The sequence below is a fragment of the Ciconia boyciana genome, chromosome 13 (assembly GCF_034638445.1).
Source record: "Ciconia boyciana chromosome 13, ASM3463844v1, whole genome shotgun sequence".
NCBI classification, from domain to species: Eukaryota; Metazoa; Chordata; class Aves; order Ciconiiformes; family Ciconiidae; genus Ciconia; species Ciconia boyciana.
Window position 1 is genome coordinate 8,551,599 of NC_132946.1, and position 230,671 is coordinate 8,782,269.

General features: G+C 38.0%; 12 protein-coding genes and 1 long non-coding RNA gene across 27 annotated transcripts; 8 read left to right on the plus strand and 5 right to left on the minus strand.

The window, feature by feature from the left end:
* The first annotated feature begins 29,640 nt into the window (after positions 1–29,640).
* LOC140658968 (parvalbumin, thymic-like) lies at positions 29,641–34,254 on the plus strand. The gene is given in 7 exon segments (XM_072878087.1): positions 29,641–29,669; positions 29,671–29,716; positions 29,718–29,752; positions 31,527–31,594; positions 32,408–32,540; positions 32,806–32,915; positions 34,229–34,254. Coding segments are annotated over 7 exon segments (447 nt in total).
* A 6,511-nt stretch (positions 34,255–40,765) lies between these two features.
* Positions 40,766–43,055, plus strand: LOC140658971 (parvalbumin beta-like). The gene is made up of 4 exons (XM_072878095.1): positions 40,766–40,826; positions 41,507–41,639; positions 42,422–42,531; positions 43,030–43,055. The coding sequence occupies exons 1-4, from the start codon at positions 40,766–40,768 to the stop codon at positions 43,053–43,055; spliced, it is 330 nt and encodes a 109-aa protein (XP_072734196.1).
* An 8,648-nt stretch (positions 43,056–51,703) lies between these two features.
* LOC140658972 (parvalbumin, thymic CPV3) lies at positions 51,704–54,391 on the plus strand. The gene is made up of 4 exons (XM_072878096.1): positions 51,704–51,764; positions 52,129–52,261; positions 52,700–52,809; positions 54,366–54,391. The coding sequence occupies exons 1-4, from the start codon at positions 51,704–51,706 to the stop codon at positions 54,389–54,391; spliced, it is 330 nt and encodes a 109-aa protein (XP_072734197.1).
* A 7,651-nt stretch (positions 54,392–62,042) lies between these two features.
* On the plus strand, positions 62,043–77,118 carry CCZ1 (CCZ1 homolog, vacuolar protein trafficking and biogenesis associated). Of its 3 annotated transcripts, XM_072877912.1 has the most exons (15): positions 62,043–62,251; positions 63,905–64,002; positions 64,127–64,220; positions 64,318–64,392; positions 65,422–65,469; positions 66,093–66,176; positions 68,484–68,659; positions 69,302–69,383; positions 70,031–70,092; positions 71,014–71,125; positions 71,735–71,768; positions 72,134–72,251; positions 74,409–74,567; positions 75,479–75,606; positions 76,773–77,118. In XM_072877912.1, the coding sequence occupies exons 1-15, from the start codon at positions 62,147–62,149 to the stop codon at positions 76,826–76,828; spliced, it is 1,431 nt and encodes a 476-aa protein (XP_072734013.1). In that variant the 5' UTR covers positions 62,043–62,146; the 3' UTR covers positions 76,829–77,118. The 3 variants fall into 3 exon arrangements, with proteins under 3 accessions (XP_072734013.1, XP_072734014.1, XP_072734015.1); XM_072877913.1 differs by lacking the exon at positions 75,479–75,606; XM_072877914.1 differs by lacking the exons at positions 74,409–74,567; positions 75,479–75,606; positions 76,773–77,118 and adding an exon at positions 72,616–74,400.
* On the minus strand, positions 68,654–93,542 carry LOC140658887 (radial spoke head 10 homolog B-like). 5 transcript variants are annotated; one of them, XM_072877910.1, is made up of 22 exons: positions 93,368–93,542; positions 92,418–92,673; positions 91,638–91,713; positions 91,306–91,374; positions 90,929–91,102; positions 89,773–89,858; positions 89,012–89,132; positions 87,975–88,151; positions 87,128–87,269; positions 86,505–86,626; positions 85,849–86,038; positions 84,992–85,103; positions 84,828–84,907; positions 84,575–84,723; positions 83,661–83,768; positions 82,399–82,575; positions 81,461–81,592; positions 80,248–80,299; positions 79,624–79,734; positions 78,321–78,516; positions 77,629–77,864; positions 68,654–70,236 (listed from the first exon to the last, which is right to left on the minus strand). In XM_072877910.1, exons 2-21 carry the CDS (start codon positions 92,669–92,671, stop codon positions 77,663–77,665), a joined length of 2,730 nt encoding a protein of 909 aa, XP_072734011.1. In that variant the 5' UTR covers positions 92,672–92,673; positions 93,368–93,542; the 3' UTR covers positions 68,654–70,236; positions 77,629–77,662. The 5 variants fall into 5 exon arrangements, with proteins under 5 accessions (XP_072734011.1, XP_072734010.1, XP_072734008.1 ...); XM_072877909.1 differs by having other exon boundaries at positions 92,418–92,719; XM_072877907.1 differs by having other exon boundaries at positions 92,418–92,928.
* A 1,195-nt stretch (positions 93,543–94,737) lies between these two features.
* On the minus strand, positions 94,738–107,735 carry PMS2 (PMS1 homolog 2, mismatch repair system component). Its single transcript, XM_072878491.1, has 15 exons — positions 107,668–107,735; positions 107,108–107,247; positions 106,434–106,520; positions 105,202–105,304; positions 104,291–104,474; positions 103,629–103,796; positions 102,144–102,241; positions 101,278–101,377; positions 100,923–101,007; positions 100,283–100,435; positions 98,325–99,228; positions 97,286–97,453; positions 96,676–96,776; positions 95,536–95,705; positions 94,738–95,150 (listed from the first exon to the last, which is right to left on the minus strand). Exons 1-15 carry the CDS (start codon positions 107,685–107,687, stop codon positions 95,007–95,009), a joined length of 2,625 nt encoding a protein of 874 aa, XP_072734592.1. The 5' UTR covers positions 107,688–107,735; the 3' UTR covers positions 94,738–95,006.
* Positions 107,736–107,994: 259 nt separating this feature from the next.
* Positions 107,995–112,022, plus strand: AIMP2 (aminoacyl tRNA synthetase complex interacting multifunctional protein 2). 2 transcript variants are annotated; one of them, XM_072878493.1, is made up of 4 exons: positions 107,995–108,184; positions 110,006–110,212; positions 110,751–110,982; positions 111,499–112,022. In XM_072878493.1, the coding sequence occupies exons 1-4, from the start codon at positions 108,053–108,055 to the stop codon at positions 111,882–111,884; spliced, it is 957 nt and encodes a 318-aa protein (XP_072734594.1). In that variant the 5' UTR covers positions 107,995–108,052; the 3' UTR covers positions 111,885–112,022. The 2 variants fall into 2 exon arrangements, with proteins under 2 accessions (XP_072734594.1, XP_072734595.1); XM_072878494.1 differs by lacking the exon at positions 107,995–108,184 and adding an exon at positions 108,641–108,780.
* Positions 112,023–112,221: 199 nt separating this feature from the next.
* On the minus strand, positions 112,222–131,491 carry EIF2AK1 (eukaryotic translation initiation factor 2 alpha kinase 1). The gene is made up of 15 exons (XM_072878492.1): positions 130,153–131,491; positions 129,511–129,669; positions 127,549–127,685; positions 126,772–126,803; positions 126,215–126,314; positions 125,312–125,392; positions 124,806–124,905; positions 123,103–123,154; positions 122,012–122,381; positions 120,839–120,950; positions 119,109–119,215; positions 113,798–113,918; positions 113,605–113,684; positions 112,979–113,212; positions 112,222–112,481 (listed from the first exon to the last, which is right to left on the minus strand). Exons 1-15 carry the CDS (start codon positions 130,247–130,249, stop codon positions 112,359–112,361), a joined length of 1,905 nt encoding a protein of 634 aa, XP_072734593.1. The 5' UTR covers positions 130,250–131,491; the 3' UTR covers positions 112,222–112,358.
* ANKRD61 (ankyrin repeat domain 61) lies at positions 117,505–118,109 on the plus strand (the record flags this gene model as incomplete). Its single annotated transcript, XM_072878360.1, is given in 3 exon segments — positions 117,505–117,734; positions 117,736–117,913; positions 117,915–118,109. Coding segments are annotated over 3 exon segments (603 nt in total), but the record flags the coding sequence as incomplete, so codon positions are not given.
* On the plus strand, positions 130,705–151,445 carry USP42 (ubiquitin specific peptidase 42). 2 transcript variants are annotated; one of them, XM_072878489.1, is made up of 17 exons: positions 130,705–130,926; positions 134,734–134,971; positions 135,748–135,948; positions 137,185–137,295; positions 137,459–137,561; positions 137,729–137,796; positions 137,961–138,031; positions 138,545–138,627; positions 140,839–140,950; positions 141,353–141,493; positions 141,698–141,798; positions 142,245–142,383; positions 143,059–143,787; positions 144,177–144,265; positions 144,916–146,412; positions 146,901–147,193; positions 149,957–151,445. In XM_072878489.1, the coding sequence occupies exons 2-17, from the start codon at positions 134,743–134,745 to the stop codon at positions 149,995–149,997; spliced, it is 4,008 nt and encodes a 1,335-aa protein (XP_072734590.1). In that variant the 5' UTR covers positions 130,705–130,926; positions 134,734–134,742; the 3' UTR covers positions 149,998–151,445. The 2 variants fall into 2 exon arrangements, with proteins under 2 accessions (XP_072734590.1, XP_072734591.1); XM_072878490.1 differs by lacking the exon at positions 130,705–130,926 and adding an exon at positions 131,727–132,388.
* Positions 151,446–152,114: 669 nt separating this feature from the next.
* On the minus strand, positions 152,115–205,279 carry CYTH3 (cytohesin 3). 2 transcript variants are annotated; one of them, XM_072878718.1, is made up of 13 exons: positions 205,026–205,279; positions 178,174–178,256; positions 177,541–177,605; positions 177,040–177,106; positions 172,693–172,811; positions 168,786–168,866; positions 166,606–166,718; positions 165,011–165,159; positions 164,095–164,206; positions 156,763–156,839; positions 156,610–156,681; positions 156,321–156,475; positions 152,115–155,690 (listed from the first exon to the last, which is right to left on the minus strand). In XM_072878718.1, the coding sequence occupies exons 1-13, from the start codon at positions 205,054–205,056 to the stop codon at positions 155,618–155,620; spliced, it is 1,197 nt and encodes a 398-aa protein (XP_072734819.1). In that variant the 5' UTR covers positions 205,057–205,279; the 3' UTR covers positions 152,115–155,617. The 2 variants fall into 2 exon arrangements, with proteins under 2 accessions (XP_072734819.1, XP_072734817.1); XM_072878716.1 differs by lacking the exon at positions 205,026–205,279 and having other exon boundaries at positions 178,174–178,290.
* On the plus strand, positions 205,032–218,393 carry LOC140659275 (uncharacterized). Of its 3 annotated transcripts, none has more exons than XR_012045069.1 (5): positions 205,032–205,567; positions 205,773–205,894; positions 206,143–206,265; positions 216,392–216,459; positions 217,165–218,393. It is a non-coding gene; the product is annotated as an uncharacterized lncRNA (long non-coding RNA). The 3 variants fall into 3 exon arrangements; XR_012045071.1 differs by having other exon boundaries at positions 205,777–205,894; XR_012045070.1 differs by lacking the exons at positions 216,392–216,459; positions 217,165–218,393 and adding an exon at positions 206,434–206,952.
* SMIM10L3 (small integral membrane protein 10 like 3) lies at positions 213,344–230,332 on the minus strand. 4 transcript variants are annotated; one of them, XR_012045067.1, is made up of 5 exons: positions 229,957–230,332; positions 218,848–218,920; positions 218,452–218,552; positions 217,159–217,232; positions 213,344–214,454 (listed from the first exon to the last, which is right to left on the minus strand). XR_012045067.1 is itself a non-coding variant. In XM_072878719.1 (2 exons), exons 1-2 carry the CDS (start codon positions 230,140–230,142, stop codon positions 228,311–228,313), a joined length of 207 nt encoding a protein of 68 aa, XP_072734820.1. In that variant the 5' UTR covers positions 230,143–230,332; the 3' UTR covers positions 223,855–228,310. The 4 variants fall into 4 exon arrangements, 1 of the variants encoding a protein (XP_072734820.1); XR_012045066.1 differs by having other exon boundaries at positions 218,452–218,555; XR_012045068.1 differs by lacking the exon at positions 218,848–218,920 and having other exon boundaries at positions 218,452–218,555.
* Positions 230,333–230,671: the final 339 nt, after the last annotated feature.

Sequence of the window (230,671 nt, forward strand, 5' to 3'; positions counted from 1 at the left end):
ATAACCTGATCCTAAGTAACTGCTCCAGAATTAAACCAGAAATTATCTTAGACCACTTGCATTCCCCTTCAACAGTCTCTCACTGGCTTCCACACTTAGTTTTAGTAAAACCATAAGCAAAGACTTCAGGCTAAGGACCACTCTGTGTATGGGGGGGGGAAGCTCATCCCAGTTTGGAAATAATTTGCAGTACTGCCAAAAGGAATTTTTAAAAGAAGCACTTGGATCTAGAGGTCAGATCCAGAAAGGGATAAATAAAACAGACTAAGCTGCTAACATACAGACAACTGGTGTTCTAATGCTTTCAGCTAAAGTGCACACTTGGAAGAAAAACACAAGGATTCAAGATTTAAAGGAAGGCGCAGTTCATTGAAGCACTGTAAGGGAAGGAAGGATCTACCTTGAACTGAAATGTTGATGCTTTGCAATCTTACTTCTTCTTCGTCTATTAATGAATGTTGCCTTCCAGAGCACTGAAATTTCAACATGACCAATTAGGCAGAGAAGAATCGAGGTGAATCAAGACAAATTAAGTAGGATCAGGAAGAATCTTGCCAATTGAGCAAGGAGCACAAACCAATATATCCAGCACACGTAAACTGGAAAACATAATTTTTGATACTTTCATTTATTTTTAATAGTCACGGGTTCAAAAGACAAAGTTCAGAACAAGAACCATTTAACAGAGGGAGTAACTGGACATAAATTTCTGCACTGTTTGGTAATCAGAACGGAAAGAGGTATAAAATACCTCAGTGAAAATTTGTTACAGAGAAAGCAATGAAAACCAATGAGCAAAGCTTATGCCACAGACAAAGAACCAGACAAAGAACAACTCACTAAAACGAAATTGCAGACGCATTTTAAAAAACCTTGGCACTATTAAGGACAGTGTCTTTTTTAAAAAGTTTACTTATTCATTTTAACTGCTTACTTACAATAAACAAACAGACCTGAAATATGTAGCTTATTTTCCTTATCCTTGCAGTCTGAGAGTCGAAAGATCATCCAAGAATCGAAGATCTCCTATCTTCCACAATCCCTTCCTCATCTTTTTAATAAAACTAATCCAACAGAAACAGGTTTACAAAATTATTTAAAAGTTTGGAGTCTTACAGGTGAAGTTGCTTTGCTAGTAGGATTAAAAAATACAGACAGATAAAAAGATAGTGAAAATTTAAGGAAGGGTCATACTCACTGCAACTGTTTTTTCATCTCCAATACTAACAACCTAATGAGCTCAACCCACCATGCAGGATATTCTTTTTCCCCCCTCATTACAGCATCATATGAGTATTGCATGTCCTTTAATTCTGCACTATATTGTTTTGGCTGTATCCTACAACGGAGTAAGGCTGCTTATGTGATTGGTATTACTTATGTGTGCCAGTATATGCAGAAATATGTCTCATATTTTTAGTGATCAACGCTAGGAAAATCCAGGGAATGATCCCATCTTGTCTGAGCAGTAGCTACCTGAGCACAAAAGATGTTTTTCAAAATGCTCACCTCTTTGCTACTTTTCAAAGCTTTGACTACAGTGAAAAGGTCTAATTTCATTCAATAAGTGTCAGTAGTTATAATTCTCCTCTCCAATCCAGGAAAGGAAAAATTCATCCAAATAAAAAATGCATTTATCTTTATGCAGAAGTGGTGTTTTCTTTTGCTATCAAAGTAATGTAGAAACCAATAAATATACCTTATTAGGATGTTTATGGTATATCAGACAACACAGAATCTAAATTACTTCTGAACAGTACCAAGGGGTCTGATGATAAATTGCTGACTATTTATGAATCTTGTGAATCAACCTCTATGTACACTGAGTAATTAGGAAGAAAGGGTGGCTGACAAGTTGCATTTTTTTCTTCATAATTTCCAAATGTAAATTATTTGAACATGAAGGAAATTCAATCTAAAGATCCAAAGCCAATAAAAATCCAAGGGCTGTAGGATGTTCAGCAAGAGGATCTCTTATTCAGATCTGTACACAATACCAAAAGGATGTGCTGTTTCAGTGCTGTAAACGCCATGGGGTACAGTGACTATCACTGTAAATTGAGAAAAAACATCGTAAGAGATTAAACTAGATGAGAAAACAGTTAACAGCACCTTTGCCAAAATTTTAATTCCTCTGCAAGTGCATGCTACCTGTGCTAAGTAATTTTGACCACCCAAATGTTTTTAGAACATGGTAGGTGACACACCCACTCTAAGACATCAGAAAATGTTAACATCATGTCTACTTGAAACTTTCTTTCAGTGCAGCTGCAGACTAGGAATTTTAAAGATAAGGCAAAAAAACCCAACTTTATGTCATAATGTACCATATAGACATAAAGCATGATTTCCTCTTGTGTTATGAGCATGTGCCATCACCACATGGCTGGAAAGCTGCCTAACAAGCTGACAACTTCTGAATTAACCTTGTGTGAACACAGCTCAGGTTATCTATTTATAAAGTCATACCACAGGTGTTGCCTACAGTGGGATATTACAATAAGCAGCAGTTAACAGAGCGATTCTCATTTTGATGCGACCCAGGTGCTCAGTTGTGCCTTATCAGTCTTTCTAGCTAGTGCTCTCAATTAGAAATTTAGAAAGCCTGGCATCTGGCACAGGAAGACAACAGAAATTAACATTACCATTTCCCAGGGGCCATGGATTAAACATGGCTTGCACCTGCTCAGTTTACTGCTGAGCTGGTAAAAGCAAGATTATCACTTTTACCCTTTCATTGGTTAAATTTTACAGCTTAACCATCCAACACAGTATGGACCACTTTTTAATTTGACCCAAATATAATATCCATCCCACACAAACCTCTAGACGCCTTTATTTTTGTCAAAGATGTGTCTCAAAAATGCTGAATCACTGAATGTAGGTAACAGAAAATGTTATTTTTATCAAGCAAATTAACACAACTTGTATTACATTCCTACACATTAAATAATACTGTCTTATATGAAAATCTTCCACTGCTCTTTGTGCATAAGCAGAAACATCCACGTATCATGTCTGATTTTTCCTCTGCCTAGTATTTGATTACAGCTGTTGGAGGTCAGAATCATTAAAAGAGCTTTCCTCTTCACTGGCAGTGTTGAACAATTAGCAGGTCCCATCACTGGGAATGGGCTTGTACATATGTCCTTGCTGCAACGTGCTTTGCTCCAGCTGGCAAACACAAGCCTGGCAACAACCTATTAACATTCTCTGTGCTTATCTAGATTCCCTGCCTGGGCAGACCCACTGGAGAGGAAATATCCATGCTGAGGATTCCTGGTCTCATCTGTTGAGAGGCTCATCCTGTAGAGGAGGTGCTAATAGGAGAGAAAGTGGAGAAGGAAGGTCTCTAGAACATCAAGATCACTGAAAGGCAGGAGATCCCGTCTGTGCCCCATCATCACCTGCCAATGACTCCCACAGAGATCTGAACAGCACCAGTTAAAGCTTGAACCCAGGCTAACCTTCTCTCTAGGCTCTGGTGCTGTGGCACTTATGCAGGTGGCTCAATTAATGTACCCAGTTCTCCTTATACTTAAACTCTGAGTGAGAAACACACAGGAGCTCTGGTGTGCATTGGTTTAGTGTCCAAAGAGCTCACCAGTAGATACTGTTTCCCATATGTGCTCTAACTGCTTTTCTGCTCTGTCATTCCTGTGCTTGTCTGAAATACAGTTTTGTCCACCACTGAGAAATTAAGTAGATCTCCAGATGGCTCTGAATATTTGCTTCCTTTAAGTGGAGTTTTGTACTGCTGTATAGAACTGCAAGACATTACAGAATATCAGAGAAAGTATGCTTTAGTGCTGTACAATGAAAACACAATGCTCATCGCACTGGTTAAAGAGGCTAAAAACTAAGTAAGACGTAGATATGAAGGTCACCATTTGGAACACAGGAGGTATATAATAACTTATCGATTTGCTGACCCCGTGTTGAAGGAATCTTGCATTTAATGATTTATAGATATATATCACATGGAGAAAGACTATTCATTACATTCAGAGGACTAATAAATTAGTTGTTGTACACTGCAAATGTATGGACAACAAAAACTGAAACAGCTTTTTTTATTTTACTGCTACTGCATAACAAGCAATTAGCATATGCACTTGTGATAATTACAAATTAAAATATGCAATTGGTCATGCATTTTGTGTATGTAATTTTGAGTCCAATTCATCATCTGGCCCAGGAAATACTGGGAACAGCTATCATTTATAGTCATGTTTGTTTACACCACTCTGGAAAAGAGACTCTTACACTGGGTCTGATTGTTTTCTGCATGATCAGTGTGTGATCATGTATGCATGATCTTAGCATAAATGAGACACAGTCAAACAGATTTGAAGTAGAACAGGCATTCATGTGTTCTGCCTACTGCATTATTATTGATATGCTTTTGCTTTTTGCTTCATGTTATGATGTTTGGCAAGAGAACTCAGGCTCCTGCCCAATCTTAAAAAGAAAGAATTATTGAGAAAGGACAGAAAAGGAATTCCACAGACGGATTTGCACGTGATAGACATACATAAGAATGCATATAAAATCCCAAAGAAACAATGTCTACATTAGTGCTACAAATTCTGTAAGTCTTTAAGCTGCCAGCAGAATACCTCTTTGATTCTGCACTTTTTTAAACTGCCACAGACTTCAATAGCAGTTCTGGCCATTCACAGAATGAAGGGGCAGCCCCTAAGAGACTGGTAAGATACTGTAGAGATTACTAGAAAGGAAGAAATACACCCACTTAGGGCTTACACTCCTAAAAAAGGACATGCTAGGAAGAAAACAGTGTCTTTCAAAATGGAACTACAAGAAGCAGAGATTAGGGATCTGCCTTGTGTTGTGACTATGTTTAGAAGCACAGTATGACGTTATTTATACAAGGGCCTCAACTCAAATTAGTTGAGGAAATCCCCATTCCCTAAACTAGGAAAAGAATGTAACCTGCATTCACTTAAGACTCCTTTCAGACTTGCTCATCATCCATTATGTAATTTTGTAGATGCTGAAAACTGAGTTCCTAACTGAGAAATTAAAGAGGAAGCACACTAAGAGTGAAATAAACACAGTATGGGAATGAGATGAGAACCTAAGGAAAATTTCATACCGCATTTCCCGAAAGTGAGCTTCTGTTGGAAAGATGATCACGACTGCATTAACAAGCCCCCTAGTTATTCCCAGCAACATGACTTTCAACAGCCTTTGATACACACAATGACAACTTTGTGGTATTAAAGCTTAATTTATTGTGAGTAGAATTCTTCCTTGATTTCTCTCTCCACTGACTCTGATGCAATTAATTCCCTTGACAATGCTGCTTATAAAACCAGATAAGTCAAGTTAAAGCAGTTAATAAGAAATATATAGGGAACACACTTTTTCCCCCCTGCCTGCAATATCCTGTGCATATCTTTATGTAGAAACAATGACTCCTCTTGAAAATATTAGACAGTTCATGTGATAAGAGGCTGGAATTCTTGGTTTTACATACATATACATTAATGACCTTAAGAAGAAAATTGCTGCAAGTCAGAACTTTATGTAGCTTTCAGAAATGAGAACTGGATCTAGGTCAAAACTGAAGATTTACATAAATACCACAGACTTTGGGGAAATTGAGGTCTAGACTGTGCAGCTTTGGTTCTGCAAACAGGAAAGACTATTCTGTATTTTCACTGGCATGCAATCCAATTACAATACAGTTCTGAACAAACAAATATGTGATCACTTATAAAACATTTTTCCTGACTGCTAATGAATCTATGGTGAAAAAAAATAACAGGCTAGGATGCTGGGATCTTTCCTTCTGCTCAACCCTCAAGCAAACATCTCCTGGAAACTCACATTATGTATCTTCAGATTATAGAACAAGATGTGAGATATTGAAAAAGGCTTCTCTATCCCACAAGTCCATTGAGTCTTTGCACTTTGATTCTGCAGTCAGAAGAACTTCAACTATATGGGTTCCAATGTTGACTCGTGCATCTTACAGGACCACAATCCAGATTTGGTAATACTGCCTGAAAGAGTTAAAATCAGAATGAAAGTCCCCATTGCAAAGTTTTTTGTCAAAAACATAATGGGAATATAATGCTTTGAAAAGACCTGGATTGATGCTGTAGACTATAAATAGCTGAACTGGTAACTGCCTTGATTGTGAAGGCACCAAAACTACTTGTTTTTCCAAACCATTCAGTCATCCCTAATTGGACCCAGGACATATATTGGGAGTTAGGTATTATTAAAATACAAATAGTATTAATGACAGTACCATTAATACTATCATATAATTGCACTGGTATCTAAGAAACATGATACATAGCATGTAGTTTTGCCCATAGAATAATAAATGTTTCAGGTTTGTTTTGTCATCTGTATTAAGTTATCACACATACTGCTGCATGTACAAAATTCCACCTGAGTTGGAGCTGAAAGATAATGTTCAGAAACAGAGCACACATTTGCCCCATTTTCTTCATCAGCATTTAATTATGCTAGTATTTGCAGTGACATACTGCCTAAGAGCTGAAATAATGGACAAAATCATATCTACCCAATGGAGCTTACAATGCAAGTAGCACTAAACAGACTGCATGGAATTACTTATAGGAATCAGACAGGCTGGATCTGCTCACCAACCTTAGGTAAGACTCATGTTCACTCTCCATCCTAAAATCGTAGGCAGAAGATCAGGTGTTTATTTCAGATGTCATTCCGACCTGTAATTCTTCCCTCATGTGAAAGCACCTTCCTCTCTCACCCACCTGTCGGTAGAGGTATGCAAAAAGAATTGGCAACAGACAGCATACCAGCCTCTGCTCCAAACCCTTCCATGCAAATCTGTTGACTTCAATGGAGTTGCAACAGGCAAAAGATGTTTCAGTTCCTAATGAAGTTAGGCAGAAGGCAAAACAAGGACTTCAGTTGTGCTGCAAATCTGTTAGCAGTCAAGCCACTCCTGAGGATAAGGAAGGATGCTGGCTTTGTCCTATTCTAGATGGATTCCATCACTTCCTCAAGTTAACCATTTCATATCTACATCACCTCCAATCTCATTCACTGGAAGTATAAATTCCCCTTTGGCTGTCCCTTCCAGCCAGAAGCAAGCTTAGGATGACACCATGCAATGTAACAAATATTATTACTACCAAGTTAGCTCCATGTTCAGCTCACCTCAACTGATTCTATGCCCTTGTGCCTGTGTTTCCTGTTGTCTTCATTCTAGATGTTTCACGCTTAGAGCCTCATGCAGGCTATCTGGTGCCTTGCCAAGAAATTTCAGGTAGTTTCCTGCCATTCAACTAGCAGGAGGAAGGCATATAAAATTTGTTACCAGCAGGCCAAAAGTTATTTGCAAACAATTCTATCATTTTAGAAACACTATTGCACTGGTGGTACAGTAGTGTGCTGGTTTTGGCTGGGATAGAGTTAATTTTCTTCATAGTAGCTAGTATGAGGCTATGTTTTGGATTTGTGCTGAAAACAGTGTTGATAACACAGGGATGTTTTCGTTCCTGCTGAGCAGTGCTTACACAGAGTCAAGGCCTTTTCTGCTCCTCACCCCACCCCACCAGTGAGGAGGCTGGGGGTGCACAAGAAGCTGGGAGGGGACACGGCTGGGACAGCTGACCCCAACTGACCAAAGGGATATCCCACACCATATGGTGTCGTGCTCAGCATATAAAGCTGGGGGAAGAAGGAAAGGGGGGGGACATTTGGAGTGATGGCGTTTGTCTTCCCAAGTAACTGTTACGTGTGATGGAGCCCTGCTTTCCTGGAGATGGCTGAATGCCTGCCTGCCCATGGGAAGTAGTGATTTAATTCCTTGTTTTGCTTTGCTTGTGTGCATGGCTTTTGCTTTACCTATTAAACTGTCTTTATCTCAACCCACGAGTTTTCTCACTTGCACTCTTCCGATTCTCTCTCCCACCTCACCGGGGGGGAGTGAGCAAGCAGCTGTGTGGGGCTTGTTTGCCGGCTGGGGTTAAACCATGACAAGTAGTCAATCCCCAAACTCCTCAAAAGACGTGACTCTAGCCAAACATCTGTTCAAAAAATATTCTGAACATCAAACAGAGCCCACAGAAATACCAGTGGGACATTCCAATACTAAACTTGCTGTTCCTATCCTTTCTATTGAGAAATGACCTCCCAATATGCTCTGAAAACTACTAATTAAGACCTACTAAAACCTTCTGCAGATACAATATGCCAGGTAAGTGCCAATCCTTTCTGTAAGTAACATAATACAATGGAAAGGTATGAGAACAGCACTAGTGAAACATAGTCAAAAAGTGTTATCAGATAACAGGCAGGAGAGTTATTGTATCTGAATTAATAACATTGCAGTTAAAGAAGGCTGTTCTTGCTACATGGAGAAATGCAGAAGTCTTGACCAGAGCTGCCAAACTGTAAACATTGTGAAACTGCTGGGATGCTGTTGCTGGCACTTATCTTTGAAGAGGAGTTGAGCTATTTTTGATCTGATGGAATGGTTTGAAGATGAGTCAGATACAAAATTATTACTCTTTCTCCAATTCACTGAACCTTTACTGCTCTCCCCCTTTCTAATTTAATTTTACATCTCTGAAAAATTAAGCATGATGCATTGCAGCCAGTAGTAACGGATGAAAGGGAAAGCATTACATGAACTGCACAGCAGAAGCCTCATCCTGATTCAGGAGACAAGAATATCTCTTTCCACTCACTGCCATGTTTTCCCTTCAGGCTCCAGCTACAATGCATGCTGCCCTTAGCTATTATCTAACATAGAAATGCACAATATTTACTTTCTGAAAACAGTTGCTCCTGACCCTATGATGGCAATTCGTCATTGTGCAAACATTTGAAAAATGCTTTGCATCATCCAGCTCTGTCTGGAGGCACTCCCAACAACAGCAGCTGGGTGTGTGCATCCAAAACTGACTGGGGTGAAAAGAACTTCAGCAATGTCATTTCTCAACAAGTCCTTTATTTTTTGTTTGATGTTGCATTCACTGCTGAGAAGCAAATCTCTGGTGGATTCAGGGGATCAGGTATGTGGGAGCGCATTTCTCCGCTGGCCCCTGGCCCTGCTGGAATTTATAACCTCAGTGAATGCCTTCATGATGTGGCTAAAATAATTTCGCTGAAGAAGTAAAGAACAAATAAGACACGGAGATGACTTGTTAGCTCAAATGGATCTCTCCATAGGAAATACCCTGACTATTCTAATTGGCTCTGGGTGCCAGAAAAATACTGAAAAAAATGACATCCACAGGGAAACAAATCAATAAGCATGAAGAAACAGTGTTTCTGTTCTCTAACTTCATATTAATACCTCTCTCTGATAATCCTGAGGGGGTAGCCAGGGCCTGAGGACCTATGGAGTCAAGGTGTTCAGACAGGCAGCTAAATTACCAAATGTCTATTTCAGACCATCTTTGACTGTGAAAAGTATTCATTTACCAGCTGACCACTGGCAGTACACAGCTTCTCTTCTGCATGCCTCAGACAGGATGTGCCCCATCTCTAGAAAATTGTCTTGCACAGACAGAACGGCAATGCCAAAGGCAGTATTAGAAATCAGAAGCTCCAAGGTCTATATACAACTCTGCTGGAGCATGGCAATGCCTCCTGCACTTCAGCTGGGGACAGAATATTCCCACTAATGCACTGTGTAGGGAGCTTATTAGGAAAGACAGAAATGAGAGCAGAGGAAGAAGGGTATCACTGAACGTTAAAGAAATGGCTGAGTGTAAAGAAATCTCCTGTGATCACACAGATGAAATAGATTCTGTTTGGGTGGAAATTACTGGGACAAGAGATGACACAAACTGCCCCAGAAGGATAGTGCTGACGATCTTTCATAGCCTCCTTCCTTTATTCAAACTTGAATATAAATTATAAGGGATGTAAAGTTATGGGGAAATAATTCCTTGTTTATGGAAGAATTTAACTTCCCAGACATAATGCAGAAAATAGATGCCACCAATGATGGCAGAGCTCCATCAAAGACATAGGGATGGTAAAAGATGGATTTCTTTAATAATCAATTAACTAAAAAGAGATGGTGTTATTTCCGACTGAGCAAAGAGGACCTTTGCTTTGATTTACATAAGGCTGATGACAGATGGGAATGATATATAAAGGAAACAGCAGTAGGATAACAGAAATTACAATGTCTTAGGAGAAACAAACTATTTCTTAACGCAAAAAACATTGAGGGGTACATACAATCTCTTCCCTATCATATTGAAATAACATGGTATATGAAATTACAAGTAAAAGCAGCCAGTGTTTAATTAATTTGAATGAAAGTTTGCCTAGGGCTTCAGTATAGCAAATATAATGTTTATATTCTAAAAAGTATTTCTAGAAAGTACATATATTCTCAAATGTATTTTTTTAATTCAGTATAATGCTAAGTCTTAGAACAAATTTTGAAATAAAGAACAATTAATTGTAGGGAGGCAAAGAGAATGTGAGAAAAAATACATGGTTTACCAAAGTATAGGATGTCAAACTGAGCTAGTGTATTTTGAGTAAGATAATTGTCTTTTTAGAACTGAATAATGCAGTGAACTCAGTCTGTTGAAGTTGAAACAGATCATTTGATACAGTGCTCCATAGGAAATCATTACTGAAAGTGGTGATGATAGGGATTAATACAAAAGCAATGTGAACAAGGAGCAACAGGTTATAATAAAAAAAGAGTTATAAGAGTGCAGCAAATTACCCAACGGTGTTCCTCAGGGATCAGTCTTTGAAGCAATACCATTTAATGTATACTTCCATGAACTAGGAATAATGATCAGGCCCAGCCTCAGAAAGTTTGTGTGTGATACAAAGCTGGAAGGGATTGCCAATACTGAGGAGGACCAGATCATCACACTGGAATTAGATGACCTTCTTGCCTGCAGTGACAGCAATTTAATAATGTGAACTGCAAAGTCATGTTCTTGGGATTCATCAGCTGGAAACAACAGAGAAGGAAAAAGATCCGAGTGTCAGTGTGCCAGAGCTGCAAGTACGACACAGCTGTGGAAACAGATAATGTAATGTTCAGATGTGTCAGGTGAGATTTTTAGTAGAGAAGGAAATATTGGGACTTTTAGACAAGGCACTGGTAAGATTTTGTGTGAAATATTTATACAATTCCAGTCAACAGTGTTGAAAAAGATTAGCTTAAACTGGAATCAGTGCAGACTGGCTATTAGAACAATTACAGAAATATCAGCCTTAGGGAGAGATAAAAAGAGCATGGTTTGTTCAGTGTGACAGTGGAGAAACAATACACAAGTCCTATATAAATAGATTTTGAGATAAATAGCATGGAAAAAGAACGAAGTTAAAGGTTAACATGACTGTGAGATCAAATTTTTATAATCTGATCAGCAGTATGTTTAGACGAAAAACTAAATAAAACAATTCTAACTATTCAAGGAGATCACACATTGGCATGATCTTTCAAAGACAGAAATAAGGGCAAGAAACCTAAATAGTCTTAAGATGGAACTTGACTCTACCCATGGAAGAGTTGTATAACTAAGTAAGAAAATGAGACTGTGGTCAATAAAATATTTTGGATATACCTAAAGAGGTTTGAAACAAGACTAGATCTCTCTTGCTCGGTATTTATTGTGTATGGATCCCATGCTTCACAGAGCTTTCTGACTGCCAAAAGGTTCCACCAACAACGAACCAGTGGGTTCCTCCCAACACATCCCCATTGCTGCACAAGTTAGCTTCCAAGTTTTTTTCACGTTTCTCTGAAACACTGGAGCTTTGCCCATTGTTCAGCTCCACCTCTGAAATAAGACATCTGCCTGGGCAGTGCACACGTTGCATTGGGTGAGACACAGCTAAATGATCTACTTCTCATTCCAGACAGCTGTGGTTTGTATTTGGCCATACTGATGTGTGGAAGGACACACACGATGGGACCTCACTGGACCAGCTCCTCCTCTCCAGTCCCCTTCTGCTGCACTGGCCCCAGTGCAGTAGCACATGACCTAATAGTGCAGTCTAGCTCTCCCTTTTCAAATGTAATACGCTCTCTTCCATCGCCTAAACTAATTGTTGGTTGACATTTTATCCTCTACAACCTTATGGCTGAATTTTCATTCCTTAAGTGCTTGCTTTTTCTATTCTTACTTATCTTAGTATAAATCAGGAGTAACCCTCCTGTAGGCCCCCCCTTGGTAATTGAAATTGGACATGGGTTATTATAGAGGACTTGGGAAACTTGGATTGCTTATTATATTCCTTTCAAATACCCTTTGCCTCCTAAGAATTCTATGCAGCATCAGCTGTTCAGTCTACATTCTCTGCTTTATTGATTCTTCTCTCTTTTATCAAAGTATGGTATGTGATAAAGAACTTTTGCTGTGACGCTATATAAGTTCAAGGACGTCACTTCTGTACCTGCCAAAGGTGATTCTCTGAACTACTGTAGGATGGCTGAATGTCTTTATATTATTCTTTTCTCTACAGCTGTCATCTTCCTCACCCTATTTTACGACGAAAGCAAGCCAGAACACCTACATAACATGTTCTCAACAGGAAGCAACGTAATTGCCAATATTGTGTTTACTTTATTTGTTTCCATGTCAAACTGAAAAAAAGCTCGTATCCCACTGTGAACTACCTGGCCAAATATAATCCTTTCTTGTATGTCTGAGAAATACCTACAACATCTCAAACGTTTGTGGGAATAGTATTAGTAACAGTAACAACAACAACACATTTACCATGGTTTGAACTCACTCTGTTATGTTCCTTTTAAGCGCTTTCCCGATCATATCCTAATCTGTCTCTAGAGCTCTCACATAGCCCACTCAGGTTGTCCATCACATGAAATCTTTTCTTATTTTTCTGGATTTTTGAACATGTGAAATTGGTATGAATAACTCTGATTTAATCACAAAATCCCCTGTAACTTGTAGCCTGTCAGGATAAGCTGGTTTATTCTCTTAGAATAAGCATAATTCCAATAGGCTCTGACTGTGCACTTAGACTCTCCTGTGTCCCAATGGATATAGCACTGCAGGATTCAAATCCCAAAGGAGTGCTTTGTTTGAAATTGGGACCTTTATTCATTTGAGGATCAACTTTCTGAGGTTTCTACATAATAGAAGGCATCTACATAAGGTTTAGCATGGGTGGCTATGATTCAGGTAGCAATGCCAGTGGGAGCTATTCATAGCTTGATCAGAGAATCAAGACTATAGGGAAAAATCTTTCTGGAGAACTGAACCTCCACTGTGGAGAAATGCACTAGGAAAGATGGCAGCGGGATGAAGGCTCATGTACAAGATACCCTGGCAGGATGAAAGGCATTTGGGTCATCTCAGAGCAGCTCTATGCTCACCTGCAGGAACCAGAGGAGTCACAAGCAGAGGGGACACAAAACAACAGAGCAGCTGGAAGGGGCAGCACTAGAAACTTCCTTGACTTTGCTTGCTGACATTTTGTCTCTCGATTTTTGCACTGTAGAGCAGGATTCAGTGACCTGTCAATAAATCCTCATATTCATCCTCCCAGCTAACTCAGCAGTGTAAGAGGGGTAGTCTTTTTCATAAAATAGGATTACAAGTGTTTTTACAGGCTTGATTTTTTACATACTTAGGGCCTCAGCTTGTCTGCGTAGCTTGCACGCACACTGTAGAACCCAACAGCATGCCGACAGGCCATTATGTTCTGTGGGAACACAGTTAACTCACAACCTGATCCTGCTGCCTCCTGCCACTGAAGAACCACTCATCGTCCCTTCCCCAGCAACCCCAGGGACCTTGTCCGCAGCCAAGTAGCCACAAGGTGGTGCTCATTAACCTCTCTGCGTGCACTGAGCCTGGACGTTTCCAACGGCGAGATGGAGAGCTGGGCTAGAGATAGTCTAGTGGCTGGGAGCCAAGCTGGGCAAGTACTTCACACACTTGGTCCCTGAACAAGTGTTTTCTACATCAATGTTTGCAAATCCTCCACGTCTAAAGGCTTTACATTTTAAGAAGTCTTATGAAGTGTAACAAACATATTTAGGTAAGATATGAAGGGAAAGAAAATTGGGGGAGCCAAGAGGCATCCTAACACACTGATGTCAATCCTACCAGAGCTTGTAACTTAGTATTTGCAGGCTTACCACACTTGTCCTATTCTTCCTGCCAAGCTCAGACAATGGAAGCAAAAAGGAGAAAGGCAATATAGCCTAAGATGTGTAGTACAAGACAAGATCCTGTTCACATTTTCACTCGTTATTTTCTTGTCTCTTGGTCATTCCCTTCTCCCTGCCTATTTCTCTCTTTTCAGTCTCTATTCTCTGCTTCTACTGTATAGTCTCTCAGAAAACATAAAGGAAGAGGACTCAGCAAGCCAGCCCCTGACTGACATGTACAAAGCTTTGATCTCCCCATCTTTGCCACCATGGCTGCAGCAGAGCCATACTGCAGAGTGCAACTCAGAGCTGGATCACCTGCCTTTCACTGTAGTCTGAGAACCAGCTTCTGTTTGAAGTACTTACATTTACATAAATATCACAGTGAAGGAAAAACAACTAGACATCACTGATCACAATGAAAAGCTCTCCCTAAACAGTTCTTGATTATGATCACACTCTCTGTTACTTATATTTCTCCTGGAAAAGCAGGCATGACCTGCTTTTACATGCTTTATTCATATAATCATGTCAACATGCGTCACATGCAACGTGCTACCTGTGTTGATACTATCTGGGCAAGATTAGGTATCTGTATTTATTTATATTGTACTTCATCTCAGAACAGGTGGTCTCCCTGATTTCTTGGCATCACCAACATGTGTGAGGCCCATTTTTGCATGCGTTGACGTCTATGGCTGCTATAGTTGTATGACTTATCCCTGGGTAATGCCAACTAAATCAAAATTATGTTTATGCATAAGAACTGCTTTATTTTTCAGGCATCCAGCTTTAGTGCAGGCAGCTCAAAAATGCTTTCCCTTCTTTTCTCCTTAATACCTTGTCAGAATTTGATTAGTGCATTATCCCTTCTATTCTTCCAGGACCAGCCTTTAAGCAACAGAATTCACTCTTCTTTTCCATCCTATTCTTATGATATTTCCTCTCAGGCAAATCCTGCCTGCTCCATGATCAGAGAGAACTCCAAAAATAATCTACTCTGCAAGGACTGACTGCCAAGTGGGTGTAGAATTTAGAGTCCACACACGATGGCCACATCCTTTGCAAAGACTAGCTCCATGGCTGTTGACTGTTACATACCTAGAAAGTGTAATGGAGTGCAAGGTGCATGTTTGGGATAAATAAAAATCCATTGCCATTGCTCTGTATCACCCTCCAGGAGCATCACAGCAACATCAGAGCCATTAAAAAGCCTCCGCTGGCACTGTGCCCATTGGCCCTGGTGAGACAGCTTTGAGCCACTGCTGAATGCCTCAGCTAAGCTAGGGGAGACAGTATCTATCCTTCCACTTCGGCTTCAGTTAGACCAGTCAATTTGCCCAGCTTGATCCCTCTACTGCTCCAACAATGATTATCCAACATACAGCATTCCTTTGACCATTGTAAGAGCAGAATACTCCACAGCTGACTGCTCCAACAGCATAGTTTAAGTTATACCTCATCCAAAAGCAAAGTACTGCGCATCTGCTACAAAAAGCTGGAAGACCTCAATTCCCACCCCACTGCTTCAGTCACTTGGGAACAAGTCCTGAATCTTTAAATGCCATTCAGAGATCACAGAGATGCATTACCATTTTCATGATGATTTACCATTTGTTCAGTTGCCCCTTTGTCAATCAAAACAATCAAAGTGATTAATAAATCCCAGCAGTTTCGAAAAGGCCTGCTGTACATTCAATGGACAGCACTATCTATCACAGCAGAGAAAGATGTGCTCACTTTCCCATTGCTAGTTTCAGCTTTGGGAGGTCTATAAGCCAGCCATAAACAGCTACTTTTAATTACAATTAGGCTCCAGATCTTCACCTACCAAAGTAAAATAAATCTGCAATGCGTTTATATGTTTGTGCCTTATTTAAAGGAGATACACTGAGAAAAATGTAAGTGCAGAATTGCTGATTGACTGATTGAGCAACAGTCAAAATCAGCATTATCTTTACCCACATTTTTACAGTGGCTTATTCTGTAACATTACTTAAAACATTCCCTGCTCCTGAGACTAATCTCACTTATTTACATATTTATTCTTGCACTGCTCCAAATCCCAGTACAACAGCTACCTCCCAGAGAATGTGGATTTGGAAAAAAAAAAAAAACAAACAAAATCAGATCCAAATAGGAGCTTCATTCTAGAATTGAACCTTTCCCTCTTTCTTACACAATAAATACTGTTATTCTATGCTTTATAAAAGTAGCTTTTGGGCAGCTGCCTAAAAATAGAAAGCTTTAAATTTTTTACTTTAAAAAAAAAAGGCAACAGAGAAATTATTCTCTGATTACTCTCTATCTGATGCTGGAGGGTTGTTTTAAAAGTAAGTTATTAAAAAATGTAATTTCCTTTTAACGCCAAAGGCTCTTCTTATACATGACGGTTCCCTGGTACATAGTTGGTAGAAAGTCACATGTTCAGTTTTCAGGGTGAACCATGCTTAAAGAACAAAATCATTACCATAAGCATTTACTTTTATGATAATTGTTGAGCCCATAACAGCTAACATATCTGATTACCAGTAGAAAAGCAATGACTGGCTCTTTCCTTAAAAAGGAAGCACTTTGCCCCATCTTCTGGACAAAAAGTGGCTGAACAGGATGGCGAGTTTTGCAGCCAGGCCACTCCAAGCAATCATACACTAAAGTACCAGTGTTGAGGAGCGTAGCGCACCTGGGTTTGTGACCAGATGTTAGCAGATTTCAGATCTAACCCTGGCTCTAACCCTGGCTCCAATATGGATTTGCAAAGTACAGTATTGTGCTGTAATACCACACAATAACCGCTTTCACCACAGCCTTGACCACAGCTCCTCTTTGGTCACCACTTATGAGGGTCACATTAGTACACAGAAGTTAGTGAAGATGGAGGGTTAATGTAGCCCAGTGTCAGCATGTCACTTGTTAGCTTCAGTAAGCTGGGGATCTTGTGTCTGCACTGAAGAATGATTCATTTTAAAAGAACGTAGGTATCAAAATGCAGGCAGTTCTCCAACTACTTACAAGTTAGACTATCTGTTTCTTGCTGATACAAATTTTCACACACTAGGGGGGAAAAGTGCTGGTTTCATGCATCACTTTGCACTGGATTGTGTCCAGTTGCTTTACTTATCATTATGCAACTTAACCCAGGGCAATTCAACACCCAAAGACAAAATTAGAAATACATAAATATATTTACACTGTTTCTTTGCTCTCCATAACAATATTTGTTTCACTCCCCAACCCAAGATGAACTGTACCACACAAAATGAAGTACAGAAAAAAGTACCAATAGTTTTATTTTTCTGAATTGAGTATTTTGCTATTTCTTATTGTCTTGCATATCAGATCAGATGGGACTATTTCAGTTTAAAATAAAACACCTATCATATTGATAACTGGAAAAATTCATACATGGATGAAATCTAACATAAATCAGCCCTAATTCAGGCAAAAGTTCAACTGACTTCCAGTAGAAGCTTTGCCAATACAGGGATAAGCAAGGACTCAGGACTAATGTAAGCCAAATTCTGTTTTTACCAGAATGAAGAACTTACAAAAACCCTAAAAATAAAGGGATTGGCCTGTACTTAAGTACAATTTTTCATCTCCAGAATTAATTAATGGTAACTAGCAAGTTCATACAACACCTTTTTAAGTCATTACAGAGATTAGTCATGTTTTACTTACAGGGAAACAGCATCTTAAATAACATATAGGAACAACTTTGTGATACACTTACACTGAGTAGGATCTGATCCTAGATTCACCTGTCTTGTAATGAAGCAGTTTGTGGCACAAGAATCTATTCAACATACACTGAGGCAGTATCACAATTTGCCCTTTTGGCTTTGACCTCTTTCTTTGACCCTCTTTTAGGGACAAAGCCTATCAATTAAATGCATGTGTGACAGACTGCACGGGGAGGTACTGACGCAAGGCACACAATAAATAATAACTGTCCAGGGCCAACATCAGAGAGGCTCAACATCAACATCAGAATTAGAATTCAGATATCCCATCCTGGGTTTTGCACATGTCTCTCTGATAAGCGTAAATGATATAAATATAAAGCCAGAAGTTACCTGGTGGCAGAACTACAGAATGTACAGTAGTGGGGTCCAGTCCTGTACTTGCTGTTGATCCCTAACAGAGCAGATCTTTACTGCTAAACTCGGCTCATGTGAACTATTCAGCCAAATACCAACCTGCTGTCATTCCTGGGGATCCTGCAACTGTTGCTGTCTCAAGAGTGTCTGTTTCCTCCTTACACTGAAAATTACCATCTTTCTTTGACCATATGTTGAAATGTTCCTCTTTTGACTGGAAAGTAAATTTAAGAATATGGCTAATATTCTGAAGAATATGACTGATAATAACCACATCGCCTTAACAGAAACTTCCATTTGTTTTGACAAAGACAGAGTCCACAAAGTAGGTTTCACATAATAATACTACGATGGCTTTAACCACAATGAGGTACAGGATGAAAAATTTATAGAGCTTGGTAAAAACAAGGACACTAATTTTAAATTAAAGTAGTAGAGAAACAAAGAAAGATTCGATTCATACTAATGTTCCACAGCTTCTGTAGCTATCAGATCCACCTCATTAAGCAGCTTCCCAATGCTAATTGTATCATATTTTTAATGGGAAACATTTGTCTTATTGCGGTCCAGATTCTGTTGGCACGGAAGTCAATGGGAATTTTGCCACTGACTTCAATGGAAACAGGAAGTCTCTGTATAGTAGGCATTTATAAATATCATATGTTCATCCCCGTAATTTATAAATGATTGCTTGGCTTGGAAGACTGAATCTTACTCCAGTCCCTGTAAAAAGCCATGGAATTTCCTTGTCTTGGACCCGGGAGCACTGTGTAGGCTGTGTACTGTATTTATTCCTGTAAAGGAAAGTTAATTTCATTCTGCAATCTCATTTGTTCTCTAGCCAACACAGAAATGACAGCAGCAGCCTCTGAAAGAGCTAAGTCCAGCTCTCATCAGCCAAAGTGACTGTCACTGTGCTAATATGAACCGGCAAGACTAAAGGGGCAGGACACAGGGATATTGCTGCTCTTGGACAGACTACAGGGATACCCAGGGTGAGACACACTGAGATTTTAACTAGATTCATTTGCCCTGAAAAACTATTTCTGATCAGAGGGATTCCTTAATGCAGGATAAAACTACCTGATTGCCACCAGTTGTTATAAAGTGCAATTCTCTGACCATCCTCTTCTTATAAAGCTATAAATACAAAAAATCATAAAGAAAGGTCTGACATAGCTACCACACACAGACAGAACCTGTCTTTCCATGGACAGGGGGAAATCCTTTCCAAGTGCTACTGACTTTAAAAGATCACTTCTTTGTAAGTTGTTCAGGAGGATTTAAATACAAATACTAAGTTAAGAGGCCACAATCCCAATGCTGAGAAACTCAAAAGTTTTATAAAAATGAAAAGCAAGGAAAAATAATATAAATAGGAGCACATAAGAAATTTCAGTTTTGTCATGCTTACTAATGCAATACAAGAAAACCTATTATATAGGCACCTCACTCTAATGAAAACAAATTAAGAGATTGATTCCACAATCTGTATTCATTAAATTCCTACTCACTCCTTACCAGAGCTCTGTTTAGAAATTTGCCAAAACTCCTGCTTCCTATAACTTCACAGCTGTAGAATTTACAATCCAATTCACCACTGAGCAAACGTTGCCTGCAGAAATGTCAGATGATGCAAACTGTCTCAGAAAGATCTGGAAAGTGCTCAGTGTTCCTCAGAACAGAAATAGCCGTTACCACCAGGGAAAGATTCCTGTCACATATGATTCAAAGAAATGGACTTCAGGACATTAATTGCATATATTGAAAAGTCGACACAATACAGACAGTGCATTAGATTCATTTGGGGAGTGGGCCTAATTTTCAGTGTTCAGAAGAGTCACTTTGCCCAGGTTTTCCACTGCACCACCAGCTTCTACTATGATATTTACAGACAGATTCTTAAAACTCAGCATTTAATACGCAGCTCTTTTGAAAACCTAACTCTAGTAGTCTAATGTTATCAACTATGAGATTAAGGCAAAAATAGGTGTTTTGTCCACATTGTGCAGGAGACACACTTTTAGGTCTGTTGCAAAGATGTGCTCTAGGCATCATCAGAAAATATGTCCCTTCTCCCTAGCTTGTCAAGATGGCACTTTTTCATCTGCATGAAAAGAAAGGAAATACGATGCTGCATTTTTACCAACACTACGGAGAAAAGAGACTAAGTCCTTGAGGGTTAAAAATTGGATGCATTTGAAGAAAACATCTTCCATGTATTTACCTCAAAACCATACCTCTTTCCCCAAACAAGCACAATCTGAGAAAATTTGAAACCAGTATGTGGGATGTAATCAACAGGAGAAGCTAGAGAGAATTTGGATTTCAGTGACTCTCTTGGGTACGGAGGCAGAGTGTATTACCCAAACACAGAACTCAGTGTTTTTGTTAAATATAGCCCTAAACTCTCACTATGCTTGAAAGTACGTGTCAGCTTTATCTGCATTGACCAGTCTGTAATTTTACACCCTGTCAGGGATCTGTAAAAACAGTCTTAACATGAACTAGGTCTGCTTAGCTCGCTGAGAGCCTGTCCTTTTAGAAAACCTTAGGGCTGGAGTAATATTCATGGTCTTTTTCAGTTTTGTACTGTTGCTTTGGCACCAAGACCACACCATTAGTGTTGTGAGCAGCAGCACAAGCTAGATAGTTCTTACTACAGTATTATTCAGCTTTGCTCAGTATAAGCACAGTGGGAGTAAGATACATGATCCTTAAGAGACTAGAGTTTTGAAAAAAACATTTAAGGGTCCTAGAAAGATTTCTACTTTTCACTTACAATTTTGGTGGAGAGCATTTCCCAACAAGAGGGATCCATTAAGCTTCTTTTATTTTCTACTTAATTCATGGTTATTAATGAATTGCACTAAATAGCAGCAAAAAATAAGAATATTCAAGACACCATCCTTTAATTCTGAGGTTTCTAATATTGATGCTATTATCTTTTAAATTAAATCCTCTACCATGATCAGGTAAACAAGTCTGTTAGTCACTAAGTCTGCATGGTTCTCTTAAGAATGGTGCTAAAGCCATCATGGGGATTTTGGGTCAGCTGAGACACAGGATATCTGATCCAGCAGATCCTAACTGGAATTTCCTTAGTAGATGAAACAGTAGAGGACAAGCTGAATTATCAAATTCATCAGACAACTTAAAATGGTCCTAAGTTAAGTGGTGGAGTTAAACATACTGATTTGCTTTTGCTAAGCTGGAGTGCAGGGAAACAAAGATAATTTTGAAAAGCATTGTTTGAGTCTAATTTGATTCTGAATGAAGTTGACAATAATTTTTGTATGTTAAGCCTTTTTCACCCTAAGACCCTTCAAAATAATCAAGAAAGAGACATACATAGAAATATCATGTTTGTCGCTTTAATTTTAAACATTTCTCATCTAGAATTCTACGCTTTTTTAATCTCTTCCATCTGCTCCGCATGTGTTCAGCATTCCCTGGACACAGACAGACAGTTTAGTAACTATATTAGCTCAGTTCTGAATTTCTTACATCAAGTCTATGTCATTACAAGCAAGTAAGTTAGGATATTTAGTCTTACTCCTACTGCTTATAACAGGGCTGTAAAATTGTTGTAGCAACTGGCCTACAGTCCACTGCTTGCACTTTGAAGCATGCACTGTAAGATCACTTTAGGGAAACGAATTGCAGCTCTATTTCAATGGGGCTTACCCAGATTATTTTATTTAAACAAGAAAAACTCAAACTCCCTCAGTTTTATGTAATGAGACAGTATCTCAAAACAGATTTTGCTCTTTTGAGAAAGCTGAATTTCAGGCTATTTTCTTCCTAGAGGCACACTGCACAGCTGAGTTAGGCTGCGTAGGGATGGCTCCTGTGCTGCCCAGAGCCAGTTGCAATCTCCACAAACTGCCATGGGCTCTAACTGGGCTTACTGGAGAAGCTGAGATGAGAAGGGCCAAAGTGCCATGGCCTCATCCCAGAGTCAGCACTCTCAAATCCCACCTCCCAGGCAATACCCCTACACAGGGGATATTCCAGAGTGCAGTCTCCAGGAGGTTTATGGATGTTTCTCTCAAAAGAATAGCACAAAAGCAATTGTGGAAAGGGAGTTACAGCATTTTAACCTCTAAAGATTGCACTTTTATTTTCCATTTTACTGACTGGTTTTGTTTCTCTAATAGCAGTCTTGCTATTTTTGCCATTGTTGTTGTTTACAGAGTTTTCCTTGGAAAACTCTAGGGGGTTGCTGAAGAACTGGCAGAATTAGGACACCAAGATACAGTGAAAGTGATGCCTGATTATCAGATCGTGTTTTTTGTACTTCTAGTTTTAAAACCGGGTGAAATCCAATTCCACTCACCCAAAGGAAATCCTCCTTTTGGAAGGCGACCTGCTGGCCATATCAGCAGAAGGTGAGTTCCCATGTTTTTCTTTGTTTTGTTAGTAACACTTAGCTAAATGCTGTCCATATACCCGGGATCTAAATAGAAGTGTATTCTGCAAATAAAGGTGATTATAGAAGATGTTCAGGCAAATGCCCCAGATCAGCAGGTCACCCCAATGTAGGAAGTCACTCTCCCTCAGATCCATCAGAGTCACTTGCTCATCAGAAAGCTCCCTAGACTAGCTCCGTCAAAATGGAACAGATTGACAAAGATTAAGCTGATCATTTCAGCTGCCCACATCCATAAAGGCATTGACATAACTGCTTATAGATATTTTAATTTAAGAGTGGTGGCCTTACATACCAGCTTCAACAAGGCTTAGAACAACTTTCAAACATTATTCAATGGATGCTTCTCTATCTGTTTTGTAATACCTCCACATTTAATAGAAAAATATGCTTGGTTACCCAAATATTCATGAACATTAAACCATGTCTAACTTTGTACTTTTCTCCAAAGCATGACTTGAATTCTTCTACTAGTTCTAATAATGCATATGCTTTAATTCCTATGCCAAAAAATTCCATCATTCATAACCAGAAGCATTCATAATTGAAATGACTGTCTCTGCTGTTGATGACACCATCAATTATAGGGTTATGTGATGGGGAAGATCTTCTGCACTGATTAGCACACATTTTTCAACATCGCTGTTAAGTAAAGTTTTATATAGCTGTAACTTTCAGGAAATAGCTGGGATTTGGTGTTCTGAAATTACCTTACCATGGTATTCTGAGATAACAGCTTTGGAGCACTGCTTAGTAAAAGCTTCACATTTCATATGATAATCAAATTTCAGTAACATCACATTGTGCACAGAAGTAATTAACATTCCGGCAAAAATTTTAAGTGCCAAATTTTGCCCAGAACTACAGTTTGTACAGCCCAGCTGTAGGACATACAATACATTTGTAAAATGGTCTTACTTTTTGAATTCAGCAAAGCACTTAAGCATATATTCTGCTTAACACCTGCTTCCATCCATCTCCACTCAGAAAAGGACAAGCCAATATGGAGAATTCAGGAATCAGCAAGATACCTTCTGCTCTCACCTTCTGGATTTTCAAATCTGGAGGTTCCTATGCAGTATATCCAAATGCAAAAGTTAAAAAATAATGAGTCAAATCCTTAAAAAATTGTAAGATTGATCCAAGAATCTCAAGAGTTTTGTTTGCCTATTTGTTGTCTATGTATTATAATGCTACTCTGCAAGTTGTCTCAGAGAACAGATGCAGTCAAGCATCTCCCCATTTACCGCTGACAGGCCTCGTCTTGTGTGAGCAAGAGCTCATGGTCAATTTCTGAACAGTTCAAGGACATTTTCCACTATAACAGCTAACCAGTCACAGCCAGACTTGAATTTCTGTTAAGAAGGAGACAGGCCTCCTGCCCTAGAGCTTCACTTAGCCTTTTCCTCCTGAAGTTTCCAGTTTAAAAAAAATTCCTTTTTAAATGTATCCTTTTAGTAAAGTGCAATCAGTGCTATAATGATTGCAGCTCAGATGGAGGCCATTACAATTCAAGGAAAGACTGTTATGTGAATTTATCACTAGAATACAATAAATTTATTTTTTCATTCAGAGCAACAGATTTGAAGTGATTTACTTTACACCTGACTGCAGCAATTTGCTAACAGGATCCATAGTGAATATAATGTGGTTTGTCCATAAATGAATAACAAGAACTCACATTTTCTGTCTGTGTTGTTCCATACTATACAATAAAGCTTGAAATCACTGGACTCTATGGACAATGGTATTACTCAGGAGCTACAGCACAAATGCAGCACTGTATAAGAAGAACAATGCCCGCTTCTGTCTTTTCATCCCACTGATCCTTTAAATATTTAAACAGTGGAATCACTTTACTGATGCACCATTTGATTAAACCAGGCTTACCTCTCAAATGCTCAATGAACTCTTGTTTGTAAAGACCTAATGCTTTCATATCCGATGCCATTATGTCTCTAGTACCAATTTCCATATTAATTCAGCTTACTTTTCTATAGTTCTCATTCTAATTATTGTCAGTGTTGTTGGCAATGTCTAATGAGGGACGAAGGAATGCTTCTGAGTTCCTGAGTCTGGGTGCATGCCCTGGAGACACAAACTCCACATTTGGACAATACCCAAACACACATCAGCCCCTTATCATGCTCTAGTTTCCATAGTAAAGAAGTCCAAGCACACAGGCTGGACTGGAGCTGTGACAAGTTTTGACCGTTTCCTGATCTCAGCAAGTGAAGGAGCAGGGAGTTAAGTCACACCCCACCAGGCACCTATAAATCAGATTGGGTATGGGCTTTGTGCACAGGAAAAACATCTCTAAGAGTCAATTTTATGTCAGTTAGCATTTGGGTTTTTTTAAACTCATATATCCCTGAAATATATATATCCTTGACAAGCAACTCTGCCAGAGAAATTGAAGGCACTGCTTTATTCAGCAATATCAGTACTAGATTAGTATATGCATGAATAATGACCCAATTCTTATTTCACGCTCCTGCAATTACATAACTGCAAGGATTTGTTTCTGTTTATACTGGGATACACTGTTTACACAATGTGATAAGGACTATCCAAGAATATACAGACAGGCTCAAAAACATCTGAGTTAATTTCAAACACATCTATATTTGAAAGCCTGCTGCAACTGATTATTATTTATAGTGCTTATAAACCACAGTCATGGAGCAGGACTGCACTGGGCTACACAGTGTAAACATGCAGACTAATGTCACAATTCCTGTAACAAGGACTCTCTTTAGGGATGTTATCAGACAGGAGTTGAAGAACATAGCTCAACAACAGAATATAGTAGATCAAATATTGAATAGAACTTCTGTTTTTGGCATATATCTTCACTTCCAGCTTAGCTAGAAAAGATTGCCTTGACAGAACTGATTTTATTTTCTACTCAAAAAACATGATTATCCCACACACACATACCTTTTTATTGGGTATTTTATTAGGATACTTCCAAAAATAGTAAGCTTTTTGCTTGAGAATTAAAGCAGGAAAATTATTTATTCTATAGGCTTTCTGACACTTGCTGCATGTAATTTTTAAACTATGGATAGAGTCATCCGGAGGTTCAAGTATTTTGTCCATCTATTAATGATTGTACCAGGTTTAACAGACCCAGGAATCTACCATTTCAGAAATCATTCTATGTGCATTTCTGTCTTCAAAAAAAAGCCTTTTTCTTCCTGCATCAATGCATGAACACTTTCAGAAAGAAACAGAAATGGAAGTGAACTGGAAAGTCTGAATTCAGAAACAAAAATCTCAAGCTACAGCTTGAGAAATCACATAGATTTTACATCTGGACCATATTCCTTCCAAATTTTGGAATCAGAATTGAAATTCTCTCTTGCAAATTTCAGATATGCAGATCCAGAAATTGTCTGATTTATGTAAACAATCCAATTGGCTTAAAAATTATGCTTTACACATGTAAGAAAAATATGACCAAGGAAATTTTGTAAATTAGCACTTTAAAGGGCTCTTGAAATTGAAAAGTTACATGGTAAATTCTTAGAATCTCTGAAGATCTACCTCAGAGGTTGAAGCCACTTGACATAAGAATGATAGCTGGTGAAAAAGAAATTACTTAATTTTTGTGATTTATTTTGCAAACTCATTCAAGTTTGCAAAATAAAACAGATATTATTTGGCATATTTCCTGTGTACAGCTTCCTCACCCCATAGCAACTGTTTTAGTGTTTTTCTTTTTCAGCATTTTACCGGGGGGTAGTTACGAGGTATCTACAGATATTAGATTAAGTAATAAAAACCTAAAACCACTCACAAATATTTCCAGATCACTCCAAGAGTTACGTTCCTCAAATGACAGGAGCATGATGCATTAACACAATTACACTAAATTACACTCACGCAATTTCTTTCCTCTCATATATTCCCAAAGCAAATTACAAGCTGAATGAATATTCCACTTTCACTATTCATGTCATTTAACAATAGGTTAAACACATTATATAAGGTGATTTCTATTCCTTGACTAGTGACTATGGATATCCCTGTCATAAGCATTCAGGGAAAACAAACTCAGGCATATACAAGGGCAGCAAATCACACTTATTTAAATTAAAGGAGGCATTCATAACCGTTTAGTTGTGGATTTTTGTTATTCTATTGCACACATGATTCATGTCAGCACTCAAAGAAGAATGACAAGAATATATTATAGAAAAATAACAGAACTTATGATGAGCTAAAATACAGCTTTTCAACCTGGGGAGGTAACTTCAGGTGTTAGAAGAGTTAAGATCAAAAATGGGAAGAATAAAACAAGAGAGGAGCATTCTATTAGAGAGTCCTCTAGAAGGCAATGAGACTCGAGCAAGGCAAAATGCTCAAGTCCCAGGGTTTAAAACTGCTTTTAGCGGTAACCTGAAAATCTAAAAGGGCCATCTTCTCCTTACTTTTTAATACTTCCCCAGTTCCTCTCCCTGCCAAGTTGGATGGCAGCTGGAAAGTTACTAACAGTATTTGATTTAAGAAAGTAAAAATGACCAGACAGATGTTTTTGCAATCTCTAATGCAGGGCTTGAAAATAAAATGGCTGTTGGAGGCTGGTTGTAAATAGAGTTACATGATCCTTGTTCATTTCATCCTGCCAGCCAGTGCACGTGTTCTGGATCTCTAGTGCCTCCAATCTCACTGCAAAAGTGACTCCAAAATTTGCTGCAGTCTGAATGCAGCTCAACAGACTAGAGCCATAAATCATTTGACGTTCATGCTTTATCCTTAAAATTTCAGAGAACAAAACAAATCATCTTGTTGAAGCCTCTCAGAAAACAAAGCACACTTTTAAAGACTGCATCCTTATGTGATTCACATAGAAAAGTTCAAACTAATGGCAACAGTCCACAGGCATTAAGGGAAATAACAGCAATCAATGCTATTTTTAAAGAGAAGAGTGGGGGCGAGGGGTTAACATATGTGGAATTAGCTCTGGGCAAAATGAGAAGCCATTGCATCTAAAATCAAATGCATTCTCTGAAATAGACACCAGAGACCAAATTCCCATGTAGACTCCTGCAGTCCAAGAGTTTCAGCAGAATTTGGCCTTCCTCTTAACTTAGCTTCATTAGGTCATATCATGCCATCAGTTTTTATGTTGGACGCCCTACTTACTTCACATCAGTTGTTGGCACTATGTAGGCAATTTTCCGAATTGGAGGGGGAGAAAAGGGTGGTGTGTGCACAAGGGAGAGGAATTTTTTTCCCATGTAGAATAAAAGTCATTTCTTAGAACAGTTTGAGGGGGGAAAGTGATATTTGTATCCCTTCTACCAGATGTCACCAGTGGCAACAAGAGCCAGTATTAAATATCTATCCATCAAATTCTTCTTGAAATTTTTCAGCGTCAGCTGGTCAACAACCCATTCAGAAAACTGGGAAAGCTGTAATCTTCCACAGCCATTCTTAACCAACGGTTCTTCCCCTCACAAGAATTATCTGTGTCTGAAACTTTTTCATGGAGGACAGACATGCAGAATTTGTAAAAAGAAAAAAAACCTTGTAGCAGTAATTTTTCTTATGTTTATATACAGTAAGTGAAATAACACCCCCTCCACACATAGTATCTTTTGCAATAGTCTTTTGTTGCTTTTTCAGCTGCTGTCAATGTTGGATGCACTAAGGTCTCATAGGTACCTCATTTGCCATGTTTTCTGCCTCACACTATGATTTATTAGTGGTTGGCTTCAATGCTTGGCTAGGTTTGCCTTCCATCTCAGAGGGAAATGCTTTGACAAAAGATGCCTTGATACTCTCTCTGACATTAAGACAGTCTCTGCACTGTCACCTCTTACTGTGCCACCACCTCAAGCTGTGATGCCAATTGCACTGTCATCCCTTGCCATCCCTTACCCCTGGCCATAATGCTATCTTGTGCTGTCATCCATATGACTTGTCTTTCACTGTTCTGCTGCCTCAAGCCACAAGTGAGATCCAAGCTGACAGGCTCCTCACCCAGTCAGGCTACGACGTTCATGAAAGAAAGCTGAGATGATCAAATTGTTTCTATGCTATTAAGAAAAAAAAAAGTAACTAGCACAAAGGAACACTTGGAACAGCACTGGCCAAAAAATATAAAAAATAATATATATTTAAAAATCACTTCTCTAAAAGAGATCAGAAGGTAGGCTACAAAATTGCAAAGACACTCTTCACATTGTTCCCTGCAGTGATGCTGCTATCAAAATTTTTCTCTCTATTCTGAAAGCAAAGATCTTTCATGTGGGGCTCAGGGGCTTTTGACTCAGAGACAGCTGGGTAGATCACAACCCCTTTGCTTCATACATACGCGACTAAACAGGATGTCAGAACCTTGCAGAATTCTAAGATTTTCTCTGGAAACATACCAGACGAAATACCCTCCCCCAACCAACTGTTCTGAAGGATTGACATAATATTATTTTACCTCCTGTAGCAACAAATTCACTGTGCGGTTTTGTTTTTTTTTTCAAAACAACAACAGACCAGACATTCTGGGAGACAACACAACTATTATTTTCCCTAAATGGTTTGCTACACAAACAATATTTGAACAGGACATTTTTAATTTTTTTTTTGTTTAGTGCTCTAATGATGAAACTATCACATGTAGTGTCAACAGATAAGATAACAAGTTATCACATTTAAACATTCATTAAAGGCATCTTTTCAGAAGTTAGTAGTGCTTCATTTCATCTGACTCCTCGGATCAAGCATATCAGATAGTGGGGTGTTTTTCCTGCCCTACATCATATGGAGAAGTTGGTATTTTCTGCTTAAATCAGAAGAAATTTAATATGACTGTGTCCTTTTCGCCTATCTGGCCACTTATCTTGTTTCGTTTGCAAATATCATATGTATTCTCTTGAGATAAAAATAGTGCAAGATGATTAGTTAGGCAAGTTCATTTGACACCATTCCCCCTTCGTGACGCTGAAATCTAAAATCTGTATATGGTATACAACTTAAAGTATATATATGCAAGCTCAGCTGTGCTGGAGACACACAGCAAGTACGTTCCTCCCAACCAGATTGCTTCCTTATCCAGTCAAGAAGACCACAAAGGTAAGCTGATAAGATCCTCTGCTTTCAGAAAAAGAAACACAAAAGCAAAATGCTCCCTAAATGGAAAGCGCCTATGCAATTAAAATATCTATTCTTATATCAGCTTCCCGTATGTCGTATCTTTACAAGCTAACATAGAATAAAATCAGCATTCAGATCACAGGATGGAAAAAGACAGGAATGATGCCCCTTGTAAAAAATGCTGCAATTTTTAGGTTTTCCTTCAACTCTTCCCCATTTTTAATCCTGTCAGCAGTGAGAATTAGGTGAATGGCAGAGCTCCAGATTATCTCACCTAGTGCTGAGAGGGGGAAGTACTTTGCACAAGAAGCCACTGGGACAAAATAATTGCTAGCAAAACAAAAGTAACTCATCTGCCTTAGCTGGAGAAGTACCCATTGCCATCAGCGTGAATTTGTCCCATTGTCTCCTTACACCTTCTGAGATATTCAGAAAGGGACTGAAATGATTGACAATTTCCTCTGCTGCAAACCAACAGGTATGGAGGCAGCCATTTCATATTTTAGGCAAAGTTTAAACCTGTGTGTAGATCTCAAATCACTGCACAGACTATAAATGTTTACCAGCATTGGTTTCCTTCTCATGAATGCTGCTTTCCATGCTTAGACAGGAAGAATGATGTTGTTGAAGATCAGTTAGGGATTCACGAAAATATATTTCTGTTCTCTTGTGGCTTTCAAGAATAACTTTTCTATGCCTTAGTTCTCCTTCCTTCATTAACATGAAGCTACTTTACAGTAATGTCGCAAGTTTTAAATTGTACCCAGTCTGCACTGGTGTGTGCAGTTTACCAAACTGTAAATGCATTGATGCTATGTTCACACTAAAAAATTGACTAGAAATTCAGGCCTTGTAGCATTTTCTTAAGCGATATATATTACGTTGGCAAACTATTGCAGCTGTTGGTGGCTGAATGGGACAAAGAGTATCTTTTGTCAAATGCTGCTGTATCAGAAGAAAACGCCGCCTCCACCCTACTAGGAACAAATATTAAGTCTCAATACCTCTGTTCTAAGCATATCAATATACTGAAATGCCAAAATCTGGATAAAAATCTGGTTTATTATCACCTACATGGAATTTAAAAAAAACCCACAACATACTTAAGAAAACTTTTTAATAAAGCTATCATGAAATGTAGTCTTTTAATGATGCAGCAGCCCACCAAGCCAAATATATAGCGTAGTTATATTTATTGTTGCAACTGAACAGAGGAGGAACTTAACTCTCCAAATTTAGATTTCCTTGAAATTAGTAAAATTATTATTACTTATTCTACACTTTTTAATTCTTTGAAAAGATCACTACATTTATTGATAATAATACTAGATTTTTAAAATTCCAATTACATTTATTCCAGATATAGTTCTAGGGGACATACTGAGCCTTATCTTTTATGTATGCTGTAAATATATGCCAATTTTAATTGAGTAATAATCCACCTCCAGGAAAACTCACACAGAAGTCATGAAGTTTTGTGGTGCTAGACACCTTTGATTCTCTCTTCCAGTGCAGTACAGGCATCAGATCTTCCTGAAGCCCCACACTCCTGCATGCAGAATTCCTCCCTCATTACCCAGCTTTAAGTGGAAGCACCTGCTGCAGACATCTGTTACAGTATGCTCCGCTTACAATTAGATGAATAATGTTTCCCTATCATATACTGTCACAGCAGCAACTTCAAATAGAGCCATGAAAGAGGGAGAGAAGTAATTTTAATGACTAAGTAGCTCACATTTAATTTATTTTACAGTTCAACAATGGCCATCACTGACATCCTTTCTGCTAAAGATATTGAATCTGCTCTCTCCAGCTGCCAGGGTAAGGAATGGTCTCTCTGCAGCCAGAAGATGCATATCATTTTTATGTCTTAAGATGACATGCCTATCATTTTCCCCTTAGATTCCTTCCCCGTGAGATCTCTTTCTAGCTACATTACTGTATAGCCCCTTGAATTCAGAAAGCTTCACAAGTGGTTATTCAGTGGGTAACATTCCCCAAAACACAGAGCAGCAATTAAAGGGCCACAGTTTCAGTTAGGGCTGGCTTAACTCTGAACTCTGTCAATTTTTAAACCTCTTAAAGACTTATATTTAAATAGTTAGCCTCTTCCTTCAAAATGTCAAAAAAAGCCTCAGCTTACAGAATCAAAGTGTCATTTGTGAAGCAATGACCAGTCTCATTTCCCTTAAGAGTTCCTTGGCAAGATCAAGCCGATTTTCCAAATGCTCAAAGAACTCGTTTTACTGTGAATTACTTGCTTTTCTACCAAATTCTTCACCAAAGTGAGGACTAAGTGAAAATGAAGTAAGAATTATAGGAGTTGGTCTGTAAGCCACAGTAGCACCCTCTAAATATTTATTATTAATTGCATGTGACAGATTGCATAAATCCTGATTTAGCAGAACGTGCATTGTACCAGAAAACTTCAAACTGGCTGAAAGGATATATGACCACAGGCACAGAGTGATTAAAAAGGGAAATTATCGACTCTATCTTCTTTTTTGCTACACCAGGGAACAAGAGAAAGATGAGTAGGCTGATGCTTAAGAAAAGACATACATATTCCCAAGGAATACATACAGTAGTAGCAACTTCAAGGGAAAATATTTAAACAACTTCTGTTTCTTCCAGCTGATGATTCCTTCAACTACAAGTCTTTCTTCTCCACGGTTGGTTTATCCAGCAAAACTCCTGATCAGATAAAAAAAGTTTTTGCAATCCTTGATCAGGACAAGAGTGGTTTCATTGAGGAAGAAGAGCTTCAGTAAGTACTGTTCAGCTGCTGTATTTCTTTAAACAATGTAAACCTTTGGACTTGCTTGGTGTCCTAGAAGAAACTTGCTGTTATTTTAAAAATAAAACACAATTCCTTGTCTCTTCTTGAATTTGTGTGTATTTCCTCTGACTAAGAGCAGGCATTACCTTACAGGGTTTTTGGCATGGGTTTAAGAAAACCAGAAATACCAAGATGCCAAGGACATTTCAGAGAATAAAACTCAAGCACAGTACTTTACCCTGTTCTATTTCAGGCTGTTTCTGAAGAATTTCTCTTCGAGTGCCAGAGTCCTCACCTCTGCAGAGACCAAGGCTTTTCTGGCTGCAGGTGACACCGATGGTGATGGCAAAATTGGAGTAGAAGGTAAGACTTTTGGAAACTTAATAAAATTTGTGTTTTAAAATGCATGCATTTAGGGCTGCATTTAAACTGTGGCATGAAGAATACATCCAAGTACTTTGGGCTGGTACTTTCTGCCACGATTTTTATGCTAGCGAATACTCCTTTATTTTCATAGCTTTATTCCCATTTGGTCTCTGTTGCAGCAACAGCATATTTAGGCCCAACGTAAAGCCTGTTCTTCCAATCAATAATAACAGCTTTGGGGTTAATTCTGCCATGTGTCTGATCCATAGACTCAATGTGCCAGATTTTTAAAACATCCTGAACACCTATTCATTCTTTGAATTTCCATTTCGGCAGTGGATGCTTTGCACTTCTGGCCATATGACACTTTCATTTTTAAACACACTTCCACCTACATAAACTTATTTCTTCATCTACCACTATCAAACATTGGCCAATATTACAGAGTGGTTAATTCAGTAATGTAAAATAAGACTGGTATTGTTTTTCAAGGCTAGAACTGCTGCACTGCAGCACAGAATTTTGTGCTGGAGAATTATCTGATAAGGGAAAATTTCACTGGGCAGTCCTTCTACAGACAAGAAACTAAATCAAATTCCTAAAGAAAACCTCACAGAGATTATGTGAACTAGCCAGGATACTTCTTTTAGAAATTGCAGCAAAGGAAAATAGGACATTATGCATTATATATTAGAGATGAAGTCACTGAAAACAGGGCTGTCTCATCTGAACTAGGACAGGTGGCAATAACTCTAACAGACACACGTGCTAATCTTAGCCAGAGTTTGGGAGGAGAGAGAGATACACTGTTGGAGGAATTTGCTTTAGCAGCAGCTTTTGCAGCTTCTGTTTATGTAAATAGGGCATTATATTATGCAGATCTTAGCCCTTAACCATTGAATCTCCCATTCTGAAATTACATCACTACTGCTATTTTTTCTTTGGAATAACAAAACAAAAAAATCCCTCATATTGAAAGCTACAGGCTCGACCTAATTCACTCTCTGCTTCCTCGGCTATTATCAGAGTTTGTAATGGGTTAAAGATAGTTTACCTTTAACTCAGGATTTCCCACAAATATGAATTTACAGATGCACTCCTCCTCTCTGCACTTACTTTTTTTAAGGAGTGAAAAATCTGTTACGCCCCCAGAATCTCAGTTTAGCAGTAGCTTGTGCAGTTGTTATAATAACTTTGGGAGCCCTCCATGGCTAGGAGTTTAAGTCATTTTTATCTATCTTTTCTAAAGATGTTAAAAACCACTTTCATCTAGTTTTATTTCCTGCCTTTCTCATTTTCTTCCTTGACAGAATTCCAATCTCTGGTGAAGGCATAAACAGCATTAGACCAAATGCAACCTTGGACTGACTCTTCCAATTACCTCGTCCAACAAGCACTTCGCACTCAGCATGTGTTTGTACATTTTTATATTGTTTCAGGCATTAACAATTCCCCATACATCAAGTTCACACACCGGCTTGCTGAGAAATCTTGCAATGTACAGATGTTTTGGTCACACGGTATTGTTACATTTCCATTGTAAAGAAGGCACTTTGTGATTTTCAACCACGCATAATGTTGAAATTGTGGCTGGAAGAGGGGAGAAAAAAAATGTAAAGGAAAAAAAACAACTTGGGGGGGAAAAGCTGCTTTTTAAATTTTGTTTAGGTTTTCCATCCTCATACTTGACCATGCTGACTCACCAGACACAGTTTTGATGATCTTAAACAATATGACATCTTTTACGGCTTAATTGTACTGATTTCATTGAGTTTTATTTCTGCTTAATTCTCTGATACTTGAGGAAAAGCAATGCTAACAAGATAGCTAAAAATAATTTATATTAGGTCCCAACCCTGAGAATATGAGAAAAAAATTTAAGAGGAGTTGACACAGAGCTCAAACCATGGAATAAGTTTGTGGGCTATTTTACAACATGAAGTACTAGGCTACAGCATGTATCGTCAGAAAGTGTTTATGGCCTAAAATGTAACTCTCCCTTAAGAAGATTTATCTTTCATGAAATCTAAGGCAGCTGTGAGATAGAGGAGAAGGGTCTAATCCCAACTCTGACACTGTCACAAGTCACAGTCCTCTGACAACATGAGCCACAGGCCTGGAGGTTTCTCTGTAAATCATGAACATGTTGCTTATTATCTCTTAATATGTACAAAACAATAATACTTTGCCACATTTGTGAATTTCTGTGCTTCCTACAGATGAAACAACAGCCAGTCTTGTTGGCTGATTACCTTAAAGCTCTGTTAAGTTGCTAAATAATGGCCATTACTGAATTCTTTCATTTATTTGATGAATAATCATCTATATCATCCATAATATTAGCAATTTTCTTAAGTCTGAAAATTACTAAGAACTAGTCTTTCCTTTGATAAGTGTCTTACAGGATTTAGGGCTAGTTATAGCATTGTCTTCATTAATGGATAAAGTAAATAATGTTCATGGTTAAATGCAGAGCTTAATAGACTGAGTAGATGTTGTGCATTTCTGGCTGAGTAGGTTGGAAATTTCCCCACCAACATTTAGTTGCCTCCTTTCCCATCTACCATGACGTGGTTCCAGCTCACAAGTAGACTGTCATTTTAATACTCCCTGATGAAACTGGATGATAATTATAACATAATTTGGCAGCTGTTTCGAAGAAGAGCAGAAACAAAGCCTTCTGGAACTTTTATGTAACATTCAATGTTGGCATTTCCATGAATTGCGAGATGATTATGTGAGGCAAGTACAGCTCACTCATACCCAGGCATGTAAGAGAGCTCTTCGGCAGATTTAAGATGGCTAATGCAAAAGAGGAATTCTAGCAATCAGACTCAGTGAAGCCTTGGCAGAATTATAATTAATATAAATCCTAATTCTATCCCCACCGCCTTTGATGTTAAATCTGGGCTTAAATTATAGCTGCTGTTAATTGCAGCAGTGAAATATTTTGCATAATGATGAGACTCTTTTGGTTCCTTTTACCTTATTCATTTTCCCATCTGCTGAAGAAAAAAATGCAGAGCAATCCAGATCTGCAGCAATATACAGATGTAATATATACATTAGCTCTCCACACTGCTAATCACTAAAATATCATGACACTAGTTCACAAGCAGATGGCACACACAATACCATAAGTGACAGACCTGATACTGCATTCCTTGCACATCTGAAAGGCTCACGTGGAATGCAAGAAATGCAAGACTACATAGTGGCCTATCCTGTATTTCAGAGATGCTAAACAACTGCACGTCACTGCCTTCCGTTGCCACAATGGGGAATTAAGTACTTCTGAGGATCAGGCAATTCTTGTGTATGTTGCAACTTTATGTAAAACTTAGAGAATTTTGTTTATGAGAAAATCTGTTCTTCTTAAACAGTAACTTGTGGCAAGAAGACGAGTTTTAAATCTTATTAAAAGCATCCATCCATTTCATTAGAAGGAATTACAATAACACTCCAAAAAGTCCCCAATTTCAAAAAAAGCCCATAGACTGTTCAGCAAAAACAATGCCTAGTCCCTATTAAGTCTTCTGTTGGCACTAGGATCCACATTTTTAGAGCTAACCAAACTAGAAGAGAGTATTTTCCACCTAAAGGAAACAAATTCCAAAAATGTAGTTTTCTTGGAAGGTTCATTTCAATGAATTTAAGTTCAGTCAGTGGCAACCTTCAATTTTCTTAGGGAATAGCACAGAGTGTTCTCTGAACTTGACAATGTCATTGTGCTAGAGAAAACCTTTGATTGCAGGATGTCTATGTGGATGCCATCTGAAGTAGTAAAGAGACAAATGGTGATATCACAATGTTATCACAATTAAGGTATAGAATCACAGAGTAATTCATGCTGGAAAGGATCTCTGGAGGTCTCTGGTCCAATCGCTTCCTCAGAAGGCCAGCTTAGGGCACTAAGCTGAGTTTGAGTATCTTCAAGGATGGAGGTTCTATAACCCCTCTGGGCAATCTAATAACTAAGGATTAAATTCTCTGCATCAAGCTTTTATGAATTAAGTACACAAATGAAACACTGCTGAGTACACAGTTAAAAACCAAAATTCTGTTAGAAATTGTTTATGCTACATCAAATCAGAAAGGATCTAACAACACCCTGTATTATCACACTGATAACCTGTTCTCAGGTTTAGAGTAAGACCATCCTACTCAGTATAATACCACTTCATAATTCCCAGGATAAAGGAAATGTTGTTTATACGTTTTACCTTTACTTAAGACAATTGAAGAGTAACCCAAAGTGTGAGTGGCAGATCTGAGTTCCACTGAGCCCAAAGACTGTGAGTTCTCAGACACACCTCAGTCCGCTCATTACCCTGTATGAGCAGTTTAATCTCTAATCTTCCCAATACTTCTCGTGAAATAAAGATGTACTATGATCTCTTTAAGTGGGAACTAAACACAAAGAAATTTATTGTCCTACACAAGCTCTTAGAAAAAGGATATAGAGGGCCAGGGTGTTGAACCCAATATCCCAAACTAACCTAGTGCTCTAGCCACTGAATCCATCATCTCTCTTAAACCAAAATTTTGGGTTGTCCTGATAAAGGAACAGAATCATGCATAAGATAAAATCTCTTGGTATTTAGTGGAAGCTGGCTGCCTCCTAACTTCATGTTCCTTTGGAAATCCCAACCTAGAGCCATTTGTAAACTTCAGATTCAATTTCAGCTCTCCAACTGCTCAAAATCTCACAGTCATCTTCTAACAAGTAAGAGAGCACAGAAAGGGCAAGGGGATGTCAGAACATTCATTGCACACATAGACTGGTAAAGTTTCTTCTTTGAGTTAGCAGCCAACCCATGTGGAAAATCTTTGATGCAGCATCATCAGATGTGCCTGGAGCTCTTCACACAAACAGTGTGGGCAGAGGGGGCCAAGGCTGGATTCATTGTCTGGAATGGGTTACTGAAATAGATACATCTTGATTAAATCCCTGAACAGACATGTTCCTAACATTTTCATGCTTAATTGTTCATATATTTTAAAACATTTTGACAAGTGGATGATGTGGCATATTAACTCATTTAAAGTGTTCACATTTTATGAAACTGAATTTCCATATTACCTTTTCTTGCAAGCATAGAAAGATACCATTACATTGGCATGGACTTTCTGGTACACTTTCTGTACCGAAGGCCTATAGAGCGCCCTATCTAGCAGTTGGGATTTGGCTGCTCTGTAACTTCTGATTTGCTTATCAGCATGTCCTACACTCATGAAAACAAGAAAATCAGAGTTTTTGTATATCATGCTCCAGAAAAGAAAATCAGATCACCACATTGGTTACAATATGAAAAGAAGGTACCCCTAGACAAATGCCTTCCCCTGCAGTTACAAAGATATTGACTCTGAGTTCAAAGGGGAACTTATGTCAAAGTAGAACATGCAAATACTTGACTCAAGGGGAATCACATCAGTTTCATCACAACTAGATATTAATCAGCTGGTATTTCCTAGATAACTAACTTTCTGCTCTAACTCCCAGGCTTCCAGAACAAACTGATCTTATATGTGCAATGATCTGCCTAACAGGCTGTAATATTTAGCCAGCATAAAAATAAGCAAGTAAAGCCTGGTTTTGTTCAACAGACGAAATAACCTGTTCTTCCTAATCATCATTAAAGGAAAGTCCTCCAGAATTATTTCCGAGTTTTCAAATTAGTCTGTTTATATTGCAGTCTTCCGAGTGATTTGGTAGACTAGGCTTTTTTTTCTCTTAAATATCTGTTCCTTCCTCCTCTCTTCCTTGCTCATGAACGCCCACCTGTTAACCTGTTCTCATTCTCAGTTGCTTGGTTTTCTCTCACCCTACGTAGTCCCGGAGAGATTTAACGGCTGGACTTGACTGTCTTTAGTGCCATCTACAGGCAAGCTCTGGTTTGCCACAGAAATACTCGAAAACGTCTATCGAGAAGTGCTTTGTAATCTCAATGTGGTCTTCTCACAAGGATTATTTCTTGAATGTTCAGTAATTCCGACACAATTACCAGATCCTCTCTGATCCCAGGCCATACTCTCAATTATTTCCTAGGAATCTGAAACAAAGGCAAAGCTAGATTCCCAAATGGAAGGACTTATCATTTAGTTTATATATCCACCAGTTCAGGATAAAATGCCTTTGAAAGTAACTTGCTCAGTTGATCTTACATAGTCCAGAAAATTTTGCTTTCACAATGTTCAATTTACCACACAGCATGGGTTTAGAATAATATAGTTAGCACTTCTCCTAAGCATTCTTCTCTTGAAGAAATGATCAAGGGAAACTTAAGATGTGCAAGATGAGGCTTTTGTCTGTATTTTCATGTATGTAATTTTTGAAAGAAAAGACAGCAGCTTTATGTTATATTGACCAAGTGTTAGGCTTTATTTTAAATGTAATGGCATTACTCAAATATTATTTAAATCTATAATGATACTCCATACATATTTATACATGTGTGGGTGTGAAATGTTCTCCCAGTGGCTTTTTACACCACTGGCCAATTTCAGCCATTCTTGAGGCCATTAAGTTCCAACAAATTTCATGAGATAGCCAAGCAGGGGACCTATTAATAATCAGTAAGAGAAAAGCTGCACCATGAGCTTAGCTACTGTTTGAATCCTTACAGAAGTTTATTTTTTCAGTCAGAAGGAAAGAACCAAATATTCCACTGCTCAGTTTCACTCCTTACCATTAATCGATGCATACTCCCGTGTGCTGCTAAACAACTGACAACCTTCACTCTATAAATGGACACATTTATTATGATGATTTAAAATGTGCACCATGCGATGAATTAATACGGAGCAAATGTCTTCAATATTAGACTTCTATAGTCTAAAGAACATATTTCAGTAATTGGGTAACCAAAGCTTATATATCAGCTTATTAAAAATACTTTGGGCTGATTTAAAATTAAAAGTTTTATCTGTGAGATTCTACTTTTATGTCAGACATATCTATTACAAATGTATCGGTATTAGTATTATTTGAAGACTGTTAGGGCAATTGCAAGAGTAATGTTTCATGGGTAATTCCTATCAGGATTGGGCCCTTAGAAGTCAAGGACTACCATGAAGATGTCCATTTGCTGCTATCATTAAGCAATTAAAAAAAAAATTGTATTTTTTCATTCATAGATCAAAAATCATTCACTGGACTAAAAATAGGTGCAAGCTGAGAGGATTTACTTTGTATGGCACTAAACCTTATATATTGTCTAAAACACCATGCACATTCCTTTGGGATATAAATATCAATCTGAATAGCTAGCAGGTCTTGTCAGCCACAGTAACTTATCCCCTGGGGTATCTGAGACATCATGTGGCTCTAGGACTTCTGTAAAAGGTCGAGAGGACTTAACTAAGGTCTATGCAAGTCATTATCTCCGTCATTTGAAAAAGAATTAAGTCAAGAGGACTCTGCAGATCTTTTATCTTACAGTTTTTCCTGTTCTTGGCTTGGGGAAAACTAAGTGGCAAGGTGAGTTCAATCTTTCCTCTGGAGCTTTTGAAGACATCACAATAATCCACACAAAAAATGCATGGAAATAACCAAAGATCCCCAAATGCCGTGCAGTTCTATAAGTATGTTTGGTTTTGTCCTCAGCTTGTGCACCTGAAGACTTAACTAGAGATAACAGCCAGCCAGATGCACCACATGTATCTGAACTTAAGGACGGAACAGTCAGCCCTTGCAGGGCAGCTCCCCTGGTTTACCCTGGGACCTAGGTTGCAACTGCCCCACTAATCAAACCTGGCTGTCCTCATGGGGCAGCAGCAAAGGCTGATAGAGCAAGATCAATATGAACTCTACCCAATATTATTTTTCACTTTACAGTAGCTTTGACATGGTTCTTTCTAGCATCCTGACAGAAGCTGAAATTGCTGCTGGCCTACAGAGCTGTCAAGGTAACATTTATATTTTAAACTTGGCTTTTCGGTTTATCTATCAAATTCCTTTGTCCTCAGTACCCCAACGTCCCAATTCCAGTGGAAACAGAAAAGGCTGAAAGGATGAACCAGACAGTATAACGTTGATTTCCTCTCCAGGCTACATGGTAAGATGTTCTTGTTATGTTTGTTTGCGAATTACAGCTTTAATTGTTTTATCAAAAAGAGAAAAAGGAGGCAAGGTAATGGAACAAATGCAGGTTTTAACCTTTGACAGCCAAGGTACAGGCACCCATCATCACTTGTGCATTGTAGCAATTTTAAGTATGAAAAAGCCAGAGGCTGAAACCTTGGTTTTTTCAGAGAATAATAATAAACTCCTGCTGATTTCAATACAAGCACAGTATTTATCATCAAGTTCTGTGAATTTATGTTTGAGTGAAGTATCTATTTACAAATGTATGTTCTTGCATGATGAAGACCATAATCAATATTCATCTTCCTAGGTTTGAGAGATCATTGATGGAAAAATCCCATTAATCTGAAATAAACTCAGGAAAATCAAAGATTGTTGATTGGGGTTTGTAATGACCCTCACTGTACTGCAGAACAGTTTGCTGCTTTTTCACTAAAAAGCTGATTATTTTTTTGTTCCAGATCTTTAACTACTTTTCTTCATCTCTTCCTGCTTATTTCAGCTGCTGATTCATTCGATTACAAAACCATTTTTGTCAAAGTGGGTCTCAACTCCAAGTCCAAAGATCAGCTCACCAAAGCCGTAGGAATTCTTGACCAGGATAGGAGTGGCTTTATTGAGGAAGATGAACTGAAGTAAGTACATATAAAAATGAGTCACTAACGGGTTTGTGTTTTATTGTCTAAAAATGCAGGATAAGATCAGAAATACTCCCTTTCCTTCTGTCTCTTTGGATGAGAAACAATCGTGTGTGCGTGTGTGTGTGCATGCATGCGTGTGTGCTTCTGCTGAAGGAGCTGCAAGACAAATAACAAAGGAAAGGCTGGATCACAGAGAGAAAACACTCTGATAGCACTGAAGATACTTGTTTCATGTAGGGATAACTGACAGACTGTCAAGATAAAAATAGCAGTTCTGCTAGAGTTTGCTTTTTGTTATTGTAAGATTTTTTACTAGACTGAATTCAAAGGGCTATTTTTCTCTCACCCTTCTTTCTATCACATGAATTCTATCTTCCAGATCATATTCCTCTGACTTTGAAGTTAAGAAGTAAGGTTAGAAAAATTCTTGCCACTCTTAAGAGTCTAAATCTTAGGAGAAAAAAGGAAGATAACACAGGAGGGAAGACGAGTCTTGCCACTACAGAGTCAGTTTAAATTTTGCCTTTTTAATCCAATTAAACCAAAATGTCATCAAGGAGTTTTACATGTTGTGATGCAACGTCCTCTTACTTTCTTACCCTTATTCTCACTGAACTTAGAGGAAGTTTTTCCATTTAATTCAAAATCGTTTACAAAGAGCTTTTGAAATAATCTCAAGAATTTAATCAGGCTTGGAATTCTACAGTCATTACCAATAACAAACGCTAAATGCTTTCAGTACTGCTCTCACTCATTTGTCCTCTCACCTTTAACAGACTTTTCCTGCAGAATTTCTCAGCGAGTGCCAGAGCTTTGACTGATGCTGAGACCAAGGCATTCCTGGCAGCAGGTGATAGTGACGGAGATGGTAAAATTGGAGTGGATGGCACGACTGCCTTTATTAAATGGAGTAGTATCTGCCTTTGAGACTTCCTAATGGCTAGCTCTAGGCAGCTGCCCTGCTCCATACATTGGCTCCATACATCTGATTCTGAGGTTCTCAGATCTGCTCTGCATTGTAGAGAGGATCTAACATAGGAGCTGGTCTATAATCTGCCCTTGGCTACAGGTGGTCAGTCTCTTTTTTCATCGACAGAAATTTTTTCAGGACTGGAACCTAAATTGATATATTTATAAAATTTCAGTATACAATTTAACTGTTTTTTACTATTGAACTATGGTACAATGTGACATTTGAATGCAACACTTCCTTTGGCTTAAGTATCTATTATTATGAGTATACAATGTGGTACCTTTAAGGAATGATTATCTGAGGAAGTATCACTAGTTTACTATTTTAACTCTAAAAATTAAGAAAGTACTTTTTTGACTGTGCAATTACAAAATGTGGTCCCACTGTATTATTCTTTTATTTCTTTTTCAGAGTTTCAAGCTCTGGTCAAATCTTAACAAGCAGTCAAGATAAAAACCAAGATATCTGTGCCATAAACAATCTTTCCTGTCACAAGCCTACTACTTATTTACATGTTTCATACCCTGGAAGGTCATGACCAATTGCTGGCAAGTGATTTCATATTGCTGGAAAACATTTTAAGCAGTGCAAGCACTACTTAAACCACGTTCCCTAATGTTTAAGCAGAAGGTCTTTATACCACTGGGAGACTGAACTGGAATCCACTCTGCTCATCTGAATTTTGGGCATTAAAGATACTAGTAAAAATATTAAGAGAAGGAGAAATTAAAAACATCTCTGCGGGCCATTTAATTTTCAATATTTGCATAAATAGCTAGCACCTGTTGTAAAAAAATAGAATTAATAAAATGTCCAGGTGTAAAACCTGGTTATAGTAACTGGTAGCAGTGGTATTTAATCAAGAGGTGTATTTAATGCTCCATACGTTTTTATGTCATTGTTTATGCAACTGATTATGTTTCATATACTAATTAAATGACAGGACCTAGCACTAATTAAGCTGTCAATTTTAATATAAGATCAAATGGATCCAGGATGAATCTAGATTACTGAAATAGCAATACATTCAAAATTCTCCAAGGAATCACTCACCTTCCTGCCCACCTGATGGCACTATTGTTCCACTTACAGGAAGTTAAAACAGTATTCTATCTGCCTGAATTAATTCAAGTCAGAACACTTCTAGTATCCCACCTGCTCACTTCTGTTGATGACTCAGTTTTGCCAGATTAAACCACCTCTGAACACAGAATGCTACCATTTTGTTTTCCAAAGGAGGGGACCCTATGCCTCAGATCTTGGGAGCAGGATGGAGGTCTCAGGAAAGGTCTGTGGTGCTAGTTTGCAGTTGGGGAATAAATACCTTTTGTTGTGTCCACTTTGCACACTGAATGCCCTTTAGTGCCATCTGTATGGCACTAAATATGCAGCATATCAGCTGTACTTGGCAAGTTGCACACCATGGCATAGATATACAAAAGAGCAAGACGTGTCTACCTGCACAGGGGTAGGAGTCAGGAGCCCAGAGCTCCCCTCTCCGTCACTAAGAGACTTGAAGGTCTGCACACAGAGAGCCAGAACAGAGATTCGGTACCCTTTAATCATATCAACACGATTTATGCTAAAATAAGTTCTTGCAAGATCAGTGTAAAGAGCATTAATTGTTACCACAATTCTAAGTTGTTTATTTTGCATGGAAGTCTAATTAGAGAAGATGTGTTTTTACAACCTTCACAAATGCAGCTGAAGGCAAAGGGAGCTGTGTTTTGGATGCAACTAGGTGAAAGGCACTTTGAAAAATCAAGTCCCCGGTGCTCCATAATGGCAAATTGGGGCACGTTGCCCCAATAATCAATGTTCTGCTGCTTTTCTCCAGCTCAAAAATGAGGATGACATATGCTCACATCTCACAGTGTTGTAAAAATAAATGCATAGATGTTTGTAAGGAAAGTATAATAAAATGAAGAGCACCATAAAAAAATCGCTAAGAAATTAATCTTTTTTTCTTTACAGACAGATTGAAATAGCAAACTGGAAATAAGGAATGAGGAGAATGCACAATTCTGAACAGTTGCTCACTAACTGAAGTTCATCCAGCTTGTGCACTGACTAAGCTAGGGTTCTGGTTGAAAAGTAAGAGTGTGATGATGTCATCGTGATTTTGTCATAATACAAACACACAGAGCAATCAAATTAGGTTACAAAAATGAACTAATTGCTAACTACCTAACTAGACACTATGATGTATGGGGTTTTTTAGGCTTACATATGTGATAAAAATAAACAGACATCCAAACAGCCTTTTAAAAAAATCTAGATGGCTTTAACCATCCAGAACGTTATACTTCCAACATGATAGTTACTCCTATGTACTCTTTCCAAAAAATCTGGAACTCTTGAAAAGTCTGTTCTTGGGCATTAATCTTGCAAAAACCTGTACGACAACTGTCTCATACAGTATTTGTTGGAGCTATTTAAGAAGATGTTTCAGTATTTGCAGATCAAAAATCTTCATTTCAAAATTATCTCCTAATGCTATAGTGGTTCTGATGCATAACATTTATGGTAAGACACTACGGAGAAGGAAGGAAACATCGATACAATGTTGAGCAAATCATCATATTACACAAAATTAAAGCAATCTACAGGACTTTAACGAATACTCAATAATGTGTTCATGCCTTGTACGTTAGCCAAAAATATATTTCCATTAACTCTAATGAATTAATCAGGCCCTAATATTGTACAATTTTTCTTAACAGTGAAAAAAGAATTATCCATCAAACAAATTCACATTTATGATTTCATTGTCATCTCAGGAGACCAATAAACAAAGGAAATTCCGAGGAATTAGTAACTGCAGTCTGATTGCAGGGCTAAAAGCTCTCATTATTGTCAGAAAATGATATGTATCTCAGCTGATACTATGTTTTATATTTTCACCATGTAACATGGGTCACCTGAAGATCTTCGAGCATCATACCGATATTAATGGCTAAAGGAGAGAGAAAGGCACAGACAGCTCAGATAAAGGAGCTGCCTGCTAACTCAAAAGTTATTTAACCACACTTACTTCCACACCGATTAGCCTTCTAGGTCTACAAATCTAAGACTATTTCACCACTTACCATTCCATTAAGAACAGTAAAAATTAATGACAAGGTAAGTCTGATATCAGATTCAGTGATCACTCCAGAAAGCTAAGAGCTTGTGACTAGAGACATTTTTAGAGCTTTCCTTCTTTCAGTATTACCACTAAGCAGACTGGTGGAGAAAATGCTGTTTTCCATCAACAAGAATACACTTTCTTTCTTTCTTTCTTTCTTTCTTTTCTTTTCCTCTCTGTGTCTCACTCACACAGGCTGTCAGGTACTGTGAAATTTCCGTAACTGCTTATCATGTGCTTTAAGAAAGCTCTTCAAATAGTGTTTGTAAGGCCACAGCTGGAAAGACTGCTGTATGATCATAAACATACATTCCCACACAGCTCCCTTAAAGTGAAGAACACTATTCTGGAACCACAAATTTGGAGGTCTGAGACCATGGCCTGTATTCTGCAAATGTTTCTATCCAAACCTTTCCACCAGAGTCCCTAAATATGTGGTTGCCTTTTGTCAACGGAATTTTGTCACATGATTTACGCATGTGTTTTAAGCGCTTGTCTGAAGCTAGACATCTGCTTCTCCTTTATTTAGAAGGCCATTTCTGTTAAACAAGTGACTTTTGATGATTACTTATTATAAGGTTAACTCTAATTATAGGGTATTTTTACTTTATACCTCACTAAGGGTTATGCATCCTCCTGCTGAAATTAATGGTAGAAATCCCACTGACATCAATGAGGACAGGAAGTGAATATACAAATAGTTGGAACCACTTCAGTGCTATTTGCTTTATTTTACCATGGCTTCTCACACTGTGGGTCATAGTGAAATACAGCCATGTGCAAAAAGCCTTTGGTAAGAGTATAGTACCACTGTACATATCTTTTACATGTCACAAAAGGCAGTATCCAGACTATTTCACAGCCTCCAACCTTAGGGCACAGTTATTCTTAAAATACACAGAAAACCTGAACTATTTAGACTTTTAAAGATCACTCCATCTGACACTGTCTATAATGCTGACAGCAGGCAGAAACATCTTAGACAATTACATTTAGGGTCGGAGACAGAAAATTGTGTTACTGAGTCACTGAAGCATTTGCAAGTGCATTTAAAGACAAACACCTAGCGTATCAGATGCTAGCAGAGATCTTCCAGGACAGCCTTTTAAGTGAAAAAATACCCTGATCAGAACAATCTCTATGAATTAGTTACGCTATTAATCAGTTATGTTAGTCTATTCTGCTATCATTTTCAAACAGAAATCAATCTCATTTACACAGAATGATAAGGACATAATTTAAACTGGGGAAAGTACACAAGACACTTCCCCTAACGTGAGAGAAGTACCTGTCTTGGTTTAGCTCCACACCCACAGTGCCGCAGGATGTATCTTGTATCTTGTATTCTACAGTCCAGACCTCTGCTCAGTGCTCTGAGTAATATCCTCTACTTGCTGCAGGGAAAGAAAGCTTTGTCACTGAGGCTTCCAAGGCCTGGATTTCATCCTTCATTGTAATATGGCACAGTACCAAAAAAGTCAAATACTAAACCACGTTCTTCAACTTCCCTGTTAAATATGGTAAAAGACTATGGCCCAACCAACCATTCAAATCAGATTCTGTAATTATTTCTATATGATTAAAGCATGTGCCTTAAGAGACAACCTGAAGTGGCAGGATATAACTAATTTTGTCTAAAGGCCCTTTTCAATGATTATAGCTATATTCACACTAAGATTCTCTGCCATCACCACTGACACATCAACATTAATGATCAATCCCATAGGTTACTGAGTATCTATTTTCGTTACTTCCAGATTCATTGCAAAGGCAGAATCTGTTATCCAGGATCATGATACAATTTTTCTGGCCCTAACATACCCAGGGTTGAAAGATGGAGTTGTATGGGGTTTGGAACAGCTGCTACAGCATCTCTTTACACTATTGTAGTTGGTCTCAGGTTAACACCTCTCCTCTGATCTCACCTGAGACAACTGCTGATGTTTCTTTTGCATCTGCTTGAAGTCATGTCTTGGGTTTATTGCCACGGCTAATTAACTCTGCACTTTATACCAAACAGAACACAAAGAGTACAAGACTAGTCCACAACCTGTCAATGACTTACCAAAACACAACCTTCCTCTCCTTACTAGAGAAGTAAATGGTACTCGATTTGAAAACAGTTGTTTTACATGTTTGGATTCCTAGCAAGAACTTACCAATATGAATCTTCTGTATTTCTCAGAACTACACCTTCAAGTCTAATTCTGTAAGTCTGAAATAAAAAAAAAGGCTTTAATATTCCTGCATATACTGTGCATAAAGACACCTTAGGGGAAAACGACAGAAATAAAGTTATACAAGTACATAAATCTTCAGATGAACAACTCAGTAGCATTTTTAGATGTCCCTAGTAGAGCAAAAAACCAAAAACAAATAAGCAAACAAAAAAATTAATAATTTTTCTTGAATTTCATAGGAACAAGTGCTAAACATTCCTGGAAACTGTGCAATACTCAGATTCTGTACCAGATTTTGCACTATTGTTAACTGCCCATTACCTAGCAGCTGTTGTTCTGGTTGCATTATGAGGTGTTTTCTTTATAGAATTACATTGCTTGCATAATATCTTTTAGAAAATTTCTTTCATAGATCTCAGTTTTTGAACCCCTAAAGTGATTACAATCACCTAAGCTACAACATACCCCAGAAGTAAGGAAGAGAGGCAGATAATTTAGCTGTAAAATAGATTATCTAATTAAAACATCCCTTTATGTAATATACTCATCCCTGATGATTTCATTCTAATTGTAGCGGAGGGAAACCTGTACTTCAGATGAAGTGTCATTAATAAATAAATAAAAACCAGTAACCCTAGATTCCCACCTGTATCAATATACAGTGACATCAACTTGATTCTGAAATTCAGCTCTTTTAGGCTTTTGTAAACCATCTTTCAGCCAGGATTAGCATCACTTTTGTTGTCAGTGTTGAATTTCAAACCTTAAAAGATCCCTTCATAAGCAATAATAGTGAACTTATTATAGCAATTAGCTCACTTCTATTTGAGATCATATTTTAACATAATACTAATTCTGGCTACTTTACTACTGTTGAATACAGGTAAAAATAGTTCAGCACTCTGTGTGCCATGGCAGAGTGTATGAGGTAACCAGATGCCATTCTTTGAGCATTTGGAGCTTATATTTTAATACAATGCCTGAATTAGTTGCAGACATATTTTGAGCTTGAGTATTATATACTCACCTTGATCTTATAATTTTCCTTTACTTCATTTCAATTTCCTCATTCTCATTAGCTTTTAGTTGTTAGCGTTGTATGGCAAGTCAAAAATTTAAACAAAGCAAGCAGTTCAATGAGCAGTGTGTAGGAGCAAGCAGAAATAAAGGAAATAACATCTATGGCACTATCACAGAGGTCTAAAAAAACCCTTTTCTCTAGAAATATCTTGGCAGTAAAAATTTCAAGAGGAATCAGTAAAAAAACCTTCTGTAAAAACTCATATCAACTGGAGATGATCATAAAGAAGAAAATTCACAACAGAGTGCAAAAAGGTACCTACAAGGATGAAAGCTATTTCAGGATGATTCTGTAGAAAGCATAGTATGTGCTTCATTCCCCCTGCCACTGTCTAATAGATCATAACATCATGCAAATCTCAGACAGAAAGCAATATGAATATATAGTACTGAATGAAGAAGATAAATGGAAAGAACACCAGAAGACCTGAGATCAGATCTTCAACAAATCAACATTGTCCAATTTATTTTAATAGGACAATACTAATTTACAACTGCCCACGGTTCTTATGTTTAATAGGAAAGTGTTCTTCCAGATTGCTATGAACAGTTTTCCTACTGAAAGAGACAGAAGAGCGCATTCTTTCATTACCTGACAGCTGATATTTGGGATTAAAGGTAAATCTGATAATTTGTGATTTATGCCACCTTCTTTTGCGTACAAGAGATAGCAAAAAAGGTTAAAGTATCATTAAATGATGTCTGCTTTTTCGTGTTAATTATACCTTGCATTTCTCTATCCAAATTCAGACAAACAGGTGCTATGAAACAACTGCTGTGCTTGATACTTTTCTCACTGTCATTAAACCAATCAGGACTAAACCCACTGTAGTCCATTAACTTACACTAAGGCTCAGATATATTATTACTCTTCTGCACTGCATAATTTGCAACTTTTACTATTATAAAAAACATTACTTGTTCAGCATACCATGCTATTTCCATTCATTAAAAAATAAAACAATGCTCATGTATTAGAACATTACTTTAAATACCATAATAGACTGTTATACAATAAACTCTAACCAAAATACACGTGTTTTTTGTCTTCATCCCATAATTTTGTCCACATAAACCCCCTTAAAGATGGAAATAGATTTTTGTCCAAGAAAGAAAACCTCATATCTGCTGTTCTCAATTTTCTTAAGTTTTTTTTCCAAAATTAATGCTCTTGAAATATATAATAAACCCACACTTATTTATACCTACAACTTTAATTTCATATTAAGGAAATAGATTGTGAGAGTGTGTGTTGTAAAATGTATATAAATCTATCTCCACACTAACAAAGTCTGATTCCTACAACTTCAAGTAAGTCTATTATTGATTTTATGTAATTTAAAATATTCAAAATAGATTATTAAGTAGGCCATCTCATTATACATAATCTTCCAAGGAATACAGACAACAAGATTAGCTTATTCAGCTTTACCTAGTTTCAGAGTTTTGCTGTCACTGAAGGCATTGGTTCTGTTCTACCCCTGATTAGGGACAGCACTGGTAATTTAGAAAATGGTCAGGAAATATGAAATGAAGCTTACTGTAGAAAGAGCACCCCAAATTATAGCATGCTTCCCTCTGTCCTAGTGACAAGTTATCTTTGTCAGAATGACACATTGTCACCTCTGATCTTTCATCTCCAACTTCCTTCATACATTCCAAAGGATCAACAGACTTAGGGAAACCAAACTAGTTTCTTTTCATAAGGATTTGACTGCTGGAGTCATCTTCCGATGAGCGACTTTAAGGTCCAGAGGTTAACTGAAAATCTTTAGCATACTTGGCGACTGAAAGGCTATGTTTTGATGGCAGAGTTGTACTTAATTAAGCACAAGTGGATTTATTAAAAAACCTGTTCTTCTTGTCCATATTATCTTAGGATATAAATAGGAAGAAAAGTTTAATTAGTTAAGGAAGAAATTTGAGCTAGGTCTCAAATCAAACATTTGATCCATGAAACAGTAACCTAAGTAGTGGTTATTGTCACCTTTTGAATCCTTTATAAGCCCGAATGGCAAGCCAGAGCCAACATTACTATTTTGCCTGGCATCTCCTCAGCTATTTTTCCTTTACCTAGCTGAGAAAACTATAAAGGTGAGCAGCTGATTTGAGATTAATTAAATTAAATTGCTGTGCAGAGCTGCACCAGTAGTAAGTACAATAACCACTGTTCTAAGATTTTTATTTTAATTGCTGGAATTACATATGGATGGACCTTATATAGATAAGTATCCGTTTTCTTTTTATTCTTCAGAGCTGTTGGGGGAGAAAACAGAAGCAAACCTTCCTGACTTTATTTTTTTCCACTGCATATACTGTTATTTGTATTGCCAGATGCCATGTATTCCAGTAAGACATTATTAGATTAACAGTTACATAGAGTTTAAAAATGTGCTGTACTTAAATAGGATGCGGGTAAATGATAAAAAATTTATCATCAACTCACAACATCATTTCTGTAATCCATCTCATTAAAAAGTATTATTTCAGCACTGCTATTTTTAAGGAAGTAATGTACTAAATCTTCTAATTTGTTTAGGAATAGGAGCGATGTCACTTTGATCAGTTAGGTTCCTCTACCCTTAGAAGTCTTGTTAGCCATACGGTATTCTTCAAAATACAGAAAAAACAATTTGTTGTAAGATGCATTTGAATTTCACAAATCTGTTTGCAATATACTATTTTGCACAGGTTTAAAATGAGCCTTACAGACATTCTAAGCCCTTCTGATATTGCTGCTGCTCTGCGGGACTGCCAAGGTGAGAAAACAATTAAAACTCTAAAAAGCTATTATTTTGTGTAACACATGGCAAGTTCAATTCAGTCCCAAAGCAATACTGAACAAGCACATACTGTAAACAGATTTCTGTAACCTCTTTACTTAGCTGTCACAGTATATTTGTTCATGACTGGTTTATATTGTCAGTTTGTAACTTATCCCCATGTGATTTTTTTTGATGTTTAGGAGGGTATGGTGCAGTATGGGAAAATTCATTCTTTGACAGGCTTTATCTATCATTCATGTTTAGAACAATTAAAATGTAACAAAGCAGCATCCTCAGACCGTTTAGGAACACTGAATGCAATGGTCTGGAGTTAATTTATTTATTAATTTATTTTCAGCTCCAGATTCCTTTAGTCCCAAAAAATTCTTTCAGATCAGTGGGATGTCTAAAAAGAGTAGCAGCCAGCTCAAGGATATCTTCCGGATTCTCGACAATGATCAAAGTGGCTTTATTGAGGAAGATGAGCTCAAGTAAGGATTTTCTGTGTTAACTATTGAGAGGCTATCCAAAAATCAGCACTTTTTTCCTTCCAGAACTGTTCTGTAAATGTGAGCACAAGTTATGCTAAAAGTTGATAAAACCTTCAGCAAATTGTGAAAGGTGGATTTAAGTAGATAGTCCCTACAGAGAAAAACAAATTACTAAATATCTGCCTTTAATGCTCAGTATAGAAAAAAATAACTCCCTGGGGCTGGATTTTGGTAGTGGACAGAATCACTTGTATCAGGGCTGGACTTACAAAGCAGAAATGTATGACTAAGATTTAGCTTGTCAAACAAAGCAGTGTTTGGAGGACTTGGCTACTGTGGTAAATAATTTACTTATAGAGAGCTATCAGTTTGATCACACAGCCAGCATAAAAGAATAATATTCTGTGAAAATCATAATCAAAGTTGTTTCCTTCCTAGGTATTTCCTTCAGAGGTTTGAGTGTGGAGCCAGAGTGTTAACCACCTCAGAAACCAAGACCTTCTTGGCAGCTGCAGATCATGATGGGGATGGTAAAATTGGGGCTGAAGGTATTAACTTATTTATATTCAGAATAAGGCTCCTCAGGATGTGTTGTAAATGATGTGTGATTCTCTTATGTTGATGGTACATTAACGTACCTCCAGTGATTTTACTGAAACCCTTGCAAGTAGCAACCTGTTTTAAGGGCAGAAACAGTCCCTGATCTTACAGGTTCATGTCTGCAACTCCGTTTGCACGAGCAAGTCAAAAAACCCCAGCTAGGCTGCCCTAAGGAACTTTCTCATTGCCACTCACTCACAAATTTCCAGTTGTTTTGAAAGGAACTGCCCCTTATTTCTCCTCCCACTTACTCTGATGTAAAGCAGCACTAGCATCACTTGTAATACACAAATGTAAAATCAAGGACAAAAGAACCAGCTCTACACAAGAGTATCAACAGCACATACATCGGCTCATTTACAGCAGTTATCTCCCAACAGAAATTTCACTAGTCAGTGAAATCATTCACAATATGCAAGAGCTAGCACGTAGTTCAATATTTGTTTTGCATAATAAGGAGAGTAGAATGATCAAGTGTCACTACCCCGACACGAGATCCCACAACAGGCTCTGTGCATGGGGATGGCTGCCATTTATCTTCAGTGACAGGTTAAGGACCAGATAGGAAGGAGCAGCTGTTTTAGGAAGCAGCATATTGCACTCACCCCATGGAAATGCCAGCATGATTTAATGGCTGCTCAGTGCAGAAACCTCCTGATCTCATAATTCCATATTTCTGTAACCCATTTTGAACAGGAAGCACACACTCACACAAAAGGCTTGCAGCCATGCCCCATGAGAGAAGCAAGCTGCCTAGACAAGCATGAAAAGGGCTTAGGGAACAGCACGCAGAGAATCTGCTGGTGTGCAGATTCCCTAGCTCACTGCGCTAGAAGGACAGAGCTCTTCTGTTTCTTTCTTAGGAAGGAATTAAATCCAGTTCCTTAGGAAATGTGCCAGAATAAACACACATGATTTATGAAGCAATCTATATACTAATACAGTTGTTCAGGGACAGGACTGATCAGATACTCTAACTCACAGAAGCCAAACATTTAAAATATCTTCCAAATAACACTACCTTGTTGTACAACACAATACTTCAGTATCATACCACATGGAACTGCACGGTGTTTTTGGCTTTAGACTGTGCTCTAAATCAACACTTCTCAACTGCTGAAGCATTACAAACAGCTAATAAGACACATGGACTCGCTTTTCATTCTTTTACTTCAGCTCTTAACTTCTTCTTACTCAAATTCCATATTAGCCATTCCATTATTTTTGCCCAAGATCAGTATTATGCAGAGAGAAGGCTAAAACTACCTTGAACATTTTATTATTCCTTATAAATGTCAGCAAAACACTGCCTTTCCATCTGTGGTTTAGAAGAGGAAGTTTAGACAATGTCTCTCTTCCTTACATGTTTCTTCTCCTCTGGTCATCTATCTGGTAATTGTTTTCTGTTCATTCCTATTCTAATCTCTTGATAAGCCACTAATCTTTTACTTCTAATCCTTTCAGTTTAATATTTCTACTGTAAATGTTCTCTTATCTTTCACAGAATTCCAGGAAATGGTGCAGTCTTAGAGGTACAAAAGGACCAAACAAGATAGGATTGGGATGAATCTGCATGAGACACTCCAAAACCTTGAAAATCAGGAGTCCCTTATTTATCTTGACAGTGTCTGTTATTTGTTCATTGCCTTAGCAACATAATGAAACACTGATTAATGATATTTTTTCATTGTGTGGACCATTTACCATGTTCTAAACTCTACTTTAGCAGACACTTCCCTTAAAAATATCCAATAAAAATTAATCATATACAGTAGCCTGTGTCTGTTTTTCTGACTGCTAAACTGAAACGTGTGAATTCTTAAACTAAAAGTGTTAACACCCCCCAAGATCTTGATCTTATCAGACCTTCATATATGGAACATCTTTTGAAATCAGTGGGAGTTCTGTTTACAATAGGCCTTCTGGATTAAGCTTGAAGTTCTCAAAACATTTGGATCTTCATCAAAGACTAGGAGCTCAAATATAGTTGTGAGGTAGGTGAGGATAAAATCTCTCACTGACTTCCAAGTGAAAAGCAGCTATACATTTTTGCTTAAGAATTGGTTTCTGCATGAGAATGTTGCAGTTTCAAACCACTCTTTTTACATTGGCCAATTAAGAGAACAAGAAAGTAAAAACCACATGCTTTCCTGCAGAAAGAATTAAAAGGAAAGCCTTTATGGACTTAAGGTTTCAGATAACTGTGAGGCTTTAAAAAACAGAGGGGAAGTAAAAGATATCTTCTTGGTGGTATTTTCTAGCTTTCTCAATAGGGAGGACTAAAAGTGTGGAGGAAGAATTTGTAGAAATGCATGTTGAGAAAGTTCCAATGTACTCTACCCAGTATTTCCAGGCTATGTCTGTTGTATTAAAAATGTCCTTCGTAAAAGCAGACATCTCTGGGGATGCTGAAGAAATGTCTTTTTATGAACAAACAATTCAGTCATTAGAAAAGAGAGATGTTCAGATGCTCTGATGGAGTATTTATATATTCACTTGCTTTCTCAACATTAACAAGTGCTATATACTGCAGTTCACACACATGCAGCTTGTAGGAGTCACTAGAACACAAAAGAAGCCTTTTCAGCAAAGTGAATGGTTTAGTCACTGCAATTTCAATGCATTTCTTGCTTTGCTGCAAATGACTACATTCAAAATTAACTGCTTTTTTTCTTTTCAAAAGTCTCTATAAATACTGTTAATTGTGCAGAAAAACACCCAAACCAGAGCTGAAATGTTTGAGATAACCAGCTATTGCTGGGGAAGAGACTAAAGAATCTGAATGTGCTTGCAAGAAGGGCTACATATCTTTCAGAGCAACAAAGTCACAAGGACAGAGTCTGGATGGCTAATGCTTCAATATGCTAGGCCCTTTTCTCTCTACCAACCTGTATTTGCAAACCTAACAAAACAGCAATTGAAAAATTCCTGTTGGCCTCAAACATCTTCATCATCGAAGTAAAAGCAGTTAAATAAATTAAATTTATCCTTTACTCAGTGTGAAAAAAAGTTCATGGAGTACCATCCTCCAAGACACCCTAGACAGCTGCACCAGTACAAATTCTATAATGCTTCATCCCTGAGTACTCACCTCTATGTCTTCTCTGCAGCCATCTACTCTTGCAGGAGCCAAGTACTGGAGAACCAGCCAAGAAACACCTACTGCCCTTTAAAAAAACATGTATATATTAATCTACAATTCTTAACAGTTGATGGTTGAAACCATAATTTTTGTCCCATTTCAAAATGTTTTCAAGCAGCTTCATTTGGCATACAAGTTGTTTGTAAGCTGGTATACTCAGCACACCTGAGAATTTAATATGGTCATCACATTTTTCCTTTTATTGCACAAAAATAATACAAACTGATAAAACATGAACATTGAATTTTAACAATATTTCTTAGCATTATGAAATATGCTCACCTGGGATAAATTACTAGAGTATCAATGACTTAAACAGAGCTACTCAGATTTACACAAGCTGAGGATCTGACCCATGAGGATCTGACCCATGGAGATTCTCACAGCGTAAGATGGATGTCACAGGATATTCACAAGAAATAAAGTGTGTTCTTGGCAATGAAACCAGTCTGATGACAGAAGGGTCTTGGACTAGTTCACATGTAAGTAACAAACAAATCGCTCTCCATTTCACTGACAATTAAGTGTCCTGACCTTGACTAATCATATTACATCAGGCAGGCAAATGCATGTAAAATAAAGAATTTTCCAGTTGCTGTTGCACTCTGAACTCTTGCTCCTCTCAATGTCTCAGCCTTTGCACCATGGATCTAGACAAAGAAATTCAGAGGCAAAGTACAAATTCTGTTATTCTCCACTAAGATGCAACACATTGCTGGAGCAAGACACTGGACAAAGGGTGGACAGAAGATTAGTGCAGTGCTCTGGCCCACAACAGATTTGTGAGTGAAATGAGAACTTTCTTCATTTCCCAGAAAGAAGAATAAATCACAGCTGCCTGCATCTGAAGTTCTTGTAAAACATGTGAACTACAAAATATACTTAGGCCCAATCAAGAGGCAAGGAACAAAAAGACTAGGTAAGCACTTCTTGGCCTGACGTCTCTTTTTAACTTGTTTGTATGTAAAGGCTTTAGAAAAATCTTGTTTATCATTACTAATTCAAAACATGTCTCAATTGTTTGTTTATAGCTTATTACTGCATACAAGTTGTGCACTACAGCACCAAACAGAACAAATACAACCCACTTACTCTACTTGAGATATTCTGAGATCTCTCTAACATCCAAAGTATTGCAGTTAAAGGAACCTTTCCATGCATTTCCATCAGGAAAAAAGTACCTTAAAAAACCTTAATAGTTCAGCAGGTACTCCAGTAGATCACTGTTCTCTGTGGGAGAACATTTTAAGTAAAGGAAAACTTGTTGACTTGTAGGATTTCTGAAGTGGAAGAAACTTTTAAAGTTAAAACAACTTATCACTTCCCTGGAATCCCTGAAATGCTAAATCATACTTTTGAATGCTCTTGTAAAGCACGTGACAGTAATAACTCAAACTGGATTTACTCACTGACAGAGCTACCTGTCCGCTCCATGGCGTGTAACAAAATGCCATCAATAGGCCTCCTGCTAGAGACATGGTATGCAGAATTCCAATTGTTTCAAGTAGGGACTTGTAACTGAGAAAGCTCCTGGGCAGGGCTTTATTGACTGACAAGGAAGGAAAAACTAAGGATATTTACCATATTTAACCATCATTTAACATGTGGATGTGGGTGCTCACTGAATGGAATGAGCAGCCACTTTCTGTAATCATATATTTAATGAATGGGATGGAAATAAGGACTGCATTAATAAATTGCATTCACTACAAAGATTTGACATGAGAGGCAGCATTCAGAAATCAGCTACTACTGACAATCATGCTTACAGATTGCAACAAAACTTGCAACTAGTTATCAGAATTACCACTTGTACATCGTATACTAAAATTATTCACTACACACAATGACTATAAAAATACTTTTTTAGAAAATACCAGAATACTTGTGTTTCCATTAAAATCCACTAAAATTCTATTAAAAAAACAGGTCTCAAGGGTTCCATTTCATGTTCACGTTATTTACCCCATAATACCTTGTGCCATGTTACCCTGTCTGTGAATAGTTAAAATTAAAATATAAAAGAATAAACAGTGGCTTTATTAAACCTCTAAGCATAAAAACCCCCATGGTTTAAATATGTCAAACTATGACATAATTCTTCATGTAATTGTCTCTCTCATTTCTTGTTGTGATCAGCAGAGAAATAATTAACATATTATTATAATTCGTCTTCAGAGCTGAAATCTTTTTAACTGTCTAGCCCCTTCCTCATCCTCTCTTCCCAGCTTTTCTTTCACATGTACTACAGATCCAGGCTAGTAACAACACCTCGGTATTGCTGTTAAACACATTAAACAAATCAAAATATTTAAATACAAATCAAAACATCTCAAGTTTTGCATGAAAGTAGTTTTATATTGTTATTCCAGTGACTTCGTACCCTTAATCATAACCAAAGCTAGTGTAAAGTTACTACCCTCCTTTATGAAATTTCTGATTCTGCAAAGCAAATACATCCATTATTAAACCATCTCTACTCACCTTGACACTCAGTTGCTCACATTCCTTGATATCACACTAAGGAGAAATCTGGGGGAGATGAATTATACTCTTGCAGGGCCCCTATATCTAGCTGCAGTGTTGTATTTTCACATAGAGCTACAAAGGCCTGTTACAGTATTAACAAAGCGTGCAGAACAGGCATTGTGCTTTTTGCTGGATCACAGCGCTATTTTGTAATTTATTTGCTAAACTAATCCCAAACTGCTGAGTCTACACATTTGTTAACACATTTAGACCACATACTGTCAATGGAACAGCTATTTGAGCTGTCAGCTGTATTTATTTACAGCTGTCAGCTCTAACACCCAGGGTGATTTATAGTATACCTTTTTGTTAAGTCTGCTACTATGCAGCTGACAGAAAGGCTCAAAATAGTACCTAGAAATAGGCTCAACAAACCAAAAAGTATGACTACATAATGCTGAAGATACCATTTCTTACTCCAACATAATTTTTTTAATAAGTTGGAAATCACTCATAAAGTTGTTAATTATTTGTCTCTTGATGCAGGGGTTGTCCTGTCAAATTCCCAACATACTTATGCAGCAGTTTAATTTTACATAATCATGGGCTAGGAATCACATTTCAAACTCGGGGTGATCTGATGCCACTTTGCAAATGTCAAGGTGTGGTGTTACTGCACATACAATTAAGAAGACGGGATGAAATTGGAACCACAATCGAAGTTTCTTCCTGCCCTGTTAATCTGTACATTAGAAATGTAATAATTTAATTGAATCTGTTATCACTTACTCTTTGTAGAGTCTCACAAATACTTCCACCAAAAGCGATGTCAAGTTACAGATGAGGTTGCACCGAGCAGAATTATATTTTAGCAATCACTACACATACAGTAATTCCCTTCCTAGGAGAAGTTTGGCATGGAATCACCTCCCTTAGCAATCACCAATTACATTAAGTATCCACTGTCCAACCATGTATGCTGCCACAATATATCCCTTGCAATAGTATTTGTATTACAGCAGTAAATAGGCACCCTAGCCATAGACGAGGTTCTCCACTGTGTTAAGTCCTGAACAAACACACTTCTAAAGGTTTAACCCAAAACAAGCCAAAATCCACAGTCACTGCAGTTTATAATTTCTTTGGTAAGAAATTAACTTGACTATCTATACCACAAATTTTAAGAATTTCCATGTTTTGCATTAAGTAGTATAAAGAAATTTAATTCCCCTCTGGCCTGCAGACCTGATCACCACCCCACCCTCTCGTAGTATAGCACAAGTGAAGGGGGCAACTTTGCTTTTTTCATTTGATCTATTCAATCCTGACTGGATGTTCCCAGAAATTGTCTCATCTGTGTTGCAGCCTTCAAACGGACAGACCATAACTCTAAAGGGTCGATCTGCACACACTGCTGAATTTTAACTAACAGCTGTAGGGTAGGAAGCAAGAATTACTGTATTTGGATGCCTCATCCTGACATATTTGGCCTGATCCTTACTCAGCCATTGCTCAAGAAAACTCTGCGGAGCTCAGCACAGCAGGGCCTTCCCCCATCCTGCTTTCTTGTGCTGGCAAGAGGCAGGAGTCACCTTCCACAGTGGCCTCTCTGAAAACACCTGCATTAAATTATAAATCACATTCTCTCTGCAGCTTGGGAAACATTTCCTACAGCTGTTTGAAACCTGGCTGGCACTGTCTGGAAATGCTTTGTCTGCTGCTATGGCTCAGCCTGTTGTGTTGCTCCTACCTGCCCAGTCCACACGACAAAAAGAGCTGCTCAGCTCTTGAGAGGTTTGGGTTAAACACCATGCAGGCAGGCAGGCAGGAAAGGTGACACTCAAGGTGGTGATCAGCTCTGCACCCATGGAAAGGGAGTCTGCACACATACTATATTCACATGAATTCACCTATTCAACTCCATGTTGAACCAGTGTGAGAGGGCCTCAGTGTGGCTGCCTACCTGGCTCACTGGACCTCACAGCCAGCCAGCACCTCCATTTTGTGCCATCCCTCCCTCACAGGAGGCAGCCCCCTCCATTTTGTGCCTCCCCTCCCTCTCAAGAAGCAGGCCCTTCCATTTTGTGCCTCACAGCAGGCAGTCCCCTCCATTTTGTGCCTTCCCTCCCTCACGGGAGGCAGCCCCCTCCATTTTGTGCCTCTGCTCCCTCACAAGAACCAGCCCCCTCCATTTTGTGCCTCTGCTCCCTCACAAGAACCAGCCCCCTCCATTTTGTGCCTCCCCTCCCTCACAGGAGGCAGCTGCCTCCCTCAGGGCAGGTACCAGGAATGTTTGCAGGCATGGTATGGCATGGCAGTAGGGATGTGAGACAGAGCGGCATGCCGACTCTACCAGCCCAAGGGGGAATAGTGGTCATCTCTCTCTTCCTTACACCACTCACTTTTTGAGTACAGGCATTAAATATTAAATTACTGCAGTCTTAGAGCATCTTCATTCCATACAGTGCTCCTACAGCACTGAATTGGTTTCTCAAGTAAGCCATCAACTGCTGAGGCTGATGAGGACTATCCAGAATGACACTACCAGCACTGAAAGTAAATATAAACTAAGAGTGATGATAGGAACCGAAATAATAACAAAAGTGAAAAACTAAAAACTCAAGAAATACTGTTTTCTTTCAGATTTAATCTGGCACAACTTCAAGAAAGCTTACCAGTACATTTTTCTAAATGACCTGGTGGAATGAGATGTTCAATTGTATCTTTTATACCTTACCTAGGTATTTATTTAAGCAATTATGTAACTTTAGTTTATTCAGATTCCTAAACTTCATACTCCTATAGAGAAGCAAAGTGATACATCTCTTACCATGTAGCTGTTTTTACTTATAGTTTAGTTCACACTGAATTTTGATTAAACTTGGAATTGAAAAGTAACAGAAAAGCTTCTTGACTATTTTATTAGTTAAAAGCCACTATCTTAAATGTGCCAGACAAAAAACCAAAAAATAATCAGAATAAATGTAATGTATCTATTTATGGAGAAAGGATTACCTGCACTAAGTGATGCTGGATGACATTTCCTTCAACATATTCAAACTTGTAGATCTCATCTTTCAAATCTCGGATTTTACCTCTAAAAATAAAGCGTTTCTACTTTTTTCAGCTGCCAGGCAGCTTTGATCGAATCAGAAGGGAACTGAACTGCGCTGCGCTTGCTCTTCAGAAAAGGGGTGTTATGGCCCAATGGTGATCTGGCACTGCAGCACCCGCCGGTCGCACTCCTCGCCTGCGGAGGGGCTGCCCAGGAGGGGCCGCGCTGAGAAGCTCCAGCGGGGCTCACGGATCACTGGCCAGGCACAACCTCTTGCTGAGGGAAGACCGGATCCCCGGGGCTCCCCAGCCTCCTGCGAGCCCCCCAGATCACCAGCAGTGACCGGAGCCGGCTGCCCCGCCCCGGGCAGCCCCGCGCTCCTGCCCGACACCTGCCCGACACCTGCCATTCCTCTCCCCGCCGGCGGGGGCGCCGCGGAGCGCCGGGCCCCGCCGGGCCCCGCCGGCCCCCGGGAGCACTTCCGGGCCCGCACCGTGCTCTTCCGGGGAGGGGGAAGAAGGCGGAAGTGCTGCGGGTCGGTGCCGGCGGAGGGCCACGGGCTGCTCCCTGATGGTGTGTGGCGGCTGCCGGCCCCAGGCGCGCTCGCTTCAGGCTCAGTATGGCGACGGCGGCGGCGGGGGGAGCCGGCCAGGAGAAACAGCTAGCTCCGACCCTGCTCAGTTTCTTCATCTACAACCCCAAGCTGGGGCCCAAAGAGGGAGAGGTACCGGAGCAGGGCGTCGCGTCCCGGGGCTGCGGGGAGAGGAGGGCACCCCCCCGACCCAGCGCTGTCCCGGCCTCGGTTGCCGCAGGGGGCCCCGGGGCGGCCGTCTCGGCCCCGCTGCCCCTCCCCGAGGCCTGGGCCGCAGCCTGTGCCCGCGGGATTAAGGCTTCCCCCCGCGGAGCATCCCCGAACAACGGCGGCCTCGGGGCGCAGAGCGGCGCTTCGCTGGGGAGGAGGGAGCTGCGGCTCCGCCTGCCCGCGGCCCCAGGCCACCTTGTCGGCACCCGGGGCTCGTGTGTCAGCTGTCTGCAGCGGGGCCAGGGACGAGTGCCACGTACATCTAGATCTGTATCTGCTTCGGAGGAAGAAGGAACAGTAACTGAGCGGGTTCTCAACAGTGGCACGTAAAATACTGTAGATGGGGAGCTGGTCTGCTACTATCTCTTCCTGATGCAGTAACTTTTTCTAAAAATAACTTTCTCCAGGTAGATACAACGTGGTAGAAAGCTTAGTGTTTAACTTAGTTAAATTCAAGTTATTGCTAGTGTTTTCTTGTTACTGTGATCTTTAATAAGTAAATTCAAGAAGCTATAGTCTCTGCTTTCAGATAACAGCATATTATATGGTTCATGTGATAATGCTTTGTTTTAATAGTTTTTGAACAGGGCAGTGTACATATGTATGTATTAATGACCAGGGTGATGAGACCGAGTGCACCCTCAGCAATCCCATGGGTGACTCCAAACTGGGCGAAGCTGTTGATACACTGGAGGGCAGGGCTGCTATTCACAGGGACCCTCAGCGAGCTGGGGAAATGGGCTAACAGAAACCTTGTGGAGCTTAACGAAGGCAAATGCAGAGTCCCACATGTGGGATGAAATAATCTCATGCACCATGACAGGTCAGGGGCTGACTGGTTAGAAGGCAGCTTTGCAAAACAGGACCAGGGAGTCCTAGTGAACAACAGGTTGTATGTGAATGAGCAGTGTGCCCTTGTGGCAGTGAAAACTAAAAGTGTCCTGGGCTGTGCAAGTGAGTGTGCATGAGCAGGTCAAGTGAAGTGATTGCTTCCCCTCTGTTTGGCACTCGTGAGACTGCTGGTGGGCACTCTGTCTGGGGCTTCCCTGAGTAGGAAAAATACTGAGAAACTGAAGCAAGCCCAGTGGAGGGCCCATGAATCAGTCAGGGGGCTGCAGTTCGTGATGTACCAGGAGAGCCTTAGATAACTGGATTTGTGCAGCCTGAACAGCAGAACGGAGCCCGGAAAGGCTGTGGAATCTCCATCTTTGGAGATATTCAAACCTTGACTGGACAAGGCCTTGAGCAATCTGAGCTAGCTTTGAAGCTAGCCATGCTTTCAGCTGGCTTTGAAGCTAGCCTTGCTTTGAACTAGCTGTGAAGTGACTAGGGCGTATGATTTCAATAGCCTTGGAATTTGTAAAGCATTTTGAGATATCTTGGGATAACTGACTGCTTAAGGGTGCTTAAATATGCCTTTTATTTGTTTTACAGAAGTCCATTTAGGTACAAGATAAAATTCTGCCTAGGAAATTAAGAGATTAAAGTTAAAAACCAAGCAAACCATAAACTTAGTATTCTCTAACTCTGATTCTGTTAAAATGCATTTGCTTTGATTCTTTTTTCAAATTTTAGGAAGAAAAGAAGATTCTCTTCTATCACCCAAATGAAGTAGAAAAGAATGAAAAAATAAGAAACGTGGGACTATGTGAAGCTATAGTACAATTCACAAGGTATGAAGTCTGATTGCATGGCTCATTGTGTTAGCACAAGCACTCTATTTTAAATTGCCCAATCATATGTTTTCTTTTTGAGTGTGTATAAATATCTATGTCTACATATATGTTTTCTTTCCAGGACCTTTAGTCCAACAAAACCTGCAAAATCCCTACATACGCAGAAGAATAGACAGTTCTTCCACGAACCTGAAGAAAACTTCTGGATGGTCATGGTACTTATGCATGTGATATGCATATTTCTAAAACATCATATCGCAATGTTCTCAATGCATTCTGCATTGTCTAATACCAGCCTGTTCCACTTCCTAGGTTGTACGGAATCCCATAATAGAAAAACACAAAGATGGAAAGCCAGTGTATGAATATCAGGAAGAAGAATTACTGGTAATACTGAACTTTTTCCTTTTTTTTTTTTTTTAATGGTTTATATTGTATTTTAAGAGTACCTCCAGAAATATCTTAGTTTGATTCTTCTTGAACTGCTGCCAAATTGATTTTTTATATATCTATCTCCATAAATGGAAAAAGTGCAAAGTAGTTCTCAATAAAGTTTAAAGAAGAGAGCAAGATAGAGAATTATCCAGATAGCAGTTCAAGATCATGCAATAAACATCAGTGAAAGGTACAGCTGTGAGACTTTTAGCTTGGAATAGGCAAATATTTCTTAGGATCTGTTTAATAAAGTTCTTGCAAGATTTTAAATCTACGTATTTTTATTAGGTTTAAGTATACATGTTACTACTTTGAGACTGCTACTAATCTTTACTAATAATCTGGAAAAACAAACAGCTCATAACTATCATGGGATTTCTTGTCCCAACTGCAGTACCATTAGGTCAGTTTAATTGTATACAGGAAGGGTATTTGGCCGGGTGGGATAATATTTGAAAAGCTGGTTGCTTATGCTGCCTCTGTTCACTGCAGTGTGCACTAGTTCTGTTCCTCGTTGTGTTCTAAAAAGGATTGGTGTCATAGATACTTTATTGTTTGTCTGGCAAAATAGAGTGGTCTTTTTTTCATCTGGGTTAAGATCCTAGCCCAATAAAAACCTTCTGTGGTGTCCCACCTCCTTTAGCCTTTGACCTGGATGAAGAGAAAACTAGTCAGAAATAAGTTCATTTTCACTGACCACTGGCCTTAGGGAAGAGCATTATTTGTAACTGGAGTCTTGTGCATGAGTTAATAAGGTGCTTTTGGTATTAAATGTAAGGGGGGAAGGGACTCCCTTTATTGAAATAGTAGTTTACAAAGAAATTTCTAGATGCTGACTGAAAATGCTATTTAACTTTTCAGAGATTGATTTCTCTAATTTGTGTGTTTGCTGGCTCTTTGAAAACATGTTATGTGTAGCTCAGCCAAAATATTTGAAATTCTGTCTCTGCTTATACTAATGTCCTGCTCTCTTTTCTGCAGGACAAGGTTTATAGTTCGGTCCTACAGCAGTGCTACAGCATGTACAAGGTAGAGTTAATACTAGAGGCTCCTCTTCTGAGCAGAGGGAGAGATCCTCATGGTACCATTTGAATGTGCAAGCTCATCATTGCTTTGACATTCTTGTCTCATTACTATTGTCTGCTCTCTTCCTGAAGCTGTAATGGTATTGATGGAAGAGAAAAATAAAGCTTTTGCAGTTACCTGTGCTGGTTCATAAGCTTACTGTAAAAATAAGAGCCTTCTAATTTCTGTGAAGTCCCGATTTCTTCTTTCATGGGCAGTTACACTACTAAGCATTTGATTTAGATATTATCTGTTGGAGAAACAGTACTGGATAAAGGCCATCAATCTGGCTTTTACAAAACAAGAGCATAAGATACTTAAGTGACACAGATAAATAATTTATCTACCATTAAAGAATTTAGTTTCCTTTTCTATCTAATTCTGCCTCTGCTGCCATATATACCTGGACTCTGCAAATCTGAGAGAGGTTTTTTTTAATAAAAAGGGGGTACATTTGGATCTATGTGGAGTCCAAATACTGAGAAACAGGGGCTGTATTGTAATTAGCTATATTCACAGCTGAGTTATAAGAAATTATTGTAAATGATTACCCAGTTGACTGTTTTTATTTTTCTTTTAACTATTAGCTTTTCAATGGCACATTCCTGAAAGCCATGGAAGATGGAGGTGTAAAGGTTCTAAAGGAGAGACTAGAGAAATTCTTCCATCGGGTAAGACCTTATTTTTCAGGCACATACAGTGTGATTCTGCATTGGAAATAAAATGCAAAAATATCCTCTAAGTGGCTGCAGTGTAACGATAAAATAGGCAGTGGAAAAGGTGTAGTGGTAACACAAAAAGTCTGGTTACTCATTTTTTCAAATACTTCCTGCTTCCTACTAACAGGGTAGATTCTTTAAATGGAGTTGGACCACAAGCAGGGTTATGGCTTGATGGAACAGCTTAACTGCTGGATATTTTTTCTGGTAGAACCATGTTCATTCTTTGGAAATTCTGTTTTAACATTTGAATTGGTTAGTGTGGTAACAGTCTGTGCAGACCTATTTGAGTAACTGTTGCAGAGTCATTCAGGTTGGAAGGAATCTGGACAGGTCATCTAGTTCAGTCTCCTACTCAAAGTAGGGTAGCACTGAATTGAGACTAGACTGTACAGGGCTTTGGCTGGTTGAGTCATGAAAATATCCAGGGATGGAGATTCCACAACCTGCATGCGCAGACTTAAAATCCCATAGTACTGTGAAGTAAGGGATAGTTGTAATTTTTAACTTCTCCCCCCCACCCCATGCCCCATGTGGAATTAGTAGTCATGCCTGATAACGTTTCAGGAAATATTGCCTTGGTTACAAGTAGTCTTCAGAATTTAACTGCAATCTTTAAAAGCAAATGTTTTAGTGAAAGGATGGAAAGCAAAACCTATTTCTGAGCGAGAAATCCATCAAATATTATTCAGGTATTTTTCACGTAAAGTAACTGAGTAGTCATGTCTGGCAGAACTTTGAGTTCCTACATGAAATGTTTCATCAAGCTAGCTTTAAAAGATGGGAACCAAGTGTCTGTCTGCCCCCATTTTTCTCGTTTGCATGGAAGGAAACAGAGGACTGCTGTCAGCAGTTAATTCTCTTGTGGTAGAGATGTGAATATTGGTATCTCTGATAATGATGGAGCGTAGACACTGTCTACTGGTGTTTAAAATTTTGTTCTCTTAACAGGTTTTTAAAATAACACAATGTTGTGACAGTGTAAACAAAAGTATAGTTCGGTTTGATTTTTAGGACAACCTTTGCTTGTGGGTTTTTGGGGATTTTTTGCTTCTTTTTTGTAAGACTACCATAGACTCTAGAATGAACACTGTTGGCACAAGGACTGCTTTGATTAGCTGGTGTATACTTCTGTCTAGACTAAATTAAAAAATAGAGCATGGCAAAAAGGGAAGTAATCGATTTTTATCTTTAAAACATTGTTTTTCTTTGAAATTCCTACTGAAGATAAAACAGTAATTGCTATAGATTTGTATAACAGAAGGAAATCCAAGGAAAAGTTGTTTCTCTTTTTTGCTGGGGAATTAGAAATGCTTAAGAAGTTTGGTCATGCAAGTTGTTCTATTATAACCCTATTGAACAAATTGGCTACATGTTGCTGGCAGGCTTGGACTGCACTGAAACTCTGAAAGGAAATGAGACTTAGTATGACAGATCTCTGTCACAGTTTATAATCTATTTGTCTGTAAGTATTTTACTACTTGTTTTTTTTGGTAATGTGAAATGACTGTAGAGGGAGCCATTGGATAACTCATCTTTCACAGAGCAGAGCATTTGATAGTGTATTTGAAATCTCTTGGTAAAGGTTACAGTCTATCAGGAAAGAATAATAGAAATTATCTTTTCCTTTGCACATTGAAAACTAATGGATTTATCTGCTAATATTTCTACGGAGTTAGTTCTGAAATTAAATATTAGTAAGATAGACTGTGCTTTTTTATCCTCTCAGAAGATCTTGAACTAGCCTTAAAAGCTGTTGTCATTATGGTTAATAGTAAGCTGACACCTGGAATCATATTCACAAACTCACACATAGAATCAAGAGAGTAGTTTGGGTTGGAAGGGACCTTTAAAGGTCATCTTGTCCAACCCCCCTGCAGTGAGCAGGGACATCTTCAACTGGATCATGTTGCTCGGAGCGCCATCCAACCTGGCCTTGAATGTTTCCAGTGACGGGGCATCTACCACCTGGGCAACCAATTCCAGTGTTTCGCCAAGCTCAACGTAAAAAATTTCTTCATGATATCTAGTCCGAATCTACCTTCTTTTAGTTTAAAACCATTACCCCTTGTCCTATTGCAACAGGCCCTGCTAAAAAGTCTGTCCCCCACATGAAGGAATATGTCAAACAAGTAGAACTGAAGGGGGTTTTTTGGATTGTTAGTGTACATTACTGGGGATAAGACTCAAATTTGTTATTTAAATCTACACATTGGAAGTTTTCTGAATTCTAAAACACAACTGTCATTATTCTCTTAGTACTTGCAGACACTGCATTTACAGTCTTGCGATCTGCTGGATGTGTTTTGTGGAATCAGCTTCTTTCCACTGGATAAAATGACTTACTTGAAAATTCAGTCATTTATTAATAGGATGGAAGAAAGCCTGAACATAGTCAAGTATACTGCATTTCTCTACAATGACCAGCTTATCTGGTAGGTACTTCAATAATTCTTCAATTTCTCATCCTATAAATAAGTGCCATAATAGCAAAGCTTCTGAATCGGTGAAAGAGTTGCATGAAAATGACAAAACTGAATGGTAGGATGAGTGATATGTAAGAAAGGCATTGGTCTTTGGCTTTAAAATCTCTGACTTGTACCAAATAATTACTTCCAAGTTGGCCTGAGGAGCAGCTAGAGAAGTGTTCTTGTCATTTCCATCGCACAGAGCCTCTGTGCATATACACAAGTTCCTCTGTGGGACCTTTTAGTAGAGAAGGTTAATTAGAGTATTGTTCTTCATATGGTTCTGAACCAGAAAGTTGCAGTGCTTGTGAAGAGCTCTACTTAAAAATGGGCTTAAGAATAGCAAACTTGATCTTTGTTTAAATATTGTTTCTGTTTCTTTTCTGGTTTACGGCTAATTTAGATGTGGTTTGTATTTGTATGTTATTTGTATTAGCAAATAAACTAACATTTTATTAAAAATGAATGTTCCGGAATTGAATCTACTGAGACACTGAAATGTTGCTACCATAGTCTGGTATGTGCTTTCCCTGAGTTTTGGTAGAGGAAAACATGTGATCTGAACTGCAGCACAAACATCACTTGTGTTTCTTTTTCTCTCTGTTCTAGGAGTGGACTGGAACAAGATGACATGAGAATTTTGTACAAATATCTCACGACATCTCTGTTTCCAAGGCACATGGAGCCTGAGGTATGGTAGCTGGGGTTGGGGGGGGTGGGAGGGGGAAGCGGGGGGTGGAGGTTGTTGTTGGTTTTAGTTTTTGTGTTTGGTTGGGTTTTTTTCTTCTATTTATCTGGTACCACTAAGGGCTAAAATACCAAAGGGGAGTATCTCTCTTCCCCTCCCCTCTTAAATTTTAGTTTAGGAATTCTGAGATTTATTGCTTTCAGGCCACTTTACTAAACTCAGTAGTATTTGCACCTAACACTTACAATATGAATTGTGCTGGTAATCTGAATATGGGATGGTGGTAGGGAGTTTACTGAATGTTGATACCTGATGACTGCTCAGTACTGCAAACAAATCACTTCAGCTTAATGGCTAAATGCAGCATGGAGTGCCATAAGACCACATGGAGTTAGTTATCCCTTCCCCCATCAAAAAGCTCCACAAGCTAAGTTTTAAAATTAATAAATGCAAAATCAGAATGCCCTGTTCTATCAGCATCTCTTACACTTTAGCTCTACCTCCTTCATGTTACACAAAAAGTGTATGTCTTCATGAGTGTGAATTTCTTCAAGTGGTTTGCTTTGATTTGATTTAAAGACAGTCCACAAAAAGTAACAGCAAATACCTCTAAGTTGTTTTTTTCTTGTGTGTGTTCTTTTTCACTTCAGTTAGCAGGAAGAGATTCTCCAATACGTGCTGAAATGCCAGGAAATCTACAACACTATGGAAGGTAGCTCTTGTTTACTGTCACCATCTACTGCTTCTTCCCTCAAGGGCAAAATGTTTGGGAGGAGTACATGTATTCTGAGTACATATTCCACACACAGTTCATTCCAGAGGGTCACACAGTAGTTTGTGCAATGTAAAACTTGACCTTTGGGAAAAAAAAAGAGAAAAGGCTTCATTAACATTACTGCATATTTATTTTTCCTCCCCACTGTTCTTAATGCACTGCATGAAAAAATGTTGGAAGTGCTCCGGTCATTTCTTTTCAGTCAAGCACTTCAGACAAAGGTGTAGATGTAATGTATGGATTTATCTATTTATTTTTCCTCTGTATGCAGCATGTCAGAGTGGGGAATTCTGTACTTAAGCAGCTGGGCAACATTATTTTGAATAATTGTGGGACTGGACATCTTTCTTTAATCATGATAATTCCTCTTGCCTGATTTATTGTATTATTTTGGGACCGAGGCACTGGCACACGCCTTCCCCCCCCCCCCCGGTTAGGTGCTTCTAATACCCCACCGTTCTACATAAAACTAATTTGAATGTACTGTTGGAAAGCAAAGGAAGAGTGCTTTCCCAGCAGCAAAAAAAAAAGGCATTTTAAAGACAGTCACAGCTTGAATGTGGAAAGAGTTTTATTGTTGTTTCTTTGATGATCTGCGCGGTTTATTTCCTTGGCGTTATTCTGGCTTTCTGATCCTGTTTCTGTAACTCTTTGGAGCATATATGCAAATACTACTTTGAAAATGTAAGAGTGCTGAGATTATATATAAAGGGCTCTACACCTATCTGGATAGCTGAAGACTCATTGTATTCAAATATATTCATACATGCAAGTAATTGCTAGTTTCAAAAACATCTGTTATATAGGAGAAACAAATATAAGAATTCATTGCATCTGACCTATTGAATTATTTTCTAGGTTTCTTACTGGGCCTTTAAATCTTAATGATCCAGAAGCAAAATGCCGTTTCCCCAAAATATTTGTTAACACTGATGACACTTACGAAGAGCTTCATTTAATTGTTTATAAGGTATTGCATTTTTCTCTGCAATTATTCCACAGTATTGGGAATCTATATACAATGAAGACGACAATGATGTGAAGTACTTATGAATTGTATAGAAAGGTGCATTGAGAGGACTAGCTTAAAGCAGAGAGACAGAAAACTCTGGTGTTTCTAGCAAGAAGCTTTAAAGCCTGAATCCTCTTTTCCCCCCTCCTGTACCCTCCCCAAAACAAACAGTTGTTTCACTAAAACAAAACACCAGCCTTCAGTTACTTTAAGTGGTTTCATACCTGGCTTTATTTAGCATTAATCAATAAAACAAAAAAATATTTTTTTTAAATGAAATGCAAGTTTCTTGCAGACATGTATCCTTGCATAAAATGCATTTTTAGCAAATTTTACCTTTCCCCTACAACTTAAAAACTGTTAACTGGGCTGAATTTTAAAATCATAACTATCCTATGTTGTGCAGGATTGCGAAGAGATTATCCTATTGTAGTGTTACCTTTAAACTAGATTTTTTTTTTTAACTGGTTTACCTGTGTGTGACCTCACTGAAGTATTGTCATTTATCTGAGGTAGTTGAGGTAACCTATTGTAAATGGTTTTTTTGCTTTAACTTTTTTGTTCCAGGCCATGAGTGCAGCTGTCTGCTTTATGATTGATGGTAAGTACCTATTAGCATCATTTACTTGGCAAGACATAGTTAGTACAAAATGCTATTATATGCAACTTGTTTTACTCTTGAAAAATACTCAACGTTAATTTGTTATTTGAATGTGTTCTTCATGAGTGCTTTTATCAGTCTTTTGATTTTTGTTCCAGTGGTATAAGTAACTCAGTTTACACAATAAAATGACTAAATATTGCTTCAGTTAGCCATGCACTTTCAAAATAATCCGTAAGGTTATAATTATGAGAGAAATTTGTCCCAGGACTCTCACTGATGTTTAAAGTAAACAACTACAGAAACTGTACCTTCAGCTGTGGGAAGAGGATCTCATCTCTCCCTTTTCTTTACCTGCCACCTAGCTTCAATTCCGCCTACGCTGGAGTTTTGCCGTAAACTGGACAGCATTGTTGGGCCTCAACTTACCGTGTTAGCATCAGACATATGTGAACAATACAACATCAACAAGAGAATATCAGGGTTTGTACCACATTTCTGTTCCTGTCGCAGTCCCTCATTAGTTGGTTAAAAAGTAGGTTTAATGAACTGCTTAAATAATGGTAACGTGAGCCCAAATGTTGAAACCATTGAGTTAATGGTGTACTTTAAATGATGTTTATCTACCTTTCTGCATCTTAAGCATTCACAAAGTGCCTGTTGTTGCATATTTAGGTCTCCATGAAGTAACAACATACATGTTAATTTAGGAACGAATTCTGTTGTGTGGCTGCTGTTGTGTGGCTCCCTTTTTCCTCTACGTGCATAATTGTTGCAGAAAAAATCATGTAAATATTAAGATAAACTTCACTATTATCAATTAAGATTCTGCCTCTTCATCCTCCAGCTGTCAGCAGATTATTGAGATGCAAAACCTGAAGTTCCACTTCTTGTTTCTTTCATATGTGAACTGAAACTAGCTGACCCATGGAGATGATGAGTTCTACAGATTACTGTGCTTGCAGAAATACCTACAAGATGGCAAAAATGCCAGCTGAAGTGGTAGTCTGCTGTCACTGTCCCCCATGTTGAAGTAGAGAAGTAGCAGTTCCTGCAAAATCTTAACTTCAGTTTATACTTTCTAACTTTTCTTGAGGAAAACAGCCTCATAATGTTCAGAAATAGTCCTTGGGCTAGAAAAACATTTGAGTTAAAAAAAAAAATAAAATTAAGAATATCACTGTCTTTGTGCCCACATCCTTCTCTGTGCTGATTTCCTTTGACTTTCTGCTATTTTGTATAATGTTAAAACCTGTATTTTTCACATCAAGTGGACACTGACACCACTAGCTGTCTGAGTATTGCCTTAGACACAAGTACTTATAGCTTGGAGGGAGCATATGTAATTCTTAACTCCTGTTACAAATCCAAAAGGAAAATGAAGGTCTAAATACTAGAACAGCTTTTGTTTAACAGCTTGGAATGGGGATTTTAGTAAGTGGATTATTTGGTTACAATGCAAGCTTTACAGTTAAGTACTTTTTTCCAGAATTACTGCTTCTTGAAGTGTTGCCGTGTATAGTAGGTGAGGAAAAAACTGTCTTATTCTTTCTGTTTTGCAGGACTAAGGTAACTACTTGAGGGGCAAAAAAGTAGTCAAATGAAAAAGGATGTTAGTGTTTTGGAAAATATACTTCCCTTAGAATTACAGCTGACTTTCCATAAAATTGTATTTATTTTGAGGTAATTTTTTAGTTGGGGAAGCAAGAACAGCATCGCATATGACAACAAGAGAGGAATTAAACCAAAGATAGGTGTGTGACTGAACTTATTTAGTGGTAGCATGCCCAATCAACAAAATCACAGGGTATAGAATAGGATGTGCTTAAAATTGTGCCAATCTACTAAATCATTAAACTTGGGGGTTTTTTTAATGTCATCTGGGACCAGCTTTGGCAGCTTTAACTCTTTTAAAGTTTAATGCCATAGTGTCGTGAAAACATGATACAGTTTCTTGACACTAATGCATCTGGGTGACAGAGCAAGGGTATCTAGTTGTTTGCTGAGGTGAGGGTGTCATCATCGTATCTTCCTGATTCTAAATAATACATAGCCTGAAGTACCAATTGCTATAGCCAGTTTTTGCCAGTCCGAATTTGTTGTGACTTCCACCAAAACTATAGCTCTAAGTGACAGATTTTTATATTAACCTAATAAAAGAGGAAATGGAGGAAGACTGCCAAGGCAGGAGTTTGAAAATAGTTTCTTGATTGGCCCACACAAATGATGGGGGGAAGAGTTCTTTTGATTGTAACAAATAACAAAGACATGAGTGGAAGATTACTTAATAATCAAATTAAAGACCTAGCATCCATTCAAGCCAGATTAGACTGGCACAGGGGAGCAAGGAAACAAAATGGGGACGGAGAAAAAACAGCTCATTAGAAAAATGCAAACTACTACTGGGAAGTAGGACAAGGCCTTTAGACTCCCCTGTGTCCATTTACTAGCAGCCTAAGTAGCAGAAGGGGAAAAACTGGCTAGTTTTGGAGGCTTGTGTGTCCACTTCACTTCAGGAGGTCTGAGTAAGCTTTGCACTGGCTAGTTACCTGTTCACAGAGAACAGGTAAGCCTCTGCTTACAGAACATGTCTGTATTCATGAGTTTGGTTGTTTGGGTTTTTTTTCCCAATCTTCCTAGGGCTGAGAAGGAGCCTCAGTTTAAGTTTATTTATTTCAATCACATGAACCTGGCAGAGAAAAGTACCATTCACATGAGGAAAACACCCAGTGTATCACTTGCATCTGTTCACCCTGACCTCATGAAGATTCTCGGTGACATCAACAGTGACTTCTCCAGGTAATGCTAAACTATTAAATAGTTGTAACTCCTTCTGTCAAGTAGATTTTTTTTTTTCAAGTGAGTGAAGCTTTCATGTCTTTATGTTCATGGATGGCTATTCATAGCTCTGTGAGAAATTGTGTAACATGGGTCATATCTGGTATTTTGTGTTGGTTTAGAAGTAGTCTGTCTTAAACAAAACTTCTATTGTCCTTTTAAAAAAATAATTTAAAGAAGGGCCAGGGCCTCTATCCAAGAAAATACCTAATCTTATTTGAAGCTTCAGAGTAGCCAAACAAACTTAGAAGGGATGTGAAGCTTAGTGCTTTTGCATTTAAGTCTGGCTAATCTCTGGGTAAGTAGTATAAAGGACAGGGAAACTTGCTTCTGCCTATATTATACCCTCCTGTGAAACAGCTGGCTGCTTTTAGGGATTAGACAATAGATGAAACACAAACCTTGCAGTTACTACAATAGTGCTCATAGAGAAGATAAGTGACTTGTCAATGGGTATCATGCTTCAAAGTGGGAGAGACCCTCTGTCATTATAAAAACTAATACAGAACATGAAAATGCTGAATGATTGTGATGTCTGTAACTCTAATTAGCGACTAGCTATTTTCCCACTCTGCTTAAGGACAAGGTTTTCATTTTTCTATAAATGAAAAACGAATGTTTCATCATATTGTGGAAATATTGGGTTAGTGACAGCTTTATGCAATATATCAAGTTGTTGAGCATGGTTTAGTTCTAGGTTTGACAAGTACATATGTGAAAGCTTAGATTCACTGTACCATCTCCACCTTTTGTTATTTGGTCGCTGTGTAGCAATCATTATGATTGCTATATATTTGTAATCATTAGGACAGCTTAAAGTTGTTGAAGATGAACGTGCTGCCATCTTCTTTACTTTCTAAAACTTCTTTCAGAGTTGATGAAGATGAGGAAATTATTGTGAAGGCAATGAGTGATTACTGGGTAGTTGGGAAAAAGTCTGACCAGCGAGAACTGTATGTTATTTTGAATCAAAAAAATGCAAATCTGATTGAAGTTAATGGTAAGGGTTGTTTTTTATTACCTTTAAATACAGTTACTACTAAAATGTATGTCCCTGGAGAAGTAAAAAAAAATCCATCTCACAAGAAATCTAGAGAGGGATTTATCTATGCTAGACCAGGTAAGTTTGCATAAGGTTTTAGTCTGCCTTCTACCAACTGTGAAAGAATAGTATAAATATTCAGCAGACATTCTTAATTATTAATCAGTCTTTCCTCCTCCTTCAAATAATAGGGGAGAGTTCTGTGAGCTTAGTTTAGGAGTAATTGATGATGTGTATTGCAGGTGAGAGATGGACATATTTACATCTGAGTTAGGTTTTATTTGTCAATGATCCATGGGTAGGTTACTTATACATAATGTCTATCCTATCAGTGATCCTCATTCTATTGTTGTCTTGTTTCTAATGCTGTTTTGAGAATTATTTACTATGACTAAGAGTGCAAATTAACATTAAGATGCAATAAGCTTTTGAATAGACTAAGAGAAATGGCAGTTTGAGTCTTACTTGCAGCAATTTTAGGGCGCTCTGTTTTAGTAGGAGGCAATGTGCTCACTTGGATGATGGAAAAGAATTAATACTTTTCCAAGACCAAAGCCTAGCAACCTAAATTTTAAAAAGAAGGAGTTGCATGACTTAGACAATGATTTCTAATTGTCTTTCAGGATCAAACCTGCCATACAGGAACAGTAAATGAGTGTTTCTGTGCCTGATAAAACTTAGGAAGTACTGCTACTCCTGAGTGTTGTCTGCCAAATAGCACAAAGCAAAAGTTTTGCTGACTTGATTTATTTTAACAGATTACACTAATCTCTCCTTCCCCTGACAAGGGGTTACAATATACTTCCTTGTGTTGAAGCTAAGTCTTCTGCTGTTGCAAGTGTAAAAGTTTGCTGCTGGGTTATTCATCTTGTCAAACTCAAACCATCCTTTACACTTTAGCCACTTAGAATACAACTCATCTTTCAGACAGTGTGAAATGTCAGACTTGACTCAACTTTCTCTAACTGAAGACAGAATAAAATTAAGTGTATTTCTACATTAGAAACTCCTAGGCTTTTTTCTGTTTGAATTCAATTATATTCTGCTGGATGATCCCCAGGGTTGGTTTTTTGCAGAGGTTCCTGTAAAATATCATACTGAAATATCTTTTTTTTTTTTAACAGAAGAAGTGAAGAAACTTTGTGCAACACAGTTTAATAATATTTTCTTCTTGGATTGATCTGCAAAGGGCTGATTTATTGAAGATGTCGATGTCAGACACTTGTTCAACATGAAAAGTTATTAGTCATATTATTGACTGGAATAATGACAATAGTAAAGCAATACTTGCTTTGTAAGAATCAAAATTTCTACTAAAATCTGTAAACTCTGATCATAAAAATTTTTAGATTTTAAAAGTTTATGTGCAAACTAATTAAAACCAGTCAGAATTCATCTGTACCATTCCATTCTGATATCGTTATGTGAATATTTTACTGGAAAATAAAGCTAATAATTGTTACACTTTTAAGGGCATCTTTTTGTTTTCCTGTGTTCATTTGCATCATTATGTGACTTTCTGCTAATTTTCTACAACGTGAAACTAGACTGGTTACAAAAGACCCCCGAACAAAGAACGTTCTAGGTTGACCTGTTCTTTGCAGCTCCTACTTCAGCATGATTTATATTCTTTGTCAAATTTACATACTTTTGTTTATATGCAGTATTTCAGTCAAATCATGTTTTAAGCAGAAATCATTTAATTAGGACATACAGTCATGACAAGATACCAGTTCTTGTATCAACACTGAGGCATTTCTTAGGTACAAGTCAAATACTTGACTTCTGGAATAGTTTTCTTTAAAGGGTTACACTCATGTAAGTGACTATATTCTCCTTCCCAAGACCCTTGGGTGTAAGAACAGACAGTTTCCCTCTTAAACCAGCAAGTCTTGGGCATACAGTTTTATCATACTTGTATGTGAGACCTTACTGCACGTGTGGTTCTGTTGTTGTTTTTCTTATTTGAAGAGTACTTACCTACTTGAAGCTTCAGTACTTCTCAGCAGAAGATTTATTTATTCTTTCTCTTTTTGCCAGCAGGCACCTTGGTGACAACTGGGGCTGCTACAATGGGCGCCTCTTCCTTTGGAGGGGGTACTAACTGTATGACAAGCTCCTCTAACTCCTTAAAATCTGCACTCTTGGAGTCAAATGGTTTTTCTGCTGCAGCTGCTTCTTGCCTTTTTGCTGCTTCTTCTCTTCCAGCAATAAGTCTAAGTGAACAAAGTTTAGATTTAATGTACTGCAAGGGCAGGGGGGAGAAGACAGATTTGTACTGGCTAAGCAACTACAACTATATTCACAGTATGAGTAATATAAACTGTCATATTGTAGAGGAGCAGAAAAATCTGTCTAGTTACCACTTCAAGTCTGACTTATAGTATGTAAGAAAAAAAAAAAAACAAACCAAACAAAACCAACCAAACATCTTAACTGCAGGGCTCAAGTGCCAGGAAATATCAGAGAGTTAAGAGTTCTGTAATCTGAAAGGAGCCTGTATTTGTTACTCCCAACAGTAATAGAAGTCACGAGTTACATTCTGTATGTTGCTTATTATTGTTTGTTTTCCCAGTTAGTGTGCTATACTACTTTATCAAAGCACTCTTCTAATTTTCAATAATTTTGTTAGTAGAAGATAACAGTACTTCAAGACAAGATACAACACTCACTTTGCCAGCTCCTCATCCTTGATCTTTCTCAGCCTAGCTAATTCAGCATCCTGTATTTGATTTTCTTTCATTTTTTCCCTCAGCACTTTTTCATGCTGGTAGGCAGGAAAGAACTTAGTTGTAAAAAAGATTTGCATCTGACACATCCACAGACTAAATTCCTCATCTTGTTCACTTTTGGCTTCTTTTGGTTCATCTGCAACATGTAAATTAAACATTTATTTAGCAGGGAACTTCTATTTCAAATGTGTTTTGGACTATAGTATTTCAGATCTGATACTCTGCAACAGTCTGGCTTTTGCATGGTACAGAAGATGACACCTGTGAGAAATGCTTAACTGATGATGCATGTGAAAGGGGATGGCCCTTTTGTGGGTCTTCCAAGTGACTTGTCCCTGGGAATGGCATCAAAAGAATATGAACTTTCCCCTTTAATCCTATGGTAAGTGTCTTCTGCAGTAATCTAATGACAGTTCAGCATCCATGACTCCTGTGCATGGGGGAACAGAGGAACAAACATGACTACCTGAAAGAACACAATTGCATGCAAGCATCCAATTGTCTTGACTGTCAAAAAATAGGCTAGGGCCCATCTGCTGGTTCTTTAAGAAATAATGTTTTTTCAGATCTGTAACTTTTCAGTCATCAGATTTCAGTGAAAGAGATGATGACTACACAAAGATCCTTGTCTACCTATGTTTTTGGATTTGGGTTCTTTATCTGTAGAAAACATTTAACAAGCACAAAAAACCAACCCAGATGAGATTTGCTAATCAGCCAGAAGGGAGATGGTATAAAAAAGGTTATTAGCCTCAACGTATGAAAAATGCTCTTACTGATTTCTCTTCTGCATGAATGCTGGCCTGTCATAACATAAGACATCTTAGCCCAGCTAATGGTGGCACACCATTAATAATAATTCTTATATTAAGTAAAAGAAGCAAGATATAACAGTAATATCTTTTATTTGTCCAAGACATTAAAAAAAATGGGCAGGCTTGCAGATTGAGCTTCTCAGAGTAAATACAAATTACAGCTTATAGATGCCCTACAAATAAAATGTGGCATTTTAAAATTGGGGAAACTATTTAAGTCAGTACTTAAAGGTCTCATTTAAGTATTAAGTTTCATTTTCTTTAAAAAATTTCTTTTAAAAATTTTATTTAAAAATCTTCCTCCAGAATTAATGTTCACTTACTGCCCTCTTGTGACAAGCTGAAATCTGCATATACAATTAGAATTTTGCAATTCAAACTACGAGGGATTTTTTTGTGTTAGTCTTAAAACAGTAGGACTGCTTTACCTGTCAATTCCTTTGCTGGACAGAAATCTTGTTCTTTTTCTGCATCCCAGCTGAAGAACGACGGAACATCTTTGATATCTCTATGAGTTGTGTGAAATGAGAGGACAGTATCTGATATTGCAAAGAAAGAAAATTAAATTAAATTCTGTGCATTAAAGATCAGGTTTAATCTTCAGCACAAACAAATAGAAATCGTCATCTGACCTTACAGCTAGACCTGTGGTTCAAACACTTCTGTACTGATGAAAAGTTTGTTTATAATGAAGGCATAGTACAGTGTTCAGTCTCCTGTTTCCATGCCCAAATAAATGGGACAGAAGAGGAAGAATGTAGTTTTAAAAAGCCTTTAAGTTATTTTTCAGGAAAATGTGATAGCTTCTAACTAAAAAGCACAAAAAGTTCCGAGATTCAAACTTGTCCAGCTATCTGTGTATAGCAGGTGTGGAAAGCTAAACATAAACCTTGTCATAATTGCTAAAGTGAATGCAGCTACCCTCTGTAATTGCAATACATCCAGCTGTTTCAATGATTAGCTACTGTTTTAATAATCTTTGAAGTTGTAGAAAGAGTGAATCTCCTCTAGCACCTCTGCTTATAGATGCTTATGGTAACTACAGTACTCACCCAGTAGAGATTCCTGAAGAGCATGCCCTCTGTCTTCACAAGGTCTCAGTGGCTGTCAAGAAGTTTTAAATTCAGTTACTAAATCCCTGGACTTGTGTTCAAATTAAAAAGTGAAATCACAGCTCCATGAGTCATGCAAATTCCTATCTCCAAAGCATTCTGCCAGCCAAATGCATTCTGCAATTATGCCTATTTCAAAACATTTAAATTGCAATAGTGTTTCACACTTCCAAGTATTAGCAAATCAGTTGATACCAGCCAGGGAAGTAGGATTATCCTATTTCAGAGCTAGTGAAAGATAGAAGTACAGAGAATGAAAGCTCCTGTTCTTAGACATGTCCCTCTGTTCTTACATGTTGCTCTACATACTATTATTCATCTGCTCCTGAGGAAACAATAATGAATTACTATTCCTGACTATAGGAATATACTGCAGGAATTATATTGAGTGAAAAGGAGAGAACAACATTCAAGAGTATATCTGAGAAGGATGCTTTGAAATCTTTCCAACTGTCATCCCAAGCATCTTCTGCAGCCTGATGATGCCACTCTCTTCAGACGAGCAACAGTAAAAGTCTCACAAAAACTCCAGTCAAACACAATTCTGTTTTCTAAGTGTTGGTATTTTTTTTAAAAGTCAGGAAGTTTCCAAATTCTCTGTCTGATTTCCATGATTCCAGTACAAAACAGTAATCCTTACTATCTTACCCTGAAATCATAGGGGTAAGACAATCCATTTTTGTTCTTGGAATATCAAGATTCTCATTATAGTCACCCACTGGGTACAAAATTGTAACGGCAGTGAAGGTGAAAAGTTTGCTGGAAGAATTCTGAAAAGTGTTTTAGGAATTATATTACAGTTACCTTCCCCAGTGCTGCTAAATCTCTCTGCCCACTTCTCAGCCTCTCACTCCCCACCTTGCAAATAAAGATAAAACTGTAGCTTTATTCACCACTGTTTTAGTTAATGTAGAAGATACCACCCAATATTCTAAATAACAATAGCTGAGGGTATGTGTGGGAGCAAATGCTTTGTTAGCAATGGAAATGCACCACTTCTAGGCTCATACATGGATCCAGGCACAGAAACACACTGTATTTAATACTAGATGAAATTCTAGTCCCTTTCAAAACTTAAAACTACCTTGGCTACTCTGTCACCCATTAATTGCAAACCCTCTGCTCCATCTTTCAGTGTGGGCTTTTTACATACCTCATGTTTCTTTATTTCATCTTGTGATATGACATTTTTGCTTGAAGACAACCATGAACAAGTGGAAAGCTCAGCTCCCTCTGAAATGTCATCATTTATGTGCGTACCAATTATACTTCTGCTGTAAGTGCACTAATAAAAAGTAAACATAAGAAGAATTTTACATTCAACAAATTTTAAATTAAGATTTTCTTTTAGTCTTGGAAAATCTGACTATTTTAACTGGACCATTTCACTGTGCAACTGCATTAATGCTCGCAGTGATGCAAGGGAATGGGTTCCATAGCATGGGAACAATTGGCCAGAGAATGGGAAGTGGTGGTGTTCAGTGGCACTACTGGCTTACAGAGACTATGAAATTAGGTGTTTGTGAATGCTCTTTGAATTAATAAAAATACTTTCATCTTGTGCATGATTCTGAATAATAACAATTCTTAGTCATGCCTTCAACTACCCTGTGCATCTAAATTGCATCAGTATCACAGGCAGCATCTTACAACCCACAAAATCCTTATTGAAAAGTTTAGCAATAACAGAGCATAGCTTAATGGCTGGGAAAGAGCAAATCTTGCTACATACAACAACTGCAATGCCATTTTTACAGGTCAATTTTAGACATTCAACTTAAAGCAGGAGAGGTATATCTTCTACCAGTCAACCAATTTGTCAATTCCCCTTCGAACACTGGAAGACTTGCAAGTACTTTATGTGTACTTACAGTTATCTAGGAAAATGTGCAAGTGTGTTAAAACTGTCTATACTGATGTTACAATCTAAAGCAGGAACAAACAGAAAAAGCAGAAGGACCCAATCAAATAACTGTTTATGCAAAAAGAGGAAATTGTTTTTTATGTTCAGAACACGGAACATTTGCAGGACCCGACTTCACACTCTAAGTGGATATATAATAATATTTAACAGGTCTGCATCAACTTTACCTGGGACAGAGAATATTCTGGGTACAGAGACACATTTGTGGTTCCCTCGGAGAGACCTTCGATTCTAAAGCTACTTCTTTTCTGACTATCACGATCTACTTGCTCCTTAATCATATCACTGGTAACATACACCAATGCACAATCAAGAAGAGCTTCAACAAATTCAAGAAAAACCAACTAGAACAAAACAAACACAGTGATTAATTCATTCATTTTTGCAAAATCCCTTCATTAATGGGCGTACGTACCCAATCAAGCAAAGAACTCAAAAATGATTGTTTGTGAAGCCTCGCTGGCCTCATTTATCTACTCAAACATCCCTTCTTCTGAAGAAAAGTTGAAAACAGCCAAAGCTCAAAAAATTCAAGAGGTGATATGCTGTGTTACGCCTTATACAAGTCATACTGAAATAAAATATTGCATAGATTTTTTGCTGTATCAGGAGCTGCATGAAATTTCTCTAACAAATAACATACAACTATTGCTATTACCTAAAACGTTTAATTGCATACAATGCTTCCAGAAGCCCCAAGAATGGGTGTATAACAAATTCCTGAGTAAGACTTACACTGTGTGTTCAGTTTATCAGATAATGTTTTAAACAATAAATTCAATTATGTCATTTACAACCGACCTCCGCTGAGTAAGAGCTAATCCTTTAAGGTGAAGGCCCTCTATAGCAGGCCAGATGTCAGGTAGTACAAGAGTCTTCTACAGTCACTACTCTACCCCACTGAGGTGGCAGCACTTTCCACATCACTAATCAGGTTTCTTGGATCACCAGATTTTCAGGATCAGTGGGTTCACATCTTAATTATTGACCCATCTTAACATTTCCAGTGCACGCCTTGGCAGCTGGAAGTGCTGAGATTCATCCCTGCATAATCCCTGTATAAGCATTTGGTCAGGCAAGTGCCCCACAGACAGAACTATTACTAGCAGCAGTCTTGTAGAAACGGTATCTCACCTTCTGGGTTACAGCACTCTTAAGGAGTTATCTGTATGGTCAGGTATGCTGAGACTGTACTGAAAAGGGCAAGATATTAAGCAAGACATGGAAGTACATGAGCTAAACTAGAAGATATAGGCAGAACAAAGGAAGACAAAAATAGAGGCCTCAAGTTTGTACTCTTTTTTTTTTTAAATAAATTAATTAATTTTCCTCCTGTTCTAGCAGATAGGACAGTATTTGCAGCATGTTTTAAAAGTAATTTTAATTGTTCCTGTAGCAATGAACTGTGATACTTCTTTTCCATACACACCTCCTGCTCCAGGTTGGTACTACTGCTATCATGTAGAGCAGGACCATCTTTGAGAAGTATTTGCACAAGTCTTGAAGCAGTTAATTGTTTGCTGAGAAGTTGAAAATCCTGGGTAAGAGTAAATGTTACATGTTAACAGCACTTAAGGCATTCCCACGTGGACCTAATCTAACTCCCTTTAAAGCCTATGTCAAAATTGCTAGTGGTTTCAAATTATAATCCCACATACATAATTAACAACAGAGTGAAATTCTGGCCCTACTGAAGTCAATGAGAATTTTTCCTAAACTGCAAAAACAGTGTTAAGAAAGAACTAGTGAAAGCTCATAAATAAAAATATAAAAAATTACAATTTTTGCCATGTGATTTTTTTTCCCATGAAAAAAAAGGCTTGGATTTAAACAGTGACAGCAGCCCAAAACCCAGGCATATCAATGGGAATTGTTCTCTAGCTTCTGTGTAATCTTGAGCTGTGCCTGAATTACTGAATTTTAGTAAAGAATCTCATGTTCATCTTGCAGTATATTAAATAAATACATTATTAAAATGGTTTACTGTGTTATTTCAAAAGCTCCCAGTCTTTGAGTTCTACCAGTAAGACATCTTTGTATATACATTTTACGAGATGGGAAAAAAGCGAGCAAAAATATTTATATTCCCTAAAAACACATTTGTCTAAGATTTTATTATTTGAAATTACCAAGTACAAAATCAGAATTCAATCCTGCAAAAGTACATAAATAAATTCTGTAGAACTGTCCCTTTAATGTTTGTTGGACAGTTTGTATAAATAACATCACTCCTACGTTTTCAACTGTGCAGAATCCACAGGGATTATTTTAAAATGCTCATATAAACTGAATAAATAAAGCCCATCTGATCACACAAAATAAAAAAAAAATTTAGATTATTACGTTCAACATCCAAAGGAAGTGCCTCATTTTCATTGTGGGCTCAAATGGAGGTCTGGTACTCGGTCTACAAAAAGCTCTGTATATTTCCCAGCATTTGCCGATGTAGCTCATAGCAAAAACTGTACATCGTTCTTCAGAAAATAAGATACCTTTAAAAATTAATTGGGAAAAAATAACAGTTACAATAAAACTGTGATGTATGTGGTACTAATTGATGAATTCTGCACAGCACAGAAGAAATACTGTTACTTACCTTGGATATGACAGGCAGCGGGAATAAGATTCCTAGACATCATTTCTGAGAAACACTTATGCAGATAAGGACTTTTCTCTCTGCAGTTGAAACAAAAATACTCTCGTCTGGGAAGACTCAAACTGATTACACTGAAATAAATTTAACTAAAAGTTGAAACTTACTTGTGCTCTTCACGATAGATATGAAATGCTAGACGAATAAGGTAAGATAAAAATGTTCTGAACAGTAAAGTCTCATGTGGACAATGTATCTCCTCAAGTGGTGTTTTATCACCTAAAAAATTTGACAAAATAAATCTCTATTGCTACCATGTACATTAAAATGCTTATAGGCATATTGACTTGTCAGCCTTTCTTATCCTCTCCATCTCTACCTATCACAGTGTAACAATACTCCTGGAAGAATCAGACCAGACACAGCATCACTTCCAAACACGCAGGTCAAGGGAGAACTGTTCACCTATAGCTGAATCTTATCAAATTCTCTCCTTCTAGAAATGCATCCACACAGCATATAGGAATGAAAGGGGAAGCGAAGTTGGAGTTAAACCCTTCACATACTAGGGACACTGCAGTGCATCCCACTGCAGGTCTAAACAGAACTGATTAACTCTCTCTATGGAAGGAAAAAAAAAAACAAAACATACTACATGCAACCCAAAGTTAAGAACGGGGAGGGGCAAAAGCAAAAGATTTGTTTCTTCTACTTCGCTTTCTCAGACCTCTTAAAACTGCATGTAATAGTAATGGCAAGACCAGGGGTAAATACAATTTTTTAATAGATGGCTCTCTAGAACAATTTTTTAAGTGGTATTTTAATTTTTCATTTTCTCACCTAAGCACCTGAAGTGCCTGGAGAAGTGTTAATGCATCCACTGAGAACTCACAGGCACAGAGGTACTCATTCAGGGCCACTTAACTACCAGAGTTAAGCTATCAGTAGAACTTGTCACTCCGACTCTCCTCAGCTTGCTATTAAAATTCCTAGATTCTAGACCCCAATCAACAGAAATACAAACCGCTCAATATCCGATCCATTTCAGCAAGAGTTATGTTGGAGTGATGAAATTGACAGTCCTTCAAAAATCTCCAAAATTGGAGCTTAGTCATGAGGAAGGCGTTGTCAAGAGAATGATCACAGCCTAAGCCGCTGTAGAAGGTGTAAACTCTTCTCAGTTCTGTAATATGCCTCAACACAGCAAACTCTACCTAAATAAAGCAGGATATGTTTTCAGCATCGTCTCACAGCAAGTAGGGACCAGCTTGTATTGATCCTGTAACTGGGCATATACTGCTTTTGATCTTGTGACTTCGAAGAGCATATCCCTGGTTAAGTGTTCATGAGAACATTACTCAAATGTAGTTATAATACATATTTTTTGGTGACTGATAAAAATAAATTAGTCTCTGTCAGCAGACAAACCTCATAGTAGCTACAGATAGTTGCTGAATGTCCTCCCAAATATGCTAACATATTTTTTATTGTCTTCTAGTGGAAGCTCAGGAAGAGGCAATACTGTCTATTCATTCTTTTTGCTTTTCTGTTTTCATGGCCTTCAGATTTTCAAATAATTCTTTAATGGAAAGAGTTACTTTAATACAAATAAACCAGAAATAAAATAATATGAAACACACTGTGGGGGAAAACTGAAAATATCAAACAGTAGACTCTTACTTGTTTCAATTCTTCATGTCTCTCTTCCCTTGGCAACAAGTCAAGCAGTGAAGATATATCCAACTCAATATTTGATCCCAGAATAGAAGTATTTTCTGAGCCATTAATGACTGTGATGTTTTCTACCATGCAAACAAAATAAATTAGAACAAACAAAAATGAAGTTAAAAATATGTATACACACACACACAGGGAAAATAAAACATATATTATTCCTTCTTATCTCATTGACTTCAAACTGAGAATAATAGACTCCTTTATAGTGAGGAGTAGAGACTTCATAATCAACAGCATAACAACAACTGAAGAGTAATTTTGTCAAATCTAACCCCTAGCCAAAAGGAAAAGCAGATATTCCATAAGTTATGAAACTTTCAGACAACAGTGTTCCAAAAGCATTACAAGATGTAGTGTGGATGTGTCACTCAACTCAAAGTGTCATGCACAAGAAACAAGAAGCATGGGAGCAAAAAGTCATTAATTATTAAGATAACTCCTCTCTTTGTCAAAGTTCTTTGAAGAAATATGTCTGGCTCTTGAGTAAGTACAAACAGATTCACATTATAGTAAAAAGGAACAACAAAATGTGAACTGAGTAGAATCTGTTTTCTTAAGCTGCTTACCAGTGCCAAAATGACTTCCTGTGCAAATGGCATTCACCCCTTTTGCATTCATTGCATCCACTCGAAAAGCAGAATATTCTACTATACGATCATCTATGAACTCTCCTTCATAAACATGACCATTCTTGGAGATGAACTTGCCCTATAGACAGATTAATTTGATTAATTTCAATATAAATATAAATTAAAGATCAGAAAAAAATAACACTAATGCTCTCAATCAAATTTCCTTTTAAGAATCTTGGTTAAAATGCAATAGATGAGATAAATAAAGTAAAATAATTTTTCCTACCCTCTTTTATAATGTACTTTGTCATCTGTTAATTGAAGTACACTGCTGGGATGAAGAACTGCCTATATACCTGTTTGATTTTGGAAAGTATTTTGAGGAAAAAAAAACATTTCCCCAACCATCTAGGGAGACTTGTTTGCAATCTTTAGTTTGCATATGTGGCACTCCACTCACAGTTTTTTTTAAAACAGTCTGTTAATGTGATAACATCTCTGTGCAAGGATAGCTTGAAATCCATTAGCTCATAGTATAAAAGTACTGAGCAACCACTGCAAAAATCAAGATGCACCTATTGCACTGAAAATCTCCACAGTAAAATGTATTTCTTTATACACACAACACACACCTAACCACAGAGTCAAATCTGTGGCCCAGCAAGGTCCTCGGAAGGGCTCCTGCTGCTTTCAGTGGACTCTGCCCTTTATGTTGGGATTCCATCCACAATGCAAATGGAATGTAGTTTTCTGTACAGAAATCTAGAGATCCACTCTACAGAGCAGAACAGTCTCCTCTGGTGTTGTCTGTAGTTTTGTCCTACTACTTGTCAATACTTACCTTGCCATGCTTCTTATTACAAACCCATTCACCATCATACACTGCTCCACTGGCATATATGAACTTCCCACATCCATGTCGTTCCCCGTTTACAAAATCACCTAGGTATTCATTCCTTAAAGGATACTGAGACGCAGGCATTCTCTTCATAAACCATATGTGGGTACCATATCCATGCTGAAAAAAAATAGTGTGTTTAAAAAAAAAAAAGTCTCCAGAAGAGCTACAATTGCTAAAGGTCTAGACTTTTAAAAGGAGAACCACCTAGGCATCTTTAAGAGTCACTACTGGCAAATGTCTCAAATAAAAGCACCCAGTTGATAGCTGCAGTACTTCAAACCATCCATAGAACTATATTCTACAAAGGTGCATGGGACAAGCGCTCAGAGGATACACCAAATCAACACATACTTGAGCAAGCTCTACCAACAGGACTCCTAAAAGACATCCTTCCTGCCTGAATCCTTTTGATTGTAATGCTGAACAGCCAGGTGAGGAACACTATTCCAGAGAGCCACGATGTTCCAGAAGCTGGACTCCTCGACAATTTTATGCAGAGTGAAAAGACAGAGGAAGTAGCTCACATTCTTTTTCCAACAGAATAATAAATGCAAGGAATAGAAAATATCAGGAATCTTCTCCTTCCATCATAAAACTTTTACAAGAGGGAATAGTGTTGTCTAATATTTTACAAGTGACACAGAAGCAAATTGCCACATATACTCACTGCTGAAGTCATATCTCAAGCTAAGTATAGTCACAAACATTTAACTTTTTAAACTTTTTGTTATGAAAAAGGTTTATATTTTCCATTAGAGAATTAAATTATGATTTTGTAAGACTAAGTCAAAAGCCTTTTAAAAATTTTAATATTGCTAACATGAGAATCGACTTACAATAAACAGCACATTTCTGCCATCTCAACTGGCAAAAATCATACAAAGCTCCTTTGATATTGTACAAAACTCCCTATCTAGTTTTACTAGAGTAATGGACAGATGCTGAACTAAAGAGGTTGCTGGGGAAGAAATTAATACCTGTATGCCATACACCCACTGCCCCATGTACTCTTGATTAGCTGTCAACCATCTCATTCTTCCTTTTCCATGACGTAAATTTTTCTCCCACTGACCTTCATAGATATTTCCAGACTTATAGCTGCAAGAAAACAATAAAAGTTAATGACTCATTCATAGTGAATTCTGAGTGGATCTTATGAAAGCAACGTTTATGCAAAACTTCAATGCTAATAAATTTAGCATTTATTAATGCTAAATATAAGCATTAATTTGAAAGTTGGCTCACTGTGACATGGATACAGAGGTTTGATTGTACCCACTGTTTACCTTCTATTTTTAACTTACAAATCACTGTCAAAATATTAACCAGTTCTTTTTTCCAAAGAGTCTTCACCATAGCTAATCAAAATACTGTTTTATATATAATTCCAGAAATAATTCATTTATTCATGAAAGCAGCTCCATCTGTTCAAATCAATTGAGTTTATTTGTTTTTAAATGTTGACTTGTGGTTTACCAAAGCTGACTTTGGATTTTGTTTTTAGACATTCTTTAGTCAGAATGATCAGCAGAAATACCAACATAAAAATGTAAGTTATAGAGGTCTATTTTATTATTATAAAGCACTTTGTACAATTATTTATCCCACTGCAGAAAGTACACACTACTATGAAACGGTAGCATTTGTATCCATTTTAAACAATAGGACAAACTGTACGATAGTACATGTAAAATAAAATTTAAAAAATTAAGATAAGAACAAGTGTTACAACGTTTACCATCTCATTCCCCATCCTTCTTTGACGTTATTTACCCAGTCACCTGAATACCAAGAGGTATATTCCTGATCATAATAAATGGTGCCCTGAAACAAACAGTATAGTCAATTTAAATACCTAAATATTCATCTACATTAATAAAACATCGCATACAAATTATATGACACATGTAATCACACTTTTACTTATAGACACTTTGAGACACTGTACTGAAAGCAACTGAAGTGGTAAATAAAAAAGCCAACCTCTTTTGATGAATATTAGTTAAGACCTTAAAAAAGATCAAGTGTTCAAAAGAGAAATTGTATTACATTACATCAAAGTCTACCATGTTTTTCAAACCACTTGGAAATACTTTCAGAGAGCTAACTTTGGCAACTTAATCACAGTAGTCACTCTGAGGTAGATCAGTTTTCTGACTCATTCAGAATTCAACTTCCAACAGTAGGTCTACAGCATTAATTGTTCTGTCTTTCTCTATCTGATAGCTTCCTCTCAGAACAAACTGGACAGACCATTGCACTGGTGACCATCCACAGCAGCCTGCGTGATTTTAGTGTCTCATTAGTGACACAGAACAAAAAACTATGTGATTAGAATGGATTTTCCTCACATGCTGAACACTGGCCTTCAAAATGTCAGGCCCAGAAGAGTGTCTCAATCTGGATGCACAAAACGGAGACAGATAAAAGCACTACTTGCCTTTAGAAAGTTGGAACTAAATGTTACTTATACTAGATAAGGCAGTCTTAATTATAATTATCAAACTTGGTCTGCTTAACACATCTGGGAGGCGGGATCACTTTGTCATTAGTGGGAAGCTAATTGTTCTGTCATTGTTACATGGCTATTGATGCAGTCATCAGTTTTGACTTTGTCGTCATCTACTTGGAGCAGCATAAAGGACAAACCACACAATAGGCCAATTATTCTTTTAGGATACCATTCATCTCTTCCACTACAAACAAGATCCCATCCCAATTGTTTTAATTAGCATTCACGACTTCAGAGAAGATCCTTAGGAAAAACTAATCTCTACATAGCATAAGACCATGCAACGGCACAAAACATTTTTGCAAAACCTTTCCACAAGAGTGCTTGATGTTCTAGAAGGTAATAACCCAAGACCATGCTCTCGTTTGGTGTTCTTACGTACCTTTCCATGTCTTTTGCCTTTACACCAATAGCCAATGTAAGAAACAGGATGAGTACCACTCCTGAAAAATCCAAATCCATGCCTAACTCCATTCTGGATTGATCCTTCATAAATGCTGCCATCATTCCATGTATAACGGCCATTAAACATCTGCACATTCTTAACAAACGTTCCCTAAAAGATTGAATTACAACATTTAAAAAACTAAGACTCACTGTTCCCCACATATCTGGGAGAAGTCAGGCTTGTGATTGAAATCACTGCCATAGTTCTGCAGTTGCCACCCGTACTGTACCAATTACTGCAACTTATCTACTTTCCTTGAATTTACTCATCTAATTGATTGTAATTGTGTTCAAAGTTAAATTGCACTTTACCTCGTACTTCACTCCATCAGCCCACGTGTAAGTCCCTTGTCCATGCATAAGCCCTTCAGAAAACATGCCCTTCAAAATGAAGAGAACGGCATCATTTGCAAATTTATTCTTACCATAACTGAAGCCTACAGTGACTGTAAGATTTCAAAATAATGACATATTAATTCCTCTCCAACTACTAGTTTCAAATGAAGTTTTAATGCCAGAAACCAACACAGCTTTCAATGCTTACACATTCTAAGTGCTCAACCTCCACCTACACTAAAAGAAATAGCCTGCCTGTTCTAAAGAACTTGATCCACTACTACTTTTTTTTAAATTTATACACTCACCTTATATGTATTTCCCCCCTCAAAATATGCAAATCCTTCACCCTCATACAATCCATGGACTTTTTCACCTTCATAGCTACAAGGAAAACAAACTAAAGATGAAGATTTCAAGTCACTGCCAGCAGACCTGAATCACAACAGACATATAATAAATGACCTTTGATGTACCATGGGCTACACACAGGACAGTTGTTGCATCTTGTGTAGAAAAGTGAGCTACAACAAAATTTCCAATTTTTGCACCTTCCTTGTAATATTTCACATAATTGTTGTGTTGCCTCAGACCCGTATTAAGAAAACAAAGCACACTGGTAGCATTTACTAGCTTACAACCAGGCACCCTGGTCAGTATGTGAAACGTGACATACAGTCCCCTTGAACTACCAAAGGATTTGGTTAACACTGCCATTCACCTGTTCCCTCAGTTTAGGATATTTTTGAGGGATATGAGCAGCCCTAAACATTAAAAGGCATCAACAACTGAACATTAAATGACAGAGCTACATTTTCTTCACCACATGTCTGTATACTCAGACAAAACTTCACCATAGGTGAACAAGCTAAAAGAACGAGGCTTTTGGCAAGCAGAGAGCACCAGCAACAGAAGGCAGCAGAATTCCACGTGTATCAGTCTCGTAAGGTGACACAGCTACCAGGTCTGAAGAACCAGATTCACTGCCTCAAATCAAGAGTCAAATCCATGTTTGTATGACACTGGGTACACCAGAGATACTTAAATGAGAATTCTTGACTTCACTGATGTGTTTGTAACAAGCATACCTTTTTACAATAACTTCAGTAAGAACAGCCTCCCCGTAGTATTGAGGAATGTCTTGGACTGGAGGTTCCTCTACCTCCTCTGATTCTTTATCCGATATCACTGGATTTGGCTGTGTTTCTTCCACTCCATTCACTAAGGTCTGCAAATCTGGCAGCTTTGTTGAACTACTCTCAGCTGTAGTATCTTGTGCAGGAATAGGAGGACGTACAGATTTTTCTGTCTTCTTGCCATCTTTCTTCTTATCCTTTGACATAACTAGTGAATTGTCTCAACGTGTATTTTCCTTCTGAAGATTTACTGTCTTATGTAAAGATTTTTTCCCCTTATAATCTGATTAAAAAACCCCCAACAACAAAACAGCTAACTACATGAAAAATTATCAATCGTTTCTTAATTATTATATATGCATGTATTTTAAGTTCTTTCTGTAATAACAGTTCCTCAAGGCAGTGGTTTCAGCTTGTGGTAGGCAGAGCTCAGGGCTAACAGGAAGCAATGCCTGTGAATTACCTGTAAGAAGTCCATCAAAACCACAACAGAAGTGTTATCAATAGACTTACTTTTGCTACACAGAGGTCTCCATCTTTACTAGGACATTTTTAGGTGTCTAATCATGCAGAGAAGTTGAAAACCATTTCTCAAAGATATGAGTTTGGTGAATTTCTTTAAAGTTACAGCTGCACTAGTATTATTGATTTAACTTGCTTTCCAAGTTTATGAGTTGCAGATTGAACCACAACACAGAATAACCACTATACCTTATAAAAATAAAGTTATTTTGCCAGTTAAGAGCTACTTGAAGGTTACAGGACTGCTTGAACAGCTGTAATCACAATTCCCACTCGTTTCACAGACTGATCATCGCTGCTTTGTAATACAAGAATCAAATCCCCGTGCTGCAGTGGCGAGGGCTGAGAGGGACAGCCTCAAGCAACCGCCATGTTCTCACCACTGTTTGCTTCCTGCCAGCGCCTCGTTCCCCTCGGGCAATTACAGTACCAGATCAACTGCTGAAGGGCCCGAGTGGGAGAGCGAGGCCCGGCGAGGGCAGCGCCTTGCTGGAAGCCCTTCCCGCCCGCAGGGTAGCGCCGCCAGACCCCGCCGCCCCAGGCCGCCGCCCCGCGCCTCACAACTGCCGCGGTCGCGGCGCCGCGCAGCCGCAGTGCGGCGATGGCTGCCGTAACCATAGCAACCGCACCGCGGCAGCCAGCCGGTCCCCCTCAGGGACCGCGCCATCCCCGCCGGCCGGCGAGGCACCGCCCCACCGGCGGTAAGTCCCACCGCGTGTCCCTCCGCGGTGCCGGGGACGCCCCACGCTGGGTTCATGGAAGCGACCTCCCCGTTGCCCCGCGGAGGGCACTGCGCCAGCAGCCAGAGGCTGAAGGAGAGGCTGTCCTTCTGCTTGCTTTAAGCCGGGAGATTAACTCTGCATTACACAGGACAAGAGGGAAACGGCCTTGTGCGGGTTCATTTTAGTACCGAGAACTCGTGGATGGAAAATACCGGCTAGCAGACGTTGCACATGTTCCACACAGAACACAATTTATTCATGGTACTCGGCCCTTCCCAGCCATACGGGTGACAGTTGCAGACAATGCGCATAGGGCCTCTGAGCCCACCACATCAGCCCCGCAGCTGAGAGAAGCGGCGTGGGCTGCTTTGTGCACCAGAATAACAGCAGCAGCATCCCAGACCCACCACTCCACAAGCAGTAAATGGAGGTGTTAAGGGAAAGGCATGAATAAAAACAAAGATTTCTTAGGTCAAATCTTGGTCCTACAGAAATGGAAGAGCTTAGCTATTTGTTTTAATGGATTTGTGATTCAAAAAAGACAAATTTTCTAACTATTTTGATTCTACTGCAGTAGAATTTGGACTGACCTGATGAGCAGTGCCTGGTGAGAGAGGATTTTTCTATTCGTTCTCAGAAAGGAATCCCTGTTCTTGGAAATAAAAATGTTTGGAATATGGATGGGAACAATGCTAATTAAAAGTAAATATGCCAGATGAATTGTTCTATTCAAGCCTTAAACACAGATACCAGTAAGTGAATCATTAACTGCAATATTAATGCATGAAGTAATTATCTAATGAAACCCAGCTTTAGTATAAGAGTAAAAAAAAAAAAAAAAAGTATTTTTACTTGTATATCATTTACATTTTCCTTAAAGTTATCATATACAGGATGTATAAAAATATAGAGTTAATGTTTGTTTTATAGCATTACTAGAGACTTAAATTCACATTCGACTTAATTTTAAGAACCAGTGTATTTATTATAAATGAGGTTCACCTACTCTTGATCTTTATATATAAACATTTATTTTTTAAAAGTCTTGATTGCAAAAATAAGTAATACACACAGTAAATCGCAATAAAAGAAACATTATTTACACATGAATTCCAGTATGTGAATATTGTTGACTCGATAAGAATAACAATGAAACCCTGCTGAATGCCTTAAAGTGTTATTGTCTTCAAATTTGAAGACTGGCTAAAATTTTTTTACTCATAATAAGAGAGTCATGATAAAAGCTCAAAATATTGCCAAGAATTAAAATCGAGAATGTTAATAAACAGAAACTGACTTATTCTGGTGAAATCAAGTCTAAACTGACTATGTGTCTCATAGTAGGCCTTCCATGGGGACAGTTCCAGGGATGCTCAATCTCACCCATATGGGTGATCAATTTTCTCATTTCCTGCACATTAAGTGCAGTTCCAATCATCACCTGCAAGTAAAGATAAAAAGCCCAGTTGTTATTTTTTTTCTCCATATTGACAACTGACACAGATTACAGCAGTACTTCGGCTACTAGAGCAAATAAATACTATGCAAGGCATTAAAAGCAGAAAGATCTACAAGATGAACAGAAGACAAAACACAGCTAAGTATGTTCGTAAGTGCACTGGCTTGAAACAAAATAAAAAACTACCAGAAATTTTTCCCAAGTTACACTAGACAAAAACACAAGGAACAAAATTAAGGATATTAGCTGTTGATACTGAATAAATAGTAAATAAACTTCCCCTGCAATATATATATAGATACAGCCACCCAGAATACAGCAGAAATATGGTATTTATTTGAAAATTAGCATCAAGTGCTGTACTTACAGACTTTCTGCAAGCTCGAGAAGCAAACATCTGTCTGACCCTGGAGGGCCTACACATGACTCCAGGGCAGTCACTTAACATGAAGATCAGCTCGTCTATGTCTTGTGGACCAAAAGTCCAGTTTTTGCTTGTTGGCAATGATATCAGTTTAACTCTTTGAGTTACAGGAGCTGAAAGATTTGCAATAATTAATAAAGAAACAGAGCACTCCAAGAAATTACTTTTTCTTGAGAGAAAAATTGAGAAACTACTTTGATACATTAATATGATGTGATCTGCATATATGCTAAGGTTTAAATTTAGTCTTTTGACAGATAAACTGTCTTTTGACAGTTTTTTGACAGATAAACTTTTGACAGATAAACTTTTTAACTAACCGAAGCGGTAACTATGCCAGCTATCCTTTTAGCATTAACAAAAAAAATTGCTTGCAAACTTAAAAGCAGATACATCTAATTTCTGACAAACCCTTCAATTTCAAAGAACAAATGGTTTATGAAGCTATTTTGAGGTTATGTGACTACACAATAATTAAGGATTTTTGTTGGTAAGAGATCGATAATTAATAGCATTTTATATGAGAACTGGAGATTCTGGAATGAAGAATATGGAAAAAATCCATAGTGACTTCTCAAACACCAAAGTGGTAGCACTTTCGTTATCCTTGCTGTATAAGGAAAACAATAAGGAGCTTGCAGGTTACGCATTTTGCTCAAAAGTACATAGCAAGTCAATGCTAAAGCCATATGAAAAACCAAAGAACGTTATTTACCAATGATACCTATTAATTTAAAGTTTCTAAATTTATCATTTGCCTGTATCTAACCCTGCTGGGACCAGCAAGTGTACTAATAAAACAAAAGGATTTTAATGTAAGACATCCAGAAAATACACATCCAGTCAGGTAGTCAGTGACTCCAAAGAGTCTTCAGAAACTTCTCTAAAAACCTGGTGAGATAAACACTCTACAATGTTCTGTTAAATAGTGCAAAGAGACCACAGAATTGTAAGCCTTAAAAACCAAACAAACCATATACTATAATGTGTATTATTTCAAAGTTTCTGATAACTACCAAAAGGGATTTTTACATGTTGAACTGTTGAATTTTTTTACTTCCAGCAATTCTGGCCCAAACTCACCATTTTCATTTATGACAAAATCAAACCCATTTTTTCTGAATATTTCCAGGTTTTCAATCAATACAGTTTCATTTACAGCTGTTAAATTGAGATTTTGAGGCCTGAAAGAAAAAGAAAAATATGGCATTGCATAGGTACATAGTGCAGACCACTTAAGATAGGTTTCAGAAGCAATCTAGAGATACTAATACAGAGCTCTATTAAAACATTTCACTTTGTTTAAAAAAAAAAAAAAAAAAAAAAGAAGAAAGCACTACTGAACAGATCACTTCCAAGTGGTACTCAGCAGAGTTAAGTCAGTTGGGCAGCACTCCATGTTGCAACAGCAGTCTCCAATATCCTCACTGTACGATCATGCTTACCAAAATGTGGGTTGCCATGTAAGTCCGCTGTGAAACCTGTCTGACCACTGACTCGCTGCATAGCTATAACTGTATCTGTGGAATTTATTTTTCTTGTAAAGATTGACTCTTTGAAACACAGAATATAAGAACAACTTTTGTCGTGTTTTGAATGTGTGAAATGCTACATAAATATAATAATAGATATCCTTCTGAAACATTTAATTAAACTTAAAAATAATTATTGTTAAAACACTGAAAATACTTACACTATCAGCTTCTGTCCTTGAAGAACAGTGTGTTGTTGTAACATCTCAAAGTTGTATTTCTCGTCAGTAGCATGTTGGTCAATTATGAAAAGATCAGAATTCAACTTTGCTATTATAAACCCTAAATTGAACTGGCCAATGATTTCCATTTTTGCAAACATTTCTTTACTGTATATAGAAAATATAAACAGATTATAATTTAAATTACTCATCAGTTATCATGTTAGACCGTAAAACTTAAAAGCATCTTTTTCTCCCCTGCAGAACACAGTTTACATCAAAAAAAAAAAAAAATTAAAACACCTCATTTAAGCAGGATATGAATGTGAAAAAGTACAGTTATCTGGAATCTGCCACTGACTGATGAGGCCATTTCCAGCAGAACACAATCCATCATTAAGACAGGACTCGTTCAGGATTCTCCCATTTTAAATAACGGCCACTGGTGATAATAAAATTAGAAACGGGTAGTATGGTGATAGTCCAAGTGAATAACACTTAAGGCAGCACCACGGTTTTGAAGTAAGGCAGCTGACATATTTGCCTTCTTTTCATAATGAGAAGACTTTCCTAACACTTTTTTTTTTAAACCAAAATTAATGAATCATACCCTTTTACTGCCCAGTGACCACCTGAATGTAACTTATTTTCACAGCCACGTCTGACCAAATTTCAAATTTGCATGAAGAGGAAATAAGAGTTATGGACTCTTTTCAGAGCGTTCTTATCTGTCATGAAATTTGGTGTTTCTCTGACCACACTGCAAATTGCAAGTCTGAACTAAGCCAAATCTATGGTGTTTGTGGCCATCTTTTTAGTGTCTTTTCTCCACATTCTGTTTGCATTTAGTTCTAACAGCTGCTCTGTCAGGTAAAATAACTTGTCCAAATTGACATTTTAATGGTGTAAGTTAAATAAAAGATATATCCAAAACTAACAGGTAGATGTAAGCCTCCTGCCCATCCCTCAAGACAGGTTTATTTTTCCTTAATTATTTTTATTAATTGATGAATACAACACGTTAAGAAGGTGAAAATACCTGATCTCTTTTCTTAATTCATCTTCTGCTACTTTGTTTTCTCCAGGACTAATTTTTGCTTTAAATCTTCTGTAATTTTGTGTTTCTGTACTTTTCTGTTGTTGCTGTATTACCTTTTTTACCTTTTCTGCTAAAACCTTCATAGAGAATTCAAGTGGCACGGTTTTCTTTTTAACTTCCACCAGTACATCAACACTTGGCATATAGTTCCTAGTGTTCTTCATTTCAGGACATTTACCTGCCTTTAAGTCATCTGCTTCACTTTTAAAGCTTCTGCTTTTAAAACGTTTTACTCTTGGGGAAGAACTACTGGCTTCTTGAGATAACTTATTTTGATTACTCCAGTCATTCACTTGATTTAACTCATGTTCAGTGCCCAAGACCTGAACATCACATTCCAATGATTTCTCACTACATCCAACAGTTGTAGGACATTCATTTTGAAGTTGTTCTTCTGAGCTACAGAATTCTTCTTCCGAAGGATTAATTACACCTTTGCTATTGACACAGCTCCCAGCTTCTGGTGTACTACATCTGGCATCTGACTCAGAAGTACTACAGAATTCAGAATCTTCTAGTTTTCTCAGATGTCTGCTTGGAATTGACATCTTTGAGTCCATCTTATGACAACTTTCAGAATCCTTACTGAAGACAGCCTTTTGAGTCTTTACAGTACCAAAAGTGGTAACTAGTGACATTTGTCTAGGGGAGCTGTGCTGCTGTTTTACCTTTTTAGGGCTTTGAAAATTACTCCCTGTTGTTTGATGGAGAGAGAACGACTCCCTTAATCTGGCAAGAGTCATTATTCCTCTTCCTTCACCACTTGGATTTTCAGCCTCAGAATCAGGCAGCATTTCTACCCGAGGCTTTTCTGTCTCTTCAGGAAGTGTCTTCTTCAAGTTGCCTAATAAAACCAGAATAAAGAATATTTCAAGATTCAAAGTTAGCTGGAAACATGAATTAAATGATGTACTTTAGTAGAGGGAATGGAAAGAGAGGTAGAAAAATAGCAAAGTCCTCAAAGGAGCCCTTAAGTTTCAGAAAATGACCAAGTATGGGGCTGAAATGCGTTAATATCCAACAGACAAGCAGTTACATCTTTAAGGAACTTAATGGTACTTGTGTGAATGAATTTGTAATCTCTTTTTAAACTGGAACAGCAATCAGTCCAATCAGCACATTTATTTATATCATCAAAAGAGTTTAATGACTAAGTGACAATGAAAAGTGAATTGCTCTTACACTTCAATGGTCACTATAAAAGTCTGCTGGCAACGTGTTAAGGAGCTGGCACAATAGATACTTGTAGTATGTGTGATTTGTAGATAATTAGAGGACTTCAACCTCGTGGACTGTCAGTCCGACATGTATTTTACTAAAGGTTAATTTAAATAACAGTAAGAATCAGGCTACAACTGATTCTATAAGTCAGTAAAAAAGGAAATTAGAAGGGACTCTGTTGAAAGAAATGAGGAGGATGAGGTGGTGTTAACACAGAAAAGCAATTTTGAAAGATTACACAGTCACAAGAGAATCAGCAATTTCTGTAGTTATAAAAGAATCAAAGTTCAAAATTCAATAAACTCATACTCAAATTTCTGATTTTATTTATGAGACCTTAATCATTGTTTCTCAAGGACTTTTAAATAAAGGCAACACAGATCTCTTCTAGTATCTTGGGAGAAATCTTTTTCAAACATTATAAATTAATTTTGTGTTAATTCTTTCCCCATGAAGTTGACTGTAAATTGCTTAATAACTTAGGGTCCTCCTTTATTATCTGATGTCAATAACAATCTTTCAATGTAAGCAATACAAGAAAAATCTGCTCTGAAAGGTGTATCAATTAACAGACAGACATTTTTTTCATTTCTCCTTTGGGTTTTTAAAAACACATTATTCCATTTTCAATTCTCTACCATATATCATACACGAAACATTCACATTTGGTGTCCTACCTGCAATGTCCAGAAGTTTCTGATTGACATTCAGTTTGTTAACATCACTACCAAACATCTCCGTCAGAGAAGTTTTTAAAATTGCTAATAAAAGCTTTTCCTCCTGAAGTAAAATTTGTCTTTTGTCTGGAGTTACATTGATGTCAACACACTCTAAAGAAAAAAGAAAACAACCTCATTATAAATGAAAAATAAAAAAAAAATTCCACCCTTGGATCAAAGTTTTCTGCCCTTTCACCCTCCATTTTTATTTCACAGGATTAAAACCAAAGCCACAGTTAACATTCACAGTATGTCTGCAAATTCAACTTTTAACTTTGTCAACATTCCAGCAAACAAAACAAGCTAATTCTGTGCAATAACATGATACAAGTTTTCTTGTATTTAAGCTAAGCACAAGACTGCCTTTTCCTCATTATGTGAGACAAGAAGTTACTTTTGAGCATAGAAAAAGTGGAGGGGAAAAAAAGCGCAACCACCGCTAGACCCTACCTCTCCTTCACCAACTGTAGATCAAAAAATCGCCACAGTGCACAAAGTCATACAGATAAAAGTTACAATATTCTCTAAATAAATACAATTTATTCTTCAATGAAGTTATATCCTTTACACAAGTTACTGAAAATTATTCATAACTTACCCGAATCTACACAAATGTTAAGGACAACAAATGGATACTGGTGTTTATTGTATACGTGATAAACTTCATTCACAAGCTTGACAACCTGCACAGAAAGTGAAAAAACAATAGATGTTAGTACTATTATCTTCTATTATTCTATTATTTAACCCCCTTCAAAACAATTAATGTACTAAATCATATCTTGTATGATTGAGCTTGTGTTCACACAAATAGACACAACGAAGACAAAAACCTGAGGCACAGGAACTTGCAGTATCAAGCCACAAATATACATATCGGCTACGAATCCAGTGGTTTTCAGAGAATATCAAACAAGTTAGCACTAGTGATGTTAGGAAAATAAAAACCTCACCTTTGCTGGATCACATGGACGTTGGTTGATAAAGAAAAACTGTCTGTCTGTTGTACTTCTTCCAACACCGTGATCACAACGAGAAACAAAGCCTGTAATACTGTTGAAAAATAATATAACAACAGTAAGGTAAAATGGAGGAGCAAAGCAAAAGAAGTTTTTATGACTCCAAGCATATTTAGTGGAAGAATATTTTATAAGGGGCTAAAAGAAACACTATAATACAGTATCAGTAAATATGTACATGTATTTCCTCTCCCAGTTCCTTATCTGACAAAGGCTAGATGTTTAGCTCCAAAAAGGCATCAGACAGTTGAAAAAGTAGCTCGCTCTGATTTCAAAAGAAGTGGCATTTGTAATTTTTCTGCTCTGAAAGCAGAAGAGAGGTCAGTTGTGAACCGTCATTGGTCAGATATTGATGTATGTATTTGCTGATCTCATGTATAGTGAGAGATAAAAAAAGTGCACTTTAAGAAATTAAAGGGTAATTTACTTACACAAACCGATTCACATGTATCTCATACCATTTCTCAGTAACATTACTGAAGAAATACAGGTATAAACAACAGATACAATTCATCCATCCAATTACTCAGAGCACTGACAAAGGTGACATTCAGCAGATTAAAGTACTATATAACTAACTAGGACACAAGGAATAGTAGTTTTGCTCTTCCTACTCATCTGACTAGCAACATCTTAGTCATGAATTAACTTTTAAAATCAAGTGATGGTCTTTCCCAAACTGTATACTAATATCTACTATGCTGTTACTATTCACCACCACACTCTGTTTTGTTTTTTTTTTTAATTTTTTGTTATGATAACATGCCACTCACAACAGTGGTTTGTACTTTTCTAATTACCTATAAAGATTTTGTGGCACGTCAGTAGCATTGAGTCCATATTCTTCACAAACAGCTTCATTAGGAGGTAGCTGAACAAAAGGCATAAGGCTCTGCAACTGGAAAAAAAAAAAAAGGAAATTAAATGTTAAACACGTATAGATTTTTTCCTTCCATTCTATTGTTATTTATTAGCCTTAAAATCTATTTGATAAAATGGTGGGTTTTTTCAAGCTGACTGACCAATTCAAACACTTAAAATACCCAAACCTACTAGAAGACAGTAGCACTGCTTACTGAGGAACAGAAACAATGCCTTAATGAATGGCTATTCTCATCCTTTGATATCACTACTTTTGCCTTATTTCACTACTATTTCACAGACCTTTACTTCAGAATGTACATAGACAGAACAACAAAACGATTGATGCAGTTTGGACTCTCCAACTATACGCGTATAACCTAATCAAGTTTTATGCAAAAACAAGAGCCAAAAGAATAATAGAAGTTTCCTTTGAAAGAACAATAAAACTATTAGAAAAGATATGGTATTTGAATCACAAGCTGCCTAACTACAGATATGTTTACCACAAACATTTTCCCAGTCATGCCACTATTATTTTTCTGTCATTAGAGTATCTTCTATTGATTTTACATTTAAGTATTTGATATTATATAAGCAGGCTATAAGCTAAACATTCTAGTCAGATAACACTGAATTTTCAGCTATGCTTGTTGCTATGTGGCAAGACAAAGTTACATCTTTCATCTAGTCTTTCAGCCACAGCATGAACAGGCTTTGAAATCTCTACATGGGCACTGTGAAGGGAGGAAGTGCTTATCAACAACCAGCAGCTACCAACCACTCAATATTCCTGATAGTTGTAATATACGGTTGTAGGAAGGATGTTTTTATGCTTTTTTTCATCTTTGCTTTCTTCTAGAGGATAACAATTATTTTTATAGCTATTATTCAGAAAGCATCACAGTCCACACCTCAGGGGCTGACTGCAATCCCATTTAAAGGTTAACCAGAACACTAATGAAACTTAGTTTCACAGGAAGAGACTGCAAAAGCTAGAAACACCTCAGTTTTCTGTCCCCCCATTAAGACTTTCACATCACACCATTTTTAGGATTTTTTAAAATTGCTTGTTCTTGTGACATACAGACCTTGGTGCCCTTACTGGTTTTCAAAAGCACAAACCTTCAGAGGCTTGCTGGCATAACAGCTCATAAAACGGGCTTCAGAGAGATATTAAGCAGTAACCCTATCTCCTAAATAATGTCTTTTCCATCCAAACATCTCTAAGCAGATTTAGAAGCTTCAAGGGCATCTGTCGAAGCTGCACTGTTTCTCCTTTTTCAACCTGTAGGGTATGCTAGAGGTCAACACATGCTCCTTCCTCTTACGGTTTTTAAAGGTTTCCTACATCCCCTCTATTAGATATCAAAAATCTCTCTATACAGCTACATTACCTCTCTTTTCAATAATAAAAGTAGTACCTGTTTTTGCCCAAATACTGCTCCAATGTTTTCCTTTAAACTAGGACTTCCAGTAGTGGATACCACAGAGCTTTTTTTCCCTTGGCCAACTTGATTGGTGCAGTTAATCCGCACTCCTTTTGAAACAATACAGTATGCCTGCAATACCTGCACCATTTTTGCATATTCCTGTTAAAGAAAAAAGAAAGTTCATATTTATATGAAATGTCTCTTTTTTAAAAAAAATGTATAAACAAAACATTCAATATTTGCAGGTAACACAAAAAGGGGTGGTGGTATTAATGTTTTTTTAAATCTTTACAAACTAAATTAAAAAATATATATGTGAAAAATAGTGTCTTTAAAAACAAACAGAACATTTACAAGATTGATATTTAGTCATAACACATCAGTCCCTGATTTTAAAATACACAAAAGTGATCACAATACTGATTCTTTTCAAAATCTGAAAATTTGAGAATGAATCTTTAAAACCAATCATTGCAAAACAGAAGAGGAAAGCATACAGGAAGACTGTTTTCTTATTTGATTAAGATACAAGACAGACATGAAATAGTCTGACATAATCAATGTATTCTACAGAGAACTGAATATCATTCAGCAGTGAATAAATTCTGGGGTATTGACATTCCTTTGAATTAGTAATTTCTGATCTAACATACCTTTTTAATGTTTCTTTGAAATTCCTTATGCCGCACCGGCAAAGTATAAAATAACTGCTGTATATTAACAGTCGTTCCCTGTGGTCGTGGAAAAGGAGTTTTCTGAGTAATTTTACCATTGTGATCAAATACCAAACGAGTCCCAACCTTGGCAGACTTGTGACAGGTAAAAATGGTAACGTCACTAATAGAAGGAAAGAGGCAACAGAATTACTCACTGAGCACTGATAAGAAAAGTATTTTCTTATCCATTCCTCATGACCTAATCAGGCATAGAAACTACATCAATACTATTCATTTAATTAAAACTAACTCTTCACCACAAACAACTAAAAACATATCTGAAGAGTAGTGTAACATTTCCCTAGCTACAATGCAAACATTTTTATTTGTATCCCTTTCGTTCTTCTTTTATAAAATGCAATGTTAATGTCTGGTTTTGTTGGACACTACATTCCTCATACTAATACATAACAGCAGAATATTGCTGATGCACAGAACTGCATGCAAAAGCTGTGCTATTTCAAATGTATAGTCTGTCTGGGAGGAGTTTAAATATAGTTTTAGCGGGTTACAGCCTAGCAAACACAGCACCTAGATATTACAGTACTTTACGTCAGAGGACCAAATGCTTATGCAAGTACATAGTTCCATCCTGCAAAGAGTTGTATACTTAAGTAACACTAAATTTTGTACATAAAAGGATCAATCAGGTGCTTAGAATCACAGAATAATTTTGGTTGGAAAGGACTCCGGATGCCATGCAACCTACTGCTCAAAATTGACCTAACATTAAGGAACTGGAAGTTTCCAAAGCCTCATTTTATCAATAATGGTAAACTGAAAAGTTGGCTTCAGTTATTTTTGTACACATAGTAACTTTCTACTAATAAGAAGTTTAATATTAATACCTTAATGCACACAGTGAACTCAGAGCTTCACCTCGAAACCCAAATGTTTCAACATGTATTAGATCAGAAAAATCTTGTATCTTTGATGTATAATGTTTCAGAGCTGGAAAAAGATATTTAAAATATGTATTTCACTTCAAAGTGACATTGGCTTATGCAAGTAGTTTTCCCATGCGTATCAAGAAGCAAAAAAACTTCTGTATTATTCATTGTATTTTATGTAATTATTAGAGACAAAATAATTAGATACTTAATGTTTCCTTTCCCCTTTTCCTATAAGCAAGATCTCTTTAAAATCCTCAGATACACCTGTTATTCCATACTTACACCCAAAATTCATACAGCATTATTGGTATATGCATTACAAGATGCCTCGGAGCAGTACACAGTACCTGCCTCTGTGACTGATGTACCTGTCAGATTTTGCCCTGCAAGAAAACAACTGCAGTGCTGTGCTGTGTGTGGTATATAGTGGACAGGCATAAGCCTATTCCACTATGACCACAACTGAGGAAGACTCGATCTACACAGTCAGTGCAGCACTAGTCACCAGGTAACAAACTGAGTTAGTAGCAGCACCCCTGAACTTTCACTGTCCTGGAACAGTAGGAGAAAGAGTTTCTGATGTACCATATAAATGCTGTGAACACACAAAGTTACTGAGTAATAACTTACAGTGAAAGGGATCCCTAGTCATTATATGAAAAAAAGAAATGTAGGTATTTCTGTTGCAATGGCTAGTTACATTTATTATACAGTATTGTTTCTGCTCCCATTTTGTGCAATTTAAAACTAGCAAATGGAAAATCTGACAGTCAGGCATGCAATGTCAGTTCACGTTCAGCAAATATTCAAGTTTATAATTCACCTCTCAAAAGCAGTCACTTTCACAAAGCTTGACTCCTTCAATGACTGATGACTCAACATGAATGCATCTAAATTAACATTTACAGGACTTTCTCTTCTATAATTATTTCTATTCTTTGTTCCATTTAAATAAGCAATCAAATCAAAGACTACTTCTGAGCTACGAAAACTATAACCACAATAGCACTACAGAAGTCCAGTCTAGTTTTGCCCAAGTCTTGCAGGTCATGCATGCATTATATAAAAGCCAAGTACCCATTAAAAATTATTAAGCTTAGGAAATTTATTTTTAAAAAAGTAGATTTCTCACTGAAAATACGCTTTCAAAATGTCCAAATATAAATTATGAAAACGGTTCAACTTACTCAAGCCTTCAAAGTTTTCCTCTTCCACTCCATCTCCATTATCTGAAACCTCTATCAGTTCTGCTCCATGATCTTTAAGTTTTATATCTACAAAATTGAGCAATAAAGTCTTTTAATTCTGTATGTTCATACACAGTATTCAGTATTAATTCTGTACTTGAAGTAACTTTACCAGATAATGGTTTTCCATGTCAAGTTTGAACAACAAAAAAATCCTCATAGCTGTCAAAAGTTAGAGCCATCTCATGCAAACCAGCCTGTACTTGCAGATAGTTCAGCTTCATTGCACTTCTGCCTGGGCAGAAGTTTTCCCAATTATAACAGGTACCATCCTGACAGCTCTGGAAACTGCAACCCTGCCTTAACTGGCTGCTAGCTGGAGGCCACTGGCTAGCAGAGCCTAATCACCACTGCTGTACAGGCCACATATCTTATTTAGCGGCAAAAAGGGCTACAAATAAAATAACACAAACAAAATCACACGCTCTAGGAGCCCAGCTGGAGCCTGGGAATCAAAATGCTTTATTTATCTGAGGTGTAAAATCACTGCAAACATACTTGCCCCAAATAGAACACATTTGCACAGATTTGTTAACATGCACTCTGTTTTGAAGAAAAAGAAGTACTTTAGAAGTCGATGAAACTTTATGAAATTACGATGAAAAGAAGGTTACCAATGTTGGTAGCTCCAGCATCCAGGCTGTTTTCCACCAACTCCTTCACAGCAGTGCCAAGATTCAGCACAACCTGTCCCGAACAGATCCGATGAACAGACTTACGGTCGATGGGCTTGATGCCTTTGGCAGGCTGCAGGCTTGAAAGAGAGGAGGGACAGGAAAAACAGAGTAAAGCAGGCGGTAAAGGCTCGCCTCGCCGCGCCTCCCTCGTCCGTTCCTCTCAAGCGAGGGTAACCGGCACCCAAGGGCGAGGCGGGGGGTAAAACACCGATAACCCATGTGGCTGCATCCAAACGCGGAGCGCCCGAGAAGCCCCACAAGCTTCCCCAAGCAACTCGGGAGGGGAAGCGGGAACCGAGAAGCCAGCGGCGGCCGAGGAGGCCGCAACCGCGCCAGCAGCCAGGGCACGGCCCGCTACGGGGGAGCAAGGCCGCGAATCTCCCGTGAGGAGAGGCGGCCCGGGCAGGGGAGTGCGAGCGAGGGGCAGCCCCCAGGGCCACAGGTAGGGCCGGGGCCCGCCAGGGCCCGCTCCAGCCCACCCCAAGGCAGGCACTCACCAGGGCGCAGCCGCCTCCATCAGGAGGACCCCGGCGGGACGCGCCGTGCCCTCCTCAGGATCCCCCTCCCGCAGACCCCGCCCCCGCTCGGTCATTGGCTGCTAGAGAAAAGAGCCTGCCAGTCCTAAACAAATTTTGGACTCCCTTGGCACCAATTGGTCAATAGGGCTATCCAATCAGAACTAGCATCTGCACCTTTTGCCCTATGGAGACCTCAGGCTGGCCAGCAGAAAGACGACAAGGAGGCGGTGCGGCAGCCGCCAGCGTGCATTGGATCGCGGGTGAGTCAGTAAGGCGCGTGCTCCCGTCTGGCCCAATGGGCGCAGCGGCTGGGCGGGCCCGCCGGCGGGCCGAGAGCGGAGGCGCTGTGCGGGCGGGTGCCGCCATGCCCATGTACAAGGTGAGGCCCTTCCACAGGGCCGGCAGGGAGGTGCTGGCGGAGCAGCTGCCCACCTGCATGTACCGCCTGCCTAACCTGCACCGCCGCCTCTCGCCCGCCGCGTCGCCGCCGCCGCAGGTAGGAGCGAGGGAGCGGCGGGTGGGCCCGCCTGGCCGGCCGGGGGAAGACGTGCTCAGGCCGCGGCCCGCAGTGCTCGCCCCGGCGGCCTCGGCCGTGGGCAGCGGGCCGGCGCCTGGGGCCACGCTGCCAGGGGGGCATGGCGGGCCCGCCTCTGGCCGCGCTGGGTCGGTGTTTGCTCCGGACGGGGCGTGCTTCCGGGTGCTGGAAGAAGCCCCCGGCGGCGGGGAGCTCGCAGGGGCCGGGTCCCCGCGATCCACCGCCTTAGCCCGCAGGAGGGGCGCGGGAGCACAGGCGAGCGCTGGTTCCTCCAGGCTTATCAGTGGCTTGTTCCAGGGTTAAATAAGCTCAGCTTTTTCAGGAATTTCCCTGTAATATTTTTAAAGCCTCCGGTAATTCTCAGCTTGGCTTTTCTGGGCTCTCGTGTGCGTCTGTCTCAGTTTTTGTTTTTAAAGGGCCGTATTTAGAGTACCCGGCCGAGCTGAGGCCTTCCAAGCCCTTGGGTCGGTGACTGTCCCAGCAGGCCTTGTCCCTTCCTGCTGTATCATCACGCTGTTGGCTCGGGTCTGTTTTCTTTCCTGCCGTTGAGATAGAGGGTGCGTAGTTGGCTCGTTCCTATTTCTAGTCTCAGTTACTGCCTTCTTAAATAAGGCAAAAATGCAAAATATCATGTTACACTAATCTAGCTGACTTCAGCCTCTCTCAGTCAGGAAAGCTTTGAACTCTTCCAGGCTGCTTGTGGCCATTTTTAACTTGATGCCATCACATCTTTTCAGTGAGTACTTGCTAAGCCCGCACCTGGCTTGCTGCTGGAGGTACTGAGTAGAGTAGACTCAGGGCAGAATTTCACAGGAACACTTACTAAGATGCCCTCCCATTGCAACAGCAAAGTATTAACTACCAGTCTCCTCTGAGAGTGGCTTTTATTTCACAGAATTGTGTAGTAGCCAAATAGTGGTCACTTAAGAGGTGTGTTCATGTTTGTCTTTGAGAATACTGTGTAAATGGGTATCAAGATTTCCCTTGGATACCTTGCTGTTATCTCTATCTATTAGGCTGAAAGAAGGAAGTTTGGTCGATAGGTTAGGTTTTGTTAATTGTTAGTCAGGATGTGTAGAAATTCATTATCTAGATAACGATTTTTCTTTAATATTAGTGTAAGTTTGTAGACTTAAAACCTCCTCCAGGAATATATTTTTCATCTTTCAAAAGAGGTAGTATTGTAAGAGACTCGTAAGATAATTGATACAACAAAAAGATGTATTGGGATTAACATGTAACAAAGCCTGTGGTCTTTTTTTCTCTATATTCTCTGAAACAGAGAACGACTACAAAGAATTATTTCATATGATACACCATCCATCTAAACCTGCAGGGTTTTTACTTCTGTTAACTACCAGAATTGTCAAAAAGTTTCCTTGTTTGGCAGCCTCAACACAAACTCTATTGAATAGTCTGCTTTTCTGAGCTGAAGAGAATCCTGACAAGCTAATTTTGGTTTTTCAGGTTTTAATTCAGCACTTCACTGCCAACTTTAAGTTTCTATGGTTGTGGTCTGATTTTTACTACATCATGGAGTTTGCTGTAGCTAGTGGTTTAAAAAAATACATTAAGCAGGAAGATTTCATAGATTTGATTAAATAACCCATCTCTCACTACATTGATACAGACAAAAGAAGAGAGACAATAGACATAAGACCATGATGTTCCTGTTATTTGAATGTTTTTAAAGTCTTTCAAAACATTGTCATGTGAGCTGTGGACTATTTTGACACTGAGCTGAGTAAACATTTATGTGACTTTGTTTTTCTTCTCCTATAGGAAGAGGTTGACCCATCACTTCAAGCACTTGAATCCCGCCAGGAAGAAATTCTAAAACGCTTGTATGAACTGAAGAGTGCTGTTGATGGGCTCTCAAAGATGATACAAACCCCAGATGCTGACTTTGATGTAACTAATATCATTCAAACTGATGAATGCTCTCCTTTGACAACAAATGGAGCAGATTTAGATTTGATGCTTGGAAAGGTAAGTTTAGCTAAGCATATATATTGATAGATACTTTCTTTGCTCTCAGATTTTCAGGGTTGGAAGGGTGGCATTAAAACCTGGGACACTCAGAACTCAATATACAAGTCTTATATTCTTACAAATTACCTACAACTACCGTCTCATTTTGGGGCATCCAGATGATAGATACAAACATTTATAAATACTAAATCCTATATATTCTCATTTTGATGTAAGTCCAAGCTAGAATGGTTAATTTTGAAATTATGACAGTTGGTATCTTGTTTGTTACTAACTGGAAATTTTAACTTTGGCTTCAGATTGGACTAGGATTTACCTCAGTCACGTTCTTGAATTATATTACTGTTGAGGAAGGAAGATGTTTAAATGTTTAAACAAGTTTTAAGTGTCCAGACTTGAATTATTTGAGTATCATTAGAATTTCAGATATACACATGCATGGCTATGTACGTTTTGGTGTCAAATGAAAACTCCACTACTTGAAAGTCTGATCTGGAATGTGTCTTATCTGCTGAATGTCTTACTTTCCATTCAGGATTATGGTGCCCTGAAAGATATCGTAATCAACGCAAACCCTTCTCTGCCTCCACTGTCATTATTAGTACTACACAGTCTGCTTTGTGAACGCTATAAAATATTATCAGCTGTTCACACACATTCATCGGTGAAAAGTGTGCCAGAAAACCTCTTGAAATGCTTTGGAGAGCAGACTAAGAAGCAACCACGTCATGAATATCAGTTGGGCTTTACTCTTATTTGGAAGGATGGTAAGAATGAAGTTACCTTGTAGATCAATTTTTTACAATAGGTGAGAAAATGAAATTTGTGCTATAAAACCTTGAGAACAGATGCTTTGGTGTCTTTGTGCTGACACACAATGGCTACGTACTGCAGATAGCATTTTTGCTCTCTTTTTATAGCTGTGAGCAATGATGGGGACGGAGGAGGAAGATTCTTGTTTGTGGTTACTGCTATTAAAATACACGTGGCATTTACATGGTTGTTTGTACCCACAGGATTTTTTTTTTTATAGAGGTGTTTTTCAGTTTCTACAAATAAATTAGCTAGAATAGAAATTAGGTGGGAGATTGGGCAGAAGTTTGCAAAACGTGATCTCTTTATCCCAGGTTTCTGCCTTAGCCTAAGTATTTAGACTAAGAGAACTGGAAATTGTTCATCAGGTTAATGATGTTAACAGTGGTGCTGGCATCACAGAATTACCATTACATTTAACTTCTCTACCATGTGGTATTCACTTTTTTCTTTTCTTTTCTTAATTTCAGTTCCAAAACCCCAGATGAAGTTTAGCATTCAAACAATGTGCCCTATTGAAGGAGAGGGGAACATCGCTAGATTTCTCTTTTCCCTGTTTGGCCAGAAGCACAATGCAGTTACTTCAACTCTGATTGACAGCTGGGTTGATACAGCCATCTTCCAGCTAAAAGAAGGCAGCAGTAAGGAAAAAGGAGCAGTCTTGCGCTCTATGAATGCTGCCCTGGGCAAGACATCGTGGTTGGTGGGAAATGAACTCACCGTAGCAGACATTGTTGCGTGGTGTGCGCTTCAGCAGACAGGTAGTGCAAATGCTGCCCCAGCCAATGTGCAAAAATGGATGAAGTCGTGTGAGAACTTGGCACCTTTCAGCTCTGTTATGAAGCTACTGAAGTAAGCCTGTACTCTTCATAATGGTGTAATTTTAATCTTGTTCCACCTCATGCCTGCTGTAGTAGTTTGAGGCCTTTCTGAGATGTATTCAAGTACTACAGTTGGACAGAATTCTAAAATCAATAAAAACATTACAGCTATCTTTTGGCTGCGACCTTGCTTTTTTGTAACTGATGCATAACATGCACGGTTGTTTAATGATTATAAGCTATCTAAAGTAGTCCTATGTAAATACAAGCTGCACTTTTAATTTTTCCTTATATTTTTCCCTGTAACCCAAATGCTTATTTACACAAGTTAAATTGTACTGAAGCTAAGTGCAACATGAATCCTTTCTGGTGATTGGAGACTTCTGAACTAAGATGAATACTTTTAAAGAACAGACATGAAAATCAAAATGCATTGAAATATTTTTAGGTAAAAAAAATAAATGTTTTATATAAACTTAACATACAAGAGAGGTTAGTTCTTCCCCTACTTAAACAGGAGAACCTAGTCTCATATGTTCATCTTGTTCTTCAGAAAGCAGTCTTATTCTCTCTCTCAGTATCTTTATTTCTTCCTCTTGCTGTCTCACCTTCTCTTGTAGGTTAGAAATAACCTGAAAATGAGAGTCAGTTTACTTCATTTATAGACAGGCAAGGAGAAAGCCTTATTACCTATTTGAATTGTGTTCGCAATTCACTACGGACACATTCTGCATACACATCACAGCTATTCTGCATGTTTGATACTACAACTTAATCCACAAACAAAAATGTGTGTCAAGGAAAGGGAAAATGATTAAAAGATTCTACAGAGCTGATGAAAGCTTCAGAAGCTTTTTTGACCTATAAAAATACCTCAAGCTGTATGTAAATCAACTGCCCAGTCAACATAAAGTTGCCTATACTTAATGACCATTTATCTCATTTCACCAGAAACATGAATACGGGGGCTAAATACTGTAATCAGGAAAAAAAAAAAGTCTCAATCACACAATCCTCTTAAGTTAAAAACAAAACAAACAAAAAAACATAATATAGGCAGGGAAGCAAAGGGCATTTTCTTTTTATATTTCTTTATCCTGTAAAGGTTGAGGTTACTGGCATAACTTACATGTTCTGTGGTATGAAACAGTTCGCTTTCACGAAGCTGAGCAGCAGTTGGTCTTTCTGTAGATCTCTGACTGGTGAGAAGTTTAACATACTTGGCTTGAATAGGCCATTTTTTGTAGAAAGTATGAGGAATTTGGCCATTCCTTAAATACGTAAGAACTTTTGTTCTTTCCATTTCTGTTCCAAATGGTTGGAAGAGTTCTAGCAGGATAACACCCATGCTGTACATGTCTGACTGGTAATAGCGTGAAAAAAAAGTTCTGAGAACTGGTATTTTTAATTACTTAATAGATTTCTTTTTCTCATTAAAAAAATCACGATATGAAAAAGTTTCACAACAATGAAGTTTCATGATGATATAAAAAGTATCATGACACTACCAAAGGAACACAAACTCAAATCTATATATATAGATTCTTCAAGATGATCTTAGAAACACAAATTTTTGCATTAATACCAAACTAGAAGGCAAAGTTGAAATCCATGTTTCAACAAAAACATTAGGAGTAACAGTAGGAGGAATATTTATGTATTTACCAAATATTATGTATTTACCTACTGAAAGGCTTGTTTTATTCCTATTATCTATCATCATGTGTTAATAGAAAAAAAAAAACAACTCCCTACCTTGAAATCATAGTGAGATCCCTGCAATTGTTCTGGTGAGGCATAGAGGCAAGTCCCCACACCTGAAGTATGCATCAGTCCTTTAAAAGACAATTTAGACTTAGCGAGTGTTACATTGTTACCATTTCACTGAAGAATTTAATATTTAATGGTTTTACTATCCTAAAAACCCCAGTAAGCTTTTTTCTCTTACCATTTATTCTTTCTGTCTTAAACCACCGGTCTGCATCATCCCAAAGAAGGTCTTTGCACGCTAATCCAAAGTCTCCTATTTTTACGTGATGATCTGATCCATGTAGAAAGATATTTCTGGGCTACAAAACAAGATAGTATAAAATCTAAAATCTATACAAAGAATTAAAGCAATTTCAGGTGTTTCAAACTCTAGAAAATCCAGTGTTTTACCGGTATAAGATGATAATTAATTAACACTTTCATTAGTGAGAGAGAAAAAATAGTCATAGCTGATACCAAATTAGGTGTAAGGAACACCACTTGGGCAGAAAGACCACATGTGAAGGATCTATGAAAAAAGGAAGAAAAGCAAAACAGGAAAAACAAAGATTTAGTGGAAATATAAAATACTTTTTTTTTCCCCCCCCAGCAAAAAATGGGAAATTTGCAGAACAGTAATGGTAACAGGAACAGGCAAGAGCGGACAGCAAATTAGACCAACTGATGTAGGAGGAAGGAGGACTAAATATCATCTTTGGGCTAGACATAATGTAAAACAAAATATACTTTTCTATATGATAAGCACAGCTGCAACATGCTACTTGGTTCTAGGAAGCTGCTATGAAAAAAAACCAAAATGATGAGAGACTTGAGTAGAGAGCACTGACTGGAAAAACTGAAATAGTTTTATCCATATATTTTGGCTTTAGGACCACTAAGGAGGAGAAATGCTAGCACTATGTATCTAGAAAAAAAGACATACTTGCCACATAAAAGAAAAAGTAATACGAAATTACTGGCTTTACTTAGTTTGTATCACAAGGCTTTTGAGCTTAGGTAGGTTTGGATGAGAAGTGAAAGCACTATTGCTTAGTACAGGGTTTCTACTAAATAGAAATTAGCACTAGCAAGAAAGCAAAGGCAACTTAAGCCTTTCTTTTTTTCATTGTTAAACTCCTGCTGGTTTTATAGTATTTTTAAAATGTTTTAAGATGTTACTTCAAAGCAATTCTAGAACCAGACATCCTGCAACATCTCAAAGAATGACACTGTTCAAGTGTGAGATTCCAAATCCTCTATTTCTGATTATGGATTTTCATTACAGAAATTAGAATTCCCTTGTCTATGAGTAACATAATCAAAGGAACCAGTAGGCCTGCCACTGTGTTTTCCTGGGGGCAGAGGAAATAAAATTCATGCCATGAAGAGCTATATGAAGTAATAATGGAAGATGACAGTAGCACTGTTAAAGCTTTACTAGCTGATCATCCTATCAGTGAAACAGCAAGTGCTTGGAAGGACCCTTACACCTCATAGACCTGCTCTCCCTCCAGGTAACCATTTGATCAGGATTATAATTCGTGATTAAAAATACTTTTAGATCAATAAATGTTACATTTTTAAAAAAAAATGGACAAAAGAGGGAAGGTCCCTGCATAGATAACTACTTTAAAGACATAAAAGAAAGGACAGGGATAAATGGTCAGCTTTCACAGTGAAGGGTATCATCAACTGATTTTTGTATGAATCTGTGCTGAGAACTACACTGAACAACATGTTTGTAAATGGTTAGAGCAGGGAAGGTGAATGGTGAGATTACAAAGTTTGCTGGCAGTACTACGTTATTCAGAGAAATACAGATGAGGTCTGAATGCAAAGAACTGTGGAAGGATCTTGCAGGAAGTATAATGACAAAAGGAATTCAGTGCAAATAAACAGGAAAATGTAAGTGAAGGGAAAAACAATCCCAATTTTAACTATGTAACAACTGTCTCCCAGTTGACTGTTACAGCTTAAGCATAACAGCTTAAGAGCTTAACAGACAGCTCTAAAAATGACAATTTAATGCTCAATAGCAGTCATAAACCAAACTACATTACCAATTATTGGGGGGGAGAAGGAGATCAAGAGGAAAACACTGTGATACCATATGAATTAATACACTGCCATCTTCAATACTGTCTGCAGTTCTGAGTCTCCTATCTCAAAAAGCACATAAGAGAACTGGAAAATTGTGCATAGATCGGAGACAGGAATGCTGAAAATTTTGAATGGCTTCTATTCAAGGAATCACTAAATTTAATACACAAGACAAACTGTTAAGTTTAAAACAGATTTATTAAATCACACATGGAATGGAAAAAGTGAGTAGGAAACACCATTCAGTATTTCTTCCAAAAAATGAAATAGGTGATATCAAATTATTGGTGGCAACTCAAAACTAGGGACATTCATCCACACTCACAGCACGGTTGAACTCTGGAGACATTGCTGCAGGATGGCTAATTAACACTCATGTGAGTTTAAAGACAAATTCTAGAAATATCCGTAAATGGCTATTAAGCAAGATGCTACATATAGTTCAAGCAACCACGTAAATTTGTTTCCTCCAAACGACAGTATACCTGACTTAATGCAACATATGGCAGAATCCCATCTATTGATAATTTTGAATGTGAATTTTGTTTTACTCAATATAAACAGAAACCATAACCAGAAGTAGTATCTATTGACTCAGACACACAACACTAATCACTGTTGAATATACTTCTTACGCTGTAAACAGCCCTGCAGAGAAGGACTTGGGGGTACTGGTGGATGAAAAATTAGATATGACCCGGCAATGTGCGCTCGCAGCCCAGAAGGCCAACTGTATCCTGGGCTGCATCAAAAGAAGCATGGCCAACAGATGGAGGGAGGAGATTCTCCTCCTCTACTCCGCTCTTGTGAGACCCCACCTGGAGTACTGCCTTCAGCTCTGGGGTCCCCAGCACGAGACAGACATGGACCTGTTAGAGCAGGTCCAGAGCAGGGCCATGAAGGTGATCAGAGGGATGGAACACCTCTCCTATGAAGACAGGCTGAAAGAGTCGGGGGTTGTTCCTGTAAAACAGAAGGCTCCAGGGAGACCTTACTATGGCCTTTCAATATATAATGAGAGTTTATAAAAAAAGGACAGAGAGAGACTTTTAGCAGGGCTCGTAGTGACAGGACAAGGGGCAACAGTTTTAAATTGAAAGAGGGTAGATTTAGATTGGACATAAAGAAGAGATTTTTTTACAGTGAGGGTGGTGAGGCACTGGAACAGGTTGCCCAGAGAAGCTGTGGATGCCCCATCCCTGGAAGTGTTCAAGGCCAGGTTGGACTGGGCTCTGAGCAACCTGATATAGTGAAAGATGTCCCTGCCCATGGCAGGGGGGTTGGACTAGATGATCTTTAAAGGTCCCTTCCAAGGCAAACCATTCTATGATTTTGTAATCTAGAGGCCCAAGCACTGCCAGATTACGTCTGTATGTACAGATGAGATGGAACTTCTGCTTGCTTACACTTCTTCTGTGAGCTTCACTGGCCTGAAGCTGAATTATGACGACTTCATTTCTCATGCTATAAAACTAGGAAATAGAGGAACTGAAGGCATAACACCATCTTATGCATTCCTGCTGGGCACAAAGCAGCTGTGGTTAGCAAATATAAGTTAATGACCAAGCCTCTGTTAGGTCACGACAACTCATAAAATTTGTTCTGCCAACTGAAGTTTTGGGACCTGTTACTATGTTACACCCTACAAGTCCAGAAGTTTTAGTCTAAGTAATATTATCTTAATAAAAATAAATTAACTTAAAGCAATGTTTTATGTTACAGAAATAACAAGAGGCTACACAGCACTTCAACTTCTCCTACTAAATTTACCCTACCTAAATTTACCCTACCATACTCCTACCCCACATAGCTGCAGGGTCACTAAACACAGAGGTAGCAGCAACTTTAATCGCCTCTGGAGCAAACATTAACTTTGCCAGTCCAACCTGTGGGAGAGCACTGTCTAAAGCAAGCAGAATTTTAGGTGTCAACACAGCTTGCATCCGTTTACCATTAGGTAATGGAGCCAGCGTAAATACGCAAGATCATGAAGAACAAACAGCTATTCATGAGGCCTGCTCAGGTGGCAGAAAGGAAAGTTGATCTTCTGTTAGAGTATAAAGCAGACACAAAAAGTTTAACAAGAGATGGGCAATCTCCACTCTCTTCATTTCTTCAATGCAGCTCAAATTTAAAAGATACAGCACTGTTGAACAAGTTGCTAGGCTTCTCATATCCACTGAAGTTGAGAGATAATCAAGCACACCTACCCACTTGGACTTCTGTTCTCAGAATTTCAAATGCTGAAAGACTTTCTTATAACATTATCACAGAAATTATTGTCTCTGCAAGATATCTGCAAAATCACTATTATAAGAATATATGGTGAAAACAATGAGCACTGTCTCAAAAACAGGCTCCCAGTAACTGTATGGAAGTCTTTATACAACTACCAGAACTTTGGACAGTAAGGCCATGATGATGCGAAACAGGAAAGCAAACTGAAAAACTGTTGACCCTGAAACAGTCAGCAGAAAAGTTAAAATTAATCCAGAACGAAGATTTTGTGTTTTCAAGTAGTTCCAAGTTTCCACATGTGGAGTTTTAATAATCAAGATTATTTTTACATTAATTTCCTTATATAGCTATGGTATCAGATGCAGAGAACCTCTGTAGGAAGCAAAGTAGCAAAATACACATTCACGTCCTTGCAATTAGATTCTAATAGTTGGGGGGTGAGGGGCTACCTGTGCTTCACATTAAGCCAGCCAGTAAGTCAAAACTATTCTTATGATTACAGTTCCAAAAAAAACTTCACAGGAACATATAAAGGGCATCCTATTCTAATCATTCAAAGCGTTATTTTAAGTCTGCTCTTTGTTACTTTTAATAGGAACGAAACCAAAACTTTTCATTCACTCATTAACGTCACCTACAATTTCAGTTCCTTAGAGGAGACAGCAACCATTTTGAAAGACAGCAATTATTTGCAACTGAGGGAATTTTTTTTTTTTTAAACACAAGTAACTATGACTTGAACACATTTTCAAAAACTAACTTATATGCTATTAGCAAACTGAGGCGTAGTCAACGGGCTTTGCTTATTTTTACAATTACCTAAAAGACTTTTTTTTTTTTTTAGGTAATTTAGGTCCTACCGTGGTTAAGGAAAGACCAAGACAAAACAAAACCAATCTGACCATCCCTGTTTAGGACAAGACAATGGCTTCACAAAGAAGACATTTGCAGAGCTTAATCATAATTCATGTGTAAGTGAATTGTGTACTATGCTTATAGTAAAGAAAGTATAGTACTAGTATTTTGGTACAATGTATTTTTTCATATGTAACATAGGTACATTCTTAAGAGCCCAGGTCATCTCAAATTTAACTATGAAGTTGCTTTCATTCTCCCATAATGTAAGTTATCTTTGTTTTCTTTAACCTCAAGTAATAATTCAATGAACTTACTTTAATATCTCGATGCATCACTCCCATGCTGTGGATATAGCATACTCCTTCTAATAACTCTTGAAAAATTTTCATTGTCCAGCGGACATCCACAAGATGGTATGGACCTTAAAACAATTTAAAATCTAAATTATTTCAGCTAATTTTACTGAGTTATTTAAGTTTATGGGGGTATGTCTTGTTGAATTCTGTTTATTTATGATGTGGAAGAAATTTTTAACAGAACGAGCATAGTTTAAAAATGGAATTTCCCATGCTTCTCCTAAGATAGTATTTTTGAAACAGCAAAAAGTCACTAACCTCAAAATTCCAAAAGGGAAAGTTCAGAGGACATGAACATATGTCTGCCTGAAAAGATTCCTCCAAACCCCATCAGATAGTTACTTCATTATGAATTTAACAAACTCTTTACTTCCATATAAGTGCTGAATTAGAATGAAAAATACAGTTCCAGATAAAATCATACTAATTTACATAATGACATGTTTTCTGTATTGATTTGCACCCTTCCTTTTTGGATCCTAATCCTTCTGCTGTTGTGCTACCCTCTGAAATTCCTACATCTCCTCCAGCTGTAGCTGTCCTAAATAAACTTACCATCTCGTTGGTTTTCCCATTTCCCATGTTATTATTTTATTAAACTACATTGTCTTCCTACTCTAATGACCCAGATCTAACATGTCTGTTGCCACTTTGAACACTCACCATTTACTCCTACTTGGGTTTCTGTTTCTTAATGTCTAACCTATGATAGCATTAACCTTTCCTCTCCTGTTGCCTGTGAAAATGTGTGAAAAGGGCATTTTGCAAGGTCAAGTGCTCTAGTAATTCTGACATTCCCTGACCAGGAATGTAATCTTTTAGCTTATGAAAGCTAAAAAGACTATGATTTGAGGAAAGATTAGTGGAAATCAGATGATAGATAGTCTCTCCATGACTGAAGAGAACAACAGATTTATCTTAACAGTGAGTAAAACTAAGATTAAACATCAATCATACAGTTTATGTCTTACGATCTGTGAAGCATATGCTTTTTTTATACAACCACCCCCAAGAACGGAACATGTCTCTAATGCTTTAAGAGCATTAGACTTGTTCTTCCAAATGTCAACAATTATTGAAGACGGCTTGGTATCAGGGTGTGAGAACCATTCTGGCCACCCAAGCAAAGTAAATGTTAGATTCTTCAGACCAATGACAAATTAGCCTGCGTAGGAGTTTTGACTCTTAAGAACAAACTTAAAAGCTTTTAAGTATGTTGTAACCTGTCTGGAACAAAAGATGTATTTATATTTTCCACAGCAGATAAATTAGCCTGTGAAGAGCTCTATTCTGTAGCAGCAAGACTACTACCAAAGCAAAATTTCAATTATTTAAACAGCTTACTGAGAAAAAGCAGATTCTGTCAATAAAAAACTCTATTCCAAATAAGTAGTATTGCCCAGGCTCAGATCTCTCCAGGTAACAACTATGCCTCAGGCATACATTCATTCTTTTTTAAAGCATTGTCTAAAACTCATGAACTGAAATCTCTTTTACCAACATCTATCATACAAAGATTCAATACTAGCTGCTATTTGATTAAGTGAATAAAGAATCTAATGAGAAGATCCATATGACAAGCTGCTGAAGTAAAACACAAAATCAGGCAAGTGGACTTCCAGTTAGGAAAAAAGAAATATTTGCTTTATAATGAATAAGTAAATTTTTAAGACAGTGATGAATCTTACTGGAAGTTTCCTCTGTTCTCTCGCTGCATCTTTTATTACGGTCAACAATCCAATCCCACAAGGATATTTCACACAGTTGCATTTGTATATGAAGCATCAAACAATACTCCACCTAACAGAAAAATAATGGTCCATGATTTAGCCACTGTAATATGAACTGTATTTCCTTAGTTATTTTCTTTAAAGCTAATAAAAACAAAATGTTTTTTAAACTAAAAAAACCGTTAGATACCAAAATGACATCAAATACAGTATTACTAATCTACTACATTCAAGAAGCAGATGCAACAACACTATCTAGTTTTGGGGTTTTTTTTTTTCCTTGTTCCTCAAATTTTAACAATTGTTGTATGATAGAAGCTAAGCAAACAGCCAGCTACATTCTTTAATATTCAAATTTCAGTTTAAAAGCTTCTAGACATACTGAACAGATGTTCATTCTGGCTTAAGAAGACAGTGTAAATTAATATAAAATAGCAAAAAAATTCAACCTCTTGATATGGAATTTTATGATTTATTAACATGAATATGTAACTTCATACTCAGTTTCTGATAATGTTCTAGTTCATTTGATAACCTGGACAACTCAAGCAAACACCTTGAAAACCTTGGATTTCTTGCAAGAGGGAACTCCAAATGATAGCAAAAGCTTGAAGCATTCCAGAGCTGGCTGTGTTATACAAAACATTTCAGTGATATGAATGCCAACAAAGTTTTAGAAGCATTGGCAGACTGGTGATTCCTTGCCCAGATTCACTTCTCTTTTTCACACGTAATCCTACACTGTATAGGCACTACATTACATACCTAGACACTTTCATCAATAATATCTGAATTAGCTGTCATTACTGAATGCTGAAGATTTTCAAGTTTGATGGGTTTTTTTTATGCAGGAGTAGTACCTTTTATTCATGTAGGTACTTTGAAAGGACCCAAGATGACTAACACATGGAAACTTTCTTGTATGCTGAGTTTTGCCAGCTCCTCTGGTCAGCCTCCTTGTAATGGTGTTACCCACTTAAGTAAAAATTGTCTGCATTTTTGGCTCTAATCACAGTCTTTTTTTAAAAAAAATTTATCATTATAAATCATTCCTCTGTCTACCAAACTCTACTTTACAAACATCATTAAATTAGACAGCAGTTAAGTATATTTAAAGAGAACTGTATTTACCTCAAACTCTTCACAGAGAGCTACGTCATTCTTGGAGCATTCTTCAGTGCAGGACTTACTTCCAGTGCTAGCATCTTGATCCAGACTAGCATGAGGTCCCCGTGCTGAATGATTTTTCACATCAGTTGATCTACTGCTAACACTACTTACAGAGTCTTCTTGTAATTCTATGGATAATTCACATTTATTTGGTTTCATACACTCTTTACTATTGCTGTTTGTAAAATCATTCCTTACATCCATATTCTGCACTGATTCACTACCCAGATTTCTAAGACTGGTACTGTCACAGGACTTCTTTTCTTGTGAAGTAAGGTCAGCGAAGATAATTGAGCTACCACTTTCTGCACTCTGAATATGACAGTGATCACTGAAAATAATAAAAGGAGAGAAATCAAAATATGTACACAGTTTTATACCATCTATTTGTGATACACCATTCTGAAAACATTTTTTTTTTCAACTGCAAACTACATTCCAGAGTAAGAGTTCAGCTGCTTCCCCATATAAAACTTTAGGATTACATAATTGGCACTGTAGGCTCCAGCCTTTTTAATACCTTCCCCCAGCAGGGATTCCTGATAGCTGCCCCAGACAGCTCATAGATACATACAGTACTAGGTCACAGCATTCACTGTACAGAAGTATGATGCATCTCCATTCCTTTAAACTTAGGAGGTTACACTGTATTTCTCATAGGACTCCATCTCCTTATTGAAAGGGCTAATCAACACTTCTGAGAAACAGAAGGCCCCATCACTCCAATAAGACTCCACAGCACTAATCAGTGTTGCTGATTGGCACAGAACCTTTGAAGTAAACTTGAAGCCCAGTACTACATTCAGGCACTCAGAAACTGAGATTCAAAGAAGGCAGAAGTATCCAGTAACATTCTTCAGCTTACGCAACCAGAAAAGAAACAATGACAGGCTAATTAAGACTTTTTTCCATTGTAATTTGGAAGCAAAAAGCATTTGTGCAATATATGCTGAATTCTGTACTCTTTTAAAAAAAAAGCCTTATGTTACTTTAAAAAAAAAGCCTTATGTTAAATCCAAATTAATGTTATCACTGAGATTTATAATACTTACTTGCCACTCTCTTGCTCCAAATATAATGGATGAAACTCCATTATTCTTTTATCTATTGGATGAAAAGATAAATATGGAATTTTACAAAACAAAGCATGTGTTACAGTAATTATTACAGTGTTATAGTAAATGTTTGTTTACTATAAATTAACATTTAAGCTACAGCATCTTACTGAATTTCACTTCATTACATGTAGGTATCTTTTTCTCTATTTCTGCTGCTGAAAAAGGTGGGTTTTAGTCTACTAAGAAGCAATCCTAATATGTTTTTCATTTTTCTTTAACTTAAAAGAACATACATGTTGTACGAGGTCACTGAAAGGGTTGTACTGGGCTCTCTTACATATTCACCTAGATTTCACCTTTAAGAAGTTAGCCTGTTCAAAATTAGGGCTTATAATGTATATAATAATACACAGTTAAAGAAGCAACTCCACAAGGCACCAGCCTTCACATCACCCTGCTGCTGTTTCGAAGACAACTGATATTTTGGAAATAATTTTCATTAAAATTGTATATTTATGTGAAAAAGCAGTTTGCTTTAGCACACAGAAGCAAATATGAAACACCGATCTTGTAAGCCAAGGGAAACCACTAAGTACCAGAGGACCTACCTATAGATCTAGTTATATATTTACATTATTACCATTAAATACTTGTGAAGTACTCCTAGCACTAAAGAGTTGCATCCTTCGAGATTCTCAGTATCATTGGTTAAAAAGTCTTGTCTGTTTTACTATACTATCAACTTCCTATGCATTTTCTTTTGTGCTTATAGCTGAGTGGGCGTCAAGTCACTGACTTGGAAAGCAATAAAGTCATATAGACCATAAGCAAACCTCCCACTAAGAGAGGATCAAAAGATTTAACTGCTAAAGGCATTCCAAAAAGGGACAAGAAAGAAAGGGACCAACAGATTAGGGTTACAAAGGGACCAAAGTGTGGAAAGAGACGAGAACAGAGAAACTGAAGAGAAAAAAAGAAGGCAGGGAAGAAGGTGCAAAATGAATATAAAAGTAGATAAATTCTCAACAGTTGCAGACAGTAGCTGATACCCCAAAAAACAGATTGCCCTGTCACTGCAGAACTATGAAACGCAATTCATCAAATCTAAAAACTTGCCCGTGGAAAGCAAACTAATCAGGAATCTTTTTTTTTTTTTGCCATTAAAGTGTTTATTTCCAGGTTCTTTCAATTTTTTTACACTCTTTTCCTGATAGGAAGAGAAGCAGAGTGGGAAATTTATCCTAGTTTTGCTACAACTCTGAGATTTCAAAACATAGTAGCAAATTTGTGGGGTTTTTTTCCTCCTATTCATCACTTCTCCCCCAATATCTGAAGTGGCTTATCCCCAGTATCCATTCTTCTCCTTGTCAACTCACTGCTTATTGCATTAAAAGGTTTTCATTGCATTCCACTGAACTTCACACAACTTTAAAATCCTCCTCATATATTACCAGAAGCGAAGCTAATACTTCCACAGTTCCAAATTCATCATTAAATAACAGATAAGTTGTTAGGCAAGAGATTGAAGTGCACAGAGGGACATGAAGACCTGGTGGTCACCTGTAGTTTGCTTTTTTTTGGTTGTTTTAAGGAAGGGAAAAAAATATTTTATCAGAGAAGTAATACTCTCCTGCAAATAATAGTACAGAGGTTATAAGCAGGATGCAAGCAAAAACTACACAATATGCTGTACTTTCCTTTTGGGCGTACTGTTTGAACTTGTTCCATCCAAGCAGTGTGATAGCCTACAATATTAGGATGCTGCAGCCCAGCCAGCACTTTAACTTCTCGTAGCACCTAAAAAGACCAAAAAGAAACAGTATGACTGTCCTTTATTCTGAGTGCTTAGTAAACCCAAAAGATAACAAAAAAATAACAGTTTCTGAGAGAGAAAGAACAGATAAAATTATCACAGTAATGGAGAACATTTGGAAGCTTTAAAACAAATTATGATTTTCATAGCTGCAGAGATGATTGAATTCAAGTTAATAATATGCTTCTTTTAATGGACTTAAATACCTCATTTACTTTTTTTTCTACTAGGTATTGATAGGGTCAAATCTTTAGAAACTCAGAATGCGTAAAAAACATTACTAATGTTTTTGATGTTTTGGGAAACATTAACTGCATTACTAAATTAAATTAGAATCAGCTAGAGCAGACAGGGGGTTGAAACAGAGATGAAACACAGGAAAAAGAATACCTTCATGCAATCTCTTCTTGTAGCCTTCTTAATGTTAATTTTTTTAATAGCATAGAACTGACCATCTAACTTGTTTCTGACCTGAAAACAATTGCAATAGGACAAAATTAGATGTTAATGTGTTTAGATTAATGAATTATTAAATCCTTTAGAACCAATTATTTCCTAAAAATTAATTTCTGCACTCCATTCAGATAACCTCTCACCCGTATCAGAGAATAAAACTGGGATTAGGCCCCAGCTATCTTAGATAAGGATACTCTACTTTTGCCTTCTTTCAGGACTGCAAACATCTAATCCAATCTTTGGGAAATACAGAGCTTTACAGCTATCTTTCCATCAATAAAAAAAATGGGAATAGGTCCTGATAACTGCTTAAACAGGTTCTCAATAGATCTGTGAGACCAGAACTGTCATTTACATATGGCACATACCACGTGGGGAACCTTAGGCTGGCCATACACTACAAGTATTTAATACAATTCAACACTGGGTTGGACAGTTTACATTCATATTAAGGCTGCTTTTCTTCAAGCAGCCACAACTGGAACATTGCGGTGTGCAGACTAATCAGTTCCTGTGGCTGTTTTAAGCCAATATATCACAATACTTCACACAAGAAATAAGGGATTTTCATTCACTTTAAAAGGGTCAAAATACACAAAGTAAAACATCTGATATATCCTGCCTCTGACAAACAGAAAACAGAAACCACAACTGAGCATCTTTTGAAACAAAATGCCAACATCCTTCACATGTGTGGGTTTGCACCTGTTCTATTGGGAAATCAGTATTTTTGTTTTTCTATTAGAAAAATAAACAGAACAGCCAAAACAGTAACTCTAAATTTCAAAGAAAAACTAGATATAAACTGATCAGTTATAAATGGAAGGTAAAGAATACCTTGTATACTTTACCATATCCTCCTTTTCCTAGCCTTGCAACCTCATCAAATTCATTCAAGTATCGTGAAGTCTGTGCTTCAAAGATAACTTCTTCTTCCCTAATCAAAAAAGTTAGGCTGCGTTAAACTAAATTACAACTTGTAAGTAAGGTACTATATAGGCTACAGGTGTACACAATCTAGAAATACTATTTACATTATGAAAAGAAGAAGAAAATACTTTGACATTACCATAGTGAATACTGAAAACCAGCAGACTGCAAAAGCATGTACATATGCTACAAATCCACACTGTCTGTTAACAGAAGTATTAAGATGATTTCTTTAAGTTTATGCCTGATAAATCTTGTTTTCCTGAATGGTGGCACTAACCATGAGAGTTGTACTGAAGAAGGAATTTTCACCAGATCATTTTGAGAGTTTGGAGAAATTTTCAGGTTTTTTTCTATGTTTCAGAGCCAAAATATGAAATGCAGTATTAATTAAATTCAGAGTGGAGCACAGAGCTTTAGGGAAGGAGTTAAGTTTAATATTTCTAAATGCTTTGAATACATACCCAATTGCATGAGAATCTCCATTATCAAGTTCCTATGAAACAACAAAATCCAACATAAAAACATGCCATACAGAATAACAGGTCTACCATGCCATCAGCACAGACAACTTAATCAAAATAGAAACTACAACTATGTTCTTAGAAGAAAATGAGGTTACTGATAGCCATTCATTCTGCGGACAGCTTCACCAAATTAAAGTATTATTATCCCACCAGTAATCTCCTAACATCTCTCTGCTGGAGAGATTACTGCTCTTTACAATTCTGCTGGCAAACAGGATAAAATGAGGGCTCTAAAATGTGCTTAAGACAAAATTAACTAGCTTAGTTCAAGCAGCAAGATAAGCAAACTGGTCTGATTCAGCCTGAATCACATTACGCAGTATACAAATTATGCCCTCCACTAATTTAAATAGGAAGGTGTTAACATAACTGGAACAGTTAAAAGTTGAAAATGGATGTCTGTGCATTGCCGAAAAAAGCTGTAGCCATACCTAAAACACCTTGCCTGTGTTTATAAAGATTTTTTTAAACTTTTTTTATATTATTATTTAATAAGGAACAAAATATTGCTGGCTTCAAAAGCTTTGGTTTGCACCTATAGAACCAGAACATGCCACCCCAAACAGCTAAGGTAGAACGGGAGTACCATTTTGTATAATTATTAAAAAGACCCAATCCAATATTAAAAGAACCCCCAAACAAAAGCTTCTTTGGACGCAATGATGTGTTAATTCCTTAAGGCAGAGGTTGCCAAAGAAATTTAACAAAGCTTACCCCATTAAGTATTTGTCGATTAGCTGCTTTCATTAGTTGAGTAATGGCTTTATTATGCTGCAGTCTTACAGTACTAAATTCATCACAGAAGGCAAAAGGGGAGAGCAACCCTGTTCTTGTGAAAGCCTGACGAAGTACTGTACAAAGGAACAGAGAAAGGTCACATTAAATAAAGCCTGCCAATAAGACCATGTAAACAGTTTTTTTAAAATTAGAAACTTTATTTGAAAGACAGTGCATCTGAAAAAAATGAACAGTCACTCCTACTCTAATGACTTTTCCCATACTCTTAGCAATAAAAACTAATTAAATCCAAACTAGAGCTGCACTGTGGGAATCCCTTTGCATAATACAGTTATTTGTCATGCCCTTCATGGTCACAACTGCATCTCCTCTTCGTCCTCATCTCAGATGAATTATACAAACATCCACCCATTCACTTACTTGTTACCCTTGCACTAATTTTGATCAGTGAAAAGAGAAATTCAAAGCATGTTCACTATTATAAGGACATGTTTACAATAAAAAGTGGTAATGTCAAAATTTTCTAATTCACATACAAACTCACACATTTGTGCACATACTCATAGTAAAGAATGAAGTCACTCCCTTCCACCCCGCCCCCCCCCCAAGCACCACATCTTTCTCAGCTGGAATAAAACAACGCTGTGGCAGACAAAAAACTAATAAATACTGGAGACGGGTGCAACTGCAAAGATGCTACAAAAACGTACTGAAAAGTTTTAGGAGTTACAAGGTCTTAAAACAAACTTCCTCTAAGAGGTTTTTTTTAAATGTTTCTTCGGTACCAGTATTCAAAAAATCAGCCTATTACTTCATCTTTTAAAGGAGATAAAATTTACTGTAAATGAGCCTATAAGACATCAGGAATTTTGCTACACAAGCCTTATGGACACAGTTACACACACCAGAAAAGTGGGAAAAATCCACCCTTGCCAACATGAATATACCAGCCAAAACCACAGAACAGATACAATCACTGCAGTATGTTTTTCTTTTATTCAACAGGTTTATTCCACTTGGGAAACTGGTTTAAACTATACCAATGGAGGAACATCATTTTCCACAGAAGTACACTGGGAAGCCAAGCAGCTACATACTTTGAAAGATGCCCAGGTTGGATTTTTTTGTTCCTCTCCCAAAAGGAGGAAATTTGTTTGGGTTTTTTCCCTGATATTTTTGGTTTTGATAGAGATAATAGTAAGACCCAGGGCCAAACATCTACATCAGACTTCAAGAACAAAAAAATGACAGTTGTCTTCACTGTTGTTACTGGATGCTATAAATGGCTTCAATTTTAAGTACAAGCAATATATTAGGTTTTATTTTCTACAGTCATGTATAGTAAGGAGAAAAACCCTGGAGATTGGTTCTCAAATGCATTAAGTATGTGTCTAAATGAACAAAGTACCTAAGATAAGTCACATACCAAAAAGACAGATTTCAAAAGAAACACGTCACACCTAAAAATGCAAGCTCCCCGAATTATATCAAAAGACTTTACAGGAAAATAAAGGACTTACAAAGGTATTTACTCTTTCACAGACCATAATTTTGAAAGATTTAGTGAAGATTATGCTACAGCTATTTCTTGATATTTTTATTAAATTCCTCTATCTGTGTTTTTAGATCAGATTTAACAGTTAGATAATTTACCCTGCTACCTTTCTTATGATGCAACTCACATGATTTAGCTGTAACAGATCTGTTTGATCCTGGCATCTACAACAATATTCTGTTACTGTTTTCAAAAATAAGACAGGTCCTCATTCCCAGTGAAGTTGATTCAGGGTATTCATCTTCTTCTCAGAACTACTCTTGTCCCAATGGGATGAGACCTATAGCTTTGTGTTGACATTACACTGTAATTCTGCACAGAAGAATCTGGTATATATTGCAGTAAGGCAGTTTAAGAGACAGGAAAGAACTACGCTTACTAACTTCGGAACAAACACCTCAAATGAACGGGGTTGTGCGTGTACATGTGGCAGAGATGCTCCAGCAGCGACACAAGCAGCAGCTGGTTTTGGATGGTCGAAGTGAAATTCACAAATTTTTGTGTCCCGTTTGCAACTCGCAGCTCCGCCGGCACATCTGATTCTGGAAAAGGACAGTCAGACGAATGAATTTAGGTCTCAGTATATGCCTGTTTACCAAAACATCAAAACCACATACCAACCCACACAGCTTCAACACAACCCTGGCCCACAAAAAGGCACCACACGAGCTGCCACTCCGCGAGATGCTTAAGACACTAATTAGGAACCTAGTTATAATTAATTTTTATAAGTGTCTATAAAAATAAGGTAACCGGAGACGACTAGGCTCTCCCCGCGGGAGGGGGAGCTCCCACAGCGACCGCAGGGCAGGGAGCGCTGCCAAGGGCCTGCCCGCTCTTGCATCACCCCCCGCGGCTGCCGCTTCCTCGAGGCGACGGAGAAGGAAGGGAAAGAGGATCGCGGCAGTTCTACCCTCCTGCCCACCCTCCCAACCGGAGGGAGCCCGGGGCCCGGCCGTCACCGGCGGGAAGGCTCCCCCACACCTCCCGCAGAGGACAGGGCTGCCGCCGCGGGCCCCGCTTACCGTCAAAGCGCGGCTCCGGGCTCTCCTCAGGAAACTCGATGGCGGGCGGCGGCGCGCGGGGCGCCGCGGCCCTCGGCGGGAACCCGCCCCGCCACATGCTGGGCGCTGCGGTCCCGGCCTTCGCTCCGGCCGGTGGGGCCTGCCCACCTCCCTGTGGGCGGCCCCGGGGGCCGGGCCAGCGTTTATGGCCGCTCTTTGAGCGCAGAGCAGTAAAACATTAACTGGAGGAATAAATCGGTAAATACAGCCCGGAAGGCAGAGACGGGCGGGAAGGCTACGGCCGAGGAAGGGGCTCGTACCGAAGCTTCGCGGTGGGGAGCTGCGGCGTCCCCTCACGCAGCGGGGCTGGTGGAGACCCCTTACCTCCACGCGGGGCTGCGGCTCCCCGCATCGCCCGCGAAGCGCCCGGCAGGGCCCCCAGGCCCGCGCCGCCCCCTCAGCCCCGCGGGAGCCCCCTCGTCGCAGCGTCCTCAGCCCCTCGCCCTGACCGGGGGTCGCCGAGCCCCCTCTAGCGGCTCCCGGCAGCGGCACAGGGGCGGTGCTGGTCCCCGTGTGACCCGGAGGAGCTCGCTTCTCTCCCCCCGCCGCCGCCGCCGCCTCCTTTCCTCCCCCCGCCCGCTTGCCCGGCCGGCGCCGGGCCCCGGATGCAAGAGGCCGGCGGAGGGACGTCATTGTTCCCCGACGGGCTGTAACAGTAGGCGGAGCGGGCCGGGCTGAGGCGGGGGCTGCGGCGAGGGGGACCCGGCAGCGCCGAGTCAAGCGGGGCCGAGCCAGGTAATGGGGCTGGGGGGGAGAGTCGGGCCTGGCGGCGGCCTGGCAAAGCCCGGCAGCGCCGCGTGCGTCTCCCTGCCTGGAAATCAATGGGCCGGGGGGGAGGGGCCGGCCCGGGAAAGGGAAGGGAAAGCGGCCGGCGGGAGCAGCCGGCTCAGCCCAGCCCAGCCCGCCGGGACGCCGGCCGGGCACTCGGCCGCTGCCCTCCTGGCTGGCGGGCAGCCGGAGGGGGTGGGACCCCCGGGCGGGGCGGGGCGCCGTCCCCAGCACGCGGCGGAGGGACCCAGCCCCGCCGCCGCCACCACCCCCTGGGCCGGCGGGACCGGCCCCCTCCCAGCGCGGCGGGGGGTGGCGGTGCCCGGCGCGATGCCTCCGCTCCGCGCCCGCCTCCTCCGTTAGGCGCCGGGGTCCCGCCGGCGCCCGCCCGCCGCCTGCCTCTCCCTCCTCCTCCGTCTCCTCCTGCCGGCGCGGGGACTCGGCGTTGCCTCCCCGCGTCCCGGTGCCGGCGGGAGGGCGGCCGGGATCCCCTTGCCCCGAGTCCCGCGGCGCGAGCGGCGTTGTTCCCCGCTCGGCGAGGCGGCGGCTCCCCGCGGGGCCTGCCGCCTCCCGCTCGGAGGGTCCGGGTTCGATTCGTTTCCCCTTCCTGCCGCCCCCCCCCCGCGCCGGCTCCCCCCGCCCCCCCGCCGCGTTGCCATGGGCACGGAGTCGCCGTTGGGCGATGCCTGCCGCGGTCCTGCCTCCGGACGGTCTGTAAGGCGCGGGCTCGGGCTCGGGCCCGGAAAGGTAAAGACGGGGCGGGGAGGGCGGGCGCTGAGGCGGCACGGCACGCCGCTGGGCCTGCCCCCCGCTGGGCAGGGAGCAGCGGGGCTGAGGTGCGCGGTGGCCCGGCGGGGCTGGGGCGGTGTGCGAGTTGGAGGGAGAAGGGCGAGGCGAGGTGAAGCGGAGGCTCCCTCGGAGCCCTTTCCCGGCCCCCCTCGCCTGCGTGTCGGGGTCGGTTTTGTTTTGTGTGTGTTTGGGCTCTTGCCGCTCCCGAGCGCGGACATGTTGCGTGCAGGCGTGCTGTGCCTGCCCGTGAAGGCAGCCTGCTGTCTTTCGGCGTCAAAACGTTCTCAGGAACTTGGGGAAGGCAGAGCAGAGGGTGGCTGGGTTGGTGCTTCAAGCTTAGCGCTGGTAATAGAAGGGCATCGGAGGCGGACGGTTTAATTTTAAACGGGGATACTGTGACCCGTTGAAGGACGCAGGGGTGGATCGGAGCCCGCCTGAACTCGCTGTGGCCCGGGACGAGAAGCCGAGGTGGGCACCGGGGCTGCCCTCGCTGCTCCCCGCCCGCCCGCGGACCCCAAACGCGGTGCCGCCGCAAGAAATGTCTGCGCCGAGAAACTCTCTGCTGGCCCCCGGGACAGCGGGGCAAAGAATATTTAAAGTTGCTCTGTACTTCACGTACACGATTGGCTTCCAATTAAGGGTAAAGTGATAATGAATTTCGCGTTTCCCGGCTTGGTGGCTGGATTATTTTTTAATGAAAGTAAAACTAGTGCGGCATGTGTGTGTTTGGGGTGTTTCTTAATTTCCTTTTTTTTTTTTTTTTTTTTGCTTACAGTAGCGTTGCAGTGTGGAAGTGTAGTTTGTAATTTAGCGATGTAAACGTGCCTGGTCTTTGTATCTATGCTATAGTAGTTTTCTATTGCTCCTTATTTCTACCTAGGTATTTTTGTGTATGTTGTTTTTTTACAATCCCTGCTGAAAATGTTTGTTTTGTAACGAGGTAAATGCATAATCACTACTCCCTGGGTAAACACTGTTTTGTGAATGGGATCTTGTATAACATCTTCCTGAGCTGTGATTTATTGTATACAAATTTATTGTATACAAATTGGAGACCAAATATTTATATTTAGATCCAAGTCATAACTGATGTGTTTTGTAATGAGACTGCTGAAAAAAATCTAAACAACGCTGATGCAAAGCCCCAAATGGGAGGAAAGTAACTGTTTTATCTGTTTTGCTTTTCACTATCATACTGGGAGAAGTCTATTATAACATCCGCACAGGGAAATAACACTCAGTACGCACAACAATGTAAATTTATGTTCAGCAGTAGTATAGGAACAGAACTTGTATGTATGTTGAACAATGGGAGAGGAAAAAATATCAGTGTTTATAGTTTTTGTACTTCTTTGTCAAAGAAATATTATGTCCAAATTAAGAATTATACTGACATATTTTGAAGAAGTGGTGGATCTGATTTATTCTTACTAGTGTTATTTGCTGTCGTATAGTGCTTGATACCTGGTAATGTATCACTCAGTTGTCAAAAATAAATGAAAAAAATACTTAAGGCTTAACCTTGTTGGTCAATATAACACTGAAGCTTTTTTGTGATAATATTCTTCTGTTTGCCTTTTGCTGCAGTCTTGATTCTGGTTTTTGTCCCACAAATATGTTTTAAATATGTTGTTGAAACACTTTCCCTTTCAATCTGAAAAAGGAGATGCCACTGGTATCCGCAATTTGAAGACTGGATCTTATCTGAAAATCACTGAGCCCAAGAACTGCCATCTTAGTCTTCCAAATGGACAAGGATGTCTTCATTTCTTAGTAAAATGAGAGGGAATTTTCCAGTTTTGTGTATTCTCTTCTCAGAAATGGGAAATGTGTATAGAGTGAATTTTAAATTGAAAATTTAAAGGGAAAAAGATCTAATTAAAGGCTTTGCACATAATTTGTCTTTTGTGGGACAAGAAGTTCTCTAATTTACTGTGCTTTGTTTAATCTACCTTAAGTTTTACCAATAGCAATCAAGTTGTGCCATAAATCTGAAACTGCTTTATGCTTTATTCTCTCAGTTATTTCAGTATAACAAAGCAGCTTATGCTTTAAATCCTCAGTTAAGTTTATAGTTTCCCTAAACTTAGAGACCCTACGTGCTATAGTAAGATAGTAGCAAAAATTTACATATAGAAATTGATAATTGATCATGTAATTATTCAGCGGCTTACTATGCACACACAGTTACATGTATTTAAAAAGGTATCATATTGAAACCTAATCAGCATTTTAAAAAGCACTTAATATCAGTTATTGCCTGTGTCCTTGAGGGCTGAGGGTTTGTTTTGCTTTCTTTTACATTCAGCAAGCATTTCCTTTTTATAGCTTACATTCCTCTGTTGTTTTGCCAGAGAAAAATGTACAACTTCACATAAGTAGAACTGAAAAAGATGCTTTTTGGTTCAACTTTTTGGTTGATAGTAAGAGTTGTAAATGTGATAGGTGCAAAATACCACATGTACTGCTGCCAAAATTGTATCCAAACAAATATTTCTTGGAGGGGCAGAAGAAACCCAGGCAGAAATAAACATACTAGTGTTTTCTTGCTCTCCTTTCCTAAGATTTCTCAGAGCTATATCCCATCTCTGTGTCTCAGAGGTGTGTGGTTCCCAGGAGTGAAAAGATGGGCCAAACAGCTCCTCCTGGATCTTAACAGGACAGCACTTGAATGTGCCGCTGCTCACAGCTCCTTTCAAAAAAAAGGTCTTCATAACTGTAATGGATTAAAATCCCTTGAAAGTGTAAGAAATGTCATCAGTCACCAGCTCTGCAGAAGTTAAAAGTAATATTGATACAGTTTTGATGGAAAATTCTGCTTTGTGTGTTTAGTTTTGGTTGTTTGGTTTTTAAATTGTTCTTATCAGCTATTTGGTTCTTCAAGTTATTTCTTTGAGACTAAGTGACAGGATTTCTCCTATTCTTTTCTTTCTGGAATGCATCTTGATGTTCTTCTGTCAACCAGAACTTTTGCCTCTGTTACAGATATGAACAATGACCATAGTTAACAAGCCAAAATCTTCAAAATCTAAAAAATCGTCATCAAGGCGGTCTGACAAATCTAAGAAACCCCGTACTAAAAAAATGACGTCACGCACCGCAAATTTGGGCCGGGTACCACCTGCAGAAGATCCAAACAAAGTCTCTGTGGAGAAAGGACCCGGAGGTGCTATTTATTGTAGATCATCTCAAAAATCTAAGCCTTTTGCCCAAAGAGATCTAGGTAAGTGTGTCTTTTGTCCTCCCCCCTTTTTCTTAAAAACAAAACAAAAGTCGAAAATGCAGTTCTTAATTGTTGCACTGCTATAAAATGGGACTACAATGAATAAAGACTTCAGTGGTAGGCTTTGATTTTGTGAATCCCCAATGGCAACTGAAGTGAATGGTGTTGCAAAACTTAGTTTTCTCTATCTACGATCTATTAGTAACTTAGGTTTGATCTATTTAGTAAATTACGGGGAGCTTTTTACAATACACAGACTTATCCAGGTCTTTTCTGTTATGCAGAGAAAAGTATGTTTTACCATGCTATTCATGGCTTCCGTCATTCACCAGTCTTTGAATGATAATGCTCCCCAGGAAGAGATCTGATATCTATAGGATTACCTTCTGTGCTAGTTAGTTGCTTATGTTCCTGTCTTAGTTCTTTTATTTATTACCATATAATTACAAGTGTAAGCTTGCGGTTTATGTTACAATAAGGAACAAAACAATAATTTAATTAATAATCGGATTAAAGACTATAGATGGACAGAAACCTGGCAAAAGTTACTAAAATCAGAATGGTAGTTTGTCTTGCATTAGAAGAATTAAAACAGATGAATAAACTATTGTCCGAAAGAGTGTGTTGACCAGCAAATTTGAGTGGCAGCGTTAAAGCTGTGGATCATATGTTTCTGTGTTTTGGAGTATAGCTGGTTCTTCTGGGTGCCCCTGCAGAATGCTACTTTTAAAATGTCCTTCTTAAAACAAAAACAATACATCTCTATTTTCTTGCAGTTGTTAATGATGGAATTGCCCCGCCACAAAGGATTCTTTTTCCACCTGAGAAAATTTGTATGGATTGGCAACAAACACAAAGTGTTGGAGTTGGACTGCAGAATCTCGGCAACACATGTTTCCTTAATTCTACTCTACAGTGTTTGACCTACACGCCTCCTCTCGCCAATTACATGCTTTCTCTTGAACACACCCAGTCATGTGAGTACTTTCTAACATTATTATAAATCTGTTGGACAGCTCTGAAGGTGAAAGAACAACAGTGATTCTGTGAAGAAAACTCTTAGTTGTCCTATTTTATCTGTAGAAGCTGGCTTTGAACATGATCTTAAAGGTCTTTTCCAACCTAAATGATTCTATGATTATATTAACAGGAGCCTCAGAATAGCATATAAAGTGCATTTGTTCATTTAATGCACCATGGTAAAACTTTAAAAAAAAAAAAAAAATCATTTCTTGCTTCATGTGAATAATGAAGTGCATTGTAACGTAAAGCATTTGATGAACATTTGGCATTTAGGTTTCCTGCTGGTAGAAAGGTGATAAAATTTAGGATGTTGACATTGTAGATTCTTAGTCTTCGCAGCCTAGATACCGTAAAGCACTAATACTGTGATAAATGATATGTTCACTGTTGACCCATTAAAAAAGAAACCACCCTAGAAAGCACTACGAGCTAATCTTTTATGAACTCAAATAGAAATTTGTGTGGGACTGTATTAAAATTTAGACTGACTTTATTTAGAATAAAGTTTTGTATTTTTTAAACCCTTGAATTTGTGTTCTTTGAATTTCATTTTTATACTTGAATTTATTTAAGCCTAGGAGCCTCTTTTCATATCCATATATGTATATTTTTACAAAAGCACCTGTATGCTTTCTAGTCTGGTATCTTAGTATTTATTCCTAGAAATTTAACTGTGTTTTCTTGCCATATATAACAATTATTTCAGTTAAGAATCCTGTTGAAAAAAGGAGGGCAGAAATACTAATACATACATTACTTTAATCTTTCCTTTCTCCCAGAGGATTCTTAGCTCTGTGTCATGTAGCTCACCTAACAGCAGTGTGCTGAAAATAACACACATTCTCTCTTAGTGCTGTATCATCAATGTCAATATTGTTTCCTCATGTATTCTGCAGTCTGTGGAGTTCACATTCTTGTCAGCCTGCAAAAAAAATGACATTGCAATAGTTACTTAGATTTCTCATCAGAAAGTGCACTTTATTACAGACCTAACTGACATTTTTATTCTATACAGTTCTGCGTAATAAAATGTCACAAAACTGTTGGGATATTGACAACTTAGGAGAAGAGAATGTAGCATGGAGAGAGGACATTGTACCTATAACTTAAAGATTATTATTTTTTTTTAGGTTTTTTTGTAGCAATGTATATTTGACTAGACTGGGATGCTTTCTTCTTTCACTCTTCAGGTCATGAAGAAGGCTTCTGTATGATGTGCACGATGGAAACTCACATTAACCAGGTCCTATGTTGCTCTAATAATGCCATCAAACCTACATCTGTTATCAATGGCCTTAAAAGTAAGTCATTTCAGATGGTTTTATTTTTTGGTATTTTTTAATTTTTCAAATAATTATTTGATGCATATAAATGATTTTGATACTTTAAAGAAGAGATACTTTACAAATATGAGTTTTCTTTCATTTTATATGAGATAAATATAATAACTCTCTTATTTATTAGGAATAGGAAAACATTTCCATTTTGGCAGTCAAGAGGATGCACATGAATTCTTATGCTTCACTGTTGATGCTTTGCAGAAAGCTTGCTTAAATGGAAGCACCAAGTAAGCATAAACAAATTAACTTTTAAATGCTCTCTAGCCCCTCTTACTCCTTTATTTACTATCATAAATTAAAATCTATGTCCTTGGTTTTCATAAAAAGAAAAACTGTTTGAAGAGTTAACTCTGTGCCTTAAATCTTCTGAGGTCTGATTATAATTTATTTCCAGATTGGACAGATCTTCTCAAGCCACCACACTTATTTATCAAATATTTGGAGGATATCTAAGATCCCGAGGTACTTTTTAAAAAAATCTTACTCTCCTTCAAACTGGTCTGTGTGTTTTTGTCTGTCTGTAGTAAAGCAGTTTGTAGTTTGACTAAAGTAATATGTATTAATAATTTAAATTTGCACAGTTAGTCTCCTTCACGTATTGTTAAGCATTTGTATTTTGATTCCAGTAAAGTGCTTGAACTGCAAAGCAGTTTCGGATACATACGAGCCATTCCTCGATATTACTTTGGATATAAAGGTAAGATGTTTTGTGAATATGGGTCAAGACATGTAAAGACTTGTCGAGCTTTCTAAAATAAACTAATTTTCTTAAAAAAATATACTGTTAAAACAAAAGAGCTTGGTGGTGGATGGGAGTGTATTGGACTTCTGAAGCCATGTAAATGGTCTCTATTTAGATTTAAGCTGGAAAAATATATCTATGCAAACAATGATACTATCATACTTCTCAATTATTCTACTTCAATATACATCTATAGTTAGACTGATGGGTTTGATTGTTCTCATTATTGATGCCAAAGCATACCACAGATGCTGTCTATGGTATTGCAAAATTTATTTATTTTGAAGTAGAATCGTTTTCAAATGAGGTAAATGCTCAGCATACTCTGTTTCTGCCTCCTTCTTCACAGTGCTGGTTCACAGTAGGTCACTTAAGTATGCACTAGCAAGGTTCTCTCGTAAACTACTAGTAAGTGTTTGAAATTTTGCTTTTCTAGTGACTTAGTGCTCTGCTTTCTTACTCATCCAGGCAGTTACATCTGTCACCAGAGCTCTAGAACAATTTGTGAAACCGGAACAGCTGGATGGTGAAAATAGCTATAAGTGTAGCAAGTAAGATTACTACTAATTACATCTTAATACAAGACACACGTTTAATGTACTGCATGACTTAGAGCATAAGTTACCTTTTGACTTTGTTTAGAAGTAAGATAATGAGACACAGCTCTCTGTTGTTCTTTCATTTCATACACTGAAATCATTCAAAGCTTGGAAAATAAGACATTTGTTTCTAAGAGAGTAATTTTTGTGTTTCTGTTTGAATATTTGGAAATATAAGAATTGTGGCCATTAGCTCACATTAGGCTTTTATTCCTAGTATTGTCTACACTGGGGTTTGGCAGCCTTCCTAAGTGTGAAGTTGCACACTGAAATATTCATGTGGCCAGAAGTTAAAAGGCATGACCAATCAGTAGTGAACTGAGCTGAAGCTGAAGCACAGAGCTGTGGACAACGTTTTGGGGTGGGAGGCAACATCAGCTTCCTGAAGGTCCTAGTGTTCACTCTGAAACAACGTGAGATTGGGTCTCGGTGAACGTGAACAGACTCAGTGATAATTAACATTAGCAACCTCTGCTGGCTCATTGAACAATGTCTTGCACAGTTTTTGAATTGTAAAACCTGTGGACTACTGTTGACCGAAAGGAGCCATCCTAAACCTAACCTATGCTTAGTGAAAGCATATGGAGTTAAGATGTCCTATATGCTGCTCGATATGTAGAATGTTTCTATATATGTAAGAGCATTGAACATTTGTATGAGATACTTTGGCAAAACAAGTTGTTATTCCAATATAAACTCAGAAAAACAAAGACTGCCAGGCTTGGGTCTGTAACGTTCCTGTCTGATCGTTCAAAATGAAAAATGCAATACCTGCTTTTTGTTGTTGGAAAACTATAAGTTAATTAGTACATTTGAATGCAGATGTTGAATAAAGAGTATCCAATAGGCTATTACAACAGTTTAATCCCAGGTTTGTTTTAGTCTGTGGATCCTAGAAAGCAACATGTAACATATGAAGAATTCTCATAGTTTACAGATTATGGCTGAGGAAGAGTGAGATAACTGTAATAAGCACCTCGCATCTGAATCACATGATCCTTTATTAATGTGGGGTGTGATCAGTTAAGTCACACATAAAACCAGAAGTTTCAGTCTTTTTGTGAGTTTAAAAAGAAAGGTTTAGCATACGTACAGTATCTTTTCCATTGCTGGTAAACTATTCTATTACTTTTAAGTTTTTCCTAATTGATGTTTTCCTTTTCTACCATGAATTTTTCTAATACGGATTACTGCCTCAAAACTTTGTTTCTAATTAAAAGTTTCACAGAATTTTATAAAACACCTTTTTTTTTTGCTTATTCTGGGTGGGTCTTTTTTTTGTTGTTGTTGTTCATAGGCATTCTCTGTCAGTTTGGAATTCTCTGCCTTGTATTTTGACATCAGATTTTTAAAAGAGACTATTTAATTCTTTCTGTGTTAACTACCAACAATATTTTTCTTGATGATGTAAACTGACACGTTGCAGTCGGTTCTCTGTGCTAGTGGTTGAATTTCACAGTTTATTCTGTAGTCCTACCTTTGAGTGTGCAATGCAACAAACTTACAAGTAACAATTTTGTTTCAAAGGACTGCAGACGGTTTCAGTGTCTTTCCAGGCAACCTCAGTACAGGAAGACTTACTACTGTCCAATGTCTCCCTCCTGTAGAATGACTATTTCCTTCCATTGTATTTTTTACGTTGATATATGGTCCGTTTTGGAAATTATTTGCAGTTTCTAGTTCTGAGGACTGAGACTCTCTTGTTCCACTTTTAATATTTGCATTCCAGCAGAGAGCTGAAAGAATGTATCCAGGACATGGGTTCAAAATAGCCGCTTTGGCATAACAAGAACTGGTACCTTGCCTTACATTCTGGTGATGTGCTCTAGTGAGAGATTCCTGGTCCTGCTTCGCGCCGAGTTGTTGGAAAGCCTTACCTGTTTGGCATAACAAAGATACATGTTCAGACATTTGTTTGGCTATCAAAAGATAATGTTCTAAATCCTTTATTCTTTGTTCTGTAGAGCTGTCCTCTTATATCCTGCTATCTTCTCTCTATTAACAAACCTGAAATGCAGTGTATGGATTTATGAAAAGAAAAAACGTATTATGCAAGTAAATATCATTCAAATAGCGTAAGCATGTGTGAGAGATGAAAACTTGTTTGACTTTTGAGGAGGAAAATAATATGCTGTTAAACATTTGTCTGTGCTTGTTTTTAAGGTGTAAAAAGATGGTTCCTGCGTCAAAGAGGTACACAATACATCGTTCTTCCAACGTTCTCACAATATCACTGAAAAGATTTGCAAATTTTACTGGTGGAAAGATCAACAAGGTATATTTACAGCTGTAAAGCAACTTTAACTTCTTGGAATGGGAGATTTCCCAAAGATGAATACTCATTTAAAAGTTGTTAACATTTGCAGGCAATAATTATAGACTAATAACTATAGTCTAAGAAAAGTCAATATAACAACTATGGCTGCTTCTTTCTTTCTTAATAATGATAAAGTTCCTGTGTGACCATAAGAATATACCTTACTCCTTTAAGAGCTAATTCTGTAGAAAACAGTACTCTGCAACTTAAACTATTAAATGTTGTTTATGAGAATAGGTATTTTTAAATGAATCAAAATATATTCATATAATCCTAGTCTGTGTTTTTAGAAGTGTTTTTCTCAGGCTAGTCCATGAAGTTTTTCAGGATAATTTTTTAATCTTCTTGGTTTGTGTTTAGGACGTAAAATATCCTGAATATTTGGATCTTCGAGCATATATGTCCCAGTCAATTGGAGAACCACTCATCTATGCTTTATATGCAGTTCTTGTACATAGTGGTTTCAACTGTAACGCAGGACACTATCTCTGCTTCATAAAGGTAGATATCAGCTTGATTTCTAACAGGGTAAAATCTGTGCTGACAAAGAAATTAAAATGTTACTGGTAACCACTGTTTTTAGGGGAAAAGGTTGCATTATATGTTTTGATTTGTTCTGGTATGTTTTGTTCTGTAGTGTTCTATCTGTGATGTCATTTGGAAAACATGCAATTCATCTAAAGATATAATTGTCTTTATTTGCAGGCTGGTAATGGACTTTGGTATCGAATGAATGATGCCTCAGTAGACCTTTCTGATATCAAAACAGTTCTCAATCAGCAAGCTTATGTACTTTTTTATATCAGGTAATAACAAATACTGAGTGTGTTTGGAATATATTTACTTTCCTGTTATATTTTTCTTCCTTTCAAGTGTTTTTCTCTCTGTCCTAGGAAGAGATTACTATTTGTATAATTCAGTTCTGTCTAATCTGAAATTCCCCATGTCATTTATTATCTTTCACTGCTTGGCCTTAAACTGCTGCACTTGTGTGCATTGCTATACATCTGCTCTCTGTAGCTTGCTAATTTAGAAAAGAGGAGAAATTAAGGCCATAGATGGTGTAAGGATGAGTTATTGCTCTGAAAAGGATAGTCATTGTAGGAAGACCATTATCTAATTTTCAGTTTGTTGTCTTAGTTAACGTCTTCTGTGTCATATAAACTGTTCCTATAAAATTATAGGATGGGGTTTAATCCAAGAATGGGCTGAAAGAAAAACTCTAAACTAAGATCGCTGCTCTTTTCCCAAGGCGCTATGATTTGACACTTGGAGAACGTGCTTTTTACTTACCAGCACCGTCTTATCCCCGTTCATTCCTTGGTCAGCGGGGGGCTAATAGTAAGCAGGCTGGATTTATGGGACCACGGCTTCCTCCTCATATGATTAAGGTAATTTGAGAGGGGCAGATAATGCACCAAATTGACAGTGGTTTTTGGTTTTGGTGTGGGGTTTTTTTGTTGTTGTTTTTAGCATCTGAGTTTTATTTTCCTTCCCACACTGCAGCTTTCTTCACAGCCCTCATGCTATAGCCAGTATTATTCAAACAGTGGCTAATCCTAAATTGTGCAGCCATGCTACTTCATTACTTTATACTTCCAACTCAGCTTTCTAAAGCACTGAGAACTATGCTCTTGAGACAATTTGTCTATTAATGCCTAAATAATTAAAAAAAAAAAAAAATCCCACCCCCCCACCCCATGTCACTTTAGCTGAGACAGTGTAAACAAATTGTCTTGTTCCTGAGTACCAGAACAATTACTCCAGTGTTTTCAGGGAATGTTTAAAGGGGAAGATAAATATATTTGGGAATAGCTTTAGTCAATGTTAAGTTGTTTGGGTGGATTTAAAAAATGATGCTCGTTTGATACCAATATGCAGTAAACCAAAAGCAGGAATTAAACACACTTGTTGGACTTACATTTATATTTGAAGGGGGATGTTTTTTCTTCTTAGGTGTTGAGGCAATTTGTAGAAATATTTAGTAGGAGAATTTAATGTTTTAAAAATTGAAATGCTGTCTGTTTGCACATATCCATCTTGCAGTCTCTTCTTTTTAAATACAGAATTCAAGTCGTTTAAATGGAAATGGACCCCTAAAAGAGGATCCAAATACTGTTGGTGTCACCCTGAAAAGGCCATCTTCAGCTCCGCCAACAGCTTGTGTTCAAAACTGGGCAATTACCAGGCCTTCAATTACAGATCCATCAAAAACCCAGAAGATCACTATCAGTATTAATAACAAATTGCCTGCACGTCAGACTGTGTCGCAACCTGACTGTCTTAGCAGTGCTGCGGAGGATGAGGATTTAAGCAAGCCTTCATCCACAATTACAAATTCTTCAGCAGCAGAGTCTACCTCAAATCCATCTACAATGTCAGTTGCTACTAACATTTCCAAACAGGAAGTTCCTGATGAAATTTTTGTTGAGCCAGCAGTGAATGGAAATCCTAAACTCAGCACTGATAACGCAGTCCCTTACGGTGCAGAAACTTCAGGAAAATCTGAGGAGTCGAAGGGCTTATTTAAAAGGAATTGCAACATAATATCTTCTAACGGAATTTTGATTGGAAAGGTGGTCCGTACGTTGCAGAATTCCCATTCTTCCTGTCAGAATGCTGAAGAAGAAAGATCCCAGCATGAGCTGCCAAAAAATGAATCACTAAATGGTGCTATTAGTTTAGATAATGAATCTAAAGAAAATGGACTGAAACTTGATGATTCCACTTGCCAAGTCCAACCTGTTAAACCTTCTGAGATTTTCTTTTCTAAAACAAACGGATTGCTTGAAACAGTGAGTTATGTTTGTTCCACCTAGAATTTCTCATCTATGATGTATTAGGTATTCAGGAGCATTATGGTGTTCCTAATTCATGTGAAATACCGAGAAAACATGCAGCACAAATTTCATCATAACACTTTGTGCTGTTATCCCATTAGAATTTGCAGAGCTGAGCTGTCATATGAGAACATGTCAACTTAAGAGAAGTTCAGCTGAGATAATACTTCATAAGTTTCATAAATATATTTGGGGGGGTGAGTGGGGTGATGTCTAAAATGGGGATAGTGCATATAACTCAAAGCGATCTTGTTTAACATCTAATGTAGAAATTTTGCAAACAGCAGTTTTCTACTAAAAGTAGTATTTTTTTCAATCTTTTAACTTCTACATTTTAATTGTAGATGCCTATAGCTTTGTCGCCGGTTCCTCAAGAAATAATCTTAGAATCTCTCACATACAGCCAGTTGAACAGCTTGTCAGAGGAAATAAGGTAAAATGAGTACATTCTGATTAAAACAAGCTTTCATACAAGTTCATTGTTTTACCTGTCTACTAATACTATTTAATAGAAAGCTTTAAATCAGTACAGGAATTCCACACTGTACATCTAGTGTTGCAAACATCAGCACTGAGCATATATTACTCTGATACTAAGCACAGGCAGATGCTTCTTGGAAAACTTTTGTTTCTTCATAGAATTTTTTTCCATTGTCTGGAATACTTTTTTCTATTCCTCTTTCCCTGTTTTCCCATCCTAGGATGTGTGAATGTAAATTCCCACCATCTCCTCTCCCATTTGGGAGAAAGAGGGAAATCCCTGTGTTTACTTTTTTCTAGCTGGGGGGAGAGCAAATATAGTGGGTTTGGCTATCGATGTGATTCAGAGCAGCAAGTGGAGCAGCAAGTGGAGAGAGACAGATGTGTTGGGTGTGTTTTTTTTAATGCAATACTTGCAGAATCAAGAGGAAAAAACCCACCTTCTCTGGGGGCTGAGGAAGGTGTAAGAATAGGTTTCTAAAGGGAATGTTTTTCAGAGTTTTCCAGTAGCCATCAATTTTTTTCCTTAAGGGGATTTTACTCCTAACATTCACCTTCTAAATTGACTTTTTCAAGTGAAAAATGTGGTTTTATTTTGTGCAGTGTCCCTGGACCTCCGAAATCTTCTGAGAATGATGCTCTTATGGAAACTGTAGTGATGGAAGCACTGTTTGCCTATGAAGAATCCAGGAAGGTTCCTTCCAACTTCAGCTGTGAGGTTGAGAATCTTTTTACTCAATCAGATTCTGAAACCATTTCTACCAAAGAAGAAGTTGAAAGTATAACAAAAGCTGATAATGTGCATCCCAATATCAATGGTCAGCACAAGGTCAGGAAAAAATCCTTGGATGCTGAAGATGAATTCATTGGGCAGTGTGAGTCTGAAGATAGTAGAGACAAAGACAAACCAAGAAAATCAAAAGAACCTGAACTCATTTCAAAAGAAAATCCTTTGTACATCAAAGGGTCTCCTGAGAGCGAAGAGAAATTAGGGCAAACTTCCTCTATCAAGTCTGACATTGAATGTAGTTCTAAAAAACTTGCATCTCTAGATATTACAGATAAATGCCAAGATACAAAGGACGTTTCTAATAACTATGTAGAGGTACCACCTGTTAATGACTCTTCTATTACAAAACTGGATAAAGTTTTGGAGAGTCAATTTTCTAGAGAAAACGAGGGACTGAGTAATAAAAAATGTGAAGAAGATAAACATAGGAAAAAATATAAGAAAAAAATATATGACTCTAAAAAAACTGACAAAGAGCACTACCGAAAGAAGAGAGAAAACTCAGACACTGACGAGAGGGAGAAGGAGAAGCAAACCAGAAGCAAACCAGATGATCATTCCCACAGGAGGAGGTGCTCTCGCAGCGTAGAAACAAATAGGCAAAATCGTCATAAGCAGGAATATTGCAATGAAAGCAAGTACAGATCTTCCCATAATGAAAGAAACAGCCCAAATAATGGCAAGAGCTCAGGAAAATATTCTCGTTATAGATCCCGAAGCAGAGAAAGAACAGAACAAGACAGGAACAGATATTATCATTCCAAAGGAGAGAGAACTTGGAGCAGAGAAAGATACTATCAAGATGAACCGTGGAGATGGGAAAAATGCAGATACTACAATGATTATTATTCCTCTCATGGAACAAGAGATGGTAGAGAGAGAAAGTCCTCTCATTGTGACAAAGACTTTGACAAATCGAGTCAAGCTTACAACAACAGGTCACATAAGGATTATCACTGCAAAAGCAGATGGCCTCACAATGCACCCTCTAGAGAGGAAGATGCACATCACTTTAGCAGCCACAGAGCAAGCTTACATCATTGTTCCGTACCTCAGCAGCAATCTGAAAAATATTCTCGTGAAAGGCATGCACTTCCACCTGTGTCAGCTCATTCAAATTTTGAGGACTCTTCCCGGGAAAATGAAAAAGAAAAACTAAGAAATGGCAAAAGAAAATATACCCACGCAGAAGGAAGCGGAAGCGAAATAGAAAAGAAATGCCGAAAGATAGGTGACCAAAGAATGAAAAAATACAAGAAAGTCAAGAAGAAAAAGAAGTCCAAAGATAAACATCGAGAGAAGGATTACAAGTAAGCAAGGATTCCAGCATAATCAGCAATTTTTTCCTAATTCTTTTCTGGGTGTTTCTCATGTCTGCCTTTTTTTCATTGTTTCTAAGTTATTTATATAGTGTAGTCTGGTGGGGATCATGTCATTAGGTTGGTCAAATGAAGATAGGAAAGATATTGCTGAATTGTGCTAGAACACTAGATCTGGACCATGTAGTTAGAATCACATCTGCACACCGTTCTTCATTAGGTTACAACATTTTTTTTTTTTAAATTCCACATATTCCACAACTAGCCACTGTTAATGATTTGTGTACAAACCAGGACCTGTTGTCCTTCAATCTGAGGGCTTAAGTTTGCTGCATCTAAAGTTAAGTTACATGTGCAGAAATTACCACAAAATAGCTGACACGCTGCAAGTCATCACCTGTGGTAAAATAAATAACGTTTCATATATGCATCAAGTGCCACATCTGTTTTTCTATTTTTAACTTGCATGTTTCCTTCAGACTTTATGATTTGGATTTCTCTGTGCTCCGCTTTGACAATGACAATCGCAAACGTAAGAAAAAGAAGAAAAAGAAGAAACACATCAGGAAACTGAAAGGCTTCTTGGAATATTTAGATCCTCGTTTCCAGAAGAAAACACGGGAGAAGAAGGAAGAATCCTGTCCTCCAGGCGGCTATTTATGTGAGCAATACAGAAACCAGGGCAGTAAACAACCCTACAAGGAAGGGAAGCCTTCCGGTGCAGGTGAAAGCAAGAAATACAGCTCCATCACATCTAATGAGTATGTTAAAGGTAAGGGGCCACAGGATGTTTGCAAGACTCCTTTTTATTCACCTAGATACTATTATTTAAAACAATCTTTAAATGCTCGTGTGGTGAAATCTCTGCTTTATATCGTGGCTTCCAAACAGTCTGCATTAATATAAAATAAAGTTGATAGGCTTTTTAATTTTTTTTCCATTTTCAAATGCCTGTGAGGAAAGAAAGTCTGAAATAAAACTGCAAAGGGGTTGAAGGGCAAGTAATTTTAATTTGATCTGATGGTTAAGTGGCGGACAAGTGGGAGAGATGCAAGATGCCTTATTAAATTCAGTCTAGCTAACTAGGAGAAAAACCCTTGGGCAGCTACATCTTGAAAAAGAATCTAGTAGGTAGAGAGGAGGTTCAGTAGTCAAGATGGAAGATGATGACATGGGACTTCCAGGCTAGTAATATTGTAGTGAGAAGCCATATTCATAAAAAAGACTGCCAGAGTAAAAGATTTAAATACAATACTATGTTCAGCTATTTCATGACATAGAAACAGTGCTGACTGCTTATTCAGAGTAACAGAAGTTGGTGATAATACTGAAATACTGTTGTTTCAGATGTAGATCTGCCTTCTCCTAAGCACACTGAATTCACAGTTGTTAACCCTCCAGAAGACGCTTCGCAATTTAACACCTGGAGAGTATGTTAAATTCGTGCTATGGTTTTACTTACTTATGGTTTTTTTCTGTTAGTATAGGCTTAAGAATACAGAGAAGGGGCCTGATGAAACAGCTCTTTCCCAATTTTTAATATTAAAAAAAGAAGTCGGTTTGGTGCTTCTTACAAAAAACTAAATACAAACTTGAGTGCCTGACTGCATTTACACTGAACTCTCTGCTGTTGCTTGTCATAGTCCTGACTTGGGCTCTCAGTAGATAATACAGCTTAAATTAATTAGCTCTAGAATTATGCAGTGAAGAAGATTGTACACTGCAAGAAATTCAACATCTAAAATCAAATTTGACAACATTTCCCATGAAATTTTTCTGAACAGAAGTGTTTATTATACAAATAAAACCTTCTTAAATGCCCGTTATCTGACATAAAGCCAGTGCCAGTTACTCAGATGTTTTAATAAACAAACGACCCCTCCAACCATCTGTTTTACTCTTATAGACAACTGAAGTAATCCCTGAAGACAACAGCTCACTATCCAAAAGCAGGTTTTATTTTTACATTTTCTATGTTTATACCTACCCACAATTTAAGAATTGGGTTAATAGTCAGTGACAATCCTGTTCATTAATAGCCCGGTGTTGCAAATATCATTCTGGCATAGAAAAAAAAAAAAAAATTCATCTTCTTGCATTACCGATTAATGCATTTCACAATTTGGAGAAGTTTAATCTTGGAAGAGACTTCAATTTGCAAAAATTCCTTGTGGTTTCCACATTGAGGTAAATTGCCACAGTCAGGAGATTCTTGCACTGAAAAGTTGGCTTAAGGCAAAGAGGGAATGCATTTGTGGAAAAATGACGATTGTATTTTAGGACAACCAGAAGTTTTGTTCTGAAAATATAGTATGGAGGGAAAACTGATTGTTCACACATTATTCTTGTAAAATTTAGTATGATATTTATCTCTTTAACAAGGAAAATTTAAGAAGGAGGACTGAATTGAGGTCTTTCAAATACTATTGTAATAAAACCAGACTTTTTATGATACTAATGTCAAAATAATCCTTACGGCACTGAAAGTGTCTCAGTTCTAGCTGATAAATCAGGAAATGAACAGAACAAAATGCATCTGCTCTAACACTCATGTGGCTTTAGGGAATTCTCTGGCCAGCAGATGGCAAACTCGTTTTTTTTCTAAACCAGTCAGAAGTACAGTAAGAAAGTAAATGTCTCGCATCTCATCACACAAGTCAGGGGCATTAGGATTACTGGGCTATGTAGGTGAAAGAGACGTTCATTGATAAATACAACAACAGTACCCCACTTTGATACACTGCTTGCAACACAAGTGGGCTATGAGGGCTGTGAAAAGCAATTTAAGTCTCAAGAATTTTTAGTATTTCATCAAGTCCATGGATGTAAACTAGCTTCATCCTGTGGAAGGTCAATTTTTTTTTTTTTTAAAAAAAGGGTCTCAAGTAGGATTTTCTGAGTGATGGAATCTAATCTCAAAAAAAGGCCACTTTGGCAGTGTGTTTTTAGAGACTATTGAACCTCTCCAACAAGCTAGGGACAGACTAGGAACAACTGAGACGGAATTGTTAGGTTGTGCATTTTCACCAGGACTCATGTTGCTTTGAATAAATTAATAAGGGTGAAAATGACTAGTGATAACTCGTGATTTTAGAAAAATCCAGATAGGATGGGAGAAGGAGCAGCTTTAAAGCAGTTAATTTCCTACATTCCTACACGTTCTCTCCAGCAAGTTTCTGAAGGCGTCTGTTTTCGTGGGTAAGCTTGGTCAGCTTGACTGCAAGATTATTAGTAAAAAAAGGATGCTGTCTGGGCAAAACTTCAGCTAAATTTAATTTACCCAAGGTCTACCATTTGCTATTAAAGGAGGTAGTTTTGTCCTAATACTCTGTACAGTTCACCAATCTTAGCACAGAACTGAAATGCAGTTAGTTTAAGCGTGAGGAAGCCGCCTTTGTGTCAGCAGGATCCTGTGGTCCCAGAGCAGGTGGAGCTGTGTGCAGGTTTGAGACTTCATTTTCAGAAATCAAACCACTGAGATATAGTTTGTTGAATGTCACAACAGGGAGTGACATTGCTTCCTTTTGTCTTTCAGATGCGGAGCTTACTGATGGAAGCCTTCAATACTCAAACTAAACCTACCATCAAAACCAACAACTACTTACCATCAAAACCAACAACTTCTTACCATCAAAACCAACATTACCAATATTGACCATCAAAACTTAAAATTTATTATCAAAACAATTACCATCAAGACAAAATCCAGTCATAAGTGGTGCTTAACATTTCTGTACAGAATTTTACCATGAAAGAACTTTTTTTTAGTTTTTAACTTGAGACTTTCTTTTTTTAAAATATACTTCTAATCCAAAAGGGTGGAAACTTTTTACAACTGCTGAACATTGTAAATTACCACATAAATATCTCACTGATGTGAGATAATGCCCTGGAATAGACCATCTCAAATGCTGCTTAATTACAGACTCAGGTTGACTTTATGTTATTCATGTAATGTTACTCCAAGTTAGACATCTGGTGCAAGAGCGACCAGGAATTATAAAAATTGCAACTGACAGTCTGTATATTTAATTTAAAGACTTATTTAAAATTTCACAAGCTCTCAAATAACTAGAGTTTTGCAAGAGCTGCATCTTTTTTCTGTGATGTCTGACACTAGAAACTAATTTACTTCACATTTGAGTTATATTCAAGATCTGAAGAAAATCTTCTGGTTTTCAACATTGTGAAACAACGAATATGCAGTTCTGAATGTATCTCTCAAGACTATTTGTATACTCTTCCATATGTTTTTATTACATTTTCTTAATATACTGTCACTTGTCTTAAGTCTCAGTTGTCTGTTTTGTCTCTCTAAAGTGTCTAGTTACAGACAAATTCATACTGTGATTTTTATTTTTATTATTAAATGCTATCAAACTGTGATGCACTTATTATTCACTGGTCCTGCATCAGGAGATGAGTGGGGAACCTGTATTAAATACAGTTCATCTGAATAATCTGTCTGGTTTATACAAGCTGTGTTGTTCAGAGATGTCTAAAGTTTGATCTTTGTTTTTTTAAAGATAAAAAGCACTTGCCCCACTGTAAATATATAGCATGTAAAATTTATATAGTATATAAATACAGCAAAGTTAAAATGGATTTTTACTTGAGTTTTACTTGAGTTATTTAACATGCAATATGTCATGTGAATTGACAGCTTTCAGAGTGTGTTTGATACTCAAGAAATCAGATCTTCCTTTCAATGGTAGGTGAGAAGATGCTGTCGGTGTGACCCAGAGAAGATAAGTAACTTGGGACTTCAGCTGCCTAGACAAGAATGCAGAAGGCTTTCTCCTTTGAAGTTAAAAGCTTCCAAAACCAGGCAACAGGGTGGAAGCGCAGCAGTAGCTTTCTACTGTATGTGACACTAAAAAAAAAGGAGCAAGGTTCATGTTTTACTAAATACTTAACGTAATATTTTGGTACATGGAGAACACCATAAAGCCAAACCATAAGTGTACCCTGCATAATGTTCCTATGGCAACAGTTATGTGAAGTTACATAAAGTAACATGACAAAGAAACCACATACCTTTCCTGTATCTGGCTTTTTTTTCCTCTTTTGTCCTTTGGCTCCAAGATCTGGTGTCTTGTCTTTTGTCTGATGAATAACTCCAGCATAAATGTATAAAAGGAGTTTAAGTGTTGACTGCTGTACCTCCATGAAGAGCTCCAGAAGCAACAACTGCCTGAACTAGCCAGTAAGCAGTAAATGGAGGGAGGGCAGTTAGTGACAGCTTCAGATTAGAGCCATGGAGCAGCAGACTGGGCAACTGCAGCAGCATTAGCTATTTCTAATTGGGGGAGGTCTAATTAATCAACTTGAGGAGCAGAGATCTGATCCCCCCCCACCCCCCTTTACATTTGACTGAAACTCAGGGAAGGGAATGGACAAAATACCTCCTTAATTTAGGGTGGCTCTCAAGGGAAACCAGCTCTTAATGGAGTAACACTCATAGTTGTAGCATACTTACTGAAACAATCTACTTTGCAGTTGAATGTTCTTCTCTCTAAAAATTTAAACCTGATAATTTAGATTAGTGTGCCTAAAGGTAGGGAAAAGAGGCCTTTTACTTACACGAGCAGTTATAACATATGCTGTAAAATTGAACCTTAAATCTCTAAAAAAAAAAAAAAATCAGCAATTGCCTCCCATGTATTCTTGGTAAATGAGGAGCTATACAATAGTATAGTTTCACGCTTTATTTTCGAGAAAATCTCCAGATTTAAGCAACAGGTCTTAATGATAAATGAAAACATTAATATTGCAGTGGAATTACATAGACCATCACATTTTTAACAATGATTGATACAGAGTATGTCATGCGAATCACTTGTGTACACCAAGTAATACTTATATCAATACATATCTGTACAGTATTTACATTTTATATTTAAACTCTACCTAGAAACATTTTCCAAGAAAATATAGAAATGAAACTGGTAAGCCACAAGTCTTAAATTGTAGCATTTGGTCTACAACAGACCTAGCTTTTCCAGCAAGCATATCTACATAGATATGTAATAAATCTTAAAAATATGCATTGTTTTTATATATGAAGCATTATAAATGCTGCTCAGTTTACAAAGGTTCCGTTTTGTACCAGTTTAAAACAGTTCAAAATGTTAAGTGACGCAGAGCTTATTTTGTCAGAATATTGTAAAATTTAAGTCAGCCCAGCTGAGCTTAAGTATTATATACAGTTCTCTCCCTAGATTGCACTGGCAACATGCCTGATGTTAGTGGCCAAATGGTTTAGACAGCGAGCGAAGCCATGCACATGGCAGAAGCAGTAGTGGCTCTTGCTGGCCCCTGTAGCTGGAAAGGGCAACATTAAAAACAAAGAGCTGAAGAATTATGCAAGTTTCAGTGCAACAGGAAGGGAGAAGTCTGTTGTCCCCAGAGGACTTATCCTCAGCATGGCCAAACCGTAACAGATACTGCTTTAGGCCACCGAGCAGCTAGTCTTAGTAGCTACCCCTGGACTTGAAGCCCGATAAAAAAGGGAAAGGTTGAGAGATTTTTCTTCACCCTCATGGATAGTACCTGATTTGGCCAAAATTTTCACAAGCTACTTTCTTTTACTGGCCTCGTAGCCAGTGGAAATTTTAGGCCAGTTTCACTCCCTGTTAATACTGTTACAAAGAACATTTGAAATCAAATATTATCACACACAAGAATGCTATTCCATTAGCTTTGGTAAATTAAATACATATATTGAGCACCACAAATAGCTGTTTAAGATGTCGCATTTTAATGCTAAGAAATAATATATTTCCTGCTATAATATCCTCAGTTACATGTTACTCTAAATAATTATTTCTGCCGGATATAAGAACTTCAAACTAAATACAGCAAATGAACTCTCAAGGCATTTCCTTCATGCTTATAGGCAGACATCCTCACCTGGTTAAATAAATAGATTTTCTCGAAGGTGATATTTCAGAAGATAAGAATTGATACGAAAGTGCTTCATGGCTTATTAATGCTTCTGTAATCTCACATTTCTCCAGAAATACTTTATTTGCTGCTTTTCACCTTTACACTCATTAGTACCACTGATTCTGGCTTATCACTATTTGCATTACAAATCTACTTGTCCAAAGCTAAAACTGGTGTATGCATTGCTTGAAAACAAAACTTGAAGTTGCGGAACAGGAGACTCAAAACAAGTGATGTTAGCAGCTCTATAATGATGCTGCTTTGCAAACACAGGACATACAACTTAATTTGTTTCTATAAAGAGTTTAAATGCGTTCCATTAAGCAAAGACACCCCCACACTGATACTTATTCAAGGATTCTATCTCCTTTGGTTGAGTTTTACTCCCTTGAAAGTACTCGGATTTGAACATTCATCCAAGCAGAATGCCATTCCACATGCTCTGGGGAAAATCTAAGTGTAGAAAAGTTTACTTTGTTCTCTTCCTCTCGGCCATTTTGGCAAACATGCAATAAAGCAAAACATTCACAGGCTGACACCCCATGCAAAACAAGGCAAATTAGTAAGACAGGAACAATGAAACAGACTCTCCCTTACAATTAAAAGGGGATTTGAAACAGATCAACTTAGTAAGTCTGTGGCTTTGCCAGTGCGGCACATTTCCCTATAACGTATCCAGAGATGCTTCTGTAACTCCAACAAGCAAAACTGCTTTGACAACGTATTGGGTCTCCAAAGCATTCATTGGCACAGTAGGCACGGCTCAGGTTCAACAAGTTTGTGAAAAACTGAGTACTAACAGAAGCAGTAGGGTCCAAAAACACACTTTTTCCCCCACTGTGGAATTAGGGGCTTTACTTTAAGAATGGTATGTGCACTATCAATAGAAAAAGCATTGTAGTAAAATCTGCCATAGCAGTTTACATGGTAGTGAAAGACTATCAGTAGGACCACAGAAAGATCTTCCACAAATAACAAAGAGAGAGACATGTGCTTGTGGGGGAGTTTAGCTGCACTAGGTAATCGATGTGTAAGGGTTGGTTTGTTTTTTTTAGTGAAAATAAGGATGCCTATTCATTTTTCCAATTTCAATAGCTGAAGCACAGATCTGAAAAATCGCCTTTAAGAATGCAATAAAAATACTGAACTTTTCTGTATGTCTGAAGTTTGTTCTCAAGCAAAGGAATGAATCCTGCTTGCTTAACTATCTAGGGCTGTATCTTACAGAAAGATTTCATCTTCCTGGTTTTTCCCTTTAAAAACATTAAATGCATGTGAAATGATTTGGGGATATTTGCACATGCAAAGCCTGAACTCATGCAAGCCCTGTCATCTTAATCCTTTAGTAGTAACTTAGTGTTAATTAAACTACAACTTATCTAAAACATAAGGAGGATGTTACTATATAAAAAGCAGATGAAAACAGTCATTAAATCGTACTGCTTATTGTGTATGAGCAGACAGGAATGAGTTTTAGCCTACTGGCAAATATCAAACCACATCTGTACTTAGTGTCAAGTCTACGGACTCAAACCTTTGCTGTTGGGACCTGCATACATTTCAGTGCATATCAACCAAACCCTTTGGCACAACTAGTTACGTAGCTGCCAGTCTACTGCTGAGTTGCATTTCTGAAGAAGAAAAGCTATTTCCATAAAGGTAGGAGCGCGAATCCTAAATGAAAGCTTCACTCAGCTGTTCATTTACTGCGAAACACACAAGACTTGAAAACTGATACTGAGATTGTGGGTTTTCTGCTTACAGAAAAAGTAAGTGCTAGATCACGCTGTACTCCACTTCTGGTGCTGCATTTTAGTGAGAGATGAAAGTCTTATAATCACTCCTCCTTTTATGGGAAATGCGCTCAAATAGCAGGTATAGGATATTTTACTATTAGCCTCAAATTCCTTCCCTCCCAAAGTAAACTGGAGTTGTAACTAATATAAGTGAAAACAAGGCTTCCATGTTTTCAGTTGAATTAAGTTCCAATATAATAATCCTCTGGGATTTAAAGCTTACTTCAAATTATATGCCAATAACTATTTACCCTGAAAGGTCTTGCCAAGTTTTTATGTCATAGTAAAGTGTGTGTGTGTATATATATATATATATATATACACACACATACACACACTATATATAAAATTTACAGTTATTGTCTTCATTTAGTTTGTCCGATTTTTACATTATCACTTAACTGTATGCTCATTTGTAGGTTGATGTGGGTATACAAGTTGCTGATCAAGTTCTATTTCTTATTTGCAATTCTTCGTTTCCTTGTTGCCAGCATATCATAGAAGGGATCCCTGCTGATACTTGCTCTAGAAGAGAAAGAAGGAATAATCAGTTTGGTTAACTAATACCTGTTTTTGAAAACTAAAACTATTTTGTTCTCTCTTCCCTGTGGATCACTGCACAGTCTTAATAAGATAATGGATGGTTCACTTCTAAGCATCACAAATATTTCTTTAGAAAAACATGTTATTCAGCTGTGATTTGTTTAGAGTTCATACCTTCATCTTGACCATTATTTATTTCTTTAAGTGTGGGTCTGCTTTATAAACCTTACAAGATAAAGTCAAGCTATGAAGGTTTAAAACTGCACTGTGAACATGCTTAAGATAGATGTCACTAAAGTTAATTATTAAGTGAAGTAAGAATCTAATAAAAATAGGGTTAAAGACAATTCACACAAGGCTTTACATTTGCTTAAAAAAAAAAAAAAATCCAGATTTTCCTCATTTGAGTTAGTAGCACTATTTCCTTGGGACCAGACAGTAACAGGAGACTTGTATCTCGATCTGTCAACCCCACGTAGCTTGTCATTAATCCTAGAGGACATTGCCACACCAGAATTCTTCAAACAAGTTAGAACACAAATTCTCTTAGTATCTTACTCCGAAAAGAGCTTATACTTCATTTCTGAAAGACACTTCAGACTTTAAACTCACTTGATAGATTTAATCCACTCTTCCTTTTCTTCTGGGGTGGGAGCAGATATTCTATACACTACATGGTTGCCTTCCACCACTCTACCATCAGCTTCAGTTTTACACGCTTTAATTACTTGACCTTTATGACTGGGGTTATAGAGCTCAAAGCAGTTCTGGAGGGTAGAAATGAAGAAATAAATTTCAAAAACAAAACAAAACTGACAAACATCTTCAGATAACACTACATCTAAGTTCTATACAGTTTACTTATCTTCATTTTAAAAAAAATATTATGAAAATATCTTACTGGTTTTCTAGGGTCTTCAACTTCTCTTATGCTAAGATTTTCTAACGGAATAATTCCTCGAGGTTCTTTGTCCTAAAAAATTAGGGAAATATCACATTATTAGCCACTTAAATATCTTGATCACAAATGCAGTTTACTGTAATAGATACTCACTGTTGTGTATTCAAAGTAATACAGGCAATTATCAGTCAGAATAAACCATCTCCGTTTCCACGTTTTTACTCTTCCCCCTACAATTAAAAGGTATGGCTGAATTAAATGTATGTTGCTGTCAAGGCTTCAACTATGGATAAGGAAGTCATTTAGTTTTGCTTGTTTTTCAAAATATGGCTTAATTACTTAATCGTAAATGGATCAGGCACAGATGAGCTGAGGTTAAAGGAACATGTTACTGTAACTCTTGTACTAAGATCAAACTCCTGAGACAGCATTAACTATGGTGTTGCTGACCAGCCACAAAAACTGTATGCTCTAAAGTTGTAAATGTCTCCTCTCTTACAGAGAATGAATGCAACAGTTTAGCAGTCAGAACTGCTCCCTCTGTCCATGCCATCACAGTTGTTTACTGCATCAAAAATATTAATACTACACAGCCCTCAGAAATGCAGTCAGTGCTGCTACACAGCAAAGGGAGGCCAGTCACCAGCAAAACCAGTAACTAGGTCCATGCTGGGTTCCAGCAACAGGACCACCCCTCTCCACAGCCTGTCTTGTACAAGGAAAGGGTCCCATCAATAAAATTAAGGGCATTTTATCGCCTTCCTTTCACTCCACTTGTGAGCATACATGTGATTAAGAACCTATCTCTACTTTCAGATTTAACATCAAGTGCATAAGATGCTTATAAACATTATTAGCAGAACAAATATGATGTGTCATCAATAAGGAGCAAGTCCTATGCCAAAATGTACCATTTTTAGTCACTTTTCATCATTTACTATTTTAAAAACATTTTCTCTTTATAGGTTAATATATCATTGAGTACACCTGACAGAAGAAATAGCTACTGCTCCAAAAATGCCCATTTTTCCTGCATTAACAGTTTAGACAACAGCAACCACAGAGCTCCTCTTTCTTACACCTGCTAATGTCACACTGTAGGGAACAATTCCTTTTAGAAACACACATTATTGTCTTGGCCCTTTCAGCTGGTTTTCTGCCGTGGGCTACTTCAGAACATGTCTAGCATTCCACAATTACATTATTTTTAAAACTCATTTCCAGGAAAGACAATTGTAGATAAAGCATTCATGAATCACTAATATACGGGCTTAGTTCCACCATAGTTATCTGACTTCAGGATTATGTCACCACCTGTGCATCATCCATTCAGCAGTGATTTAATCTCATTAACCCAACATCTCAAAATAGCTGATCTTGCTATTGAACACCCCTACATAAAGAGTACCATTAATACACACAAGATTCCCAATTTAATCCAAGTCATATAATTAAATCTAAGACAGGAGCATAATTTTTTAATGTTTTTGTTCTACTTGAGATAGCTGGGTTTTTGTTTAATACAGAATCATATTAAGTTAAAGAATAATTCTAGGAATATCATGAAATTTCTTGATACCAGCCTACTACGTGTTGGCATTGCAGACTGAGTTTGTTGCATGCCGTATCTTCCTTTTGCTTGGTTTCATGACCTGCACGGTAACCCAGGGCTAACACACTGCAATGTTCAATGTACTCAATAAACTTTGTTTCCACTACACGCACACACATCTTTAGAAAAATTTAATCTGCAAGCAGGTGTGGTGAAATAAGAGAAGGCAAAATAGTGCAAGATGCAGAAGCCGTGACAGAATGAATGGTTGAGTGAACTGGAGACAGTGAGGGAAGAACTGGTGGCATTTTAGTACAACCACTGTGACAGATCCTTAAATAAAGCATTGTAGAAACATTCAAACTGGCATGTAAGTCACTAGAAAAATTCCCATCACCTTGACTGAGAGCTGGTTCAAGTATCAGGAAGTATTTGGGCTAGGAATGGAAAGTCAACAAACTTTAGCTTGACTCACTTCCAGATCAATGAATAAGCAGCAGCCGAGCCAAGACGACTGTCAGGCCAGTCCTTGCTATTGCCATAACATGACATTTTTTCATATAACCCAATGTTCATCATCGTGATTTTAAGTCACGTTCTGCTCTCTAAGGTTAACAGGGTAACATCATTTAACATTTTTATGGCACAAAAACGTCACCACATTTTTCAGGCTAACAGGTAACATCAGCTAGCATCAAATGTCATGGCTTGTCCAGTTCTAGTAGAAAAACAACTCAGCAGGAAAGAGGATGAAACAAACAGGCAAATAGGTTACCATCACAGAGGCAGCTTAAATTGAACAAAGGTGTTCCTCAAACTGTGATATCATGTCAAAACACAAAAAAAAAAAAATCAGGTAATAACCATATATTTAAAAGAAGGCCTGCTTATAATTTAAGGCAGAAACAATGGACTTAAAACACACACCTCCTAGAACAATATGAAGTGCCAAATAGTAAATGACAGTCGAGTTTGCTGAAATTTTTCCTGACAACATCCCCTCTCCTTGGAAAAGCCAGATTTCTCAAACTTGAAACCTTTTGTAATCAGTTTTGATGCAGCTTTTGTCATGAAATATTTCCCAGCTCCAGGACAGTATTGATGTTGAAGGCAGAAAGAAGATTAAATATCTCCAACGACAACATCCCTCTTGCTGCTCCCTTCTCCCTAAAACAGCCAGTAGCTCACCGGGTTACAGCACTCACGTAAGTGGTGGAAATAGACCCAAGTCCCTGCTCCACCAAGCTATGAGTTATTCTTCTCTTACAGAAAAAAAGCAGCAAGGCAGGATTTTTTGGCAGGATAAGGAACTACTCGCACATATAAGTGTCTGTCTCCCCACCCCACTACTTAGTTGCATTGTCAACAGCACGGAAACTCTAATAAAGCTTGAAAGGCAATCTAATCTGTACTCATCCAGTTTGCAGGGGTCACCATATAACATGCATTTCATATGCCTTTACAATGGTCTAAAACCCAAGAAGCTGGTTGATAACGTTTTGTGGCCTGTAAACATTGCATGCAAGATTAATGGGTAAGAACTCGTGATAACAAAACATTCTTTACCTCGGCCGAGATTGCTGTAGGCTCACAAAACAACAAAGGGTTTTAGTACCATACTTCATAACTTATTCCAGCTCCCAGCCTTTTAAAGATTAAAACTGGAAGGAATTAAGTTAGCAGAAGAGGATCAAGAAAATCAGAGTATGAATCCATAAACACTTACAGAAATGGAGAGATAATAAGTGATGTACTTCTCAAAGATCTATCCGATTAACTAAAATGCAAAGACATCTCAAACAACAAAATAAAGAAGCACGGTATCTTGCAGGTGGAAATCTAAGGAAACTACAAGAAAAGGCCACAACAAGGCAAAATGTACAGAAAGGGGAATAGAAACCCTCTTCACCTATGTAACCCAACATAGGATTTTTTTTTTTTCAACTCTGGGAAAAGTACAAACTAGAGAACAAAGTAAAAGAAACCACCTATACTAAAGGGAAAAACAACTGGCAATGACTTAGGAAACACCAATTTCAAAGTTAAAAAAGGCCTTAAGACTAAAGGCAGCAATGTATCTGAAGTTAGAAAATTCTACCCAAATCTTCAGCACATTTATATAAAGTTTTAGAGGAGAAAGAGAGAGACACACACATCAAGAATGGTTCATTTAGATACCACTAGGCGGAACAGACTCAGAAACTGTACAGTTACACAGATGACTGGATCAAAGCTTGGATTTCTTTGAAAAAGAAGTTTCCCCTGACTGCAACATTAACTGCCTCAACCTAGAAGAGCATCAGTTACCACAAGAGCCAGGCAGGTACCGGAAGGCACCAGTTTCCTGATCAACCACCGCTATTCTCTCACCCCAGATTAGGGAAGAGAGACAACATCCTCTCAAGTGCAGATGCGCTGGAATAGGCACCACTGGCAGGACGGGCCCGGATGCGAAGCTTTTGGACAATCTCCAAGCTCTCAGTAACTGCCTGACTGGCAGAAAAAATTAACATGATCGTGTGTCTGGCTTGAATCATTTCCTCTCCAGTTTGGTGGAATAATGTCACAGTTTCCCTCTAACTAGAAGAAAGTATTACACAAACCAAGCTATTTGTCAAGAGAAGCTGTTTAGGCAAGGAAACACCTCCCTGTGCAAAACAATTGTAACTTGGGCATTAGGACAGAGAGCACAGACAATAATTTCAAAATACCTTAAAGTGGATGGCAGAAAATTTCACGGTACCAACACCACTAATAATTATGACACAGAAAAATCTAAAAGCTCGTAATGTCTCAAGCTGCTTTAAGTGAGGATTCATTAGCACTCAGCAGCTTTCAGTTTTTTACTTGTAGCATTCATTTTCATTACACCATGCTTCCAACAATGTAGAACTGAATGATAATTTAGGTTTACCAAGATAAAGATGTCTATATAAAGGCACCAGCTGAGTCTAGATAGATAAAACCAGAATTGCTGTCTTGCTGCCAGGTTTGGCACTCAGACTTACACAAAGTCACCTCTGAATAATTCAGAGCAGCAAACTCTTCAAAAGCGTTTTGCACTCTCCCAGCTTTCTAAAACCCAATGCCAGGCTAGAGTGCTACAGTGGTCTTTAGGACAGATTAATTTTACCATGTATGAAAGTTTCATGATATCCACCTCCTGCCCAGAGGATAATCAATATGGTGAGCTGGAATACTAAAAAAGGGGCACAAGTAGATAAATGGGAAGAGCTGACTATAAGAAATACCAAGTACAAAATACTGTCTTGATATACTCAGGGTTTGGGAGTTGTCTTAGTCGTATACATAGTTTTATATAAAACTTTCTATTTCAACTTTTAAGTATTATCACAACTGGGCACTTAAACTCTCACGCAGGAATAGAGTCTCCTTAACATTTCAACAATACTGAAACTTTTAATATCAGCATCTTCCAGAACTGAAGGAAGCCCTACCCATTTCACAAGAAGTGTCTCCCAACAGAAAGGACTATAAAAATGCAAACAATGTGGATCAAGACAGCTCTCTGAAACATACAGTTTAAGCCTCCTAGCAAATAGGAAACTCAGAGAAGGAGGGAAAAGAAAAAAAAAAAAAAAAAAAAAGATTACCACATTTATTTCTGGTCACTGCATCTAAACTAACAAAATGTATTTGTCTGTACCAGTCTGTGTCTGCTGAAAAAAACCGCAGTCTTTCATGGAAGCGCAGCTTCACGCATTTACAGGCTGATTCACCAGAGGCTTCTGGACGTGTTTCATTTCTTTATTCAAATAACCCTCATGCCATGGGAGTGTTATGTGCAACACCCTTCCGTTTCATACACGCTTTTACTGTTGGGTTTTCTGTGCACTGTCTCTCATCTACATCGTACATAATGAAAAGTTGGTTTTATCGACCTTGCGCCAGAGCCAGAGGTGGATTGTGCAGAAGTACCTGGCAGCTCTCACTGACTTTCAGTCACCTTTTTTCTTCAATTTCTTTGTTCCTCTATTTTTTATTAGATGTCTTATGTCTTTTATTGACAGTTTCTTCCACAAGGGATGTTGTCACTCCTCTACACACACTCATGCTCTTGCTTGCACTCTCAGTATGTGTATAACTATATGAGAGAGTACTGGCAACAGAAAGAGAAATATGCACAGCATGGGCTTAGACCCAACCTCTTCTCCAGAAAGCACATTTTAGCTACATCATCTTGAAAGCCTTTCTGTTGAGATAGCTATTGCTTCCCACTACAAAATGGAGAAAAGCTGCAAAGTCATCTTTGAAATTGTTTCAGCTGAGCCAACGCACATCAAAAAGCAAGAGGTTTGCTTTTTTGTAGTTAGAAAGACAAAGAGCTCTATAGCATCTGTAGCGCAGAGGTCAAAACAAGACCTCTTGAGAGCATATGAATTAATTACAAATGCTTCCTTTTCACATCTATTTTCTTCCAGCACTAGCGTGACCACTAATTTCCAGGTGCAATCAGTAGAGCGGGCCCGTGGCTCCAACCAGGCTCTACTTTCACCATACTCACTCCCATGCGCACCCTCCCAGCACACGTCCCTTTTCATACTTTAGCCACCATTCTCCAAGTGCAAAGTTCCTTCTGCTTTAACAAGCAGTTATACATTAAAGTGGCCAACGACTGGCTCTGTTGGAGTGTGTACTGGTGTTTTATATAAAAGGGGTTTATTTCATTGAAAAACAAATGTTGACATAAAATTTCAGTCTCCTTTATATAGGAAAAAAATTCCTTAAGCCCAAGTGAAAAAGTGAATCCCATCAACTTTAAAAGAGTCTGTAAACAAGGGCATCTTGCAGTGCCAGGATACTGCAAATTACCAGAGGTTTCTGCAACCCTAAATTTGGTGCTCATTTAGGATTCTGTTAAGTAAGCTAAATATATTATTGAGAAAGGAAAATAAGCAGCAAAAAGAACAGCTTTTTTAAATGCATAGTTCAAATATAATAAATCTTTCAATAATCTAATATAATTGATGTACAAGTAACAAAATCACTCTGGAACTTCATTACAAGAGTAAGACATTGTTTTCTCTCAGTAGAAATTATTCTTTCCTTGTTATGTTCTTCAATGAGGAGAAAAGTATGCTCAATAGTCATCTTTATTTTTCTGCTTTACGGGTAAACACCTTTTGCAGAAGACACTCGCATGTGAGCTAGACACTGACATGCCAGTCTTTCAGAGTACCACTGATGATACTGTTAGTGACACTGAGTGAAAAAGCAAAATGCTACAATAAACTTGATTTAAAAAAAAAAAAGAAAAGAAAAAAGAAAAAAAACAGGAGGAAGGAGGAAGAAAATAAAAGAATGAGCAACTGAAGAAGAGGGGACTGGAAAGCAATCAGATACGTACCTCCTAATGCAGAATAAGCAGAGACAGCCAGTCACAGAACAGAAAGGTGATAGGTCATAGGCCATAAGGAAAACAAGAAGGCACATTTAAACCACTCATTAAAAAATCATAGCCAAAACCAAACCAAGAGAAACTCACAAATAATATGGAAAAATAAAGACATACAAAAATAACTATTTGAAGAGAAATACTTTTTTTTGTACACAGAAAACTGAGTTGAAATATCACACAGTTTTCTGAAATGACCTTATGGAGACTTCACTGTTATTCATCGGTCACAGCATGTAAATACCATAGGGCGTTTCCTTTTTGTCGCTGAGGTTTTATTTCTTATATATCAGAAATAAAACTCCAAAGTTTGAAACAAGATTGCTAATTTGGATATGTAAAATAAGAAGTAACAAACTTCAGGCGTAAAGGAGTTACTTATTTTTGTTCATACATTTTTAAATACAAATTACAAAGTTAATCCTGTTACCTTCACAAGAAAGCAGATAGACACAGAAGCAGCAAACATGCTAACAACGAACAAACATATAGCAGCAAAACTGCCCTTATAACTAACCTAATTTCAGCAGCCAACCTTCTCTATCTGGATTAAAAAATGTATGCGTTAGATCATTTCCATCATCCTCTGGAATTTTAAACGGCTCATTCTTAATACTTTCATATAAATTCTAGAAGAATAAAAAAAGAGGAAAAAAGACCTCATTAATAAATGTCTAACAGAAAATGCAACCAGGACATCCTACTGCTTCTCAGACTATTTGTATAAAAAGCATAGGAAATACAGTCCATAAAATTCTGGACCATCCCTTCTCAAACGTTGTTTACTGCTTTGATTAAGTTTGATTTTAAATTACTTCATCTATAAACTAATGTCTCTTTTTTACAGATTCTATAAGCACTGCTAGCAAAGACTTTTTTTTTTTTCTTTAACTTCAGCATTCAGTATTTCAGAGGTTTCAGCTTCAGGTCTCATTTAGTACAAGTTTTGCCAAATGAATCTGGGTTTTCAGAAAATGGTTTAGACCATCACACTGTCTTGGAGAAATAAGTATTTTTAATCTCAAGGGACAGGAGGAAGCTCCACAAGACACATGGAAAGAAATGAGAGGCAATAATGAAACAATGATTTTTACTATTTTTTCCAGCTTTCTCTGACTTATCCAGAAATACTACTTTTTTTTTCATAAGAATCCAATTCCACAAGAATTTTGCCATCAGCAAACTACTGAGAGATACACAGCGTTTTCTCTGGAATCTCCTCTCCTCAACAAAAGACTGAATATAGGGAGAACTAGCTCAAAGCAGCTGTGAATATCAGAAAATGCTTCTTTCAGCTATTCAAATGGTTATGCATACTAGAAAATGTTGTTCTTACTTTCCCTCGGCAAATCTGCTTCAGAACTGTTGTACACGCTTCTACGTTTCCTATTAAAAACACAAAGCAATGCCTTGTCTTACCCAGTCTAACTTACCCGTAGCAATTCTTCTGGAAGGTCTCCACCTTCATTAATTCCACGATTCATAGAAATAAACCTCTCTACTGTTGGTTTATCTCTTACATTGTGGTTGTGCAGACTGGTATTTAACATAATGATCGCAAATGACAGCACATAGCATGTATCTGGAATAAGATTTGAAAAATTATTTCTCTCTGTGTATTGTGGCAGAAACCTGTGAAATGAATATATAACTCATCCTGACTGATAAAGAAACAGGTAGTCGAAAAATCCCGAACACTATACACGAAAGCAAAGTCTCATCTTTCTTTAACCTGTTGAAGCAAGCCTAAGAAGAAAAAATATGTAACAATTCAAATTAAAAGCCAGTACGAGAAAAACAGTACAAGAATTCAAAAAAATTTTTAAACTCTCTGAAATCATTGCTATCACCCTAAATTAACATTTCACTTGAAACACTGAAGCGTTCTTGGGCAAAACATTCTCTGAACACAGATTTTGCCTAAATCATATTGGTAGATCCTATAATAGACTTGTTCAATCAGACTCCTATTCAAACTACTTCCAAAGCTTTGTCCAAAGAGAAAGACCAGTTTCTTCAAAATAATATCTGAACTGCATTTAAACAGACTGAAAATTACATTTATTCAATTTCTTGGCATATACAAGGTGGCTTGTACCACTGAATAATATCAAAAGATGACAAAGGAGATCTTATCATGCCTCTTGACATGTTTATGATTATAGTAAATTCTCCCAGAATTCAAGTACATGATCCTGTGTAAGAAAAAGCAGGATGGAAACCTCTCTGCTACATAGAGGAAAAATGTGTTTGCATCTTCAACATTTTGTTTTCAATAAGTATTTTCCTCTCTAGCTGTTGCAGACCTGCTTTACATTAACCTTTTCCTAGCCTATTTGTTCCTCAAACTAAGTGATCAACAGCAAGCTATGCGTGTATATAACTAAACAGACCAACAATGCCAGAATGCTAGGGCATTCTGTGCAGTACCACAAAGTTTTGTTAGCTTTTATGACTTGAGTAATTCTAAACCAAGTAATTCAATGGAGAACTGAGGTGCATTTCTAACTGAGATAAATTACTGCTGAACAGACTGCTAAAGAGAAAGGATACAGTCCTAATAACAGAAATGGATGACTTTCTAGATAATATACTATAGCCATGTATAGATGGACTTGATACAGAGATAATCAGCTGTAAAGTCCTTATAACTGACAGATTAGACTATCCAACCTATTGGTCTCTTCTGCCTCTAAGCCCCTGAAAATCTTACTTTTCCAATTCCTAGCCAAAATCTTTGGTGACATTTCTAAAGTGTGTTTTATACTTTAATTGGCTTAGATATATATTAATGCTGAAGATTTATAAATGGAAGTGCATTCTGCCCATAAGCTTGCATCTCCTGGAGACAAAGTGTAGGATTAGACAGTTGCATTTTCTCAGTTCTCAGAAATTTCTCATTTCACATGCTATTTTATCCTGAACTTCTGAACTGGCCATCATCTCCTTGCATCAGATGTAGAAGAACATACATGATCAAAAAAAAAAAAAAACCACTTAAGAACTCATACTGTTTCCTGTGACTAACCTGTAGACTGGAAGACTCCTGGGTTACAAAGGCAATAGCGTGAAGCAAAAGCTTCCATCATACGATCAATTTTTTGAGCCTCTCCTGGGAGTCTGAAGCTCCACAGAAACTGCCTACAGAAGGGAAGAATAGTTGTTAGACTTATTCCACTATTTATATATTAAGCATATATTACTAATAATCAGAAACAAACAAACAAAAAACCCCAGCAAAGTCTATATAAAATGTCCTAGAAATATGTTCTCAATCTCTCAACACACAAGTCAGGAGCTATTATAAAGCAACATGCACAGATGGCTAGCCCAGTAATTCAGCCAGCAACACTGCATGCTATCAGGCAAGATAATATGGCAGTTCATATTCTGAGACTCTCTCTTTTTTTCCAGACTACTAAACAATTTTCTGTATGCATCCCATTTTTGCCATGAGAATGCTATGGGGAAACAATCAATTCAATCCTCCCTGGGTTTCCTGGCTACTAAAAGCGATAAACACTCAGCTAGACTTTACTTACAAGGTAAAAAGACACATTACATAAAATATTTCTGGTAGGGGAGAGAAGCAAGGAATACAAAAACACTTAACATCATTACTTGAACTCCTCAAACATTTAAAAAATAACAACAACAAGAAAAACCTCAGTGCTTAGAGAGGTGCTGCCTCTCTAGTGTAAGTTCCCCCTACAAGTACCAGACCCAGATCTTAAAAATAAAGACTCATCATATCACCTCAGTAATTTTGTAATATATGCAGGAGATTTGTGCTCCTTAGATCATTTAGCAGCATGAACTGAAATAGAGTTTTTACATTCATAACTCTTTAGTTCTATTATTTCTATTCAGGTACACTGGAATGCATACAGGACAGAAGTCTTCACAAATTTACTTTTGGCACACTGTGGCACTAAAAAGCTCCAATGAATTTAGTTACTTATTCTTTTCTTTCTTAGCAAAAGAATGATCTAAATTAAAACAGGATCGAAAACAGCAAAGTTACATGCTCTGCCATGCAAAACAAGTTCTCGATATTCCCTGTACACTGGGTGCCAATATAATAACCATCTATTCCTGTCTTCATCAGTTTTCATTTTAGGACATTATATTAAAGTGTCGCAGGCCATCTTTAGTTTGTCAGCTCTATATACTGCCTTTTACTCACCTCATGCAAGGTTCCAACCCAGATCACGAATTTTGTAAGCTACCAAAATACAAACATTTAATAGTAGCAGCTGCTAAGGAAGAATAAAGTCAAACCTAACGTTAAATTGAGTAAAAAAAGATAGGAATATGAAGTCTCCCAGACAAGCTTCAGCAGCCAGAGAAAAGGCTTCCTTAGCTCAAGCCTCAGGCAGCTCAAGTTATCATCACCACATCACTCAACCATAGCAAAGCTGTCCTGACTCCACATCACAAAGCACTGCACCAGAGACAAAGATCACACAGACATTTCAATTTATCTGGTGTCAGGAGGGAGTCACTCATGGCAACGAAACTGGCAGTACTGTCTAAATCAACTTAATTTGCTAGATCTATTATGGACTTCCACCAAGACAAGAAGGGACTTCACAAGGTCACTGTACGCTGGCATCCCAGAGAAATCAACTGTTCACTCAGCAAAGGAAAAGAGCATACTAAGATATTACACTTTCTTTCACGTAACAGGTGGGGAACTCTGAGGAAAGCAGAAGGAAATTACTTGTTTCAAAGTTTACCTCTTTGTAATTGAACATAATCACTGATTATGGTCAGCGGGATTCCCCCACTCCCCGCCCAGACGAACAAGTTGAGGTGGAAGGAAAGGAGAAAGAAGATGGCAGCAAAGAAAATTATTTATTTGCTTGGGTTAGCGGTTAGTTTGGTTTTTTACCTATCTCTGTGCTAAGATATAAAACAGATCTTCAAATGTTCATATATGGCAGGCACCCCAAAGAGTTACAGCTATGTTTTAGTTGTTTGTATTTGTGTGAAATAACTAAAAGTTTTCACCTTCAAAGGCAGCACACACACAAGCAATTGGAAAGGTTAAAACAGAGCTGTCTCTGCCAACTTGCACAGTAACACATATAATCGTGGTAAGCTGTAGATCAGCTTTCTGACGAATAAATCAACACAGTGATTCACACAAACATGCAATTTGATAAAGGAAGCTCAGGTCAAAATAAAAAGAAGGAATTTACTCACCTTAAGGCTTGTACAAGATTGAGATCAGCGAACTCATGGAGTTCAACAAAAGCCTGAAGAACTTTAATATTAAATTCATCTCTATAAAAGACAAAAATGGAAACAGACAATTACAATTCTGAACTTTAAAGGCTTGTTAGTTATCTCTATTTGCTTCCAAGAATAGGCAAGGAAATAAATTATCATACTGATCAAATCAAGTCATCAGAAATAGTTTACACATTTGAGAGGTATTTTAATATTTAATACTAGTATTTTGCCCATTTTTGCTGGTAGGTTAGCAAAAGCCAGTATACTTGAGCTGATTTTAGCACTTGCTTATTTAAATGACCTAAAAATTGCCTGGCCTTCTTTGCTTCACATTTATTATTACTGCACCTGCCTTGATATGGGATGACACCTCATAAATTTATCCAGTAAAAAGTCTTTTGCAGAAATTGTGCCATGAACTCTTAAAACAACGGTTAATGTAAGATTAATTTCTTTAGCCATACAACACAAGAAAAACAAACTATCCTGTTTTTTCCTCTAAGAACAGAAAATATTAAAGCAGTATATTCATTTATGTACAAAGATGAGGAACGGAAATGCTTCAACTGATTGTACCTAAGAAAAAGAACAGCTTTTTAAAAGATCTACTTAGTACATTCTATATTCTTAACTCCATTCTCAAAAATCGTTACAATAAAAGTTTACTAAAATCAGAATAGGTTTTGAACAGGCTTCCTCTCACCTATCTTTTTATATTGCTATGTAAACCATGAGCTAAATTATGCTTTGTTTGATACAAAGGTGTTTAAACGCAAAAGTAACATTTAAACATTAATGAACACAAAACTATTTGGATGCAGACAGAATTTAGCCTACACCATCACTGAGTTCACATGCCAGAAGCGTAAAGGTTTATAATCATCAGGGTGTGCTTTAAATACATCACCAAGACAGAATGTTGCATATCAGCCTCCACCCGGAAATAGAAAAGTGTGCACCCACTAAGAACTATCTGTTGCATTACTGACTAACTGCATAGTCAGGCTAACCTGTAACACTCACGAGTAAATACCTTAAAACGAACTATTCATTCATTAGGATGTCCCCATATTGTTTACAGAAAAACACATCAGCTCTGTCAAGCAAAACAAAGCAATTCTCATCAAATTTAGTAATGCACAATTCAACTGCGTGGCTATTTTTCAGTGCAGTAAAATAAAGTGTCATAATAGTATAATAAAAGAGAGCACTCAGAGGTACTTCGTTACTCTAAGCCAAATATTGATTTTGCTTATATGTACATAAAGCTGCAGTAATTCAGAACAAATATTAGCCTTAGAATCTAATTTTTGCTCTTCTAGAGCAAAATTATGTAGACTGGATTAATAGTGATACTTGTGCGGGGTACAGCTCCAAAGATACAAGCCAAATATCATGAGAGGTCAAGGAAGCCACTTAAAAAAAAATAAGTGAAGACTTACCCACATATAAAGAAATCTTAAATCTTTTATAGGATGTAATTCATCCCTTATTTATTGTACATTTTTAGGTATTATCTCATTCCATTTTACCATTCACTTTTTTCAGTTTGCTGAATGCTGTAAGACTATAAAAGTCAATAGTTTAAAATATACCTCTTTATGGCAGAATGTTATACAAATATTTCATTCTATTGACTATCCTGGTCTCATCTTCAGCTATATTTAGCTAGAATGCAGAAGTGATTCATGATGGGCCCCTGAGAGGGAGTGGCAAAGTAAAAGAGAATGTCCTCAGACTCCAAATGCCTTGATAAAAGACAATACATAACTCAACAAAAACTAATCTATAATATGCACTTCCATTTGCATAGCACAAATCACTTAATAGCCTGTTTCTGAGGTAGTCACAGAAGCAAAACCAGCAGCTTAAGACCACCCCAATTGCCACATTTTACTTTATCCCAGAGTATTTATTTTACCCCAGGACCTATAGGCCTGATACACTGTTTTCAGAGGAACATGAACAAAAATTATTAGGATTCTAGGAAATTAATGTTGCAGTTCAAAGGAGTATTATGAACCAATTCCCCATTCCAGACCTGACTACCTTGAAACATCCATACACATTCCTGAAAATCAGACTGTCATCTCTTCACCTCCACCTTCCTTTACTAATTCATATAAGGGAAGAAAAAAAAAATAGACAGAAATACCATTTGCTTTCCAATTACCATGTTAATATTACAACCTTCACAGAAATGAAGAAACATGCAAAAAACAATTACAGTAGACTGACTGGATACATTGAATAAGAGCTGTTTTTAAAGCAAAAAATAATTTTAAATTTCTTTTTTACTTCAGCTGCTCCTTAAACTGGACAGGTTGCTTCTGCCTTGTGGCAAAATAGGAGCAGTATGTTAATTTTTTTCACTTCTCCTAAGATTTTATTATCCAGTTGATAGATTTATACAAAATTTCCTGATCAAATTTGCTATTCAGTATGACCACTATATTTGTCTGTATTTAAGTCTTGAAAAATTCAGAAGATATAATTGCATTGCATATTTATCTGAACACATACTCAATATTAAGAAAGGTTGCCCTGTATTTTCAGATTAGACCACAGTGCTGCCCAGCAGCATCCCTGCCAGGGATGCAAAAGAACAAGCAATAAATTTTTTAATTTTAAATGTGAACCCATAAATAGTCACACGAATATTATTGATTACTCCAGTGGGCCTGGACATATTGGTAAGGCCTTTCTGCATGAGTACAGGGGTTCTGGGAATAGGGCTAGAAAAACTGAAATTATTTCAGAAGACAATACCACGGTAGAATGCAGCTCTCAAAAACAAACACAGACTGCTTTATACAAGCTTTGTTACAGTTTTGCAGTTATGGACATTAACCTATAAGTGATTTTGTAATACTGATTGCCCAAATATTCAAGAGCAACAACATAATGCCGTTGTATAAAAATTGTTGGAATGTCTACATATACTATACAGAAACTTCATAGTGAACTTCTATTTTCAAAATATACATATTACAGTGAAAACTTTCATTAAATGTATTAAAGTCAGGAGGAAATTGCTGAGCACAAACTAAGCCATTGATGCTGTAAACAGATTACGGGTGCCTCAAAAGGGATCTGCCAGAACATATCACTACAGGAGTATATCCTAAATGAATCAACTTTTAAACCTCCATAACTGGCATCTGAACCGGAACATGTGCAAGCACGTAGATACACGTACTCCAACCCACTCTTCACTTCTGTCTCTCTCTGCTGCCTTTTCCGAAATCAATTCCTGGGTTGCACAGCAATGGAAGTAATTTGCATTTTGATTGTGTTTTGCAATAGTATACCTAAATAGGCATGTTGCATGTTTATTGTACTAGGATTGATAAAGATAGGGCGCGGCTGCCCTTTGAGATGCCTACTTACTAATGGGAAGCCTGTGTTCTGGGAAGAAGACAACACTGAAACCTGGTTATAACTGTTGTCCCAGGAACTATCCATTTTAATAAGTAATTTCTTTACTATCCAATTATTAGTGATTGTAAATCACTCCTTGTCTGGGCAGAGTATCAAGAGTTACCGGAACTGTTGCAATACAACTCTCAGACATTCCAAAAGCTTATGGTATTAAATTCTGCACTGTAGCCAAATTTAAGGGTATTTTCTCAAAATAGTAAGTTACAATGAATTAAATATTATTCCACAATGTACCCATTTAAAAAAAAACCAATCACCTAATGGAACAAAAAAACCTATCACAGTACCGTAGTAGTTTTACTTCCCACTGTAGCTTTTATAGATCTCGGAGTAGTAGAGTAGCGCTCTCATGCAGCCTGTGAAGGGGAAGGTAACTACCAAAACCTGTCGTATGCTTTGTAAACTCAAGAACAAAGTTTCAGTATTTTTATTTTACCTTTCACCGAGGTAATCTCCAATTACCGTTTTATTTAATCCTTCTCCTTTATAAAGGAACTGTGCAATGTCTTCTGCAGTGTTCTGCAGGAGGTCATTTTCTATCAGAAACTGTATTCCCTAGGAAGAGCAATTCCAGAGGAAAAGGAATGTTATGTTTTTTTCCACAAGCATTTATGTAAACACCGCCTATAACATTTGGTATTAATATACTGACACAGACATATACATAGCACATTAAGAATTACATTAGCCTACAGATTTTTTTTTTAAATGAAATGGTAAACAAATGTTTTTCAGTTAGATAAGTAATATTTAGTACTGGTTTAAAAGATTAAAATGAGAACACATTTTTAAGGCTAGAAGTACTAGGTGGCAGCTTGAATCCCTCAACAATAGAAACATCAAATATTAATTGAATAATGATTCCATGTTGCTCTTTGGAGTTAACGTGTGAGTTAGCCTGTTCACAATATTGCATAAGTGTCTGCAGAGGCATAATCTGTAAAATCATATAATGAAGAGGTATGTAGGAATAACTTAATTACCACCATGACACAAAATAAAGCATCTGTTATAATCTACAAACTGCAACCCAATACATCAAGCCACTACTTGCAGTAGAAGTTGCGGATGAAGATACTGAAACCGGTTTAAAAGAGTTTATGCTGACGCTGGGATTATCAGTGACTTCTGGTTGTGCTGGATCTAAACTATTCACAAAGGACTTGAACTAGGCTATTCACAAAGGACTGTTCACAAACCAGTCAAGCGTCTACCATGGAGCTTCTATCAAAGCCAGGAGGAGTGTCTTACCCTGTCCCTCAGTGGGTACTTGATCAAGCCCCTGGACTCCTATGCCTCCATAAATTACTGGCCCTACAACTGGCTCACTCTAGAGATGCCCAGAGAACTTTCTGCAAAGCAGTAAAGAAAGGAGACTAAGAGTTATATAAAGATTACGTAAAGGATGGAAGGGATGTTATTCCAACACTCAGCAGGACATGAAGAGATAGAGCTCTTTTTTTTCCCCACCGCACACCCCAACAAAGGTGTTGCTATTCCTGCTGATTTCATAAAACTGTTAACAGCATGCTAGTGAAAAATGGGAATGGCAGCTGTAAGTAACCCTAATGTCTTGGATTCCAAATATGTACCGAAGAGCTTAATAAATTATTCCAAATCTTTTCTACTAGCATATTTCATAATTTCAGAAATATTAGAGGTTTTTCAATTTCTGCAAATGGAATATATTTCTTTTTTATTTCATTACAACTGGGAAAACTTCCATTATTTTTTGATATAGCATAGGAGGCCCTGCAGTAACATTCAAAAAAGTAATTATCCTTCTGTTTGGTTGATTCTATTTTTTAATAATGAAATTATTACCTGCCTGACAAAAAAAGTCAGTTTTCTGACCTAATTTAACAAAGAAAATGAGCCATGAAGTTATAAGGCATGCAGCTTTTAAAAAAAATTCTGGAATGCAATTCTCTCAAAACAATTTTATCACCATCGGAAAACTTAATTTCAATGACAGGCTGGTATTCTGACTCCGACAACTTAATATTTTGATAAGTCAATTCAGAATAGACATTATTTCATTGCAAAGAATATATCTGTTTTATCTTGAAGCAGAAATAGCTGAGCTTCCCTCAAAAGTGATCCCTTCAAAGCTTGTGATAACTGTTTGTACAAAAAAATCATTTGACTATGAAACATAATGTTTTTTCCCATACCAAGTTATTCAAAAAGCTTTCTCAGCTCTGTCAACCAACACAGAGCCTTCCTTCTGACAAACATCAGAAATAGCAGTTGCAGATTCCCATGTTCAACACCTGGACCATATTATTCACGCTTAGTGTAAACAGACTGACCAGAATAGATTTTTAAAAGTTGTACAAGTAACTGAAAAAGATAATGGACATGACTAGAAGCATGGCAAACAAATTTCTGTGCACAGAAGCAGATACTACAACATACTACAAAAATAAATTTAATTTTCCTTTTTCTGGATTTTTTTTTCCTTTTTTTTTTTTTATCTGTAAGATGTTAAAGAACCAGAAGTCAAATAGACAGGAAAAGGAATTTGTCTGGGACAACAACTCCAGCGTCTGGAATAAATGGTAAAATAGGTCAGCCAAATCCCCATCAACTCCTACGCTATCTTTTGTCTTGATGCAAATTTTCTTTCTGTAGACGGATAGGAGATGGAAGACAGCTGTACTAGTTTAACCTCCCTACACAAAATTCATGGCTACAGAAATATTCAACATTGACTACAAATATTGCATAGATTTTTTTTAAGTCAGTGCAATGAAATCTGCTTTGAATTTCATAGCTTTTACAGTAACTTAACTGAAAAATTTGTAATTATTTAAACCCTGCCTTTGTCATAGAGAATTCATTTTCTGGGCCCAATGCAGGCGGTACTGACTTACAGTGCTGCGAATTTCAAGCACAGCTTTATGTCCTCTGCACAGGGATTCCTGAAGTGCTTTACAAACTTTACCATTATAGCCCTTCCCACACTAGCTAACCAAATCCAAATGGCAAGGTACATGATATTACATCACGTAACTGCGTTAAACATAGCTATTTTGAATGAGGATTTTCTGGGTGGGAGCAAGGACAATTGCTCTACATATAGGTTACACACTAGAAAACGTAAAGGTCTTCAAATAAAAATGGTAAAAGAAAATTACCTCACTGTGTTCCTCCTAATATGAAAACATCAGAACTCTCTTATTTGGTTTTAAAGAAGAAAACTTGGAAGATTCAACGCATGTATTATTACCCCAGTTCTTTCACATTCCTAACTCCAAAGACCATCTTCCCTCCCATTTATGAATGAAAAACATCCTTTTCGCAATGATTCCAAGTTAATGCTCTCAACATTTGAAGGACATATATTTTAGCAGCTGCAAACAACAAGATGGTCTAGCTTTAGAGCAGCCAGCTACTGCAGGCCACCACTGATTCATAGACATTATTAAAGAAATTACTACTGTAAGTCTGTTTACCACATTTAAATTATGTTACAGTAGCAATGCAGCCACAGCATCTATTTATAGAAATAATTTCACCCAGCAAGAACAGTAACAAAAAATAGTTAACACTGGAATGAAAGCATCTGACATCATCCTCTGACTTTGCCACAAACTTCTAGGATGTGAAAGAGCTGGAGGACAACAGCAAACTACCAGGATATTTGGGGATATTCTGCCCTCAGCAGAACTGAAGTTAGACACTCACCAAAATGGAAAATAAAAATAAAAGACATGGTCAGTAGCTTAAAAACGGTTCTATATCTCAAAGTACTTGAGTGTTTCTGGTAAACTGAAAACAGCCTGAAGAATAGCAGCCATCACTGTACTTGGAACATCACAGAAAATCCACCAAAATGTAACTGAATTCAATACAATGGGAAAGAAAACACGTCAAGAACTAACACAGAAAAACAAATGCTAAGCAATTTCCAAAAAGACCTTAAAGAAGACTCTTCACAAATTCAAAATGGAATCTCAATTACAAACAACAGAAGGCAGTAAAACAAAGCAAGGAAGATGTAAAATGAAAAGTAAAAGCTGAAGGTCAAATACATCAAAGCAGCTCTTTTAAATATATCAGAGGAAGTCTGTAAGAGCATGTGCAGGTCCCTGAATTCTCCAGAAAATTAACAATTAGTTAAGAAAAGTAGAGGCACTGCAGAGAAATGAACTACTTTACTTCTTGGCTAAATGCACGGTAGACCTCTTGAAATTGGTAACCAAGTTTCCACCTGCAGGTGTTTGTACAAGTCATATAGGTACACATACATATGTATATGTGTATACAAACATACAAATGTTCATACATGCCTTTTTCACAAACAGAACTGAGATATGCAAATATAAAAGTCTTTATGAGAACAAATTAAAAAACATGTTAAAGGTATTTTGGAAGAAACAAAAATAGGAGGGCATTAAAAAAAATGTATGGCCTCACCAATAACCAAATATCAAAATATTTTTAGAATTACATTTTACATATCAACATAGACACCTCTATCAGGTACAAATAATCTTTCTGCAAGGCAGCTCAATCAATACCTGGCATATTTGACTGTTGATAAATAACCTCCATTATCAAAAAAGGTTTGCTTAAATGAAAAAAGCACACGACTGGCAGATGACTAGATGACTGCTTCTAATTTAACCCTCTGCTCAGTGTGTCGCAGGATATATAAATAAGGCCTGTGAACTTATATTATCAGAAATGTTTTCTTAAGAAAACATGACTGTATTTGTCATAGGTCATATTACAAACAGGAACTTGATTCCTGACAAGTGGAAGAAAAATTCTCTACCTTCTTAGGGTCCATGTTGAATTTCTTCCTTCCCATGGCTATTTGCTTATTTCTTTGTGTAGTTTTGCTACACATGGAGAAAAAGAAGAAACAACAAGCAGTTATCAGTTGCTTTTTTACAAAAACTACAACTTCTGGATGAGCTTCTTTTTATTTGTATTTTGGCTACTTTGTATTTTCTACTACAAAAACAAGACATTCACTTTTTATAAGGGGGAAAATTACGTTACTATTTTCAATTCTTTCAAGTGATTGCAGTTTCAGCAAACCATATCGTTATCAATTGGACAGTCTAAAATATTACATTCTATCCAACATATTCTCTATCCAAACAAATTACATACATGAACAGGATAAAGTCAGGCTTTAGAGACTTTATAACAGACTGATTAAAGGTGATCCAATGTTTGTTTACCATGATAAAGCTATTTTTATTTGCTATTCCTGGAAGATCTGTTCCAAGGTCTTACTGAATCATGTCCATATGTTAGCATTACTTACCTTTCTTCTACGCTAGTCAGATTATCAATTTCAGTCATAACCTCAGCAATTTCAAATTTTAATCTCTGCCAAAAGAAGGAAGGACAATACATTAACCTACATTAAAACACTTTTTGAAATAATCTATCATATATTAATATGAACAATTAGGTTTTATTTTCTAATATTTGCTAGTCACCTGAAGAAAAGTGATGAATCTATGGCTTCCTTAGATATTTAGCTTAAAGATTTTACCGTAACTGAATGACTGTTAAACACATGGATACGAACTCCCAGTGTGTGCTCACATCAGAGCATCGAGACCAAACTGCCATTACCAATTTCAGTATAAGATTTCTTTACCCAGAGTTCTCTTGCACTCCTATCCTGTATGCAAATCTGCTGTTTAATGAGTTCGTGATTACACAAATCGAATGTGTACATATGCACATATTACATTACATAAATACAGAAGTTAGCATTTTTAAAAGCACACAAATGACGCATAAATCCTATTCATTATTAGTAGGATTTAGCTTAAGCCATTTATATGTTTTAAAAACATTACCTGGAATTCATACCTAGATATACACTTTACTGTAACTTAATCTACTGCAGCAGTCTTCTAAGGATCTTTACAAATAAATCAATTACCTCAATATCATCAATCAGTTCTTTTTTCCTGCGACGAATATTTAAAAGCTCTTCTCTTTCCTCTATGGAGAGGTCATCAGGCACTGGAATAGAGCAAAATGTACAGTCTTTTAGCATTTGCAAACACACCTCGTTGCTGAAAACTGAATAAACCTGATTAAGAAAAGTAAGTTTACATGAAACATCAGGGCTTTTTTTTTTTTTAGCTGGGATCATTTTCAGGAAAAGAAAAAAAAAACAACAAAAAAAACCACAAAAACCACCCAAACCTAATTTATTGGAATTCTACTTTATAAAATCAGAAGTAAGGTAATCAAATTACTATGGACAGAAACTATCTTTCAGAAGAAAGCTAGACAATCAAAGGGAACTTGTTATCATATAATACGTGGTAAGATTTGGCTCTACAGCTTAATTGCCAAATTCAAGTCTGATATCATTCCAATTATTTCAGTAACAGACCAAAATTCTTCACGTAAATGAATTATGATTCAAAAGACATGACTATCTTTCAGGGAAAAAAAGCCAAAGAAAAGCCAAAGCTATATACAACTCATTACCAAGATGTGTATCCTGGTGCTGATTTCAGACAACATCAAAATTTTAGCAGTACCCCTTCATCTGGTTGCTTTGTAGAGCAGAGATGCAGGTAAGTGCAATACTACTAACATCCTTAACAGCAAATACTTCCCATCAGTAGGATATACAAATAAACACATGGTCAGAATCAGTTATTGAACACAGTGTATCGCAAACTTATATTTTTGTGTAACATCATTTAAGTGAGTCTGACGTATTTAAGTCAATTTTAGGTCTCTCCTTGGCTATGCTAAAACAAATATGTTACCCTGTTGATAAAAATTACTTGCTACTGAAGATGCAAACGTGTTTCTGTACATGGCTATGGCTGTCACTCACTAGCAGCAGCCCCTTACCCTGTAGTCTCTGCCTAACAACCAGCAAACATGAAAAGCTATTCACACAAAACCTCTGCTTTTCTTGAGAAATTAGATTTTCCCTAGCAAGAAACTTCTTTGGACAGAGATTACTCTCACTCACTTGTACAGCACTAGACATCAAACACAAATATTCACCTCCTTTGCAATGATCCTATAACAATAGCTTTAATGCTACCCACTTTCTTGGGAATAGCTCCTTAATTATAGAACGGCTTTTTTCCTTCTACCTCAGTAAAATGTAACAACAAAAATAATTATTAAGATATTTAAATGGTTCTGTCCCACCACCAACACACAATAAATGCAGTCATTTGGAATGGCCAAAGCTGTTTCTTTATATCATATACACATGTAACAGACAAGCAACAGGATCACAAGCAAAGGTTCAGCTTGACAGATTTTTAAAGACACATTTGAAACACAGCCTCTGTTCAAATCTTAATAATGAAATATATTGATTATTTTCAACATCCAGTGGTTAAGCTCCTTTCTTTTTAGGATTTGAATCATAACATAAAATCCAAATGGCAACAGACCTTGTTAGACATGAAGTAATTATGGCAAATGATCTCATTTAACTACTCCAGATACAAACATGATTAAATTACTTCCACTTTAGGAAATGACAGTCTTCGGTTGAACGAATACCAGACTTCAATATGTTGACCTGTTTTTTTCCTTCATCTCATCAGAAACCCACCCACTCCTAAAAATTCCTTGCATGCAAATACCGATAAGATTCTTTTAACATCAAACCTTATAAATACATGTGCCTACACCACACCTTTGTCTTACTTGTATACTCTAAGATCTTAAACCAGCAAAACTCAAGAGATTTTATTACTATACGAACACTATGTACATACACACACCACAAATATTCCAATTAGTTAACCGAGGACTGACAATAAAAAAAATGAAGACTGTTACCCAATGTTGATTATTAAAAAGGCAAACTGTGTATAATCAATCACTCTCTTAGCTGGGAAGTATGCTCAAGTATCCTTAAGCATTTTTGTAGTATTACACCGGTAGATGAAATTAGATGAAAATTTTGCAGTACCAGTAATAGCAAGAGTTCTTCATTTTTTAACTTTTTGCCACAGCAGACATTTTGGTAACTCTCACCTTTGTTGGCAACTGGAAATACTAATCAGAACCCAAATAGAAAATAATCTTTGAGCATTAAATATTTAGAATTCATAGATGGTGCTTGATTTTTCTTCAAGCTGAGTTATAAAATCTCTGGATTAACTGGTAGCACAAACTCTTCCCAAAGCAGAATGTCAGTGAGTGGTACTGCAGTTTCTTCTCCCTTACATTACCGTGCAGTGAAAGCTGCTTGGGACAGGTTTGGAATATCTAGAACAAGTGAAATCGCTATTTGGAATCAACACAAATTGTGACAGTTTTCTATGCTCAAGCAACCCACCAAAGAAAAGAAATCAAACACCTCAATCCTTTTCCTACAGCACCCAAAGACTGACTGCTGTGTTTTTTCCTTTCCTCTGATCACAGCTGCAGCAGGGAGACAACCCTCACAGTATAATTAATGATGCTGTTAGACAAAAAGGAAATAAACTGAATGGAGTCAGACTGCCTTTTGCATTGGGAAATAACATCAAGGATCTATCTGCCAGATGCAAGACGAGAAAAGTCTGCTGGAAAAGAAGATTCTGCACTTGGAGAGCACTTAGAAGACAGCACTTAGAGAAAACTGCACATTAATGCAACATCTTTAAATAACGGTATTAATATCAGAGCCAAAAGATTCCAGCATCTTTTGATAAGAATAAAAGTACCAGGATACAACTGAGTGGGGTTACAGTACTGCTCAGCTTTCAGAAACTATTGGTATAGTCAATAGTTTACTTCCACTCACACTACCAGCACAGAGAAGGGATGACTGGATGACTCCTAAATGCACTGTCCTATCGTCACCATAAATTGGCATGTGCGCAAGATATTGAAGATGTTTGCCTTATTCTCATCCTTCTATTGGTTGTATATCATCACTGCCTCCCTTCTCCAGTGCTGCTGTTCATGCTGATGAGAAAACTTACCAATGGGAAAATGAACTCACCAAAAAAAAAAGGGTCTTAAGAGACTATGTGGCATTACAGCCTGCAACTTCAGAGGCTGAAGATGTCTTCTCCAGAAGGCTATGTGACTTTATGCCTATTGTCCCTGCTGTTTCGATTCTCTGTCTTAAAACAAAATTTAACATATTTCTGTATTTCAATGAAGGCTTTTGAAATATTAACATTGGAGGATGTGCCTACCTTACCTGAAAGGAAAGAAAGAGTGGAAGATACTCAACTGCAGCTAAAAACAAAACAAAAAAAACCCCACTAAGACAAAAGGGCACCCGCCATTAGTTAAACCTTTTCCTTACAAGTAAGGAAAAGTAAGGATCTACTCTGTGTTTTTCACGTCAATTATTCTTTGCTTTTCATTGATTCCTAACAATTCAAAACCACCTAGAAAACATTAAAAACCCTACATCCTACTTCTAAGTAGATAAAATGTTTCCTCAGTGATAAAGTCAAATGGCAATCAGTCCTTCTAACTTGAGCATGAGGTGCCTTACACAACCTGCAATGAAGGGACCACAGTGAGAGCCTGAAAATAATTTTCTCTGGAAAGCAAACCTGTTGAGCTGTGGTGCCCAGGTGTTCTTAGAAAATGGAATAAGCACTTTGAATATTTCCAGTTTGAAAAGTTTGAATATTTGAAAATATTAATTTTATTTATTCAAAAAATTTGAAAACCACAGTTGAGATGTTTGGCGTTGAGACTGATGTTAGGCTCATGGCAAGTACATAGGAGATCAAAAATGGCCAACGAATAACAACAGTGCATTAAAACATCTTTACAGTCTTAAGCAAATATTGCAGATATATAACAAGTGATGATCTGCGCTGGCAAGACCCCTTCCATAAGCCACCTTTTTTACTTCAGCAGCTAGAACACTTCTGCTTTTTCTAACCTTGTGTACACATAATCCTCCACACAGGAGAGCTCATAGAGTGCGTATTATATATTTGTTCTGTAAGACAAATTTTCTAGCTGTCCTCTCTGAGCCATTTCCAAGTTTTTTGTCTTTCACCAATCTAAACACAAAGTAGACAGGATGGGAGGAGTTAGCATGAACATTTAAATACTGAAAAAGAACAAAAGCATTTCAGTATAGTGAACAAACTGCAGCTGCAGCATGCTTTCATGCTATCTTCTAATCTTTATTTAAAGACAATGTTCTAATGCAAGTCATTTGTGTGAAAAGCTTTTCGCTTACAGGGAGAGCATTTCCTTTTTCTAAACTTCAGAGTTTCAGCTACGACTAAACAGAAAGTCAATATACCTACTGCTATTTTATTTAAGAAGAACAAAGTTGTTGAAAGAAAAAATTATATTCTTGGCCAAGTACTAAGAGATGAAAACACAACACCATATATGTTGCTACTACTACTCCTCCTACTACTAACAGGGAAAAAAAAAAAGAAAAAAAAGAAAAAAAAGAATATATTCCAACTTGGCCTATCTGTGCAATTACTGTAGCTGATCTAAATGTACATAAATGAATCTCCTGTAAACAAACACTTATTGGAATACACACTTTTAATACAGGTTTGTTTACTCTAAATGTGTTAGGGAAAAAACCAAACAAAAACCAAACTGTAGCTTGCCACAGAAATCAGCCAAATGTCACTTTGTTAAATAATTTTCCACTACTGACAATGCAAGTACAGTATCCAAACAGGAGCATTAGCCCAGAACACTGACATTTATGAAGACATAAGAAGCATTTTTGAGCAAGCAGGCACCAAAAAAAGAAAAGTCTTTCCCAGATTGAGAAAGAACTGCAACAGATCAACTTGCAAAGAAAGTCCCATAGGTTAATGAAAATTAGGAGCAAATCCCGTAATAGGAGACAGAAACCTAGTACTTTCCAAGTCCACACCCCTGATACCTTCATCTTTTTCAGTAGCAAAAATTAAATCCTTTCCAGCACTCCAATGGTATTTTACATGAACCAAAACTCCTGTGTTTAAATATATATATATTTTTTTTTTTTTTTTTTAACTTATTAGCCTTTCAATCCACAGTCACCGACCAAGGTGTAAAGCAATCTCACTCCACCACCTCAACTGACTTCAGAGTTCAGTCTCTCAAGAGGACAGAGTGAAATAATCTCCACAGCCAGCAGAAAGCAAACATTTAATAACATATAACAATAGATAAAACACTAATTCTGTAACCCCACTTATGAAGCAATACAACTCCCTGACTCTCATTGCACAACTAACTTTTTGGTTTCATAGAGATAAATATTTTCCTCCTTCCGTGTCAGCCCCAAATTGGTGGTCTGAAGTATTTCCATTCCAAGCAAAGAACAATTAGATGGAATTTAATTTTGCTGCAATTGAAACATCTTGCAAGTGTAAAGATATTTACACAATGCAAGGCTTAAAACTAAACAAACCTATCCTCGGCCATACACAGAATGGGTAGACATGTTTCTTCTGGCCTTTAAAATAATACACATTCATCTCTGAGAACAAATCTGATTGTCTCAGGACATTTGCCTCAACGGATATTCTCAGGCTATTCTCTCTTCCTTTCCCCCTACATGCTCCCTTTTTTTTTTAAACTTAATTATAGGAACATCTTCCAGCTTTCAGACAAGATGTATAAACAAAGCCATGACCACTTGTGGCTATTAAAAATTCCATAGAAGTTTTTGTAGGAGGACATCCTCCTGAACACATTTATTTCACAGTGCAAAAACAAACTGTATCTGCATTAAATTCAATCAGTAAAACTAGCTGGATTTGGTTGCTTCCTTCTTTTAACTACCTTACTGCATAAATCTTTGCTATTTAGTCACTGCTGAACATGTTCTAGCATAGGAGTGATCACACTTCCTTTAAGAGGGGAAATAATCCTGTGCACAATATCCTTTCACATACAAAAAGTTACCAGTCTATGGCATGAGGAATTTAGGACCGAGTCCATGGCTTGCAGTTATTTTGAGAGTTTTCAGTCACAAGGGACGCTGTGGCCAGAAAGCACATTAGTGGCGAAGCCCAGAAGAGAACCTCAAACTCACACCCATCGTTTAGCTGCTGGAAATCACACCATTACAAGATGTTCCTGAAAATATTTTTCACTCTAGGATAAGGAGATACTTTACAGGCAAGTTATAGTTAAGATATTGTCCTTTTGGGCTTCTAACAATATGTGGGGGAAAAAAAGCCTAACAATATTAATTCTATTACCACAGGAAAATATGTTTTCAGGAATTTAGAGGAAACGGTTTCCCTCTGACATGACACACTAAATCTTTAAGTTTTTTGGGTTTTTTTTGACTTCCACTGCAAGGTAGGTTTAATTATACCAGTGATTCACTTTTTTTTTTTTTGAAAGAACAAATAAAAGCATAAAAAATTGGAAATATTAAATACATTTTTGTTTTACACAGAAAAGAGACAGCAGGGTAACTGCACTGCCAAGTGTGAAATCTTTTCTTGTAAAATACAAACAGTATTTATTATAACGCATAAGAATTACTTCAAATAAGGCAAGATTATGTTTTTGTCCTGGTCAGAAATAGCCATATATAACTTATTTAGCATTAACATCTCAAGTCAAGCAGAAAGTAGGCAGTTCCAAAACTGCAAAATCAGGGTCCAGATAACACTGACTGGGGGGCAGGGGAGAATCCAATCCACACATTTTACCTGCCTCCCAAAAAACATTTGGTTTCAGCTGTCACACACAGAAGAGTGCTGCCTCGCTTCGGTACCTGCAAATACGCTTCTGTCTATAAAGTATAAACCACGGTCAATGCATTTCTTGAACCTGACGGAACAGGAGTTTGCCGTAAATGACTGTAGCATATGTATCTTTACAAACCCTGTATGTAGATAACATGAGCAACAACAGCTGTGAAGTGAAAGAAAGGAGTATAAAGGCTTTTCATAGCTCTCGCATGAGCTGCTAACCCTTGCTGCTAGCTATTAGTTGCCTTTCTCGATGGCACTGAAGCACAAATAGGCACTTTACAACAGCTTTCAGATCTTCACCTTGCTATATAGATATACCCATAGAAAGAACTGGAGAGACACCTACCTTGCTTTTTAGTTCCTAAGTACGCCACTGACACAGATATTTGCCATTTGAAAGCAGTATGTGTTTAAGTTAACGAGTATTTCTTTTTTACTGTCCACACTGTTATTTTCATGAACAGGCAGTACTGAAGGCCATGATTACATTTTATTTACCTCCTTTACATCTTATATTCAATAATATAGCTTATGTCATCATTTTGATGTATTTCCATTAGGAAGCCAAGTGTTTTGCAACAACAAAGTAAAAGAACCATCTTCAAGCAATAAAGGAGCATCACTTGGGGAGAAAGAAGAAAAAACACATGGGGACCAGCTCTGAGCGAGATTTCACAGGTAGCAAGCTGGTACCAGCTCCCGTACGTTCCTGCATCGCTTTACCACTTGCTGCTCCTGGATATACGATCCTGCCTGGATCCCGTTTTTTCTGGGTTTGTTTTTTTGCCAGTTTAGCAGGCCAAATGGTTTCACTGAAGGACCACAGAATTGCCCACATCAACACAACAGGCACAGCAGAAACCCCTGGGCAGCAGGGAGGTACAGGGAACAGCAATCCCCTCGATGTCAGCCAGCCCCAAAACCAGCTTAGCTCAGTCCCAAAACCCTACCCTTACAGACTGTATTCTCTAAATCCTAAAAGTAGTTCAACCTGATATTAAAAATAGATAAGTGTGGATTTCCTTTTAGGAGCATTTTTCTTTTGAAGTCGCTCTACTCTTGCTTCAAGATCAGAAGATGCTTCTAGGCCAACTTTTCTTTCTAAAATATGTAAATACAAATTACTGAATATGAAAAGAAAGCCGAGTTTAACTTAACATTCTAAGTCTCTTACCCAAATACATTAATACTCGCATTAATAATATAAAGTGTTAAAATATGCATGTCCATGCATATTTAACAAGTGCAGAAAAAAATTATGCTAGCTAATGTGGAAATTATAAAAGGAGATGTTGGCCACACTGTAGTGGTATGTGTTTCAGGGAGGGTTATGAACAGATTAGCACAGATACAGGAAATACTATCCAAGATAATAGGTGCCTTCATTAGCATCAATTACCAATTCCTGTTCAAGAAATCTGGTGAATCACCGTTCTGATTACAGTGTTATAGCTATACATTGTCACTTACACTATCATCTTAACATTATAGTTCTCTTTCAACAGGGAAAACAGTAACATCAAAGTACTGGGGGACAAATGTAATACTTTGCAGTGCCAAGCACCATGCGTAAAAATACACAGTCTTGATTGTCTTGCTGCTTTAGGAACAGTGGTGCGTTTATATTACCTTAAAATTTTCTTACTTGGCTTTCAGCTTTTTAACAAAATGACTGCATCTGATTTCTTTTCCCCACAGCAAATAATGGGGAGGGGTGATCAGAATCAGCTTTGTGTAGTAACAATACCAGTATAAACACAGATACTACCCTTCCAGAAATAAGAGGCCTCGAGCCTTTTCTTTACACTGCATCAGAGCAACAAAACACTGTCAAACAGAATCAAATTATTCCCCTCCCCCCAACCCCAATATGTATGCTGCAAGGCAGAGTCTCACAAATAAATAATTTTGGGAGAACTCAGTAATAATTTTCTCCCTATGGAGCACTCATATGTGCAAAACTGGAGAAACAAATAGGTAGGTTACTTAGTGCTACAGCTGAAATCAAATAAATTTTCTCTGATGTTTGCATTTCTCTTGATGTTTTGCCTTTGCTTATATTACAGTAAGCATTAACACAAAATTTAGTCTTTATAGAGTAAAAGTCTGCAAATTCTGAATTTCTTCTGTTCACTTTCATAGCAAGATCCAGGTCACAAGAAATTTTAGCACCCCAGAGTGAGAGAATGATCCAGCAGTAACACCAGGAGACACCATGGGTAACAGCTGATAGCAAATAACGTATCCACTTGCAATGCAGAACAACAGCCACTTTTTAAGTGGGAGTCTTGGGAAGGAAATCAGGGTTTCCCCTCAGCATTATCTAGGAGGTGAAAGGAACAGATCACCATGCCAAGTATGCACAGCATAGCTAAGTGACACATTCAAGATATCATGTATTTAATTGAAACCCTTCATTCATGCCAGTGCAAAGAAAGGGCAGCAAAAGAGCAGCGGATTTTGCTTGCCTACAGCAGGAAGAGAAAATTCAGAAATTAAAAAGCATACATGGAAGAGCTTTCCAAGAGTAAGATCTTTTAAGATCATAGAATAGAAGCAGCATGTACCCTTTAACTTGGGTCATTTATGATTTTGTCCAGTAAAAGTGTAGTGTATTATTACAAAGAATTATACAAAGAATGGGATGGAAAGGGACTGAATGGTCCCATGACCAATTTCTACGACAGTGCAGTTCACTTCTGACTGAGCCAAGCATACAGGCAATGCTGACAGTAATTTAAAAACACTTTAGTTTTAAACAACTGCAAGATGACAAAACTTCAGGTAAGCAAGCTTTAACAGATTTCCACTAAGTCTTCAGCAGACTGACATTATGCTATATAATATGAAGACATTATCTAGTTCAAATCCAGATCAGAAAATAGGCAAAGAATATCCACCTTTGTGAGTTATACCACATTCCCTTTTCATGTAAACTGGGAAATGGTTAGCACTGGACTACCTCCAGTCCATCAACCACCACCGCAGTCTGTCCCCCCTAAGGGAACAAAAGTGGTCCTGTACGTACTCTTCAGCTGACCAGCATGGGAGAGTGATCAGCACAGACTGCTGATGGAAAACAGGTTGAACAAGTGGAAGCCCATGCAGACTGGGAAGCTGGATTGATTGAACTACTGCTGCCACTGACCAGAATTTGGCTCTGTGTTCACTTCAGAGGGCTTGGGATGATTCCTAGCAACTCTGTAGAGTGCGAGGCAAAGTTTAAACTACTGACAGGAGAGCAAATCCCCTCTGTCGACTCCTTTTCCCTGTCAACCAGGACAGGACTCTCTCCCCCAACAATCCCAAGGAGTATGTGTGGATGAAAAGGAAAGCAGGGGTACTCCATCTCCCACTGGCACACAACTCCTAGTAGTCCCTGTGAACAACTGGACTAACCACAGATGCCTGCTGCCAATCTAGACTGCTTTCAGCTCCAGGATCCAAGCATCTTGGACCAAGGATAGGACAACTCCTTCTGAAAGCAGAGATCATTTCATCATCTCTTGGGTGAGGAAGAGGCAAACAAGAAGACACTGATCCCTTCAGCTTTTGAAATGTTATGAGAAGGAAAAAAAAAAAATTGTAGCAAAGTGTTTCAGCTTTGCCCTTACAAAACAGCTGTGTTTCCCACAGCACCCCCAGTTACTGGGCAGAGGAAATGGCTGGCTGGCGTGCACCTACATTTTTTCCTAGGATAGACCCTGGAAAAAAGACTCGAAAAGCAAACACACCAGAGTAGTAGCAGACATTCCTGTCAGATCCATTTCGAGTAGCAGCATGGAAAATTGACAGGAATGTCGCTGAGCAGCTGCAGGGGGGTCCCGGAGCCTGTAGAGCCCGGTCCCTGTGGCCGCCTGCCAGCAATACCCTCGAATCCTGCTTGAGATTCAGGCACAGCTCATCAGACCTACCGTGTTCCCAGCAAAACATTTGGGGCTCAGACAGTCTTTCTGTCACAAATTTCCAGTAACATCTACTCTTGGCAATAAGGGAGTTGCTCGCTGTACTTCACTCATTAGTGGGGAGCATTAGCCAGTTACTTAGGATTGCTGGCTGTTTCTAAAGCACACAAATCCAATTTTCAGAAAAAGCAAGGCAAAGTTCATCTTTCCCCTTCCCCCACCCCTGCCTGACACAGCTCTGGAGTTAGATTTCAGAAGAAGTATTTATTGCAGAACCTTTCTATTTATTCATTTTCCAAGATCAGTTGCACACCGAAGGAGGTGGAGCAACTGCTGGATTTGAAAGCAATCTTCATTCTCTGAAGAATGTCTCCAAAAGGCAGCTACAGAGTGCCATACAGGACTGCTCACCTATCAAATTACTGCTCGAGTAGCATTTACCTTCCCCCAGAACAAGACGAATTCCAGGATGCACAAAGCTGTGCACAACATGATTCCTGACGTTGTGTAAGCCTTCAGAGTCCCTCCAGTCTCCACCAAAAAAGTAACCCTGATACCTGCTAGGGAAACCGTTGAGCTGCAGTACTTGGAGAGAAAAGCAGCACTACAGGTAATACAGTATTTTGCTTCCTGGACATCTCAGGCTTGAATTGCTCCAGCTTCTTGCTATTACATCAACAGGCCCAATTGGCCACGTGCCCTGTAGGCTGAGAAGGCACTAAGAGAGGTCACGAATTTATTCACAGATTCATTAGTGAAGGAATAGTAAGGCTTAGTTTAAGACTGTAAAGCATTTTCAGATTCCTCAGAAAAGAGTGTATTTAGCTTTTGCAAAATGTTGGTTGCAATCACACCATGAAACAATTAGCTTGACAGGTCACTAATCCAGATATAAAAGAGCTTTTTATCTGGTCCACTGATAAGAAGTTTGCTGGATGGATCCACTTACCGTAAGGTCAAACCCCTGGTCTCCCATTCTTTGCTCGGCAAAAGACCATCGGCAGTTCATACCAAATCTGGCACACCATACTTCCAAAATAGAGCACATTCAGCATATGCTGGAATCCTTGTAAGTGCAGACATAAGTTCTACGTTACAAAAAGAAAGATTTTTCATACTCCAAGCAGACCTTCTGGCATTCTGATCAAAAACTCATTTGAATAAATACATTCTTCCTATTTAAACTTTCCCTAACAGTTTCAGCCAGATCTGCTAAAATATTACATTGCCCTTTCTAAGCTGTTTTTTCTGCCCGATACTGGCAAAATCACTGCATTCCTTCCAGAGATCAGTGAAAAATAATCTGAACATATAATCTTTTGTACTTTATTTTCAAATAACGTAATCATTTTTTCTCAGCTAAGTACTTAACAAGAAAAAAAAAATCATATCCCCACAACTTCAAAGATCTAAGCAATTTAGTTTTATTACTCTCGATGTCTCTGACTTACAGTATATAAAATTCAGCATTTTCCATGAAAATGAATAAAGATTTAAAAACTTTAAGCAACTAACTGGCATTCAACCCTCAACCTCTTTTTAAATCCACCAGCTCCTGCTGCTCCTATTAATAAACATTCTTTCTCAGATTTCCACTTCACCCTGCCATGCTCAAATAGGAAACATTTTTGTTGACTGGGAAACAATTGAGTGGGACCAAATGCTTTAGTTCTGCTACCCCTCCACATGACACAAAAGGTAACAATAAAAGATATCACTTCCTAAATAAGTAAAACCTAGCAAATCATTAATTATTTTTACCTGCAGATACCAGCTTCATAGACAAAGTGGTGCGTAGCAGAGGCTACATATAACATTTCCAAGGAGGTAGTCTCTTCTACCTGGCACGAGCTTTCACTGTACAAAGACAAACTTTGTATAAGGCTGAAAAAAATCTGACTCATATTAACATACTTGCAATCATCCTAAATTTGCCTTAGGGCAACCAGAAATACCAACTCGTAACTTCTGTTAAGCAGTCTGTAGCAACAGTGTCTGCAACTCTGCCGACACAGCTCATGCAATAAGTAGTGAGAAAACTTGTTAATGCAGTTTAGAGCTTCTTCCATATTTCACAAATACAGACAATACAGCAGTGAGTACAAAACACCTGGAGAATACCATTCACAGATAAACTCTTTATTGTTTTAAGTATTTCTCAACCACTGAGAAAAGTGGTTGGTAATAAAAGCAGTGGCACTATTAAGCATAGATGTTTGTCACCAACAATCATCTAATCCTGACAGCATACTTCTAGACAGGCAGCAGTCTATAGTCCACTTCAAAATTATACAAAAACTAGTTCTAAAAGATTCTTCAATTACAGCATCTGTCCTATCATCTCTTCGATGTCTTAATAAATTGGACTGTAAAACTTTGTTGAAGTATTTGAAGCTCGACCAGAACACCCAAGTGCCATACCCAAGTGAAGCTGCAGATGTTTAGCCAGTATCTCTAAATGTCCAGAAGCTAGTTCTGAAAAATTACATTTTGATCCTTTAAAGAAAAAAGGTCAACAAAAATCAATGTTATACAAGTTTTTAATCAGGCTGTTAGATTCCGTTAGATCTGACTGCAAGTATTTTATCATGAAAGTTTACAACCGTTAAGACAAATGGAAGCATCTAATTTTTCTTTTTCCTGAATTCTTCCACAGTTGTACCTTCAAAAAATGTCTTATCGTATGCCAAAGAACCTAAAAGCATAATTAATTACAAACTAACTATCAATGGAAGTCTAGCTGTCCTGCATTATCCTAGCTAAGAACTTACAAAAATAAAATCTTATCATAAATTTTCCATTTTAAATGCCAGATTGGTCACTAATTAAATCTAAAAATATTTTCTACTGATTTAATGACGATGTACATGCTTTCACTAAATGCTGCAGCATGCAACTTTGCATGGCACACATAATGTGCTCATACTAAATAGATTACATAGTTTCCATATGAATTAGTAGCAATGGAAAATGACAACTTATACAGACCCGCAGAATATAATAATGACATTGTTCATTAATGCCTGCCACCACTATTAACTCTATTCCAGAAAGTCTCAAGAGGAAGCTAGATATAGTAGCAGAAGCTGATGAACTTCCAGCTGCAAGGGGGTGGGAGGGAAAGGAAGCAGACTGATTAGTTGAATAGATTTATTGTATGCACATATTCTATGTTAAAACCCTGTATCTACCATAACATAAATTTTTTTGAGTCGTTTGACTGTTCACAATTCAAATACAGGAAAACGCTATCAGGCTAACATGTGTTTGTTCAGCAGAAACCCTTTCTTCAAAATATAAAATGAGGTAGTAAAAAGCCAAAACTTTGCTAGAATCGTCATACTATTATTTCTCAAGTGTGAGAAGGACCTTTTGATGTTCTCCCGTCACATTAGAAAATCCTATCTTAAGTCCATATGAGCTCCAGAGAAAAACGCAATGCAGTAACAGCTGAAATGCAGTGTTCTCTCTCTCTTAACAATGCAAGACATTATCATACTACTTTCTTCAATTTAGCTGGCAGATTTTATTCTCAAGCCACAAATATTTTCTGAATTTTCCTTGAATTAATACAGCCAAAGCATCGTAAAGCAAATCTGTAAGCAAAGTTTCTTATTCTAGTTGCTCTATTTTAATGGTCTTTGACATTGGCAGAGTCTACATACAACCAATTTTGCAAAATGCACTGTAAGCTGACCTGCACTTCAATAAGACAATTAAACTGCAAGAGATTCCTTTAGGCTCTTCACAATTCAAATAAAGATCATAACCCTTAAAAATTGGGAGACAAAAACTTTGACTACCATTCTTGCAAAACAAGGATAAAATAAAGTAGTACTGCTTATTTAATCACTGCAATGTCAAAAAAAAGAGGGAAAGCAAATTATTTGCCTTGTATTAATTTATAATACTGTATTAAAAAAGAAGATAAAATAAAAAGAAGATAAAATACAAGACTGTTTGTGAGAGGAAATAATCTGACCAAAGCCCGAACATAGGTACACAATATACATCACCCAATGCAGTAATAGAGCAAAATAAGTGTCATCCTTTGTTTAATTAAACAGAAGAAGAAACACATGCCAATTTAAAAAAAAAAAAAAACAACAAATTCGGTTGCAGGTTTACAAAACACATTGACAGGGAATTAATTCAGTCACCATGCAAATCATATCAACTGTTATTGTCATAGACTGCAGCAGTCCTGCTACCGACACAAAACTTCCTCATTCTTACAACTGGCATTGGTGACCACATTCAAGAACTCCAAAAAGTATTACATTTGACATTGCTATATGGACATCATAGATATTTTTGCATTGTAATTGATTCGTGTTAGAAGTGTTTTGCCTTCAAAGCACGCTGTTTTGTCCACATTTCACTTCCACTTTGAAGTCACAGATCAGCTCCTACTAGCTCAGGAAGAAAATTAAATTGTTGTCGCTGTTATGTTCTAGCAGTACGGGGCAAAATGCCAGGCTGTCCGGCAGCCAACAGACTGACCACAAATCTTTCTCCTTTTTTTCTTTTTCCCCCCCCCCCCAATAAATGAATTTATATCAACAACCAATTAAGGCGCATGGAAAGGAATGCACTAATACTGTCCAGGATTACGCTCAAGACAGTAGTTATGTTTTAAAATTCCTTTCACTGTCACTAATAATGGAAATAACTTACAGTATTTCAAGCTAGCTCTTCCATTCAATTAGGACTTATAATTTGTATACTATCATTATTAAACTTATTAAATTAGACTAGCATAACTACAAACTGATTGAGTAACGACATTCAAAATTAAAGACTCTGAGTAACAGTAAAAGAATTCTGAAATTCAGGTAGCCATTTGATGGACTCCATCTGCAAGTTAAGTTTGGAAGGAAGATTTGGACAGGAAGCAGATACCTAAAGGACAGTGCATTTCTACACTGGCATCACTGGTCTCAAGTAACTAAGAAACAGGATGACTGGCTACAATTATAAAGAAACTTGAGAAATATGACCTTTTTAACAAGGGAAAAAACCAAACTGTTCTGAAAGGAAAAAGGATGCATTATTTTTATCATCATCAAGTGTTCTCACCATTCCATATACCTGCTGTATTGCTCACTTATTTTGTTACATCTCAATCCAAGGCATCTTCTACAGAGTTGGAAGCACCAAACATACCAAAGGTAAACCAAACTCTACAGAAAAATATTAGGCTTCTCCCCTCCTTACATACTTACACTCTGTAAAATGAAGACTAGCAAAACACAGCATAAGTGAAATTAGTAAAATCAAAACTGTTTGATATACTCCATGTTGTAGCATTACATATTGTACCAATACTTCAAAGAGAGTAAAGAATTTTAACTAAAACCTTGTACTATGAATGAGAAACTGGTATCTTCTTCCATAAGTAACCTAAAAGAACAGCAACCTTCCCACTCCAATCAGCTAACTTCATTTCTGCTTAAAAAATAAACCAAGAACTCTTAGATGACTTAAAGTGTACAGCAAAATCCGAAGGCGTTTAAGTATTTCAGGATGGGATTTATGGCAGAGTTCTGAAATGGATACTCCTAGTTCCTGTTGCTTTTACTGGAATATTTTTATAGAGAGTCACTTTTTTCCCACCCTACCCTTTTCCTTTACTGAATTTCCACACAATAACTTAGATTTGACCATCACCGGACATCTGAACAACAATAAAAAAAGTTACAGCTGGATCCTGTATTAGTCCCAGCTGCACAGGATCTTTGGCTGCCTTCAGAAAACGAGAGCCAATAGGAAAACAGTAGGAGAACTTCTTTTAGCAGCTTACCTTTGAATAAATTGTTTTTCCATACGCTACTACAACAAACTATTTTACTACTCAATGCAAACTGAAGTTATTGTTCCTACTTTTCATTCCTTTTCTAAAATATTAAAAAAAATTCCTTCTTCAAAAACCTTTACTACAAAATGCCAGAAAATAATCATCTCCATATGGTCTTTCAAGTCTAACATACCACAATGGATATATCTGCCAAGTCCACCCACCCACAGGCTCCATAAACTTTGGAGTATTATTTGTATTTAATTTGAATTACCAATTTCACCCAACCTTTCCCCTTCATAAGACATGTTACTTTTTCAGGCTTACAACACAGGTAGAAGATACAAAAGGAAAGTAAGTTTTCAGCAAAATAAAAACAATAACATAACATATATTCTCTTTACTTTGGATATCAGTGAATTCACAGCAGAAGGACTTAAACTAGTCTTCTTTTTATGTTTGCTTTTATAAAATATCACCTAATCTTTTAAAACATTCATGTGATACTATGTCATTTATTGGTACAAGACCAAGACTAAACACTGCAGTCTTTCCAACTTACAATGCACAAAATGAGTGAAGAGAGTTACATGTATTTCGATTTAAAAAAAAAATAATAATTGGGGGTGGGGAAGCTTCCTCTCAGATATTTAAAAAAAGAAAGCTACTATATTTAATGCACAAAAATCCACTTCCTATAGCCAAAAAAATAATCAACTCCATATGCTCCATTTATCTGTCCCTGCTAAAATATCTACAGCAAATCGAAATGTCACAAGCTGCCTAGAAAGGTTGACCTCATGTAATACATAGAAGATAGGCTTAAGACCCAGTCTGAGATTCCCAGATTACAGAATTAATCAGCAACACCTACACGAAGAACAGACTAGTCACATACCTGAAACCTTTTAATCTCTCCCTTCTGTGACTGCAAACAACACAACAGTAATTTCTCTAAACTTTGCCTCTGACTAACCTTGGCTACCAGTTTCAACTTCCACTTAGGGAACAGTTTCTATACAAACTGCAATTCAGGAATAGCAGCACAAATGATAAGAGATGGTGGGAAAACAAGCACAGATATTCCCCTTGTCCCCAGACGAATGTTGGATACTGCTTTAAAATGTTGCAAGTACATGATATGATAATTTTAATAACTAAAAGGGTGGTACAGTAGGTCAAAACTGACTTGCAGAAGAGCAAGTTAAAGAATAATAAAGTTTTATAAAATAAAAAAGTTACTTTTGAGACTATAAACATATACTTCCCTAACATGGACTACCCATTTAAGCATTTACGTGACCAATACCACATGCAGAATGAGTTTTCCCCAATTAGTATATACTGGGGTTACAAAATGCAAGACTAAACCAAGGATTACTTCAGCCTGATAGAGGCTCTTGAAGGTATACTCCTGAAATATTAAGTGTTTGTTTTGGGTGGGTTGCAAGCAAAACCCTTTCAGTTAAAAGAAAAAAGAAAAAAGAAATTTAAAAAATTAGAACCAAACATATGAAAAAAGGGAGAACCACAAAACAAGATATAGACGCGTATTCACCTACCCCACGCAATAAAGTCCATAGATCTATTACAATGGATTATCAGCCTGCACGGTTTGTACACAGCAGCTCCTGTGTGAGCAACCAGAAGAGCTGAGCACTTTGTATGTACAAGAAAGGGCTCAGGTCCATTTGGTCTTCTCAAGGACTCAGAATGGTCCTATGCAGGACCAAGCCCCTGTCCCGTACACATCAGGAGTTTCATGGTCAGAGAATGCATTTAATTTGCAAGGTTCTTCCCAAGGAACGGAGTTTCTCCATAACACAGCCACCATTTCTTCTTACAGCCACTTGGTTTAACCTCAGCTTCCTGGGAAAACTTTCCTCCACATCCCCTAGTTGGCCACTTATGAGATACTGAAACAAAAACATGCAGCAGCTTTACAAATTCAAAAATGTCATTTGCAAGTGGTCAAAGTTTTACTCAGACAGGGTACACAGCCTGGTGGGAAAATTCCTCCTCAGTCTATTAGAATGACTAGGCAGGAAGTTCATTAGTCCAAACTTACATGAGCAAGAAAGAAAAAAGACATGTTTGGAATCTGACTACTGAATATAAGAAATACTGCTTCAAGCGACAATAATTCCTTATTTTATAATATCCAATGCAATTATGAATGTCCCTTTTGACAATTCCCCTTCTCTTGTAGTAGGGCAACAGGATCTGTTTATGTCAGAATTTGACCCTACAGACAACACTGCTTAGGAGTTAAACAAGGATCTTATTAAGGAACATGATATCTACAGTACATGAAAGCAAAAATGTAACAGCAAATAAAGACTCTTGAATACTTGGAATTAAACAAGAAAACAACCTGAATGGTATTTTGCAATAGGAATCAGTTAAAAAACCAAAACAAAACAAAAAAACAAAACTACACATCTCCATGCTAGAAGTTACACTGACTATTAATGAGGCAGTTGTATAAAAACGTAGAGGTGACTCATTAAATGATTACATCTCTCAGTTCTTAGAGAAAACAGTAAGAGGCAGTTCCCCTACTTGCACATGCCAATTTTTTCAGCCTTTTTTTGTGGGTGCATATGTGTGAGAACGAGAGTGAGCACAAGAGAGACTGGGCACATTTCTTTTCCTACCCATCAACTCCTTCTGCCAAAGTATACCTAGCGTAGCACTCAATTTCAATCTAATTTGACTGAGGAGTAGATATTCCTACAAGCTGTGTGAGAACCGGCAGCTGGGTAGAAGAGCCACTAAAATTAATTCCCACAGTTATTGTTCAGCCTCTTCCATACCCTGAGAGTCAGCAGACTTGCATCTCATCATTTTCACACAGCTTTTTTTGTTTTGTTAAGAAACTCAAGGTATTTAATCTAAAAATCCACAACGGTTTCTCCTTTTGTATTAAGGACCAGCATCTGCAAAGAACAGCAGCAGCTCCTCAAAATCCAACCAAGCCCTTGGACAGGATAACAAAAGCCAGACTTGAAATCAGATTCAACTTTCACAAATGAACTGATCTTCAATTCTTGTTGAAGAATTTTTCTTATGGAATTCAGAAGAATTATTAGTTAATAGTCTTGCAGTAAAATCTATCCTTGTTGGTACAATTTCCATTGGGTTGCTAAATAACAGTATCGGTTTCACAGTTCTTCCACATACCTGGCATAAGGTAACTATTTATTTTTATTATAAACAGAACATCTGAAAATGAGGCTAATTAGTAAAACCATGCCAAGAAGCCTGACTGGTTGAAAAATTAGATCAAAGATCTTCAGTACTCCATATCCTAGAGGAGATTCTGATTTAGATTTCACAAGCTTCCAGCATGCAACACTTCCTGTTAACTCCATGAGATCCTATTGAATTTGTCAAATACTTTTTTCCTAGGAAATACTACATAATGTTTCTGTTTGCCTTTTAACATGTCAACTTTTATTGGAAAACCTACTCACTTATATCATGCCTATGTTTAAGCAGATATCAGAACTTCAATGAAATTGTGGAAACAGCTATGCATCACTTTATTTTCCTTAAATAAAACTTTATATTACCAAATAATGGGTTTAAAGAACCTCAGAAAGTAATGAAATAAATGTGACACAGATGTTCACCCAAAAAAAAAAAAAAAAAAGAACAAGAATGTTTTTACTTCATAGCAACCAAATAGGTCAAGCCATTTCCTTCTTCAGGCAAATCTCAGAGGACCACAAAACACATGGTTTTCTAGTGGATTTTGTGTGTCTATCCCACTAAGAGGAAACACTGCTGTCCAAAAAATTTGCAATATTAAGTTTTCCCATGAAATTGTTGGAATTAAAAGAAGGAAGTTAAAATTAAAATTAAAAATGCAATTAAAAACAATTTGCTAGACGTTAAAATTATACAAATGGCATAATTAAATACACTTTTACTACCTAGGTCACATACCTTTCCTATACAACATATTGCTTTAAAAGAATGCACAGTCAAGAAGTCGGAAATGCCAACGTTATGGCTGTTCACATAATTTTTCCTTTGTTTCTGTAAATCTTAAAGTAAAATATCATGTGTTCTTCACTTCCATGGGATTCCTGCCTTACAGTTCTATAAGTTGACAGGTTTTTCTAATAAACCAGCTGCTAAGTACTTATTTTTATCCTCTGTGAATGAAGCACATGGTCAATACTTCACTTGAAGCGTTCAAACTCTTCACTAAAATAAGTGCAATCCTTCCGTATGTACTTAAGTACTCATGAACTACAGGGAGACAAAGTGAAGCAGACATCATTAACTACCACTTTACTTTAAAAAGGAGGAAAAAATTCTCATAGATTAATTCAATCATCACAAAACACTACCCTACATGCTGGCTGGTCCCATGCAGAAGTCTACAGAAAATATCACGTGTGATGCTATAACCAGATTAAATCTATTTGTGCATTCAAACAGGAAAATTAATACTGCATAGGAGAACATAACTTATTTCATAACTCTGAGATTGCAAAAGTGTTCCTTTACTTTTGCATTGCCCTTTTACTGCCATTTTTATTACAACGTTCCTACAGACTATTTTTTAAGAAAGAATAAATTATAACATCTATTTACTTGTCAATAACCACTCGGGACGTTAGCATGCATCCACAACCATAAAAAAAAGGCAGTGGGTGGAAACAATATTAAGAGCTCTAAAAAATCTAATATTAAGGTTTAGACTCATTAAACTTAAGATGACAGTTATGCAATCTTAAGATGTCAAACAAGCCAATGTTTTAGCTGGGACAGATGGTACTGGATACAGAGCACACAGTATATGCTGTGAGTCATCAGTTTAAATACGATAGTTCAATTTTTATTTGCAACTTTTATTATCCAGAAACAAGATGTAGAGAGGTAGAGAGCATTAAACCAAGCACAGGGTCCTGCCAATCTTCACAAAAAGTTGGAAGCAGAAAGATCATCTTCCAAATGAAAAAGCGATTAACAAGATAGGAGGGGAACAAAGAGAGAACAGTCAAAGAAGCCAGGAAAGAGCAAGATTTCAAAAAGAAAAGCATAGTAAACAGTACTAGAGGCAGCTGGCAGGACAAAGAGGAGGAAGGGACTGTACCAAGTACAAGAGGTCAGGACAAGTGTGTAAAGGATCTAGGATGAACCTGGAGGAGATACTCTTCAGACAGTGACTGCAAACAGCTCATTCAATGACTTTCAACATGAAAAGAAGATGGGGTGGTAGTTCAAAAAGTAAATGGGGCCAAAGATGGGATGTAGAAAGAAATGGACTAAAGCATGTTGGCATTGGGAGGGAAAGCAAGAGAGCAAAAGATAGCAGCAGATACAATGGAGCTACAGTACAAGCGAAACTGTTTAAAGCTTTTAAAACCTTTCTGTTGTACTAGGAAAGGAGAGACATATAGGACAAAAAGATAGCAAGCAGAAGAAACCAGAGGAAAGCCACGATGTATTTCATTCATTTTCCCTTGAAAAAGTGTTCAAAATCCTATAAAGAAAGAAGGGGAGGCAATAAATATGATGGGATTGAGAAATTCAATGTAACCTGCACAATGTATCTTGGAAAACAGTGTGCTGCCTCAAGATCTGCAGCCCCTCAACTGGTAAAAGCTCTTATAACTCCATTTATATTAAAAGATTGCAATATCCATTCAGCAACAGTAGCACATGGGGAGCCCGCTTTCATGTGGCTATTACTATGATTCCTAGACATCATTCCACAAAGTACACTCTGTTCCTGTACATAAATCCTACAGCTTTCTTTCCTAGATGTAATAGTACACACAGATGCTATGTTATAGGCATATTGTTCCACTAAATCCATGGCATGCTTATATTGCTGAGCACAAGTCACCAAATACCATTATATAACAATACATCAAGTTTGGCAACTGACAACCTCTGGAAATCTTATCAGCAAAAATTTCATGTTTTCTTCCAAGTCACAGCTAAAAATATTGAACATTAGGCTAAGAAAAAGCTTAGTGTTATTTCAATAACAAACTGCAATTAAGAAGCCTATTTTCTGATACCACCAGAAAACTAATATTTACAACATAATTATTAATATTTTACTATGGCATTTTTTATTAGAGTGATAACAGATTAAATGTGGTTTGGGCTAAAAATTAAGATACTACTGAGCTGACAGGTAATGTGTACAAATGTGAGATTAGTTCACCATGAAGAAACATTTATTTAGCAAAAAGAGACTTAGCATGAAGCTCTGCTGGCTGATAGCAGTCATATTTATGTCATTTTTGTGTTCTACCTCTGTATCTGCTCTTTTTCTCTCCCTAGAATTAATCCCAGTAGTTAGTCTAACACTCAGGTGCATTTTTATACTCTTGGCATTTCCCTAGAGTGTTATTTAAAAACTACAAGCCCTCCTCTAAAGAACTTTTGTGACAACTTTTTAAAACTACTGGTACAAGTTATCCACTTTGATGAGTACGGAGTGAAACATATTTAACACTCTTTTGGGTTAAAATACATTTCTTATTCTATGAGTTTCTTTTATTATAAACAAAACATGCAGATTTAGTCTTAAATGCAGAGCAAATGTCTATAATCATGAGGAGGCCACATGGACTCTTCTACCTTTAACATCTACCTTCGAAAGATACTACAGTGTGAAAAGAACAGAAGAGACCAGGCTGCTCATGTCTAAAAGTTTATATATATATATATATATATATATATATATAATCAATTTTAAAACTTTTTTTTTAAGAAAAATCTGTGGGGTTTATTACATTTAACAGCTTTTACCTATAAATGGATAACTGCTTTGCCCTGCAGAAGAACAGAAGTCATCTTTCTAAATCTGGTTTGGCAGTAAATCCATTCTTCTGAGTCCTCTGCGAGACGATCTGGTCTCTCAGTCTAGTTCCTCGTGAACGGCTGTCTACATAACAGAATCGACGTGCTACCTGGCACCACTGCTGGCAACTACAGCCAACAACTAACAGAGCTTGGCAACTGAATTGCTCTCTTGCCCTCCAAAAACAGCCTCAAAATTCAGAAATAAAGCACAGAGTTTGGGGAACAGTAGGGAAACCTCACTGCCATAATCAGTGCTATGATTTTGTCTATTTCTCAAGTAGAAGCAGGATTTTAACCTTTTGGCACGTCTCTTTAGAGCCTTTCGTAAAGATAGCTTAGAACATACATACAGAAATTGATAAGCACTTGATCTTGCAGTCTTTTCCAAGAGGAATAGCACTGAGTTGAATTTGGGGGACTACAAAGCTGCTGCACGACTAGACTCAAATTCAGAAAAACAAAAAGAGAAGTACTATTCTGTGCCTCCAGCACAAAGTGACCCACACTGACTGTTTATATATTTCGAAGTTATACAGAAGACTGCTTACTGTTTAGTGCTATGCAATCATACCACCTGCTGCCAACAGCACCATTCAATGCGAGGATCTCAATTCACTGGTACCACCACCACGCAACAGTAAGCATGTAAGAAAAGCCTCAGTCAAATCACAAAAGATGCAGTTTTAAACCAAGTGAGGAGAGGGAGAAGGAGAAATTTCCTGGATTAAGTGAACCTGAGAGATATTTTAATCAGAACACAAAAGAAGGTTGAGACAAACACCAACTGACTCGGATCATATCGCATCAATAATCCATGCACAGAGCCTCTGCTGAAATCAATGGGAGGCTTGTGTGTAAGTGGATTGTATAATATAAACACATGCCCCTATTTAGGGCTCCACATACATACAAAAGAGAAAGCAGTACTAAGAACAATTCCCTTAATTAACATTTCTCTTCCATCAAGTGCTTCTAAAATAATAAATCCTAACTCTACATAGCTCTGTTTTCATTCACAGTTTTTACCAGAAGTGGTAAAACAACTGACCCCATTTGACAAATAAGGGAACTGAAGCATAGGATGCAAATTAAACTGAAGAGCAGGGCAGCAGGCAGAACTGAACTGGGAATAGCAGTTTACCTTCTGAATCACAGTTTAATGTCCTAGATATTTAGATGCTTATCTAGTTCAAGTCTCTAATTAGGGTGATTCTGTGCAGCCCTCAAATGATTTTGCATACTTCTTGAAGTACCTGTGCACAGTGATACACTTATCTCTATGAGTTTCCCACTAAATAATGTCAATTTTTTGAGGATCGCAAATGTCCTACAGAGGTTCAAAACACTGGACTGCCCTGGTCAGACTCCCTTGGTACCCCATGAGTCTCACTACTCAGTGGCACCAAAGGATTTTAAAATTGGCTGGCAAAACCACACTTCCCACATGCTTTCTATTGTTTAAAAAAAAAAAAATTACTTTCAATTCAAAATACCAATTCATTAGCTGGAAATGACCTAACTAATCCTGGTGTTCCAAACTGACAGCGGTCCATAAGAAAAAGCCAGACTGGATCTCTATTCAAGAAAAAAGTGCAATACTCCCAAGAAGCCAGTGTAGAATGTTGAATACACTGATTGCAAAAAAATTTCCACTCTCATTAGTCTACAATTGTTTTACAACAAAGCCAAGTAAGGAGGAACATAAACTATACTGCAATTTGACCCCAGAAAAGCAACATGTTTATTAATGTGATATGAAGTTATAAATAATAGTTTCATTTGCATGCTAGGTGAAAATCTGACTTCATCTATAGAACCAGCCTTTAGCTAAATATAGACCATCTCCTCCCGAGGTCCTGAGTATTCTTCTTCCCATGAAAATCCAACTTTGAAATGCTTAACACCTTATGAAAGATTGATTCAGCAATACATACACTTTCTAGTTTACATCTTGCATGGGATTAAGTACTCCATTACACAGGATTAGTGCCAATAACAAGCATGTTCATTTCGCTTAACTACAGATGCAAGTCCATAATACTGTGAAAATAATATATTTTGAGTTGAATGAGCTTTCTGCTCCTTACAATTACAGTGCTCAACTGTTTTGAATAATAACTTTTCAGGACTGGCTTGTTTTGTCTTTTGTTTTCCTTTTTCAGGTTTTTTTTTTTTTAAGTTAGGTCTATCACTGACAAAATGAGCAGAAGTGCCTGCTGAGAAATGGCCACGTTTCCAGACAACTACTTGAAGAATTATTTTTCTGATTCATCATAGCTTTTTTTTTTCCCAAGTTGTCAAAACAAACACCACACCCACTTGATTTCCGAGTTCTGGGTAATTATATTTAGAATTAGCAAGCACCGTGCAACTACTAATCATACAAGGTTTAGCCCTTACTTTATCTATTTAGAAATAAGCCAATGCATTCAAACGCAGTCTGTTTAGCATTTTAGTTAAGAGATATCCTCATCACTTCATTCTGTACCATCACCACCGACACAAGACAGTCACAGACGGAGAATATAGGGCAGCCCATACAGTCAATCCCTCTGCCCCAAGGCAAGATCTACAGGCAGCAGCTACTCCTCAGCCACCATTATCGCTGATGATACACGAGAACTGGTTATTTCAGGCAGCAGCTTTACACACGCACTCACAAAACACATTATAAATTAAAGGAGGGAAGCGTGTCGCGAGTCTGCCGTGCCTGAAACTGGGACGGTGCACAAGCCGGTCTCCGAAAGATAAAAATTAAAAAGAAAAGCTCCCCCAAGATGCGAGTCCGGATTTTCTAAAAGTAGCATCTGGCAACATTAACGCCGCTGCGTTCAGAAACAGTTCACCTTGTTCAAACTGGATGAACCACCCCGTGATTATCACCGAGCCTCCATTAAGATGACACACACAAACAGAGCCCTCGCAGAGCTTAGTTATTCTTTTCACTGCTCGTATACTGCAAGACACATACTTTTTTCTTTTTTTCCCCTTCCCCTCTCCCCAGCGGACGAGCAGCTGCACGCAGGGAGCGCAGCGATGTCGCGGGGCTGTCACCGCGGCGGGGGGACAGGGACCCGCCGCCTGCCCTGCCGCCCCCTTTTGTGCCCGAGCCCCGCCGAGCCGGCGCAAACCCGCCTCACCCCCCGCCTGACCCTTCCCAGGCGCGGGGGCGCCCGCCGCGGGGCACAGAGCCCCCATTGTGGCCGCCGGCGAAAGGGCCAGCCCCTGCCGCGACGCTCCCCCGCTCCCGGCCGCCCGGGAGCTGCTCGGTACTCGCTGTTACAGTCGCTCTGCTCGGGCTGGCCCCTCAAGCGCCCGGGGGGACACCGGGCAGGACGGGGGCACAGCACCGGCGGGCAACTCCGCCGGGAGGGGAAGGGCGCGGCGCGGGGCGCGGAGGGGCCGCGGCGGTAGCAAATGTCACGGCCTCAGAGGCGGGCGAGCCGCGCTCTCCCCCTCCCCGGGAGCGGGGCGCCCCGGCCGCGAGCGCGCCTTCCTCACGCCCACGGCGGCCAGGTGAGGGGCCGCGTCCGCCCCGCGCCGCTCCCGCACAAGCCCCGCCACTCACCGCCGCCACCTCCGCCGCCCTCTTCGTCCATGTTGGGGCCGCAGGCAGGGCGCTCCGCAACGGCCGCGGCTGAGGGAGGCCCGGGGCTCGCTCCACTCGCTCGGCGCTCCCTCCGCGGCGCTCGGCGCCTCGCGGCTGCTTTTCCTTCTTCTTCTGCTCCACCGCCGCCGCCGCCGCCGCGCTCTGCCGCCGCGCCCCTCCGCCCCGTCCCTCTCCGCCCAGCCCTGCCTCAGCCCCGGCGGCAGCCACCGCCTCGGCCCAGCCGCCCGCCCCTCTCATGTGACCCGCGAAGGGGCGGAGGGGGGAAGGCAGGCCCGGCCGGCCCTGCGCCGCCACCCCCGCCGCCACAGGGTCGCCGGCCACCGCCGTGCCGCCACCTCCCCTCAGGGGGCGGCAGCTCCCTGGCCGTACCCTGCGGCAGAGCGGGCCCGGAGCTGGGAGCTTCCCTCCCGCCTTCCCGCCTCTCCTTTTCGGTGTTCCCTCCCCGGCAGGTTTCGCACGGCGCGGCCTGGCAACGTTGAGGCCCCTAAAACAACTTTCCCGTGGGTTGTCAGGGGCCGCTAGGGCGGGCAGGGGTTGGCCACGGCGGGAAGGGGGCGAGGGCGGCGGTCGGGGAGCGGGAGGAGCCTGGCCTGCGGGGCACCCGCTGGGGAGCAGCCGGAGGGCGGTGGCGGGAGGGGCTGAGGAGAGCCGTCGAGTCAGTTGGGTTTCATGTCGGTTGGGGTTGTCTCTTGGGGTCTGCGGTAGCCAGAAAACGTCTGCAGAGCCGCTGACTCTTTTGGAGGGGTCTAAAGGGACGGAAAGGAGCGGGAGGTGACAGGAAGGCGGGGGCCAAGCTGGCCTGAAGCTGCATCGTAAAGGGGGACGAGGTGGGTTGAAGTCTCCAAAAAGGAGCCTGAGGCATATGACGTTTTTGCATGTTTTCTGCTGATTCTTGCTTGCCCCTTGTTCTTGGGTCTGGTCCGGCGCTGGAGGGGTGCTGGGTGCTTCCCCTGCCACAGAGGTCATGAAGAGCCTTGTGTATAAATGGGACTGTTCCCCTTGTGTATAAAAGGGACTGTTCCCCGTATGCAGCACAGGGTTTTGCATTGGTGTGTATTGTCTATGTTGGTAACAGAAAGGATTTGCCTACTTACTGCCCTGGGAGTCAAACTATCTGGGATTTCATAAGTCCTCAGTAAAGATCTTCAGTGAGATACCATGGGAGTAGAGATATCAGCAGCCTCCAAAGTCTGTAAAGGTAAGCAGAAGTGTGCTGGCACAGACCACTCTTCCTTCCTTCCTTCTCAGGCACCACCCCTCTATTTCTTTAAAACCTTTGGTGTCAAAATTTTATTCAGATAGGAAGCTGTGGAAGGAAAGGGTCAGCCAACAGGAAAATATCAGGTTTTTCATTTTCCTCTTGTAGGCTGGCATGGGACAGAGCACCGTCTAGGAAGCTGTGTTGGGAGCGCTCACCTCTTGACACTGCTGCTAATAGGTGGTTATTAAAGTCCATTTTCCTGAGAGCTGAGGTTTGGCTCTGACAGCTGCTCTGGCGATAAAGCGTTTTACCTCATCTAGAAATCATAAACATCACAAACCTTTAAAATACTCTTCTGTATTTCATACTTTAAATTAAACATTGTTATAAGTTTAGTAAGTTAGTGCATAAAAAGGATATGATTATATAAAACAGAAACTTTACCTTGGTAAGAGATTTATTTTGAAATGTGTGTCTATAAAGTGCAATTACAGGATGGTTTTAAAATAAGTCTGAATGCAGATGAACTGACAGTGGGCTTTGAATATTTTTGTACACTGAACAAACTGTTAATTTACATTAGAGGGGAATCTGGTTCATGAGAAAAATTCTAATTTTGTAATTGATCACGGATTGTTTGCTTTCATTTCATCTGTGTTGTTTTACACCTTTATATAAAATATATTCCTTTCTTTTGTTGCTTTTGTTTGTCAGTAGCATTTTTTCCTTCCTTCCTATATTTCAGTATAACTTGATATATGGAAAATTCTGCTTCAAGATAAAAGATAGCCCAATTACTAATTCTAATAGCAGAGAAGAGTAAGCCATGGAGAGCATTCCTCCTCACACCAATTCAGTGCAAAATTCCTGTTGACTTAATAGAAGCAATACTAGGTTTTGAAATTCTCCAAATTAATAGCAAATATAATTATTTTGTGATGCCAGCAAGATATGAAAATAAGTCTGTCCTAAGTATAAGTGATCAGTTGGGATATTTAATACAAGCTTAATGGTGAAATCAGACAATTCCAAACTTGTGAGATAAGCAAAATATTCTTTATTATAACTTCATTATTAACTTGAGCAAACAGTTATATTTTCAGTATTTTGCATTACTGAATACGTAGCTTACTCTTATAACTTTGAAATATATGTCATTCAATACCCTCTCAAGGAAAATCTGTTCTTTCCAGTCCCATTTTAGTAGGATGACTTATTAATGATACATAGTACAAAAGACTATTGAAATTATAGTCTCTTCTTCAAGGCTGTCTCTGAAATGATGGCAGATATTCCTTAAAACTTGAAATTTTCATATATATTGTGTATATTATAAATAGACTTACTTTTGCATGGGTCTGATCCTACAAGCGTTCTAGGCATAAAGCTGTTAATTCTGCGTACAAGGTGCTTACTGGACAAAGCTGCTTTCTTCAGGTGAGATGTGTGACAGAAACTTTTAAGATCAAACCTTTTACCTCGTTGTCTCATTTTCCTGTGTATAAAATGTCTCATGTCTGGCTATAAAACTAACTCAGTCAGGAATAGATTTTTTTTAAATATACAAAATAACTAAAGAATTACAATCATAGTTCTACATTGTAGCTATAGGAGTTCTGCCATAGCAGAACTACTCTATAGTTTTTGGTAATTCAACAGTAACAATGCCACTATCATTAAATACTGGGTAGTTCTTTACCAACAAAGATGCCAGGTAGCAAGACAGGTTACAATCTCAGCAAATTTTAGGATACACTCCAATAAACTATTTCCTACTCATGCGAATAATTCTCTTGCATCTACTTTGTTTTCTGGAACTTTGATCATTCTTCTGTTTTGAAATACATATGAATTTTATTTTTCTCTCCATATTAATAAGGGTTTCAATCAACAGTTTTCTAAAGATTGCTTGGTCTTTTTTTTTCCTTCTTGCAGTCCCTTCCGTAGTCATAGCTCTATTTTTACCACAAGTATGTTTTGCCAGTTTTATATCCACAAGTCTAACCTTCTGTGTTGGAAGAACTTCATAGTCTGTCATTTGTGTAAACAATAGTCTAATAGCTGGTCTGCTTAAATTATTTTTAGGGAAAATTGGGCTTTCTCCAAAAACTGCTGTTAGCAGGGTTGATTCCATAATGATAAATATGGTTATTTTTCAGGTAATACACTTTGTCTTTTTTTTTCTTTTTGGATAGTTTAGTATCTGTTTTGATTCAGTTTCCACTAAGTAGTAATTTAGCGTGTCATTTTTCATTTTAAGGGGTCAGGAGTGCATCTGTTACAACATTTGTCCCTACACAGAGAGTCAGTGAAGACCACTGAATCCTTTACATCATATTTTGTGGTCTAAAAGGCTCATTAAATATTAAGCCATTTCTATGGATTTCAATTTGAACCAGATTCCAAGCATTAGTAAATGAAAATGAAAATTACTCCTTACCCCTCACCCCCTTTTTTTTTTTAAATAGTCAAAGAATTCAGGAGTAGGAAAGCCCTGTTGGTTATCACATCCTTTCCTCAGCAAGAGTGGATTCCTTTTTTTCTGGATTGCTTTTTAGTGGTTAATGGAAATTCTGAAAAAAAATCTTCATTATTCATCTTCAGTTTACCTGTAGAAATAAATAAGCTTAATCTTTCAGTAATGTAAATGTTTCAGTGATGTAAAATTCCATTTTATTATGATAGATTTCATAAACTTTTTAATTCTAATCAAAAGCATGAGCTATGATGATGTTCATTACATGGCTAGTAATTGGAAAGTAGGTAGTAACATTGTGTTCAAAGACAAGAAGTACAATTATGTTTTTTCTCAAAGCAGAAAGAAATAAAGTAACTGCTGTTACGCCATCAGTGTCAGACACAGGGAGGTGGGATAATACACCTTACTGTTGGAAGGAAGAAAGTATCTTTAAAATCTTATTTAAGGAGGTAGTCATCCTGCATGCAGGTATTCCCATTTCATGCATTCAGTCAAGACATCGCTCATTGGCAAGTCTGGCTTACTGTGACTTCTGTTAGGTTTGGTAAGAAGGATTTTATAGTTACCCTTAAGGAGAACAACTAATCTTAAAGACAGGAACATCTGTACAGTCTTAAGAATACATTCTTAAAGAATATAGATATATCTCAAAGAATATAGATACATCTTAAAGAATACAGATGTTGTGCAACATTTTGTAAGCTAGAATTATTTGGTTGACTTTACTACTTGCTCACTTAGATGCTCACGTTTTTAGAAAAATGGTGCAAGCGTTACATTTCCTAAGACAATATCTGTTGATAGTCAGAATCACTGTCATTGATACTCAGCCATTGTATTAAAGAATACTTTTGTTTCAAATCTAGACAGTAAAAAAATTTTTATTTTTTAAGAAGCATTGCCTAATAGTTTCCAGGCAGGAAGGTCTTAGTCCATCATCATGCCTTTTTTTTTTCCTATTTTTTTTAATTTATCAGTACTTGAATAATCTGGTATTCTTAAACCCCTAAGGCAAACTCTTTGACTTCCTCTGTCTAGCAGACGGGTTTTAGCCATGTATTGTTTCTTAAAATGTTTATGCTGTCACACATATCATATTTGTCTCAGTGGAAAAACACATTTATAGAAAATCCTGTTTGCTGGTTGTCTTTAATGATTTCAAAAGTGCTTGCACCTTTCATTTAGTCCAAAACAATTTTACATGCAAGTATTTCATATTGCTTTGCGGAACAGCAAGGCTGAAGCTTAGCAAGTCAAACATCTTTTATGAATGGATAGGAAGCTTGTTCCCTTAAAACAGTCAAAAAAAACCCAAATTTAAAGGTGCCTCTTTCCTAAGAATTTTGCATGGGTTTTTCTCCAGATGAACTTTTAAATCATATTCTGAATTCTACTTGCGATTTATTTCAAATTCCAATCCTTGACAAGTTTTGAGGTGGTTGTTTTTTTTAAAGACTTCTAAATGAGCTTAATCTACTCCTAGCATCAAATATTACTGGGTTTGGAAGTCAATGCTTGTTTCCATTGTGTAACACTGATAGGGCCACTGGTGAGTCATTGAGTACAGAACACCAGGAATGTCCCATTGAGGAAAACCAAATGCATTAAAAATTGTGGAGGTCCACCAACTCTGTAATGCTTATGACCTGAAATATACTTTGCATTAGAACTTGTTCTACCTGTATGAATTATGCATAGTACTAGACACAAACAGGATGCTTTCTAGCATGAAAGCTGTGCCTAAAATAACAGAAAAAGAAGACTTGGATTCAAAGGACATGGGCTGAAGCAGATCATGAGTGGAATTTTGCATGAAGCTTGAGAGGGTTTTTCTGTCTCAGGAAAATGAAAGAGCTTGATGTAACGTAATTGTCCGAAGGAGAGTGTACTGATTAAGGCCAGACTGTTCCCACCTTGAGAAGTAGCCACAGTCTGTGAATTCATATCTGCTGGCTAACTCCAGCTTGGCATGGTTAAATGTATTATTGCATACCACTCTCCAGTCTCACCAAGGCCTGGGAGTTTGAAATTCCTAATTCATCCTACACTGGGAGCTGTAGCTGGGCTGCAAACCATACGTGAGTCCTGCTCTAGCTGCATGCATGTGGCAGCAGTTGAGGGATTTATTGTAGTAGTGCTGATAACAGAGGAGGCCCCCACAGTTCCTTACTCCTCCTTGCCTGGAGAAGCGTTCTTAAACAACTCCACAGTGTAACAGGGCTGGCATCCCATGGTACACATGGCAGCCAAGTGACAAGCTGGACTCGCTCCTGACATACGGTGTTGGAAGGGTTAGACCAGGTGCTCTTGTTGATTCACCAGTGAGCGTCTCAAATGCAATTGCATATCTCCACGTGAGCTGGCTCAAATCTTCCTACTGGCTAGTCAGCAGTGCACAAATCTGGGTTTAATAAATATGGAACCATAAATTTAGACAGGAGCAGGAACTGGCAACTAATGGTTGTGACTTTTAGTGCCCTCTCAGCTATTCATACAACCGTTTGCAAAGCCATGCTGCAAATCAGATCACTCAATCCAGATTTTAAAAGTTCTGTCTAAAATAATAATTTTTAACCAGAATTATTCCATTGATTATGTTCACACTCTGGTCCCACAAACAGTTGTATTGGCACAGTTGCAGCACTGGTAGACTGTGACACACAGATGGTGTGGAAAGAAGGAAGGCAGGCTGCTGGATAGTTATTTTGTCAGTGGGGACAATATCCCTGCCTAATTCTAACCTTATTCTGAACCACAGACTCTCCATCAATTTAACTTTCTGATCCCTCATGCTCAGGCCGTCTCAAACTCTGCCTATAGTCAGACTTACATGCTTGTTAATGTCTGATCTGTGCCATACTAGATCATCTAATGGTAGTAAATTGATCAAGAACAAATATGAGCATGTAATTGCATTCCTGTCAAGATTAGCCAGCTATGAGTTACAGTGTTTAGACCAACTTTTATCGTGGCTTTATACCAGCAGCAGGAAGACAAATGATACCAACTCTAACGTAAAATCATCAGGAGTAAAAAGCACTCTCCACTCCTTGTTTTGTGAGGCTTTTGTTTTATAAATAACTTTGTACTGGTGGGTTGAATTTGTACAAAAAATTTTGTGCCATGTTGCCATCCAAAACCTAAATTTATTGTATCATGAAATTGCAGTTGTATACTAGTGAGAGTAAGCCTTCAGCTTCTCTTGTAGGTTATTTTTGAATACATAGCTCCTGTTGAGTCCAGGTGCAAAGGGGAGGTGATTCTTTGTTAAAAGATGATGTGTAGTATTTTCAATTCTTACTGTCTCTAGCCAAGAAAGGTCTTTATTTATTCCAACTGCTGCAGTTAGAAAGAAACACACAGGGTCTAAGGCAGAAAAACATCACTTAAATCCTTTCCCTCTCTTGGCTATACATACTATTTTATTCCTTTCATATCCTCATGGATATAAGAATAATCTCATACACTTCTATACCAAAACAAAAAGGTTTTGGTATTTTCCTACCATAAGAAGTGTACTTTCAATTTAAAAAGCAGATCTTCACCTTAATTGTCTTTCTCCTGCTGTATTTCTCTTTATAGTCTTAAAGAAAGAAAAATCGTCTCTAAGTACAAGATGTTAAGAAGATCTTCTCTAAGAAATGTTAAGCAAGGGAGAGTCAAAGTTAAAACTTGGCAAGCACTAAAACAAAGAATTTTTCCAAGGAAACGGAGGAGACGGGTCAAATTAATTCCTTATGTAACTCCATTTACCTCAGTGCAGTTACATGAAGGATGACTTTGGTACCTTATACCTCTGTGGTCAGAAAAGGATTTCTGTGATCTCAATCAGCACAGTATAAAATAATCATTCTTAAGAAACAAAATTGTAATTTAAGTCTGATAGAACTACCATTGTTATTTTTAGTCTATTAATATAATTGTAAAAGAACAATAGGTCTACAGAACAACAACAAAAACATCTTCATAAAAAGATTAGTACATGATGATTTGCAGCTTACATCCTTAGTAACATTTTTTTGTGGGAAAGAGGAATTCATTACAGACTGCTAAAATGGGCAGTGACATCAGGGACAGCTTCTCTTTCTTGTAAGTTCCAAAAGCTTTTCTCCAGTCTGCTGCATTGCAACTTTAACTTTTTTCCTCCAATCTCATTCCTCTCCCCTGACCACCCCTCATTCAACTCTCCTTTCCCTCAAGTTTCTTTGGATTCCATTGTGTGTGCAGGAATCTGTGTGTCTTCTCCTTACTGCTGAGTTTTCTAGATTTTTTTTTTCTCTTCAGGCAGAAATATTCAACCTCTTGGGACAGATAAAAGAGAGATGTTTGGCCTCCACCATAATTTCTTTTTAGATTTTAAATTTCAATATGCTTAAATTTGAGATGCTTTAAAATAACACATTTTCACTGTGAGAACCCAGCCTCCATGTGTCACTCTGTAGTACTCAAATATAGCTGTACCCAGAGATTATTTCAATTTTAAAACCTGGTTATGAAACATCAACCCCAGCCTCCCCACTCCACGCCCAAATTCAGGAAATACTTTTAATTATCAATATGTTAACATATTTTAATAGTGTAATATAAAAGCATCCATATAGTATATTAGTGCAATTAAATTGAAGTCAACAGTCTGTCTTTTTTATCCCTACCAACTTCCAACAATCAGTTTTAATACAGAGGAAAGGATCTGTGTATACATGCATATAAAAGATGTGAAAATACAAAGGCATTTATTGAAAACAGACAAAACCAGGAAGATGATAAAATAGCAGAAGGAAGTGGCCTCACATATAAAACTTTTTGCTTTGTACAGCAGAATTTATCAGTAAAAGCTAAGGTTGGCAAATTGCCATGCATCAGATAAAACAAGCAATGTAATGTAAAAAAAAAAATTGACTTAGTATACAAAATACAATAGACACGTTTGAAAATCTAATGTCCTACAAAGTAACGCAATTAAACATTTTTGTTTCATTTTTTTATGTGTATCTTTAAAAGTTTCATTGTATTTTCAAATACCAGAAATCTCAGTTGTACAAATGCGAGCTCTCCTCTAAGCATGTCTGCCTCAGGTGTGCCATTCAGCAGGATGTAGAAAATTTCCAAATATCCAAAATTAAACAAAGATGGTGGCAATATATTTTGAAAGCAAATATTTTGCTTTCAAAATAGCAGAACTATTAAAGCATGTTTTATAGAAAAATTATTCACATATTGAAAATATCTACTGCACAATTTTAATCCATAAAGCTACTCGAGTAAATGTGTACTGCTCAACATTTTCACACTGGATAAAGAATATTTTTTTAAACAGAATAATCTTGTCTATTTCCTTATATGTTTGTGGAGAAAAATCATCAGTGTTAGGAAATAACAGTGCATTTATACCTGAAAGACTTTTCACATAAAAGTTTTTTGAAATCTGCTGTTGACTGACAACACTTCAAAAGCATGAAAATCTAGGATATTTAGTTCAGTTATTCTACCAGCTGACAACAAAGGAATTCTTTTCTGCAAGGATGTTTTCTCCTCTCTGGCCTAGTAAGGCCTGCATTCTGGTATTCCTGCTAGAAGATAAACCATTTCAGCAGAAGATGGATAATGAGCGCAGCTAAATTCTCATGACTAACAAAATCATGCCCATGCTCTTTATTCCCATCTGAAAGGCTTTGCCAGAACTCAGCATGTATGGAAGGCTCCAAACCTGAAAAACAAGATGGCAGATAACTACAATTAAAACAAACAGATAATTTTTTCAACATCTTCATCACATTTGCAAGATAAATAGACTGTTATCTGAGTACTATATATATTCTTAAAGAATGTCTTGCTCTCTCACAGTGAAAACCTTTTTTAACTTGTTGACAAGAATGGTTATCTCCTTCATAGATTAAATCATTCCATGAAGTATTTTTAGGCATTTCTTATATTTGAATCTTCAGTGTCCTGATTGCTTCTACAGAATTTCCAGATTTACTCTTTATGAAGAATAGTAGCCTGGCAGTTATTTTTCTAGCTGCTGCTTTTTCCTGAAATGGTCTAGACTTTCTGCATAATTTGTACAAAGCTCTCCTTTCTATAAATGTTGTATTTAATTCTGTTTTAGTAAAGCTGAGATATACAGATATGAGTTAAAAAGAGATAAATTATTCTTCATATTCTTCAGCTAAAATACTGAAAGGCTGTCTTGAAACTATTAGAAATGAGATAATATTGTTTTTATTAGATTATGAAACTGCAAGTAATGACAGATAAATGCAGATAAAGCAGTCTTCTTAGAAATCTAAACTGCTAATCAATTAAAGATGCTATTTCAGAATGCTGACTATAGGCAAGGGGAACGGGTAAAGCAGTATCTTTATCACACTGGGATTTTGGAAGATCCATATTAATTCCAGAATAATCATAGAATTGTTTAGGTTGGAAAAGACCTTTAAGTTCATCAAGTCCTACCATTAACCTAGCACTGCCAAGTCCACCACTAAACCATGTCCCTAAGCACCACATCTACACGTCTTTTAAATACCTCCAGGGATGGTGACTCAACCACTTCCCTGGGCAGCCTGTTCCAATGCTTGACAACCCTTCAGTGAAGAAATTTTTCCTAATATCCAATCTAAACCTCCCCTGGTGCAACTTGAGGCCGTTTCCTCTTGTCCTGTTGCTTCTTACTTGGGAGAAGAGACCAACACCCACCTGGCTACAACCTCCTTTCAGGTAGTTGTAGAGAGCCATAAGGTCTCCCCTCAGCCTCCTTTTCTCCAGGCTAAACAACCCCAGTTCCCTCAGCCGCTCCTCATCAGACTTGTGCTCCAGACCCTTCACCAGCTTCGTTGCTCTTCTTTGGACGCGCTCCAGCACCTCAATGTCTCTCTTGTAGTGAGGGGCCCAAAACTGAACACAGTATTTGAGGTGCGGCCTCACCAGTGCTGAGTACAGGGGGACAATCACTTCCCTAGTCCTGCTAGCCACAGTATTCCTAATACAAGCCAGGATGCTATTGGCCTTCTTGGCCACCTGGGCACACTGGTGGCTCATGTTCAGCCAGCTGTCGACCAACATGCCCAGATCCTTTTCCGCTGGGGAGCTTTCCAGCCACTCTTCCCCAAGCCTGTAGCATTGCATGGGGTTGTTGTGACCCAAGTGCAGGACCCAGCACTGAGCCTCGTTGAACCTCATACAACTGACCTCACCCCATCAGTCCAGCCTGTCCAGATCCCTCTGTAGGTCCTTCCTCAAGCAGATCAACACTCCCGCCCAACTTGGTGTCGCCTGCAAATTTACTGAGGGTGCACTCGTTCCCCTTGTCCAGATCGTTGATGAAGATATTAAATAGAACTGGCCCCAATACTGAGTCCTGGGGAACACTACCTATGACCGGGGGTAATAATACAACAGAAAAGGAAGGTATGCTTTTACCATGCTTAATGTAGCACTTAGGGATGTGTTTCCACTCTTTGCTACCAGACTTTTTATCATTTATGGAAAGCACTTAAGCAGAAATTTATTATTGAGCTAAACAAACAGAGATGTTCATGCATGTGTATGTTTATGTGTAAATATTTATATATGGTTATATACATGCAGTAAGAAAACTACAATTTCATATTTTATGTTAATGAAATGGTCTTCTATCTCTAGATCACAAGATTAGAGGTATGCTGGGAGTATGATGAGCAAAAGACTCCCTGAAGGTTGCTACAAAGCTGGTATGGATATACTACATTGGTATCAGTCCAGTTTTGAACAGAGGCATGACCACTCACATTCAATAATTGGTTGAATAACAGGAACTCTTTTTCAATTTCCTTACAGAGCCCATTACCAAAAGTTTAGACGCAGACTCCACCTCTGAGTTTGGAGTCTGTGTGATTAAAATAATTTCTCCTCCCCTTCTGCTAACAATCAGCAATTGTTTAACACTTCTGTAGTACTTCTTTAATAAAGCCACCGGTAATAACAGCAAATTTTAAAAAAGTCATGTAAAATTCTCCCTGAATGATTGAATTTACTGTTAGTTGGGGTGTCTTCTGTTATAAGTGGAAATTGCAAGGAGACACTCTATTACTACTCTGCCGGCACATGTGTCAGTCACAACACCCTTTAGAATAACTGGGAGAAACTGACTGTGGATTCTTCCTTACAATAACAATAAATTATTACAACATAACAATGTGTTTGTCAGATTAATTTGAAAGCAGAATTTGTTGTCTTTTAAACTGGAAAGAAAAAGAGCTCTGAAAATATTTTTTCATACACGTTTCTTCTAACAGCCTAATTTCTTGTAAGGACTTTCTAATTAACGTAATTTGGTGTGACTTAATTAACTCACCATTTCAAGAAGATAGTTCAATATATTTTCTTGATCATTAGTAGTAGATAAAAATATTAAACTTCTATTTCTTTACCTGCAGCACCAACATCAAGCAGCTGAATTTAAAGAAAGTAATGCAAGAGCCGGCATATCGCAGCTGAACAATGTCTAGTCGAGAAACAAAAAAATTAAGATTTAATACTCTGGGGGAAAAAAAAACCAACAAAGTTACACTTACTTTGCATAAAAAGCAGTAATAACCTTGTTAACAATGACTTTGTGCAGTTCATGTGAGAATATCTAAGATTAAAAAGCAATGGTGACTAAAGCTATGTAAAAATTCTTAGCAAAAGCTCTTATCAATTTAATCATTCAAATAAAGTAGCAAATTATACCATTTTATAAACTGGAATTCCTAGGAGTTTTCTCTGTTTTAGAAGACCACCCACTATGCTGTAAATTTGGACATTGTGTATTTTATTTTGATAGTTCTCAGTTGGTAAATGCTGACTCTTTGTTTCAAAATAATACACTTACTTATATTTTAAGATTGTTTTTCTATGAGGAGTACAATATTTGGAAAGTATGCAATGATTTTCAAAGCACTTCGGAAACATGGTAATGTCTCCATGTGAATTTCTGGGAAGATTCACATTGACTCTACTGTCAGTAGGCCTGGACTTTTAACCTGGCCTAAATTTAAGGATATTCCTGTAAAACAGACAAGTCCAGACTTTGTAGTTTGGTTCACATAGGGACATTCTCATGTTTACAGAGCTCTGATTAAGTCAACAAGGCTAGACATCAGTACTGATCTTGTGTGATTGGATTACAGGATTGAAGCTGTGATTTGTCCTACTAAAACCACTTTAAGTTACTTAAACAGATAAATCCTACTATCAGATTTCTTTTCTTATTGATCACACTTTCTGAAATGCAAAAGAAAACCCAAAACCTTGCTTGCTTTCTCCCCATTTTTAATGGACTACTTCACCTTCTAGTTCTGCATTATCATAAGGTGTATGTAGGACTGGAAGCACGACAGAAATAACTCTGGGGGAAAAATAGTAAAAGTGTAATTTTCCTTTTCCATAAAACAGATATAAAATACTTGTGCTTTTTTATTTCCTCTGAGCCCATTTCCAGTCCTTATTTAACCCCTCCCCCTCTGTGGGATCTGAACTATTTGACAGAGTTCCTTTATAAAGGAAAATCAGATCATATCCATGTTGCCTCTTGTCTCAAGTTGTAATTCACATGTTCTCATCCCATGTTTCTGTCAAAATTACCTGTCAAAATTACCTATCAAAATTAAACCAATAATATGTTCAAAAGCACTTTTTTTTTCTTGGTCGGACTTTTTTTTTCCCCCGAGTTTATTCCTTACCGCTCAGGTTTTGTATGTTAGGTGGAGAAGAGTCATCTTGTGTATGTCATTATCTATCACTGCTAGGAGGCAGAAGTGCAGTTCCCTCCCAGCCAGATCAGCTGCTGGATTTAACAAGCACAGGTGAGTAACAAAGATTAACCAGAGGTATTTTCACTTATAAAAGCATTCTTTTACAGTAACTATAGTAACAATAGCAATATACAAAATGGAATCAAACCTTTGGACAATGCTATTTCAACAGGGGCCTTCAGAAAAAACACTTCCTATGTGAGGAAAGAGAAACTGCTAAATAATCCGTTCAGGAACAGCTACAATGCCTTATGGATACTTTATGAAAATATATTAGAATTAACTATAAATTGAGCAAACAGCAAAGAAACTTGATGAACTGACCATAACAAAACATTCAGTGATGAAAATCTCTACAGACTTCTAGCTTGCTGGCATTGGCAAGTAAGTAGTTTAGCTAAATAGAAAGAAATCAGAAGATACAGTTAGCAACTGCAAACGAATGATTATAAACCAGAGAGAAAATGTGAGCAAGAGCTCTGAAAATGGTGCTTGACAGTGACAACACAGACCAGACAGCTTTTATTTTAACCAACCAATTGTCAGGAACACACCATATATCAAAGTGAAGGACTTGAAACCTGCTATAGTCTGTACAGATGTTCTCACTCAGAAAGCAGCTAGAGGGAACAGAAGATAAAAGAAGGCTGTCCAGCTTTGAAAAAGGTTTAAATTTTCAGTCTGTCTTGACAAGTAAATCTAGTTTTTGTGGTAGGCTCTGATTTTCACCCTCATAGAAATTTCAATATCTATAAACCTGACCTAAAATGACAGACACCTGAAGGTGTACAAGCAAGCCCTTACCAAGGTACGATACAGTATCATAGAAATATTTTTTGGTTTTTTTAGTCTTAAATGCTTTTATATCAAAGGAGGGGAACAAAGACCAGAAATTGGAAATGTCGTAACTATTCTAACTCTGGAGCAGGTCATACGTGCTTGCAGTCAGTGTGCAACACTTGGAATGCAAGGCTAAGATCTGAGAAGCGATTTAGGAATCTCTGCTGTAGAAAAGATTTTTTTATTATATGAAGCAAGACAGGATTACTGAGCTCAGAAGCGTTATTTGTGAATAACTTCCAGCTAAAGTGATTAAGGGCTCCAGCCGCTAGCCAAAAAAAAAAGAGCATAAAAAACATCCTGCTTGTCATTGCTCCTGGCTTTTTGTTCAATGAGCAAGAGGTGGGCATTTGACTTCTGTGTTGGTTTTGGTCCTTTGCCCTTGGGGATACTTTTAACAATGCATAATTTTCTTTCACTTGAAAGAATTCCAAAATGTGTTTGGGGTTTTTTTTTTCTTTTCTTTGAACTATCAGGTTAAAGATAAATAAAATAAATAAAGGAGTATTTTGATGTCTAGAAAATATTTGTGATAACAAATAGACATAGCGCTTCCTAACACTCAAGAGACTTACAACGTGCTTTTTACAAGCACACCACAGTTCTTGATAACAAGACCCCCACCCAATATTTTCTTTTTAATGGAAGGTAAAACACTCCATCCACTTAAAAAAAAAAATAATCTCCTTAAGAAATGTATCTTCAGCAGAATCTTTGGTATTTGTGTTTGGTTTGATTTTTTTTTTTTTATTTTAAGCTGCTATCATACCTGCCAGAAAAGGCAAGAGCTAAGAAACACACTGAAGAGGTAAATGTTGTGATGGGTCTAAATTGCTAAAAGGTTCCTCTGGCAATCTCAGATTTGCACAGAGGAAATTTGGGCTCCTGTACAGATGAGCTGCTCTCATAGAATTCTGTAGTATGAGATGAACAAAGACAGACTACCACAAAGTCATAGGCCACCAACTTGAATCTGACTTCAAAACATCTCAAATCCTAACAGGAAGAGGTTTGGATATGCACGTGGTAGCATGTCTGTTCCTGAGTTTATTTGCAGAAGTATTCCAAGTTCCTTGAAGTTCTCCAGGTACTGCAGGTATCATGCCCATTTATATAAATATATCGAAAATTACCGATAAACCATGTGAAAGTTATGACAACATTAATAATTAAGGCTAGATCACATCACTGTCACAGTGGGGTGGCTGCAAAATCGTGGGCAGCCAAAGAGGTTAGAAACTATTACTTCAGTATGTACCATGCGAATTCCAGAAGCAATGAGGAATCTACAGTGAAGTGCAGAGCACATTGATAGCACTTTCTTAACTGTGGATGCCTAAGCACATGCCAAAAGTTCACAGGCCTTATTAGATGATTACATTCATTTTCCTTCCCCTTCCCCTCCCCCTCTTCTTTTCCGTTTAAATGCATGTTTTGAGGGAAAAGATGCTCTCAGCATTCATAGTTAAGAAAAATAGTACACATTAATTTTGTACTCAAAGTATCAGCCTTTTCTTCAGGGTTGTCAATAACATTTATTTTCAGAATAAATGCAGCTCATAACAATAACATACTTCCTCAAAACGTATGTATCACTTGCAGCATCACGGGACCCTGAGATCAAACAAAAACTGTAAGTTAATTATGTCTTTTGAGCCTAGAATCAAAAAGTCATCTGATAGCAACTTTCAGAGGAGAGATCTGAAAAGTGAAGGGTTTCTAGGGTTTTTAATATGTTTTTTAATGCTCAACATTAAGCAGAGGATACATGTTTATTCCACTCCTTTAACGTGAATATTTTATTCAGCAAAAATAAGAGGTCTGACATATCTCTTAATACTAAGGTGATTTTAACCCCAAAGAGAAACATCCAGCAATGTTATCCTGACTTACGCAAGAGTTGCTATGGCTGTTCTACGTATTTAGCATGGTTCACTTTCCCCTTCTAAAATGAAACTATGTTGCAAGAGTAGAGCTAGTTCATTAGGAAATACCTTTGAATTACATTGAATGTAACTGGTTTGTTAAGGTGTGTCACTAAAAAAAAAGTGTAAAAAGAATGCCTATGAATAGTGGTGGCTGACATGATTAAGCTAGCCTAGAGCTCAGATACCAAATTTCCAAGGCCAAACTAAAGCATTTAGCCCTTTTATTCTCACACAGGTTTTAAATTTGTTTGGTATTCAGTAAACACACATCTCTGAAATTGTATCTCTGAAAAAGCCACTCACTGCCTGACTTTATATAGTCAGAAACATGATCTCTTCAAGTAGAAGCACCAAAACTAGCTCTTATGTTGAGCACAGACGAAAGATCATTTTTTAAAAGATTTTTATTTCTGTTTTTAAATAGCTCAATAAAACCCATCGATTGGTATTCAGAGTTCAATTGTAAACAGTTACAATACATTACCACTGTGTATTGATTTTGTACATTAACCTCTTTGCAGTGTCAATCCATAAGACAAGTCAAAGTCAGCATATTTATAAACTGAAATGCACTGTACTAAGAAAAAACGATGCCGTAACTGAAAATATTTAAAAGACTGATGTTTAACTCCCTCCTGTGGTGTAAGCGAGCAGCATCACAATGAACAGCTTCTGGAAGCTTAGATAGCACTCTATATTATTCAAAAGTCTGTATTGACCTCATTAGGACAACAGGTTTCAAGTTTACTATGGAAACTCCTCTCAAGTTAAAAAGTGTTACAATAAATTTCTAAAATACATATGAAGTTGTAAACATCTTTCCCTGGAACAAACAAAAATCGTTTGTGCCAGCCTTCTCCATCTCCCACATTGCAATAAAAAAAAAATTAGGGCCAAAGACCAAGGCCATAGACTAAAATTGTTGTGCATGGATAACATCACAGTTTACAGGAAGTATTAAGTGTCAGCATTTAAAATTAGTATTAGTTACCAGCAGGTAGCAGAACCCATTTTCAAGAAAGTTCATGGAACACTCAACTTCAAGTGATGGATCAGGCACTAAGCATTAGATTTACCTACTTTTAAGAACAAAAGCTTAAATTACATCTAGGTATTTTTGTATTTGATAATAGGTAAAATTGACTACAAACAGAAAATTAAAGACCACTGATACTTTTACAAGTTTGGCTTTTAACCATTTTTGCTATCAGGTTTATACAGATCTTACACAAAGAAAGAAGACAAGACATTTGCAAAACAGACTATAAATATATTGAGATCACAGAAATAAACTGGATCTTTTCAAGGCAGATTTTCTTTCTGGAAGTCCCTCAGGCCATTTTCTAAAATGTTTTAGCTTTTAAATTTATTTCATCATTAACAATGAAATAACCATCTACTGGGTCTGAATCTTGTATCACCAATTCCAAAAAGACTAAGATAATTGAGATTTTGGAATGCAATACAGGATTAATTTCAAAGTACACACCAATAGGATTTACTTAGCACAGGGTGGTAAAGGATAGCATTGTTCTAGCACTTCCATATTATTCTTGTTTTCACACCATCACCAGATTGATATCTATGTCCTTGTATTTAAGTATGTGAGCTGATCATAAATATTAGTATTTTCACAGGCAACAAGTTGTTTATTTGAAAGTTCTATCCAATGCAGCTCTTCCTTGAGGATTAGAGGCTTTGTAGTCTGAGATATCAAAAGGGGATTCATCACAAATATTTAAAAAATCCTTAAAAAGTTTTTTTTTCCCCTGGTTATTGGCTGTGCATCACAGAAAGAAGTGTCAGAACACATTTCATTCTATGCACTCTTAGGAAAAAAGTTCTGAAATATTAAGAGTACATGCATGTGAATTTTTCAGAAAGTTATACTAATGACTTAAAAACCTGAAGAGTATTGAAGCTAGTCTAACAGTTTAAGTCTTGACCTCAATGTATTTGATAAGCCCCAAATTCTAGCTGCAATTCTCAGCTGACAGAGGTACTACAAATTTGAATTAAATATTAGATTGTAATCAAAGCAGCTGTTTTGAAGGGAAAAAGCAGAAATATGTCACATTGACTACCTATTGCTCTGTCAGATATAGCACTTGTCAAACACCCTAATGACAGGCTGTGGATGCTTACATCTCTACATGGTTTCTGTCAATTTGTTATGCATAATTAATTACAGGGGAGTGTTTCTGAAATGGAACAGAATATCAGTATATGCTTATGCTGAGAAATTATGGGGAGGGAAGAGAAGAAAAATATAGGCAAGACCAGGCCATAAAAACAAAAGGAACAACTTGACAATAAGATGATATATTAGGAGAGTACGTACAGGCTTGCTTCTTCCAAAAAATTAAAAGTGCGTGTACCTACGAGGGACAAGAGAGGAGAAAAGGAGAAAGAAAGCAAACTTTGGCAGAGTTTAAGAAAGTGCAGTCTTTACAGTCCCCCCCCAAAAAAACCAAACCTCAAAAACACCAAAAAAACCCCCAAACAACAAAACACTAAACCCCAAACAAAACCCCCCCCCCCCAAAAAAAAAAAACACAAAAAAACACCCCAACCCAACACTGAAAAAGCAAAAGGCTAAAAAACGTCTACAGATAAAACCGTCTGATGGTGCACGATGATGCACACAGATGATTTCTAAAATTGCACTAGCTAATATCACACTGAGAAGTACACCACCACCTCTACTGCATTTTGCATTGTAATGTCAGAAAGTAAATAAGCATTTGCATAAGCATTCCAACATCATACTGTGTTAAAACACTTTTTACCTACATGCAGAGCTCTGTGTGCACACATTTAAAAGTATATTTTCTTTTTCAAATCAGTACATGATATAGTAAATTTCCACTCAAGTGTACATTTATGGGAAACTACTGGACAATTCTCTAAATATTGAATATTTTCTTATTTAATTTGTTTTCTAATGGCAGAAATAGAACTCTTTGCTATGTAGTGCAGGAAGGATCTGGACACTGATCAATGAAGTTTTAGAAAGCATGAGTTGTTTAGTAGAACCCTGACATTTTGCTTACAAATACCTCTTTCCAACACCAACAGAATAGCAAGATGAGAGAGGAACTGGAAATAAGAAGGCAACTCAGTATAAAGGTCCCTTACCCCTACTAAAAGTGTTATTCTTCTGTACTATAATAATCATCTGCCTCAGCCCTAACAGCATATTTACTCAGAAAAGCAGTTTCCACATCTGACTTATTGAAGCCACGAAACTCCCTACGAACTGGTTCTTAGCTAAGACACCTTCCATCTTTTGAGATGAGTTAACAACAAAACATTTGTAGGAAGAGAACAGTGGCCTAAACCATACAGTGTCTGATTTATATATAGTTTCAAAGGATTGCCATCCTTCTGGTTCACTGTTCTCCCCCAGACAGTAAAAGCCATTTGAGCATTGTCACTGCCAGTCAAACAGTTCTATTAGTGCAAGAACAGCGCTTTCAATTTATGGCCTCCCCAAGCTTAAAGTGCAGTATATTAGGTGAGATTTTAACATAACAAACTATCCTTTATTTGAATTTCAGAAGGAATGTTCAAGTTAGAAAGTTACCATTTAGGTTTTAAGCAATAAAATCCAAGGCAAAGTACATAAACTATCTTAAAATGGAATAAATCCACTCACTTAAGACATATTCTTTATATTTTATGTTCAATATACATATAATACACAAAAAAATTCATCATTTTGCTTAGCTGTATTGTATCTGTATTTAAAGTAATCCTGTGATAAGTGATTAAAGGCCACTTACTCAAAGCAAATTTTGCTTAAAACAGGACTGTATTAGCTGGGCTGTGATACATAACATGATTCAACATTCCAAGATCCCCTCCGACATAGGCTTGTCATCAATAGACAACCCTTGGCACCCCACTGTACACACATTCAAATTCTAATTTCTCTCATGTTTCATTCCCCCCTTCTTTTTTTCCCCCCCTTTAAAATCACCACAAATAAGAAGTGTGTTAAAAAGTGGATTAGTGCTTTTATGCCTTTAGCTACTCCTCTTGCCTATTAACCTCACATCATCATCTATAAGTTTTTGTTGTATATAGCCATGGTTCCCTAAATATGTGGTTCCCAAATGATGTACAGCAGAGTAGAGAATCTTCCAGGCCCAACCGTTCAGCTGAACGGACAAGGTCTCAAGTAACAACTACAGATACAACTGTGCCAATCAATTCTTTATATAGGAAGTTCAAGCACTCAGTTGTGGATGCAGGATTGTGTTTATGTGCAACTTAAAAAAAAATCTCACCATACAGGAAAAGAGTATTTCTTTACCTATACAGCTAGTTATAGAGATTAAGATGCAGTTGCACAATGTTTTCTTTAGCAATCAAGCCAGCTTAAACAGGCTCCAACCCCTCCCCACCTTCATTCCTCTGCCTTCAGCTCTGCCAAGTGGTTTTTTTTGGGTCAAGCTGTATGCAGACAACAGCTTAACACCGTAACTCAAATAAGCCAAAGACTTTTGGAGAAGTGTCTTTGTTTCTGGCATTTTGGGGTTTCAAATCCATATCGCTTCAGCAATCTTGATCCACAAACATTTGCGTTAGTACCACTGCAAGGGTAATAAATTGCAGCAGTGGAGCTGGGAGTGAATAGTATGAATGGCTTGACTAAGAGGAAACTGTTGCTGTCAAAATAATTACTTACAGTATGTAATCCATTGTTATTTTGAGGTTTTTGGTAATTGTGACAGATAATTATGTGGTCAAAAGTCTAGAAGTTAAACAATTAATAAAAGTACACACCAGGGAAAAAGTTATTTTCTAAATTAAAGTAAATGGCTTTTTATCTCTTCTAACATCCAGAAGAAAGAGCCAATCAATGGGGATAATAAAAACACAACATATCATTTAACATAAAAAGTAGTATATCTTACTTTCTCCACTCAGATAAAGTTAAGATTCCAATGTTCCTCCCCATAACACTGATATCCAGCATCTCATCTTCATCATCAAGGACTTCTCTACACATGTGTGCCAACACCCAAATAAACACCACATTAGAAACTCTACTGGCTTTCCAGGTGACTTCAGTTCAAACTAAATGCAACATCACTTATTCTCTTTCTAAAATGAAGCTAGCTAGCAAAAAGAATACTTGGTGTGTGAATCACTGGCATGACTTTACTCCACATTAAGTCCTGACTTTTAACTCAGTGAAGGGTGAGCTGAAAATGCATCCTAACTCACTGTATCAATGCCTCCCTCTTTGGGTAAGCCCCTAGAGCACATTAAGCCCACCTACACCAACTCCCTTGTTGAGAATTTGGACACCAAGTTCAAGCTTTGACCTACTGCACAATTAGTTTCTCCATCTAAGTGCCCATGGGAGCCTGTTCCCGCAAATTCTGATTCACAAGCAGCTCTATTGATTCCAATATTCTTGCTCCGTTCTTTGCCAAACCTTGTTGTCAGAAGTCTGTCCCAAAGCCAAAGTCAACAGGCCCAGAAATAATTACTATACTTCAGTGATAATCACTTTTTCAAGGAAAGAAAACACTCTTTTAGAAAATTGTTTATAGTGTCTATTGTAGCGCAATAAAGCTCATGAGATATAGTTTAAATTAGAGCAGTACCATCCTTGAAAATGAACACTGCTGAGAATTATGCTGTATTGAAGACCACCCTCCCCCAACAGCTTTCCAATTCAAAGCGTTTTAAGGACTGATACATTAGTTACTGTTGGATTCAGAGCAGGAATTCAATTCTACAAGAAACAGTTTCATTGGAAATGGTTGTAAATAGTAGCCGGAACACTCCGCTAATACAAACCCTAAAGAAAACAAAGGATCTGTGCTAAACAATCAAATTGGGTTCTAGTCTAGTGTTAATGGCAGACCTGCAGAAGTCCCAAAGGGTTTTGAGATTAAGAAGTTCTTTCCACTCGGATGCAGATATTCCTTACAAAAAAAGTCCCTATTCTTCCAACAGCCAGTTTTACCAGCAGTTACACAAGTACAATTTTTGCTTTAGCTGTCTACTTCTCACTAAAACCCAAACTGTAGCCTTGTCTCTGTTATTTAGTCAATTAAGCTCCTATTAATGTTAAAAATAGTAATTATTAAAATCTTAGCACTTTTTTACCTTCACTACTGCATACCAGAGACCTGCTAGTGCAAAAGCTAGCACAGAAATTACTAGCTGTATGATGTGAAAATTATGAGTCACATACTGTATATTTGAAAGTATTTGCTTGTATCCAACTGTTTGCTCTGAAGATACAAGGTTTAAGTAACAAAGAACAAAACATGGTTTCTGGTTGTTTAAGAGTCCCATAGCATATTCATTCAGTGAGGCAACTGGAATAGAATAGAGATCAGGAAGTCCACCAAGCTCCAATTCTTTAAGAAATGCAAGCTGCAATTCATTCTCTTTGCTGCTGCTCATTTCTAATTCCAGAAACTGCAGTTTTTTATTATACTGCAAATTTCCCAGCCAGAAGTGTGCAAAATTTACAAAGTTGTCTCCTGGACAGCATGAGCTAAAGTCTCCAGCAAAACTACAAGCTTTCTCCAGCCAGCCCATTACTGAAATACTATTAATGCAGTGAGAAACCCTATCAAGACTGTCTTTCCCAGAAGAAAAACACAAATGAAATGAATCCTTCCAAGGAGCACCTGCACTTGAGTTCCTCCCTGCTGATTCACTCACACTCAGAGGCATTTCCTTGCCAATAGAAGGCAGAGGTATAGTATTAAAGAGAGAACAATTCCTGGTGTTAAAATAAAATAATTCTTGTAAACTGCTACTATGATGTTGAGAACTGTTCAACACGGAATGTATGTTTGTCAGGTGAGCTGCTGCCTTGTGATGATCTGGGCCACTGTCACACACTTGTTTCTGGTTTAAATCTTTCTTCATAGTCCTAGAGAAGACGAGCATAGCTTTGCTGTTTTATGACAGGCTGAATTTGAAGAGGAGTGTGACTGTATCCAGTTGCAGCATAGAGTGCAAGCAGCACACCAAGTCATAAATCAGTGGATCTCAATATGGACCTAAAAAGAAAGAATGCAGAAAGTTATTACACTAATATCCCAGTTTCTTGTTGCCAAAAAAAATCTTTAACATAAAGAAAAAGAATAACCCAACTGCAGAAAGTAACAGCAGTCCAAACAGACAAGTCTCCCTGCAAGCTGCTTGGGTATATCCAAAGGGGTAGGAAGTATACCCAAATATGAACTTTCTTCTGTAGTTTCAGTTTAATCTGCTACAAACTCTCTTTTGGTAAAAGGCATCAAAGTGAGTCAGCAAATGAGCAGCTAGAGAGATTTGCTGCGTAACAGTACCATTTTCCTTAACCAATAGAAATGCAGACTGTAACTGATTAGAGGCTTAACATTAAAGGCAAACATTAAAGTAATCTTGCTGTAAACAGAAGTGCATGCTGAAATCAGGCACACAGCACTGGAAATCAACAATGTACCATGCACAGCTTCCCGGGGGGGAACTGGTCAGACTGGCTGCACCAGCATAGTTAGAGGGTATTAGTTATATTGTAGTCAAATGAGAAGCTGATGTTGTTACAAGAGAACTACTATGTACCAACACAGATAACAAGCAAAGGCAAGGCATTTTTAGCCACCAAGGTTACTACGCTATGTGCGCAACTCCTGCCAGTGTGGCTCGATTTCAAGCTTCAGAACTGCAGGACAAGTCCCAAAAATAAAAATATGAGACGCCACATTTTGACCTCTTCCCATTTCAACTTACCTTCACAAGTCACAAACTGCAACCAGACTTGTCTTTCAGCACTTGGCCACTAGCCAGATGTCAAAACTTTCATTACAGCTATGCTTATGAGGAGAAAGATAGTGTACAGTCTTTGGCTAGAGCAGATGTTTGTTGTCATAGTCCATAGCCTGCTTCTGTTGCCAGTTAAGTTAAAAGTAAAGCTGTCATTTCATCACAAAACCAATGAAACTTCAACCCCACAAAGAGTGAGAGCTTCTAATGTCTTTAGGTCAAAGCTGGTCTAGGGAGTTCCACGTTTTGTGGAAACAGGCTCAAGACAGGAAGAGACGCAAATTAAATTTGAACTGTCATTTTCATGCAATGACATTATTATTTAAAACTACCTCTATGTTTTCCCTGCTATAATTGTTCTTGACTTTAAAAAAAAAAAAAACCAAAAACAAACTCATGGAGGAAATTATTTTATTAGCTCCTTACAGGGTGCCAGGAATGTACTATCAAAATGCACATATGCACAATTTATCGTCTGTCTTTAAGTTAACTACAGCTTCGTAACACGAATAAACTTGAGACAAGGAAGCGGCGCGTTTGCTGCTAACGTGCAGAGCAAGGGGTGTAACGGGGTACTTGCACCTCAACACAGGCAAGCCTCCAGGGCCGACCGCATCCGTGCAGAGTCCAAGCGACATTTCCCGTGGTGACACAAGGGAGCGCAACGGCCTCGCCCCTGCCCAGCCCAGGGCAGGGGACACGTCCGACGGCGCTTACCGTTAGTCAGGGGAAGCCACAGCGGCTGCCCAGCCGCCGCCGCCGCCTGCGGGAACGGGCGGCCCCCCCCGCGCCCAGCAGCGGCACCACCGGGCTGAAACCCGGGGCACGAGCCCTCCCTCGAGCCCCGCCAGAGCCCCGTGCCGCCGCCGCCGCCCACCTGCAGCCGCACGTTGAGCATCATGGAGGCGACGATGTAGAGGTAGGGGAAGTTGATGCGGAGCTTCCAGGCCAGGTCGAAGAAGATGAGGAGGGTCCTGGTCAGCCCCTTGCAGAACACCCCGTAGGACCTGGCCGCGGCCGACTGGGAGAGCCTGGCAGCCAGGGCGGACAGAACCGCCGCCATATACCCCCGCCCGCGGCCCCGCCGCGCCGCCCGGGCCCCGCAGCCGCCCCCTCCCCGCGCCCGGCGGTGGGTGTCGCCAGCGGGGAAGAGCCCTCCGCCGGCGACGTGCGGCCGTGCGTCACCCTGACGCCGTACGTCGGGGCGGCCCGCGCTGTGCTGCCGCAGCGCGCTGATGCGCGAAACCGCCTCGCTCGCCTCGCCTCGCTGCGCATGCCCACAGGGAAGGGCGGGGCAGCGGGCGTCGGCGGGCTCCGCCCCCCCGCCGGGCGGGGGCGGGCCTGAGGCGGCGCGTGGCACGGCCCGCCTGAGGGCGGAGCGCGGGAAGGGGCGACCGTTGGAGCGGGCGCGGCCGCTGGGGCGGGAAGGTCGCCGCCTCCCCTCACGTCCCTCAGTGCGGCTGCAGGCCGGCTGGCTTCCGCTCCTCGGCAATGCCCCGTCCCTCGGGTGTTGAAATCGAACTGGGAGCCCACGGAGAGGTGCTGTGATTCCTAAAATCCGTTTCCAGCCGAGCTAGCCCCTCTCCACTGGG

Coding starts and splice junctions, on each gene's coding strand:
- LOC140658971 (XM_072878095.1), top strand. CDS start 40,766: ATGGTTCTTTCTAGCATCCTGACAGAAGCTGAAATTGCTGCTGGCCTA. Junction 40,827..41,506: donor TGGCCTACAGAGCTGTCAAG/GTAACATTTATA, acceptor TGCTTATTTCAG/CTGCTGATTCATTCGATTAC. Junction 42,532..43,029: donor TGGTAAAATTGGAGTGGATG/GCACGACTGCCT, acceptor TTTCTTTTTCAG/AGTTTCAAGCTCTGGTCAAA.
- LOC140658972 (XM_072878096.1), top strand. CDS start 51,704: ATGAGCCTTACAGACATTCTAAGCCCTTCTGATATTGCTGCTGCTCTG. Junction 51,765..52,128: donor TGCTCTGCGGGACTGCCAAG/GTGAGAAAACAA, acceptor ATTTATTTTCAG/CTCCAGATTCCTTTAGTCCC. Junction 52,810..54,365: donor TGGTAAAATTGGGGCTGAAG/GTATTAACTTAT, acceptor TATCTTTCACAG/AATTCCAGGAAATGGTGCAG.
- CCZ1 (XM_072877912.1), top strand. CDS start 62,147: ATGGCGACGGCGGCGGCGGGGGGAGCCGGCCAGGAGAAACAGCTAGCT. Junction 64,221..64,317: donor AAAACTTCTGGATGGTCATG/GTACTTATGCAT, acceptor TCCACTTCCTAG/GTTGTACGGAATCCCATAAT. Junction 75,607..76,772: donor AAATCTGATTGAAGTTAATG/GTAAGGGTTGTT, acceptor TTTTTTTAACAG/AAGAAGTGAAGAAACTTTGT.
- LOC140658887 (XM_072877910.1), bottom strand. CDS start 92,671: ATGTCAAAGGATAAGAAGAAAGATGGCAAGAAGACAGAAAAATCTGTA. Junction 91,375..91,637: donor AGGGGGGAAATACATATAAG/GTGAGTGTATAA, acceptor TTCATTTTGAAG/GGCATGTTTTCTGAAGGGCT. Junction 80,300..81,460: donor ATGAAATAAAGAAACATGAG/GTATGTAAAAAG, acceptor ACTTCTTGACAG/CCACTGAGACCTTGTGAAGA.
- PMS2 (XM_072878491.1), bottom strand. CDS start 107,687: ATGGAGGCGGCTGCGCCCTG. Junction 104,475..105,201: donor AGTTCACTGTGTGCATTAAG/GTATTAATATTA, acceptor TCCTTCTATTAG/TGACGTTACCATTTTTACCT. Junction 95,706..96,675: donor TTTTGTCATAAATGAAAATG/GTGAGTTTGGGC, acceptor CAAATCTTTCAG/CTCCTGTAACTCAAAGAGTT.
- AIMP2 (XM_072878493.1), top strand. CDS start 108,053: ATGCCCATGTACAAGGTGAGGCCCTTCCACAGGGCCGGCAGGGAGGTG. Junction 108,185..110,005: donor CCGCGTCGCCGCCGCCGCAG/GTAGGAGCGAGG, acceptor CTTCTCCTATAG/GAAGAGGTTGACCCATCACT. Junction 110,983..111,498: donor TACTCTTATTTGGAAGGATG/GTAAGAATGAAG, acceptor TCTTAATTTCAG/TTCCAAAACCCCAGATGAAG.
- EIF2AK1 (XM_072878492.1), bottom strand. CDS start 130,249: ATGTGGCGGGGCGGGTTCCCGCCGAGGGCCGCGGCGCCCCGCGCGCCG. Junction 126,315..126,771: donor GGAGATTCTCATGCAATTGG/GTATGTATTCAA, acceptor TTTTTTGATTAG/GGAAGAAGAAGTTATCTTTG. Junction 112,482..112,978: donor TGTTTCATACCACAGAACAT/GTAAGTTATGCC, acceptor TCTCATTTTCAG/GTTATTTCTAACCTACAAGA.
- USP42 (XM_072878489.1), top strand. CDS start 134,743: ATGACCATAGTTAACAAGCCAAAATCTTCAAAATCTAAAAAATCGTCA. Junction 141,494..141,697: donor ACTATCTCTGCTTCATAAAG/GTAGATATCAGC, acceptor CTTTATTTGCAG/GCTGGTAATGGACTTTGGTA. Junction 146,413..146,900: donor CATCGAGAGAAGGATTACAA/GTAAGCAAGGAT, acceptor TGTTTCCTTCAG/ACTTTATGATTTGGATTTCT.
- CYTH3 (XM_072878716.1), bottom strand. CDS start 178,290: ATGCTAAAAGACTGTACATTTTGCTCTATTCCAGTGCCTGATGACCTC. Junction 156,682..156,762: donor ATTACTTTGAATACACAACA/GTGAGTATCTAT, acceptor CTAATTTTTTAG/GACAAAGAACCTCGAGGAAT. Junction 155,691..156,320: donor GAGTGGATTAAATCTATCAA/GTGAGTTTAAAG, acceptor TTTCTCTTCTAG/AGCAAGTATCAGCAGGGATC.
- SMIM10L3 (XM_072878719.1), bottom strand. CDS start 230,142: ATGGCGGCGGTTCTGTCCGCCCTGGCTGCCAGGCTCTCCCAGTCGGCC. Junction 228,332..229,956: donor TGCTCAACGTGCGGCTGCAG/GTGGGCGGCGGC, acceptor CTTTCTTTTTAG/GTCCATATTGAGATCCACTG.